The sequence below is a fragment of the Carassius carassius genome, chromosome 13 (genome assembly GCF_963082965.1).
Source record: "Carassius carassius chromosome 13, fCarCar2.1, whole genome shotgun sequence".
NCBI lineage: Eukaryota > Metazoa > Chordata > Actinopteri > Cypriniformes > Cyprinidae > Carassius > Carassius carassius.
In genome coordinates, this window is record NC_081767.1 from 17,257,134 (window position 1) to 17,545,491 (window position 288,358).

Below are 288,358 nucleotides of genomic sequence, written 5' to 3' on the forward strand. Positions count from 1 at the left end.
CCTTTCTTGTGTCAATCTGATTATTTAGCATTACATTTAACATTTATTCATTTAGCAGATGCTTTTATCCAAAGCGACTTACAAATGAGAAAAATAGAAGCAATCAGACCAACGAGAGATCAACAACAGTATATAAGTGCCATGATGAGTCTCAGCGCAGTACACATAGCTATGGTGTTTTTTGTTTTTTATTTTAAAGAATAGAATAGAATAAAATAGATTAGAAAAGGAAAGTGCTAATATTAGTAGGTCAAGTGCTAGCGAAAAAGATGTGTCTTTAGATGTTGAGGAGCAGTTGGTACTTCGACTGGTAAAGGCATTTGTATTTTGGTTTTGGATATACTATTCATTACACATTCTGCAATTTTTTCAATCAGGTTTCCTAAGCAAACCTCCCATTGGTCATAAACCGATAACAACACAATTTTTTCTGACTTTATTGGTGGAGTCAGTGTTGCTGGTGGGGATCTTCAAACAAACCAGTTTTGATAGAGCCACATTGGTACACTTTGTGTTGTAATCAGCCCACCAACATCTTACTTGATGGGAGACCTCCTGGGAAAACTAGGTTGCTGTTGGAAGAGGTGTTAGTGAGGCCGGCAGGGGGTGCTCAGCCTGTGGTCTGTGTGGCTCCTAACGCCCCAGTGTAGTGATGGGGACACTATACTGACAAAAAGCACCGTCTTTCGGATGAGATGTTAAACCAAGGTCCTGACTCTCTGTGGTCAAAAAATCCCAGTATGTCCTTCGAAAAAGAGTAGGGGTGTATCCTGGCCAAATTCGCCTATTGGCCTCTGACCACCATGGCCTCCTAACCATCCCCATATCTGCTGATTGGCTTCATCACCCTGTCTCCTCTCCATCAATAAGATGGTGTGTGGTGGGCACTCTGGCACAATATGGCTGCAATCGCATCATCCAGGTGGATGCTGCACACTGGTGGTGCACGAGGAGATTACCCCCTTCTATGTAAAGCACTCTGAGTGCCCAGAAAAATGCTATATAAATGTAATGAATTATAATTATTATATACTGAACTTGTAGTTGTTTTTAGATGTTTAGCTGTGATAGAAGATTGTTTTTTAAACAGAAATAAAACACTTCTTTGAAGGGCTTAATTATATGTTTTTAACTTACTGATATCCTTCAAATTATGTTTTAACAGCTTTTAGTTTAGCATTTATTGGTTTCAGGCTTAGCACTGAAAGAGTGTTGAGTGTATATGTGCACAGGTGTGTGAAGCATTGTGTTTGGTGCATGTCACAGACATTACGCACCACAGCAGTAGAGCAAGAGTGCGATTATGCTGGAAAAGAAAGAGAGTGAGGCAGATAAAGGGAGGGAGAGAGCGCTTTAAACAGACTCCCCAAGAGCTGTAGCGCAGATGAAGCACCACTGCTGAGCTCACAAAAAAAAGAGAACATAAAACCATCTAAAAAGAAAAGGAGGAAGCTGGAGGAAGTGAGTGTATGTGCATGTGGGAAAGAGTGTAAGAAAAGAGGAAACCTCAGAAGAGAGGAGAAGTGTCAGCAGAGCAGTGGATTTATGCTGTCCAGTCTTGACATCCCTCCCTCCTTTCCTCCTCCTCTCCTCCCCCCTTCAGCAAGCGGGCTTTTTGTGGCTGACCATGCGAGGATCCTCTCAGTGCTGCGGGAATCTCCTCTCCTCCTCTGGATAGTTCAGCAGCTCTCATTCTGTGGCTCGCTGACCCAGATGCAGCTTTGACAGTTATCTTTTCCACAAGGGAACGTCTTGGACAAGGTGCAGCGCAACTTTTGGACTGTGCAGACATCTCCTTTTTCCTTGTGTTTAATAATTGATGCAGTCTCTTTGCTGCTGCTTTGACGGTATCCACAGGACGGGATCAGGGAGGAAGGTCGGGACTGTGACCCCCGCATGAACCCTCAGTGTGTCCTTTCTGTGTTGTAGACTGCATCTTCTACATCCTCCACATCCAGCATGCAGGTCTCAATCGCTTGCACTGACCACAATCTGAAAGGTCGGAATGGGGACCATGGAAAAACGAACGCCACCAGCCCCAATGTGGTGAACGCTGCAAGGGCGAAGTTCCGCACAGTTGCCATCATTGCCCGGAGCTTTGGTTCTTTCTACCCACGCCACCACATCTCCCTTAAAGAGTCCACTGGCAAGCTCACTGGCATGAAGTACCGGTACGTCTCTCTCTCTCCCTCCTTAAGCACTTTACTTCATTTCCATTTCTTCCTTTTACAGATGCCTTCACCTGTGGCTTTTTCTCTAGCTGGAATGGATTGGATCCTCTCAAACCCTTCTGAGATCAGTTTTAAGAATATCTGTAGTAGTTGGGTGAAGCTTTGGCTTGAATTGTGGTGGTCCAGGCATATATTTGTCACAGTTCATCACATAAAGGATGCTACTGTTCATCATAGATCAGAGCATTTAATCAGTTTTATATTTGGATTTGACCCACTCTTGATCTCCTTGCTCTGTTCATCTTTGTTAACAAAGCTCACTTTGTTAGCTCTGAGTTCCTTGGGACAAACAAACCATAATGCTATTTCATATTTAAACTCTAGCAAGCACAGTTCTCAGATTGATGTTTCATTACATGCAGAGAATTTCCAGACCGGTGATTCTTTGGAGTGTTTTCCCTCTCCTTGTTAGCATAATTGCAGGTGTTTTTTCTCTGATTATCTGATCATTTTTCAGTATGTGTTGTTGCTTGATTTGATGCAATATTTTCAGTGATTTCAGGGTATTTTATACCTACTCTGCTGCACGTGTTCTGGATCCTGGTGGGATGTGCTTTGCTTGTGTGTGTGAGTATGTGCTGGTGTCAGTGCTTTCTGAGCCTAATTGAAGTTTCAAAGTTTCTAAATGCAGATGATGTGTGGGCCACATGGGTGTCTTTCACCTGATGTCCTGAATCAGCACATCATACACCGAACCTTGAAGAACCGGTCATACAAGGCTTTAGGTTTACCAAATTATTACATCGTTACCCTGCAATGATGATGGCTTTTAGGTTTCGATGAATTCTATTTTTAAATAATTTACAAATAATAATAAAAATAATAATTATAATAATAATAATAATAAAATGCATTGCTTCATGTTCCTGCAACATAACAAACACTTCAGCTTTGTTGTTTGGTCTGTAGTCAAGAGGTCAGTTTGTGCTATTTAGATCTACTGGTCAGTCTTTACACTACACTTCTAATTTTACATCTAGGGTTAATTGTATAGTTTTGTCACTGAGGCAGCACCCTCAAACTGACATGTTATATTGTTCATAGTAGTGCCTTATAAGATTGCATACATAGGTGCTAATATGCATATTTAAGGGGGTAGATATGGTACATAGTTGTCCCTTTATCGATACTGCTACTGTGACAAGCTGATATAACCCTAACCCTAATCTTCATACTATTTTTTTTCTGACAGTCTATTTAAATTCACAGAGTTCAACAAATGTACATTTTCATACACATACAGTACATATGAAAATGAATGTAAATTTCCAAGTAAACAGGATATACAATTAGAAAAACAAAATATAGTCCATGAGTTGATTTTATCTATTGGGAATTGATTGGAATGTGAGAAGTGACAGGAGGTTGAACGGGATGTGGTTTTATGAAAGAAGATTGGATGGGTGGAGTTGAAAAACTGGACTTCTGGCAAGTTATTATATTTAGATGAAAGAATTATGAATGCACAATAATATCAGTAAGGTGTATTTGGAAAGAAAATAGGATCAGTTCTTATTTGTTTTAGAATATCCACTTACGTTGCATTTATCTTATTATCTGAGATGATAGCCATTGAACAGCTATACAGATATGTATATATATAACATATGTTTTATAAATATATATATATATATATATATATACTATTTTTTCTAAATAAATTAAAAATAAAACATTATAATTACATTATTACATTATATGTAATATAATGAATACATTTGTTATTCAATTTTAAGTTAGTGTTTGGAAGATTAACTTCAAATTAAATATAACATTAAATATTCAACATAAAAATATCACATTTTCTGTAATGTATCTTATATATATGGTACAACTATATTGTGCATCTCTAATAATAATTATAATACTTCTATATATTTTAAATCTTTAAAAATAGTTATAATATGTTAACACCTGCTCTTAAACTAAATTCTAATCAAGGTTCTCATCGTTATTACTTGTTTTCAATAATAATAAAAAAAAATTATCTTTGTTGCTCAGATCCAATGTTTCTCTTGATTTCTACTGCATTCTACACATCTACGCTTCTCTCTCTCTCTACCCTGTCTGTGATGATAGTGATCTCTGTGTTGTTGACAGCCCATCAGGACAGCATTAAAAGTGCAGGAGAGCGTACTGATGCAACATACAGTGTATGAGTGAGCAGCAGATAGAAGAGGATTGGGTTTCTAGAAGTTATACTTATAGCTCTGCATGTCCATCATGACTTCATTGTACAGGCCTGACAGGGAGCTGCTCGGGAGGAAACTTTCTGTTACTGCTCTCATTACACGCACTCATACATGCTCACTCATGGTAAACATCGGAGGCCAGTAGGCTTCATTGTGTCTTTATGTTTAGTGCCACAGTAGAAACCCTGGAGACCCATTAGACTAGGTATTTATTTTCTCTTCACAGTAACTTTCAACCATTCATCACCAATCTCGTATGAGAACTGCTGACTAAAAATACTGCATCTACAGCTGGAACTTGCGTCAAAACCTTACTATGTTACCTCAGTAAAGTTGGAATTCGTATTAAACCAGCTCCAAACCAAGTCCATCTTAGTCAAACAGGATCACATACAGAATCACAGAGGTTTAATAGGTATTGGGGCAACAATAGTACCTTTGAAAAGGGTCCTGTAGCATGAATATAGAACAGGCAAACAGAAAATGATCTATACTGTTTCTGTACTGAGGAAACAAAGATGTAGGAGAGGCAAATAAAAAATAAATAAATAATAAAACAACAAATTTTTCTTCTGGTGTGGTTTTGTTCATTTGTCATGGCTGACCTTTTCAGGGATTTATAGGGAAGGAATGAAGAGCTTCTCTGCGAAGATCTCAAAGCAGGAGATCAGACTGAAAGGTCACAGTGAAGAGATTCACCCAAAAGTTTCATTAAACACCTTTAACATCCCTGGATAAGAATGAAGGTCCCTGTAGCATGTACAGGGTTTAACAAAAAGTTAGTACTTACTGTTAAACTTTTACTAGCATATTAGCATATCAGAATGATTTCTGAAAGACAATGTGACAGTCCATAAATTCCCCACATGGATAAATTACATTTTAAAATGATTTAAAATAGAAAACTAATTGTAAAATAAAATAAAAATATATATTTTTATTAATGTTTTTAACATTAACATCACTTTTTTAAATGGCATACATTAAAAGAGACTTCTTTCAAAAGCATTACAACCCCTTGGAAATGTAAAAAAAAAAAAAAAATGTAAATGTAAATGTAAAAAGGTCCAATTTCTTATACTTTTTTGTTATTAGGGTTGCTATAGTTCTCATTTATCACAAGGGAGGCTGTTGGGTCAAAAGTAAACCCATTAATTTTATTTTAGCCACATAACAAACTAGAGCTCTAGCTACCAAGTTTTTCCAACATAGTTCATTCCAACATATTTTTGATTTTGCTTTATAAGATGTTGCAGTCAATGTTAAAATTGGACTGAATTATATTGCATGTGGCTCATTCTCAACATTTTGATTTCTTTCATATTGTACTTCACAGACTATTTTTTTTAGATCAGATTTCCAATCACACATGCTTGTACACATACAGTCTGGGTTTATTTAACATCTGTTAACTGCAGTTTTCATTGAGTCAACATTGTTTCATACTTCATCAAATCTCTCTCTGCCTCTCTCTGTCTTTGTGTATCAGTATTTTGCTGCAAACTGCTTGTCTCTGGGGTCTTATTAACTGCATGAGAGCTCAGAGTCACCTGACCTCCAGCTGCAGCACTAAGGCGAAGAAAACAAGAAGCGCCAAGACAAGCACCCATACTTGCATCAAGACATCAAGACACAACATTTAGACACATGTGTCTCACTTTGTAATTTTGCTGGTTAGTTGTACATTATTGCATTCTTCAAAGATATAAATGTCTCTTAAAGGGATAATTCACCCCCCCCCCCCCCCACCACACACACACACACCAAAAATTATTCATTTATTCAATCTCATGTCATTCCAAACCTGAATTTATTTTTTCTGTTGGAATTTTGAAGAATGATGCAAACCAATCCGTTTGGGTTACTATTTACTTTTATTGTATTGATCAAAACAGCATTATTTTGAGACATTTTTCAAAATGTCTTCTATCCCTTTAATGTTAGATTTCTGCTAATGTGTTGTAAATGAATATTAAAGTTTCAGCAAGATTTTTTGCTTCTTTACAGTGCTGATTTTATTTATTCATTTCTCAACCTTTTGAAAAACAAAATATAATAATAATTTCCTCTAAAATCCTATATTACCCTTGTGAACTTTCACATCCATTCAGTAAATAAATATATTTTTATTGGTCTATGTATGCATGTGTCTATGTGTTTATTTATTTATAATTGCTTGACTACTCTAGGGTTTGTCTTTTATGGTTATTGTTGTTAATAAAACTTTCACTCACTTCAGTCACTCACTTTAAAAAGTTTCAGCTTCATTAATTTCAGAAAAAATATTGTTCAATAGCCATTTAAACAATCATTAATCTTAGTGGTAAATAACCATGAAATACTATTCCATTTGGTTTAAGAACCTAATTTTATTTTCCAAATTACTGTTCTGTCACAAATTGAGACTATGTATGAAGTATCCCATTTTGATATGGTTTGAGGGTGTTTGAGTCTTATTTCAGGAGTTCAGAATGGTTGTTATAATCAGAGAGGTCAGGGTTGCAGGGATAGTTCACCCACAAATTACCACGTTTTACTCACCCTCAAGCCAATCTACAGTCAGTGTATATAACTCTCTTTTTTTCAAATGCAATCGGAGTTACATTAAAAATTGTCCTGGCTCTTCCAAGCTTTATAATTGCAATTAATGGTATTAAAGATTTTGAAGCCCAAAATAAGAGAATATGGTAGTCTCGCGAGAACCATGTTTTGTTTACAATCTCCTCTTGACTTATTGAAATCATCAGACATTTTTATTTTCAAATCCTAATTTGTGACCAGTGTTTTTTTTTGTTCACTCCTCTGTGCTTCTTTTTTTAATTTTTAGGGCCGAGCACTGCAGTGCGAGGACCCTATTGGAATTGCTCCGTTTATTCTTCTTCTTCTTCTTCTTCTTCTTCTTCTTCTCCTAAATGAATCACATTTTTGAGGGCCTAAACATGCTACAAAACTCACGAAACTTTGCACACGCATCAGGACTGGCGAAAATTTACATCTGATATAGGTTTCAGAAGTGGGTGTGGCAAAATGGCTCGATAGCGCCACCTGTTAAATTTCAACGGAATACCCCTCGAGCTGTGTTTCACGTACATTCATGAAAATCGGTACACACATGTAACACACCATTACCTACAAAAAGTCTCAAAATCCAAAACTCAACAGGAAGTAAGTTATTTTGAATTTCCTGTATGATTTTTGTGCAGTTTTTGCCATTTCCATGCCTCGTACTTTGACTAACTCCTCCTACAGTTTTAATCGGATTATCTTAAAATTTGGTGAGGGTCATCATAAGACCTTTGTGATGTTAAATTGAGGTTTTGAGTTCCCTTTCATAGGTCACTTCAATGCTGCGGTGACGTCACCACTATGGGAACACCTTCGGTGTGACGAATGTCTGAAGCCCTATACCATCCCGCCAATCCTATTGGCCAAATAGTGCGTGGCACTGCCCATGCATGCGTACGCATATATATACCTGGTGCCGCGCGCCATTTCACTCAGATTTCATTCCTTCAGTAACGAAGCGAATCTTCTGTGCCCTATTATCTCGCGTTCAACAGCGATCGTCACGAGTAGTATTCTCCTCTCCGCGGACGCGATGAGTCAACAAAAGGTAAGAGCCGTATGATGGGTTATCACGAGGAGGCACTTATGAGAGGTTCGTTGCAGCCTCTTTACAGGTTCTCTCCTTGATAGCCTACGGCTACAGTAAAAAAAAAAAAAAAAAAATTATATATACATATATATATAAGAAAGTATCTGCGCTCTGGAGTGTATTTCTTAAGTCGCCTCGCGTCTAACCCCCACCGTTTCGCTTCTGCGGTCGCCGAGGGCCTGCACGAGGTGTGGGTTAGGGGCGATATGTGCGGCTTGACTATGAATACAGTGATGCACTGGAGTTCCATGTGCTCGCTCTCCCCCACTCGAGCGCGTTAATCAGCAGTTTTGCTCTTCAAACTATGTTTGTCCGAGCTGCGGCCTCGAACTCTGAGTAGGCTCTGGCCGGCATATGCGGGTCTCTCCCTCCGAGCGGACAGGAGAAACGCGCCTCTTCTTCCTCAGTGAGCTATTTATGTGGCTACTCGCATGGTGGATTACGGCTCCACACGGAGGCTGGCAAAGATGGCCGGTGTATGACGGCTCACACAGCCGCCGCGTTCTCGCTAGCGGCGTGGCCCGATGTTTATCTTGTTGGATTAAATCCTGCCGTGGATATGCTTCAGGATTATACACAACGAAACGCAGCGAGTGTGACGCATGCGTTTTTCCTTCATGTTTGCCAGGGACTGTGCCCGCCTCCAGAGAGCTCTGTTGGACTGCTAATGCACATCTAATCCTCTCGCTGCAGTTTCCACACTCTAACATTTGACTGTCTCGCAGCAAGGGCACCTCGAGCGTCATTGAACTGAGCTATCATTTGAGCGCCCCCTCAGACACTCTGCACAATCCAGCCTTCAGAGTTTGAGGGACGGCGCGGAGGCTGGCAAACATGGCCAGTGTATACGGCTCACACAGCTGCTGCGTTCTCGCTAGCGGCGTGGCCCGATGTTTATCTTGTTGGATTAAATCCTGCAGTGGTTACGCTTCAGGATTATACACAACGAAACGCAGCGAGTTTGACGCATGCGTTTTCCTTAATGTTTGCCAGGGACTGTGCCCTCCACCAGAGAGTGCTGTTGGATTGCTAATGCACATCTAACCCTCTCACTGCAGTCCCCAAACTCTACATTGACTGCCTCGCAGCAAACAGTGCTTCGAGCAGCATTGGATTGAGCTGTAATGCCAAACGTTTCCTCAGACACTCTGCGCAATCCAGCTTTCAGAATTCGAGGGGCGATTCAAGGGTCCTGCACAGACGACCCATTTATGACGGCTCGCACAGCCGCCACTTTTCGCTAGCGGCAGAGCCCGATGTTCAATCTGTTGGCCTAATTCCTGCCGTGGACACGTTTCAGGATTATACACAATGAGACGCAACAGCTCTTATGCATACACTTCCCCTGTGCACGAACGCCACGAGCTTTTCGTGCCCGGACATTTTAACATGTATGACAGCGTTGCAGGAAACGGAAATTTTGAGACCGCTAGTATGGTCTCGGGCCATGTGTGAACGCTTGCCCGACATTTCTCTATGGGTGTTACGCACGATTTGTCACGGATACACCATTCAGTTTCAATAAGGCCCGCCTCCTTTCCGCAGAATTCTTTCCACGGTGGTGAAACCGATGAAAATAGTGGTGCTGCGACAGGAGATGTCAACTCTGCTGAGCAAAGGGGCTATAGAGTAAGTACACCCCTCTCAGATGGAGGCGGGGTTTTTACAGCCGTTATTTTGTGGTAAAAAAAAAAAAAAAAAACACGGCGGATTACGACCCATTCTGGATTTACACATTGAATCTTGCACTCAGGCCGAGAAAATTCAAGATTTTGATGATCATCAGGAGACTCAGGAAGTTCCTCAGATTCGCTTTAGAGGGCAAAGCGTATCAGTACTTCTCAAAGTGCATGGATGGAGCTCTGGCCCCGTTGCGGCTCCAGGGCGTTCATGTTTGAACTATTTTAGGCGATTGGCTGATGTTAGCTCAATCGCAGACTCAAGCACACTCTCATGGGGATCTTGTGCTGAATCATTTAACAGCCTGGGCTTACGCATGAAATTCAAGAGAAGTGTTTTAATCCCCTCTCAACGGATAACCTTCTGGGATTAGAGTTGGACTCTCGCGTGATAACAGCGAAGCTTTCTCTCCCGCGCGCTCAGTCGATTGCATCATGCGTGCGGCGCTTCAGAGCGGGTCGCGCAGTGACAGTGAGTTTGTGCCTCAGACTTAGGTCTTATGGCAACGGCATTCCCTGTTACTCGTCTGGGATTACTTCACATGCGCTCTTTTCAGTGGTGGACGCAAAGATGTAATGTTTCACCCCGTTGTCTTCCGCATCGGACGATTCCGGTGACACGGCGGTGTGTGATGTCGCTAAAACTATGTATGTCAACCGAATTCTCCTGACCGGAGTTTGGCTGGGGATTTGCGCTTCCCGAGAGACTGTCACGACGGATGCGTCTTTGACCAACTGGGGAGCTGTTTGTCAAGGGAGTTGGCACATAAACAGGTTGGGATTACTGGCGTTTTTTTTTCTGGCTCTCCAGTATTTCTCGAATCTGCTGATCGGCCGTCATGTGCTGCTCAGATCAGACAACACAGCGGTTGTGTCATACCTGAATCATCAGAGAGGATTATGCTCAGCCTGTGCAGGCTGGCGAGACATGTTCTTTTGGTTTCAGAACAAAATTCTATCGATCCGAGCTGTTCATGTCCCCGGACGTTGGACTTCGGAGTGAATTTGCTATCCAGGCAGACTGTGGAGCAAGCGGAGTGGGGATTGCACTCCCAAACGGTGAGTCTCTTATGGCAGATTTTCGGGGAAGCGAAGTGGATTTATTTGCATCGAACAGGACTACGCATTGCCCGCTTTGGTTCTCCCTATGCCCTCCAGCTCCCCTGGGCTTGGATGCAGTAGCCCACAACTGGCCCAGGACCAGTTTGTATGCGTTTTTCCCCAATCCGTCTGATTTCGGCGGTATTATGCAGAATACGAGTCGGCAGGCTGGAACAGCTGCTGCTGGTGGCTCCGCGGTGGCACACACATAGCCATGGTTTGTGGATCTGATCAATCTGTTAGAGGGCTCTCCATGGGAGATTCCCCTCAGACAGGATTTATTATCACAAGCACAGTGACTGATTTGGCACCCGAGGCCAGATCTATGGAATCTGTGGGCGTGGCCTTTGAGCGGAGTTAGTTAATATGTCCCGGTCTTTCTGCTGAAACTACCGAGACTATACTGAATTCTAGATCCAGTTTACTGCCCGGTGGCGTCAGTACTGGAGTTCCTTCAGGAACGTTTTCGGATGGAGTGACACCAGCTACCCTAAAGGTTTACGTGGCAGCCATTCAGCTTACCACAAATATATAAATGGTGCCTCAGTGGGCCGTCATCCACTGGTTTCTCGTTCATACAGGGTGCGCGACGGCTGAGGCCTTTCCGCCCCGTGCGAGTTCCTTCATGGTTTTTCCATTGTGTTGCATAGTTTACCAGGGCATCTGTTTGAGCCCTTGGGAATTGTTTTCCGGATAAATCCTGACTTTTATAACACTTCTTATGGCTTTATCCTCTCTTAAGGGAGTTGGGGATTTTCAGGCTTTTTCTGTCTCATCCTCGTGCATGGAGTTTGCACCGGGCTCTGTGAAAGTGTTGTTGCGACCAAGGCCTAATTATGTCCCTAAGGTCGCATCTATCCCTTTCGCTTTCAGCAGGTGGTCCTGGGGGCTTTATCCCCTGCTGTGGCGAAGTCTGGAGATCTAAGTCTTTGCCCTGTGAGAGCTTAAGACTTATTTGGATCGTACTGCCCCATGGTTGAGTCTGACCAGCTGTTTGTCTGTTTAGACAAAGGAATAAAGGCCATGCGGTTACAAACAACGCATGTCCCATTGGCTGGTGGAGGCAATATATTTAGCCTATGAGGCGCGCGGGCTCGCTTCGCCCTTAGGAGTAAAAGGTCAGTCCACGAGAGCAGTGGCTTCTTCTCAAGCCTTTCTCAGTGGATCTTCTACGGATGATATCTGTGCTGCGGCAGGCTGGTCCTCACCGAGCACTTTTATCAAGACTTACAGTCTGGATGTGAGGATGGCTCCTGGCTCCCGGGTTCTCTCCGCTTGAGCAGATGCTTCCTTGGATCCCAGCTATCAGGTATGTCAGGCGTTATGGTATAGCGTTCCCATAGTGGTGACGTCACCGCAGCATTGAAGTGACCTATTAAAGGGAACATCTCGGTTACGTATGTAACCTTGGTTCCCTGAATAGGGAACGAGATGCTGCGGTTCTGGCCGTGCCGTACCTTGATAGCATTCTTCTTCAGTCATGAAATCTGAGTGTAATGGCGCGCTGCACCAGGTATATATATGCATACGCATGCATGGGCGGTGCCACGCGCTATCTGGCCAATAGGATTGGCGGGATGGTATAGGGCTTCAGACATTCGTCACACCGAAGGTGTTCCCATAGTGGTGATGTCACCGCAGCATCTCGTTCCCTATTCAGGGAACCAAGGTTACATACGTAACCGAGATGTTTTCGTCAAGGGGTGTGTCCCTGGCGACCTGACAAAGTTTGATGTTTCGTCGTGAAACAGGAAGTTGCTGTAACTCAGGCAAGCAAAGTCCGATCTTCCCCAAAGTTCACACGTGTGATAGGTGTTCTGTCCTGAACAAACACCCATGACCAAATTCAGTAATAGTCATAGCGCCACCTGCTGGTAACAGGAAGTGACAAGGTTAACACTGCTATGGACTCCTAGGAACATATAAAAAAAAAACATCAACAAGTGTTAAATAGGCTGGCAAAATGCTAGATACATACTAATACATGCTAGCAACACTTAGCTAAATGATAAAGCATTCTACTAATGTAGTGAAAAAGGAAGTTGCTTTAACTCAGGCAAGCAATGTCCGATCTTCCCCAAACTTCACACGTGTGATAGGTGTTCTGTCCTGAACAAACACCCACCAGCACCACCTGCTGGTAACAGGAAGTGACAAGGTTAACACTGTTATGGACTCCTAGGAACAAATTAAAAAGTGTAAACAAGTGTTAAATAGGCTGGCAACATACTAGATGCATACTAATACATGCTAGCAACACTTAGCTAAGTGCTAAAGCATGCTACTAATGTAGTGAAAAAGGAAGTTGCTTTAACTCAGGCAAGCAATGTCCGATCTTCCCCAAACTTCACACGTGTGATAGGTGTTCTGTCCTGAACAAACACCCATGACCAAATTCAGTTAGAGTCATAGCGCCACCTGCTGGTAACAGGAAGTGACAAGGTTAACACTGTTATGGACTCCTAGGAACATATTATTAAGCATCAACAAGTGTTAAATAGGCTGGCAACATACTAGATGCATACTAATACATGCTAGCAACACTTAGCTAAGTGCTAAAGCATGCTACTAATGTAGTGAAAAAGGAAGTTGCTGTAACTCAGGCAAGCAATGTCCAATCTTCCCCAAACTTCACACGTGTGATAGGTGTTCTGTTCTGAACAAACACCCATGACCAAATTCAGTTATAGTCATAGCGCCACCTGCTGGTAACAGGAAGTGACAAGGTTAACACTGTTATGGACTCTTAGGAACAAATAAAAAAGTGTCAAAAAGTGTTAAATAGGCTGGCAACATGATAGAAACATAAAACATTCTAGCAACACTTAGCTAAGTGTTAAAGCATTCTACTAAGGCAGTGAAAAAGGAAGTTGCTGTAACTAAGGCAAGCAATGTCCCATATTCCCCAAACTTCACACGTGTGATTGGTGTTCTGTCCTGAACAAACACCCATGACCAAATTCAGTTATAGTCATAGTGCCACCTGCTGGTAACAGGAAGTGACATGGTTAACACTGTTACAGACTCCTAGGAACATATTAAAAAGTGTAAACAAGTGTTAAATAGGCTGGAAACATACTAGATACATACTAATACATGCTAGCAACACTTAGCTAAGTGCTAAAGCATGCTAATAATGTAGTGAAAAAGGAAGTTGCTGTAACCCAGGCAAGCAATGTCTGATCTTCCCCAAACTTCACACGTGTGATAGGTGTTTTGTTCCAAACAAACACCCATGACCAAATTCAGTTATAGTCATAGCGCCACCTGCTGGTAACAGGAAGTGACAATGTCAACACTGTTATGGACTCCTAGGGACAAATTAAAACCTGTCAAAAAGAGTTAAATAGGCTGGCAAAATTCTAGAAACATAATAAAACATGCTATCAACATTTAGCTAAGTTTCAAAGCATGCAACTAATGCATTGAATAAGGAAGTTGCTGTAACTCAGGCTAGCAACGTCCGATATGCCCCAAACTTCAGACATTTGACAAGAGTCCTGTACTGAACACATCAACATGCCCGTACTCCGTTATAATCATAGTGCCATCTACTGGCAACAGGAAGTGTCATTTGTAACAATGTTATTGTCACAGTGTCTGGGTTGTGTTCCCTGGGTGTCCACTAGATGTCCTCTTTTCCCACGGTGTCTTTCACTTCATTAATCACATTCCTCACGTCCCTGCTTAATTATTGCACCCAGCTATCACTAATTACCTATCATCACACCCTGTCAGTTTCCCATTAGCGTTTGTCCCTCCTTGTGTATATAACCCGGTCTGTCTTAGTATGTGTCACGGAGTCGTTGTTTATTCATGTCCGTCAGTTCGTGCCCTTGCCTTGTCTTCTTGTTTAGTTTATGTTTTGGATGGATGTTTCCTATTGACCCCTGCCTGAACTGTTTATGCTTTTTGGATTACCCCTTAATAAAAGACTTACTCGCAATTGGTTCTATCTCCGTGCCTCATTGGAATCCCGGCCGTGACAGAACGACTCCGTCACAGTAAGAACCAGCGGTATGTCTGCCTATGTCTCAGCCACAGAGCGGGAGAGAGACGGTTTTGAGGGAACTCACCTGGTGGTTTTCCGGGGGACCAGGGGAGGTCGCCGAGGAGAGAGTGGTCGAGAGGAGACTCAGTATCGCTCTCAACCATGGCCTCCCTTCGACCCGGGGCTCGTGTGGAATGGGTCAGAGCCACCATCTCACCATGGCGGACAGAGAGGAGAGAAGAAGCGCACGCCCACCATGGTGGCGCCACTGCCCATGATGGCCGCTAGATCAGCGCCAAGAGGCAGGATTATTTCTCCACGCTGTCAAAGATCTTAGAGATTCCTAAGACTGTTCACGTCACAGCTGCTGAGTCAGCGCCACAACCCAAGATGGCCGCCAGCCCAGCACCACAGCACCAGGTGGTCGCCAGCCCAGCACCACAACACAAGAAGGCTGCTAACCCAGCGCCAATGCCAAAGATGGTTGTTCGTCCAGAGTCCTGGCCAAAGATGGCCGCCAATCCAGCGCCACCACACAAGATGACCACCATCCCAGCACTACAGCACAAAATGGCCGCTAACCCAGCACTACAGCACAAAATGGCCGCTAACCCAGCGCCGATGCCAAGTCGGCCACCGGTCCAGAGCCACGGCCCAAGATGGCCGCCTGTCCAGAGTCATGGCCCAAGATGGCCGCCAATCCAGCACTACAGCACAAAATGGCCGCTAACCCAGCGCCGATGCCAAGTCGGCCACCGGTCCAGAGCCACGGCCCAAGATGGCCGCCTGTCCAGAGTCATGGCCCAAGATGGCCGCCAATCCAGCACCACAGCACAAGATGGCTGCCAGCCCAGTGCCACCGCACAAGATGGCCGCTAACCCAGCGCCGATGCCCAAGTTGGCCACCGGTCCAGAGCCACGGCCCAAGATGGCTGCCAATCCAGTGCCACAGCACAAGATGGCTGCCAGCCCAGCGCCACAGCACAAAACGGCCGCTAACCCAGCGCCAAGGCCCAAGTTGGCCACCGGTCCAGCGCCACAGCACAAGAGGGTCGCCAGCCCAGCACCACAGCACAAGATGGCCGTCTGTCCAGAGTCATGGCCCAAGGTGGCTGCTTGCCCAGCGCCACTGCACGGGATTACAGTCTCAGCTGACCCTCCGGAGTCGAGTCAGGTTCCTGTTGACCGTCCAGAGTTGAGTCAGGTTCCAGTGGACTCTCCAGAGTCGAGTCAGGTTCCTGTTTACCCCCCAGAGCTGAGTCAGGTGCCCATTGACTTTCCAGAGTCGAGTCAGGTTCCGGTTGACCCTCCAAAGTCGAGTCAGGTGCTCATGGACCCTCCAGAGTCAGGGTTAGTCACCGTCGACCTTCCAGAGTCAGGGTTAGTCACCGTCGACCCTCCAGAGTAAGGGCTAGTCACCGATGACCCTCCAGAGTCAGGGCTAGTCACCGATGACCCTCCAGAGTCAGGGCTAGTCACCGATGACCCTCCAGAGTCAGGGCTAGTCACCGATGACCCTCCAGAGTCAGGGCCAGTCACCGATGACCCTCCAGAGTCAGGGCCAGTCACCGATGACCCTCCAGAGTCAGGGCCAGTCACCGATGACCCTCCAGAGTCAGGGCCAGTCACCGATGTCCCTCCAGAGTCAGGGCCAGTCACCGATGTCCTTCCAGAGTCAGGGCCAGTCACCGATGACCCTCCAGAGACAGGGCTAGTCACCGATGACTGTCCAGAGTCAGGACTAGTCACCGTTGACCTTCCAGAGGCAAGTCAAGTCATCGGTGATCGTCTAGGATAGAGTCAAGTCATCGGTGATCGTCTAGGACAGAGTCAAGTCACCGGTGATCTTCAAGGACAGAGTCAAGTCACCGGTGATCTCCAGGGACAGAGTCAAGTCACTGGTGATTTTCAAGGACTGAGTCAAGTCACCATAGATCTTCATGAACAAGTGCCAGTCACCAATGATCTTAGTGAGCAGAGTCAGGCCAGCACCGATCCTCTGGTAGAAACATCAGGATTAGTCACCGTCGACCTTCCAGAGTCAGGGTTAGTCACCGTCGACCCTCCAGAGTAAGGGCTAGTCACCGATGACCCTCCAGAGTCAGGGCTAGTCACCGATGACCCTCCAGAGTCAGGGCTAGTCACCGATGACCCTCCAGAGTCAGGGCTAGTCACCGATGACCCTCCAGAGTCAGGGCCAGTCACCGATGACCCTCCAGAGTCAGGGCCAGTCACCGATGACCCTCCAGAGTCAGGGCCAGTCACCGATGACCCTCCAGAGTCAGGGCCAGTCACCGATGTCCCTCCAGAGTCAGGGCCAGTCACCGATGTCCTTCCAGAGTCAGGGCCAGTCACCGATGACCCTCCAGAGACAGGGCTAGTCACCGATGACTGTCCAGAGTCAGGACTAGTCACCGTTGACCTTCCAGAGGCAAGTCAAGTCATCGGTGATCGTCTAGGATAGAGTCAAGTCATCGGTGATCGTCTAGGACAGAGTCAAGTCACCGGTGATCTTCAAGGACAGAGTCAAGTCACCGGTGATCTCCAGGGACAGAGTCAAGTCACTGGTGATTTTCAAGGACTGAGTCAAGTCACCATAGATCTTCATGAACAAGTGCCAGTCACCAATGATCTTCGTGAGCAGAGTCAGGCCAGCACCGATCCTCTGGTAGAAACATCAGGGGATTACTAGAGTTTCGTTGTCCCGTTGGTCCGGCCGCACGGACGTCTGCTCCGCCCTGGGGGTCTCTCTTCCTGACCACACGGTGGTGGTGGTCTTCTGCTCCGCCCTGGGGAACTCCTGCCTCGACCACAAGGATGTTGTGGTCTTCTGCTCCGCCCTGGAGGTTTTCCGCCTTGACCACAGGGGTGTGGTGGTCTTCCGCTCCGCCCTGGGGAACTCCGGCCTCGACCACAAGGATGTGGTGGTCTTCTGCTCCGCCCTGGGGGGCTTCCGCCCTGACCACACGGTTGTGGTGGTCTTCTGCTCCGCCCTGGGGGGGCTTCCGCCCTGATCACACGTTTGTGGTGGTCTTCTGTTCCGCCCTGGTGGGCACCACGCGATGTCCTTATGGACTAATGTTTTGTGTTTCTTGTTTTCTGTTATGTTTTCTGCCTGTTCCCCTCTGTGAGCCTGGCCCTTCCTCCCTCCCCCTAAACCTCCTCCGGTCCTCCTCCCTCCTGGTCTCTCTGTTTTGTGTCTACACTTCTGGTATCAGTTCCCCATGATTTTTTTCCTGTCCCTCCGTCCCTCCCCCTGAGCCTCCACCTGTCCGCCTCCCTCCTTGTCTCTGTGTTGTGTCTTGTCGTGGAGCGTCTGGGAGCCGCTCCGTAGAGGGGGGGGGGTATTGTCACAGTGTCTGGGTTGTGTTCCCTGGGTGTCCATTAGATGTCCTCTTTTCCCACGGTGTCTTTCACTTCATTAATCACATTCCTCACGTCCCTGCTTAATTATTGCACCCAGCTGTCACTAATTACCTATCATCACACCCTGTCAGTTTCCCATTAGCGCTTGTCTCTCCTTGTGTATATAACCCGGTCTGTCTTAGTATGTGTCACGGAGTCGTTGTTTATTCATGTCCGTAAGTTCGTGCCCTTGCCTTGTCTTCTTGTTTAGTTTATGTTTTGGATGGATGTTTCCTATTGACCCCTGCCTGGACTGTTTATGCTTTTTGGATTACCCCTTAATAAAATACTTACTCGCAATTGGTTCTATCTCCGTGCCTCATTGGATCCCGGCCGTGACAGTTATGTACTCCTAGCATGTGTAAAAATGTTATGGAGTCTTAGCAACATATTAAAAAGTGCCAGCAAGTGATAAATACACTGGCAGCATGCTAAAAACATACTGAAACATGTTAGCAACACTTAGCTAAATGTTAGAATCAGAATCAGAATCAGAATCAGAATGAGCTTTATTGCCAGGTATGTTCACACATACGAGGAATTTGTTTTCGTGACAGAGCTCCGCAGTGCAACATAACAGCGACAGAACAAAAAAACACAATAAGGAATAAAAAATACAAAAAAATACAAATAGGTGGGTAAGGATTGACAATATACAAATTGACAATGTATGGCAGGTATATTAAAAAGAGCATTTATGTATGTACATGTATATTATGTGGAAAAATTGTAACTGTACGCTAAGTATGTGTGTTTGGATAAATAAGTGTATGTCTATATAAATATAAATATAAGTAGTATAGTGTGTTCCATGTATGTACATGTATATTATGTGCAAAAGATTTACGTGTACGCTAAGTATGTGTGTTGGATAAAAAGTGTAGTGTATCATATTAAAGTTAAATTAAATTAAATTAAATTAAAGTTAAAGTATCATATTAAAGTATCATATAAATTAAATTAAAGTTAAAGTATCATATTACTGCAGTGAATTAGGAAGTTACTGTAATTAAGGCATACAGTGTCCAATATGCCCCAGATTGAACACGTTTGATAAGAGTCCTGTCCTGAACACATCAACGTGCCCATATTCGATGATAGTGCCACCTGCTGGCAAAAGGAAGTGGCATTTTTAAAACTGTTATGGACTCCTTTCAAGAAAATAAAGGCATCAACAAGTGTTAAATAGGCTGGCTAAGTGCTAAAGCATGCTACTAATGCAGTGAAAAAGGAAGATGCTGTAACTCAGGCAAGCAATGTGCGATCTGGGCCAAACTTCACACGTTTGACAAGGGTCCTGTCCTAAATAAATCAACATGCCCATATTTGGTTATAGTCATAGCACCACCTGCTGGCAACAAGAAGTGTCATTTTTAACACTTTTATGCACTATTTGCAACACAGTAAAATATGCCATTGTGTTCAAACATTCTAGCAACACTTAGTATGTGCAAAATGATGCTATTAATACTATAAAACAGGAAGTTGTTGTAACTCATGCATACAATTCCCCATCTGACCCAAACATCACATGTTTTATAAGAGTACTGGCCTGAACACAACTAAAGGCCAATATTCAATTATAAGTATAGCGCCGCCTGCTGGCAACAGGAAATGATTTATTTTATACTAACTTAAACATGACTTGTCTGATCTGCCTGAAACTTTGCATGTGTGGTAAGAGTCCTGGCCTGAAGACATTTACATGTCGATATTCAGTTATAATCATAGCGCCATCTGTTGGCAGCAGGAAATGTGGCACAAATATTTACTATTTTATAAGCATATGGCCCAACGTTCACTGTTCCTCCTATGGGCACCAGGTGGTGGTGAACCCGAGTGCGAGGGCCCTTTCATCGCTGCTTGCAGATTTAATTTATAATTATTATTCTTACATAAACGCATCACTTTGGATGCACTTTTTTGGCTATCAAAATTCACCATTCACTGCCATTTTTAAGCTTTCAAGAGCATGCAACATTTATTGATACATTTTAATTGTATTTTTAGTACAATCTGATCATATTTGTCTGAAAGAAGAAAGTCATATACACCTAGGATGGCTTGAGTGTGAGTAAATTATGGGGTAATTTAAATTTTTGGGTGAACTATCCCTTTAATACTTATGTCCTCTCCTATATCTGACTCCTGATATCCTACCTTATACAGCATGTAGGATGGCCAGCTGCCATTGCCTGTTCAGAAATGAGAAAATGAAATGGATTTAAAGCTATGGATGTTGACAGGATACAGCCTTGGGTCCGATGGACATCTCTCACACCTCCTGGAGGTAATAGTGGGCTGTCATGTTCATCTCCTCACAGCACTGCCTGCCTCTCTTCATTATCTACCCATTCGCTGTTGTCCTTAGACAAGCGTTTTTGTGGTTCATTCCTTCTGCTCAATGTGAAATCCCACTCTTGTTTGGAAATTTGGAAATCAATTATTTCCGTTTCCTTTTCACTAATGACTATGGTCTCTATGCAAACCTGCTGCATCACAAAATACACTCTTTAGTCAACAGCGTATGAGACGTGTGAAATATTGGAAAATAAGTCTCATAATTGCACAACTCTTTGGAATACTTGATTATTGGTCAGTCACAGTATCCTGTAGTGTAATGACCATTAAAATGTGTTTGGCCTTTGCTCCCTGTCTTGGTTCATTTTGCTATGATGACCATCTTATCCCTTACATAGAGATTCTAGTGAAGATCGGGCAGTAAAGCCTCAAAACTAGGTGGCAACTGAGAGATATTAAAACATATCATTTTGAGAATAGACAGTTCTGTCATAACTTTAAAACTTTAATGGCTATTCTCAGTGTGTTGTCTGTTAGCACCAATATACTTTTGTTAAATCCCAAGCTGGCAAGATTGCATTTTACTCCTTAAAAACTGCTCTCCTAGGAGAATGAAGAACTGACATTCAGCAGACTTTAAAAATAGCTGCACATTTCATACTCTGTTTTTCTGAGACTTTTTAAAGAGGTTTTACATTAAATGAAAAGCTGGTGTGACAATGAAAGTGTTTTCAAGGCACAGGATGAGGTCTGTTTGCTGATGGCATAACTGCATTTCGTGAAATAAGCATAATTAAAAAAGCATTTCATGAAAAAGCATAAATAAACTCGGGAAACATCTTAACAATCAAAGAAAAGTCTACCATTTAAGGGGAAAAGATGGAAAAATAAAAATCTCAGAATATTTTTTGCTTATTGCTTTTGCTTCGATTGGTGGTTTTCTATACAAAACTCCCATGCTTTCATTATTTCAGAATGAGTTTTAAATCTGTTTATATTTTTGTTCAATGTCAATTAAGCATTTAGTTAGATAAATTAGGTACAATAAGATGTAAATTATAAAGACCCATAATTTAAAGCAAAACCACAGTACAACTAGAGAGAGAGAGAGAGAGAGAGCAAGTGGTAGCATTTCTTAAATACCCCTTGTGTCTTTGAAAAAATGAAGATATTTTCCAATAAGTTATATCTCAATTATGATTGGTTGATTGGAATGTTGTTCCTTGTTGATCCAGGAACCTGTTGTACTTGGTGAAATCACGCTTGCCATATATATTAGTGTTGTCCACTCTATGGGAAGCAATGAAACATCCTTTTGCTCAGATGTCTTGGAAGTTGGAAACAGAACCATAGAAGTTAGCTAAAGAGAATGAAAAAAGTGGTTTGAGTGTGTGTGTGTGTGTGTGTGTGTGTGTGGATGTAGAGATGAAAAGCAGATAAACTCTACTGTGATGCTTTGCTCCAAATTGCATTCACTCATCTACAGTACCAGAGTGTGTTGATGACCTTATTTGTTTCTTAGGGTGTTTACAAATCTTTTGAGCATTTCAAGCAATTTTACACTGATTTAACACAACAAGCATATTAGTCTTGTGGTTTTATTGTCTACTTACCTAAACACTAACAGCAATGAAGTATTTAACTTGTAGTTGATCTAAAAGCTGATTTATTTTACAACAGAATAATGCCTAATTTTTAAGTATGACTTACTATAAGATCATCTTAAGAGTGTGATTTGCAACACGATCATGAGAGCCAGCCAATTTCTAATCATTAAAAACAGAAAGAAAAATATATAATGTTAAAAAAAAAAGAAAAAATATATATATATATTTATTTATTCATGTATGTATGCCTATGTGAAAAAGATTGGCTGTTTTCTTCCTATAGCAAACCTGTATGAATGCTTTTAGTATTGGTCAAATGAATGAGAAGAAAAAATTAGATTATTTAATTTTATCAAAGGTTTTGCATTCCAGTGACACAGTAGGCTAATTGGCAGTTTGAACACTGCAATTGAAAAATTGCATTAACATGAGTAATTACGCATTAAATAGAGCTGAGCCAGTGTGAAAGGCGAACAAAAGCTTTCTCTTTTTAGACTCCTGTCTGTCTGACAGATACCACACATTACTCTCTCCACCATCAGCAGAACTGAGGTCAGAGCGTTAATTATCTCTAAAAACACACGCACAAAACCCAGACTCGAGAGCCAGCATACAGAACATGCTTGCTTCATGTTTAGCCCATTACAGAGCTTCAAACACACCTGACAACCACTCACATGAATGGTAGAAATAATTGAATACGTCCATGCTCACACATCTTTATCAATGTGAGATAGTAAGTAGATTATGGAGAATGGAGATGCTCTTAGATAAACTGACTTAGCCTCAGTGATAGTTAAGAAATCAATAACTAAAGGTGAACTAAGTCTTAGATAACTCTTATCCATGGCACATTAGCGGTGCATTTCACTTTTTTGTCTCTCTTTACCTTTTTCTCTTTCTAACATTAAAAGCATATAGCACATACATAACGTTCCCTCTTTCTCCCGCCTCTTTTATGACACTGCAGAGAGGGCTTTTGAGCTGCCAACATGATATATGTGTAATTTCCCTAAGTACATGTGCATAACATGACAAGCAAAATAATTAATCTGCCATGCAGAGACGGTGAGCTATAATTGAACTTAATTTTCCAAAGTTTGGGGTAGGTGGGGTAAGTGAGGTTCTTTTTATCAGCAAAGGATGCATTGAATCAATCAAAATGGCCAAGAAAGGCATTACTATTGTTTTATAATATTTATATTCAAAAGAAATTTTCTATTTATAACTATTTATAATCCTGAAAAAAAACTATATATATATATATATATATATATATATATACACATGTTGATACATTCAACATTTATAAAAAAACAAAACAAAAAATTGTTTCTTAATCACCATATCAGCATATTTGTGTATTGAGTGATGCGATGCTAGAGAATTCTTCAGAAATAGACTTTAATCATCAATGGGCATATACAGGAACTAAAAGACAACAGCAGACAGAGAACTCAACACAGTGAACACTATTTAAACAACTGACACAATAGAACACACCTGGGAACAAATTAACTAATGACACACAGCTGGGGACCAATACACATGATGAAGACAGACACAGGAAGGACCAAATAAGGAAAACAGGAACATACATGTGACAGACCACCCCCCACCTGTGCACTCCCTGGGCTTAATGGGGGATCTGAAGCCCTCCTTGGGCTTAACAGGGAATCAGGAGCCCACACTGGGCTTAACTGGGGATCTGAAGCCCTCTCTGGGCTTAATTGGGGATCGGGAGCCCCTACTGGGCTGAACTGGGGATCAGGAGCCTTCCGTGGGCTATATTCGGGAACAGGAGCCCTCCTGGGCTGAACTGGGGATCGGGAGCCCTTCGTGGGCTATACTCGGGAATAGGGTATATAGATATATGTTTATATATTCAATTTATAAACATCTGTGATGGTGATTTCTCTTTACATTTTCTGAAAAAAGAGATTGCAGTAAGCTACTGTATCAGAGGTTAATTTCCCCGAATCCTCCCATGACAAACTTTGAAGTTAACTTTCCCTCTAGTAAGTGATGACCCTGTCATGAACGATAAAATCCAGCTGTAACAGACACACACTGCGTTTATATATTTCTCATCTGAGATCTCTCCATTCAACACAAATAAATGCACAAATAAAAAATGCAACCAAACACACTACAGTTACTGATATACAACCTGCCATTTGATATGCTTGAAAAAGCCAACTTAATGATCTACTATTTAATCTTATTATTATTCTTCTGAGCCAAATTTTAAACACTATCTTCTCCTAGAGCTTTCAAGCTAGAACCACCAAACTCGGGTCAGACCTTCAGACTGGTCTGACTCGGGTTGCTATATCTTTTCTAACTGATCCGGCTTATGGTTATCATAAACCAGACTACCAAAACCACCTTAAATCCCATAGACTTTCATTGAGGGGGTACAAGCTTTTACAAAATAAGACTTATAATGTATTTAAGCTGTCTACTACCATAGCAAACCTTAAAAACTCTCTACTGAGAATACAGCTAAAACCAGCCTAAGATGATCAGTTGTTTTGGCTAGTCTCCCAAGCTGGTTTTTAAGTGGTTTTGACCACTCTCACGCTGGTCTTAGCTGGGTTTTAGCTGGATTTTACTGAATCCACTGGTTTTAGCTGGTTTTGGCAGGATTGGCATAGAAACATGCTAGTTACTCACTAATCAGGCTAGAAACATGCCTTTAACATGGTTTTAAAGTGGTTTTGGCCACTGTCATGCTGGCCTTATGTGGTCTTAGCTGGTTTTAGCTGGTTTTCTTTACTGAATAAATTGGTTTTAGCTGGTTTAGTATAGAAAAATGTTAATAACATGCTAGTTACTCACAAATCAGGCTAGAAACATGCCTTTAACATGGTTTTAATGTGGTTTTGGCCACTGTCACCCTGGCCTTAGGTGGCCTTAGCTGGTTTTAGCTGGTTTTCTTTACTGAATCAACTGGTTTTAGCTGGATTAGAATAGAAAAATGTTAACAACATGCTAGTAACTGGCTAATCAGACTAGAAACATACTTCTAACATGGTTTAAAGTGGTTTTGGCCACTGTCACGCTGGCCTTAGCTGGTTTTAGCTGGTTTTCTTTACTGAATCTGGTTCAACTGGTTTTAGCTGGATTAGAATAGAAACATGTTGACAACATGTTAGTAACTTGATAATCAGGTTAGAAACATGCTTTAAACATGGTTTTAAAGTAGTTTTGGCCATTGTCACGCTGGTCTTCAGCTGGTTTCTACCTGAATCAACTGTTTTTACCTGGATTAGCATAGAAACATGCTAGTCACTTGCTAGTTATGCTAGCAACATGCTAGTCACTTTGTTAATCATGCTAAGCATGCTAGAAACATGCTACAGACATGCTAGTCATGCTAGCAACATGCTAGTCATGCTAACAGCATGCTAATCACTTGCTACTAATGCTAGCTACATGCTACAGATATGGTAATCATGTAAGAAACATGCTATCAAAATGCTAATCATGCTAGAAACATGCTAGCAAAATGCTAATCATGACAGGAACATGTTAGTCACTTGCTAATCATGCTACAAACATGCTAGCGACATGCTAGTCACTTGCTAATAATGCTAGAAACATGCTAGCAACATGCTAATCATGCTAGAGACATGCTAGTCACATGCTAATCATGCTAGAAACATGTTAGCAAACATGCTAATCATGCTAGGAACATGCTAGTAACATGCTAGCAACATACTAAAAACATGCTAGCAACTTGCTAATCATGCTAGAGACATGCTAGCCGCATGTTAATCATAATAGAAACATGGTAGCGACATGTTAATCATGCTAGAAACATGTTCGCAAAATGCTAATCATGCTAGCGACATGTTAGTCACTTGCTAATCAAGCTACAAACATACTAGTAACATACTAGTCACTTGCTAATCATGCTAGCAACATGCTAGCAACTTTGCTAATCATGCTAATGACATGGTAGTCACTTGCTTTTAATGTTAGCAATATGTTAATCACTTTCTTTTTTTAAATTCTTAACTTTTCAAACTTTTAAATCTTTTTAAACTTTTCAAACTTTCTAAATTTTCCAAACTTTCTGGCCAGGCTTTTTCAAGCCAACTTAAAGTTTGACCACAAACTTTACTATATAGTTACTGTTTGAAGTTGATGTTTGATACAGTGATAATGTTACCCTTGATGTACCCGACTAATGAATATCGCTGACTATGAATAATATGACCTGTATTTCCCAGTGTCCCAGAACGCCTTAGATCTCAGAGTCAAGTAAGTGGTTTACTCTCCTCCTCATTTATTATAGACTATTTCGAGCACACTATTGGGGCATATTTGGCTTTAATAAACTCCTGGAACATAGTTGTCATCATGCTATGGGGCAGGTGAATAATGAACGATATCACTCTCGGTAGTGAGCTTTTGCTGATATCTGGTCTCAGTGTCTATTTATTACCACTTCATTCATCTCAGCACGCAGAAACAACAAACTGGTAAATAATGCAAGTCCTGGAGCTGGACTTTCATTTCTTTATTTATTTATCTGTTTATTTATTTTTCTGTCGAACACTACAAGACAAACAGGTTTTGTCAAGCCACTGGGCTTCAGGCTCTGTTGCACCCAACAAAAGCATGTTTGACACAAGCAACATGCACACAAGCTGATCCATGTTACAGTTCATGCAGACTAAATGACAAAAGGAGAATATGTTTGAATAATTACAACCAGATCCAAATATGCAATTTCTTTTATCTAGTTTTCTGTACACTATAGTCATAACATTGCTGTGGTACTGTTTACGTTAGAAGTACTAAGAGGATAGTTTATATGGTCTATAAATTTATTTGATTTTAAAAGAATGAACGTGAGTAATGTGAGAAGTAATTACTGTGATTATTATGATAAATGATCTTAACATAAGAAATCAATCTCTCTGCATGTGAGAAATGATAAAAGTCTTTTACTGAAAGGCATCTTATCTCTTAACATTTAGCATCATGCAGTGTTCATCTCAGGGTCCATGCTGATCCCCTGTGCACTGTTCCTGGCGGTCTAGGGTTCATGGCTGACAGAATCAATTAATGTGAGATTCAGAGGGTTCATCGACTTCTCCCTCACTCCTGCTGCTGATTTATTATTGAGCTTCCCCCATCACACCTTCCATCCCAAGCACACAAATAGTAAAGGGCAGAAGTTCTGCTAGTTTTCATTATTTTCCCCTTCCTCCCCTAGATGAATCACTGTGTGTGTGTATGTGTGTGTGTGTGTGTGTGTGTGTGTGTGTGTGTGTTTGGATATTGTGCTTTGGCAGCTGTACAGGTCACACTAGAATGGACTTTTCCACAGATCTAAAAGGCTATCAAATGTTTTTTTTTTTCTTCTGAAGTGAAAAGGAACACAAATGGAAATACTGAAGAATATATGAACTATGTTGTAAGATGAATACGTGCAAAATTTCACATTAATATCCTTAACTCTATGGCTCCTGAAATTATTCTGGAGCCAACGGAAAAATATACATTTGTATTGCATGAATAAGTGTTTAACAAAACCAATAACTATCATTTTTAAAGGTGCACCGCAGGTTTACAGTGTTTATTCACAGTAGGATATACATATATCCTGAGAATCAAATCAACACATTATAATTGTTTCTAATGACTGGAGCAATGGCTTCTGAAAATTCAGCTTTTCTATCATAGGAATACATTACTTTTTTAAATATATTAAATTAGAAAACAGTTCTTTTTAATTTGTAATACTACTTAACAATATTACTGTATTTTTGATTATCTAAATGAAGTATTGGAAATCATAAGAGACTTCTTTTAAAATAAAAAGTAGTGTATAATATATAGGTAATATTTTAAATAATATAGGGTAATAGTGTAACCCAACTCCTGCAGAGGGAGCCCTCACCTGAGTACTGACTGTTCTCCGCTCCCTCTGCTTCTACAATCATTTCCTGATTGGGACTATTTAACACGAGTCAGTGGGTGCTTCTCAATTCATATTTGTGCATCCTAGTTTCCTTTCCTCGCTTCCTTTCCTCGTGTCTTAGCTCCACCCTTTCAGGATGCGAGGGAAGGACGCAAGGAAAAGACGTGAGGATGGAGGACTTGAATCAAGTGAAATGATTTATCCTCGCTCCCTTCAGCGTTACTTCAAAGTGTCATCAGCTGTAATTAAAGGGATCTGCCCTTATGTTGTTAAAGTTTGTTAATTAAGACATTCATAATATATATTAATAAAGCAAGATGCCCTGTTTGAAATATATGACATGCATGGTTTATTTGAAGTGAAAAGGTAAAATATAAATAAAAATTGTTACAACAGATGTGAAGGGGGAGGAGAATTTATACGTGCGTCACGTTAAGTCGATAAAATACTTCCGCATAGGATACACCTGTGTATCCTCGCTCATCTCTCCTCATGAAGCCTCCTCCCTCCTCGATCCTCGTCTCCTCGTGGTGCAATTAGAGAATTGAGATGTCCTTCAAGATGGCTGTGTTCGATCGGTTTCCGGGTCATAGGATGGAGGACCGAGGAGCGAGGAGACGAGTAGGGATATTGAGAAGCACCCAGTGTGTTCCTACTTTGCCAAGTATTGCAAGTTTACCTGCTGTCACAATCATCGGCTGGAGTGCCCATGAACTCCAGTAGAGGGCACTCCACTCGGGACTCTTGCATTTGGTGTCCATTTCCATTCCCAACTCCATTGCCCATAATCCCGTGCTTAGGACTAATCACCACCAGGTGTTCCCCATTATCACTCCCCTATATATACTGTGTTTGGACTCTCAATGATTGCGAAGTCTTGTTTAGCCCCGTCTAGCATTTTAGAGCGGCTTCCTAGTGTTTGTCCTTTCCGTGTCTGATTATCTGATATCTCTTTACACACTTGATGCTGTTGTTGGATTACTGCCTGTTTGACCACTCTTTAATAAACTACTGGATATGGATCCGACCGTCTCTGACTCCATGTTACACCTGCCTTACCAAGCGTTTTCCCATTGATTATTCTGCCTGTTTGTGTATGATTCTGCCTGTTTTCATGTTCTTGCTTCTTGGATTGCTCCATTGGATTTACTGCATGATTGGACTGATGTTTGTATTTGACCTATTTGCCTGCCTACTCGTCTCTGCCTTTTGGATTCCCCTTGTGCATGTTGAAAGATCAGACTGCCATTAGGGTACTGACTCTCTGTCTGGTTTAACGACTCTGTCTGTAAGATCTTTCCTTAATAAACTTCTGCAAATGGATTCTAATACTGCCTCAGCCTCCTAGTTACATAATACTTTGCCGCAACTGAATCCAGCTGAAATTACAAACATGCAAGCAGCGTTCGCTAATCAAAGTGAAGTATTAAAGGGGTACCAAGATCAATTGGGTTAACTTCAAGCGGTCAATGAGCACTTGACGAACTACATCCAGTCTCTCCCATCAACCATGCCTAGAGAGATGAGTTTTGCACTACCCGATAAGTTTGATGGTTCTGCTGATTGATGTAGAGGCTTTTTTCGACAAGTAAAAATTTATTCCAATAACCAAGAAGAGAAGTTCAATTCTGACGATAAGAAATGTGCCATCATGAGGTCACTGTTGTGTGTTGTGTTGTGTGGCGATCGAATGGGCTGCAGCCGTTTGGGACACAGACATGCGATTTAGATGATCAATTGACTACTTCATTCAACAATTGCAAGAAGTGTTTGAATATCCCACAGGGGGGCAAGGATATATCAAACCAGCTTCTGCAAATGTCCAAAGGTAACAGAAAAGCTGCTGACTACGCCATTTTGTTTAGTACGTTTGCTGCTCAGAGTGGATGGAATGATGTTTCTCTCGAAGCTGTGTTCCAGAAAAGCCTCAATGTTGACCTACAGGCAGAATTGGTATGTAAAGGAGAAAGTTTATCATTTACTGACTTTGTCACGCTCATGATCAAGATCGACAAAGCCAAGGTCAAGGCAGTGACAGAATGGCCACAACCATCTACCATTAAAGAACTTCAAAGATTTCTGGGGTTTTGCTAATTTCTACAGGTGATTTATTAGAAACTACAGCATGGTTGCATCACCTCTGACATTGCTTCTCAAGGGCAAGCCATCAAAATTCAAATGGAGTGAGGAGGCCACTCAAGCATACAACACTTCAAAGGTTAGGTTTATCACAGCCCCAATCCTCAAACACCCTGACCCCAATCTGCCATTCATTGTGGAAGTAGATTCCTCTGACTCGGGAATCGGAGCCGTGCTCTCCCAATGCCATAGTCAACCTGGTAAACTGTATCCCTGTGCATTCTTTTCAAGAAAGCTAACAGCAGCTGTACGAAACTATGATGTTGGGAATAAGGAACTCCTGTCTATGAAAGCAGTCATAGAACAATGGAGACACTGGCTCGAGGGAGCAGTCCACCTGTTCCAGGTTAATACTGACCATAAAATCTTTTAATACATTAACCCTCTGAGGTCTAAGAGTATTTTTGGGGCCTGGAGAAGTTTTGTCATGCCCTGACATTTGTGCTTTTATCAGTTGCTTATACACATCTAAATGGCTAAAAACTATCATATCACTATAATCAGCACAAACTGGGCCATAATAATATGTGAGCAGCATTTATGTACATGATTGTGTTTTTGAGAAAAAAAAATGTTATGAGTGGTTAGTGAAAAACTAAAAAATTTGATGAATAAGGCACCTGAATAAGGCAATAAAACACATAAAGAACATTGGTTCCCGGGACTTTGAGAACTGGAGCTTGTAGCCTAGAATTTTTCTTTCTAAATAATGGGAAAATCATCTTGTTTACTCATTCACAAAAAAACAATATATTGATTTCAATTTTCTAAGACACTTTTTGTTTCACATAATGAGCCTTTTAGTCACCTGTGTGACTGAGAGGGAAGAGTTACAAGAAAGAATGTCCCACAACATAATTTAATATTCACTTGCGAGTGCAGATAAACAGTTTATTAGGAACAATCAAAGCTGACTTTCAAAGCTGATTTTTTTGCATCATTACTCACACAATCCTTCAGAAATCCTTTTAACAATCAGGGGCCCATTCTTCGTAAGTTGCTTATTTACATCCAAGATCAAATGACACATCCAAGATGATATCATCGCGTTAATCAGGATCTGGCTAATTAGGTTCCGTGAACGCACCTGTTGTTGACGATTAGTATGGCTGGATTGAGTTATCTGAGATAATTGTGCATTCATGGTTTGGTTTAAAAGGGGTAATGTATCAATACTCGAAATCATGAGCAGCAGTGGAGCAATTGGCTTGCGGCAAGACGGCAACGTAATGACATCATATAATTAAAAAACGACACCCGACGAAAACCTTGACAAATTTCTGGACTTTTATAAGGAAACAGCCAAGCAAACAAAACTACATAAATGTTATAATAGGTAAATTAAATGTGCACTGTTTTTATTTTATTAGAATTTTTTACATGATTCCCAATTATTTAGATTCGCTATTTTATAATAGCTGTGCAGTCTTTACATTTTTATTTCAATGTAGCAATTATCTATTCATTTTACTTTATATTTGGACAGATTTGTTACGTGACAGCATTAATAAAAGTTTCTTAAGGGTCAAGATCATGTTATCTGCATCTCCTGTGCTCCATCAAGCCACTCCTATAATAGCCGTCATCACTCAAATTAATGCATGACTCAATTATCTGTATAGCATGTGTGTAAGACTCTAATACCATTATGAAGTAATAATTTTATGACAAATAAATATTTCAGTGAGTAAAACTGGCTGTGTATATAGTCTGTTATGGACTACACAGCATTTTTATGTTATTTTTAAATACATTTTTAAATGATTATTATTTTAAATTATTGTCCCTGGATCAGAAGGATATGCTTGTAATAAAGTAGCGGTGGTAACGGACATATTTAGAGTATCAGTTCTGGTTGAAAGGATGCGATCTAATCCTGTTTACATGAAATAAGCCTGCTCCCGAGCATGTTTAAGCTTATGGACCTGTTGCTATGACAGCAGCTCCGGGATGAGCTTCGAAGAACCAAATGATCCAAGATCATGCCAAATCGTCAACATTAAAATCCAGCTAACTGAGTTAGCGACGTACGAAGAACGGGCCCCTGATTTTCCACAAAAAAAAAAACATCTATTATTATTATTATTATTAATGTTGAAAAGAGCTGATAATATTTTTCAGTTTATTTGGGATAAATTGAAAGAACATTTACATGTTACATTTGTTGCAGTTACATTTATTTGTTACATTTATATTATTTACATCAAGCTTTTGAATGGTATAGTAGTGTATATTTTTATTGAAACTTCATGTTTCACTTGATTATACATTTAGTCAGGAATTATAGTTCGGAAAATGTCTAACTAGTAAAATGCTTACACGTTATGTGAAAACTAGTACAAGTATTTAAATAAATAACTTACTCATGATACTCATGTTTATGATCCTGCTGAATAAAGCTCTTCATTCTTTTTTCCTGAGGATATCCAAATCTCAAATCCTGAGGTAATCCATATCACATCTTTTTGGGGTGAATTATGTCTTATTCCTCTCATCGCGAAGCATACAGTAAAATACAAATAAAAACTTGAAGAACAGTCTCGCTGCATTGTTTTCTGTTGTATGGGCGTATTCAAGCCGCGCGCTTCAGTGGAACATTATAATCTGAATAGGGCGTTCAGCACGGGGGCGTGGTCGCATTAGAAAATAATGAAGGGAGATGTGAAAAACGGACATCGCGTTGTTTTCATATGGATTACTTTATCAAAGAATATTTGTTTTAGGGAGCACTTGTTTAGTTTAAAAGTAGACATGTCAAGCTTCTATAGATACAGTATATCTCCCATGTCTCTTCGTTGAGTATTCACTGAGTTACAGTTCATTTTAATGACACGTTTGTAAATAAAGATCACCGCAGACAAAGGCTGCAGACAGCACACCTTGTTTGTTATCTTTATTTTATAAATGCACAAAGGTTTTTGGTATTATGTCTGTATACAAAAAAGTAGACCCTTTACTTTACAAATTCAATTGATGTATTGCTCTGTACGATCAAAACTGAAAGTGTAATTTAAGTTATTTTCGGGGGTTATCAGGAGAAAATGCCTCATAACGCGTATATGCGTTAATCGACTCCAAAGGGTTAAAGGTGCAAAATGACTCAACCCACACCAAGCTCACTGGTCCCTCTTCTTCACCTGATTCCAATTCACAGTGACCTATCGTCCAGAGAGTAAAAACAGTAAGGCAGATGCTCTCTCCAGGCAGTATGATCTTCCTGTTGACAATCATACCCAGGAATGCATTCTTCCCCCGTCTGTAATCATTGCCCCAATTACCTGGGATATCATGTAGGAGATACAACGAGAACAGCTCCAAGAACCATCCCCTGCCAACTGCCCACCTAACACACATTATGTTCCACAAAGTCTACGTCACAGGGTAAATCAATGGGTCCACACCTCTGTCTGCTCTGGTTTCACCGCAATCCTAGTTATCATAGATCGATTCTCCAAGTCATCCCATTCGATCCCATTGAAAGGACTCCCCACAGCCATGGAAACCACACAGGCAATATTCCACCATGTCTGCAGGAACTATGGCATACCGGAAGATATTGTCAGTGACAGAGGCAACCAGTTCATGTCACAAGTCTGGAGAGCATTCTGTGTGACAGTGCACATGTCCACCTTCAATGAGCTGTAAGAGTACAATATCTCCAGGCCAACAAGCAACATCAGCCACACCCTCCCTACCAACCAGGACAGTGGGTCTGGCTCTCTACACAGGACCTCAAGTTCGGCTACCAAGCAGGAAGCTCAGCCCAAAGTATGTTGGTTCTTTCAAGATTCTACGAAGAGTAAATGAGGTCACTTACCAGTTAGAGCTTCCTGCTAACTACCGTATCTCTCCATCCTCCCATGTTTCGCTGCTTATACCGGTCCACCGGTTGCTGACCCCAATTGTGAGACTCAAGAACTGCCACCGCCGCTGGATGTTGATGGAGCGCCAGCCTACAAGGTCAATGAATTACTGGACTCGAGAAGGAGAGGGGGTCAGCTCCAATATTTGGTGGACTGGGAGGGCTATGGACCTGACGAGAGTTCATGGGTAGCATTCTGAATCCTTCTCTCATTGAGGACTTTCATCGAGTCAGACCCGATGGACCAGCGCCACGACCAAGGGGACGTCCACGTCGAGTTCCAGGAGGCACTCATAGGGAGGGGGATTCTGTAACACCACGCCAGCAGAAGGAGCCCTTACTTGAGTACTGATTGTTCACCAATCCCTCTGCTTCTACAATCATTTCCTGTTTGGGACTATTTAACACGAGTCAGCATGTTCCTACTTTGCGAAGTATTGCCAGTTTACCTGCCTTACCAAGCATTTTCCCATTGATTATTCTGACTGCCCGTGTATGTATGATTCTGCCTGTTTTCATGTTCTTGCTTCTTGGATTGCCGCATTGGATTTACTGCCTGATTGGACTGATGTTTGTTTTTGACTTATTCGCCTGCCTACTCGTCTCTGCCTTTTGGATTCACCTTGTGCTTGTTGAAAGATCGGACTGCCATTACGGTACTGACTCTCTACCTGGTTTAACGACTCTGTCTGTAAAATCTTTCCCTAATAAACTTCTGCAAATGGATTCTAATACTGCTTCAGCCTCCTTGTTACAAATAGTATAGTATATAATACATAATAATGAATTAATTTATAAATGATATACTACATTTACATTTAATTAATGTATACATTTACACACATATAAATTATATTTATATGCAAAACTATAGAAAATACTTTAATTTGTCATTTGAATGTGACATGTTCATAACAAGGTCTTTTTTCATAAGTAATGCCCCAATAAATAATTTGTTTTCCATATGTAAATTGACTCAATAATGAGCAGCCTAAATGGGCTAAATGTAATACAGTAGAAAATCACACATATGGATCATCAGGAACTGCAGGATTATTAGTCAGTCCAATGTGAAACAGCCTTGGAGTAGATACAGGTGATTGCTTCTGTCATCAAAAGGCTTATTGAGATATACAGGAGCTTATTGCTCTCTCACACGAAACTTGAACAGTTGCATAACAAACCACTTACAGAAGCAATGAGATGGTAACGTTTTAATCAGTATTGGCATGAACTACTGCCATCTCAGCCTTTTTTTTTTACTGCTCTCTATCTCTGTAAAGCAGACTCGACAAAAGACAGAGCTGTGTCAGACCGGCTGACAGCATGCAACACAGTGGTTTCGTTCAGAAACGATTAGATGAGACAATGTTCATGGCAGTGTTCTTTTGATTACAGTTACAGTTCACAGCTATCAGTTATAACAGAAAAACATCCAACTCAAAAAAAAAAAAAATTCTCTGTTTTTGGCCTGAGAGAGCTGACAAATGTTTCTGAATTTGACCTCAGACCTTTCTATACTCTCCATAGCCCTGCTTTTAACTCTTGCTCTCCATCTCCATTCATAGTATCACAGTATTCCTTCATTAAAAAAAAGTCATTGAATCACACGTTGTTGGAACAATAAAATGTGAGTACTGTTATGCCATGTTGTAAGGGCTTTATGATCTATTTTTGTGTTTTAAGAGGGAGTCAGTGATTATCACTAAGAACTTTGGCAGCTTTTTACTAGAAATTACATTGCTTTTTTTTCGGAGATGCCTCCAGTCCATGAACATTTGTCATTCTGTTTGAATAATTACCATACCAGACTAATGATAAATGGTTTCATGCAACATGCAACTTTATGTACTTTATTGGCATTGATGGTTCCATTTATTAACCTTTAATATCTATCAAAATTCTCGATTGCACATAAGGGTCTTTGTAGTGAAAAAAAGGTTGTTTAGATATTTAAAATGTACTTCTCATTAAGACAAAAAATTTGTTTAGACAAAGATTTGTAGATATGTAGATGAGATAATGCTCGTTTCTTGACAAACTGAGTTCCTATACTTTCTTAGAGTGTAATGAAATGACCAGTGTGTGATGTTGAGCAGTCACTCAATCAGACAGCCACACAGGGTGCTGAAGTCTCGCGGGAAGCTAACACTTAGAGGATACTTGAATCCCCACGCTAAAGCCAGTGGAGTTTTTTTTTTTCTGCCCACTCGCATCAACATTGCTTGACAACCTTCTTTCCCTCTCTTACTCAGTCCTGTTCAGTGTGTAATTATGATTGTAAGTACATATTAGTGTGCCTGTGTTGCACTCATGTGAGAGTTTGATGTATGTGTTTGTGAGTGTGAGCTTGAACTTGGGAACTGTCCTCGGACTCAGTCTCACATAGAAGGGGAAGGAATAATCACAGGGTAACTGCATCCTGGCATCATGGGGAGGGAAAAAGCTCAGCTCAACATGTGCAGGTGTAAATGAGACCCAAGAGAAATAACACCTCTCTTACAGATTAATGCATTACAACTTATTTATTCTGTGAGGACATTGTACATAGCAAAAGACAGAGTTCAGCTTTTTAAATTTGAACTCCTTTAAATTAAATTGAATTAAACTTAAGCGCTGCATTTTAAGATCTCCTGTGACTTGTCTTGTGCCGAGGTGCTGCAAAAGATGTGGGACTTGAGCACAGTGGTCAGAGATTTCCATCTAGTGTGTTTACATAGAAAATAGTCTGTTTTCATTCAGTCAGCAGTTGATTGTACAGTTGGCAGAAACATAAATCACCAACGTGATTAGTATTCATAGCTTTTTCATAATTTACTTTTTAAAATTGACATTATATTATGTTTACTGATAAATGAGAGTTCCACTGACATTTTGTTCAGATCAGTCTAAAGTAAAAAAAATGCACATCTGCAAATAGTATGCATTTAATGTCAAAAAGTAAAATTAAACTGAATTGAAATTCAAAAACATTATTATAGTAGCTGTCATTTTTAACTAAAAGTAAAGTTTCTATAGTTTTGAAGCCATCAACACTTTTTTAAGCTCCTGAACTCATCCTTAGAGTTTTAATAGTAGGGACAGGGATGGATGGATAGACAGATTGATAGATAGACAGATTGATAAATTAATTGATTAAATTCCTCTTCCTGTCAAATTCCACAAATTTGAAAGTCATGAATTCAAAGTTAAGTTTTGGAATAAATAGATTAGAGGGCCCATAATTACTGTCAGTGACAGTGACAATGACAGCATAATATACTTAGAGTGAACAAATTATGTTTTATGCGGCAGTAGTCTGTGACAGCCTGCCACTTTTACTCTTGTTTTGTGTTTATTTATTTATTAAAGTTTAAGGTTTAAATGTTCGCCGGTTCCCGCCACCTTCTTCCCAAACTACAAACTGTGTTACACTGACACTTTATCTTCGATTTCATTTTTATTATTTTTGCCTAAATGAAAACTTTAATTTTGGTTTCAAAAATTCATTTTGGTAAATCACTGTATAAAAGGGTTTACATTTCAGATTCTGTCTGTCAACACATACATTCCAGTGTCTCACTTATCATTACTTACACTATGAATACAAATGAGATCACCCTGAAAATATTTACTCATTGAACAGAACATACACATAGCATTTATTGTTTACTTTTTCTAGCTAACATTTTACAAAGCAGTTTACCTCAACAATACTTTAAACTTATTTATTCTTCAGTCGACCTTTAATATATTCGATTACATCAGTCAGACCTCTTGGCTCTTGGAGTCCACAGCGACAGTTTCCATTGAGTACAGCTCAAGCTGTGGACGTACAGTAGGTGATTTGCTCCTGTTTTATGCAGATTGCTCCCTCTTCTTTTGAGTAGAGCACAAGGCAGAGCATTGCTCAATGTGGCAGGCAAGCAGAACTGTTCATTTTCAACAATTTATTTACTTAATTTCTCTCTGCATTGCAAAATCCATTCAGTCAGGATTCCGGGTTAGTCAAAATTTCAGACTCAGTATAACATAATATAACTCCAAACAATAACATCACATATAATGTTTTTCCCTATAAATTGATTCGCTTTTCTTAATGCTGGGTGGATTATCTGCAATGTTTCATCTTATTATACCTCATACACTCACCTAAAGGATTATTAGGAACACCTGTTCAATTTCTCATTAATGCAATTATCTAATCAACCAATCACATGGCAGTTGCTTCAATGCATTTAGGGCTGTGGTCCTGGTCAAGACAATCTCCTGAACTCCAAAATGAATGTCAGAATGGGAAAGAAAGGTGATTTAAGCAATTTTGAGCGTGGCATGGTTGTTGGTGCCAGACGGGCCGGTCTGAGTATTTTACAATCTGCTCAGTTACTGGGATTTTAACGCACAACCATTTCTAGGGTGTACAAAGAATGGCGTGAAAAGGGAAAAACATCCAGTATGCAGCAGTCCCTTGGGCGAAAATGCCTTGTTGATGCTAGAGGTCAGAGGCGGATGGGCCGACTGATTCAAGCTGATAGAAGAGCAACTTTGACTGAAATAACCACGTGTTACAACCGAGGTATGCAGCAAAGCATTTGTGAAGCCACAGCACGCACAACCTTGAGGCGGATGGGCTACAACAGCAGAAGACCCCACCGGGTACCACTCATCTCCACTACAAATAGAAAAAAGAGGCTACAATTTGCACGAGCTCACAAAAATTGGACAGTTGAAGACTGAAAAAAGTTTCCTGGTCTGATGAGTCTCGATTTCTGTTGAGACATTCAGATGGTAGAGTCAGAATTTGGCGTAAACAGAATGAGAACATGGATCCATCATGCCTTGTTACCACTGTGCAGGCTGGTGGTGGTGGTGTAATGATGTGGGGGATGTTTTCTTGGCACACTTTAGGCCGCTTAGTGCCAATTGGGCATCGTTTAAATGCCTCGGCCTACCTGAGCATTGTTTCTGACCATGTCCATCCCTTTATGACCACCATGTACCCATCCTCTGCTATCCAGCAGGATAATGCACCATGTCACAAAGCTCGATCATTTCAAATTGGGTTCTTGAACATGACAATGAGTTCACTATACTAAAATGACCCCCACAGTCACCAGATCTCAACCCAATAGAGCATCTTTGGGATGTGGTGGAACTGGAGCTCCGTGCCCTGGATGTGCATCCCACAAATCTCCATCAACTGCAAGATGCTATTCTATCAATATGGGCCAACATTTCTAAAGAATGGTTTCAGCACCTTGTTGAATCAATGCCACGTACAATTAAGGCAATTCTGAAGGCAAAAGGGGGTCAAACACAGTATTAGGCCCAATCCCAATTCTACCCCTTAGCCCTTCCCCTTTAGTTTTTTTTTTCCTGGATGTATGAGCTGCGTGATTTCATATATGTGTGTGTCTCAGTAAGCAGCTCATTAATACAGAACGATAATTAAAGGCTCTAATGCACACCAGTATATGTGTGTATTGTAAGAGCTAGATGACGAATGATGGCGTGTGACGTCATGGTAGTGGTGTCCCAATCCTTAGGGGAATATTAGGGGAAGGGGTATAAAATAGAATTGGGATTGGGCCTTAGTATGGTGTTCCTAATAATCCTTTAGGTGACTGTATATCTGCATTTTGTTGTCTATTAAACATGCAGCCCAACATCTCAGACTTTTATCCGCATTAGAGTAAGAAGGAAAAGGCCCACCATCAATCAGATTGATCTATGTGTGCTAGCCTAGCATAGAGGCACTGCATCCTTAGGTTCTTCCCTATTAAGCATCTGGCAGTTTATATTTCTTTCTCATCTGCTGCAGACTAAATATATCCAGATATTAGATGTTTTATTTTGCAGTGTTCTTTGTGGTTGGTATAGGCAGTTCTTTGAGTTCTTGTATAATGAAGTTTTGATTGCACCATGACACTTTAAATAATTTTTGTTTACAGACACCTTTAAAGAAATTAATTAAAGTTCTGTTTTCAATAACCCAAGCATCAGAATTCATGATGTAGAATATCATACTATGGCTTATTTTTAACTTAAGGTTTCATTCATTGCTTTATTTTGACAGGAAGCAAAGCCAATGAAGGAATGTTGTATGAATGAGGGCATAGATATTGCATCATAATCATGACATTATGGCTGTTGATGTTTGCTGTTTGGATGGACTTTATTAAATCAAAAGGCAACATTTTTAGTGTGGTATTTTGTTTTTCAAGTGTACAGTAACATATATTAGAAAACTAAAATGACAATTAAAATGTATACATTTCACTCCATCATATAATCAAGTGGCATTTCTTATAAAGAAGCATGTTTGCAAGTGATTGATGCAGACAGTTTTGTAATGATCACAGATGGGGTCTCCCCTGACATATCAGAAAACTGTATATGCCTTTTACTGTATCTTTTTCTTTCAGATTTTTTTTTTCCTCATTCACTTTATTCCTATCGTCTGTCTTTGTCACTTATATAATAACTATATCATGCTGTATTTCACCAGCTTCTATCACATATCACCATTCCTTCTGCTATGAAACATGAAATAATGTTTCATGTGCAGAGGGACTTCTTACCTAATTAGGCCTTTATTGGTCAGAGATGCACGTCTGAAGAGACTGTGATTCTCTAAGTATAGCATGCGGTGACTGTAACCTTCATGAAGAACCTGTTTCAGTTCCTCTGGCACATTCAGTTCATATATAACACCACGGCACATGGATCCGACACACCAGAATGACTTTTAACACTGGAAAGGTATCAAGAGAGGCTGAATTAAATGGATGGATTGGACATCTGAGATTACAGAAAAGATTTGAGTACAGATTTGATGCAAACTATGTGCTGCAGGAACTGAGGTTGGCCCTGAAAACACAATGATAAACATCATAAACCCAATAAGGGCTCTGGTGCACTCAGACTGCTTCTAGATGATGCACCTGGGATCTCAAAATCACCAGAGGTCATGATCAAATTGACCCAATTCACATCTCCACTTTACACCATCATATTATAACACATTACTTTATTATGACAGATAGTAGAGACAATGGGTGAGAGAGCTATTCTCTAGTTATTGCTCCATGAATACTGCATGAGTCTGACTGACTCTATTCTTCTCAGATTATGGGTTATGTTTTTTAAAGTAATCATGACAGTTCAGCTTCCAACTGAATTTTGTCATCTACCTGTACACACACACACACACACACACACACATTTTATATATTAGTCATTTAGCAGACGCTTTTATCCAAAGCAAATTACAAATGAGGACAATGGAAGCAATTAAAATCAACAAGAAAGCAATGATAGGCAAGTGCTATAACAAGTCTCAGTATACAGTCTTGGCCAAAAGTTTTGAGAATTACATAAATCTTAGTTCTCTTATGAGAGTTCTCTCGTACTGCGTCTTAGCTAAGACGCTACGGGAAAAGTCTCTTTTCACGATACACTGAAGCAAAAAATAATCCTTAATTTTGAATTATTGTAAAGCGCATTTGCAGCAGCACACAGCCATAGGCGAGACGGCTCGCTCGCTCATTGGCTGCTCTGCGGCAACTGCACAAGCCTATCGAGCGCAGGCTGATGCAACATCAGACCAATGAGGGCGCTCTCACCCTACATGCCACTTCCCGCCGAAACGGGTGTGGCCTAGCCCTATAAAGGGATCTCGAAAAGGCTGACATACCTGATTTTTCATCTCTTCAAGCGAAGCTCACGCATCGTTGGATCACGAGAGGAAGCAAGCGTCGTCAGATAGCATCTCAGCGGGACGAGCCATTCCTGAAGCCGCTGGCCTATGCCGCCGGCCTACGCCGCCTTCCACTGCCGCTCCTGCTGCGCGTTCCGGCGCCTATATCCTTTTTCGTATCCTCGTGTGTGTTCGCCCTGCTGGATCCAGCTCGTTCCCGGCTGGATGGTAGCTTTCTTCCGGATGAGCGTACTTTTCCTAACTCAAAGCCCGCCCCGTTTCTTTCTGAGCTTCATGAAGAGGTGGCGAAAGCTTGGAACGCTCCATACTCAGCGCGAACTCGTTCGTCTGTTTCACCAGCATTCTCCGCACTGGATGATGCTAAAAACAGAGGCTACCAGTCATTTCCGCCGGTGGAACAGGCGATAGCGACGCACCTTTGCCCGCCCTCTGCTGGACGGCGGACGAAAGCGTTGTGTTGCCATCTAAAGCCTGCCGCATGACGTCATCTGTGCTCGCGTGGATCTTCTTTACACACCATTACACACCATGGCCACGCTGCAGATTTTCCAGGGTGATCTCATCCATAAGCTGGATGAGATGGGACCTGAAGCTATCTGTCTCGCGGATTTGAGGAGTGCTTCGGATCTCTCTCTTTGCGCTACTAAGTCCGCTGCACAGGCCATGGGACGAGTTATGGCTTCCGCTACTGTGGCTGAGAGGCATCTATGGCTGACGCTATCAGACATGGCGGAGTCTGAGCGCACTGCGTTCCTCGACGCCCCGCTGACTCCCGCTGGCCTCTTCGGATCGTCTGTCAACGAGTTCATTGAGAGATTCGTCGAGGACCAGAAAGCGTCGCAAGCTTTCAAGCACTTCCTCCCGAAGCGCTCCGGTTCTGCAGCGAGTCGTGCTAGACCGGCCCCGCGAAGCTCTCAGCCACACCCCCCGCCTCCTGCTGCTTCATCGCAACAGTGTCAGCAACGCAGCTCGAGACCCCGATCTCGCTCTACCAACCGTCACCCCGCGCTGCGGGGACCACGGCAGAGAATTGCGGTGAGGCCGGAAGCCCCGAAGTCATCCTAGCACTTCTAGGAAAGCGCTGGTGTACGAGTTCCGCTGTGGCCGAGCTCTCACCCAAGCGCGCTGCTGTTTCAGTTCCAGGAATTGTGACTGTCTCAGCATTTTCTGCAACACGCAAGCCTGCACAGTTGCCCGCTTGCCTGCACACAAAAGCCGTTATCACAGCTACCCAGATATTTCCCGAAAAGAGTGTAATTTCTGGTGTCCTGGCCACGGCCGATGGTGCTATAAATGTAGTGAGGATGCCCACTGCTCAGTGCCCATCTCCACATATAAGCACAGCCCTTCACACAGGCCCATAAAAGCGACTCAGGTTGATTGTGCGCACTACATAGTAAACGTGCCCACTCCTCAGTGCCCACAAACACTATGTCACACACGGCGTGTGGTTTCTGTAAAAACGGAACCCGTGCACGTGCGTTCTGCCCAGGCAGACAGCGAGTCGAAAGCAGTAAATGTGCACTCTTACAGCCCACAATTACTCACAGACAGCACAAGTCCCACGGGACCCGCTCAGCCCTCCCTCACTCGGTTAAGCACCGTGGCGGGGTCGAGGAGGAGCGATCTGCCCGCTGTGATCAGCGCGCTCCCCGCCTCAAACGTCACAGGCATTACGCCCATGTTACAGCACATCGAAGCGCTGCCGTTGCCCAGCCAACAGAGCGCGCTTCGCATCCAACCCTTAGCCATTCATGCACATGCATGGTCAGCGCTTCCAGGGGTTTCGGATTGGGTGCTAGACATTATAAAGAGAGGCTACTCGCTACAGTTTTTTCGACGCCCTCCGCGCTTTCTAGCGCGCGTCGAAACTACGGTCAAAACAGAAGTAGCACACCTGCTTCGGGCCGAAATATCAAAACTGTTGAGCAAAGGGGCTGTGGAGCCTGTATTTCAAGCTCAAAGCGAAGGAGGGCTGTACAGCAGATACTTTCTAGTGCCCAAGAAAGACGGGGGTTTCAGGCCCATACTGGATCTGAGACAGCTGAACAAGGCATTGGTGAAACACAGTTTCAAAATGCTTACGACCAGGAAACTCCTCGCGCATATTCGCAGAGGAGACTGGTTCATGTCGATAGACATGAAGGACGCGTATTTTCAAATACAGATGGCGTCACGTCACAGGCGATACTTGAGATTCGCCTTCGAGGGCCAGACATACCAGTATACAGTCCTGCCGTTCGGCTTGTCCATGGCTCCTCGTACGTTTACGAGGTGCATGGACGCAGCGCTTGCTCCTCTCAGACTCAGAGGCATGCGAGTGCTGAACTATTTGGACGACTGGCTGGTTCTGGCGCAATCACGATCAGAGCTCGTGGAGCACAGGGCCATTTTACTCGATCACCTCGAGAAACTCCGTCTCAGTGTCAACTGGACGAAGAGTTCACTGAACCCCAGTCAGACGATACTGTTCTTGGGTATAGCTCTGGACTCACGCTCCATGACGGCGTGCCTGTCGCCACAGCGCGCGTTGAGCATTCAGCGCGCAGCGAGCTCTTTCTGCTGCTGCGCGACCTTTTCGCTCAGAGAATTTCAGAAGATGCTAGGTCTCATGGCCTCAGCATCACCAGTTCTTCAGTTGGGCCTGCTCGGCATGCGCCCCTTGCAGTTCTGGCTGAAAGCGCGGTTACCGCGCAGAGCGTGGATATCCGGTCAGTTGCGTCTCAAGGTCAATCAGAGCTGTGTCACAGCCTTGAAACCCTGGACAGCGAACGACTGGTACCAATCAGGTGTAAGCCTGGGGACTTCTTCGAAAGTGAGAGTGGTGTCGACGGACACCACCACTTCGGGATGGGGAGCGCTGCACGAGGGCAGACCGTTCTTTGGCCTGTGGTCAGAACGGGAAAAGCTCCAACATATCAACTGTCTGGAAATGCTGGCAGTGGAAAACGCGCTGACGTGTTTTTGTCCCCGAATCAAGGGCCACCACGTTCTAGTCCATTCGGACAACATGTCTGTGGTGTCCTACATAAATCACCAGGGCGGTCTCAGGTCCCGAAACCTGTACAGGTTGGCGGAAAGCCTCCTGGTTTGGGCTCAGCGCAACTTGTGCTCGCTGAGAGCAGTTTGTGTGCCTGGGCTACAGAATCTGGGTCCAGACAGACTGTCCAGGAGCAACATTCCCACGGGCGAATGGTCTCTACACCCACAAACAGTCCAGCTGCTGTGGGAGAGATTCGGCAGGGCGGAAGTGGACCTCTTCGCGTCCCACGAAAACGCTCACTACCCCGCGTTCTTTTCCAACAACGAGAGCGCGCTGTCGCAAAGGTGGCCGTGCCGCCTGCTCTATGCCTTTCCCCCCGTCTCCATCCTTCCGCAGGTGATAGAACAGGTGAGGGAAACGAAATGCTCAGTACTGCTGGTAGCACCACTTTGGAAGAACCAACCATGGTTTCCAGATTTGATGCAGTTAACAGACACTGCCCCGTGGCCAGTGCCGTTGAGGAGGGACCTTCTCTCGCAGGCCAGGGGCTCGATTTGGCACCCTCAACCGGAGTTGTGGTCCCTCCATGTGTGGGCGCTCAACGGTTACCCGCTGATCTCTCAGTGGGAGTGCTAAACACTATCGCTCAGGCTAGAGCTCCGTCGACTCGACGGCTGTATGCCTCGAAGTGGTCAGTATTCTCCAGCTGGTGCACAGCTCGGGGACGTTCACCCCTTAGTTGTGAGGTGACGGAGGTTCTCTCCTTCCTACAGGAGCTGTTGGATAAGGGCAGAGCCCCCTCCACGCTCAAAGTTTACGTGGCAGCTATCGCAGCGTTTTCTGAGACAACGCTCGGTCAGTCAATAGGAAGGAACGACTTGGTCATCCTCTTCCTTAGAGGAGCTAGGAGGCTGAATCCTCCCAGACCTCCATCAGTCCCTGTATGGGACCTCTCGATGGTTTTGGAGGCCATGAAGGGTTCTCCTTTCGAGCCTATCCAAACGATTAGCCTCAAATGTCTGTCATTCAAGACAGTGTTCTTGTTGGCTTTCGCTTCAGTGAAGCGTGTGGGTGACCTGCACGCGCTCTCGGTGAGCCCGACGTGCTTGGAGTTTGGGCCTAATGACTCAAGGGTCATACTCAAACCTAGGCACGGTTATGTGCCGAAATCCCTCAACACACCGTTTCGGGCTCAGGTTATTTCCCTGTCTGCCCTGTCGGTGTCAGAAGTGGATGGAGACTCGAGTTTTCTTTGCCCCGTTTGGGTTTTAAGAACTTATGTGTCTCGCTCTGCTGTCTTCAGACAGACTGAGCAGCTGTTTGTCTCGTTCAGTGGACGTTCCAAGGGAATGGCTGTTTCGAAACAGAGCTTATCCAGATGGATTGTTGATGCTATAGCGTTAGCTTACGCTTCCAGGGGCCTTCAGTGCCCACTGGGCGTCAGAGCACACTCCACAAGAGGCGTCGCCTCGTCGTGGGCGTGGTCTAATGGGATTTCCTTACAGGATATATTATGGCGGCAGGATGGGCCTCGCCGTCTACATTTATCAGGTTCTATAACCTAGAGGTTCCCGCCCTGCAAGCAAAGCTGTTGTCGGTATAGTTGAATCAGGATCCTGATTGGAACTCTGAGATCGCAAGCGCTATGCGCTGCCGACTGTTATATGGGCAGTATTGCGTAAGACCCACATTACCACATTAGTCAGGCCCTGCCTTGATTATGTGATGTCATATTGCCGCATCTACGGACGTTGCTAGATATGGGACGGAGGGTTCCCCCCTCCTGTTCTAGGACTCTCTGTGAGTCCCTCTGGTGATTGTGCACTGTAAATCCTGGGCGTCGCTTCCAGGTTTATTGGTGTGTGATCTCTGCACGCACGGCGCTTTATATTGGGTTCCCGTAGCGTCTTAGCTAAGATGCAGTACGAGAGAACTCTCGTAAGAGAACGTACTCGGTTACTAATGTAACCTTGGTTCTCTCTAGAAGAGGGAACGAGTACTGCGTTCTCTGCCATGCCTACGATTCACTCTGGTTCGCTTCGGCGATGAAATAAATCAGGTGAGTCAGCCTTTTCGAGCTCCCTTTATAGGGCTTTTTTTCAAAAAGTTTGCTGCTAAACTCTGTGATGTACTGAAATATAATTACAAGCACTTCATACGTTTCAAAGGCTTTTATCGACAATTACATGACATTTATGCAAAGAGTCAGTATTTGCAGTGTTGGCCCTTGTTTTTCAGGACCTCTGCAATTCGACTGGGCAATAAACTTCTGGGCCAAATCCTGACTGATAGCAACCCATTCTTTCATAATCACTTCTTGGAGATTGTCAGAATTAGTGGGTTTTTGTTTGTCCACCCACCTCTTGAGGATTGACCACAAGTTTTCAATGGGATTAAGATCTGGGGAGTTTCCAGGCCATGGACCCAAAACTTCAACATTCTGGTCCCCGAACCACTTAGTTATCACTTTTACCTCATGGCACGGTGCTCCATCGTGCTGGAAAATGCATTGTTCTTCACCAAACTGTTGTTGGATTGTTGGAAGAACAATTATTTATGTAATTCTCAAAACGTTTGGCCACGACTGTACATATAGCAACGTTTTTATATATATATGAAGAGATCAGATGCAAAAGCCTCTAAGTGACATCTGAAATTTTCATCTAAAATTAGGATTTTTATAAGGCTCCTATATTTATGTTCAGTTATTTCACTTTAATAGCCCGGAAAAGGACCCGCACATTGCCATTAAAGTAAAATTACTCAACTAGGAGCTTGATAAAAATCCTAATTTTAGATGAAAATTTCAGATGGCACTTTTGGCAAAGGATTTTGCATCTGAACTCTTCATATATATATATATAATAAATAAAAAGGAAATAGATAGAATAGAAAAAGGAAAAAGCAAGCTAGTGTTAGAGGCCTTTTTTTGCTTTTGTTAATTGTGTAATAAATAAAAAATAAAACAGAATACAAAAAGATTAGAAAAGTTTGTATTGGCGGTTTATGGGGCGTAATGGTTTTTATACTGTACAAACTGTATTTTCTATCTGCCTACACCAACCCTACACCTAAATCTACCCCTCACAGGAAACTTTGTGCATTTTTTGATTTTCAAAAAACACCATTTAAATATGTTTTTAAAACCTTTTGAATCACGGGGACACAGGTAGTGTCCTCATAAACTACCTACATATTGTAATACATGTGTCATACCTATGTCGTTATACAAATTTGTTTAAATAATTTATAAATCACTAATTTGGCACTGTCCAAAAGTGAGACCAGCAGCTGAAGTTACTGTGGAGTTGAGTTTTAATAGGACCCCTAAGTACTGCAGTGATAATGTATTTTTGTAGGCTAAACTGAAATTAAGCATTAACTTGTTTCCCTCAACAAAAACTCGATAGAAGTGCATTATTGCAGAAAATAAGCTATGTGATCAACAAAAGATTATGATACACATTTTATTCATAATCTTCACAAAATTAACACAGCATTTATACATTTTGAAGCCTAAATGGCATATAAACAAACTTTGCCATGTTCTCATGACTTCAACGTCACCACCATTAAGCTTCCATCATCTTTTTCAGTTTTTATATAAAAAAAGCCTTTTTCCTTGAAAGCCTGTTTTAGAATAGTTTGCAGAAGCATGATTATAAACACAATTAGGCTGTGAAAACAGACTAGTTAGTAGATGAGTTTACTTGTTCAGTGTATTTTTTAATGTCCCTGACAACCTTTTTAGTCCCATTTAGCCACTCGTAAGCAACCACATTTTCCAAGAGAAGTAAAATAAAAAAAAAATAAAAAATCACATTACTGATGTATTTTTGTATTTTATATTTATATGATGTATTGTATATATATATATATATATATATATATATATACATATATTATTTTATCTAGTTGACAAGGCAACACTTCCCCATATCATTTAGTTTATCTTGATATTCTAAAATAACTAAAACTTAAAGAAAATGTAATAACTATATAGACATTTTAAAAAACAACAAAACTAATAAAAACAACAGAATTACTAAAATGTATTAAAATGAATATGACAGCAGAATATATTTAAACTATAATATTATCTCAATGATACAAAATGTTTCACAATAAGGTGTCAGTGTAATATGAGTACGATGGGGGATGGGGTGCGGTTATGGGTTGGCACTCTTTTGAATATCTGCTTAGGGCCCCCAAAATGCTAGGACCGGCCCTGACTATACAATACTTTCCGATGCTGTTTTACATCAGAACAATACATCTGCTATACTCCCTTAATTATTCATTGAGAAACATGTGAGTGATTAGTTCAAGTCTGCTGAAAGGAGCTGCTGGTGCAGAAACTTCTCGAATCCCCTCAGAGCCACAGACCACACGGCCTGATGGAGTACCTTTAAAGAGCATGATTATGATAAGTAATTACATCGTTTAAACTCAGTCTAGTGATTTTAGCACCTCTATATCACTCTCAGGGTTAAACTCCCTCACTTTAACTTGAGATAAACTATGTGTGTGTGTTGCTTCAAAAGTTATGTTTGGTCTCTGGATGGTTCTGCTCTGTTTGATGTCAGTGTAGATTGACAGACACATTGTAGATGTACACACAGAATTATACATTACACATTGTCCCCTGCAACACTAGAACTTGTTTCATTGAGTTGTGCCACAGTTGTGGTCATGCTCCTCTGAATTTCTGTAGTGTGCAATGCTCCATTTGTCTTTGGTGCAGCTTACATTGAGCAGCCCCTTTAATGTAATCTTAAATGTCTTTCTCTATCTGACTGGAACCCATCACTTTTATTTTTATTTTTATACAAAATACAAATTCATATTATATATTCATATTATACATACATACCTACACGCATACATACATTATATAAATATATATATATATATATATATATATATATATATATATATATATATATATAGATAGATATAGATAGATAGATATAGATATATAATATTGTTATGTTGTTGCTGTTGTTAGTTTTTTTTTTTTTTTTTTTTTTTTACAATCCTGCAAATTTTGTAAAAAAAAAAACATTTGAACAACTTAGATTATTAAATTTTGTAACAGTTGCTATTCATGATACCTAATCCATTAACTAATATTAATGCACTGAAAAAAAGAAAGAAACCTTTGATGAATGACTTTCTGTACCCGGTTTCAGTACTGTACTCAACAAATATTTGTTCCAGGTGTGTATAGGCTTGTAGTCATGTTATTGTTTCTGCTTCTTCATACCTTGGTCTGGGTCTTGAAAGGGGGTTGTGCTATCTCTTCAGTCACACTCTTCAACTTAATGTTGTTATGAACTGTCACAAGTTGACAGATGGATCCTTGGAAACTAATGGTAACGTTAGACTGTATTTTACAGAACATGCTGTGTAAGTTTTTGAGTACCAGTTGTGCATTGGCCATGTGTAATCTGTCACACCTGCAGGTTTATTATCTGCAGCACGGTGAATCCGTTATTATCCTGCACCTTCATTCTCTGGCCTTGATGCAGAGAAATAAATTCATACTGATAGTAGCAGAGACGTAATACACTCTCACAGCAGAATCCACCAGCTTGCATTTTCTCTCTCTTAAGTTACTCATCCTCATTTTCTCTCTCTCTGTCAGCACTTTTCTGTGTTCCCTGCAAAGTTTGTCACTTATCCCAACGCACTTGATATCAGTAAATCTTATAAAAAACAATGAATTCCCTTTATTCTTGTTCATGGTGCTCACACAGCTGTCATTACAGTTTTTACACTTACAGTGAAGTCACAAAATCTCTGTTGTTTTGAACTGTGTCTGGCAGCGGTTCTCAATTCCAGTCCTCGCACACCTATCTCTGCATATTTTGCATGTCTCTCTTTGTTAACACACCTAATTCAGATAATCAGCTTGTCAGAAGTGAGCTCTGTGCTTGAACTGTGTTACCATTAACATGGTCCCTATACAGTGGTCATTGCTCCCTGATCCCTACTCCCTGAGCAGGGGAAATCTGTCGAAATTTACCTCACTTCGGAACATTCATTCCCAGATCTGCACAGCACAATGTCTTCACACACGGACAAGTGTGACATCATGTTCCTCTGTAAATAAATACAATTTAAATTCATGTCTCGCGCACTTCATACTTTAAATGGAACATATATGTTCGCTTTGAACTGTAATCATGGAGGAATATTCTTTGATGTCCACTTCACAGGGCACTTACGTTCAAATAGAACAAACGTCTGAAGCCATAAGAGAAACATACAAAATGTGCAGAGCAGTGGGGCACGAGGACTGGAATTGAGAACTGCTGGTGTATGGGATTTAGCACACTGAATTATTGACGCTGAGACTATGACCAGAAATATACTTTATCAACACATCGCCAGTGCTTTTTTTTTTTTTTTTTTTAGATGCCTAGCAGTGCCTTTGCTATTCAACTCAAAGTTTGGTTGGCTAGCATGAACCTGTAAACCTCTGCTGGTAGATTGCTGTAACTACTGTACACCATCTGGACCTAAATTACATTTTTAGAATGTGCTGAAGTAAGTCATGGTTATTTCTATAACAGCGTTTTAGTGCCACTTATAAAAATAAATGAAAAAAAAAAAAAGATAAAAATAAAGTCATAATATTTTGAGAATACATCATAGCAATGTGAGAATAAAGTCAAAATATTTAAAGAAATTCTGGTGGCCTGGCAACTGATATGATTATATGTGGGATTATTAGCAGAAATCATACCATGTGTCATGAGCCCACTTCAAACCTTTGAACGTTTTATGCTGTGTTTAATTAAATACTGTACATGTAAAGAATAAAATGCTGGACAACACAGATGTTTTTTGTGGAGTAGGTGGTGGAATTTTCATATTAATTAAAGTTATTAATGCAAAATACTGGCCTTGCTATGACTTTGTTCATTTTGTTTGCACTAAAATGTCATCGTATATTATAATACACTAAAACTAGAATAAAAAAAGTTCTTAAAATAAACTAACTAAAATATAAAAAAACATACATTTTCATTTACTTTAACTTGATGTACTCTAATAATTAAAACTAAAGCTTAAATAAACAATAATAAAAACTATATGGTCATTAAAGGGTTACCCCACCCCAAAATTAAAATTTTGTCATTAATCACTTACCCCCATGTTGCCCCCAACCCGTAAAAGCTTTGTTCATCTTCGTAAAACTTTTTTATATATAGTTTTTCTCAGCATTTTCTCAGAAAACATTTTCTCAGACAACATTAGTTGACCAGAAAAAGACAGCTGAGCATAATGTTGAGTTTGTTATTTACATTGTGTTATAAATTCTGACATACTTTTGTTGACATGTCTGCATTTGTGTACGTTATATGTCCCAGCTAGAATTTACTTTGAGAAATACTGTTTAGCTCCATGAAGCCTGAGCCAGAAGGATACCAATGCCCTATCTAATATAAATGTTTTATTTTCTCTCTGTCCTCTCTCTATTTCTGTCTGTCTAGGAACCTTGGGAAATCTGGATTGAGAGTATCATGCCTTGGTTTGGGTGAGTATTACATTATATCAAAAAATATAAAATTTCCATATGCTGTATGTTTTTAGTGCAGTAAATCAGCAGATAGCAGCAGAGACAGTTTTTGCAGAGTTCAGTTCTGTTTAACAGCTCATTAATCATTACACTGTGCTTACTCTATCTAGCATTCTCCCTCTTTCACAAACACACACACAATCTGGCTCTTGATGTCTGGAAAAGGAGGGCTGGGACTTGAACAGTGGGATAAATAAACGAAATTACAAAAGCTGAACTTCGGTAACTGGAGTGGGCCAGTTAGCTTTGGTACCTCCGAGATGACAAACGGCAGACTCAGCTTTCAGAGTGAGACAGGCCAACGCTACAGGGACTCCATATGTTTGTGTGTGTCTTTTAAAATATGAGCACAACAGTGTACGTGTGTTACTAAATATAAAAATATCCAGAAAGACAAATAGCTTGGAAAGCGATGATCATTTAGGAGACACAGGTTTGAATCTGGCTTTTGTCTGGTCATGATCGCATTCTTCTCTCTCTTTCTCTCTCTCTTTCTCTCTCTCTCTCTCTCTTTCTCTCTCTCTTTCTTTCTCTCTCTCTCTCTCTCTCTCCCACCTGTCTATTAATAAAAAAAAATGACAGAGCCCAAAATAAAATGTCTCAGGTTACGCATGTAACTAGGTTCCTTGAAGGAACAATATGCTGCATTGGAGAACGCTTTGGGAATGCCTCCAGCATGACCATCTCTGAATCACGTGTGTAATCGGTCCAATGGATGTCATAGGCGGGTGACGTAATGAAACCAGGAAGCTTAAGAGCATGTGCAGTGAAACCGGCATCAGCCTCTAGGAGTGAAGCAAGCACCGGCAGAGATGGCAGAAGTGTGGCACTGCGACGCAGGGTCTCGTTCCTTTGAGGAACCATGGTTACATGCGTAAACTGAGACATTCCTCTTCAGGAACTCGAGCTGCGTCGGAGAATGCCCACTCCACCAGACTTTCAAATCTCTGCCTAGTGTGGAACCCTACACAGCTAGGGCAAGAGAGTGGAAGAGCCTGGAGTGGCTTGCATATCTAAGCCAAATAATCTGACAAAGGTTAGGATGATAGTCATTCAGACAAGAGGGTTTATTGTTCTTAGGCACAGGGATGATGACAGATTTTTTGAAGGATGTGGGAAACACCGAGGTAGCAAGAGACTCATTAAAAATAGATGTAAACAAACCAGCGAGCTGATCAGCACAGGACCGCAGAATACGGCCAGAAATCCCATCAAATCTGGCTGCTTTCCTGACATTCACTCGCTTTAGGGCCCTCCGAACCTCGTCCTCAGACACTGTGATCACATGATCATAGCTGCTCTGACTGCCACTTCCTGACGTGCTGAACAGCAGACTCATGCTGCTTAGATTGCTTTCAAAGTGCCCGTAGAAAGTGTTTATCTCGTCAGCTAGTGACGGATCTGCTCTCACCTCTGCAGATGAATTGTTTCCAAAGGCACAGGTGTTCCTTAGTCCCTGCCACACGTGTTGTGTGGAGTCATTGAGCTGGAAATGTGACTCTATGCATTCCCTGTATCGGTGTTTGGCAGCTCTTACTGCGCGTCAGAAAAGCACAGCACAATGTTTTGTACTTGTTCATGTTTCCCAACAGAAGACCGCCGTTGTAAGCAGCAGTACATTTGCTTAATGCTGCATGGATTGTTCTGTCCACCCAAGGTTTCTGATTTGAGAAGGTCCTTATAGTTTTTGTTTCAGTTGCTTGCTCGGCTAGCGTGTAAACAAAGCTTAATGCTACATCTGTGAACTCGCTGACGTCAGATGACGACCGATTTGCTGAAAGTCGGTAGTGAGCAAGCTTTGTAGGCATTCTTAAACTGAGTGTAGCAATGAACCAGTGTATTAGGTCCTCTGGTTGGACAGGATATATGTTGATAAAAATTAGGCATAACCTGCCAGAGGTTGGCTTTGTTAAAGTCCCCAGCGATGATAATAGCAGAGTCAGGATGTTTGTTGATATTGCTGCTTAGCGCATCGTGAAGCTCAGACAAAGCCAAGCCGGTGTCAGCTTGTGGTGGGATGTAAACAACAGTAACGATGATCGATGAAAACTCCCGGGGCAGATAAAATGGGTGGCAAATAATGGATAAATGTTCCAGATAAGGCGAGCAGGAGCGCGACAGAGTGGAGATATTCCTGGGGTCACACCGTTTCTTGTTAATCATGAAACACACTCTTCCATCTTTGGATTTACCAGCCTCGGCTGTCCTGTCCATCCATAAAACAGATACATTTTCAGACAGCGTTACAGCAGCGTCCAGGACCGAGGGCGTGAGCCATGTTTCAGACAAACAAAGGATGTTACAGTCCCTAATGTCCCGTTGGAAACTTATCCTGGCTCTAAGATCATCCATCTTATTCTCCAGATACTTGACATTGGCGAGCAGAATGCTCGGTAGAGGTGAACTGTGAGCTCTTTTCCTCAGTCTTTTGCGAATCCCAGCTCGTTTCCCGCTGTGTTTCTTGATCCGTCGCCTCGGATGGTTTTTCAGGTGACCATTGTTCATCTCGGCATTCCAGAGAAACTCAGATGGCCACGATGGATTGAGGGATAAAGTGTCCTGAAACAGGTTAGTGAAGCGGTGACCAATGTCCAAAAGCATTCCTTTGTCGTAAGTGATAAAGTGCAGAGGTTATGTGTGTAAAAACGAAAGCAAAAGTATGTAAAAAAGTAAATAAAAACACAGTCTAAGTGGAGCGACCTGGACGGCGACCGGACTCGGCAGCGCCATCTTGAATTTATGCACAATGCACAAATTGCAAGGTTGTGCTAAGCTAACATAGTAAGAAAACTGGATCGTCTCATTTAACCCTGAGGTTGTGGGTTCGAGTCTCGGGCCGGCAATACCACAACTTAGGTGCCCTTGAGTAAGGCCCAACTGCTCCCCGTGCGCCGCAGCATAAATGGCTGCCCACTGCTCCGGGTGTGTGTTCATGGTGTGCGTGTTCACTGCTCTGTGTGTGCACTCTGGATGGGTTAAATGCGAATTTAACGAATTCGAATAGGGTATGGATTCTGAGTATGGGTCACCATACTTGGCTGTATGTCACGTCACTTTCACTATCACATTCACTTTACAAAGACATTTTGAGCGCTGAGGATGCAGCGGACCAGGCAGCAGCAGCAAACAAATTAGTGTGAGTGATTTCCTTGTCAAGCCAACTCCCTCTTCAGTGGAATCACAGCTAAATGTGTGAATTTCTGTTGTATGGACTTACGGGCATTTGAAACTGTAGCAGGGAACCGTTTCATTTAGTTAGTGCAAGAGCTAATAAATGTGGGCGCAACCTATGGCCATCTGTCAGTCACAAGTTTACTACCTGACCTTACCACAATCTCCCGAAAATGCAAAAAAGAAATGGTGACTGCTAAGAAAGGGGACATAGTTAAAGAGATCAAGGGGGTCATTAACACATTTCAGCATGACAACTGACATGTGGATAAATTATCACTGTCAGATAAGCTACTTGTCAATCACATCACTATGTCACAACACAATATGACACGAAGAGCATGGTACTCACCACAACAAGCTTCCCAAATGAAGCAAAAACAGAGGACAATATATGAAAAGAGTTGCAGCAGCAATTAGTCGCATTCCTTGGTTTTGATGCTTCAGTAATGATTAATTTTGTCTGGATAACTGATCAGGGGGTTAATATTGTTGCCGCTTTTCGCCCATACTGGCAACTAGACTGTCAAGACCATGTTACAACACTTTCCTCAGACATGCGTTAAACCCAGATGATCTTACAGAAGATGATCAGCCCCAGAAGTAGCAGAGACCCTTCAGCCTGACAAAACTTTAGTTCGATATCTAAAGGAATCTGGTCTGGCCAGCCAGTTCTCAAAAACTGTCAAACAGATGGCAGAAACCAGGTACAGCACCGTATTCCTCACTCTGGAGACAATTTAGTTGGTCTACTCTGAGTTACAGGAGATATTTAAGACCCATGGTGAGAGCCAGCAATTACACAATTGTTTGCCAGATGTGCTGGTCTTCCTGGTGCAATTTCTGCACCCATTCTACGACGCACAGAGGGAGTTGGAGGGAGATAAATACCCAACACTGAACCTCGTCATGCCCTGGCTACACAAACTGAAACGCCATTGTCAACCAGATGTGTTTGACACTTCTTTCCAAGCAATTATCCGTCAATGACACCCTGAGTGGATGACAAAAAAAGTCCACATCCAGCCACTTCACAAACTGGCCATATTCTAATGGCCGAAGTTCAATCAATTAAGGATGTTCCTTGATGCTGACATGGGATGAAATCCATCAGATTGCGAAATGTCCCGCTGCAGAGAGGGAGTGGTAGCAGAAAGGGCAGATCAACTTGACAGTGAGTTTTTCTTTTGCATATTTGTTACCATTATTATTATTATGTCTCTAAATTAATGTATTAATCATAGCCTGATTATTCATGCAGCAGCGGGCATGGCGAGGCATCAAGTTTGAGGAAGAGTGGAAAACATTGTGGAGCAGGAGGATGATACCTATGAAGTATAGATTTACTTGCGCCTCAATCTCAAGTTGAAAGGTGATGGAAGATATGTGCCGCACTGGTGGCAACAACAGGAGAACATGCTGCCGCATCTTTCTCGACTGACTCGCACCGCGTTTAGTGTTCCCGCCAGCAGCAGTAGCAGCAAGTGTGCCTTTTGCACAGCTGGAAGAATTATAGATGAAAAAAGGACTGGATTAAAGCCTTCCACTGTAGATGCTATGCTTTTTCTTCATAATGCTTTCTAAGAGATTGTTTTTCTGGCAGTGGCCATGTATCGTTTTTCATTTGGGATAAACTTTTTTTCATTAAGGTCAGGGCCTGAGCATCTCGGGCCATGGCGAGGCAAGGGCCCAGATTTATGGCCCATGCAGGGCTCTACCGCTGTGTTGTTTGTGCGCACCAACACATGGAGATCTCTCAGGTCTAGGAGGAAGTGTTTGAGAGCTCGAAACACAGCCAGCATCTCCAGGCAGTTGATGTGCCATGTGAGATGGCGATCACATTAAAGAAAGGGGCAGGGTGGCCACACATGACTGCACCCCAACTGGTGAGGGACATACCCATCGCTAGCATTACGTGGTGACAAGGAGCTCCCTGCACCAGGCCCTGAGACAAGAGCCAAGTTTTCCTCCACATGACCAAGGCACGTAGCTTTTACCACGTGACCTTGATCATGCGAAGTGGGAGAACACTTTGGTCTTCAGCCACCACTGTATGGGTCTCATGTACAGCAGGCCAAGAGGTATCACATTGGTCACAGCGTCCATCAGACCCAGCAGTCTCTGAAACTGCTTGACAGTGAGTGACCAGCCTTCTCTCACTCTTGCGACTGCGGTGAAGATTGACTTGATCCGAGCAGATGACAAACATGCCTACATCGTGGTCAAATCCCACACCACACTCAGATAAGTGATCCTCTGTAATAAAGAAAGCACACTTTTCTTGGTCTTTAATCTGAACCCCAGCTAACTCATGTGGGTGAGAATGACATCTTGATGTTGAACCACCGACGGCAAGACCTGCTTGAGTGTGAGCATCATGAACTTCAGTCGCATGACTGAGCAGTTCAACTGACGCAGATCTAAAATGGGACGCAACCCTCCATCCTTCTTTGGAACTATGATGTAGTGGATGTAGAACCCAGACTCTGCCGTGAGGAGGTATCACTTCGATGGCTTCCTTCCTCAAGAGAGTGTCTACTTCTTGTTCCATGATCAGAGACTGCTCAGGGCCCACCATCGTGAGAATAGCTCCATTGAAACGAGGCCGTGGAGAACCAAACTGGATTCTGTAGCCTCTCTTTACAGTGTGCAGGACCCATTGAGAAACATTTGGCAGTAGTTTCCACGCTGACAAATAGTCTACTAAGGGATTCAGTCTCTCGAGACTGACCTCTGGTGTAATTAGAGCAGCTAGCTCTGTGCCCTGTAACAGCTAACCGGCAGGAAAAAGCCGAACTAACTACTCTGGAGACCTCCATGGAGGTGGTCAGCGGTCCTCCTGAGCTCTGTAATATCCTCAGATTTTACATGCTCACTCTAGTTCTTTGAGCAGATTGGTTTGGTACTCCTGTAACACCACCAGGCTGTGTGTTCCTCTCTGCTCACATTATATTACGGGTGCACATGCTTTTAAGCTTCTTGGTCACTTATGTCACCTGCCTATGACATCTCGCCCATCCATTGGACTGATTACTCACCTGATTCAGAGCCGGTCACGCTGGAGGCGTTCCCAAAGCATTCTCAGACGCAGCTAGAGTTCCTGAAGGGAAACTTTCCTGTATGATCTAAGTTTTTTTTTTTCAAACATTAAAAGAAAACATTTTTCATATGATAAAAAATTTCAGTACTGTTTTGTGGCTCCATGTAATGTCTAATGTTAATCATCTGGATCCTGAAGTGAAACCATTTGAGAAGTATTGGTCTAACTGATCTGACTCTACAACAAGTGAAGAATATTTTATGTAACTCAGATTTTTCCAATCAAACACTAGAGAAAGAGAGAAGGATATCTGACTTTTGCAGAGAAAGTACATAATGAGTTAAATATAGAAAGAAGTAAGAGATTGTGTGGGTTTGTTTGGAGAACATAGGAGGAGACTCCCCTCAGTCTTATTCAACGAAAAACTATAGACTTATATAAATCTGTCTATGTGACTTTTCTTTTTTTACACAAACATCAGTATTTTAACGTACAAGCTACTCTTATTAAAATGTATTTAGCTACACTAACCAAAAGTTGATAACAAAAAGACTTGGGTGATATATTTTTATTAAAAATCTAATTTACAATAAATTAACTCAGAAACTTAGATAAAATATATGTTTAGAGTAAAAATATATGGTGGACAGTAACATTTGAATAAATATTTAGAAAGATGCAGGGACTTTTGTCCAGACATTTAAATCATTTATTGGTGAATCATTAATTTGATCAGCAAATTTGTGACCAATCACAGAAAGTAGGGACACAAGTCGGTCCTGGGGAATTTTGAGTTATTCACAGATTCTGAAAGTTTAGCCTCCAAGCTTTCCAAGGATGTGTAACACATGGAAATCTGATAATATTTGGAGAAGTTGTGGCCATTTGAAGGTAGGCACTTAAAAAAGCTCAAAGGGGAGAAAATGGCCTCTAAAGATTGTGCAGTTCTCACCTGTTCTCACCTGCTGGGAGTGACAATAGGGCTTATTTACTCTCTAAATCTAAATCTCATTTAGATAAGTCATACCCCCTGTAAAGCTCCCCCTTAAAGCTGCATGGTTGCATAGCACGACAGATGCAACAGGAAAAATCGGACCACATACTATTAATAATAAAGGATAATGTGCAGTGTAAATGTCAGTAATTTAACTTTTTTGACTTTTATATAACCAACCAAGATGGCGCCACACATGGCTGCTTCAGTGCTTGGCTCTCCAGTGTTTGTACTGTTTTTGTTCGTTTTTCCTGTTTTTTGTTTAACAAACACGATCAGTTTCACCAGGGATGAACTGCTGAACATTCGGCAGAACACACCACATGATATTTCTCCGGATTTCTATTATACAGACGTTTTACTGAACATTGTTATCGGAGGAGCAGCGGCGCTGATCAAGCGCTTCAAGACGCGCAGACGGGGGAAACGTGCGGGAGCGCTCGTTAGACTCAGGAAGCGCGGATTTCGAACGCCGTTGCCTAGCATCCATCTGGCAAATCTACACTCTCTACCCAACAAAACGGACGAACTCCTTCTGCTCTCTCGGACAAATAAGGATTTCTCTCACTCTGCTGCTCTGTGTTTCACGGAAACCTGGCTGAATGACGCCATACCGGACAGCGCACTCCATCTGCCGGGCTTTCAGCTGTTCAGAGCGGACCGCGAAGCAGAATCAACGGGGAAATCGCGCGGCGGCGGGACATGCTTTTACATCAATGAACGGTGGTGTACAGATGTAACTGTGTTAAAGAAGATGTGCTGTCCTGATCTAGAAACGCAGTTTATCAACTGCAAGCCGTTCTATTCGCCGCGGGAGTTTCACTCGCTCATTCTGGTTAGTGTTTACATTCCACCTCAAGCGCATGTGAGCTCAGCTTTACAGAAACTCGCTGATCAGATCACAGACACAGAACAACAACACCCGGACTCTGTTTTAATCATTCTTGGGGACTTTAATAAAGCCAATCTCTCCCGTGAACTGCCAAAATACAGACAGCATGTTACCTGTCCCACCAGAGACAGTAATATACTGGATCACTGTTACACCACAATAAAGGATGCATATCACTCTGTTCCACGAGCAGCTTTGGGATGTTCTGATCACTGTCTGGTTCATCTTATACCGGCCTACAAGCAGAAACTTAAATCTGCTAAACCTGTAGTAAAGACTGTGAAGAGATGGACCAGCGAAACAGAGCAGGATTTACAATCTTGTTTTGACATCACAGACTGGAGCGTTTTTGAAGCTGCTACCACCGATCTGGACGAACTCACAGAGACTGTAACATCCTATATTAGTTTCTGTGATGATATATGCACTCCTACCAGGACTTATTTAACATTCAACAATGATAAGCCATGGTTTACAGTAAAACTCAGACACCTTCGTCAGGCCAAAGAGGATGCCTACAGAAATGGGGACAGGGTCTTGTACAATCAGGCCAGGAACACACTGAACAAAGAGATTAGAGCGGCTAAAAAGACCTACGCTAAAAAGTTGGAAGACCAGTTTACTTCCAACGACTCTACTTCAGTTTGGAGAGGACTGAGAGCCATCACAAACTACAAGACACCATCCCCTTGCACTGAGGCTAATCAACGACTTGCTAACGACCTGAATGAGTTTTATTGTAGATTTGAAACCCCCAACACCCACTCTGACCATCTCCCTACACAACCATTAACACCTCCTGCAATCCCCCTCTCCATACCTCCTGCTCTTCAAATCTGTGAAGATGATGTGTGCCAGGTCTTCAAGAAAAACAAAAGAAGAAAAGCACCAGGCCCAGATGGCATTACACCAGCCTGTCTGAAAATCTGTGCTGACCAGCTGGCCCCCATCTTTTCACAGATCTTCAACAGATCTCTGGAGTTGTGTGAAGTGCCTTCCTGCTTCAAACGCTCCACCATAATCCCCATTCCAAAGAAACCCAAGATAACACTTAACGACTACAGACCTGTGGCTCTAACGTCTGTCGTCATGAAGTCGTTTGAAAAACTGGTTCTGGCTTATCTGAAGGACATCACTGGACCCTTACTGGACCCCCTGCAGTTTGCGTACCGAGCAAACAGGTCCGTGGATGATGCAATCAACATGGCATTGCACTTCATCCTGCAACATCTGGACAAAACAGGGACTTATGTGAGGATCCTGTTTGTGGACTTTAGTTCGGCTTTCAACACCATCATCCCAACAACCCTCCAGACCAAACTGACCCAGCTCTCTGTTCCTAGCTCTATCTGTCAGTGGATCACCAGCTTTCTGACAGATAGGCAACAGTTAGTGAGACTGGGGAAATTCATGTCAAACAGCTGCTCCACCAACACTGGTGCTCCTCAGGGATGTGTTCTCTCCCCTCTGCTCTTCTCCCTGTACACCAACGACTGCACCTCTAAAGACCCCTCTGTCAAGCTCCTGAAGTTTGCAGACGACACTACAGTCATCGGCCTCATCCAGGACGGTGACGAGTCTGCTTACAGACAGGAGGTTGAGCAGCTGGCTGTCTGGTGCAGTCTTAACAACCTGGAGCTGAACACGCTCAAAACAGTGGAGATGACTGTGGACTTTAGGAGAAACCCCCCTGCACTTTCCCCACTCACCATCATGAACAGCACTGTGGCTGCAGTGGAGTCATTCAGATTCCTGGGAACCACCATCTCTCAGGACCTGAAGTGGGACAATCACATTGGCTCCATTGTGAAAAAAGCCCAACAAAGGTTGTACTTCCTTCGCCAGCTGAGGAAGTTTAACCTGCCACAGGAGCTGCTGAAACAGTTCTACTCAGCCGTCATTGAGTCAGTCCTGTGTACTTCAATTACTGTCTGGTTTGGTTCAGCTACAAAATCAGATATCAGACGACTACAGAGAACTGTTCGGACTGCTGAAAGGATTATTGGTGCTCCCCTGCCCACCCTCCAAGAACTGTACACATCCAGAGTGAGGAAAAGGACTCAGAAAATCACTCTGGATCCCTCACATCCAAGTCACCCCATCTTTGGACTTTTGCCATCTGGCCGGCGCCTCAGAGCCGCAAATACAAGAACAGCAAGGCACAAGAATAGTTTCTTCCCCCAGGCAATCTACCTCATGAACAGTTAAATGTTTCCCACTTAAACTTATGCTTATGCAAAAATGTGCAATATCCTTATATTTATTTGTTACCCCTCCATCCTAGAACATTCCTGCATCTCACTCAATCCTATTCCATTATCATTTATAGCACAATTGTTTATACACTTATTTATTTGCCAATTTGTAATTCTCCTGTAAAAAATTTTTTTAATTTTTTAATTTTTTAATTTTTTTTTTTTTTTTTTGTCTGTGTGTTGTTGTCTCTGTTTACTGGAAGCTTATGTCACTAAAACAAATTCCTTGTATGCGCAAGCATACTTGGCAATAAAGCTCTTTCTAAAAATGATTTAGAGGCTCTTTTTATAAAACCTTTTTTGTCAAAACTCTATTTTAACTTGTGCATTGTAGATAACGTTGCAAGACACTCAACAATATTCTTTCGTGGGAAGGAGGTGAGAACCAGCGGACAATCAAATAAGCTTTAATAATAAAATAGTATCGCTCACGGTGACCTGCGGGAACCTGGGGGTAGGACAGATGAGGCCAGAGAAAAGGAGATGGAAGAATGAGGAGTGTCAGAGACAAGAGAGGGGAGAGAGGAGGAAAAAAAAAATAGTTCCGGTTCCCAAACGCACTGCCGCTCGGCCCTCCACCAGCTGGGTGATCTCCTCCGCGGTGCCTGGCGGGGGCACTGGACGGCCCTCGGTGGATGGCAACGGCTCCTCCGATTTTGGTCAGCCGGCAGGAGTCCCCCGTTCCCTGTTCCTCCGGATTCTTTCAAGGATGGCAGCAGGCTCCGGCCCCCTGGCGAACGGCACCTTCTCCTCCGCTCCCTCACGGACTGCAGCCACCCCTTCACATCACGGGCAGCCGGCAGTAAGCTCGTCCTTCCCTGGCAACTTACTCCAGCCCACCGCCTCGAGCGTCCCCAGTGCCCGACTGCTACGCCTGCTCGATGGCACCGCGGGTTCACCCCAGCGGCGAGGGATCTTCAGCAGCACGTCCCTCCTTCCTCCCAGGCTTCGGCACCAATGTAACAATATTCTTTCATGGGAAGAAGGAGGCGAGAACCGGCGGACAATCAAATAAGCTTTAATAATAAAATAAAGACAAAACATATACAAAATCAAAATATAAACTAAAATCCAGGCCTGGTCCTCTCTCGTCCTTCACTGTGATTGCTACTCTTTTGTATCCCTCCGTGGGACGCGAGACCGGTGAGTGGTGAAGGTGTTGCCCATTTCTCAATCACTCCACCGGCTTCGCCCTGTTCCCACGGCTCTTGGCCCCACCCCACTCGTCACACACTCCTTAAAAATCTGGCCATCATTTTATGTTATTATTTTAATGTTTATGTAAACAAAAAGTACATATTGATGCTAATTTTTATTGTTACTTGCTGGTTTTCTACATTAAACTTGGTGAATTGATTGTGTTACGAACCCCTCTTTAAAAAAAATCGGGAGTCACAAAGGCAGAAATGTCAGAAGCACGTTCAGTCAATGGCACCTGCCAATAGCCTTTTAAAAGGTCTAGTTTCGTAATGTACCGAGCAGTGCCAAGATTATCAATACAATCCTCTATACGAGGCAACGGAAATGCATCAGGTACAGTAACAGAATTCACTTTGCGAAAATCAGTACAAAAACGGAATGAACCGTCAGCTTTAGGTACCAAAATGCATGGTAAACTCCAAGGGCTATTACTCTTTTTGGCAAAACCATTCTGGACCAGATAATTCACTTCACATTTCATGATTTCCCTCTTACCTATGGGACAGCGATACGCATGCTGTTTTATTGGAACTGCGTTACCCACTTCAATATCATGCTGAATGACAGAGGTTCCAGACGGAACATCACAAAACAGGTTAGGATAACTTTCTACTAAGTCAATCACATCCTGGTCACTAGACAAATAAGATAAATGAGATGGTAAAACTCTTAAAACCTCAGAATTCCTTAAGTGGCCACCATTTAACATTTCCGTGGACATTTTCAACCCATCATCTACATCCTCAGCATCCATTGTATGGGACAGCAACGACACTCGCTCCACGTTTGACACCGTCGGTTTCTCACATTCAGACACATTACTCCCCTCAGTTTTATCAGTTTGGGCCTTATAGGATTTCAACATATTTACATGACACAAACGTGTCTTCCGTCGTCGTTCCGGGGTAAGAACTATATAATCAGTGTCACTCAGCTTACTCTTAATCAAATAAGGACCTGCAAAACGTGCAGCTAGTGCAGAACCAGGTGAAGGGAGCAACACCAATACTCTTTCTCCAGGCGTAAACTTCCGCACCACCGCCTGCTTGTCGAAACAACGCTTCATTTTCTTTTGAGAGAGAGCAAGAGCTTCTCTTGCGACAGCACAAGCCTTGTGTAGTCGTTCACGAGTACGAGAAACAAAATCGAGCACATTACGTTTCTCAGTTGAACCGGTGACAAAAAATTATTCTTTCAGTACTTTTAAAGGACCCCGTACATTATGCCCAAAGACCAATTCAGACGGACTAAAACCCAGTGACTCTTGTCGCGCTTCACGCAAAGCAAATAAAACCAAAGGGACTCCATCATCCCACTCATTCCCCGCCTCCAGGCAATATTTTCGCAAGCTAGATTTCAGTGTCTGATGCCACCGCTCCAGAGCCCCCTGCGATTCTTGATGATAGGCACTGGAGGTGACATGTGACACAGTCAAAGCTTTCAACACATTTCGGAATATTTTAGACAAAAAATTAGTACCTTGATCCGTTTGAACAATTTTCGGCAATCCGAAAGTTGTAAAAAATTTTGTTAGAGCTTTGGTGACGGATTTGGCAGTTATACTCCGTAATGGTATTGCTTCCCGGAAATCGTGTGACAGCGCACATAATTGTTAAAATATACTGAGAACCAGATTTAGTTCGCGGAAGTGGACCAACACAATCTACAAGGACGCGTTCAAAAGGTTCACCCACAGCCGGAATAGGACGGAGTGGAGCAGTCTGATTGGGCTTTCCTACTACTTGACATGTATGGCAAGTTTAAAATATCGAGACACATCAGTTTTCAACCCAGGCCAGAAGAAATGTTGGAGCACCCGATTATACGTCTTAGTTATACAGAGGTGCCCAGGCCAAGGATGATCATGTGCCAGACTCAAAATATGCTGTCGAAATTTCGAGGGTACCACAATCTGATGGACCACATTCCAATCATCTGAATTTTCATCACTCGATAATCGAGCCTTCCATTCACGCATTAACACAGTGTTGTTCCAATAGAACTGATGATTATGCGACGGTGATATTTCACTGTCCGCACTGAGACGACACTTCTCTAATGTAAGATCACTTTTCTGAGCCTCAATAAGAACATCACACGAAATAGGCAAAAATACGTCAGGATCTGGACAAACAGGCTTTTTGATCGGGTTAACATCCAAATCTTCAGAAAGTTTATTTCTCTCAAACATCTCTGAAAAAATAGACTCACCCAAATTCACTTCATTCTCCTTCGCGAGACTTTTTCCCTGAGCGCGTGTCGTAACTACACTAGAAGCAAAAACATTTGTAAAATGTTGTGCAAGCGCATCAGGTTGTTGATCAATACATGGAGTATTAACAACATGCACAACTGGCATTACTTTGCCTCCAGCGAGATCATTTCCCATAATAAAATCAATACCTCTCACAGGTAGGGAAGAACGAGCCGCTACATTAAAACATCCAGAGACTAAATCAGACGACACCCAGACGCGATAAAGAGGTACAGTTACAAAACCCATTTCTATACCCTGTACAATAGTACTAGTATCACATGCGGACTCCGCGGAAAAAGGCAAAATGTCGGACAGTATAAAAGACTGGGATCCCCCCGTATCCCGCAAGATCCTCACAGCCTTCTGATCCTCCGCACGACCAGTCAACGATACATAACCCTCAAACACAAAAGGTTGAAAATACTCATCAGGAGCTACAGAAGACGTGGGCTGCTGAGACACAACTTTTACTAAAACTGACCCGTGAGGTTGAATTGAACCATCCTGACGCTCTTGCTTTCATTTTAGAATTCGACACTCAGCAATCATATGTCCCATTTTGTGACAATAGCCACATTCCTTCCGAGTTTTCGGGCTCGATGAATTAAGGCTGTTTTTAAAGTCAAAAGAATTAACTTCATTCTCCCTTTGTGAAATGTTTCCCATTAAATCCCTCGGATGCTTTACAAACACAGGTTTATGAATTAATGCATATTCGTCTGCCAGAACAGCCGCTTGTTGCACAGTACTAACCTTCTGTTCATTTAGGTACAAAGCAGTACGCTCAGGAACACAATTCTTGAACTCCTCAATGAGCAAAAGTTCACACAAAGATTGATAGTCCTTGACTTTACACGCTTTTATCCATCAATCAAAAAGTATACCCTTCTCACGGGCAAACTCGACATATGTCTGGGAAGCAGATTTTTTCGTGGTACGAAACCGTTGTCTATAATGTTCAGGCACTAACTCATAGGCACGGAGAATCGCATTTTTCACCGTCTCATATTGAACACTTTCTTCTAAAGAAAGAGAAGCACAAACTTCTTGCGCTTTCCCTGTAAACTTGCATTGTAACATTAATGACCAAACCTCAGTTGGCCACTTCAAAGCTAAAGCTATTCGCTCAAATAACTGAAAATAAGCCTCAACTTCTTTCTCACGAAATGGTGGAACTATCACCATATTCTTTGCCACATTAAACGGAGAAGTCGAATGAGCATTTACAGAATCTGTTAACACAGATATAGAGTCAGCTGTAGACCTAACAGGATCATTTGACACTACCGCAGCTGCTTCAGGCTCGGAACTAAACCTACCTTCAAACGCAGATGATTTTTTAGATCTCTCTAGATCGTCTCGAACAGACTGTAACTCTAACTGCCGCATTTTAACTTTCATCTCCGCATCAATACGGTGCAACTCAAGCTGATGCTGTAATTCATCCTTCCGTGCTTGAGCTTTGTCTTGCGTCTCGAACTGTAATCGAGCCAACCGTAATTTTAAACGCAAATCTCCACGATCTGCGGGGGATGCTTGGTAGAGAGAGAAAAAGGTTCGAATTTAGGCAAAGAAAGAGGTGGTCCTACCTTTGCACCACCACTAGTACCCGGAGTAACTGGATCGCCAACAAGAGAACACCGTGAGGTAAGAGGACCCGGTGGGGCTTGTTCCTCTTTATCCATAACAGCTGCAACACTTTCGGCTGATGTAGGAACATCCTCCACCAAAGGCAACACCCTTTTACTAATTAAACCAGCCACCAAACAAGCTTTTAAGTCTTTCTTAAGCAATGTTCTAGAAACAGGTATTTCAAAATGTTGAGCAATAAGGATCAAATCGTCCTTTCTACACGTTTCTAACACCGCAATATTAGGTTGCTTTATAAACTCATTTACGTCAAACGTCGCCATAATAAATTAATGAGCAGAAAATTAACATAATAAAATAGTAGCTAAAGGCTTTAAACGTCTCCAGACCTACACCTACCTAACCGAGACCTAACTAAGACCTCTCTAATCTTCAGAGGGTACCAATTGAGAGGCAAGCCTCTCCCCCGGAATACCTCCAAAAATAACAAACTAAAATAATAAAGAAAATAATAAATCAGTAAACCGTAGCGAGAACCGGCGCTAAACACGGTCCTCCTGGTTTACTCTACCTACCCGGAGATCGCTCAGCCCCACCCCAACATAATCCTCTGCTCACTCAAATCAATTAAACAAATCCCGGACGAGCCCGCAATTTATGTTACGAACCCCTCTTTAGAATTAGTAGAGAAAAAGGGTTGCATGACATAAAGAAGGATACGTGAGACCTAAATGAAATGCTAAAACATTTATTCAAATAAACAAAACTAAGAAAACACGTATCATAACGAAATAAACCACAAAATACTTCTACAAAAATTACCAAACTATGATAGACAGAAATGAACAACGAGACACTTCAAAATAGAAAAACAACCACAAATTCCAATTAAGAAAAACAAAAAGAAAAGCAAGCTGTTTGCAGGTGAGTCTCCTCTCTCCTCCCTCACCCCGTCATGCTCCGCTTCAGTGTCCTTTATAGCGTCGTTCACCAACACATACAATGAGTCGCAGGTGTGCAACGACGCGCAGGTGCACAGGGTGGACCTGGCAATCAAACTCAGACGCAGAAAAAGAAAGAAAAGTCAGGACGTTGTACATAGGAAACCCACAAGGCACAAGCCGTAACAATTGCATTGTGTAGCATTAGGACTTGAACAGGATTCTGTGGACTAAACATGAGATAACGTGTACGCAAAACGACAAACTTTGATGTTTATGGAAACTCACCCCATAAGAAACAGAAAAGTATTCTTACAGATCTCGTTGCCTCCAATGAAATAAGTCGTTCAGCCAGACTTTCTCTTTGTCGGGGTCTTCTTTGTGGATGTAACCATCCCCGAAGTTTGCACTGTGCGTCTGTTTGCCTCTAAATGTCCAATAATTCGCATGTCCTGCCACTCTTTTTCCGCAGCTAAAGAATCCAGCCGTATGTTGTACATAATGTCTGGTGAAAGCTTCTAGCTACAGGACTGTGTCCCATGCAGAGAGTTCTCTTTTCTCCTCGTGCAGCATTTGCAGTCAAAGTTACGGATTTTCCCCATTTCTCTGTCTTTATCCCCATCAATTGTTACTATCGAGCATAATAAGTAGCCACGCTTCCCTTGAAGGGCGGGGCAATAAGAAAAGAAACAAAAGCCGGCTTATCCAGTATGGAAATACACACAGACAATGACACGCCCCTACTGCGTGCTATAATCTCTGAAAAACAAGCCGATTTCAACCTCAAAATGTACGCTTTTAAATATATCAATACTGCTATCTCAAACTTGTAGAGGCTTCTTCGTGATTTCAACTAACAGTTTCTGAAAAAAAAACGCTTCTTTCTCATTTTGCTCGAAAGTTGTGCAGCCGACTTGTGTCACTGGTTTCCATGACGGGTCACATTTATATAAACTGCCTCACATATCATGGTAATTTGATTATTTAACTTCTTAAAATGTTCTATCTTTACAGAGCTTTTTTACAGGGCACTTCAATTTCAAGCAAGTAGATGTGGAGCTATATGAGAACTGTCACAAGTCAAACAAGTCAATGTTAGAGGAAAATATTCTTTGTATAAGGATGATAGTTGGAGTTGGCAGATGAAGTAGTCTAGAATAATTTTTGTATGAGCAAAATTGAGAGCATCCTCCCAGGATGCCATCTTATGCACAGGTCAGCATGTTGCCAACTGGCTGTATAACATAATGCCACAAGTGCACAAAGCGGGTGGTGCTACACCAATGTTTAGGCAGGAAGCTCTCTCAGAGATGGCTGCCCGCAGTGGATCCTGCCAAACTGCATTAGGCAAAGCAGGAGAACACCTCAACACACCGACAGCTAGTGAAGTTATATATGACACTGAAGCTTTAAAGCGTGTATGAAGTAAGCAGCACAATTTCTCACAAAGCTCTGTGCCAGAGCGCATATTGTTTTCATAGAATCACGTGATCCTTGAAGCCTCACATTCTGTCCAATCAGGTGCGTGTGTCGGAATGTTCGAATCCCCAGATTTAACTTTACAAGTAAGTTTTCATTCAGACTTATTCACTTACATTTTTATATACCCAGTCATACAAGTAATATGAAGACAAAATTATTTAGAAAAATTTTTATATTTGGCATATGCAATTCATATATGTGTATATTATTCTTCTATTACTTCATAATGATATATTATGTTATATATGATATATTATAATACATACACACACACACACACACACACATATATATATATATATATATATATATATATATACACACACACAACCTATCGACTCCAGAGGGTAAAAGCAATAGTTCACCCAAAGAACGATGAACAAAAAATAATTCTGCTATCATTTACTCACCCTCAATTGTTACATGTAAGAGTTTTTCTTCTTTTGAGCATAAAAGAAGATATTTTGAAAAACTTGAACCAAACAGTAGACAGTAGCTAACTCACCCCCCGCCCCCCATAATATGGAAAAGAGTACTATGAAAGTCAATGGGAACCATCAGCTGTTATTCTTAATTTTGCGTTCATGTTTGAAACAACTTGAAGGTGAGTTAATTAATCAGATTTTTCATTTTTGGCAGACCTATCCCTTTAAGAACCAAGTTACATCATTCTATGGGAAATACACCCCAGGTCAGCAGGGTGAGCACATTATTGATCATGTTTAGATATGCGAGATGTAGAAGTAGGCCTTTTTGAGCACAAAACAGGCTTGGGGATATAGGCAATTCTCTAAAGTAGTGCAAACAAAACTAATGAGATGGTCAGAAATGAGAACAAAGAAGTTGACCAGTTCTCCACATTCTAGCATTTCTCTTTCACTTTTCCCAGCTTATTTTTTCTTTGTTGCAATCAGCTCATTGATTATATCTGAGTTGTAAGTGGTCTGAAAGTGGTAAAGTAGTAAGAAGTAGAGAAGTAAATTCAAGGTCTTTCTATAAGGGATAAGATCCCTATGTGTATGTGTGTGCCTTTGTGTTGACACAAAAATCTTTCCTACATTGGCCTATGGAAGCCCATTTCTGCCACTAAATAAAAATAAAAACAATTTAATTGTGACTTTATCTCACAATTCTGAAGATTGACAAAGTTAGAATTGCTTGATTAAAAAAAACTAACAACTTGATATGTGTGTTATAAAGTCAGAATTGTAAGATATGAACTTACAATTCTGAAAAAAAGTCAGAAAAAAAAAAAGTCAAATTTTGAGATAAAAAGTTGCAATTACCTTGTTTTATTTTTATTTAGTGGCGGAAATGGCACTTCCATTTTGGCCTTAGATCATTTCCCACACCCTGAGGAGAAAGTCTACTCGCTTCAAAACATCACTCATGAAAAGGTTTCCGAGGCTAAGAAACATTTATTGCTGTAAAGACCTCAGAATTTCATCACCATAAAAGATTTGTCATTCTGATGCGTTTGTAATCAAGTCCCTCAGGCTAAGGTTAAGCAGACAGACTTGTAGTGCAGTACAGCAATCTCTCTCTCCTTTTTCTTTTTAGAGAGGGAAGGGTTAGATCCCCTTAGGTTACTAAGGGATGTAGCAAATACAGCCTGACATAATAAGCAAAGTAAGAAGTTGCATAGGGACCCGTGTCAGGGTTCAGACAATAATGCTTGGTAATAATAGCTTTGAAAGAGTTATAGTCACTTGTGTTAATATTTGAAAATGAATATTATAAAATATTATAACACTATAAAACAGACTGCAGACTGCAGAGAAGTGGAAAAAGAGAAAAGTGAACAAGATAAGATTAAGTGATGGATTTTTAAAAATATATTGTTGAAATAGCAGTTGCTGCATCGTGCTGCGAATGCTTTAACCCTTATGTGCTCCTCATTTGAGAGTCAAAGTCATGGTCTTCATTGTCAAAAGTGACCGGATACCTGAAATGTAACTTTTTTTTCTTCTGTATATTAAGGCATTCACAAAGACTACTTTTTGTCAAGGTTTATTTAGTGTAGGTTTTTTTTTTTTTGCATTATTATTACTACATTCAAACCTGAACACAGAAAGCACTTTGTTACACAAAACATTAAAATTCTATAAAAACAAAAATGAACAGGAATTCTTTATCAGAGCTTAATCCTTCTGGGTCTGATCTGATTTTAACCTCTTATTTCAGTCTTCTGACTCATTTTGGCTATATGGTTATAGCCATACCAATTCATTTGAGTATGTATAATTCTATGTATAGTAAATGTGTGTATCTGTGAGTGTGTTTAAGTGTGTGTGAGTGGATGTATCCATTTTACACTCTTGATGTTTTAAAGTTTAACCCACTTCCTAGCTGTCCATTTTTTTTTACTGCATTGTAGTTATTTTACATAGTTGCAGTGTTACAAGTAACACCAGTTCATAGGTGTGTATGTGTGTGTACAAGTGTGTGAGTTGGTGTGTTGATTTTGCACTCTAGATGTTTTAGAGTTTCACCCCTTCATTGCTGTGTAATTGTTTTATGCATTTCTGCGGATTTATAGATTGTACAGATAAAAATGTTCTGTTTTTTTCCCCATTCATTTCCTATGGTCAGTCATTTTTAACTGAAAAGTGTGACAATTTTTTTTTTATGACCACTTAGCATTTTCAAATCATGCCCTCAATTGGTTTTTGTGTTCACATACCAGGTGCCATTAAAATCACCATTTCGTACCATTCTGGTGAAGCTACAATTTTTTAAAATTCAAAATGTTAAATTCTCCAGTCAGAAGTGAATGAAGACTGCACAAGGAGACGTGTTGTGCCAACAACAGTGAAAATGAATGGTATTATTTTCATGGCCACTTCAAAATACTTGAATAATTCTAGATATCTTATTATTCTAATGGTTTAGATTTGTAGAACACATTATTTTATTTTCCATCCACCAGTTAATTTTTACAGCACTGTGTTTGGTGAGACTTCCTCATTGATCTGATCAAAAGCAGCAGATGCGCTAAAAAAAAAAAAAACTAAAAAAAAAAAACAAACCAAGGTCCCTCTCTGGAGGTGGTGCTTTAGGAACGGCATTACCATGGTTACCCCATACATAAAGCTTGACACAGAGGTCAAAGGAAGTCAAATGGCACTGTTCCACTGCACGGTATGTCATGGCACTGTTCACTCTTGAGGTTTTTTCCATTGTGAGCATTACCTGGTACCAGTGTTGTAGTCGAGTCACCAACTGTCGAGTCCGAGTCCAAGTCCGAGTCACCAAAGAAGAGTCCAAGTCGAGTCCAAGTCGAGTCACCATTACCAGAGTTCGAGTCCGAGTCGAGTCTCGAGTCCCGTATTGGAAACAATTTTAAGTTTTTTGAGGAAACAATAGCAACCAACTGAGTTGGCAGGCATTGAAGTCCATTATATGAAGAAAACATCCTGAAATGTTTTCCTTAAAAAACATAATTTAAGAAAAAACTACATGGATATCCTGGATGGCATTGGGAGGAGTAAATGATTAGGAAATTTTCATTTTTGTGTGAAATAATCCTTTAACACTGTATTACAGAAATACACTCAGCGAAAAAAAGAAACGTGCATTTTACAGGACACTGTATTTTAAAGATACTTAAAACATAAAAATTAATACGATATGCCAAGAGAGGGAAAGAGAGAGAGAGAGAGAGAGAGTGTGTGTGTGTGTGTGTGTGTGTGTGTGTGTGTGTGTGTGTGTGTGTGAAAGAGCGCGTTTGTGTGTGAGTGACCGAGTGATTTAGCGTGAGTGCGTTTGTATGTGTTCAAGTGAATGTGTGTGTGACGGCACGCGACTGGTCAGAAAGCAATGTGTAACGATAAGGGCCATTTAAATATCGCGTCTTTTGCGCGTTAAGTTTGTTATTTCCAATGAAGGCGCGCAGTATGCGCACTCATAATGGAAGCATCCAGGCGTGTCAGCACCGCATCGAGTTAAAAACATCTCAACTTTTCAGAATGCCACAAACGCACACCGCGGGTCATGTGACAAGAACTAACCAATCAGCTTCATCCTTTCCCGCAAGTGCCCGAGCGCTTTGGAAAAAAAGTAAAGTGAAAGTAAAGTGAGTGATGTCAGTGAGTGTGTTGTCAAGCAAAGAGAGCGAGCGGTAGCAGTGTGAGGGAAAAGAATAGATCCCGGCCGGTCTTGGGCATGAAACATTTTTTATAACATTTTTTGTCAAAAACAACGTGATGAATGCTCAAGTCCGATTTTATATATCCTATATATCCTATATATCGAGTCCGAGTCCAAGTACGAGTCATCAGTCCGTGAGTCCAAGTCGAGTCACGAGTCCAGAATTCTCGAGTCGGACTCGAGTCCGAAGACTAGTGACGAGTACTCCATCACTGCCTCAAGTGAGACATACCATTACCAAGTCTGGTATAGTTCAGTGACAGTAGACCAGATGATGAGGGAGTGTGGAGAGTGAGCAGATAAAGGGGAGCTTGACGACCGGCAGCAGGTGCAGATGATTACAACTCCAGGTGATGGTGAATGTGATTGAGAACAGGTGTGAGCCAGGGAGGATTCTTGTACATGGAGACCAGAGCTGGTGAATGGTGACAGAGACTCCCTGACAATATAATGCAATTAACATCAAGGAAGCAAAACATACACAATGTGCTCACAATTTTGCATTGGTCCAGAATGAGAGATACGCCTATAGCCTAGTGCATTTCACACAGGCTGCTAGTTTAACTTTCACTTTAAATAAAGTTTTATAGGCTTGAGGTTAAAATAAACATTGTTTATAGTGAATGCCACTATATTTTTTTGTTTGTTTTATATTTACAATTTAAGTAATCTAAACAATGCATGTGCTAAGCATGCTTTGCTTAACAGCTTGCTCAGATCAGCTATTCAAGGTGAATACTGAATGTTTAATAATATATTATTACATACATGTACTTCACAGAGATCCTTAATATCTAATATCTCTATTCTACTCTCTATTGTTCTGTTGTCTGTGTTTATTTGTCTGAACACCACAATGTTCACAACCTGTGTGGTATCAGTTTTTTTTTTAGGAAAGATCCCAATACTGCCTGGGATATTTTTATCAACACATTTTGGCTACATGAGCACAGTATTGGCACATCCCCATTTAAAAATTCAGACTTTTTTTATTTATTTTTTTACAGTGTGTGCTATAAATGGTGTTGTGGAAATTGATCATACACCAGCAGTAATGAACAGCATTATCCCTGAGCAGCTAGAGAATTCCCCTTCAAACTGGTTCATATTGTATCGTATGAGCCAAGACAAGGATGAGCGAGAATCTAAATGCAAGCTCAAAAGTTTATTAAGCAACAAACAAAGATAAACTCAGACTATGTCCACACAAAGCAAGCACTTTCCCTGACCAATATTTTTTTTTTCCTCGTCTCAAGAAATATCTGCATCTACACAAAACCGACACAAAATGATGTAGTATACATGCCATACCACTACATAGCACTGTAATTCTACCACAGAGATACACTAAAAACGGAGAATAAGACTTGGACTGTGCGCATAAACCTTGCGCGCAGTATACATACGAACATCATTCATCAATTATTCAGTGTTTGTTCATGTTTTTGTTTCTGTTCCATGGCATTGTGGTGTCTGACTAGGGGCGAGACGTGGGCTGATGATGTCATAGTTTCCGAAAATACATGGATTCACTGTCCAAACGAAAACGCAAAGGTGGTATTTTCAGTTTTATCCACTCTGGGACCCAGTTTCAAAAAAATATTGGTTTCACTCTCCCAAAACACCAGATCTGTGTAGACGAAATGCCTATACCAGGGTTCCTCAAATCTTGCCCTGGAGGGCCAGTCTGCTACAGAGTTTAGCTCCAACCCTGATCTACTCACCTACCTGTGATTTTCTAATGATACTGAAGACATTGATTAACATGCTCAAGTGTGTTTGATTAGGGTTAGAGCTAAACTCTTCAGGAAAGTGGATCCCAGGCATATACGATACAAAATGTATGCGTATACAGCAAAACACACCTGAGTGGATGGGGCATTCAGGCCCAATGACCTACAGACAACAATAGCTCAAGCACAGACATTGTATTCACAGACCTAAACAAGTTAATGACACACAGGTGGAAGTGATCCCACAACAACGAGTCCAAGCAAAGGTTTATGGGAAATGTAGTTTGTGACAGTTTGACAGCCTCAGCTTACCTCACACAGAGAATGAGCTGAGGGACAGACAGGAACCAGCAGAATTGGGGCTAAGGAGCGGAGGTGGAAGAGGCAGAATGGGCAGGAATTCGGGACAGGCAGAATTTTCATAAATAGCCTCCTTGGCCATAACAGGACAGGCAGAGAAATCATAAACGGTCTCCTTGACCATGGCAGGGTAGATATGGAGTTCATAAGTTCACTTCCTTCAAAGGAGTTTAAGTGGACACACTGGAAGGTTCTGCAGGATCAGGCTCTGGAGTGGGCTCAGAAGTGGATCAATTGACTGGAGCAGGCTCTGGAGGACTAGCAGAGCAGTGTGGAGCCCAAACACACATGATGGCTTCCACCATTACTGGGAGCACTGAGGATAGGAGAACAGTCTCTTTGATAGCCAGTGCTGAGGACCTTGTAATGCCAGCTTTTCTGGCCAAACGTAGTCTCCGTTACCTGGGCACAGCCTTCAAGTGCAATGCTCACGGTGGCCAGGAACACTGGTGTGGTGTCCATGATGGCTAAAGAATGTGATAGTGTCCACGAAGACTGGAAACTCTAGTGTGGTGCCCATGAAGGCTGGAGACTCTGGTGTAGTGGCCATGTTGTCTGGAGACTCTGAACTGACGGCCATCTTGTAAAAGGACTCAGAGCTGGCAGCCATGATGGGATGAGACTAGGATGGAGTGTTGCTACATAATCTGTGCTGCTGGATTCATATCTTGGTCAATTGTTCTGCCCTAGGGTGCAATCCACATAGGGGAATCATGAACATAATCTACTCCAGGGGTGCCCAACCCTGCTCCTGGCGATCGAATGTCCTGCAAAGTTTGGCTTCAACCCTAATCAAACACACCTGCCTTTAATTTTTAAGTGAGCCTAAAGACCTTAATTAGTTGCTTCAGGTGTGTTTGATGAGGACTAGAGCTAAACTTTGCAGGGAAGTCGATCGCCAGGAGCAGAGATGGGCACCCCGATCTACTCCGAGAAGGCAAGAGAGAGCATCAACCTGGAACACGCATACATAAACAGCAACGACCTTAAAGCACAGGTCAAGCTCAACCACAGACCTTAACAAGCTGATGACACACAGGTGGAAGTAATCACAACAATGAGTCCAGGCAAAGGTTTATGGGAAGTTTAATTTGTAATGGAATGGCAAAGGAGTAGTAAGCAGTGCACTCGGTTGGAGCTCATGGTCACTCCAGCTGGTGACACATATAGACACATTTTACCTATGGATTTATATACAGTATATGTCTACATAAGCTGCATATGGATCTGCCTAACAGCATAGAATTTAAATGTAATGTAGCATTCTGGAGCTCACTCATGCTCAAGACTGATTCATGGCAGGATTACGATCAATGTGTTTGGCGTCAGACTGAGTTCCTGTGTTAATTAGATGAGAAAAATCATACACAGGCGTGACATATGAAATGCAATCGATCAATTCAAAATTCACCAAATGTTTCATTCAGCCAAATGCATAGCCCCTTTCACACTGAGATTCTGGAAAATGCATAGGTAATGTGTCCCCGCCATTGTTCCAGTGCCACTAGATTTTGCCCCTTTCACACTGTCAGTGATTACTAGGAACATGTACGTACATGCGTTCACACACAACCCGTAAAGGTCCTGTAAAGACACGTTACATCAGTATGTTACTTGTAACGTAGAAGTCAAAAACGCTACGTACGTTAACTTTTACTTAAACTGGCGAACGATCTCAGCATCAGCACAGAAAGTGAACTGACGTATTTTGATTAGTTACAGTTTGCACATATTTTTGATTCATTCAGATAAATCCATATAAGATTAGATATTTAGTCAGCAATTTAAAGACATAGCTAAGTTAGCATGTTTGTTAGCATACACAAATTAACAAATGTATATTGCATTGTGAAATTCTCCACATTAAAAAGAAATTTCACCAGGAATCCATGTGATTAGGAGTTTCATGTGAAGGAAAAAAACTGATTTTGCTTGGTCACTCAAACTTACCGTGTTGATCAACAGAAAGCTTCCATGTATGAAAGTGACATTTTATGGGAGTTGTGCTTCATACAGATTTACACAGACACTTCACTAACATGGCAAAACCTTTAGTTAATGTAGTGTAGGAAACTATAAACCAACTATGCCACATCCTTATTTAGGGACTGCTCTTATGCACCACCTACCACCTGTAAGAGACAGAAGACCCACAGCATACAAAGAGTAACCTTTAAATCACCATTTCAGTGTCAACCTTCTAGGTAATACAAACCACACAGCAGTGCCACACCACCCAAATAACCTACACCAGGGGAGGTTAAGTGCCAGTGCAGACCCGGCCCTGTACAAAGCCACTTCACACAACAAGAGGAGAGCAATATCATACAAAAATGATAAACATTTAGCACATCAAACATCAAGCTCAGAAGAAGAAAATAAAAGCACAAAATAAAAATGTAAATACTACCCGAATTCCGGAAAAGTTGGGACGTTTTTTAAATTTTAATAAAATGAAAACTAAAGGAATTTCAAATCACTTGAGCCAATATTTTATTCACAATAGAACATAGATAACGTAGCAAATGTTTAAACTGATAAATTTTACACTTTTATCCACTTAATTAGCTCATTTAAAATTTAATGCGGGGGCAACAAATGACTAAAAAAGCAAGCAGTTTTGAAAAGATTCAGCTGGGAGAACATCTAGTGATTAATTAATTTAATTGATATCAGGTCTGTAACATGATTAGCTATAAAAGCTTTGTCTTAGAGAAGCAGAGTCTCTCAGAAGTAAAGATGGGCAGAGGCTCTCCAATCTGTGAAAGACTGCGTAAAAAAATTGTGGAAAACTTTAAAAACAATGTTCCTCAACGTCAAATTGCAAAGGCTTTGCAAATCTCATCATCTACAGTGCATAACATCATCAAAAGATTCAGAGAAACTGGAGAAATCTCTGTGCGTAAGGGACAAGGCCGGAGACCTTTATTGGATGCCCGTGGTCTTCGGGCTCTCAGACGACACTGCATCATTCATCGGCATGATTGTGTCAATGACATTACTAAATGGGCCCAGGAATACTTTCAGAAACCACTGTCGGTAAACACAATCCGCCGTGCCATCAGCAGATGCCAACTAAAGCTCTATCATGCAAAGGAAGCCATATGTGAACATGGTCCAGAAGCGCCGTCGTGTCCTGTGGGCCAAGGCTCATTTAAAATGGACTATTTCAAAGTGGAATAGTGTTTTATGGTCAGACGAGTCCAAATTTGACATTCTTGTTGGAAATCACGGACGCCGTGTCCTCCGGGCTAAAGAGGAGGGAGACCTTCCAGCATGTTATCAGTGTTCAGTTCAAAAGCCAGCATCTCTGATGGTATGGGGGTGCATAAGTGCATACGGTATGGGCAGCTTGCATGTTTTGGAATGCTCTGTGAATGCTGAAAGGTATTTAAAGGTTTTAGAGCAACATATGCTTCCCTCCAAACAACGTCTATTTCAGGGAAGGCCTTGTTTATTTCAGCAGGACAATGGAAAACCACATACTGCAGCTATAACAACAGCATGGCTTCGTCGTAGAAGAGTCCGGGTGCTAACCTGGCCTGCCTGCAGTCCAGATCTTTCACCTATAGAGAACATTTGGCACATCATTAAACGAAAAATACGTCAAAGACGACCACGAACTCTTCAGCAGCTGGAAATCTATATAAGGCAAGAATGGGACCAAATTCCAACAGCAAAACTCCAGCAACTCATAGCCTCAATGCCCAGACGTCTTCAAACTGTCTTGAAAAGAAAAGGAGATGCTACACCATGGTAAACATGCCCCGTCCCAACTATTTTGAGACCTGTAGCAGAAATCAAAATTGAAATGAGCTCATTTTGTGCATAAAATTGTAAACTTTCTCAGTTTAAACATTTGCTGTGTTATCTATGTTCTATTGTGAATAAAATATTGGCTCATGTGATTTGAAAGTCTTTTAGTTTTCATTTTATTAAAATTTAAAAAACGTCCCAACTTTCAATGCAACCATTCAACAAACAATTCACACAGCTCATAACACCACATACCTATACAAAAGGATAAAAACTGCACGTCAGACATAAAAGCTGCACATCGAGAACCAGGATTGAGTGGCTGAACATTGAGCACAACTTCAGGAACATGCCAATCCTACCATGTTGCTGCAACAACTATTTGATACTTTCCGGGTCACATTACTGACCATTCGCACCTGAAATTCATTACTGGCCATCTCCTCCCACATTAATATGAATAAAATCAATACTTGGTATTTAATTCTGGACTGTTTTCACTGGTAAATTCTCACCTCATTTTTAAAGGGACTGTTTGAATGAATTCTCAGGAAAACTTTATCTGAAACCCCATCAAAATGATTCAACCTGCACAAAGACAAAATATCAGACAGAAAAGGATAATATCAGACTATTAACATTTTAAAACTGAGACATCCGGTATGCTGGAACAAAATAGTTATGTACTTGAAGAGGATGAGTGAGAGTGAGGAAGATGATGTTTAGCATTAACAATGATTTTCTGCACAGTCATTCTGACATTATGCTGCCCAAAGTGGTGGTGTCAGATGGATGATACATAACTAGTTGGTTCAGTTATAAATGCTGAGTTTGGTATCAAGGACCAGGACAGGGTTGTGAAATCAAACTGGTCAGGCAGTTCATTCAGGATCTATTTGAATAAAATTAGGTATTTTATTCAAATGTTATTGCTCTCTGAAAAGCAAGTGCAAAATATGTTTATGTGTCTTCCTGTCAGCCTCTGCTCGTGAAACGTTGAGTTTTTCTGTTTGAATGAGTTAATTTGCTCCCTTATTTTCACAGTTCCGCTCTTGCCATCAGCTCAGTGCCTGAATGTCACTGACCCACTGACCTTCTCTTCTTGTCCTCTTATCTGCATATTGTGACCTTTCTACTCTCAACTGAAGTTAAACACAGTATAGACATGAAAGCTACATATTTATATATAATTTATAATATAACATCATCTAAAGCTATTTTATATTTTAGATTATAGTACACAGGTCATTTGGATTATTATGATAAATCATGATCCAAATTAGGATCATTTTATGGTGCTTCTGCGTCCATTTTTTCATACCATCTCCTTTTGTGTTTGACATGAAGAACGTAAATCACATTGGTTTTGAAATAGAAATTCCACAACCAGTTTCGACTGGAGTACAAATTCCATACATAACTGCTTGGCTTTTCTAAAACCACCTATTGGGACATCTAGAAATAGGAAGATGGTTGCTGATGTCAGCAGCATTTTGTAGAAGAGTGCGATTAAATATAGGACAGCTTTACTTGTTCCCACTTCAGCAATGCGTGGGCAGGAATAAAGTTATGATAATTATCTGCACTAAAATAGATCTTAATCTCTCATTAAAACTCATAGTGAAACAGCCTCAGAGGCGCAGAACATTTCCCAATATCCTGGTGCTTCATAAGCAATGTGCCGTAAATTTGGGGTCTTCTCCACTGTCAAACCACAGCGACATTACTTCTCTGAGTCAGAAAGCAGCTGCTATTTATAAGCTCTGTTGGCTGAGCTTGTAACTTCTGTTTTGCTGGCCTGGATTTACAGCTCTTTGTAGTATTTTCTCTGAATCTGCAACTGTTAGAAATAAAGCTTCTCCTCTATAGGTTCCCACAGCTGGAGCAAATAACCAGTTAAAAACAGCAGATCCATAATTCAGTTGGAGTGACACCTTAATTAGCCTGATCATGCTTTTGGAGGGATTGTGCCATTTTCAAATGTCACACATTTTAATACATTTGGGCTTAAGTAAATATTTAGAAGTTAATGAGGATAAAAATACATATAAATGATCCATTCTAATGAAAGGTAAATATTTAATGTAAAAGAGGATACAGTTTAGTAGAAGGTAGATTTTGCATTTAATATTGCAAAATATTAGTTAATATGCATGTGACCTTTAGTACTTTAGTATATAGTTATATTATTCTATACTAGAATTTTAGTATATAATAGCAAACTCACAGGTGTGATCACTTTGAAAACTTTGAAAAGGATCTGAGTTGTTAACAAAATGTATATGTTTTTTACAATCTCTTCGTATTGCTAACAGTGTCTTTTGTTATTCATTGACAGCGGTCAAAATATCAACAATTTTATTTTTTACTTGAATATTTCATTTTTATTTTTTTACATTTATATTTAATATTTGAAATTTAATTTAAGATGGTGCTTGATGGAGTAGGCAAATATGTATTGTGATTTTAAGCAATTATGTAATTAGTCACAATTTTTGATGATTGAGAAATCTCAATAAATTAAAATGTCGTGGAAAAGTTCATTTCAGTAATTCAACGCAAATTGTGAAACTCATGTATTAAATAAATTCAGTGCACACAGACTGAAGTAGTTTAAGTCTTTGGTTTTTTTTTAATTGTAATGATTTTGGCTCACATTAAATAAAAACCCACCCATCTCAACAAATTAGAATATGGTGACATGCCAAACAGCTAATCAACTCAAAACACCTGCAAAGGTTTACTGAGCCTTCAAAATGTTCTCTCAGTTTGGCTCACTAGGCTACACAATCATGGGGAAGACTGCTGATCTGACAGTTTTCCAGAAAACAATCATTGACACCCTTCACAAGGAGGGTAAGCCTTGCAAAAGAAGCTGGCTGTTCACAGAGTGCTGTATCCAAGCATGTTAACAGAGAGTTGAGTGGAAAGAAGAATTGTGGAAGAAAAAGATGCACAACCAACCTAGAGAATCGCAACATTATGAGGATTGTCAAGAAAAATTGATTCAAGAATTTGAGTGAACTTCACAAGGAATGGACTGAGGCTGGGGTCAGGGCATCAAGAGCCACCACACACAGACGTGCAAAGTAATTTGGCTACCGTTGTCGTATTCCTCTTGTTAAGCCACCCCTGAACCACATACAACATCAGAGGCCTCTTACCTGGGCTAAGGAGAACTCGACTGTTGCCCAGCGGTCCAAATACCTCTTTTCAGATGAGAGCAAGTTTTGTATTTAATTTAGAAACCAAGGTCCTAGTGGAGAAGCTCATAGGGTGGAGAAGCTCATAGACCAAGTTGCTTGAAGTCCAGTGTTAAGTTTCCACAGTCTGTGATGATTTGGGGTGCAATGTCATCTGATGGTGTTGGTCCATTGTGTTTTTTTGAAAACCAAAGTCACTGCACCCTTTTACCAAGAAATTTTGGAGCATTTAATTCTTCCTTCTGCTGACCAGCTTTTTGAAGATTCTAATTTCATTTTCCAGCAGGATTTGGCACCTGCCCACACTGCCAAAAGAAAAATAAGTTGGTTAAATGACCATGGTGTTGGTGTACTTGACTGGCCAGCAAACTCACCAGCCCTGGACCCCATAGAAAATCTATGCGGTATTGTCAGGAGGAAAATGAGAAACAAGAGACCGAAAATTGCAGATGAGCTGAAAGCCACTGTCAAAGAAACCTGGGCTTCCATATCACTTCAGCAGTGCCACAAACTGATCAACTCCATGCAACTCCGAAGGAGCCCCCCCACCCTTTTTATGAAGTATTCTAATTTGTTGAGATGGTGAATTGGTGGGTTTTTGTTAAATGTGAGCCAAAATCATCACAACTAAAAGAACCAAAGACTTAAACTACTTCATTCTATGTGTAGGCCGAGTTTCACAATTTGAGATGAATTACTGAAATAAATTAACTTTTCCAGGACATTTAAATTTATTGAGATGCACCTGTATATTTACACAATAAATTCCCCAAATTAATATACAGTGTACATAAAGTGAATATAGTAACTTCATTAAAATGTTATATTAATTAAAAATAACAGTTTGACAATAATGAAAAATGTTGAATAATAAAATATATATATATTGTTGTAATAGCATCTCTTCAGCTTACGTTTGAGATTATCATATATAAACTGTGGAATTGCTATAGTGTTATGTGGCAAGCAATAATTTATATTAATGTCACTGGAAAATAATTTTTTCAAAGCTTCTTTTTAGGGGTGCACGATAAATATCGTCCGTAAATATTGTAAATATGGTAAATTCCATCAGGTGTGTGATTTCAAATAGAGCAGCTGTTACTACACGTAGCCATTGTTAACTGACAAGCTGCACAAATCCACGTTCATTATCAGTGTTGATTTGCGCAGCTTGTCAGTTAACAACGGCTCCGTGTAGTAACAGCTGCTCTATGTGAAATCACACACCTGATGGATTTTACTGCTGATTAGATAACCGGCTTTACTGACGAGATGCGCATTAATTATTGGACGATATTTATCGCGCACCCCTACTTCTTTTAATTAAATATGGCACAACTGGCTGTTATTTGCAGCGTTATTTTTTCACATATCGGAGCCCGTCCTTTGTACATGTTCAGCCGCACCACAAGTGAAAATCTTGAAGGTCGAGAAAGACTTTAATGATTCTGACAATACAGAAAATACAAATGAGCAGGTTTTCTCTGGTTCTCTGCTTTTTGCTCTCCAGTTAATAATCAAACAGTCATTAAATGAGACTGTTTTGAGAGTGTTTTGCAAGAAATATCACAACTCCTACTTAAAAATGCTTAATATTCTTTTTCTTTTTTTTCATTTACAGGCACATGGGTGACATTTGGAGGACAGATTTCAGATGAAGTAAGTGATAATTGTTATGCTTTTTTCACTATACCTGAAGTAATGAATCTATGAAACTGTTAAAATCAAAGCACAGTGAAAACAACTGCAAGAGTGAAAAGAAAAGCCTGCAGATGGCAACTAGTGTGTATGTGAAAAGAGAGAGAGGACACATGAAGCAAGAGACCCTGACATTTTATTCTAGAAGTTGTGTAAAACATACCAGCACACACAGATGTTGTGGAAGGGGAAAAAAGGATAAGTGAGGATGATAATTTGCTTATGAGGGCATGTAAGATTATACAAAACAGCCTGCTGTCCTTCTGCATCAATGGAAGGGTTAAAATGTCCTCAGTCTCTGCAGTCAAACAGCCCCTTTATTTCTTTGCTGGTTGTCGAGAGATTGAGCATGAAATGTTAGAATCATCACCCCCTCCTAAACATGCGCACACACACAGTTTTAACCTTCCCTTGACAGCGGAATGACTCAGTGTCCTGTCAGCTGAGTCGATCTGACTGGACTCCTAGCATAGAGTGACAAGGCAGTTTGTTTCTCTGACATCGTAAGAGATTTGCTTTCTCTGAGACATTGGTGTGTTAGAGGGCAACGTCTGAATCAGGACTTTGTTAACACTTTGTGTGAGTAACACTTTCGGAGTGTAAGAGTGTGTGGAAGTAGTAGAAGGATAATTAAAGAAAGTGTTAAGATGCTTCTGTTAAATGAACCATCATGACTGTGAAAACTGCTCTTCTCTTCGTTACTCTTGTACAGATGATCACACAGGGCTGTGATTTGAACATCAGCCTATATATTTGGGCTTTATTTGATTACTTCACTGAAAAAAGGAATACCACCAACAATCCAAAACAATATATTTTTGAGGCAGGATAAATATGACTTCCAAAGTCTAGAAACCATTGACAAAAATATGCTATGCATTTAGGTGGTAAGGAGCAAGGAGATTGAGGCAGAAGAATTTGTGTATAAAGGAACAGTCCAGGGTCAAAAATGGTAATTTAACAGAGTAATACAAGTCCAGTCAAGTCACCTTTATTCATATAGCACTTTTAACAATACAGATTGTGAAAAAAGCAACTGAAGAACATTAAATAGGAAAATAGTGTGTCAATAATGCAAAAAGGCAGTGCATCATTGAATTCAATGATGTCATCATCCAGATCAGTTCAGTTTAAACCGTATCTGTGCAATCAAGTCGGCGAAATTGCTGGAAATTAAGTGTCCCCAACTAAGCAAGCTAGAGGCAACAGCGGCAAGGAACCAAAACTCCATCGGTGACAGAATTGAAGAAAACCTTGGGAGAAACCAAACTCAGTCAGGAGGCCAGTTCTCCTCTGGCCGGACGAAACCAGCAATTAAATTCCAGGCTGCAGCAAAATCAGATTGTGCACAAAAATCATTTGTTTCCTGTGGTCTTGTCCCGGTGACCATCTAGGAGACAAGGTCTTGACTGTGGATCTGTCTCTGGGGCTCATCTAGTTGTCCTGACCTCCACTGACATTCAGGGCTGTAGACGTCCTCTCTAGGTCCTAATCCTCCATCTGGGCTGGATACATACTGGATCTGGGTGACTGCGGTGACCATCTGATCTGGATACAGACTGGATCTTATGGCTGCGGTGACCTCGGAATGAGAGAAACAGACTAATATTAGCGTAGATGCCATTCTTCTAACAGTGTAGCAAGTACATTTGTGTGTTATGGGAACTGTTCCCGGTTTTTCCTAATTAATGCAACCTAACAATCCTTTAAAGGATTTGAATATTAGAAATGTGTTAGTGTGTTATTTGTAAGCCAGGTTAACCCTCTGGGGTCTAAGGGTTTTTTGGGGGCCTGGAGAAATTTTGACATGCCCTGATATTTGTGCTTTTTTCAGTTCCTTATAAACATACATTGATTAAGCCTGAAAACACTGAATTCAGTACAAACTGGGCTACAATAATATGTAAATAGCATGTATGTACAAGATTCCATACCATGTCATGAACAATCTGATATTCAGATTCACAAATATGTGTAAATAAGTGTGTTTTGTAATTTAAAAACTCTTTCTAAATGATCTTGATCTGTAATGTGACATGAGCGCCACCATGTTTGTTCCCGCTGCAGTTCAGAGAGTTATGTCAGTTGGATTTACAGTACCTAAATTCATCAATTTATCCCGAAATACAAGTAATAAGTGGCTGGTGAACAGGGTGAAGGATAGAATGAACTTTATAGTTACTTACACTATGGGGGCTTCTCAATTCTTATTTGTGCATCCTTGTTTCCTTTCCTCGATTACTTTCCTCATGTCTTAGCTCCACCTCTTCAGGATGTGAGGGAAGGACACAAGGAAAAGACGCAAGGACGGAGGAATGGAAGCAAGTGAAATGATATATCCTTGCTCCCTTTAGCGTCACTTCAAAGCGTCGTCAAGTAATGATGACTCTGCACCGCTGGATTTAGCTTGCATATCGGGATTCTTGCACATTAGGGATAATTATTATTTCTATTGTAACTGTTTCAACCTCCACGAAATACCACATTTGTTCTTATTTTTTATATTACCAGTTATTATTAACGATTAATTATTCACATTTAAATATATATATATATATATATATATATATATATATATATATATATATATATATATATATATATATATATATATTAAAAAAAATTTTTTTTTTTTTTTATGAATATATATAATATATTTTTATGTATATGAAAACGATAGTAGGTATATCCTGTTCCCTATAATTACACCACATTCTTCAGCAAATTGCACAACATGAACAGCGTCGCTCAAGAAGATGGAAAACACGATTGCGTCATTGTGTCCTACTCTTGGCTGAGGTATTGTTAAAAATACTATGTGCAGATATGTTGTGAGGTTAATATTTGAATTCAGATTCACAGCCTTCTTTGTTGTGTATCATTTCTTAATTTAAACTGATCAGTGCTATGTGCTTATACATAAAATAAACATATTTACATGCTATCTTTAACTACAGGTTAAAAGAACAGCTACTCCGATTTATGCTGAAATAAATGCCACCGTACCACTGCTAAAATTATTTTGATGGTAGGCAGAACCTCAAGGTGGATTTTCGACTGAACAAGGACTCCATGGAAGCTTTGATAAAGATGCTGCCACAAGATGAAGCACATGGTTGGGGACCCCACATAACCATACTGATAACTGTGTACTGGCTAGCACATGGTCTGTCATACAGTGTGTTGTCCTGGGCCTTTCAGGTGCCAGTATCCTCTGTTTGCAGGCTGGTTCACACAGGAACCATAAAGATTGCAGCCCTGCCAACAGCCCCATCTTCTCCAAGTGTGTGGGTGCTATAGATGGATTCCATGTCCGCATCAAGACCCCAGCTGGACCCACTGGCCAGGACTACATCAACAGAAAACTTTTCCCATCCATTCAGATGCAGGCAGTATGCGATGGGAAGGGCCGGTTCCTTAATGTTTTTGTGGGATATCCTGGTTCTGTCCACGACACTAAAGTCCTGAGAAACAGCAAGATATATAAAGAGGCATTGTATCCTCCACAAGGATACTTCATTTTGGGGGATGGAGGCTACCCCTGCATCAACCATCTTGTGGCCATCATTACTCCGTACCGGGAGCCAGTGCAAGGGAGAGTGCAGGCCCGCTTCAATCGCTACCATGCCAAGGCTCGCTCCATAATTGAGCAGGTCTTTGGTATGATGAAAACACGTTGGAGGTCCCTGCTTTTCAAGTCTCTTGAGGTGGACCACACCTTTGCCCCAACAGTTATCATGGCGTGTTCAGTTCTGCATAACATTTGCCTGACAACAGGAGACATAATTGAGGCCCTGAAGTTGTGGATGAGGTTGGTTTACCTCCACCCTGTCCAGTGAGAGGGGTCTGTGGTGGGAATGACTGGCGCGATAAACTGGCAGAAAAACTGTCAGCTCCTCAGGTGGATCCAGTGGAGTTAAATGAGCATGATTATTTGTAGAAAGACAAAGATGTTGTTGCACACAATGTTTAAGTTCAGATTATATATATAAAAAAAAAGTTCCCCATGTCTTTAGCCTCATGAATTTAATTATTTGCGATGTCCACATTAACAATAGATAAAATAGTTTAATGTAAATAAACATGTTTTCCAATTAAGCCAATATTTTTGTTTTGTACTCTTTTGGCAACTGTGTTTACCATAAAACATCTATTTAGGCATATAATGCCACAAAAAATTCTCAAAGCAAAATCGACAAACAGAGATAGTGTTCAACTTTTTTTTAATCAACTGTTCAAGGAGGTCAAGGAACCTATTTGAGGTAGATTCCATTAATTTGTGGGTGGCCTGAAGAAGTTCCTTCCTCATTTTCAGCCTTCCTCCCTAGAAAATCTAGCACTCTGTTGGATCTTTTCTTTTTAGGTGGCGAGGGACCTGAAGAAGTACAGGGCCTTTCCTCCTGGAAGTTGTCTCTGCCATATGGTGCATAGGATGTTGTGTCCTCCTCCTCCCTTTCCTCCACAGATGCGGATGGTGACAAGCCAGGATCTTTGGACACAGCAGAACAGCTAATGACTTCTGCATCGCATGAGTCTATCAGGATCGGAGGATCAATAGATGGCCTCCCCCCAATAGCCTCATGCATGGCAGAAAACCACGGCCCACTATCTGTTCCAGTTCCCGTAGGAGGACAGCAGAGCTCCTAAAATAAAATGAATCCATTCTCTATTAAACTAGCAAGAAGAAAATTCACACCAAATGAAATACATGCATTCATTTTGTACATGCCTTGTATTTTCTTTTTAGATTGTCCCATTTTTTGGAAATCTGACTTGGTGTAAACTTTTCCATCTAAACCAATCCCCTGAAGAACTTTACTACACAATAAAAAATCAACAAATTATTTAATCAAACACAGACAAAGATAGTGTTACAATATTATTATAAATATTATCTAAAACATTTATCAAACAAAGTGAAGACAAAGCATATTTTTCTACACATACTGGAAAATAACTCACATTCAGGCTTTTTTGGCACTGTTCCTCTTCCCAGTGAAGTCAGAATCAAGCTCCATACGGAATTTAATTAAGTTTTCGGTCTCCTCATCAGTCCCTGTAAGAAAGAATTTTACACTACAGTGAAGCAGTTCGAAATGTTAGTGTGTTGCATATCAATCCCTGCAGGCTTAAACTACAAATACGCAACACATTAAAAAGAATTAACTACAGGCCTAAATTAAAATCATTATCTATTCCCCATTTATAAATAAAAGAGGCATTAATTAAACAAAAACAACAAGCCAGTAAAATCAAGAAACGTAAAAAACATAATTAAAACTGGGCTTAATACTCACATTTATGTGTGTTTGAATTTTCTGCCATGGTTAGCACTTGGAGCAGATGTGAAGGGGGAGGATAATTTATACGTGCGTCACGTTAAGTCGATAAAAGACTTCCGCATAGGATACACCTGTGTATCTGTCACAAGGTGACGATCTTTAGGGGCGGAACCAAAATTCGGGAAGTTTGGTTCCGCCCGGAAGCGTTTCCGCCCGGACCGGAAAAACAGAACACCGGAACTTCCGGTAGCGCCGTAAGAAGGAAAATCAGGGAATTCGATGCACCTGTGCCTAGTTAGGGACAGCGGTTGGTAATTGGAGGATACGCTGGACAAGGCAGTACTTAAGGCCAAGTTATTTCCCAGTCTGGAAAGCTCTTTTTGGTGTGTGTGAAGCACTGGGTTGTGCCCGTCTTGGTACGCTGCTGGTAGCTGTCTAACTCTCTCTCTCCCTCAGGCTGGAATTGTATGATTGTGAAGACATCGCGAACCTTAAAGGTTGAGAAGTGAACAGATTATACGGCGAACTGAGACGACGTGAAAAAGGGGATTGGAAGTGGCATTGATGTGAGTACTAAGAGCCAGTCGAAAGTGCCCTGTATATTGACCTGGCGTTGTGTAGATCTCTCCAGGAGGAGGAGGGCGGCCCTACCCCTAATATAGTGTGGTGGGAGAGCCGAAGGAATACTTATTGAAGTAGTCACAACGACGACATCACTAGCTAGGCCGCATATTCCATCGCCAGATCCGAACCAAGCGAAGTGAAGGAAGACGGGTGTCCTTTCCGTACACTGAGTGTGGTGGGTGAGTCTTCGTGCTGCGAAAACCTATAATTTTGACGTGGTGCTGTATATTGCTGTGGGCTGCTGTGTATTGCCGTGTGTCCTGTCAGATAAACCCCCGCCTTCACGCACTTCGGCGTGGGAGGACAAGGAGATTGCTGGTCCTAGCCTAGTTCAGTACAGTATATGTTGTGAGCGTGCTTCAGATCTCCGGAGATAGCACGGTACGCTGTGTCCAGCCCAGAGGTGAAAGCCATCCAAAGCAGAGTAACTGTGTTTTGTGTCCAAGTTGATACCTGTGGAGAGGAAAGGAAAGAGAGTGAGTAACACAAGGAGAAACAGAGGAAACCTGTACTTACAGTGCGCTGTGTTCAGCCCAGAGGTGAGAGCCATTCAAAGCAAACTAACGGTGCTATTGTGCCCAAGTTGATATCTGTGGAGAGAAAAGGAGAGAGAGAGTGAATAACACGAGGAGGAATAGAGCGAACCCTGTACTTACAGTACGCTGTGTCCAGCCCAGAGGTGAGAGCCATTCAAAGCAAACTAACTGTGCTATTGTGCCCAAGTTGATACCTGTGGAGAGAAAAGGAGAGAGAGAGTGAATAACACGAGGAGGAATAGAGCGAACCCTGTACTTACAGTACGCTGTGTCCAGCCCAGAGGTGAGAGCCATTCAAAGCAAACTAACTGTGCTATTGTGCCCAAGTTGATACCTGTGGAGAGAAAAGGAGAGAGAGTGGGTAACACGAGGAGAGACTGAGGAAACCTGTACTTACGCCGCTGCCTGTGGAGAAAGAGAAAGCGAGTGAGCACCCAAGGAACGAACTGTGTGAACCAGTACTTACTGTGAGCTGTAATCAGCGAAGAGGTGAGAGCAGAACCAAGCTGAACTAACTGTGCCTGTGTGTCCCAGCCGTTGCCTGTGGAGAAAGAGAAAGCGAGTGAGCACCCAAGGAACGAACTGTGTGAACCAGTACTTACTGTGAGCTGTAATCAGCGAAGAGGTGAGAGCAAAACCAAGCTGAATTAACTGTGCCTGTGTGTCCCAGCCGTTGCCTGTGGAGAAAGAGAAAGAGCCCGTTGCCTGTGGAGGAAGAGAAAGAGAGTGAGCACCTCGAGAACGAACTGTGTGAACCAGTACTTACCGTGAGCTGTATTCAGCGAAGAGGAGGAAGAAGGAGGGCGCTACGGATACCTAAGACTCAGGCCGGGGCCCGAGTCCTACGCCCCGGATCCCCGTGGCCCCCTTGCTCCCTGACCTCTTCCCGGCCATAGCCCATCTGGAGGGCCGAGTCAGAGTTTAGTTTTAATTGCCCTTTCCCTATTCCCCAAGCTATTTTTAAATATTTAAATAAAGATTGTTTTATCACTTACTTGTTCTCGTGTTGTTTGGCCATTGGGTCGGGTTTGGGGACCTCCTCGAGGTGGAAGTTGAGAAGGGGTGTGGCTTAGTTAAAGCATAGCCAGCCCCTGGGTGTGACAGATTTGGCGTAGCCGGCAGGATTTCCACCTCGAGTTGAGTAACCAAGGTCGTCCAATGACCGACAACGCGGGGCTTTCAGCCCAACCCCGTGCCATGCCCGTTTTTATGGGGAGCCCCTGGATTCAAAAATATGGGGGGACAGAATCCGAGGTACGATTGTCTGAATGGAAGGCTCAACTAGAGTACTTGGCCGACCTACAGGGCCTTAGTGCAGCCCAGCGGCTTCAATTTGTGTTAAACTCCCTGGATGGAGAAGCGCGGCGAGAGGTGCATGCCGCCCCCGAAGCCGTTAGAGCCAACGCCCAAACCGTGTTCCAGTTCCTCACTGAACAGTATGGTGACCACACCCCCGTAGCTGTCCTTCGCTCCCAGTTCTTCAATTGTAAGCAGGGCCCCCGCCAACCGATTAGAGCTTTCGCCCTGAGGTTGCGAGAGCAATTCGCCCGACTACAGACCCGTCGGGACCACGGGTTGGGAGATGGGGAGACTCTATTGCGGGACCAGTTTCTTCTGGGGTTGAAGGAGGGTCCGGTGAGACAGAGCCTACGTATCCAGTTTCGAAGGGACCCGGGTCTTACGTTCGAAGATCTGAAGAAAGAGGCACTGGCCCTGGAAGGTGATGAGACTGAGGTGAGTGGTTCCCCAGTGTGTGCGGTTGTCAGTGAAGTAGCACCAGCACAACCCGGAGGCCCTGACTGGAAGCAAGCACTGAAGGCTGAACTTTTGAAAGATGTCCGCGATCAGATGTCTGAACTGTCTAAAGCCCTCGTAGGAGAATTGCGCCAAGGACGGGCGCGGGAGGAACCACGGCCGGCGCCCCGAGACCGAGTGTACTCAGAGGGAGGCCGAGAGCCGTTCAGGCGCCCGAACCACTTTAACCGGCCCCGTTTCGAATGGGACGAGCAAGGGCGACCCATCTGTAACCGCTGTGGCAAACCAGGTCACTATAGCCGTCAGTGTGGGCCCCGCAGGGCGTCAGAAGGGGGTTTTTAGGTCGGCCGGCCACTGTGGGTCGTGTGGCCGGGACCCCTCGAGAAGACCCTGGAAGAGGATATGGCTCTAGGAGCCAGATGATTGGGCGTAGCCCCGTGGCGAAGGTGAGAGTGTGCGGCAAGGAGATTCAATGCCTGGTAGACACAGGCTCCCAAGTGACGTTGTTTGCTGAGAGTTTATCCGAAGAAGTGTTTGGGAAACAAGGGGCACCAGGGGCGGAGGCCCCCTGGCTTACTCTGAAGGGCGCAAACGGCCTCGACATCCCATATATTGGCTACCGATTGACGGACCTAGAGGTTCACGGAGTGATGGTCCCCCAGAAAGGTGTGATTATCGTGCAAGACCATTGTCTGGGTGCACATCGAGCCCTGTTGGGCATGAATGTCCTCGCTGATTGCTGGGAAGAGCTATTTCGGGCTAGGCCCGTATCGAAGATACCACCTGCAGAGAGGCCCAAGTGGGAGTGTGTGGTAGCTGACTGTCGAAGGGTGCAAATGAGCCAAGTCCGCAGGGAACAGGAAGAGGTAGGAAGAGTGATGTGTCGTTTTGCTTTGTCTGTCCCCGCAAAAAGTGAGGCTGTTGTGTGGGCGCGAGTACCGCCCCGAAGAGCGGGCCCAGAAGAGTGGGTGCTGGTGGAGCCCCATGTGGATTGTCCACAAGTGGAAGTGGCACGAGGATTATCGACGGTCCGGCGGGGGAGAGTCCCCGTGAGGATACGGAATGTACATCCATACGCGGTGCAACTACATCGGCACCAACGATTAGCCCGTCTGACAACGGTTACATCCCACCAAGTAAGGGAAGAGAGGGATATTAGTTTTCGTCAGGTGTGCCCCACTGTCATCGAGGTGGCCCTGACACAAGTAGACACCCCATGGGGTGGTATGGAGAGGAGTGTGCCGAGCCACCTGGCGGGTGAGTCGTTACAAGGGGAGGATTTAGAGCAAGCACAGACACAGAAGTTACAGGCCCTCCTTCGGAGATGGCAGCATGTGTTCGCCACCCACGACGAAGACTACGGATGCACCCAGGGGGTACAACATCATATACCTACCGGGGATGCAGGGCCCAGCCGGGAGAGGTATCGCCCAATTCCGCCCACTTTGTATACCGAGGTACGTACACTCCTGCAAGGCATGCTGAAGCAAGGAGTTGTTAGGGAAAGCAGCAGCCCGTGGGCGGCCCCCATAGTGCTGGTGCAAAAGAAGACGGGGGCTTGGAGATTCTGCGTGGACTACCGTAAGCTGAACCTCGTGACTAAGAAAGACGCTTTCCCTTTGCCACGGGTCGAAGATTCGCTTGCCAGCCTCACGCAGTCGGCATGGTACTCTACCCTAGATTTGGCCAGTGGCTACTGGCAGGTGCAGGTGGCCGAAGCAGACCGGGAGAAGACTGCCTTTACAACCCCGTTTGGACTATTTGAATGGGACCGGATGCCTTTCGGGCTCTGTAATGCTCCGGCCACCTTCCAGCGGCTGATGCAGCGGTGCTTGGGAGGTCAGTTAATGGAGTCAGTATTAGTTTACCTGGATGATGTGATTGTCTACTCCCCAGATTTTGATTCACACCTGAGGCACCTCGAGGAAGTCTTTCGGGCCATGGAGAAGTACGGATTGAAACTACAGCCCAATAAGTGTCACTTACTACGGAGAGAAGTCAACTTTCTGGGCCACGTGGTCAGTGCGGCTGGAGTGTCCGTAGATCCTGGAAAGGTATCGGCCGTGAAGGACTGGAAGGCCCCGAGGACAGTGAGGCAAGTGCGATCCTTTTTAGGATTTGTGGGATACTATAGGCGTTTCATAAAGGACTTTTCAAAAATTGCTAAACCCCTTAATCAGTTGCTGGTTGGCACAGGTCGTAACCGGGGCCGGGGGTCGCCCAACGTAGACTGGGATGCAAATTGTGAGTCGGCGTTCCAGACATTGAAGCAGGAGCTGCTACAGGCCCCTATCTTGGCATACGCAGATTTCACAAAACCATTCCTTTTGTATACAGATGCCAGCAATCTCGGGCTGGGAGCGGTGTTGGCTCAACGGCAGGACGGAGTTGAGAGGGTCATCGCGTACGCCAGCCGGAGCCTCCACCCAGCCGAGAGGAACGATGCGAACTATAGTTCTTTCAAATTGGAGCTGCTGGCGTTGAAGTGGGCCCTAAGTGAGAAATTTAAAGACTACCTCTGGGGTGCCAAGGTGACGATCATTACAGACAATAACCCATTAGTACACTTACAGACGGCGAAGCTGGGAGCCGTGGAGCAGCGGTGGGTGGCCCAACTGGCCAACTTTGACTATCAACTACAGTACCGACCAGGGCGTGAACACACGAACGCGGACGTCCTCTCAAGGCTGCCCGAAGCGGAAAGCCCCGGAGGGGCCAGCCCGGAGGAGGGCTATATGGTAGGAGCAGTAGAGGCACCAGGCAGCAGACAGGAGGCCGTGCCTGAGAACTGGGGATGGGATCCCCGTCGGTGGAGGGAGAGACAGGCCAGGGATCAAGATGTGCGGCTGGTAAGAGAATGGCTGGAACAGGGCCGACGGCTGACGCCAGCGGAGAGGTTAGCCCAGACGGATACTGGGAGGAGGCTGCTGGGGCAATGGGACAGGCTGGAGCTGAGAGATGGCGTTTTGTGCAGAAGGGTCAGTGACCCGAAGTTGGGCGAAGAAGTACGCCAGATCGTGGTACCCGCAGATGAGGTAACGGCTTTAGTTTCGGCGTACCACAACCAGTTGGGGCATCAGGGACAGGAGAGGACCGTGTCCCTGCTTAGGAGATTCTTCTTTTGGCCCGGGCTAGAGGCATCGGTGCACGCCCTAATTCAAGCTTGCCCGAGATGCATATTGTTTAAGTCCAGACGGGAGGTCCGAGCGCCAATGGTACCCATCCATGCGAAGGCCCCCCTTCATATCATGGCTATGGACTTCTTGACACTGGGCCGACCACGAGATCGCTACCAGAACATCTTGGTAATAACGGATTTGTTCACAAAGTACGCTTGGGCTATCCCCACCCTCGACCAGACTGCAACCACCACCGCTACAGTTTTATGGCGGGCCGTCTTCCAGACGTTCGGATGCCCGGAGTTTCTGCACTCCGATCAAGGAGCCAACTTTGAGTCCAGGGTAATTAGAGAACTATGCCAGTTGTACGGTTGCACGAAAACTCACACCACTTCGTATCATCCTCAGGGGAACGGCGGCTGTGAGAGATTCAATCAGACCCTATTGGGGCTGCTGGGGACCTTGGACCAACAACGGCAGGACGATTGGGTGAGTGCCTTGCCAAACCTCCTACAGGCCTATAACAACAGTATACATAGTACTACGGGTTACGCTCCCACTTACCTGATGTTTGGCAGACACATACGAATGCCTACTGACCTGGTCCTAGGAGTGATAGCCGACCAAGAGGAAGCAAGTGTAACGGAGTGGGTGGGGCGCCATCACCAGCGCTTGCATTTCGCCTACGAGCAGGTGTCGAAAAGGATACAGACGGCAGGAGAGAAAAGTAAGCGGTTGTATGATCGGACTGCTAGAGAAGCCCCTCTACTGCCAGGAGAGAGGGTGTTGGTGAGAGATAATCGGCGGCAGGGGAAGGGGAAACTGAGTGACCGTTGGGAGGCCACCCCTTATGTAGTCTGCCGGCAGCAGAGGCCGGGGCAGCCGGTCTATACCATCCGGCCAGAAGGGAAGTCAGGCCCCGACCGTGTGGTGCACCGGAACATGATTCGCCCATGCCCTAACTACCCTGAAGCCGTGGAAGAAGTCCCCACGGAACCTGTACCAGCGGCCCCCTGGATTGAAGGTTGGGCTGTGGTACCAGGGAGACCCGTGGTGGCACCACCCCCGATCGCCCCGAGAGAACCAGAAGCAGCCCCTGAACAAGCTGAGCCCGATTCACCAGTGAGACGATCCCAGCGAGAGAACCGAGGCCGACCCCCTGCCCGCTATGGGGAGTGGACAGCCCGAGGACGTTCTAGGGACTAGAACGGATTGGCGGGGGAGGATGTCACAAGGTGACGATCTTTAGGGGCGGAACCAAAATTCGGGAAGTTTGGTTCCGCCCGGAAGCGTTTCCGCCCGGACCGGAAAAACAGAACACCGGAACTTCCGGTAGCGCCGTAAGAAGGAAAATCAGGGAATTCGATGCACCTGTGCCTAGTTAGGGACAGCGGTTGGTAATTGGAGGATACGCTGGACAAGGCAGTACTTAAGGCCAAGTTATTTCCCAGTCTGGAAAGCTCTTTTTGGTGTGTGTGAAGCACTGGGTTGTGCCCGTCTTGGTACGCTGCTGGTAGCTGTCTAACTCTCTCTCTCCCTCAGGCTGGAATTGTATGATTGTGAAGACATCGCGAACCTTAAAGGTTGAGAAGTGAACAGATTATACGGCGAACTGAGACGACGTGAAAAAGGGGATTGGAAGTGGCATTGATGTGAGTACTAAGAGCCAGTCGAAAGTGCCCTGTATATTGACCTGGCGTTGTGTAGATCTCTCCAGGAGGAGGAGGGCGGCCCTACCCCTAATATAGTGTGGTGGGAGAGCCGAAGGAATACTTATTGAAGTAGTCACAACGACGACATCACTAGCTAGGCCGCATATTCCATCGCCAGATCCGAACCAAGCGAAGTGAAGGAAGACGGGTGTCCTTTCCGTACACTGAGTGTGGTGGGTGAGTCTTCGTGCTGCGAAAACCTATAATTTTGACGTGGTGCTGTATATTGCTGTGGGCTGCTGTGTATTGCCGTGTGTCCTGTCAGATAAACCCCCGCCTTCACGCACTTCGGCGTGGGAGGACAAGGAGATTGCTGGTCCTAGCCTAGTTCAGTACAGTATATGTTGTGAGCGTGCTTCAGATCTCCGGAGATAGCACGGTACGCTGTGTCCAGCCCAGAGGTGAAAGCCATCCAAAGCAGAGTAACTGTGTTTTGTGTCCAAGTTGATACCTGTGGAGAGGAAAGGAAAGAGAGTGAGTAACACAAGGAGAAACAGAGGAAACCTGTACTTACAGTGCGCTGTGTTCAGCCCAGAGGTGAGAGCCATTCAAAGCAAACTAACGGTGCTATTGTGCCCAAGTTGATATCTGTGGAGAGAAAAGGAGAGAGAGAGTGAATAACACGAGGAGGAATAGAGCGAACCCTGTACTTACAGTACGCTGTGTCCAGCCCAGAGGTGAGAGCCATTCAAAGCAAACTAACTGTGCTATTGTGCCCAAGTTGATACCTGTGGAGAGAAAAGGAGAGAGAGAGTGAATAACACGAGGAGGAATAGAGCGAACCCTGTACTTACAGTACGCTGTGTCCAGCCCAGAGGTGAGAGCCATTCAAAGCAAACTAACTGTGCTATTGTGCCCAAGTTGATACCTGTGGAGAGAAAAGGAGAGAGAGTGGGTAACACGAGGAGAGACTGAGGAAACCTGTACTTACGCCGCTGCCTGTGGAGAAAGAGAAAGCGAGTGAGCACCCAAGGAACGAACTGTGTGAACCAGTACTTACTGTGAGCTGTAATCAGCGAAGAGGTGAGAGCAGAACCAAGCTGAACTAACTGTGCCTGTGTGTCCCAGCCGTTGCCTGTGGAGAAAGAGAAAGCGAGTGAGCACCCAAGGAACGAACTGTGTGAACCAGTACTTACTGTGAGCTGTAATCAGCGAAGAGGTGAGAGCAAAACCAAGCTGAATTAACTGTGCCTGTGTGTCCCAGCCGTTGCCTGTGGAGAAAGAGAAAGAGCCCGTTGCCTGTGGAGGAAGAGAAAGAGAGTGAGCACCTCGAGAACGAACTGTGTGAACCAGTACTTACCGTGAGCTGTATTCAGCGAAAAGGAGGAAGAAGGAGGGCGCTACGGATACCTAAGACTCAGGCCGGGGCCCGAGTCCTACGCCCCGGATCCCCGTGGCCCCCTTGCTCCCTGACCTCTTCCCGGCCATAGCCCATCTGGAGGGCCGAGTCAGAGTTTAGTTTTAATTGCCCTTTCCCTATTCCCCAAGCTATTTTTAAATATTTAAATAAAGATTGTTTTATCACTTACTTGTTCTCGTGTTGTTTGGCCATTGGGTCGGGTTTGGGGACCTCCTCGAGGTGGAAGTTGAGAAGGGGTGTGGCTTAGTTAAAGCATAGCCAGCCCCTGGGTGTGACATATCCTCGCTCATCGCTCCTCATGAAGCCTCCTCCCTCCTCGATCCTCACCTCCTCGTGGTGCATTTAACGAGACTGTACCACTTAGAGATGCCACAAAATGCATATCCTTGTTCGTCGACCCCAGAGGGATAAAAAGGTGGGTCTTAAATTTAGATTTAAACAGACAGAGTATGTCTGCTTCCCAAAACAATTTTAGGTAGGTTGTTCCAGAGATTGGGCATTAAATAGGAAAAAGATCTGCCCCCTTAGTTGATTTGGATATTCTAGATATTATCAAATTGCCAGAGTTTTGAAAACGCAACAGACGTGGAGGACTATAGTGCAATAAGAGCTCATTCAAATACTGAGGTGCTAAACCATTCAGGGCTTTATAAGTAATAAGCAAGATTTTAAAATCTGTAGGGATAGGGAGCCAGTGCAGTGTTGACATAATCGGGCTAATATGGTCATACTTCCTGGTTCTAGTAAGAACTCTAGCTGCTCCATTTTGGAATAGCTGGAGTTTGTTTATTAAAGGGTTAGTTCACCCGAGAATTAAAATTTGTCCATCTTCTACCCTCGAAGCATCCTAGGTGTATGTGACTTTAATCCAATCGGAGTTATATTAAAAATTGTCCTTGCTCTTGCCAGTGGTTTACACTTTTGGCAGTGCGAAGGTATTCCTGGTTGTGATAGTCGGTTAGTACAAAAAAGGGAAGTTTTGCCCCCTTGAGCCAATTCAGCCACTCCTTGAATGCAGCTTTCATAGGTCTGCTCTGCTTAGTTCTGCTTGCGAGAATAATAGTCACATGGAAAGAGTTTAGTAGGATTACCATGAAGTTGTGACAAGACAGTCCCTATGCATGTACTGGAAGCATCTATATCCGCTATGAACTCACGTTCTGGATCTGGATGATGCAAGAAGGGTGCAGAAGTGAATTGTAGTTTCAAGTGCTGGAATGCACTTTTGGGTGCCAGTGACAAGGATAGACAGAATCCATCCCCTCTTAATTATTGGACATCAACGGAGCTGCAATAGAGCTAAAGTATCTGATGAAACGTCTATAAAAATTAAGAAACCCTAGAAAACGTTGCAGCTCTTTCACCATAGTTGGTTGAGGCCAGTTCAAAACTACTTGCACTTTGTGATCATTTTTGGCCACGCCCTCCGGGCTGATATCATATCCAAGGAATGTCTGGTGGAATTCACATTTTTCAGCTTTTGCATACAATTTGTGGGTAATCAAATGCTGAGGGACAGCTCGAACATGATGAATGTGTGTCTTGAGGGAATCTGAGTAAATTAAAATATCATCAATACTATGACCAATCTGTTGAGCATATTGCGGAAGACGTAATTGATGAAGGCTTGAAACACGTAGGGACTATTGACCAGCCCGAATGGCATAACCTGGTACTTGTAGTGCCCAGACACAGTGGAGTAGACCATTTTTCTTATATCCCCTTCTCAAATACGGATCAGATTAAAGGCACTGCATAGGTCCAGTTTTGTGAAATATATGGCTGTGTGAAGCTGTTTAATTGCTGCTGGTACTAATGGTAATGGATATTGAAACTGTGATCTCATTCAGACCTATGTAATCGATGCATGGAAGGAGACCCTTTGTCCTTCTTATTGACAAAGAAGAACTCAGTGGAAGCAAGAGATGTGGAAGGATGAATGGAATCCTTGGGTAAATACTCAATGTAGAATATCATGGCCTCTGATTTGGGTTGAGATAGTGGTAAGATTCTGCCTTTAGGAGGGGTTTTACCATGAAGCAGCTTGATGACACTGTAGTTGGGTCAATGAGGAGGTAAATGGGAGGCTTTTGTCCTGTTGAATGCCTCTGCAAGATCAGGATACTCCAAAGGCAGTTTGGGCACAGAGAGGGTCTCTATTTTGACGGTGCTTGCCTGAAGGGTTTGTGGTTCGACAGCATGTAAAAAAGGTATCTGGCAATTCTTTGACCATTGTGTGATCAGGCCGTTAGTCTGGGAAATGTGTAGCCAGGGAAGTCCAAGAATTACTGGGTTGTCATTTAAAAAATAAAAATATATCTTATTAAACATAGTAAATTCATTCATTCATTAGACAGGAACAGTTCATTAGTTTAGTCATAACTAAAGACAAAGCTAATTTTGAGAGCAAATTCAGATGATGTGTGCTGCATGAATTAAATGGTAATCAAAGCAATATTGTTTGACCAAAACTTATGTTAAGAGGACAATCAATCAATCAATCAATCAGTCAATCAATCGATCAATCAATCAATCAATCAATCAATCAATCAATCAATCAATCAATCAATCAGTCAATACATTTTTGTCTAAACCAAACCTGAAATGTTGTAGTTTAGAATAAAAATCCAACTCTTAAAGATGCAATACAAAGTATCCTGTGAATGTGGTTACTTTTTGTTACTTGTTCAAACATTACAGACAATATTTAATCCACTGGACAATTTGATAATTTGAGGGTCACACCTGTTACTTACAGTTCTCAATCCCAAACACTTACTGTGTAAATGTAGCCTTTGACTTGTTGCCACCTATATCACCAGATTTATCACAGTATGTTCTTGATCATTACACTTTCCTCATCTTTAATATTTCGTTAATGTATTTGGCATTTTTTCCATTGCTCAACCTTTCTTCTCTCTCTTTTTTCTGAGGGTCACCTTCTTGACTGAGTAGCTCTTTATTGATGAGCTGGGAGATTTGCTGAACTTGACAGGGGAAAAAAATAAAATAAAATAAAGTTAAATTACAGTAAGTTTGAAGCTCCTTCAGTGGCGTTCCATAAGAAAACTTTAGTAGGAACATAATTTAATCACAAAACAAGGAATATCACAAGCAGACAGACATTTCCTCTCTTAAATGTTACATTAATGTGCACTGACAATTAAATTGAATTTCTAATATATACAGTCGTGGCCAAAAGTTTTGAGAATTACATAAATATTGGAAATTGGAAAAGTTGCTGCTTAAGTTTTTATAATAGCAATTTGCATATACTCCAGAATGTTATGAAGAGTGATCAGAATAATTGCATAGTCCTTCTTTGCCATGAAAATGAACTTAATCCCACACAACTAACTTAATTTCCACTCCATTTCATTGCTGTCAGTAAAGGACCTGCTGAGATCATTTCAGTAATCGTCTTGTTAACTCAGGTGAGAATGTTGACGAGCACAAGGCTGGAGATCATTATGTCAGGCTGATTGGGTTAGAACGGCAGACTTGACATGTTAAAAGGAGGGTGATGCTTGAAATCATTGTTCTTCCATTGTTAACCATGGTGACCTGCAAAGAAACGCGTGCAGCAATCATTGCGTTGCATAAAAATGGCTTCACAGACAAGGAAATTGTGGCTACTAAGATTGCACCTAAATCAACAATTTATAGGATCATCAAGAACTTCAAGGAAAGAGGTTCAATTCTTGTAAAGAAGGCTTCAGGGCGTCCAAGAAAGTCCAGCAAGCGCCAAGATCGTCTCCTAAAGAGGATTCAGCTTCGGGATCGGAGTGGCACCAGTGCAGAGCTTGCTCATGGCAGCAGGCAGGTGTGAGCGCATCTGCACGCACAGTGTGGCGAAGACATTTGGAAGATGGCCTGGTGTCAAGAAGGGCAGCAAAGAAGCCACTTCTCTCCAAAAAAAACATCAGGGACAGATTGATCTTCTGCAGAAAGTATAGTGAATGGACTGCTGAGGACTGGGGCAAAGTTATATTCTCCGATGAAGCCCCTTTCCGATTGTTTGGGGCATCTGGAAAAAAGCTTTTTCGGAGAAGAAAAGGTGACGTCTACTGTAGTGTTGATAAATGTTATATCATATCTGATAAATGCTATAGCCCTTTAAAGGTGATGTTACATGGGAAGGTGGGTGTGGTTGGGGTGCACCGGAGTGCGGGATTGTAGGAGTGTAGAAAGAGGGAGAAGGAAATCAAGTCTGCATTGTGTCAGTTATTGACAAATCTACATGGTGTCAGAAGAGGTCAAACATGGCACAAGGTCTCCGCCGTATTGATCCGCTCGTTTTCGACGAGCACATTGCTGACAACTGGAGCAAATTCGAAAAAGAATGGCGCATATATTGCAATGCTGGTCTATCAGACAAATCGGAAAAGGCGCAGGCATACACTCTACTGAATTTAGCGGGCCCCGACGCGGTGGAGAAATCCGAGGCTTTCACGTTTGCAGAGGGAGAGGACAGAGAAAATCCCGAAGTATTACTGAAAAAGTTTGCAGAACTCTGCTTGCCTACAAAGAACATTATAATGGACAGACACATCTTCAACACGACTAATCAAAAACCTGGTGAGTCCATTCAGTCGTATGTTTCCACCTTTAGAACTTTAAATGACGAGCTAATCCGTGACCGCATAGTTTGCGGAATTGAAAGTGACGGCGTGCGGAAACAGCTGCTCCGCGAAAAAAACCGGACGTTGGACTCTGCAGTTAATATATGCCTGTTATATGAGCAATCTGAAAAGAGCACAAAAGAACTGAAACACGAGACTGAAGTATGTGCAATACAAGAGCGCTGCATCAATTGCAACAGATATCACGTCCCTGATAAACTCAAGTGCTCTGCTTTCAATAAACAGTGCAACAACTGTGGAAAATGGAACCATTTTGCAAAATGCTGTAGATCAACCCCATCATACAAAATGGCACCACAGTCACAAACTCGTGATTACCATCCTAAACGAACTACTGCACAATTCAGAAACTATAAACCTAATCGGGTGAATGAATTAGGCACGAATCTGGATGCCCCTGAGGACACCTTCTATTGTGAGACAGTGGATGATGTTTCGCAGAAAGGTGAAATATTCACAACAGTGCAACTGACACACGGCCTTGGCCTATTGAAACTGAAGGTGGACACAGGTGCCAAGTGCAACGTTATATCCGCCCACCAGTTACATCTCATCGCACCCTCAGCTCACATAAACACTACTGAAAAAGTCAATCTCATTGCATGTGGTGGGCAAACCATCAATACTGAGGGCACAACGATACTAGGTTGTGAACAAGACCAACTAAAATTCCATGTGGTAAATCGCAATGTCAGACCACTACTAGGATTGCAAGACAGTATAGCCATGGGTCTGATACAGTTAGGACCACATGTACATGCTGTACAAAACCAAGAACCAGAGGTACAAGAGTTCAGTGATCTGTTTGACACCACAGTGCTTGGCAAACTGCCTGTTGTTTATCACATGCGATTAGACATGTCAATAGCGCCCTCTGTCTGCGCACCTAAGAAAGTGCCCATAGCAATGAAGGGGAAAGTCATGGCAGAGCTTGAGAGAATGAGTACATTGGGTGTAATCACCCCTGAAACCGAAGCCACTGAATGGGTGTCTGCCATGGTCGCTGCCAAAAAGAAAGATGGCTCTGTAAGAATCTGCATAGATCCAGTACATCTCAACAAGGCACTCCTAAGGCCCCACCATCCACTGAAAACCATTGAGCAGGTCATCGCTGACATGCCGGGTGCCAAGGTTTTCAGTATTCTTGACGCAAAATGTGGATTTTGGCAAATCCCCTTGGACGAGGAATCCTCGAAGCTGACCACATTCATGACGCCTTTTGGCAGGTACAGATTCCTGCGCATGCCTTATGGAATTTCCACTGGCAGGGAAGTGTTCCAGCGATCCATGGAGCAGCTCTTTGATGCACAACCATGTCAAATTGTGGTAGATGACATACTAGTCTGGGGCTGCACACTACAGGAACATGATGAGCGACTGAAACAGGTACTCCACAAAATCCGCGGCTGTAACATGAAATTAAACCCTGACAAGTGCAAATTTCGTGTCACCTCAGTTTCTTACATAGGCCATCTCTTGACTGCTCATGGCGTCAAACCCGACCCCGACAAGACCACAGCTATTCGCCAAATGCCAAAACCTGAGGACAAACAGGCCTTACAACGATTTTTGGTATGACCAACTACTTATCGAAATTCATTCCACAATATAGTGATGTTACAGGCCCTTTACGTGAACTGTTGAAGCAGGATGTGGAATGGTCGTGGCATGATCTGCAGGATGCCGCTTTCCAAAAGCTGAAGGACGCTGTGTCCAGTCCCCTAGTTCTGCAATACTTTGATGTCACCAAACCTGTCATCCTTTCAGCTGACGCATCCCAACATGGACTGGGTGCTGTGTGTCTTCAGCAGGGCGCTCCTGTTGCATTTGCTTCACGCGCCCTAACGCCAACTGAATCTCGGTATGCCCAAATCGAGAAAGAAATGTTGGCATTAGTATTTGCAACTAAGAAGTTCCACGACTTCATCTATGGTCGACCTGTCACCGTGGAAACAGATCACCAGCCCCTCATCACAATCTTAAAAAAGCCGTTACACACCGCCTCAGCACGTCTTCAAAGTATGATGCTCAAGCTCCAACGTTACAGTCTCAACGTGATTTATAAACGGGGCAAGGAACTATTCGTCCTTCACATGCTCATCTCCCCTCCACTGACCCTCCCCTTTCGGATGACCTGCTAGAGGTTATGACACTTCAAGTTCTCTCATCACAGCGGACAGAGGAACTCAGAACTGTTGTAAAATCTGATCCCACATGCCAAAGACTTGTTAACATGATAATGCATGGATGGCCGAACTCCTTCAAAGAGCTCTCACATGACCTCCGCCCATTCTTTTCCATGAGAGAGGAATTTGTTGTTGATGACGGACTGATTTTTCAAGGGCAGAGACTCCTGATACCACCATCGCTACAAAGTTACTACGTGACTCAGCTACATCAAGGCCATCCAGGTCTGGCGGCCACAAAACGCAAGGCAAAAGAAACAATGTACTGGCCTACGATGCATGATGATATCGAGAGAGCAATCTCTCGTTGTGCTCGTTGTAACGCACTTAGACCCCATCAATCACATGAACCGATGCAACCACACAATGTTCCTGATCTTCCTTGGATGTTCACTGCGGCTGACATATTTGAATGGCATGGAAAAATGCATTTGGTTCTAGTGGACTCATTCTCTGGTTGGTTCGAGCTTGACCACCTACCTGACATGAGAAGTGTCACTGTAATTGCAAAACTTAAGAGACACTTTGCTGTCCACGGCATTCCTCAGACGCTCATGACAGACAATGCACGGCAGTTTGTATGTAGTGAATTTTCTGGTTTTGCACGTGCATGGGACTTTGAGCACATTCGGAGTAGCCCATGTTACCCACAATCCAACGGGCTTGCAGAACGTGCAGTGCGATCCGCCAAGCATCTGTTAGAGAAATGCCATAGAGAGCACAGTGACATTCAGGCTGCTTTACTCCACCTGCGTAACCTTTCACGCGCTGACCTGCCATCACCTGCCCAACTGCTCCTCTCTAGACGGACGAGAACTTTTCTTCCTGAGCTGAAAGACAGACTGATGCCCTCTGTATGCAGCAACGTCCAGGCAGCTCTTATCAGGAGGAGAAAGGAAAGCAAAGCATACTATGACCGCAATGCCCATACCCTTCCACCCCTACAACAGGGTCAGACAGTAAGGATGCAGACGGCTCGCGGTTTCGACAAACTGGCAGTTGTACAGGGCCGTGCTGCTCAACCTAACAGCTATGTGGTGACCTCTCAGGGCAGACAATATGTAAGAAATCGACGTCTGCTCCTCGGTGTTCAAGAGCCTGCGCCCACTGATTGTTCAGAAGATGATTACAGGCCACTTCCACCAGTGTCACCCCTTACAAACCTCTTGTCATCTACAGTATCACCATCTCAGAGCGAAGCACCTGCCACTGGTGTTGTCGCTGAAACTGCCCAACCTGTAGTGACTCGTTCAGGGAGAGTTAGCCATCCTAACCCACATTATCAGGACTATGTAATTGGCTAAATATGCCCATCACAGTTATTACAGTGTTACATGTTATACTGTTTATTCATATGTTCAGTTGGTGAGTGTTAGCTTAAGGGAAGGGATGTAGTGTTGATAAATGTTATATCATAGCTGACAAATGCTATAGCCCTTTAAGGGTGATGTTACATGGGAAGGTGGGTGTGGTTGGGGTGTGGTTGGGGTGCACTGGAGTGCGGGATTGTAGGAGTGTAGAAAGAGGGAGAAGGAAATAAAAACGAAGAACACGTTCGGTTAAATCAAGTCTGCATTGTGTCAGTTATTGACAAATCTACAGCTACCATCAGTCCTGTGTCATGCCAACAGTAAAGCATCCTGACACCATTCATGTGTGGGGTTGCTTCTCATCCAAGGGAGTGGGCTCACTCACAATTCTGCCCAAAAACACAGCCGTGAATAAAGAATGGTACCAAAACACCCTCCAACAGCAACTTCTTCCAACAATCCAACAACAGTTTGGTGAAGAACAATGCATTTTCCAGCACGATGGATCACCTTGCCATAAGGCAAAAGTGATAACTAAGTGGCTCGGGGACCAGAATGTTGAAATTTTGGGTCCATGGCCTGGAAACTCCCCAGATCTTAATTCCCTTGAGAACTTGTGGTCAATCCTCAAGAGGCGGGTGGACAAACAAAAACCCACTAATTCTGACAAACTCCAAGAAGTGATTATGAAAGAATGGGTTGCTATCAGTCAGGATTTGGCCCAGAAGTTTATTGAGAGCATGGCTAATCGAATTGCAGAGGTCCTGAAAAAGAAGGGCCAACACTGCAAATACTGACTCTTTGCATAAATGTCATGTAATTGTTGATAAAAGCCTTTGAAACGTATGAAGTGCTTGTAATTATATTTCAGTACATCACAGAAACAACTGAAACAAAGATCAAAACTTTTGGCCACGACTGTATATATATATATATATATATATATATATATATATATATAATTTATTCATTTAATTTTTCTAACATTTTCCACTAGCACCACCCCTGCCTCCCTGATTCATAAGATTTAAGAAATTTGGAGTAAAAAAATGGTGACATGAAAAGCATTATACATTTACTGTGATGGTTGCGACATATAAAGGTTGACCCTTCTATCTCTATTTTTATATGTGTGTGTGTGTGTTGCAGGTGGCGGAGCAGCTGATGACTATAGCATATGAGAGCGGGGTTAACCTTTTTGACACCGCAGAGGTGTATGCTGCTGGAAAGTGAGTATGACTCAGCATCAGCAAGATTACCCAAAATTTACTTTACTCCATAAGTCATTATTAACATCTCTGTCTTTTACAGAGCTGAAGTCATAATGGGAAACATCATCAAAAAGAAGGGCTGGAGGTATGGTTGATTTGTGTGTCAAGCACACCTGTGTAACTGTAATACAAGATAAAGAAGGTAAAAAAACATCAACAACAAAAAGATTGGAACTAGAGCTTTTATTCCCTTTGTAGTTGTTGTATACCTGCTGGTTCTGGCATCGGTTATGTGTTATTATTCACACACACTTTTGATGGGGACATTGATCACTAGGATCCTGCTCAGTTTGTATCACTTAATCAATGCCAGCAGACGGATGCATCCTGGTGAGGGCTGTTGCCAAAGCAACAAATGACAACCCACTGTGATCACCTGTGAATTTCTGGAATGACTCTGTGCTTTTGCTGACTATGAAAACTATGAAAAAAATCTCTTGAAGTGAGATTGATTATTTACTGTGAGATTCACAGCAGTTTCCACATTAGCGGTGTAGTGGGGGAAAGAGTTAGAATTGAAAAGTTGAAATCAGAATACTTGTTAACCTGCTTTTTTATGTATTGGAAACTATGTGCCATTTTATTCCAGTCATCACCTTTCAAGTCACCTTTATTTATATGGCACTTTTAACAATACAGATTGTGACAAAGCAACTGAACAGCATTAAACAGGAAAATTGTATGTCAATAATGCAGTTCATCATTGAATCCAGTGATGTTGTCATGCAGCTCAGTTCAGTTTAAATAGTATCTGTGTCAACGATATTGCTGGAAATTAAGTGTCCCCAACTAAGCAAGCTAGAGGCGACAGTGGCAAGGAACCAAAACTCCAGTGGTGACAGCATGGAGAAAGAACCTTGGGAGTAACCAGGCTGATTTGTGGGGCCAGTTCTCTGGCCAGACGAAACAAGCAGTTCAATACAAGGTTCCTGTGGTCTTGTCCCGGTGGCCGTCTAGGAAACAAAGTCTTTACAGGGGATCTGTTTCTGGGACTCATCTAGTTGTCCTGGTCTCCGCTGACATTCAAGGCTGTAGAGGTCCTCTCTAAGTGCTGATCCAGCATCTGGGCTGGAAACGTACTGGATCCGGGTGACTGCAGTGACCCTCTGATCTGGATACAGACTGGATCTGGTAGCTACGAATAAGAGAGAAACTGACTTATATTAGTGTAGATGCCATTCTTCTAATGATGTAGCAAGTAAATTGTGTGTTATGGGTAGTGTTCCAGGTTCCGGTTTTCCTGCAGCTTAAAAATTCTTTATTGGATTTGAATATTAGAAATGTGTTAGTATGTTATGTGTAAACCAGGTTAAAGAGATGGGTCTTTAATCTAGATTTAAACTGACAGAGTGTCTCTGCCTCCCGAACAATGCTATGTAGGTTATTCCAAAGTTTGGCCGTGAAATAGGAAAAGGATCTACTGCCCGCAGTTGATTTTGACATTCTAGATATTATCAAATTGCCAGAGTTTTGAGAACACAGCGGATGTGGAGGACTATAATACAATAAGAGCTCACTCAAATACTGATGTGCTAACCCTTTCAGGGCTTTATAAGTAATAAGCAAGATTTTATAATCTATACAATGTTTGATAAGGAACCAGTGCAAATGTTGACAGAACCGGGCTAATATGGTCATACTTCCTGGTTCTAGTAAGAACTCTAGCTGCTGCATTTTGGACTAGATGGAGTTTGTTTTAATAAACGTGCATAACAACCACCCAATAAAGCATTTCAGTCGTAACTATGATTTGAGGGAGCATTCATTTACATCATGCAAATACATGAAGGCAGCAATAAGTCCAAAGGCAACCAGTTCATCTGTTCATTCAAATTTGCATTTACATTTATTCATTTAGCTGACGCTTTTATCCAAATCGACTTACAATTGCTATATATGTCAGAGGTCGCACCCCATGGGAGCAACTAGGGGCTAAGTGTCTTGCTCAGGGACACATTGGTGTCTCACAGTGGATTCGAATCCGGGTCTCTCACACCAAAGGCATGTGTCTTATCTACTGCGCCAACACCACCCCAAATCAAATCATCTGGAAAATAAAAAAAAGTGTATTAATTATTGACTGTTACAGTGCGGTAAGGGAGCACCATAGAAAAACATGGTCTGGGTCCAAATGCAGTACTTCTTAATTTAATAAATAGAAAGGCAGACAAAAGAAACAAAACAGGTTACAAACCATATGACTGGATAGGGATACAAATACAGCACAAGAGCATTGGTGGGCTCTGCCACTTCAGGAGCACCAGAGGCGAGCATTGGCACTTTGAGAAAACCATAGGCGAGTTCCACCACCTTGGAGAAAGTTCAAGCAAACAACGCTGCTTCGGGAAGCCCTGAAATGAGCCCCACCACCTCAGAGGGAACATCAGCGGGCTCTACTGCTTTGGGAAGGCCAGAAGTGAACCCTGCTGCATCAGAGGGAACATCAGCGAGCTCCGCCACCACGGGAGCGTTGTGAGCAGGAGGATTGTAAGTGGGCACCACCACCTCTGGGGCATTGTGAGCTCACACAGACCTCAGCGGGGGTTTCTGCATGCTGCTTTTCAGCCCGGAATGCTCCGGGAAGGGCGTGAGGTACTGGGTTCGGCAGACTAGGCTACAGGAGAACTGTGAGCAGGCTCCTCAGCTAATTTGACCCTGAAGCCTGAACCACTCAAATGCAGAGCCAGGTTAATGTAGTCCTCCATAGACTCCTCAGGGACCAAGAAAGGACTTGAAGGGCTCGGCCAGACCTCCCCAGAAGATGACCATGAGGCAGGTTTTCTCCATCACCAACCGATGAGCCATTCCAAAGAAGTCCCTGGCGTACTCCTCAATGCTCTGGTCTACTTGACGGATGTTGAAGAGTTTCCCCTGCTGGACCCATGTTTGCTGACTGAATTCTGTCACATTGTGGTAAGGGAGCACCATAGAAAAACAGGGTCTGGGTCTAAAAGCAGGAGAAACTTCTTATTAAACAGAAAGGCAAAAAAAATAAACAAAACTGATTACAAACCGAATGACAGGATACAAATATGGCAAAAGAGCTTGCAACAACCAAACCTTCAAACAAATACATATATACAATTATAGTTCAGTCAGGCAGAGTGGTGGGAGTGTGGTGTATTAATAGTCCATGACAATGAGGAACAGCTGAGAGTGTAATAAGTGTGTGGAATTTGGGCAATGGAGTCCGGAAGATGGGAGATGGCATCCTCTGGTGGTGTGAGAGAGAAACGCATGGACTGCACTCATGACAGACAGTTCTATCATGTAAAAGTTAGAAAAATAAATACTTCTTATGTAATTTCCAGTTATTTCGCCTAGTCTGAAATATCAAGTCAAGTGCACTGAAATATGGGAAACACTGTAAATTTCAATTTGTTAACTAGAAAAATTATTGCATACCAATTGCCTCAGAAAGAAATCTAGCTCAGATTACTTAGTAAATGTAAGTTTTCATTAATTGGCTCATGAGTAAACTAATTGTGCAACTAAATTAGATCTTTTAAGGCAATAATTTTGCAAGATTAAGTAACATTAACATTAACAAATTTACCATTAGTCAGTGTTTGGAATAACGGCGTTTAAAAGAACGGCGTTAGGTAACAACGTTATATTTTCAGTAACAGGGTAATCTAACTAATTACTTTTCCCGTCGTTACAACGCCGTTAACATTACTGGACGTTAAATGCGGTGCGTTACTATGCATTGATTTAATAAACTATTTAATCCGAACGCACCCCTGGCTCACACAGCTAGTGAGGAGGTGGGTTAATTGATAATGAGATAAGCGATTATGATTGGCTAAGGCAGAGTCATGTGTTTCATGGTAGCCAAACAGAGCCAGGGTTTTTACACACATGCCGGCACACGTGCAAGCGGCGCCAAACACACACACACACGCAACAGCTAAACAGAGATTCGCAGCAGCAGCAGAGATGGTGAGTGAGGAGCAATCCGATGAAAAGTTGGCATTTAATGCCAATGTGGAGATATAAGCACTACTTAAAATTCATTGTGGTCAAAGGCAAGAACGTGCATGTAATGTGTAGCCTACATGTAATGTGTTACACACGCATCTACAAAGCTAGTGGCCAAAAACACTTTTCTTACAAAGATAATACTTGAAGTGCAGGATAAAACTCTTGCTGTCTGTTGACGTTCAATAAATATCGAAAGTTATTTACGAACACTTGTCTGTTCTACTCATTTAAATTTTTTTTTTACAGTAACGCAAATAGTTACTTTCCCTGGTAACGAGTTACTTTTATTATAGAGTAATTCAGTTACTAACTCAGTTACTTTTTGGAACAAGTAGTGAGTAACTATAACTAATTACTTTTTTAAAGTAACGTTCCCAACAGTGCCATTAGTACACATTACTTACTTCAATATCAAAATGACACATAATAATTTCAAATAAATTAAACAAAATATATCATGTTTTAATGTATCAAATATTAAGCAGAACATCCCTAGGTTATATGTACACATGGTTCCCCCGAAGGGAACGAGACGCTACATCGGAAAAGCTGTGGGAATCCCGGGAGGCAGAGAGAGAGAGCGGCTGGGTGCGTTCAGATCACGGATACACCAACCGTGGACCACTCACGTTACTGGAGAATGAACAGAGCAGAGGCGAGGTGATACGGCAGTAAATCAGGTGACTTTTCAGACAGGACACTACACGACACGACGCGACTACACAGAGGTAAGGAGAAAGGTTATGGCTAAACAACATCAGGCAATAATCTGACAAACAGCAGAGGAAAGGAAAGCCTTGAAATAGAGAGTCTAATCAGAGAAGGTAGGGAACAGGTGCGGAGAGAGCGCGGAGATGATAGAGAACAGCTGAAGAGCGTGAAATGAAAGACTAATGAGAGCGAAAGCAAGAGAGAGAGAATACCAGGATCGTGACAGTACCCTCCCCTCAAGGAGCGCCTCCTGGCGCGATGGAGGATGACTGGCTGGAGCGGTAGAAGTCATCAATCAGCGAGCAGTCCAGGACGTCCCGGGATGGAATCCAACTTCTCTCCTCAGGACCGTATCCCTCACAATCGACCAAGAACTGGTGACCACGGCCCCGTGGTCTGACATCGAGGAGCTTGCGAAGCTTATAGGCAGGGGCACCCTCGATGTGTATAGGAGCGGTGTTAGAACGGGGGGGGGGGGGGGGGCGGACAACAGGCTTAATACACGATACATGAAAGACAGGGTGAATGCGCCGGAGGTTGGAAGGTATTTTGAGTCTGACTGAAACAGGGCTAAGAACCTTAAGGACGCGGAACGGACCGATGAATTTGGGAGCTAGCTTACACGACGAAGCCTGAAGGGAAGATTAAGGGTGGATAGCCAAACGCTCTGGCCAACGGAATAGCGGGGGCTCTTAACTCGACGCTTATTAGCGGCTCGCCGAGTACAAGAACGAGTCTAGGACAGGACGGATCTGACCCTTCTCCAAGTGCGTTTAGCGCGTCGAATAAAGGCTGTGACAGACGGAACCCTAGAGTCAGCCTCTTGCGAGGAGAAGAGCGGAGGTTGATAACCGAGACAACACTCAAAAGGGGATAAACCTGTAGCAGAGGACGGGGCGGAATTGTGAGCGTACTCTGCCCAGGGAAGCTGCTCTGACCAGGTGGTGGGATTACGGAAGGCAAGACTACGGAGGAGACGTCCGATTATCTGGTTGGCTCGTTCGGCCTGACCGTTAGTTTGTGGGTGAAAACCAGAAGAGAGGCTAACAGACGCACCAATAAGATGGCAGAACTCCCTCCAGAAGAGAGAGGTGAATTGGGGACCCCTATCGGAGACAATGTCGGTGGGGAAACCATGGATCTTAAAAATCTGGTCGACAACTATTTGGGCAGTCTCTTTAGCAGACAGAAGTTTGGGTAAAGGGATAAAGCGGGCGGCTTTAGAAAAGCGGTCAACGACATTAAGTATCACGGAGCTCCCCTGAGAGGGAGGAAGCCCCGTGATAAAATCCATGGCGATGTGTGACCAAGGACGCGACGGTATCGGAAGCGGGCAAAGGAGCCCCGCTGGGGGTGAATTACCAGCCTTAGTCTGGGCGCAGACAGAACAAGAAGCGATGAAACGGCGTATATCGCGCTCACGAGAGGGCCACCAGAACCTCTGACGGATATCGGCAATGTTGCCCCTAATGCCGGGATGTGTAAACAACTTGGAGGCGTGACCCCATTGGAGGACGGCGAGACGGGCAGAAGGGGGAACGAATAAAAGGCCCTTAGGACAAAGACGGGGAGTGACGGAGTGGGACAGAGAGCGTTTGACTAATCGTTCAATTCCCCAGACGGCTGCACCCACCACCCTGTTCTGAGGGAGGATCCTCTCCTCCATGGGGAGGACCTCTGGCGAAGAGAACAGTCGCGAAAGTGCATCTGGCTTAAGGTTCTTTGAACCGGGCGGTAGGAGATTGAAAAGTCGAAACAAGTGAAAAAAAGAGCCCAACGAGCCTGTCGAGCGTTGAGTCGTCGAGTGGAACGGATGTATTCTAAATTTCTATGATCTGTCCAGACAATGAACGGGACAGGAGCGCCCTCGAGCCAGTGACGCCACTCTCCTAAGGCTAGACGGATTGTCAATAGATCGCGATTGCCGACATCATAGTTGCGCTCAGCAGGGGTTAGCCGATGTGAGAAATAAGCGCAGGGGTGAATCTTCTCATCAGAGGATGAGCGCTGTGAGAGGACGGCTCCCACGCCCACCTCCGACGCGTCCACCTCCACAATTAACTGTCTGGATACGTCGGGAGTCTTTAGGATAGGCGAAGATGTAAAAGGGGACTTAAGGTGATCGAAAGCGGCCTGAGCCTCCTCTGTCCAGCGAAAACGGACTCTGACAGACGTGAGGGCAGTGAGCGGGGCGGCGATCATACTATAGTTACGGATAAACCGACGGTAAAAAAATGCAAAGCCCAAAAAGCGCTGAAGCGCAATGCGAGAATCAGGAACCGGCCACTCGGTGACCGCCTTGACCTTGGAGAGATCCATACCGATGCCCTCCGCCGAAATAATAGACCCCAGAAATGAGATGGATGGGGCGTGGAAAGTGGACTTCTCGGCTTTGACAAATAATCGATTCTCGAGAAGCCGTTGGAGAACCCGACGAACGTGCTGAGTATGGATTTGGAGTGACAGGGAGAAAATTAAAATATCGTCGAGATAGATGAAGACAAAAATGTTTAGCATATCTCTGAGAACATCGTTAATTAACGCTTGGAACACAGCAGGAGTGTTGACTAGCCCGAAGGGAAGAACACGATATTCAAAGTGCCCTAAGGGTGTGTTAAACGCCGTCTTCCATTCGTCCCCCTCCTTTATGCGGATAAGATGGTAAGCATTACGGAGATCTAATTTAGAAAAAATCTTGGCCCACTGCAGGATTTCGAAGGCGGAAGACATGAGCGGCAAGGGATAACGGTTCTTGACCGTGATGTCATTCAGCCCTCGATAATCTATACAGGGGCATAAGGAACCGTCCTTCTTCTTTACAAAGAAAAAACCCGCACCGGCCGGAGAGGAGGAGGGGACGATGGTGCCTGCGTCAAGTGACTCGGATAGATACTTCTCTAAGGCCTCGCGCTCGGGAGCAGAAAGAGAATAAAGTCTCCCACGAGGGGGAGTGGTACCCAGCAGAATGTCGATACTGCAGTCATAGGGTCGATGGGGAGGAAGAGAAGTGGCCCTGGAATGACTGAAAACCGCTCGCAGATCATGGTACTCCTCCGGGACCCCAGACAAATCACCTGGATCCTCCTGAAAAACAGAAACAGAGGAGACAGGGGGAACAGCAGACATTAAACACTTAGCATGACAATACAAACTCCAGGAAAGGATTGAGCCTCTAGACCAGTTTATCTGTGGATTATGTTCAACTAACCAAGGATGGCCTAAAACTAATGGGCTATATGGAGAGTGAAAAACAAAAAATGAAATAGTCTCTTGATGATTTCCAGAGCACTCTACAGAGGATACTACCATCAAGGGCGTGGACTGGTGTGGAGTCCCTGCGTGCTTTGAAGGGAATCCCCTGTTCCCGAGCCCAGGTCTCATCCACAAAATTCCCCTCGGCCCCTGAGTCAATCAAGGCTGTGCAAAATGCGGAAGAACCCGGCCATCGGAGGAGAGCAGAGAAGGCGGTGTGTGTGCGTGACGGAAGGTCTAGGGTTGATGCGCTCACCAGTAACCCTCTCTTTACTGGTGAGCCCTGGCTTTTACCGGACAGGTGGCGACCAGGTGAGAAGCAGAACCACAGTACATGCAGAGGTGGGCCATGATGCGGCGTTGGCGTTCAGCCGTGGAGATTCGAAGTCCTCCCAACTGCATGGGCTCGGAGTCAACGCTGGGGGGCGATGAAGAGGCGAAGGCATGAGATCTCTCCTGACAATGGCTGCGGTGACGCACGTCAAGGCGCTTCTCCACTTGGATGGCCAAGTCGATCAGGGGGTCCAGACGGGTGGGGACCTCACGGGCTAGGATCTCATCCTTGATATCAGCACGTAGCCCCTCGAGGAAGCGGGCTACCAAGGTGGATTCGTTCTAGTCGCAGGAAGCGGCTAATGTGCGAAACTCGACCGAGAATTCAGCTGCTGATCCTCTTCCCTGACGCAGCGAAGACAGTAGCCGGGAAGCCTCTGGCCCATGCGCGGACCGGTCGAAGACCCGCAGCATCTCCTCCTTAAAGAGGGAATAACGAGTGAGACAGTTGGCGTCAGAGTTCCAAACCGCGGTTCCCCACTCTCGTGCCCGGCCGGACAACAGGGAGATAACGAAGGCGATGCGGGAGCGCTCACTGGCGTAAGTAGATGACTGCAACGAGAAGCAAACCTCGCACTGGGTCAAAAATGAACGACATTCCCTGGGCTCACCGGCATAGCATGGTGGATTGTTGACTCTGGGCTCGGGCACGTCCTGTCCTCTGGATGGAGATGACTCGAAACGGAGGTGAAGGAGCTGTTGCGACATCTCAGTCATACGGACCGCAAGAGAATCCATCGCGTTGCGAGTGACGACCAGACCCTCCTCATTACGGCCCAGCATGGCTCCCTGGTGTTCGAGCACTGACTGAAAGGGGCTCTCCTTCGCTGGGTCCATAATCTGGTCAGATTATTCTGTCATGGATATAGAGAGAGGACCCAAGAGCAAAAGGCAATCTAACAGTCTTTAATGAAGCTTCACAGTATTCAAAGGAAACACAGGCTGCTGTTGAGGCAGAATGATCCAACACAAAGTCTCTGGGTATAACTCCAACGGGAGCGCTCACTGGCGTAACTGGATGACTGCAACGAGAAGCAAACCTCGCATTGGGTCAAAAATGAATGGCATTCCCTGGGCTCACCGGCATAGCATAGTGGATTGTTGACTCTGGGCTCAGGCACGTCCTGTCCTCTGGAAGGAGATGACTCGAAGCGGAGGTGAAGGAGCTGTTGCGGCATCTCAGTCATACGGGCCGCAAGAGAATCCATCACGTTGCGAGTGGCGACCAGCTCCTCCTCATGACAGCCCAGCATGGCTCCCTGGTGTTCGAGCGCTGACTGAAAGGGGCTCTCCATAATCTGGTCAGATTATTCTGTCATGGATATAGAGAGAGGACCCAAGAGCAAAAGGCGATCTAACAGTCTTTAATGAAGCTTCACAGTATTCAAAGGAAACACAGGCTGCCGTTGAGGCGGAATGATCCAACACAAAGTCTCTGGGTATAACTCCAACTGATAATAGTCTCAGCCCCACAGGAACAGAAGGTCCTTTACAGAGAAGTAACAGAAAACTACGGACTGGACCGGAGATCCCGGGAGGCAAAGAGAGAGAGCGTCTGGGTGCGTTCAGAGCATGGATACACCAACCGTGGACCACTCACGTTACTGGAGGATGAACAGAGCAGAGGCGAGGTGATACGGCAGTAAATCAGGTGACTCTTCAGACAGGACACTACACGACACGACGGGACTACACAGAGGTAAGGAGAAAGGTTATGGGTAAACAACATCAGGCAATAATCTGACAAAGAGCAGAGGAAAGGAAAGCCTTGAAATAGAGAGTCTAATCAGAGAAGGTAGGGAACAGGTGCGGAGAGAGCGCGGAGATGAGATGATAGAGAACAGCTGAAGGTGAGAGAGATAATGAGCTAGAATGCGAGAGCGTGAAATGAAAGACTAATGAGAGTGAAAGCAAGAGAGAGAGAATACCAGGATCATGACAGTGCCCATAAAAAGGGACTCTTCTCTAAGTTCATTAGAAAACTTCTCTTTGAATGAACACACTTATCCTTGAGGTTATTGTGAATATTATTGCTGTTTTTTGTATATTGTCTGTTACAATTGAATGTTTTATGCAAATCTTATGTAATCTTACCATGTTTAGTATCTATGAATTTGTCTTCTGATGATCTAAACAAGGGTGTATATTATATGTTGGTACATAAGCAATACATGAATATTCTAAGAATCTTGAAGATTCTTCTCTTGAACCCCCATTCAAGTTACATTTTGCAAACTGACATGATTTCACTCAAAAAGGTTGTAAAACTCTTCATTAGTTCTAACCTCCCACTTGGAATTTCAGCCTTTCTCATTGGACAAGCCCATCCAGAGAGGTGTGAACCTTCTCAGGCCTTAAAGGCCTCACATCAAAGACCTGCCTTCAGTCTGCGGTTCTTTTAGATCCTAAAGGGATGAGGAGGATGAGCCACAACTCTCTTGGACCCCAAAGTTTGCGCCATGCCAAGTGCCCTGACTTTCCATTCACCAAAGATCTTATGATCTCAGCTGATGTCTTTCTTAGCTATTTTCACTTTCCACTGGGAAGAAACTCCCAATCACCATAGAGTCAGGACATCTTTGGAATTCATCAGTCTTCAAAAACGGAAGAACGTGATCATGACTCCTACACCACCGAACCTCCAAACCATCAACACTTTGCATCCAGTCGCTCGTTCCAGGCCAAGGCAATGCAAGTATCATATATTTAACTAAACGAAACAGAGATTTAGTATAAGCTATAGACCCCGTTATAAATGGCGCTGATGGTTTTACTCAGGTGGTTAACTGACTCTTTACATAGGTCCATTCTCTGGTTTTCCTGATGATATCATCCACCAAATCTCATTTGCCCTTTCCCCTGTATGATTGAGTTTATGTTTGTTTGTTTGTTTGGTAGACTAGTTTGCATTAGTGTTTAGTTAATCAAACTCTTGTGCACAAATTACACGAGTTTCTGATTCTGCCTTACAAATCAATGTCCTTTTACGATTTTTGTTACCTGCTCTAATGCATTAGTACTGTATGAAAGTATGTTCTGTGGCCACGAAAATATCCTTTCTTAAGAGTTTATATGAAATTATGCTAAAGGTTCGCTGGACGAACAGATTAGTGATGGCAATTTAATTATGCTACAGTTACTACTGGCAGCTCATATAAATAATTACAATTAATCATAATTAATTGTAATTATTTATATATATTTCCCTTTTGAGCTTAAATTAACTACAGAAAGGATAGAATCTCAAATCAAGTTAAGATTTGCTTCTGTAATACGAATTTCTGAAAAATACTAATTTAATATCATATCTTAAATTAAGACCTAAGATAAGAAATGTTCTGTAATACGCCCCCTGGAAGCTATAAAAGCACATCCAGTGAAAACAGGGTCAGCTTCTGACAGGTTAAACACAAGAACCACAAGGATGCAGGATGCAGCCTTTGCCCCTGCCTCGGCAGGATGTCTGCTTCCAGACTGAGTTGCCCAGGGATGTAAACTGCCTCGAGTGAGACGAGATTTCCCTGAGCCCACATGAACTGCTGTGCCAACTTACATAGTGGGCCCGAACGCAGACCCCTAATGGCGGTCGATGTAGGAGACCACCAATGTGTTGTCTATGCAGGTCTGAAAGTAAGTGTTTTAATGTCCGAAACATGACCAGCATATCCAGGCAATTCATTCATCAAATGAGATGGTGACCTTCCCACAGACCTTGGCATTGGCGGCTCCAGGATTTTTTGTTGGGGGTGCTAAGGGGGGGCTTAACAATTCAGAGGGGTTGCATATTTAACATTTGTAAAAAAAAAAAAAAAATGCGGTATACACTTCTCATATGCAACTGTTATTAGTCTTTACTTATTTATTGTTATTTATTTTTTTATTATTTTTTTGCAATAGATATAGTGGCAATTTATACAACTATTTCCACACATGGCATAGCAAATTGGCACACAGGGCATGCACTGCGGTGGGGCCCCACGTGTTGGGGGGCCCGGTGATAACCTCCCTGTGCTGAGTTGCATCGTATCATGTTATGATGGTAGCCAGAGATACTGGCAAACATTTGGCAATATTAAGAGGATTTAGCATTTCCAATTAATGTAGGCCTGTTACATTTTTATTATTATCGGCATATTATTATTAGGTTACTTTTATTAATTACATGAAATTATTGCACCGCAATTTCATAGTGCATTACCACATGACGGGCTGTGAGGACATTTAAAATTTAGACTATTAGCTTACTCCTCATTGGAAATGTTTTTTAAAAGAGTTTAAAAGAGTTTTTTTTTTTTAGGTCTATTCATTTATACAATTGAATTGTAAGCCTATAATTAAAATGATTAACACTGCAGTCATCAGTTAAAATTAAGAGCAGCTTTATGTCATGCACTGATTTTCAAAAACATTAAATACGTTTCTTCTCATGTTTTTCTCTATACGGGCCACAAGAGTAATAATAAGTGAATAATTACAGTTAAATACCATTATCAGCATATGTTGAAGTAGTTTTGTTTAGTTGTCTCTGAGAATATGCGCCGTTAGTTACTGTGCAGGGGCTAAGCAAGTTTCTGATGGGGCTATATCCCCATCAAGCCCCCGATCTAGCCCCACCACTGGACCTTGGGCATAGCACCCACTCATGACCAGTCCCCAGCCCGTGAGGGAAGCATCTGTCATAAGTAGTACATGACAACATGACAGCAACAGCTCCCAGCACGGGACCTTGAGACAGGAACCAAGGCTTCTTCCACATGAATAAGGCACAAAGGCATTGCCACATGAACTTGATCAAGCGAAACAGGTTGCCCCTCAGGCAAAAACCTTTGGCCCTTAGCCATCATTGCAAGGATCTCATGTACAGCAGGCCAAAAGGAATGACACTGGACATAGCTGATCCATTGTGAGACATTTGGCAGATCATGTGTATCCCAACCAGTAATGAAACGTGGGCAGGAACTGAAATGCTGCTTGCCACTCATCATATCTATGAACAGAATTTGTGCACCGGCAAAACACACACACTTTGTTTTTCATGGATACAACACAGAGCACTTGCTGAAGACCAGAAGCTGATGCTGTTTCGCCCTGATGCACTTCTGTTGGACTGATGTCACACGTGCTTTAGTACACAATCATGTAGAGGCGTTCCCATAGTGTTTCCAGTGCAGTTCGAGTTTCTGAAGGGGAACAACTATTTTCAGTATTAATAAATAATAGGCAATATATTTCTTGAGCACGCAAATTTTAGCATGATTTAGAAGGATTGTACGATTCTGAAGACAGAAATAATGGCTGCTGAAAATTCAGCTGTTTGCCATAACAGGAATACACTTAACTATAAAATAAATATGAAATTCTATTTTAATAAAACATATTCAGATAGAAAAGTTTTAATTTTAATTTGATATTTCGCAATATTAATCTTTTTATTGTTTTTTCTGATCAAATAAATGAAGCCTTGGTGGTCATAAGAAACATCTTTCAAAAACATAAAAAAAAATGTATTGACCCCAAACTTTTCAGTGATAGTGTACATGGAGCAGGTATATTTAATCTGAATAGAGATGTGCCATTTCTATATTGTATGAAATATGAACAAGTATGGTAGAATGCCATTCCAAAGATTGCCATGAACTCTCTCTCTTTCTCTTTCTCTTTCTCTTTCTCTTCGATACATATATCATCAGACTGAGTTATAGAGTTCAGATCTGCTCTGTCCCCAAACTAGATATGTAGATCTGTACTACAGATCATTCTGTTATGCTGAAAAATTTGCTCATCCCACTGAAGTGAACACACATGAATATCACATTATCCTCGATCAAAGTTTAAGAACTCTGTATGGATCTCTTCTGTAAATGTTTGATGGATATACATTAAAGGTGAAATGACCCCTGAGATCCAGAGTTTTAATTAACAGAGCAGAGATGGTATGCTGTGGGACTAGTTTGCCCTTTCTTTTTTTTCATCAGTTTACTTTCATACTCAATCTTTTATATCTTCCCAATTTATTCTTTCCCTCTCTCTTCAGTATTCTAATTTGTGTCCCATTCCCCATTTCACTCATGAACCCAATACTCCATGCCAATTTTTCTTTCATTCTCTTTCAACTTTTTCATCTTTTACATTAAACCATTCCCTCAATGGAGATAACGGTGTGAAGTGCATGTGTTTCTACACCAGCTGCTCGTTTTCTATACAGTCACATTTGTGTGTGAAACACAAAGCCATTGAATTCACTTATAATATGACATCTGGCCTAAGATATCTGTTGAATTTCACAGCCCAGCTTTATTGTTCAAAATTTAATTAATTTATAAGGGCAAAATTTAGAGGGCAGCTCTCAGTTTTTGTGAGTAGTGAATGTAGGACACAGCAAGATTTCACACCAGTGGAAAGCTCATTTACACCCATTTACAATTCAGATGAGAGTGACTCTAAGAGACCTGCAGATTACTGCCAAAACAACTACAGGCAAAGGTTACACATGTAACATCGCCAGGGGAGGCGTTAGGGGTGGGCTAAGGGGGCTGGAGCCCCGAATGTTTTCAGTAAAGTTCCGAATGTTTTTATTACCACCATGCCATCGATGAGTTTTCATGCCCAATAAAGTAATTTATATTATAATTTAATTAAATAAATAAATAAATAAATATCTCTCGACTCTTACGTCTACAGTGTCTGTCAATTTATGCGTTGTCATTCACACCCGACAAAAACTGCCCACTGAGTCTTGTGCTTCTGACTGACATGTAAAATGGCCAACCATCAATAAGTGTCTGTACGATCCAACCAATGAAAAGAGATCTTTTGGAGCCAGGCAGTTTGTTGGCGTGTAGTATTTTACTAGATCAATTTATTTGAAAATTAAAATGAATATTTCAAAATTCTTCAAAGAAAATGTAAAACACCCCCAGCCAACACTTGAACGCCAAGATACAACAGCTTCAGGTATCTGTAACTTTTAATCATAGTATTATATTTCTTTTTAGGTTTTAAATTGTGTATGATTTAACGTTACATTTTGAACATCTAACAGTTAACGGTTGCGCAGCACAGTCTTTAGGAAACACACACACAGAGAGGTTATAATCTTTGGTTAGCACGGTCTGTGGCCGACTTTTCGTGTCAGGGCAACAATTCAATAAATAAGATAATAAAAAAAGACATATTTCGCAAAGGAAATGGTTCCAAACAAAGCACGTTGTTGTGCTCTGCAGCAACACACAGCGGTGTTTACTGAATAAATTTTACCCAATTTGGAACACAGCAGAGAGCTTTTAATTCAGAATTGGCTAGATGCATTTCAGTGGCTTGAGTATTCCGTATCCAGCATTCTGCTTTTCTTGTCGTCTCTTTGGCAAGCATCATATCCGAAACCGCAAAGACACATTAACAAGTGCAGATTTCTCCAACTGGAAAAGGGCTTTAGAATCATTCAGAGAGCATGAACAAAGTAGCCTTCATAAGGCTTCCATGACATGCTGGAAGAACTACAAAACAACTGAAACACATGGATATATTACAGAACAGCTTCATAGAGCCAGTGTAGGATAAATAACTGAGAGACGTGAATACCTCCATCGGGTTGTTGGTGTGACGTCATTTCTGGGGAAGCAGGGGATTGCATTCCATGGACATGATGAACAGAGCCAGAGTCAAAATCAGGGAAACTTCCTTGAGTGCATGAAACTTCTCGCACAGTTTGACCTATTTCTACAGCAGTACAATGCTCCATCCCATGCTACCTACCTGTCTCACTCATCGCAAAATGAAATGTTTGCATGTATTTCAGAAGAGGTCACAGAAAGCATCATAAAAGAAATGAGGAATTCAAAGATGTATGCTCTGATGTCAGATGAGGCAAGGGACAGGCACTCTGAACAACTGTGTGCGTTACGTTACGTCCGAGGGCAGAATCAAGGAAAAATTTACTTGGTTTCAGCAAACTGGTTGGTTTTGATGCACAATCCATCACTGATGCAAAAGAGCAAACATTGAAATCACATAAAATTAACCATCTTCTGTGTGTTGCAAATATGCAAAGTAGAGAAGTGGGCACACTTTAAGAGGAGAATAGTGTAAAATGGTATAGGGAGAAAAAATAGTGGGGAGAGAGTGGAGGGAGGAAAAATGAGAAATGAGTGGACAAGATGTATGGAGAAGAGAAAGGGAGGACATTAAAAACAAATGGAACAAATGAGAGGAATGAAGACATTAGATTAAATGAGGATAGAAGAAGAGAAAGGAGTGGAGAGAGGCAAGGAGAGCCCAAAAGGAGAGCTGTTATGATGAGAAGAAGAAAAGCAATTGAGAAAAGAGGAAAGCAGGCAACAGAAAAGTTATAGGACAAAACTTTATGAGGCAGCCACAGCAGAGGAATGATGCACAGACATCAGTAGAGGGTAAGGTTTATCTGCTAGACTGAACAACTTGAATCTGTTTACTGTAATGCATAAACACAGAGATAAAGTCCTTTGTATATCTTTGTAGAGTAAGAGTATGTCAGTGCACTGCTTAATGTTTGCTTCTTATCCCTGTTCTACCAGGACGAGTGTAGCCAGTCAGACTTGATTGGAAAAGAAAAGAAAACAGAGACAGAGACAAAAAAAAGTGAGATAGAGACACAACATTAGCATATGTGTCAGGATACAAGGATACAGGATACAAAAAATTAGTTGTATTTGTTTTGTTTGTTTTTGTATATTTTAAACAAGGTAAATCTTTCTGATTTATTAAAATAAAAAGTCACATACATGGATTTTTCTGGGCTAAGCCCCTGATCATCGCTGAGCAATAGCATCACTATCTCTGCAGTTCGGCCTCAACAGCCTGCTTCCTGTTTGATGAAGTCATGAAACCAATGATCAAGGGACTAACTGGTCAAAATAGATAGAAGCCATTCAATATCTGTCTGATCAAAAAATCTACTAAAATGCAATTTATTGTTGTAATTGCAAAGCTGAATTTGCAGCCATTAGCCACTCTTCAGTGTCACATAATCCTCCAGACATCATTCTAATATGCTGATTTGGGGATCAAAAAACATTTAATAATTTTCTCATTATTATAAATGTTGAAAACAGTCATGCTGCCTCAGTTTGGAGAAAAATATTTTCAGAATTATGGGGGATATAATCCTTTTGAAATAGTTGAAATAGAAGTTGTTTGTAACATGTCTTTCCGGTCACATCCTTGCTGGATGGAAGTATTAATTTTGTTAAAAAAATAAACACAAAATAAAATATTTCTAACTGACCCCAAAAAATGTCTCATTGTAGTTTGATTACAAAAAAAAAAAAAAAGGGGGGGAAAGTACTGTGGTTTGATTATAACTTAACATGTAAATATGCATACTGTGGATTTTACTGATTAACCAACTTTTTGCTTGATTAGAAAATTATATGGAATATGTAAGTGCAAATCCTAACTCACTTTTCCCTTTTTCTCTATCTCTTCTCAAGGCGATCCAGTCTGGTTATTACCACAAAGCTTTACTGGGGTGGAAAGTGAGTTAACTGTCATTTTTCTCATTGTGAATGTCACGTCCAGTCATGACAACTTTTATTTCATAACTCTCACACTGTTGCTCATTCTAAAGGGCAGCACACTTAATGCAGACATCCATGGATTCCCACATTTCATAAATGTAATTACAAACCTTGGTTCAAGTCAAGTGCTGACCCAGCATTTTCTGTATGAATAAGTATTCTGGAAGTAAGTGTGCAGAAGTGCAGCTGCAGAGCTTGATAAGACTAAAGAAAAGTACTGTCCCATTTCCCAACAAATCCTCTCTCATGAATAATAATCAGACTTTAAATATGCCAGGGTTTTATTTGACGTGAAATATGAACATGCTAAAGGGCTAGTTTGAAAGAAGAAAAAGATGAGCAAGAAACTCTGGCAGAAGGAGGACATGTCTCATATGCTAGACTAAACTTAGTTCTGTCTGAAATTCTGCTTTCTGATGCACATCTGTCTCTGTGTTTGCTCTTTTTTTTCTGCCTCAGAGCCGAGACCGAACGAGGGCTTTCTAGGAAACACATTATTGAAGGTAAAGCTACAGTACAATCATTCGCTTTCTAAATACTCTCACTCTGTGATCATAGCTTGTGTGCGTGTTAAAGACAATGTAGACGCAAGTGACTCGTGTGACGGCATCAGTAACTGAACAGACAATGCACAGAATCAAGAATCAGAATAATGTGCTTCTGACTCTCAAAATAATAAATAAATAAAATAGCATAGTTTTCCCCGACTTAATTTCTTCTGACACCAACAGGCACCTTAAATTGTGATATTACATTTCAGCATGCTTTGCTTACATCAAAATATTGGTTCTACTTCTACCTGATGTAGATGTAGAGGAAACATTTAAAAGGATGATGCAAATTAAGTAAATAATAAGACCCTTTATTTTTTTTTGTTATTTGAAAAAGCTAGTTATTTTCTGAATACAGTGGATGCTATACAGTAGTTACATTTGGTGTGAAAGTACGGAAATAACTCACATCTCTGGCCTAGATATTCAGGGTTACAGAGAGGATGAAATATTGGTTGTGTGTGCTGTTTCGCACTGGCCCTTATTTTTCTTCCATGCCAGCAAGTTTGGGGCCAGACACCTATTTTACAAACATAGAGCTCTGGATACACACTACTCTCGCCCACCTGCAGCTCCCTGCATTTGGAGCCTGTCTGTGAACACGCCGGCCGTATTATATTTACACCACTGCATTTGGTTCAATCATTGGTCTAGTCAGGCTGCAAAGCACACATACATATATACACACAGATAAGGGTGGACTGAGACTTTGGGCCACATTTTTGGCACAGGTTATAGGTTCGTACTTTTACCTTGAAAAATATATTTAACATGTTTTAATGATACTGATTAATATTTGAACATGTTTTCAAGGTGTGAGGAAAATATTATTTCTACATGACGTCCACAACGTTTGATATTTCTAGTCGTCATTTATAAATGTATATTTTTGTAGTAAATAGTATAAATTCTTTATATTGGATAGTGTTATTTGTCAATGATACAAATATAAATATAAATCTATGTATATCTAATATATATATATATATATATAAGGAATTAATACTTTCATTCTGTAAGGATTCAAAATGTAACTTTGAACTTTATATTAATCAAACAATCCTGAAAAAAAAAAAATGTATTGTGGTTTCCACAAAGCGATTAAGGCAGCACAACTGTTTTCAACATTGATAACAATAAATAAAGCATCTTAAGCACCAATTCAATATAATAATGATTTCTGAAAGACAATAAAACTGGAGTAACAGCTGCTTAAAAGAGAAAAATATATATATTTTCAATTATAATAATATTTCACTATATGTTTACTCTTTTCCAGTATTTTGAAACCATTAAAAACCCAACAGACCCCAGATTTTGAACGATAATGTAGATTCATTTTTCTTGAATTGATCTAAGCAGTCACACATACACATTTAGAGAAAGAGGACATAAAACAATAGTTTAGCAGTGCTGAAACAAACAGAATAAATCAACACTGGGGTGTCATGGTAAAGATAGGATGTTGTCAAATATGTTGACATTGTTGTGCTACGTTGCACTATACAATTAATCAGAAATCTCTAATTGCATATCTCTTTGGCCCACTGAGTCTCAAACTGCTGACAACCAACCATCATTTACTGACTATCAAGTCTCAGCTGACCTCAAGATGCTGACCCTGTCAGAGTGAACCTCTAAAGGTGGACAGAGAAGGGAATCCAGTACCAAACCCTCTTCATTACAATTGACGATCAATCCAGCACTCTGCTAAATTAAAGACAGACAGAAAGAATGAATGAGCCCTGGGGCCCTGTACAGGACGAACTTGATTACTGCAGAGTCCACCAGACTCACGCAGCTAGGGGTCCCTCGTCTGCGAAGCTTGATTTAGTGGGTGAAAGTTTGTTCTGATGCTATGAGCTTGAAATTCTTCATGTTATGAAGAGTCCTCAACAAACTGTTGTCTCTCAGAGCATACAACATTTCAATTAGCACTAAAATGTTCCTAATGTATAACTATATAATTATGCTACATTGGTATATAAACAGATAACAGATTAATTTTTTTAAAGGGAAGAAAAACAAATACCCTGACTGACTCGCTATATACATCTCATCTTTCAGGTCTTAAGGGCTCCCTGCAGAGGATGCAGCTGGAATATGTAGATGTGGTCTTCGCCAACCGGCCTGATAGTAACACACCGATGGAGGGTAAGTTTGGTCATTAAAATGAGCATAACCAGATCAAGATTAGGTAAAAAAAAAAAAAGGTCTTACCAAATTTTTGAAAGTAGTCTCTTATGCTCACCAATGCTGCACTAATTTGATACAAAAAAAAAAAAAAAAAAAACACATATATACATGGCATTTCTCCATTTACATTATCCTTGTAAAATACTTCTTTACTGCTCAAGAATTTCTTATTTTAACAGCATTTATTTGAAATATAAATATTTTATTACTAAAGGTGCCACAGAATGCAAAAATCACTTTAATAAGAAAAAAAAATGGAAAAGTCCTATACGTTTGTGCTAACATTTTACGCTGGACTGACTCACAAACAAGGGTCAGTTCAGCGCTGGAGTTGTGCAAAGATTGCTTCTGAAAGAGGGATCGATACCAACGATTCATGCACAACGGTTCAGACTCCAGACAAAGTAAACATCACACCTCATATTTTGTTTTCCAAAAGAGCTTCTTGGCTCCCTGCAAGGCTGATGTTGCTAAAGCTACCATTGTCTCTGCCTGTTTTCACTAACGCTGCCTTCACGTGCTACCTGAATGATCGTAAATAGAGATGTGGTCATTAAAAATTGCATTTAAAAAGCAATGTGAGGTCAGTTACACGTTCACCACCATTTAAACCATAACACGGTATACGGTATATAACACATATCAGCATGGCCGCAGTGTTTCAGCACAGCGAAGCTTTGTTTACAGCAGTAACCAAGGAAGCGCTGTATCTGGTCTGTATCTAGTGTCCAAGAAGGCGCCTCCTGCTGTCAGAGAGTGAATATGCAGCTCATTCAGAGCTTCTGCTGTTTGTTTCGTTCAGGCATGTAGTATAATTTCACAAAGCTTGTCAGAACATTCAGTTTTTGTTTCAAATTGGGTTATTATTATTAAATCAAATTATGTGTATGATTATTATTATGTAATTACATGATATGACATGATATAAATGATATGTATCTGAATTATATTATTAAAATTAAATAACTGTCATTTACTACACAGAAGCACTCATGACGCTCGCGGTGATTTCAGCGTCTGCCGTCTCACTAAATGAAGACGGAAACACATGAACAACATTTCCAAAACTGCTCTGAGAGTCATTTCATGAACATTTCATATCACTTCATATCAGGGAAAGTTGTTGCCTAGTGGTTAGAGAGTTTGACTCCTAACCCTAGGGTTGTGGGTTCGAGTCTCGGGCCGGCAATACCACAACTTGGGTCCCCTTGAGCAAGGCACCGAACCCCCAACTGCTCCCCGGGCGCCGCAGCATAAATGGCCGACCACTGCTCCGTGTGTGTGTTCACTGCTGTGTGTGTGTGTGTGTGGTGCACTTTGGATGGGTTGAATGCAGAGCACGAATTCTGAGTATGGGTCACCATACTTGGCTGTATGTCACGTCACTTACAACAGAAGTGTAAAGGTATTTGTGTCAACCCGTCAAAAAAGTCTGGTACTATTTTTCAGTAGAGTGTAGGCTACATAGCCGGCTACTACTTCTACTACTACAAAAATGAAACAAACAGCATTTTTTAAGGATTAATCACACAACTTTTCTTCCATGTTTTAATTTTAATAGTAAGTCCCCATAGTTTGCCAAAAAATAAAGTTTTCTTAATTTTCAGTAATTAAAAGATAAATGATAAATGAACTTAATGTTTTATGCCTTCACTGTGATAACCATAAAAATGTAAATACACAACACAGAATTTTTGAGGAAAAAAATCATAATTCATATGGCTACTTTAAGAATTTAAAAAAATAATAAGAATAAGAGTAATAATAAAAAATAAAAAATATATATATGTATAGTGAGAAAAAATAAAACAATTTCATAGGGCCCTAAACTTGAAATTTTTGTTAAACTTTTAATAAATTGATGTGAAAAATGTATTTCATGATATTTTCATGATATTGATTAATTAGAATTGCTTTTTCATTGATAAAATTGAATTTAACTATTAAAAAGGAGTTGAGAAAAATGGAAAATGAAAAAATAGCAATACAGAACAATTAAAACAGAATAAAATAAAAAATAAAATGGAATTTAGGAAAAAAATCAAATGGATTTCATAGGGCCCAAACTCTCCCTTAACCTTGCTGCGCCCCCCAGTTTGGGAACCACTGCTTTATTCTTTTAAATGGATACATTAATCATGTTTATTATATATACTTTTTTTATTAAAGTGGAAATCAGTTTACTAAATAATAAACTTGACTGACTGCTTCATTTCCACTTTAAAGGGATATATGTGTTGTTTATTTTTATTTATACTATTTATAATTTTTGTGTTTACATGATGTTTATTAGTGCATAAAATTAATTAAAATACATTTTTAATTTCATACAAGTTGACAAGTACAAGTAGATTTCAAAATGGACTTACATTTTTTGCATTTTGTGTTTTTCAGTTGAATAAAATAAAATTTTTTCCCTATATAATTCATCATTGAGGATTTCTTTGAAAAATGTCTACAAATTTTGTCTCGTCTCATTCTCTTGAACCCAGTCTCGTGTCTCATCTCATCGGATAAGTGTCTCGTCACAACCCTAGTTGGGAAGCAATTATCCAGAAATACTTTGATGACAGACTATGCTTGGGCATTTAATAATGAACATAACAAAATGTCAGATGCTATGCAATGAGATCAGTCCGCTGGTTAAATTAAGTTATACAGTACCATTGGACAAAGTCACATTAATTTTTTGATGCACATGGAGGAATTTATTCTGTAAATGCATTTCAATCTCCTATTATTCACATTACCTCTTTTTCACAATTTACATCTATATAAAGTCAAAAACCACCTAAAATTTTATGGAAATTAAGAGATTTTTTCTACATGCATGCACCTGTGCAATAATCATGCTGTCAAGTCAAGTCACCTTTATTTATATAGCGCTTTAAACAAAAAAGATTTTGTCAAAGCAACTGAACAACATTAATTAGGAAAACAGTGTGTCAATAATGCAGGACTCCTTGGTTCCCACTAGGGGTGTAAGAACATATTGATACATATGAGCATCGCGATATTTTGTTTGGCGATACTGTATAAATTCTCGAAAACGTAATATTGATATTTAAAAAAATATATATATAATCATACAAGATTCATGGCAGCTGTTTCGTTTCGAGTTTATTTCCCGACCGCGAGTTGGCAGTCTTCATCTCTGTACAAATCCTGAGTGACAGGAAATACTAGTATTAGAGCACGCCACTATGTTATCGTTAATGTAGTTCGCTGCGAGTAATGGAGGGTGAAAGATTTGTCCCTGTTCATGTTTCAGTGTACATAGCTGAAGTTTGCTGTCATTTAGGCTTTTGTGGTATCGTCCACCGCGGGACTGTGGCGCTGTTTCCGCCTCAGTTCCGCCGCAGGCGAGAAGGGTTTAACTGCAGCCTGGAGATCCAAGTGGATTATAACTGCAGACCGGAGATCTCCAAAATGGGGCGTGAAATCCAAAATTGGGCAGAACCTCCAAAATGGGGCGGGGTCTCCTTTCGTAAAGACTTTCACCATTGGCTTTGGTCGCGGCAAGCGGCAGAACTGAGGCTGCAGTTTCTCTCATTTTAGTGGCGTTTTGTGCAGTTGGTGCGGTGCTCACGTCGTGGTTTTCGAAGGGGGTAAAGTTAGTTTGACATTCATTACTTTTTTTTTTGGCCAATTAAACTCTTTAAGGTTGTTATGTTTCGAGCCCAAACTAACTCAGATAGTCAGAAATATATGCCCTTTACGTTGCACAAGGCTTTATTTCTAGGGGGATTTTATTATTATTTTTTTTTACAATGAACCATTAATTAAATTAAACAATTTAACTATGTGACATTATAATAAAAAAAAACAATACTAAAATGTTCAGAAAAAACATTCCTGTTATTGCACAAAGTTCCGTTTTTTGAATGACCGTTTTATGTGTTTTATAGTAATTTTACAGTAATTTTACAACTTTTAATGTTGGTTTGATACCTATTAATCTATTTCGGTATTAACATACAGTATATAAAGACAATCATAAAATTGCCAGAAACCATTTTAATAATATCTTAGTCAAGATCAAGAGTGATACTCAAAGATGGAATGATCTTAAAGTCTCACCCCAAGGTAAGATCTCCACAGTCAAAAGAAGTTGTAACCTCGGCTTAATTTTATTTTTTCTATGTTGCCTTTTTGCCTCAAGGTTATTTAAGGAGATCAATACCATGCTTTCCCAGTTTATATTGAATGGTAAATGACCCAGAATAAAACTTGTCACATTGCAGCATCCTATACTTTCAGGAGGATTGGCTGTGCCAAATTTTTAATCCAACTTAAGTCTCTTCATACTTCGGCCGATCTTCACATTCACCTGCAAAAATAAGATGCAGTATGTGGCGAGTGGGGCGGGGCCGAGGGACGTGGGAACAAGGAGGGAGGCCGGCAATGATTGGGAAATCAGTGACACCTGCGACCCACTGCCGGTCTCGAGTCCCACGTAGGAGATGAGAGAGGGGAGAGAGGAGAGAGGACCAGGCCTGGACTTTTCCCATCCTTCACTGTCGTCGCTCCAGTTTTATATCCTTCCATCTCCTACGTGGGACTCGAGACCGGCAGTGGATCGCAGGTGTCACTGATTTCCCAATCATTGCCGGCCTCCCTCCTTGTTCCCACGTCCCTCGGCCCCGCCCCACTCGCCACACAGTGTCTCAACAATTACATTGACTCTGCATTGCTAGAAGCATTCTAGTGGAGTAGATTGTATGTTTTTACATTTTAGATTTATTTTTATTTGTTATGTGTTGAATTTAAGTTTTTAAAAAGATATTGCACAGTCTGACGTTATATCACAGCCGATGCATCATCCGAATAAATCTTGCATGCTCAAAATGTAGTGTGACCATGACATTAACCATAGAGTAATTCAAGCCATTTTATGCTTTTATAACTTTTAAAGATTCTAGGCTTTTTAAATACCTTGTTTAATTTGTCTAATACAGATATCACTGTAATAGGTGTCCTGTGACCACCCTAAACTCTAAGCAGCAAAAAAAGTCTCTCTTTAGCCAATCAGAATTAATGAGATACAACGGCAACACATTGCCATTGTCATGAGACTTGCCCACAGTATACTTCAGTTTTGACAGCCGAACTCACAGCCTTTCAATTAGTATACTCTATTTGATAGTCTGAATGAACACAGGAGCTTGACATTTGCGCTATACAAAAGTTTAATCATTGTTCTGTGTCTCTGTCTGAGTATGCTGTTGTTCCGTCTAATTTATATTAATCTATAGGCCTGGGCACTGTAAATGCAAAAAAAAAAAAACCTGGTGCAAGCTAAGTGTATGTTGTATGCAATTTGTAAAAAATATCGGACTTCATGCATACAGAGCTTATACTATGCTGTTGATACAAATTTGCATTGCCATTCACAACTCCTCCCCTGTGAATTTGTCATACTACTCTTTTCAAATAGCTAATGTCTTTCACTAACCATATAGTACTGCATTGCAGGTTTGCTTATGTGTCTGTGTAGGACCGAGTTTGGAGTTAGCAAAGTTGGCATAATGGCTGATATAGCTTGTAAACCTATATATATACCTATATGATATAGCTAGCACCTTGTAAAGCCAAACAGATTTTCGAAAAAAAATTTTATAATCGCTCTCTTTTCGTGGGCTTAATCAATATTCTCTTGTTAGAGGTGGATCAGTATGGCCCTCTGGTAATATATGTACCGTTTAGAGCTATTCTGTTTTGTAAGATTCAGGGCTTAGTTATATTTCAAAGCTCTGCGCTGGAAGCCAAGGTCACCCTGACTCAGCCATTTGTTCCAGACCTCTCTACTATAACAAGCTTTTCTGCTTTCATTCCATCACTTCTCACTCACACTCGTGAAATCTAACACAGTGCCTGCCAACCAGCTAGCCTTGATTGATTTTTAAGTGCTACTTCCCTATATGTTTTTACATTTTCCTCAAACAAAAGATGTAAAAACGATTATTTGTTACAAACTTTCTACGACTGGTCAGTGATATATATGGCTGTTATCTGATTGCCTTGAGTAGACACTGATGCCAGAAATGTTTCACAATACATGAGTGCACGCAGTGATCAAGCCATTCACAAATGTACTGGGAGCGATCCACAAATACATGCAGTGATCTACAAATGCACAGGGCCTGATTCACAAATGAATGCAAGGCAAATTTGTGTTTCTGACATTAAAAGCTATTTGTGAAAGTGTTTTTTATTTGCAAATCTCGTTTTATTAATTTGTGAATTTAATTGTTTGTAATATCAAAAATGTGTGAAACTGAAAATATGTTATATTTTCATTATTCAACTACAATTTTGCTAAACTACAAAAATGTACACGCAATTCGCTGCAGATTTCATCTTAAATGAACACTGGAGTTTTATTCCATTTACACAAATTATTATTACAGGAGATTATCTATTATCAAAAACATATTTTAGAAGAGCTCAAAGACTTAAAGAAGCAAGCCAAAATTGCATGGTTGCTGTAACAAATCTCACGTTTGCTTTTGTCAACATTATCTGTTAGGTTAGTGAAGGTGGTATATTGTTTTCAAATGTGATAATGCATTAAACTTTTCCTCTCACTCATCACACATTGATTCATTCTTCTTCTTTATTTAAACAAAATTTTTTCAAGCAACTGCACATCACAGAAATGCTATTTTATGTGATGTGCTATTTTGAAAGTGCCACGAAAATTGCAAGTCTAGACTCCTTAATCATTTCTGGTTCTTATCTTTGTACATGGAACAGATGTGGATGCTTCTCTCTCGCTGTCTGTCTCATAAGCATGGGCAGGCAGATAACTATGCAGTGCTTTTCTGCTGCATTGAGGCAAAAAGTGCCCAGAGTTTAGCGCTTCTCACTGTGTGCAGTGCATATTAAAGTTCCTCAGTAGCTCTGCAGTCCTCTGACTCTCTTGGCCCTGCTTTCTCGCTTTTTGTTTCTTACCCAATTACAATTCCATCAGCGTGAAGGGTAAAAGCTGAAGGGAATATAAAGTTACACCGTACTTTATCATATTTTTTTTCCTCATGAGTGCACTTATTGAATTAAGTGAAACCACACAAAAGTACGTCAAGTTGAACATAAAGAATGAAACTATATTGTACAATACCTGATTAAGTCAGCACCTGAAGTCTGAGATAGCAAACACAGGTATACACTGTAAGGAAAAATAAATAATAAAACATAGAAGGTACTGCAAATGATCTGCCAGTTAAGGTACTGGACATTTTCTGATATTACAGACATTTCCTTTAGCACTAAAACACAATGCAGTGCAATTCAAAATATGGGAAAACACCAATACTGAGAATACCTTCATATAAACACAGTAATACACAGTAACTTTCTTCAGAGCGTAGCATCAGAACGTAACAGGGGGGAATGGAGTTTAGTCTCTCTCAAAGTTCAACATGTGTGAATCACTGAATATCCATATAAACATTTTTGAGAGTGGAGAAAGAGGTCATTACAGACAGCTTTAGAAAATTACTCAATTTAGCTAGTTTTCCACCAAATTTTACATTTGTCTTTGATGACCAGCAGAACTATTGTAGTTTATCATTATATTTTATCAATATCTTATTTATTATTATTATTATTATTATTATTATTATTATTATTATAATCATTATTATATATTATATTAATTTTTAAATTTATTTTCTGGCTTTTCAGCATATATAGCAAGAAAATGACAGATTATTATTATTTTTATTTATTTTTTGCATAAGAATATTATGCACTTTAAAAGTGTACTTCTGTGTGCTACAAAACAGTCATAAAAGTGGTCTTTATTTTTATCTGCAAATGTTTATTCTTTTTTTTTATATATATTTAAGGATTTGAAGTACACTACAGGTGCACGTTCAATAAAATTATGTTTGCTTATTTTTTACAAGTGCAATAACGAATTTGTGAATCTTCTCTGCAGAGATCGTCAGAGCCATGACCTACGTGATAAACCAAGGCATGTCCATGTACTGGGGGACCTCACGATGGACAGCTATGGAAATAATGGTAAGTAACATTTTTCTAATCGGCATTTGTCAAGAGAAACTTTTCACATCACCCTACAGGGCACGGCATTTCAATAGAATTAAAGTGTATCACTTACATTAAATGAGAGTATTACTGATGATTGGCTTTCTGTAGGACTGAATTCTGGAGCAAACAGTGTTTGCAAAGATAACAAAGTACCCTCTTGTATCTCAGCTCCTCTATAGTGTATATTGGCCATGCCACATATTTTTAGTCCTCTGACTGAAGTCAGTGTTTCGCAGTACTGTATGTTGCTGTAATTGCAGTGTAGCACAAAGCAAGTTGGCCCAAACTGATATGTTGTAATTAAGCACTGACATTATTATTTCACGGGCGATAATTGGAGGCTTGATCAAGGTTTTAACAGAGAGGGGACACACTGATGAGCTGTAATTTATGTGACTGTGATAATACCATGTTCTGGTGTCACATCAGATCTGTCCCACAGAAACTTACCCCCTCAAATAGGACATGTGTTCACAGCCTGAAATGAGCTCTTTATATGCATATGCAAACAATGAGTCAATTGGGTTATCAGCAGTCATGTGATAAGACTGTATATAGGGGTAAGCAGGACTAGCTGTCACTTTTATTATAGTCAGTATTTCTCAGGGTGTACATACCTAAAGACCTGACTACAGAAAAGCTATTGAACAATTCCAACATTATTACATAGGAAAAAAGGCTATTATTATATTATATTATATTATATTATATTATATTATATTATATTATATTATATTATATTATATTATATTATATTATATTATATTATATTGTTAAAAAAATGTTTTGTGTTTTTTTAATAATTCATACATTTATTTAGCAAGGATGCATTAAATTGCTCAAAAGTGGCAGGTAAGGACATTAATAATATTACAAAAGATTTCTGTTTCACGTAAATGCTGTACAAATTTATTCATTCATCTAAGAATAATGAAAAAAAAAATTATCACACTCTCCACAAAAATATTAAGCATCACAGTTGTTTTCAAGGAGGAAATCCAGCTTTGGCATCACAGTTATAGTTGCTATAACAGTTCCCTATATCTGTCCCCTACTATTAGGGGTCTAACATGGTAGCCCAGTCATCTCTAAGTTTAAGAGAAAATGCCATTGGAAATTGGCTAGTGGATTTTGCCACTCCCCGTGCACAACAGTATATAAGGCGACAGTGCACGTCCACTCATTAGATTTTTGCTGTGTGGCTGCTGAGTGATTCTGCTGGGCTGTCTTATGGCTGTCCCAGAATTTCATTAGGTGTGCCGTCGGGAGATCAGATGTCAATTGCAGCATCGGAGGATGGGCTATTGACCTCTGAGGATTAAGTTTAGACGGGGCTGCCCACCTCGGGTGTTGTCACCACTGCCAAATCCGACCCAGAGTTGACAGCCATGCTTGCCCAGGCAGCTGTGAACATCAGGCGGGAGGTGAATAAACCGCACAGACCTAAATGCTTACGGCCGGACGATTGGTTTTTCAGTACAGAACGTGGCTCACAACCGCGTTCTACTCTGGTTCCTTTCTTCCCGGAGGTGCATGAGGAAGTGACCCTTTTATGGCCAGAAGCCACTTGTCTCCTTCCTCCATCCTCACTATCCTCGATGGCAGGTCAACTATCGGGTTAGATCTCTGCCACAATTCTGCGTGCGAAAGATCATATTTTGAGTGCACAAAAGTGCATTTTGCATGGACATGATGTGAGTTTTGTGGAGAAAATGTTTGTCTCGCTAAGAAAAAAGTCTTTTGAGCGTACTAAAATCAATTTTGCATTTAAAATATGTTTTTGGATGTGTGCAGATGTTCTCTTTTGCGCATGCAATGTTTCCCTAGCTTGCTCCCTTGATGCTAAATGGCGACGGCTCACTTGCTCAACACAACCAAGGCAGCTAAATTTTGATTGGCTGCCTTGACAACCAATCACAACATTCCTTGAATTACCACGACAGCAGAAGAGGAGAAATACAGTGCATGCATAATTATTATGCAAGTTGTTATTCTGATTATGTTTTTTCCAAGCACATTTTACCGATTCCAAATGACATCAATCTTAATAACTACCATTAATCTTGTCTTTAATAATTTATAACTTATATAATATATAATATATAATTATTCATGAAGGCTGGAAGTGAAAAATGGCTTGTATTCAGGTGTGGATGTTTTTAAGCAGATTTACATTTACAGATAAAATGAGCCAAAAAAGGAGATTTAACTCAGACTGAAAGTCAAAAATTATTAAATGTCCATGAGACATTGCAAAACTAGTAATGGCAAAGTTAAGGCATAACCGTTGGACAGCAAAATGCTCAGTTGGTCAATCAGAAGCCAATCAGAATTTAGCAGCTTTGTCTCTGATTGGCTCGAACAATGGTAATGGAAGAACGTCTGCACACATCCAAACTTATTTTAAATGCAAAATTGATTTTTGTGCACTCAATATACTTTCTTCTTTGCGAGACAAAACTCAGTTTGCACACATGAAAAACGCACTTTTAAGTGTTCAAAATATGGTCTTTCGCACACAGAATTGTTGAAGATATCTAATCCCATAGCCAGCTGGAGGGTGCAGTGACATTCCTCAGGTGGAGAGAGAGGTTGCAGTGCACCTGTGCCCTCAAAACGCAGCTATTTGAAGGAATTGTCTGCATCTCTAGTCCTTAGCCTGGTCGAGTTGAGACATTTACAAAGTGCGCTTTCTTGATGCTCCCATCTTCTACACTGTTGAGCTATTACTCTTTTCACTCCTCAAAAAAATAAATAAATAAATAAATAAATGCAGCTTTGGTGAGCAGGGTGAGAGACTTCTTTAAAATCATCTTACTGACCAACATTTTTGAACAGTACTGTTTATGAGAACACATTTGAACCTTTCTGTCTTGCCTGAATGTGATTCTGTTGTACACTTTCTATCTATCAGTGATAATAAAAAATGTTAATTTTTCGAATGAAGGATAGAAATGTATTTGAAACCGACATAAGTAGAGAAATTAAGAAAGAGTGTGTACATCATATGTTGAAATTCTAGATATAACAAATATACTGTAAACACTGTAGCCCAGTGATCCTCAGATCTGGACCTCGAGATCCACTTTCATGGAGAGTTGAGCTCTAACCATAATCAAACACACCTGAGTATGCTAATCAATGCCAATTAATATATTTGGGATCATTAGAAAATCACAGGCAGGTGACTTTTATCAGGGTTGGAGCTAAACTCTGCAGAGCATTGGACCTGGGAAACCCTACTGTAGCCTCTATATTTTTTTTGATATGAAAGTGTATTGTAATTTCTATTATCTCTTTCTAGGAAGCATATTCTGTAGCGAGGCAGTTTAACCTGATTCCTCCAGTGTGTGAGCAGGCTGAGTATCATCTCTTCCAGAGGGAGAAGGTTGAAGTGCAGCTCCCTGAGCTCTACCATAAGATAGGCAGGTGTCAATCAGTCAGCATTTACTCACTCAATCTCAGAGAATATGATACTGTCAAATTGAGAGAATTCATCCATGAGTACATGCAGCAGCTTTTCATCTTGATATAAATATTACCTTGATTCTGTGGGGGGCTGTAGGTGTGGGCGCCATGACATGGTCTCCTTTGGCATGTGGGATCATCACTGGAAAGTATGAAAATGGTATCCCAGAATCCTCCAGGGCAGCTATGAAGGTACCCAGAGTTATAGGCAAATTGAATTAGAAATTGTTACAATTTTCTAGAAACATACTGCTGCATATACATGATGACAAATCAAATATTTATAGTCTTTCCTTCTTCCTACCTGACTCAACTCATCTACTTCTCTTGTCTTTTTGTCATGAAGTCATACCAGTGGCTGAAAGACAAGATAGTTAGCGAGGATGGACGAAAGCAGCAGGCAAAGCTGAAAGAACTCAGTCATATTGCTGAGAAGCTGAGCTGCACTTTGCCTCAACTCGCCGTAGGTAAGAATTCTCCCATCAACACCAGTGGAGCTGCCAAATCAGTGTAGACTTTTGAGCAGAGCAGAGATCATGCATGGTTTGGTTCTTGTTCTTAAACTATTGCTGAAGAGGTGTTGTAAAGAATTTGCTGCACTGATACAACCAAGAATGTATACAAATCTATTTTTAAAAAAGCATTCCTTGTGAGCATTTTTGGTGGCAATGGGTAAAACATGTTTATTCCATGCTTTTCATGAGTTCTCAAAAACAGTCACTGGTAAAATCTCCTAGAATTATTTTGGGGTCTGTAATTAATTGTTTTACTGTTTCCACATACATTTTAAGCATAACAAGAAATACTTTTTAGAATAACAAGAAATATTTTTTGAGCACCAGATCAGGATATTATAATTATTTCAGAAGGATCATGTGACACTGAAAATTGTAATGGCTGCTTTTTCATCATCAAAAAAAATTACATTTTAAAATATATTTTAACGCAAATAAATGTAAAATTGTAATAACATTTCATAAAATTATTGTATTTTTTTATCAATCATATAACATTGATGAGCATAACAGACTAAAACATTAAAAAATCTTACCAACTCAAACTTTTGAAGAAATATGATTTTTGACCACATAATGGAGTAATTACAGGAGCTTCTGCTCATGCTGGCCAACCAAACGCAACTTACAGTACTTTTAGTTTTTAGATTGTGCCACCTAATGTCCAAAAATCGTAATCTGCTGAGAAGACCGTTTTAAAGACTTCTTCTGTCACGTTTTCTCTCCAGCCTGGTGTCTGCGGAACGAGGGAGTGAGCTCGGTACTATTAGGAACTTCAAATGCAGAGCAGCTAACTGAAAACCTAGGAGCCATACAGGTGAGGAAATGAATCTGTTGACTTTCTATGCATCTATTCATTTCCAGAAGTTCCCTGACTAATTTTTTTGCACATTCAGGTTCTTCCAAAGATGACATCCCACGTGGTCTCAGACATTGATCATATACTTGGGAATAGGCCATACAGTAAGAAGGACTATCGGTCCTAGAGGCTCTGGACACAGGCTCATGGTGAAGAGAGATCCATGTGTAGCAGTGTCCGTGCCCTAGTAGTTCCTGCTCCAAATCTGTTTTCATCATCGGTATGACCTCTCTCTGAATCCTTGGAGTGCTCTCCTCCATAACATGTACCTGCATCCCCTCTGTTTCTGCAAGTGTGCCTTTGCACCCAAGGATCCCCTCGATTGGTGTCTAGGTGTCCCCTTGTAATGGCACCTTGCAGGAGATCTTCACTCACAAATGTGATCTATGAACCTTATGAACACCCATGCTTGGCCTCTGCTCTGAAAACCATCAGCCACTGGGATGTCTGGCTGTATTAGCACACAGAGTGGAGGAACAGCGCATGTGGCCCTCTTGTGTTCAAACGCAGCAACTGCAATCCTGTTTCACAGACTGTAGAATAGGAGACTCAGTGAAACAATGTGCATTTACAAAGATTCAAGCTGTTTTGCCTGTGCAAGAATGCCTGTATTGATATTTTATGAGGGATATTTTAAAGAAATTATGCGTGTAAACTTTGCTTTATAATGTGAGCCACAGGTACATGTGGTAGAAAAAAAAATAAATGCACACATCTAACCTATAAGAAACTACTTGAATGAGGGTAGCATAAATCTATAAATACATGCTTGATGATCATGCAACTGTATTATAAACAGACTTTAATCCACACTGTAGTATAAATATACACTATTACAGTTGATATGACATGCATATAGTATATTATGCCACCTGCATTTGTGGTAATGTTTGATTATAAATTCTTTTTTTTTTTTTTTTTCTTAGTAACAGTATAAAAGATATTCAGAGGATAACAACTTAAAGCGACACCCTTGTGGAAAAGAAGTGTGCTTAATTATATTGAATACACACCTTTAGTGTACTTCAAATTTGGAAAGTATATTTTTTAAAAACTGTTCTTCTGGATGACATATTATCAATGAAGGACACGTGACTGTAATCAAATAAATGACACTTTCATGACCATGTTTCTTAATACACTTAATAGGACTTTTAAGATGAAAAGATTTACCTCAAAGTACGCTTTAAATAATTTAGTTTTAATAATATGTTGTTGTGCTTTGTACAATTATTTTGATGTGTTGAGTATCATATTATAGCACATGTAAAGAACTTGATTATAATTTTAACTGTAGTGTGTTATTTATAGTATGTAGTTTGTTATTCCTTTTAAAGTTACTATATTTTAAATGTACTGTACTGAATTGCAGCTTTGTCATTACAAATGTGTAATTACATAAACATTTAAATACATTATATATAGGTTTCAATAGAAATGACAAGAAAGTACATTTTAGTTTACCATTAATTCTTGTCAGTACATTTGGCAGTACAGCAGATTTCAAAGACGAAATAAAAATTATGAGATTACAAATAAACATGTACTAAAGTCATGTTTAAGTGGATCAAACAACTCTCTAAAGTTTGGCTGACTGCATTTAATATAAATTTAAACAATAAAACATTTTCATGTAATTGTAATTAACATGCAATTAGGTGTCCAAAAATATTAAATTCAGTTTACACTTAAAGGGATACCCCCCTCCCCAAAATGAAAATTTTGTCATTAATCACTTACCCCCATGTCATTCCAAACCCGTAAAAGCTTTGTTTGTCTTCGGAACACAGGTTAATATATTTTGGATGAAAAACAGGAGACTTGTGACTGCCCCATAGACTGCTTAGTAAAATACACTGTCAAGGTCCAGAGAAATATGAAAAGCATCGCATCCACAGTTTTTTTGTGATGCGGTCACATTTTCCTGACCAATAAAAATTGATCATGACTAAAAAAATTTACAATTTTATTCAGTCAAACTGACTGGATATATTGGTAGTGCAATACTATTATTTGAAATCTGAAGTGCAGCACGTAAGTTAAAATGCAATCAGACTTAGGGTGACAGCAGCCTAATATAGGGTGAATAAAGAGCACTTCAAGAAGGTGACCCTATTTATAGGGGCATTCCAAATGGAATTGAATCCATTCACTAAGGTCCCTTCCACAAGTCCATACATTTTATGGATTATGGTCATGTGACGCAGGGTGGTGAGTCTTCATGATTCATTTCAAAGGTAGCTGTGGAGTCTGAGTTCATGTATAATTCAATAACAATTAAATAGTTTTATCGTAAACTTTTGTTGTACACAAATGTAATACTTTTTTTGGCAAGAATTTCATTTTATGTTTTTTAATTAGTTTAAGAGGAAAGACATGTGTTTAATAGTCGATACCATTAGGTAAATGTGATTACCTGAAGGATCCAAAGAAGAGGTGGCAAGTTTAATAAAGTATATTAAATTAACATACTCAAAGAAAACATATTTTGAAAACTCTAAAATGTGTATTTACTTGCAATAATTATATTAACAGCAATAATAATAAATTCTAGTTGTAAGAACAGCTGATGGGGTGATGGATGATGTGCTGCATTATCATGGGGTAATTCCACGTGAAGATGAAGAGCTTATGAGGAAATTAAATTTTTCATTATCCTTTTTCCAAGTGCATGGCAAACGGCTTAGGACTACATAGGGATGCTCACTTCCGATTAAAGTTCAAGCCCAAGATTGCTGCAAGGATGAAATATTTTTTTAGGACGCAAACTGAAAATAAGTTAACATTTTAGCACTTCCACTGCGCGAATAGAATGGGTTTTTGGTTAAATGCCTTAAAGGGGACATTGGATGCAAAATTAACTTTTACATAGTGTTTGAACTTTAATGTGTCTTGGAAGTGTATACACAACCAGCCTATAATGATAAAAATCCACCCAGTTTTTTTTTAATCCCCACAAACCATAAGCACTTTCTCAGAACAAGAATCTGGGCAAAGTGACATCACACTGCACAGACCCCTCCAATGACTGTTGACGGACACTGCCATTTTAGCATAGCTGTCAACAGTCCAAGTGTAGACAAAAATGACTCTAAGCAATTGAGCTGTTTTTTTTGTTGAATGTATTAATGAACAGGAATTTACCCCCGGCATATGAGCCGCTGAAGATGCAGTGGATAACCTTTGTTTTTCAAGTGAATGCACCCCCTTATCTACCTAAAAAAGGGTGTCTTACACGACCACTGAGGAATTTTAACCAAAAAATGTTGCAGGCAGTACATGAAGACCAACTTGTGGAAATTAGCCTTCAATTGTACCCTATGTGGTCAACACAAGCTATGTTTAAGTTTTATTCAAGGAAATAAAATACATCAGTAATAGAACCTTGTGATAAAAAAAAAAAAAGAAAAGCTTTTATTCATCTTGAAAAAGGTGGTTTCTGACGAGTGGCTAAATGAGACTACAGAGGATGTCGAGGATTAAACAAATCAGGTGAACTTATTAGATTGCTTTTACAACCTCATTGTGTTTCTTATAATGCTCTTGTAAACTATCCTAACCCAAACTTTCAGGGTAAATCTTTTTTAAAGACTGAAAAGTTGTCAAGCTTAATAGTGGTGACAGTAAAGTCATGTGACGGTGATGTGGTTTGTTTATCGCCTATAGCTTTTTACTTCTGGCGATTGTATTTAGGTTTAAAAATTCATAAAAGCTGTGTTCATCTTTGAAGATTACCATGATGAAAAAAACACAGAAGATTCATACATTTCTGTTGGTGACAAATCTAATTTTCTGCAATAATCCAAAAGCCAATAGAAAAAACATACTGAGGGAACCAGGATGATGCTAACAAAAATATGTCATTTATGGAGTCCTCTGTACATACTGTCACTAATGATAATGAAGCAAGAAAAGAAAATATATACACTGCTTTAAACTTTCATTCATAGTTTATTGAAATTGTATCTATGTTGTATAGCAGGGGTCTTCCACTCCAGGCCTCGAGATCCACTATCCTAAAGAGTTTGGCTACAATCCGGATTAAACACCCCTACCTGCAATTTTCTTAGGAATCTTGAAGACCTTGATTAGCTTGTTCAGGTGTTTGATTAGAGTTGAAGCTAAACTCTGCAGGAAAGTGGATCTTGAGGTCTAGAGCTGAGACTCAGACTCTTCTATTGTATTCACTTGTCTTCCTGGTATCATTGTATTATGTATTATGATCTAACATTCGATCACATCATCCTCCCCTATTCCCTGTAGAAAAACATGACAAAACACATGAGTCAACAGTCTTTTATTGGTACAAAAAAACAAGAGAAGACTACAAAAAAAGGCCTCAACCGATCATGAATTTCATGAAACTTTAACAAATTAAATGATAAACGTCCTCCCAAAAGATCACAACTTCCTTGAACACATTGCCACATGACTCTCTTCCACCAAGCTCCATAATCCTCTCATTTGTTTGTTCCTCAATCTTCTCCTCCTAATGCAATGAGTCTTTTATTTAGACCCTGTGGACAGCAGAGCGATCAGACCTGAAGAGGCACTAATCGACAGAATGTAGTTCCTGTGACAGACACATAAAGTCAAAGTTAAACATAAATAGGCTTCAACAGACACAAAGAGTAAATATTGCCATAAACATACACTGTTGGATTGAAGTTCTTCAGCAAGAAGAAAGAGGCAACGATGACAATCAAGAGGAACAGAGTGTTGTTGTAAAAGATGGAAAACGTGGTGGCCTCGTAATCGGCAACCTCATTCTTCTTCCACAGGATCCTGCATCAAAGACTCACTGTCAGCCACAAAGTACATGTTCTGTGCCATATTTAAGACAGCAGATCAACAGGATACATATGACGTGGTGAATTCAATCCTCGTCTTAAATAATCACCAGTGTTTACATTTTTATCTAAAATCAAAACTATTAAAAATCGTTTCCGGTAACTGAAATAAATCTGAAATAGAAATGCTGCCTTGAGTACTTCAACTGAAATAAACTCAAGTACTAGAACTACTAAAACTGAAAAAAATAAATAAAATAATAATAATTTAAAGGTCCTATGACATGAAAATTTCACTTTCTGAGGTTTTTTAACATTAATATGACTTCCCGTAGCATGTATGTGGTCCCCAAGTTTCTAAAAAATTTTAATCGGTGTAAATCGAGATTTTACTATCTTTCTCTGCCTTTGAGAAAACGGAAGCTCAAACGGGCTGATCTGGAATCTCCTCTTTGTGACGTTGTAAAGAGAAATGTTACCTCCCCTTTCTCTGCTTTGCCTGCCCAAATATTTACATATAATTCAGTCGCAATGTCAGGACAGGCGTTACAAACAGACTTTTATGATATGGATTCGACAGCACCAGCACAAACAGTGAGTAACAGTGTTCATTAAAGCCTGATCTGTGATCAGTGATTTCTGATGTGTAGTTAATCATTCAAGTTCACACAGACTTTCTTTCTAAATCGTTTAATATTGTTTATGCATCAGTGAATCAAGCCAGTGACTAAACGATCAACTTCACGTTGTTTCTCTTAGTAGCATGAAACAAATCTATTATTTAAATTGTGATTTAACTACAGAGAGCGATCAAAGAACGCTCCCTTTTTTCCGGAGCTGTCACACATCGCGAGTATGTCTGCACACTTGCCTAAACTGCCGTTACAATGAATGACGCTGTTATGCTGCACAACGGAGCTCTTACTGTATTCATGTGTTTGCTGTTAGTTGTGGTGAAAGCATTTTGTGAAAGAAAACGTGTTGCAATAATGACGAGATCACTGCATTCACGCGATAAACAGACTCTGTCTACTCAATACTCATCACTGCAGCCTTTCATGTGATGGGAAAAGATCGAAAAAATAATTATATAATCAACAAATCCACGATTTGTTAATCTCGACAGCTGTAGTATATATATATATATATATATATATATATATATATATATATTTATTTATTTGAGAGGGGTCCACATGTAATACGCATTTCAAATGCAAAGATGTCAGCCAATCACAACAGTTGTCGTTTACTCGGAGTCTCACAGCAGACACGCCCCTTCAAACAGAGCATTCAAGCCAGAGGGCTAATATCAGGATATAAAAAATGCTTTTTATTTCTAAATTTTAAATGTAAAAATCATACTAACAATATAAGTACACCTAAGGAAACATTAAAAAGCATTTAAAGAAAAGGAAATAATCCATGTCATGGGACCTTTAAGAAATACACCTAAAGAAAGCTATATAGAAAAAGAATAAACTAAGAAAACAAAACAAAAATTAAAATAAAAGCTATTTAAAATAATGAACACTATATAAATATTAAGATTTTACCGATAAAAGCTGACAAACCCATTCAAATATATTATAATTACAACTAGCATACCTCTCGTCCTTCTCTTTGCGGGACATTTTGCGGTTGTCAGCCTCAGAGAGCTTGCGGGTCACTTCCTTGGACACGGCGTCTTCCCGTTTCTGAGCGACCCTGAAAGTAGAGTTCCACAACATCAATTCAGTCTTCCATTAAAGTTGCCTGAAGCCACAATGGTCTTGGAAAGACAGAGAAAAGAATGCATTGAAACAATGTGCGAGGTTTAGGGATTCTCACTTGTGCTTGAGGACAAATTTGACGTTCTTGTAAGCAAAGGCCACCAGGTAGGTGCTGACTAGAGTCATGACTGCATACAGCACTGCAGACTGGACCAAATCCATGTGCCAGATCCTCCAAAACAGCCCTGATACAAAATAAAAAATTTAAGTATATGCAAAAACAAGGTGAGAGCAAAATAATTTGTAATGAAACAATAACAGTGGTCATCAGAGAGACCAGAAGAGAAGAGAAGAGAAGAGAAGAGAAGAGAAGAGAAGAGAAGAGAAGAGAAGAGAAGAGAAGAGAAGAGAAGAGAAGAGAAGAGAAGAGAAGAGAAGAGAAGAGAAGAGAAGAGAAGAGAAGAGAAGAGAAGAGAAGAGAAGAGAAGAGAAGAGAAGTTCCTACTAATGAGACCTCATCTGTTCCTACTATGAGGAACTTACAGATGGGGATTGCGGACACGATTAGCGCATTGCCGTAGAATAGCGCCGTGGATTTGGCCGACAGGTTCCTGCTGAAGTCCTGCAGGAGGAGATCCTCCTCTGACTGCTGTTTGTTGCCGGCTTTGGGTGCCATGTCTTCCCTCTGCGCTCCTCTCCGATTCTTGGCTTGAGTGAAAAGAGAGACACGTAACGTTACGTGATCCCAATGGATGCAGCGCTTACGCCGCGTCAGCACAGCCAGTGACGTAGAATTAATGCGCGCAGAGGCAGCGCTCAAGGAGTCTCACGGAGCTGCTGCCTTCTAGTGTCTGGGAGGAGCAACCGTATTCACAAGAAAGGTTATCCAAAAAATTGTATTTCTTATTTACTCTTAGTAAATTATCAGATCTGTATTTTTTTTTCTTTTGCATCTTGCCATAATAAAACAGCTCAAACGCCAAAACGATATATATATAGATTTTACAGTTTTTTTTTTACTATTACTTACACACAAAAATGAATTTTTTTGTGACCTTACATTCGAGGAGCAAAGCTGCAGCCCAGATGTGCACAACTATAAGCACATTCTCAGCCTCTCACTTTTTGCAAAACACTAAACAAACTTCTTTGCTATTTAAAGACACAAAATACTACATATATGAACCTATTCTGAACCACTTAGACAATGCTGGACCCAATCTTAAACACTTTTAACATTTTTATTTTTGATACAGTGTTTTTTTATTATTGTTATTTTTTTAAGGTTTTGAATAACATGGGGGTAAGTGATTAATGACAAAATTTTCATTTTGGGGTGCAGTATCCCCTTAACTAGCAGTTATCTAAATGGTGTTTATCATTCAGCTTACATGGTTTGGTTCACACTTCACACGTATTTCTACACTACATGTGCACGATAAATGAAATGAATGAGTGTTTTTTTATTATCTGCTGCACTGAGGGGAAAGACTGTGTGTTGTGTATTTTTGAGAGATGTATTTGATGTGTTTTCAATTGTATCAAGATAGCACACGTACTTCTGCAAGACGTCTGTTAAAGATCTATTGATCTGTATAGCATCTGCTGTCTACAAAAGTCTGACAGACATCTTTCAGATGTCAGTTTTGCATACATTCCAAATCATAAACATCTTATAAACATCTAATAGATATCTATTTGACATCTAAAAGGAAACGTCCTATAGATGTATTGCAGATGAGCAAACACTCTAAAAAATACGTCTTGCAGATGTAAATGCACACGTCAAATAGAAATCTCTGAAATGTATGTGTGCTATCAGGTATATGTCATACATTAACCATGCACATGCTCTCAGGGTTCTTCTCCCAAACCTCATTATGAGCTTGCACTCCTAGATCCTCTGGAGAAATTGATGTCTATTTACTTTATTTGAAATTAACTTGAAACCATCATGTGATTACACAGCTAATTCAGGCTGTTTGTAAAAGAGAAAAGTTTATATAGGATTTTAGACAGACAAATTGTCCAAATATCTATTTAAGATATAATTAGATAGGAATATGAATATTTGTTTATATATATATAGAGAGAGAGAGACAGAGAGAGAGAGAAACCCTAAACCAACTACAAATGTTAAGTTCTACATACAGTTTTGCTCTATAATATTTTTATTATTTTTGTTTAAAAAAAAAAAAGTTACCGCACTAACATTTATTTTAAAAGTTATTTTAAAAATGAATTCAAAATAAGGCTTGCATACACTAATTGTAACTGAAATGCATATTATGCATTAAAATTCTAATTTGAAATTCTGGCATGCACTAGCATCATACATATTTTATTTAGTATGACAATAGCACCATACATTTGTATTTAAATTTTGTCCAAAAGTCTTGGTCTTATCTAACAACCAAATCTTTCCCATATTACAAATGGGTCACTAATGACCTCTTTTGTACCAGCTGTAATAGCTCATATCACAAGTCCGTATCAATAGATCACATCTGTAATAATAGCTCATATAAGATAATCTTGAAAGCTATTATATAAGCTTATCATATAAGATAATTTCATTATGTGTCCGTATATATATTATGTGTCCGTATATATATTATATATATATAGTACTGTGCAAAAATCTTAGCCCACCTTTATTTTCACCAAAAAAAAAAAAAATAAAACAATAAATGTTTTTAAGTCAGTTATTTCTATGTTTTGCTGTAGTATGTCAGTAGTGAATATCAGTTTACATTTCCAAACATTATTTTTACACAGATCTGATCTCATCATCATCCAGTCTGTGTGGAATAACATGAAGAAACAGATAAAAAAAACTGAGACTGACTCAGTCGAGAAGAACTGTGGCAATGTCTCCGAAATGCTTCAAGAAACCTGCAAAGCTACAGTACTGTGCAACGTTTTAGGCATTTGTGCAAAAATGCTGTAAATTGAGGATACGGTCAAAAATAATGTCATAAATAGATTTTATTAATTAACTTCTATTAATTTAATTCAATTCAATCAGCATTGGTGTGACCACACTATGCGTTAAAAAAAGCTTTTGTCTTAGTTGCACTTGCGCACTATTTTTCAGGTAGCTTGCAGGTAGGTTTCTTGAAGTGTTTTGGAGACATTGCCACAGTTCTTCTGATTGAGTCTGTCTCAGTTTGTTCTGTTTCTTCATGTTAATCCAAACAGACTGATGAGATCAGATCTCTGTGTGGAGCACTGGCTGTTGTCAGAGTCCTTGTGCAAACAATTCTCACTTGATTATTACAGTTAATGGCAAAAATAATGTTTGGAAATGTAAACTGATATTTACTACTGACACAATACAACAAAAAATAGAAATAACTGACTTAAAACCATTTATTGTTGGTGAAAATACTAGTGGCATAAGGCTTTTGCACAGTACTGTGTGTGTGTGTATATATATATATATATATATATATATGTATGTGGCGGGGCGGTGTAATTTTTGAAACACAAGAGCAAGTTTTTATTCCCTAATAAATAAAGTCCGACTACGCCACCCTAGGGATTAGCCCCAGGGAAAATACTCAAACAATGAGCACAGCACACAGGTTCGGTTCCCTCATAGAATTAGGCAAGAGACGGGAGTAATACAAAAATACAAATGTTTATTAATAGAAAAATACTTTAAAATGTTGGACACTGAAACCCACTTTAAACTAAACAATGAGAAAAACCATGCAAAAACAAACTAAATACCGGCAGGCCTGAGGCTCCCAACGGCAGGAAGCAACATAGAGTTTGATTTTACAGAGCAAACTTCCACACTGCACACCCAGTGTCACTTAATCACACACTCAGTGTACACTGCACACGATAAAGGACCACCACCAGGAGGAGGAAGAGCAATCCACCCGTGGGACCCCAGCGCCTGCGAAATAAAGAGAAGAAACTATAACAAGGTTCATAAAAGATGACCAGATGGACATCAATAAAGCAAATCCTCACAACAATAAATGTAAATGACAAAAATAAAGAAAAAACCATTCAAGCGCAGGAAAGTCAATTAGTTGGTCACCTAAATAATACAATACAATTTTAGCTCAGTAGAGGTTCACACACCCACACACAAATAGAATTGTACTTATAGATGGTTGATCACATGAACCAAGCAGTTAAATGGCTTGATTAAATATTACACGCAGTTTAAATGGCTTTACAAAAAGAAAGATGAAATAATGAAAATAAAAATCAAATTAACCAAACAAACTATACTTCCAACAAATTAGAAGTTAACAGAAAGTAAACAAAAAGAGGTTTCAAATCAAACAAAGACACAAAGGGCAGCTAGCTCCCCTACAAGTGGAAGGAACCAACTAGCCCCCCACACAAACCAGGGTAAAATATACTGCAACGATAAGAACCAAATAACGAGCAGTCTCCGTCTCGATGATCGCGTCAGCGCCGCCGTATTAACCGCAGCACTTTAATAGTGTGGAGACAGTAGCAACAATCACGGCATAGAACGAGAAGGAGAATCCTTTAACAAACGGAGATGTTAACAATCGTAATACTATCCCCACTCGCAGTCATAATAACGTATAAACACTTACCATCAGGAGATCACGCTAGATAGCACGCTTAATAGACACGGATTGGTCAGTCATGCCCACCGATTACACCATGGAATACAGGGAATCACGCCTATTTGATATCCGAAAGAATGTTAAACCCACACAGCCGTTTCAGCGCCATATCACGAGCCCTTAACAATAACATTACCTGTGAGGTGAACAGTCATCAGACCCACTAAGCAGCACGGAGGGCACCGCACCAAAGCTGCAGTAATTTATAACAAATGATTTAAAAAAAGTTATACATCGGAAAACTCCAGAAAGGATCACCCGTTAAAACACAGCTCGCTTACCTACAACCACCGTCGACGCTAGCAAAACAAACGGGGAAATCGGACATGACGCATCCCAGGTAACAGCCAATCAGACTTAAATGCACGGTACTACTTGCTGATAAGATGACACTGCTGTCAATCACCTGATTCGGTTACATATATATATATATATATATATATATATATATATATATATATATATACAGTACAGACCAAAAGTTTGGACACACCTTCTCATTCAAAGAGTTTTCTTTACTTTCATGACTATGAAAATTGTAGATTCACACTGAAGGCATCAAAACTATGAATTAACACATGTGGAATTATATTATGGAATTAAATACATTACAAAAAAGTGTGAACCAACTGAAAATATGTCATATTCTAGGTTCTTCAAAAAAGCCACCTTTTGCTTTGATTACTGCTTTGCACTCTCTTCGAGTTCCCCGAGAGATGCTTAGCACTTGTTGGCCCTTTTGCCTTCAGTCTGCGGTCCAGCTCACCCCTAAACCATCTCGATTGGGTTCAGGTCCGGTGACTGTGGAGGCCAGGTCATCTGGCGCAGCACCCCATCACTCTCCTTCTTGGTCAAATAGCCCTTGATGCCTTCAGTGTGACTCTACAATTTTCATAGTCATGAAAATAAAAATCTTTGAATGAGAATTGAAAATCTTTGAATGAGAAGGTGTATAAATATATATATATATATATATATATATATATATATATATATATATATATATATACAACTTGATGGATCCCATTAAGATCTCTTTTTCTGGGTGGTCTGGAAACATCCATGAGCAATTTGGAGGGGGTGTCAATGAATATAAACATTTTAATATCCGTATGTGGAAACAGGTTTCAACAAAAAAGAAAATGGCAGATGTAGTTGTGGAAAAGTTTTGAGCTGGCAGCAGTTTCCATTCGTTTTTCTAATTCATTGTTGGTGTGCATAAGCGAGATTAGTGAATAGGTGTTGTATCAACAAGTATCGAGTTGAGTCAACAAGGAAAGCGTGGGTGTGTTTCTTTATATGCATGAATCCCACTATACGAGTGTTATGTCAGTTACGTGCTTGCACAAGGGCAGAGAGGAAGCCTGGGAGCCAGATAATGTGGGACGTCGAAGGAGGGGGGTTAAGTACCATGGGGAACCCATTCTACACGAAATGTACCAAAAGCATGAGATGTGAGATGTAAAGGGAATGTATACACACACATAACCTATTATTAAATCAGTGCACATTACCTAAGCAATATGATAATGGCATACCTTTTCCTTGTCTAAAAATGTCTTCTTTGTGTGGTTTAGGGTCACTGTTGTTAATTAAATATATAAAAAAAAATTTTTTGCTATTTGAAATAAAATAATAAGTAATATTTCAAATGAGCAAAAACCAATTCAAATGTCAAAAGCACTTTAGAAGATAAAAAAAAACGGGGAAAAAAATATTTAAAATATATATTTTTTTAATATTTTTTATATTATTTAAGAATTATATTATTTAATAGAATTGTAATATTTTAATATTTATAAAAACATTAATATTATATAACAAATAATTAAAAAACATGGGGTTGTTTTCACTAGTGAGAATCAAACATTTATAAGACAAATTGGCAAAATAATGGGTATATTCCAGATATTTAAATAGGGCTTTGGCAGTTGTTAGAATAAGATAGTTACAGCTTTTTCATTATCTTCTTAAGTTTGGCTCTAGCACATTTGAGAATCTTTTAGCCTACAATAAGAAGTGAAATTACACTCCCAGGCTCACATCTGTCCAGATGGCTAGATAGGCAAGCCATAAGCAGCTCTATATTGTACAATTTCTCTACGTCCCAGTAGCTGCAGCATCTCTATCGTGTTAGCTCTTTCTTGGAATACTGCCACAGACACTGGCGGTTCTACACGGAGGCCTAGGGAGGCCCGTGCCTCTGTAGACATGTCCCTGGCCACCAAATGACTTTATTTTGTGTATTTGTATTTTATGTTTGTTGCTGTTTTTAAAAGACTCGCTTGTGCCTGTTAGATCACACACATGTTTTAAAAGCCGTAAACTTTTAAAATCACTTTGTGAGCTCAGTTTTGAAGTGTTGTGACAATCGTGTTCAGTGAGAGAGTAGATCCAATTGCAGATGTTTATTGTAAAAGGGTAATCCAAAATCGTGGTTGAAAACAATCCAAGGTCAAAACCAAACAAGCAGTCCAAAACAAACAAAGGAAAGGGACAGGAAAGGGAACACGGAAAACGGGATCTCGGAGGACGAGAAGACAAAGGAGAATCTCGGAGGACGAGAAGGCTGTTATCACAAAGGGTAAGGACTCCATACAGACAACATGGAAAGACAGGTATTTATAGGGAGGCTAATGACAATTAAGTGAATGCACCTGGTGCAATTAGCAGGAGTGCAATTACTGTGATGACAGGACAAGACTAGTGGAATACTAGTGCCTATGGTGAAGTGCCTAAGGGGAAGTGAGCCCACTAGTGGACACCCAGGGAAACAGAGACTAGACAGCGTGACATTACCCCCTCCTCCACGGAGCAGCTGCCAGATGCTCCACCCGAACCCAAGGGAAGACCAAAAACACAAAGAGACCAGGAGGGAGGTGGAGCGGCGGAGGACCAGGGGGAGGAACGGAGGGCCAGTTAAAATGGGGAAAACAAAGACAAGAGGACCAGGTAAAAATGGGGAAACAGAGACAAGATGACCAGGTAAAATGGGGAAACAAAGACAAGACGACCAGGTAAACCCAGGGAAACAGAGACAAGAGAAGTACAACACAAAACAAGGAGTCCAGGAGGGAGGTGGACCGGCGGAGGATCAAGGGGAGGGATGGAGGTCTAGGTCCAAGAGGGAAACAGAAAGAAAGACACAGACAAGAAACCCAGGAGGGAGGTGGACCGGCGGAGGATCAGGGGGAGGAACGGAGGGCCAGGTCCAAAGGTGGAAAACAGGCAGAGGAGAAAAACAAACACAAAAACACAAGTCCAGGAAGGACATAGCATGGCGCCCACCAGGGCGGAGCAGAAGACCACCACATCCGTGCGGTCAGAACAGCAGCCCCCCAGAGCGGAGCAGAAGACCACCACAACCGTGGTGATTATTTTATTTTGTGATTCCAGAAGATCGGTGCTGACTTGACTCTGCTCATGAAGATTATTGGTGACTTGCATTTGTTCATGAAGATCATTGGTGACTTGTATTTGTTCATAAAGATCTAAGGTGACTTGCCTTAGTTCATGAAGATCACTGGTGACTTTAATTCTCCCATGAAGAACCCCGGTGACTTGACTCTGTCCTTGAAGATCACCAGTGCCTTGACTCTGTCCTTGAAGATCACCAGTGACTTGACTCTGTCCTTGAAGATCACCAGTGACTTGACTCTGTCCTTGAAGATCACCAGTGACCTGACTTGACTCTGGCAGGTCAACGGTAACTAGTTCTGACTCTGTAAGGTCAACGGTGACTAACCCTGACTCTGGAGGGTCAATGGTAACTAGTCCTGACTCAGGAAGGTCGACGGTGACTAGCCCTGATTCTGGAAGGTTGATGGAGACTAACCCTGACTCTGGAAGGTCGACAGTGACTAACCCTGACTCTGGAAGGTCGACGGTGACTAACCCTGACTCTGGAAGGTCGACGGTGACTAACCCTGACTCTAGAGGGTCCACGAGCACCTGACTCGACTCTGGAGGGTCCACGAGCACCTGACTCGACTCTGGAGGGTCAACCGGAACCTGACTCAACTCTGGAAAGTCAACTGGCCCCTAATTCAACTCTGGAAGGTCAACAGGAACTAGCCCTGACTCTGGAAGGTCAACGATGACTGACCCTGACTCTGGAAGGTCGACGGTGACTAACCCTGACTCTGGAAGGTCAACGGTGACTAACCCTGACTCTGGAGGGTCCATGAGCACCTGACTCGACTCGGGAGGGTCCACGAGCACCTGACTCGACTCGGGAGGGTCCACGAGCACCTGACTCGACTCGGGAGGTTCAACTTGAACCTGACTCGACTCTGGAGGGTCAACTGGAACCTGACTCGACTCAGGAAGGTCAACTGGAACCAGACTCGACTCTGGAGGATTAACGAGAATATGACTCGAATCTGGAGGGTCCACGAGCACCTGACTCAACTCTGGAGGGTCAACCGGAACCTGACTTAACTCTGGAGGGTCAACAGAAACCTGACTCAACTCTGGAGGGTCAACGGGAACATGACTCGACTCTGGAGGGTCAACCGGAAACATGACTCAACTCTGGAGGGTCAACGGAAACCTGACTCAACTCTGGAGGGTCAACCGGAACCTGACTCAACTCAGGAAGGTCAACTGGAACCTGACTCAGCTCTGGAGGGTCAACGGGAACCTGACTCAACTCTGGAGGGTCAACGGGAACCTGACTCAACTCAGGAAGGTCAACTGGAACCTGACTCAGCTCTGGAGGGTCAACGGGAACCTGACTCAACTCTGGAGGGTCAATGGGAACCTGACTCAACTCAGGAAAGCCCACTGTAGCTGCCATCCTCTGCAGTGGCTTCGGCTGGCGGCCACCTTGTGCAGTGGCGCTGGGTTGGTGGCCATCTTGTACTGTGGCGCTGGCTCAGCAGACGTGACGTGAACACTCCTGGGAATCTCTAGGATTTTGGATAGCATGGAGAAATAATCCAAAAATGTTTCAGCGGCCATCTTGGGCATTGGCGCTGGGCTGGCGGCCATCTTGCATCGTGGCGCTGGGCTGGTGACCATCTTGCCTCGTGGCGCTGGGCTGACGGCCATCTTGTGCAGTGTCGCTGGACCTGCGGCCATCATGGGCAGTGGTGCTGGGCCGGCGGCCATTCTGCACAGTGGCTCTGGGCTGGCGGCCATCTTGTGATGTGGCGCTGGGCTGGCGTCCATCTTGCCTCGTGGCGCTGGGCTGGTGGCCATCTTGTGCTGTGATACTGGGCTGGCTTCCATCTTGCCTCGTGGTGCTGGGTTGGCGGCCATCCTGTGCAATGGCGCTGGGTCGGCGGCCATTCTGCGCAGCGGCGCTGGGCTGGCGGCCATCTTGTGCAGCGGCGCTGGCTCGGCAGACTTGTGCCTCCTCTCCCCTCTCCGTCCACAATGGTGAGACGGCGGCTCCCATTCGAACCCAGGGTCGACGGGGGGCCATAGTGGAGAGTGATGCCGGACCTCCTCTCGACCACTCACACCTGAGCGACCTCCCCTGGTCCCACGAAACACGACCAGGCGGGTACCCTCAAAACCATTTCCTCTATCCCGCTCAGTGGCTGGGGAGGAAGTATCCAAAAACATACTGCTGGATCTTAAGGATGGAGTCCTTCTGTGACGAATGTGTTCAGTGAGACACAGGAGAGAGTAGATCCAATTGCAGATGTTTATTGTAAAAGGGTAATCCAAAAATGTGGTCGAAAACAATCCAAGGTCAAAACCAAACTAGCAGTCCAAAACAAACAAAGGAAAGGGACAGGAAAGGGAACTCGGAAAACGAGGGATCTCGGAGGACGAGAAGACAAAGGAGAATCTCGGAGGATGAGAAGGCTGATAACACGAAGGGTAAGGACTCCATACAGACAACATGGAAAGACAGGTATTTATAGGGAGGCTAATGACAATTAAGTGAATGCACCTGGTGCAATTAGCAGGAGTGCAATTACTGTGATGACAGGACAAGACTAGTAGAATACTAGTGCCTATGGTGAAGTGCCTAAGGGGAAGTGAGCCCACTAGTGGACACCCATGGAAACAGAGACTAGACAGCGTGACAAGCGTTTCATATTATAATGGTTTTGCGCACTGAAAGATTATTAAAAGCTTATTATATTTTTAGCCTGCACAATACATTTAAAATAAGCATAATTTAATTGTATATTATTTCTGTGTAGTGTAGTGTAAGCATTATAAATATGTACACTTTTGAATTCTTGACATTCATATATAAATATTAAATTGTGAAATGTATGATTGCCTGATTGAATTTTATAAGAGTACTAATAGTAATTTGTTTTTATTAACATGTTTAGATTGTGTAAAATTACTGTGTAGATTTTTTCAAGAATTACTTTTTTGTATTTATTTGCATTACATTTAAATAAAATATGTTGCCATTTTTAATGTGACCCTCTGGTTAAACACTGGCCCCTCCTTGGCCCCCCTAGTAAAATTTGTCTAGAGCCGCCACTGGCCACAGACATTCATTTTCATCCACAAACAGGTTGCCTGCATGCTAATATAAGTTCTTCAAAGACCCAATTAAAAACACTCATGTAATAGACATGAGCAATGCATTGCAGAATTCAATCAAAAATATCCTAAATAACGATTTATAATAAGCTAATAGATATGTTCTGGTTGTGAAAAAATAAAAATATGACACCAAATTATGATTACACATGAGCCCAAATCACCAATAGATGGCAGGATTGTTTTCTCCATTTGGTTTCCTGGAACATGTCGATCTCCTTTGCAAATCTCGATCATCCTTTGTGTGATGTAATCCTTCAGGATTTAAGAGGTGCTGTCATCAGATATACTGTATTATCAAATTACACCACTCCTGACCTCACAGTTGCCCTCATTAATTCTGTATTTAAAGCCATGTGATGGAGACGAAACGTTTCATAAGAGGACACATCAGGCAGTTACTATTCTAATCTGATCCTGTGGTCACGTCATGTATCCTGTTAAATTCTAACATGGTTCAAAGTGTGTCTACCATCTTGCTTAAAAATAAAATAAAATAAAATAAAAATAAAAACAGGTTAGAGAAATTCCAAGTACTAAGAAAAAAAAAAAACATTTTCCTGAATTGAAATCAGCCTTGCGGTCAGTGTACACCATTATGAAGAGGAAGCAACCAGAAAACTTTGCTTTGGCAACAACCCATTTTTGCTCGTATCACCAGCATGTTGTCCATCTGGGGTTCATTCAGTTTCCTTTTTACCCGGCATTCCATGAATCCATTTCCCTTCCAGGAAATATGAGATTCTTTGCTTCACCACCCCCAAAGCCCCCAAAAATATATTTCTCAACCTAAGCCATCTCTTTCACATCTTCTGCTATCTGGTTTTGTCTTCTGTGTCCATTATTTATTTGTTGTTAGCTGGTTTTCAGTCTTGTCTTCATACCCATTTCCATTGCTTCTGTCAGAGAGTGCTTTTTAGAGTCTGTTGTGGATCTGAAAAGCAGCTCATGTCTCAGCATCCCACGGGGGTCCAAGGGGATATTCGGATCCTCAGATATCTAAAACAGGAAACATATTAGTCCCTGAACCAGCTCTGGATCTGTCGATTCTATTTCATGGAAGCCCTGACAGGTAAATGCAACCTTATCTCTAAGGATGACATTGTTTGGAAGAAAATTATATTTCAGTCATTTTTTTTAGTTTAGTTTAGTTTAGTTTTTAATAGAACAGGGATAAAGTTGGCCTTGGAGGTTCCCCTTAAACCACACCATCAGGCTGACAAGCAGACCCCGTATATGTGTTTGTTGACCAAGCAACACATGACGGGAAAGGGGATCTACGTACCGCAACCCCTGTCACAGGAGGACCAGTCATGAACAGAAAATAGAACATATATTTACTTGGGGGACAGAAAGGAAACGTAAGATCCTAACCGCCTCACAGCCTTACCGAGAAAGGAAAGTAGCAGACTCATGATCATATCAATGCTTGTAGTCATTGAGTGTCTGTAAACTTTCCTATGACCAGTTAATGAATATGTATGTGGAGAAATGAAAGTCAATGTGTTATGGATTTCCCTAAACAAACTACCATCACCATGTTGGCGCCACCCAGATAGTCCGTGGTCATTAAATTATCTGAGACCTAACTTTGAATGTCTATATTTTTCCTCTCTGAAGGTTTCTTTGGAAATTTTGTAGCAACTCTGGTTTTGAGATAACAAAAGGTTTGTCGTCAAGTTCATGGGTTAATGTGTCATCAGGTGTTGGCTCAGCTCACATGTCAAGAAAATGCCCTTTTAGTATTCTTTTCTGATGCACTGGTTCATTCCAGTGGGGTCAATGTGAACTGTTCAAATGGAGTTAGTTACATTAAAAATGATGGTTATTTGAATAATTACAAGTATTGAGAGAATGTACAGTTCGGGTTCTTATTCCTAGCTGATTTAAAAAGCACCCGAAGCCAGTTTTTAGGGTCAGGTAAGCTTCTCTTACACTTCTCTCTGCTGTCTTTTTAGAGACATCTGTGGCATTTGTAAGATGACAACCTGCTGGGCGGGTTTTTGTAGGTTCATTAAAATTCCTGTTCTCTCCTCTGCTACTAAGAGCTACATGTTGGCTCATGTCCATCTCCTTTCTTTAGTGCTGGAAAAATGTGCCCTTTTGCACTGATCTGAGACTTTTGCTCTTTCGCTTACTAAAATATAGATAAGAACATTAGTAGCAGAAACCGTTCTTAGATCAGGGCGTAACAGAAACCTTCAGCCAGATGAAAAACAAAAAAGAGGTAAAAGCCCTGAAGGGAGGTGAATTTCATTCAAGGGAGAAATAGATATATGACTTTGGCTCTGAAGATGTTTCAGGTGACCTTTAGCCTACATTTTCCTGCATCCCCGGTGGCCTCAACAAGATCCTGCCAGATCAAACCCAGGGCTTTGATCAGCACATTGTGAGTGCACACTGGGTGACCTGGTCATGTGCAGATGAGAGAAGAGGGCAGAGAGAGGGAGGGAGAGCAGCAACTCAAGAGCAGGGCATTGTTCCCTTCTTCCTGTCCTGTCCGGGCTAAATCACTACAGAAGCTTTTTGTTTTGTTTTGGTCGGCTCTGCCACCGCCACCTGCCTCTCAATCTCCACCTCTTTTCATAAACCCTCCACTGAAACCCCAGCAACTCATGGGCCTCTGTAGAGTAACCTCAAGCAGTAATTCATTTGTTATAGACACACATACTCCTAACAAGGACAAGATTGTGAGGTCAAAATCCCAGACATCCTTCAAGCAGACATAGGGTGTTTATGAAGTTTATGGAATCAGAATGCTTTGTGAGAAGCCCAGTAACACATATCCAAAATGGCAGACAGAGCAAGACAATTGTTGATTTGAAGTGAACTTAAAATTGGATACCTTCCAAATAATTAAAAATACAATATTTACCCAATATTTTATACTTCTTAGGGGTTATAAACATATTTGCATTGCACTGTGCTGCTTTTCCATTGGCTTTTTCGGTGTAAACATATGCTAGATGGACGTCTTTTGACTTTTGAAGCATGTTGCACATGACAAGGTTAGCATGAATTAAAAACACATCACACAGGGCATAACACCAAGGTCTAGAGACACGTTTTTAAATGTTAAACTTCTTATAACTTGAGCGCTGCATTTTTAGAACATTTTGTCATGCACAAGACACTGCAAACAGTGCTTTGTGCATTGGTCAACAACCACGGTGATGCACTGCAGTGGAATGCACAAAATTATTTCTGTGGGCACTAGGCACCAAACTTTTTGAAACCTAGTTCAAAATGCACAGGTCACACTATTTTTGTATTTACAGTGCTTGACAAATAAAGTCACAGATCACCTACTTCAGAAAGTTCAGGCGCACAAAGTAGATTTCACTCCGCAAATAATAAGTGCCAGTTTCATTTTAATGTGTAGTAATTATGTATAATTATAACGTCGATCATTAAACATGGAAGATGTCCCAGTCTATGTGGTGCAATTATGTTATCATAAAACTTTGAATATGGATTGTTCTTGTCATTATAAATATTCGTTGCAGTGTGTAATAAATGTGGAGTTGTCAGCTTTTTTAATCAGCCTTTTTTTCCAGCTGTTTTATGTCAGGTTAGCAGCTTTTAAAACCCAAAAGAGAAAATGATGATTATTAAGAGTGTAAAGAACAGAGCTGCCCCGGTGTGTGTCCTACTGCAGTGCTCTCATGGGCAGAGCCATGGGAATGCACAGACATCACACCACTTTACTGCAGATTCCGTTGTGAGGGAGGGCTCGTACCGACATGTCTATACCCAAGATACAGAACGTGTTTTGGGCGAGGTACAATGTGAACTTGGCCACTGAGGTGTAGCTACACAATTAAACGTGCGTCTTTTTACTCCTTTCAATGGCAAATATAATTTTGTAATTTTGCAGTGAAGACAGTGTCTTTTTAAATGAAATGACAACATCTTCTGTCTGTCTGATGACATCCTCTGTGTGACGGGTCTACACTTGTACTATGGTCTGGTGTGAATTTACTGACTGTCATAAATTGTGTGGTGAGGCTGTTTTAGAATTAATTTGCAGTTTTCATGAGTGAAGGAGTAAAGTTGCTGTGAAAAAAGGTTATGTCATTAGTCCATTGAATAACCTTTCACCTCATTTCAGTCACACATCACACTATGATCTATGGCAGGGTTTTCCAACTGGCAGGTCAGAACCAAATGCAATATTTAGTTTCACTTTATTTTAAGGTGCCCTTATTACACTGTTATAACACAAATAAGTAATCAGTTATATTAATAAGCATACTTACTAGGGTTTGTTATTTGTAATTATGCATAATTCACTGTTATTTTCTAAAGTATATAGGCATACTTACTGAATAGGCCTATTTGTCTAGTGTTTGGTGAGTATCTGGCTGCTATTTATGCATTTACATTTTTTTTTTTAACAGGAACCAGCTTAGGCCGTATAATTACAATACCTCATGATTTCTTGGTATAAGCAATTTAGCGGGGTGAGTCAAAACCAGGTCAAAACCGGTCAAAACACATGCACGCATCGGATAACTTCCTGATTTTTTTTTCTACCTCCGCTCCAGCAGACGCCAAAGCCCCGCCCATTCGCGCTCCACACTGCTCTGTGATTGGACAAGCGAGTCTTATCGCGCTTGTGTTCCGCAACAGCCGCGAGCCGCTCAGAAGCTCCTGGAGACGGACGTAGACGCTGACGCTTCGCCCTGTGGATGAACGCTTTGTCTGTTCTGTATGAGAGAGGAGTGCGAATTCCTCGGGACGGACTACTGGCTTCAACAGTAGCATAAAAGGAGTCGGGAAATTTTACAGGTACATCTGGAAAGGATCCGGAATATAGCGTTTAACTGAGCCTAATCCACTGGGAAAAATCGGAGCGCTGTTTCTGCATTGCGTACGGGAAAAGGCTTTAATCGGACTCTAATAAATCGTTTGACTGAACCCGATCTTTGTGCAGTGGTAGATTTGGCTATAATGTAGTTTTCTCGTATGTTTGTGGAAGAACGGGGGCCAGGCGCCGCAGTGGGCAGCGATCGCTTTAACGCGGGCGGTACGTGCGAACTCGAACGAGCAGCTATTGGCAACTGGCACGTACGCTCCCAACTCCTGTATCTAGATCAAGCCATCAAAATACTCCCAAAGAGATCGTTTGGCCTGCGTTTGACTGATTTTTATCGCGTGGAGCAGCGTAATTAAACGATTCTATTCGCTCGCAAAGGATAAATCAAGACGGATATTGTTTTTTTATTATATTTGTTTATGACCTTAGATGCGTTAAATCATCATTGCGCTTGTGGTTGGTGTTTATACCCAGTAAAAGAACATTAGAAAATGAAAGCTTTTGGTTGCTGTTCTAAATTCCTGAAATTGTATTAAACCCAAGTTGTAACCTGCATTGGTAAGTTAATTTCATAAATAAATAATATATATATATATATATATATATATATATATATATATATATATATATATATATATATATATATATATATATACACATAATGTTTTTTTTTTTTTACAGTTTGCTGGGGGGAGGGGACTTGGAATAAACTTTCTGTTTTTATCACTATGCAACCTCCTCTCTATTGTCGAGAAAGGAAAGGTTTAATCTTACGCCTAACGTTAGTTAAAAGTATAGATTAATTACCTTATATGCCCGTCAAGGAGTAAACTGATAGCGTGTTTTCAAGCCTATTGATAAATGACTAATGGCGATTTAATGCCCTTTAATGTGTTGTTTTAAGCACTTGTACATTCTGAGAAATTTGTACAAAAGGTGTACATTATAAGCAAGTCACGCTGTGTAGTGTGTACACAGTATACATTACGAGTTGACGAAATTCGAATTGTAGCATTGTAGACAGTAAGCGAGTTATTCAATGACATTTAAGAGAGTTTTGAAACTCTAGCACTGGCAGCTAACCGTTAACTAACACAAAGACATGTTAAACAAAACACGACACATTTAATAAACGTTTAAATCTATGTAAAGTGATAATGGCAGTGGTGTTTTGATAATGTGATGTCAGATATGGGAAGCTGCTTGAGTGGGTACTGTTGCTATAGTAACCTCTTCAGATGAACGCGACTCTTTTTTTTTTTGCGCAAACTTTTTAGCCACACTGTCCTGACAAATGTGTAATATAACCTAAGGGATTATTTTTAAAAATTTGTGCAAACAAACAACAAACTGAATACTTTAGACCCCAAGCTCACTCTATGCGTATAGACATGAAATTAATAATGTTGCTCTGTTGTTGTTTTTTTAAAATAGGTATCCTGGATACATTTTTGCACCATGCAGGAGGCAGTTGACACCGCAGTGCCCGCTTTAGGTCTGCCAATGGGGACCGGAGAGTTCACCGAGCAGCAGATGGGACTCGTCAACAAGATCCCGTTAGTGAAGCCCTACTTAAAAAAGAAACACGCTCAGAGAAAACTGGACACAAAATGCTTACGTGCTTTAGATGACCCTATTTTGAGCACGTTATTAAACTCTGACGCTCTCGTGTCAGGGGACGGACTGTTTGTTCTGCGGAACCCAGCTCGACCGCAGAGGAATATATGCACGGCCGCCGTGGAGAAGCAGGCGAGGATTAGTCAGGTGTGCCTGAAGGAGGAGGAGAGCACAGACGCCGATGTGGCCGTGGGCGAGCTCGCGGGGGAACAGAAGGTGTCGGATATTCAACAGGTTTCAATAGACTCTAATGAGCGACGCTTCCAGCCCCAGGAGCGCGACGAGGCGGCACCCTCCTCCGATGTTTCAGGGCTGAAGTTAAATGACATCTACACCACTGAGACTTTGCAGGGTGCAAATTGCTGTGCCATCAAAGAGGGCGAGATCTTTGAGGATAAAAGCGAGGAGGCCTCTTTGGATCTAGTGTTTGAACTCCTGACCCAGCTCCAGTATCACACGCATCAAGGCGATGCTGTATCGATCTGTGTGGATTTCCTCCAGGGCGTTTGCATCTATGGCAGTGACTGTGCCCAGCATCACACCGTTTTACCTTACCACTGGCAAATCCGCAGAGCAGATACGCAGATCTGGCAGAGCATATCGGATGACTCTCAAGAACAACTGGAAAGGCTTTATTGCAGCCCTGACAATGAACATGTCAGACTTAAATTTCTGTAAGTGCCTCTGGTTTTGCCCTGTGGGTTAATGCCACTTTTCATTGAAACCTCTTGAGCAGTTTCAATCATTTATGCTTTACCTGATAAGGATATGGAAGTACAGCTAAGCTGAGCTTGCAGTTCAATGAGAAAACAGAAAAAAAATGGTGCAAGGGAGGGACTGGTATGATGCCCTACTAAAAAAAAAACAGCCTAAACCTGTCTGGTTGACTGGTCTTATCTGGTTTAGCTAACCAGCCAGCTGGTCTCCCAGACTGACCTGCTAAAAAGTGACCCAAAACCATTCCACAACCAGAGAGACCAGCAAACCAGCTTAGGCTGTTGTTTTTCAGGCGTATGGAAGGAACCACCTAGTTGAAGTGAAAGAGTGCAGCATGTGACAGGAAGTTGCCTTGTATGTAGGAGCATTTGTGTTGTGGATGAGGTATATGTGACTAAGAGATTGCTTCTTTCCCATAAGCCTTCCGTTGGCTGAAATGACGTGTGGAAGCATACTGACAGCTGTGAGCCGTGAACTTGCTCGACCCGCCTCTGCTAAGTTCGGTCGAACGCACACACATTACACGTGCACGCTCCCACTCACTGCGGCTTGTGCTCAGGCGGTCACACGCACTCGACGCACAAACAGAGAAGGGCTAACACGCAGACTTGCTCACAAACATGCACATAAATTAGCTTTAGAGGCAATTGTGCACATGCTCACCCACACACACTTGCTGTCATGCACGCACACATTTATGCTCTGTAAAGGCCTTTTTTAATTTTATGTTGATTATTTGCACACACAAACACAAACATCCTTAGACCTACCAATCATACACTCCATTGCCACAATTTATATCCCTGAGCTGCAATCATGGTGGCTTTGACCCAGCAGGATTTTATTTTGCCTAAACAAAAGGGCCCTTTTGTTTGTGAGAGTCTTGTTTAGGTTCCAAGCCTGGTCTGTATGCAAAAGTGGTTTGTAAAAGGAAGTGCACTTGGTCATGACAAAGCAAAAGAGACAGTGATTTTTACTGCTCGCTATGACACAGCTCCCGCCTGCTTTCTACTTGAAGATAGCATTGTTGATTTGTCATGGAAATTCTCCCACGGGACAGCCGGCTATTTAGGCGGTCTTTGTCTACAGAATTTAATAGACAGAATGGCCACATAACTGTCTCTGTTGGCCAGTTTAGCCCATTTGCTCTTAGAACTGTGGCTCACAACGACCTGTTTCATGTTAATAGCTAAAGCCGACCATTAAAGTCCTGCTGACTTTGGTAATTCAGGGGTAAAGTGAGACCCACAGAGCCTGTAAACCACACCCTTATCTGCTGACCACCCCATATTTTTTGTTTGTGTGGAGTATTTTTTTTTCTCTCTAGAATAATTCATTGTGTAATAGTATAAAGACCATTTTAGAGCAGAAATGAGAAGGTCTGTGTTATAGACGCTATGTGTAGTTGCCCCTGAACATATTTGGATCCTTAAGCTACACGTAAAAATGTTTTGACATGTCATTGATTTAGATTAAAAAATAATAATGATCAAACTCAGGTTCTTTAGTTGAAAGAAAAATGGCTTGGACTTTTCAGAGTGAAATGTATCATAAAATTACAAAGGTTTTAAATGATAACCGTTTAAAGTTATGATACAGTATTTAGACACTTTCTGGTTGTCAAATCGCTTCTCAGATCTTGGTTTGACATTTTGTTTTGGTCACCAAATGTCCAAATGCTTCGGGGCCACTGTGTTTTTGAAAGTCAAGACACAATATCAGACATATTGGCATTTTGAAGACAGATGGTAGAAAGTGTCTCAATACCCCGGGGCCACTGTACTTTCGAAAACAGGCTCACTGGTCAGGCTCTTACTGTATACATTGGTTTGCAGTAATTTCCAGGAGCAGAAGCTTTCTTCATTCTTGTTTATATCCTAAGAAATGGATGAGCAGGGGGCCCAATAGTTTTTCATTTTTGTGTCATTGTGCCGCAGTGTGAGAGAACCGTGACCCTTGATCCTGAAGGTTTGGTCTCCATGGGAGCAGCTGAGGGAGAGATGATTGTATTTGTCACACAATCTCACTGCACCAAGGGCATGGTGACCTGAAACCAAGGTGTTTGCATGTGTGTTTGCGTGTGTGAGAAAGGAGATAACGCCTTAGACAGGCCATGAAATTATTCACACGGGTGAGGTCTTTTGAGTTTTCACCATCAGCTTGACTCATAAATTTAGTTCTTCCTGCATTCTTTCTCTCTTACACTTGTAAAAATGTACCATGGTAATAATGTCCTTACCTTTGGATATGTTGCATGTAAATGAATATGCACTAACAACTTGCAAAAACGAAGCATGGTAAGTTTTTGGTTTTCTACATTTCTGCTAAGATACAATCATAGTACTCTTGGAATACCCTGTAATTACCATGATACATGGTATTTTGTTACCATCTAACACATAAAAGTATTATGGCACATCGGACTGTATCAAGGTATACGTGGAAGTACTTGATATAATTATTTTAGTACCATGTAATATTTGATAGTATTACCATATGATACTATCTCTATACCATAGTGTTGTCAGTATTTTAGTATATAGTGTTTATGTTAAAGAACAATTATATTACCATGTGATACAACATAGTAGAGTATTTTTACCAGGCATGTTTCTCTGTTTCATTCTACCCGCTCTCATGGCATAGACGTACCTGGGTGGACGTTTTAGCGAGACGTGAAATACGTACCAATAAGTACGTATCACTGCAGTTTCAAAAAGAAATGAACACTAGAGGCAGTAACTCCGACACCTTTTATTCCTTTTCACACAAATTTATAGAGTTTAAATTAATAAAGCGTAATTTTCGCAGTATTACTTGCAGAATATCATGTTGTGACTTCAAAACAATATTAATATGCTGGGAGATTTGAAAACTGATGCTTTTGAACATTAAAATCGCACATATCCAGCTTCATATCTATGGGTTTTCAGAGGCGGTAGGTTTGTTCGGTTGCTCACTGAGTTTGACAAAGCAGTTCAAATCTGCATATAAGTCAGTTGGAACAACGTCAACAAATGTGTTTTATATCAGTTTTGCATTTGTAAACACTATTAGGTAGGTTTAGGGTTGGGTTTGGTTTAGGGCATAACTTTTAGCGATAGTCCTTGGATATTTAAATTCTGAACTGCCGCAATACGTACCAGAAGCAACGTAATAAAAAACAGCAATACGTGACTAGATTAACGTACTCCAATGTGCCAGGGTTCATGTATTAAACCTGTGTTTTAGCGCCATTCAGTGGACATTTCTCTTTGAAACTGTTGCGAAACATGCAGTGAGGTGGTATTGCGGTAACGGTCTTGCAGAAACATACACAGAGGTATGTCTTTTCATGAGACTGGGTTGGTTTCATTCACTCATCAAAGTTATTTGTCTTTTGTTAGTGAGATCATAACATGCTTTTTTCTCACACTCTTTTAAATGTGCTTTTTAACATCAACAAAAGCTGCCAAAATTTGCAGCTAAAGTATGTTTATGTGTTTCTCTTTTGCTGAGAGGGACAAATACAAAGAGAAAGAGCCAAATAGTGGCTGGATTGTCTGAACAAACAGTTCTAGTCCCGCATGGTGTTCAGTAGCACACGTCCCGTCAGTCTGTGGCCTCCACAACTGCCTGAGACTTTTTGGAGACTTTTTTCTTAAAGCGAGCAAGAGGGAAACGAGAGCTTTTTTCTTGCCCTCAGCTCTGTTGAACCCGTCCTTTCTGTATGGGAACAAAAAAACGAGAAGTCAAGAGTGTTGATTGATGTTGATTTATTCCCTTGAACCTCTTGAAGAGGAAGGATGGAAAGCCCTTCGCAGTTTATAATCAGCTGCCAGTCAGAGACTTTATCACAGCAGAGTTTCAGTGAAGATGTCAAGTTATTACTAAATGATAGCTCTTGTTTTTGGTTCAGTGTTATGGAAGCTTGCATGTCTTCACTTAAACCACTTTTGCCATAAATGTCTATTTGCACCTGATTATTTTACTTCAATGACAGGTACATCCTTCCGTACTGCAATAAAACTAGCATAGACAGCTACATTGATTATTTTTGGGAGAGATATGTATTGGTGGGATTGTGCTGCTCAACTTCAAGTGTTTGGCAGGTTTATGAAGGGAATCATCATCTGTTGAATAGATTTTCTTACTCATAAGCCAATGTAAGCTATGCATTTTCCAAAAATCACCTGGTTTAACCATTGCTGGTATTCATTTAAAGGTATAGGCTAGTTCACCCAAAAATGAAAATTCTGTTATTGATCAAATAAACCAGAGGTTTGTTCTTTCATCATTTACTCTCTCTCATGTTGTTCCAAACCATTCTTTATTCTGTGGAACATTAAAAAGACATTCTAAAAATGTCTGTGTTTTTGTGTCCTTAAAATGGAAGTCAATCAATGTTGTTTTGGACCGCACTGACTTTCATTGTATGGACAGAAACGTTCATCAAAATATCTTCGTTTGTTTTCCACAGAATAAAGAAAGTCATAAAGGTTAGGAATGACATGGGGGTGAGTAAATGATTGCAGGATTGTCTTTTCTTTTTTGAACTCTGTAATAGCATCACAGTCAGAGGCTTTTATCTGAGTGTGTAAATGTATAACTTCATAGCATGTAACTTTAAAAGGTGTTTGCAAGTTACTGATATGACCTCTGCAGCTTCCCTATTTGTCACTGTGTGTTTGTTTTCTAAAAGTATCTGTTTGCTGAGTGTCTCATTGCTGAATTTACCACCTGCATAGGTGACTGCCTTATCTCAGGGTTGGTAGTGTGTGATCAGATGCATACATTAGTGTGTATGTTTGTTTAATTCTTCTCGGACTGTGAGGCTCATGCTTGGTGTGAATAATGCTGGCATGCAGGCAGCTCAAGCTGAGCATGAAAAAGTGAGTTGTTTTGTGTGTATGGGATTAAGTGTAAGAAGAAGAATGAGAGGCAGTCTCTCTCTTTTCTCTCTTATTTGGTCTGCTTGTTTCCCAGTCGACCATCTGACTCTGCAAACCACAGCTAGCTCAGAGGTGCCTTTTCACTGGCGTGTATGCCGGGGGGCACGGGGTTGCCGGGTTAAAGTCTAATCATCAGAGCATGTCTTTTAGAAGTGGTTGTGTATGTGGAAAATGCCAGTCCCGAAGCAGACCTTGGGTTTGGGCATGCTCAGTGGTGTACATGGTTTTTAAAGGCTGCTAATCCTTCACACTCCATGCGTTATCTTTGTCTCGCTCACACTTTCATCCACCTCCCTCCCCTTGCTCTGACCCTTTTACTACTGCTTCTCTTCAGTTCCCTGGTCGTGTGCATTTAAGGCTGAAGGAGTCAGCAGAACCATGATTTAGCTTTCAGAAAAGCAGAACTGTATAGTGTTTTAGTCTGCCAGCTGGGCTCGAGTTCCCCTGATTTGCAGAAGTGTTGGATAGCAAGAGAATGGCCTAAACTGGGCAAGTTTATGTGAGGTTAAATATCTGAATTCACTTTGGGACACACTGCTGCTAAATGCGCTTGTCGCTCCTGTTCTGAGTACTTAATATTATTCTGTACACCAAAGAGTTTGTTTATTTACAGAAGTAAGAACCATACAGTCGAAAAGCTCTGAACATTTTTTTATGGTGACTGCAGATTTTAATAAAGTCTGTGTGAAATTAAAATGCACCCTATCTAATGTTATTGTCTTTTTTTTATTGATTTTAATCAAAATGTCATAAATAGATCTTCCGGTGAAACAACAGGCTTCATTTTAGCAAAATAAGCTGGTCTTTTCCAATAATTTAGTCTGCTTAAATCCCAACCATTTCTCACAATTACCCAAAAGTTCACATTCAGATCTGTCTCCAACTTATCAACAACCAATGGATAGAACAAAGTCTCAATCCTACATATTTTTCTTTTTCGATAATCCATTTCACTCAGATGTATGCCACAATACTAAAGAAAGGGCCTGTTTTTACTTCTTTTTCATTGCGACTTTAATCGTATTCTGTACATACACAGTTTGTTTATTTACAGTTGCATTTACACAAGTTGCAAACTGTATTGTACAGTAAAATATGCTCTCAGAAAATTCAGATGTTGCTACAGATTTTTTAAATTAAACTGAACATCTAGTTGTTAATGTAGTGACATCACTCTCTTTTAAGGGTGATCTGATCAAAGCCACTAGAAGGCAAGCATGCAACCTTTAGCCAAAAAAGCATAAAGGCTAATGCTAACGCTTCGGGTTTGCCAGTATGTGTGAAAGGAGACCAGAGGCCTTTTTATTTTTATTTTTAATGGATGTCAATGGAGGAGAGGCTTCACTACGCTGAATAAACAGCTTTTTAGAGGAAACAGCTTATCATTTAATGACTTGACAGCCTATCAGCTAATCCTCAAAATGTTTCACATTAAGCAATATTTCTGGATTGAATTATTTTTAGAGTTTACACCGAGAAAAAAAAAAACAACACTGACTTTTTGTGACAGGTGTGATTTAGTTTACGGCACTTCTCATTCATTCCTATGGTTTCCGTAAACGGTTCACTGACTTCAAGGCTGTAATGTGATTGGTTAAGGCACACGCGATCCAAGTTAACCTTTACGCTTTCTCCAATAGTAAGTAATACAGACCCTCTCATCTCCCAATAGTAAGACAATATCTGAACTGACTCATTCACAGAAGATTACATTTTAAGCAACTCAATTTAAAAACTACAAACCGTTGGCATCCATGTTTCATGTTTATAGCTGCAAGACACCAAAATGTTGCTTTGCTTATCGCTGCTTTAGATCAGAACAGGAGTGACTATATGCATACAGAAGAATAGTTTAGGGTATTTCAAACTTAATGCCGTTGTGTACATGGGATTTAAAATTGTGAAACTAAGGCCTGTAACATTCTCTTAGTAAGTACATGAACACAAACAGTTTTATTATCTGATTCATGTGGTATTGCATTCCAAAGTAGGTCAGAAAGCACTTTATATAAACACATGCAGAGTTTTCTCTGTAAGGTCTACCACTGCCGATAAACTTTTTTTTTTTATCACTAAACAGGCGTTTTAAAAATACCTTCAATATAACAATTGAATTTTCAGGTGTTCGAGGTCATTTAGTGTTTCTAAAAGCCTCCTCATCCTCAATCGTTTTAAATCTCACAGAGTCGAGTCAAATTAGGGTGTGTTTGTGTGTGTGCATCGGCTGATCTCAGCTCCTGACACTGGTGAATCATCAGGTGGTTACAGGTCATGGTCACCGTGATGATGAACGCTGCCTCATGATTGGGTCAGGGGGACATCAAAGTGACACAACACTTCAGCAGGGCTTGCAGGAAGAGCAGGTTTTTCACCTGTGACTCCACCTCACAGGTAGAGAGAGAGAGGTGAGGTGGAACTGGCTTATCAACCGCTCCCCTCTCCCTCTCCTTCTCTCTGTTTCTCTCAACACCCTTCATTGCCTTTAATTATAGTCTCTCCATCCTGCCTGTCCATTCACATCTATATTGCACTTATCAATCTTTCTGTCCACTCTCACAGAGCTCTCTGCTTTCAGAATTGCGTGTTTGTGCAGATGTGGACTAAAATCCTGTGGCTTCATAAGTAGGTTGTTCTGATGAGCGCAGAGAGAATCCGTCTTTGCACTTAATTTAATGGCCGGAAGGTTATTTATAGCACTGTAGAGAGGGAAAGAGGCTGAAAGGATGAAACAGTCTCTGGGTTCTCTGTATGGGGTGACCGCACTTTGTCTGCGACGCAGGGTAAGGGGGCACTAGGACTTCTATTGTTATCTCCGTGTTATTACGCAGTCCGTCGGATAATGGTCGCCATGGTTACCCGGTGCACAGGTGGCCGACTTGAGCTTGGCGTGCCAGGCTTGAAAAAGAAACAAGCACTTGTTCGAAAATGAAAAGAGTGTGTGGGTGAGCTACAGTGAAACCTCTGTCAGAAAAGCCGGCACAAATGTGTGTGTGTGTGCTGCAAGTGAAACACTGCATGCTAGGTGTCGCATACCTCAATGCACATCCAAAAGAAAAAGGTAACACGAGCTGAGCGCTATACGAATCTGCATGTGCCCGTGCTAAATTGCAACATGTTGTGAAATCCCACCGCCAGCTTCCCAGGCTGCTACAGATAATTGCGTCAGAGAAATGACTTCATAAATGACATTGCACACGAATGTAGCAGCAAGAGAGCTCTGGTTGTTCTGAGACACTGTGTAATCCTTTCGGACTCTCTTATTTCATGTCATCTTAGCTCTTTACCTCCCAGTGCAGTCACTTCTGTAACCACCCATTCCTCCTTAATCCCAGAATGCCCTGTTCTTTCCTCATTGTACCTCATTGTACAAGCAGAGTGTTTTGGACAAAGAGCGAGCGATGCAGAGAGAAAGAACAGAAAGCAACAGACAGCAAACTCTGCTTCGTTCATTCTGTTGTTATAAAGAGCCTCTTCATTTACCCAAACCAGTTTTCTCTCATCTGTTTTGTTGTTGTGTTTAAACTCTGGGAAGTGATAGCTTTCGTTCTTGTTAATGGCTTTTGTTTGCTCCTGATTTAGATTCTGAAAGTGTGGTGTCCACACCGGTCTTCTCGGTCACCAGCCCTGAGGAGAGATGCTGGCTTTGCTCTATGGCTGTATTGTGCGCAAATAACTTTGCGTGAGTCAGCAGCTCCCCGGAGCGAAACTAGCAACATGATTCCTGCAGAAGGATATTTGGGTTGTGAAACTCATGAGTGGCTCATTCTGTTTAGAAACTCCAGCTCAGCCCAAGTTTTGCATCTGTGGATTACTGAACATTTGTTGTGCAAGAGACAGCATTTTTATTTCTGGGATGTTGTCAGGGCGGACATTTTGTACATAGAATTCAGGAAATCTGATGATGTTGTTGTCGTCTTTTACACTGAAGTGAAGGATTTGGATCATTGATTCAGATATTTTGCACGTATTGTAGGAGAGAAAATCACAAAATGAGATCTTTAAATGTCTCATTTGTTACTCCTACTCAGCAGTGAGGGCAAACAGAGACTGTTGCTTGCCTCGTCTGCGTTTATTAGACCCCAGTAATCTTACAAAAGAGCTCAGAATTTTAGAATACAGAAATGTCATTATGAACTCACAAACTCATCAAATTCATAGCCAGTTTGTTATTGTTACCTAAAACAAATACTTAAAAAATAGTTTTTAGTAACTGAAAAAAGAAAAGTACTGAAATAAGTTTAAGTACAATTACAAAAACTGAAATACAAATATATTAAAGCAGCATAAAAATGTAGAAAAAAATTACATTAGCACAGGACAAATTAAAACTTTTTACATTATCAATATTAATCAATACAATTATAGAATATAAATAACAATCTTGGCTCAGGTTGGTCTGTTGGCTTGTTTATAAAGGGATTTTGGGAATCAGCTGGATAACCAGCTAAACAATAAACACCAACATGACTAGAGTTAGAGACGCCCTACACCAGTTTAAACCAGCTAGAACACTGGTTGGCTTAAGCAGGGCTTTTAAAGCAAGGATACAATTCACATTACAGCTTTATGTTCTTCCCACATGTCATATAAATGGTTTTATTTGTGTCAAAGTCCTTTTATGAGACACAACTGAGAACTCCAGTGAGGTGTACCTCTGAGTTATAACACTTTTGGGCTTATACTTTCACATTCCCTGTCTAGATGTTCAGGTTTTGTGTGTTTCGGCTACCGGTATATAAGACAAAGCTGTTTGGTTTGATTTTCTCGAGCTGTCAGTTTTATTCAACCGATATTAATGCATCCTCCCCCCAGAAGTGAGATTACTGAAACAATCTACATGTTGTCCCCTTGCAGCTGGGGGTGTGAGTAATCCTGGATTTGGTGTCCTTTTTAGTGTTCTGAAGGACATTAGCACCTGTAAATGTTCAAGTTTGCCTGCTAGACTGGTATTATATGGTGCCTTGGCTCTGATGACCTGAGGGAAGTGCTGAAACTGCTGTGTTCTGCTCTCCAGCATGGGAAGCCATGCTCTCTGTTGGTTTTTGTTGGCTGAGCCAGAAGACCGCCTGCTAGGGCAGATTGTGTGTTTGTGCCCGGAACTGTCTGTTAAAGACAGGCTGTCCCGAACATGCTGCTTTGGAGCTATTCTGGCTGTGTATGATTGAAGCCCATGGTGTTCCAGTTGAGAGGACACAATGTGTGTCTTTTCGTTGTGAAAAAGAGAGTAAGGACCATTCTGGTAGATGCTGAAGGTTTCGCGATTATTTTGGGCGCCTGCAATTCTGTCATCTCTCAAGTTGATCCAAACCTGTATGGCTTTCAACCTTCAGTGATTTTTTTTTTTTGATTTTTTTGAATTGTTACGGTTAGTGGTTATTGAATATTTATATTTTATTCTATTTCAGCTTTATTTCAATTAATTGTTAATAGTTTTAGTTAACTATAACACTGTTGTGAAGTGGCTCAATTGATTCTGACTCAAAATTCATGTGATTCATTTGTAAATCAGAGATTGCTAATTCCATTCTTCCAAATGCTATTTTTGTGCTCTGTGGTGGAACTAATGCCATACAGGTTTGGAACAACATGAGGTTAAGTAATTTGTGACAGAATCTTAATTTTAACTTGTTTACACATTGGACTTTTTTTTTTTTTTTTTTTCGAGAGGACTGCTGGGAAACCCTCTTACTTATTCCTTCTGTTTGAGAGAGACTCATGGAACCACATTTTGTGTGTGTGAATGGCTGGTTTATGCATACGTGTGTTTTGGGCTGACTCAATTCAGTAGGTCAGCTAACACAGCAATGATAAGCATCTTCCTCCCTCTCTCTTTCACTCTCCCTTCTCTCTTACACACATGCGTGCATGCAAGGTTTTGGCCTGTTTTATTTTCATGCATTTTTTAGATCAGATTTGGTGTCTGTTGGAATGATTTCAAAGATAAAAAGACATTGTGTGAGCGTGAATAAGGGAAGACGAAACCTTACCTTGTTGGTTAAGCTACAACCCAAAATATCACCAGATTATAACTGTACTCTTTCTGGTTACCATTAAAATCTTTAAAAAGGACAGATCATCCCAACACTTCATGGTGCTTTCTGCTTTATTTATTCTTTCAATTCATTGCTACATAGATTGTTTTTGCTCACTGTGCTCATGTTTAGTCTACTATAGCCATATTTTAAAGGGTTGTTAATGCTCACAAGTGGCCTCTTGCTGTTTAATTGTATTTTGTGTGTATGTATTTGTGAGCTTGTTGAGATCTTCTCTCTGCTAAGCCCCTTCTGCTGTCCTCTTGACATCCAGTGTTTAGTCTACCTCGTGACTGTCCGCCACATTTGCTTATGAGTGTTTCTTTCAGGCCTCAGTCCACCCATCCTGTCAGAGCGCCATGTCCTTCTGCTGTGCTTCTGAGATTAGCTCTCAGAACTCTCTGGTGTGTTGATTTTGAGTGTATCGGGCAGTTTTCGTCTAGTGCACTCTGCAATTGTCTGGGTCTTTGACCTTTACAGGTACGCTTGAATGAGAGGGTTTCATATTTGACCCCTTAGGAACACAAATGGGCATTAATAATGGATGATTTGTGTGTGACTAGCTTTGAACAGAAGCACTTTGAGTATATGTGTTTGTAAAGGTTTTGTATGATTTATTCTCACATAGCCAGACCTTCAGACTGAAGGGCTGGAATTCATGGCAGCTTTCATTGGCCAAGGCCGTTTGACTGACATGTCAAACAACCAATCATAGTTTTTTTCGTTCATAGTCACGTTTCGAGGAGTGGAGTGTCGCCACAATAATAGACCTGCGTGTAAAACTCTCAGACATATTTTAAAGATTATATGCCATGAACTTTAAATATTTCACATACTTTTGAAAATCCAGCGTTTAGTTGATCCTAGTAAGTGCTCCTCATCACAGTTGTAAACACGGCAGTGTTCTTCTTCCGTGAAGGGGTTTGGCGCCACGGTATCTTTGTTTCCAGGCAGAACGTTAAAGAACGCAACACATATTTTGGAAATTATGTAGAATTCAACCAATCCGATGGCGACTTCGACACTCCTGAAGTTTTTCCACGTTTGTGTCCCATATGCATCAGACGTTTAGCCAACGTTCCGTGGGCGTGACGTCTGAGGCTGAGACTTTATATGATTTGACCATTGAAAAGGGCCTTGTATAGGCATCTCATTCTTTCACCGGTTGAATTTTGGGTCTGCATGTTGTTTGAGCATTATCTGAACAACTTTTGCCCAGACATTTCACCTTTAACCCCACATCCTCTTTGTGTTGGAGAGTAAGTGTGATCGATGAGGCCATTATTAGCAAGCCACCCCCAGGAGGGTGACCTAAAAAGCCAAGGTCTGAATGCAGTGGGAAGTCAGGGGGGTCACCGTTCCATTCCCCTCTGTCTGGAGGACAATCTCACCACTCATTGGGTTTTTCAGGATTTGAGGACCACAAAGACCAAGGGAGAGTTTTCTCATATGCCCAAGGAATTTTGTGGAATTTAAATTAGGTGTTTTTCTTGAAAGGCCTAGGTAGCTTATTGATGTCATGGCTCAAGAACAGATTATAAACTGTCGGGATTTGAATTTTATTCTGTGTAAGCGCCTGTCATGTGCATGCGTTTGAGATTTTGTGTTTAATTTCTGTTTACTTTTGTTTCACACACAGCGGTCGAGTGTTTACATTGGACTTCAGTGCCATGCGAGTTTGTGACCTGGAGTTTGACCTCGTCAGGCGTCTGTCCACGCCTTCCAGCTCCACAGCCACACCTACACCCACAAACACAAGCCCCACCCCTAACTGCCTGACTGTTTGGAAATACTACTGCAGAGATAACTTTGGCTGGAGGGAATATTCAGAGGTGAGAATCACACCATTCTGATCCATTCTCCCCCTTCTTTTATAATTCATTTTGACAATTGTAATTTTACATTAGATTTCTATTTCAAATAAATTGTTTTTTTTTACTCTCTCTTTTGTCAAAGAATCCTGAGCAGCACAACTATTTTTAACATTGATGATAAGAAGAAATGCTTACTGAGCACCAAATCAGCCTATTACAATGAGTTCTGAATAACTGCAGTAATGGCTGCTGAAGATTCTGTTATAACAGGAATAAAATACATCATAAAACCTATTACATTTATCAGTAATATGTTTTTATTGTAATTTTGTTCAAATAAATGCCATCTTGGTAAGCATGAGAGACATCTTTCAAAACATTAAAAGATCATGCAGACTTCAAACTTTTTGTGATTTAAGAATGGAAATAAAACCTAAACTCGTTCTTGAAAGATTTTGTGAGATTCACCTTTAAGGTCTTTTTAAATAGTGCTAAGATTGCGCACAGAAATAGCAGGTTTTCAGTTCCCAGAGTTAGTGTGTGTGTGTGTAGTGTGTACATGTGATTGCGTTGTGTATTGGGTCTCAAGTCAAACTGGCTCACACACACCAGAGAAGACGCCCTGTTCTACTCACAAGCGCCTGAAATCAGAACGTTGCATAAGCTTTCCTTTTAAAACAAATCTCTTATGATGGATACATTCTGACCAGTGCTCCGGATGAATTGAGTTGGAGTCGGGGCACATTTAAATGTTCTGTTGTTCTCTCTTTCTCCGTCGAATACATTACATATATCTTTCTCCATTTCACAGCCCGTGGTTCGGTTGATTGAGGAGGCTAGTGGCCAAGGTCTGAAGGAGGTGCGTTTCATCACACTGCAGAATCAGTACATCCTCAACATCCATGAGGGCTTCCAGCAAAATGCAGTTTTCGGTTTCTGCCGGCAGATCAAAAGACGACCGCTGTTCAGGTCCTCCATCATGCTTACCCCTTACCTCCAGTGAGTATCTTCGTTTACCTTCAGCACTCACAAAGTATCCTAAAACTCTTGTTAGACACCACTGATTTCACGCTGACCCATGTCCCATAACAACCAATTTTATACCAAAAAAAGAGGTTAGTTCCTCAAAAGAGTAAAGAGTTTCACACACAGATTATTTTCTCTGGATGCACTCCAAAACACCAAGATAACTTGCAAGCAGTTCACTGCTCACCAAGAACATACCAGACTTTTTAATTGCTTGAAGTACTGCTTGTGCCTCCTGAAACCCTTTCCTTAAGCTAGAACTTGGACTGCAGCTCAAGATGGTCTGTCATAATTTTCATAAGGAAAGAAATCTCTGTTATATCTATCATCTGTTGTCAATTGAAATATGATGTGTGCTTATTTACAGGGACAAAAAAAAAAATTAATGCAACAGATAAAGAAGAAAGGATGAGTGTTAAATGGGTTCTAGATCTGTTATGGTCTGTGTAAGAGAGTCTAACGTGATGAAAATGAAAGCCAGATATGAAAGCCAGATTTCTGGCTAGCTCAGTATTGTTCTTGTGACATTTTCCTGCCCTGTCTTTCATCTCTTACATATTCTAAGTCACTCAGGCCTGTGAAGGGCCTGCGACATGTGGATATGTTTCTGTATGTTCCCTTATATCTACATGTAAATTAAGCGAACAGCAGTTTTGAATCTTTTCCGCCCTGTTTTTTATTTTTATTTATTTATATTTTTTTCACAATAGAGTCAATGTGTCTAGCTGTAGTATTTGCCCCCAGCATTAAAGGATCAGAATCAGGACTGGGCTATATAATATTTTAGCCTTTTGACAGTATTATATATCACAATATGTATGAACATTTTTGAATGTTGAACTTCAAGTCGTTTGATCCATTTAAAATGATGAAATAGGCAGATTGAACTGAGTTCGGAAAATAAAGTCACCTACAGCTCTGCTACTAATGTTTAAATTAGACACACTGTTCAGCTTATCGCTTTCATACAAGTCGCAAGACAAGCAGGGATTGTTAACTTTATTCCCATCAGTCTGCTACTGTTGTCAGATAGAGGCCACTGCAATGCTAGTCCACCCATCTACAGGGTCCTGTAGCGTCAGGAACACATTGTCCTGAGCACAGGGGTGGAACTCATTAGTGCGATTGACAATTTGGCCGATCCGCTGCCTGCACCAGCTGAGTTAACGCTCAGCAAGCAGAATGAGTCACCCTTTTATTCACACAGAGACACTCTTAACAAACAGACCCTTAACAGCTGCTTTCCAGAAAGTGTTTGCTTATCTCTTCAAAATGATTGCCCCAGTTTCTTTTCATTTGCTTTTCCTCAATCACTTTAAAAATATATATGGCAAAGGAAAATGCCACAGTTCCAGCACTGGCAATCAAGTCGAGAGAGGAAAGTAGCACAAGAAAAAAGTTCAAAGATGACTCATAAGGTAGTCACACTGACTTGAGGGATAGCGTTTACCTTCTAGAAATCTAGTGCAATATTTATTCACAGGACTGAACCCTGACCTCGATTTAACCACAACCTCCAGACCTCCAGTGTCAAAATTGCAGAAGAAATTAGTCAAATTTCATGTTTCTCAATACCAATTTCAGTACCACAGCAAAAAATCATTTCTACGTATTTCATCATTTAATCTCACATTCCCTCTCTTCTTTAGGACTCTTGGTGGCCTTTCCTCTACATTTCTCTCCTTTCTGGAAAGCTCTGGAAACCAGCCTCTCTCTCCTATGTCAAGCGGCCCCTCCAAAGTGTACCCCGAGACTTGGTTACCCATGAATACCAGTCAGGACTTCCTGCAGGTGCCCGTCTCCCGGGATGACCGGAGCTACCGTACTGTCTATAGCCTCTTCCACAAGACCGTATCTGAAACCAAGTTCCGCATCCTGAAGATCCTCCGTGTCCAAAACCCCTTCCTCTGGGAGAAGTACAAAAGGTGGGGTAGGAGATTCTCAAACAATGTCTCGATCCTTTGTGCTGCTCAGAGTTGTTTAGACTATTTATCTGGGGCCAAAGCGGTCTTTAGTAAACACTGACATTACGGACTGGTTGAAGGTTATCAGGACAGATCTGTGTTTCATATACGTCTATAAAGTGAGTATTTAGCCACACCCCTCAACAAGACTCTGAGGCTTTAATGTTTGCTTTCATGCTGCTAGGTGTCAAACGTGTTAACGGTTCTCACTAAGATTTGTTGGTCGGAAACAGATGTGTTTTTGCGGTAGGCCCCCGTGAGGTGAACTTCTTAGCGTGTGAAATGAAGAACTTGATAGAGGAAGTGAGTAAGAGAGGAAAGGGTGCTAGTAGCCTTGGTCTATTTTAATAAGACTGTTCGTGCCCCTCGTCTGTGGACGATTGGTTACAGAAAAAGGATGAGTCAGGAAGAAGATTTATTGCTGTTGACTCATGAGGTGTGTTTGTGCACGCGTGTTTTTTCACTGCTATCTTAAGCAAGCAAACAATTAACTAATAATTGCATATTTCCATGTGTCTAGTAATGCCATTGCTGGAGTAATTGCTGTTTCTGAACATATAGGTAGGCCTATATTACATTTTGGTAGTCTAGCATAGGCATTTTCAAACTTTTTTATGCCAAAGAGCCTTAAATACAATTAACACCCTTTCTTAAAATATGAAGGCAGCTAAATATTTTAATGTATAAAGACCCACCCATTTATACTTTGTGAGAAAATGTTACGCGACATCTACTGACAACGTGTTGTTTCTAAAAACTAAGTACCGTATTTTCCGGACTATAAGTCACACTTTTTTCATAGTTTAGCTGGTCCTGCGACTTATCAGGTGCGACTTATTTATCAAAATTAATTTGACATGAACCAAGAGAAATGAGCTAAGATAAATGAACCAAGGGAAAACATTACCGTCTCCAGCCGCCAGAGGGCACTCTAATGCTGCTCAGTGCTCTTGTAGTCTACCACTGAAAACATAGAGCGCCCTCTCGCGGCTGTAGACAATGTTTTCTCTTGGTTCTAAATAAATGCGACTTATAGTCCAGTGCGACTTATATATGTTTTTTTCCTCATCATGACGTATTTTTGGACTGATGCGACTTATACTCAGGTGCGACTTATAGTCCGAAAAATACGGTAATATATATAAAATGTGTGAATAGATTAGTGTTGTCAAAATCACTGGTCCCAAGTCAAAAAAAAAAAAAAGAAAAAAAACACACCTTTCGGTTTTCATATTTTCAATCAGTTGAATAAAATAGTTAAATAGTTACAATAGTTTTTGCTTTCGTACTGACATTTGTACAGACAACCGTGAAATTTTACTAGTATTTGTAGCAATAAATACAATAGAATAAAATTACATATTTGCATAATTTAAGACTTTTGACAGGTTTTAGAAATTATAATAAAACCAGTAATATTGTCAAATAAAAAAATGGTTAAACTCTAAAAAAAGAAAAAATCTAGCCAAAAGAACCATCCACCCAGACAAGAATAGAATGATCAATATGTAAAACATTCATGTATAGCTTGCTTGTTTTGCTGGGCTTATTTAGGTGGATGGAATCTGAAATCTCATGTATCCCTGAGAGGCCAACTGAATAAAGAGGTGTGGATATCTTATTTACATGCTACTACGTGTCTCAAACAAAACTCTTGAATTTTATTCAAAGATTCAGTGCAGTGAACCTCACAACGTTTGCCAAATCCAGCAATTAGTTCATCCTCACAAGCACTTATTGTAGTAGCCTGGGAAAGAGAGCTGAAAGAATAAAGGTTGGTGTGTACATATGCTTGTGCAGGTGAAGACCTTTTGTACAATACTTCTGAGTGTTTCCAGGGTGTTGGCCAACGAGCGAGAGAGAGAATGTCACTGGGTAAGCATGAAAGAGTATTTGTTTGCTTCAGTAAAAGAAAGAACACAACAGACTGATGGCAGAGTAGCTTGGTGTAAAAGAGTTTAAAGGAGATGAAAGAAGAAGCTGAAACAACACAAGTGATTACTTTACTGGCGCATTATGGAGTCACTTCTCCCTGGCAATGTGCGCGTGAGTGTGTCAGTCAATGATTGTGACAACTGGGGCTTGTCAATGGCCTTAGGGTCACTTGAGGTCATTTAGGGCCAGTCAGTATCACACTGAGTACTCTACTGATCAGAGAGTTTCTTTCAGCCAGGCTGACCTTGCGTCCCCTATGCCCACAACAATAGAGGCACAGACTCGAGGCTAATTGAGCCCCGTTGCTGACTGGGTTCACTCAGGTCCCTGGCGCTCATCTGTTTACTCTCCCTTTCTGTACCCTCTCACTTCTCTGTTTCTATTTGACAAGATGACAGGCTGAGTGCTCCAGAGTTAGGCTTGCTGTTTTCGTGCAAGGGCAGCTGGCGTGCTCTGACACAACAAAGTTGTGTGTTTTATTTTAGTGCTAGAAGTTTGCATACAGTAAATGTTGGCATCAGGGTTCAAAATTCACTTTTTTTGCCACACCTGTCAGTGGTGGCTGAATTGAGAAGATTTACCAGATGTGAGGTTGTAAAGGCAAATAATTAACAGTACGATGTGGTTTGGTCCCACATGTGGGATTTTGTTATTTCTGTGCCCATTGGAGTACGGTCACACATATGGGTTTTAGAATATTCAGTGACGGATGTGCTCAGCACTTCACATATAATCACATCTACGCAGTGTTTTCAACCACATAATGCTTATTTTAAGTTTCAGACATCTAAATGTACATAAATACTAATAAAACCATACATTTACAGTTTGTAAAATACAGACTTAAGTCTATGGATGCAGCAATAAGAATCCATTCTAATATAATTTGCTGACGTGTTTTATTCATATCTGATAAAAATAGTGTCAGTAACAGTTCACTCTATTCTCCTTTCAGTTCACTGGCCTCTTGCTTGTATTCGGGAGAGACTGATGAATTTATGCACTGTAAATCCTACTGACAGGACTCTCTGAACTGCAGTGTAAACAAACATGACAGCATCCATCTCATGTTATAGATCAAGATCTTTATAAAGGTTTTTAAATGACAAAATAGACTCACACGTATTCGAGAATCGGAATATCAGGCTGTTGATGACATAGTAAGCAAGTTTGTAAATATTTTGATTATATTTTAATTTCAATTGTTCAATTGTACATCTTTTGCTTAAAATCATTGTTCTGACAATACGATGAAAGCCATGCATTATGTTACTGACCAACTAGTTTGAATCCTGGTTGCCTTGCACAGTTTTAGTCTGTTCTCTCTTTACGTTTGCCTGATGCTAACTCCCGTTTTCTGGTTTTGGCTTTTAACAATGTTAATAATGTTCTTCTCTTTACAGGAAGAAGGAGTACATGTCACGGCACATGTCAGAGATGGACCGCATGCTGAACGAACGCCACCTGTTCCATGGCACGTCCCAGGATGTAGTGGAGGGTATCTGTAAGCACAACTTCGACCCACGTGTGTGCGGCAAGCACGCCACCATGTTCGGCCAAGGCAGTTACTTTGCACGCAAGGCTGTCTATTCTCACAACTTCTCCAAGCGCTCGTCCCGCGGGGTGCACTACATGTTTCTGGCCAAAGTATTGACGGGCAAGTTCACAGTGGGCAACCCTTCCATGCGCCGCCCACCCCCCCTGAATCCAAGAGACACCTCCAGTGACTTATTTGACTCCTGTGTGGACAACTGGATGGACCCACAGATCTTTGTCATCTTCAGTGATGATCAGAGTTATCCTTACTTCATCATTCAGTATGAAGAGGTGGGCAATACTGTGGCTATTTGAAGATCACTGCATAGCTAGATTCCTGCACAAGAGACCTGTGGGCACATTCAGCCATTTTGAAAAGAGACAGGAGTAGATGTGCCCCAGAAATCCGAATAAAACTCATGGACCATATGGGATATTTTCGGATATGGTTCCCACCCTGAATCATGTGTGAGGGTTACTGTGTGACCTTTTTGTCCACTTCTTCTCCATGTCCCTGTGAATACAAATGGGGATTGTGTGTATGTGTGTATGTCATCCCTCCTCGGTTCTGGACAGTTTAGTGTGTGAATCATGTGTGGATGAGTGTCTCTGCTGTGGCTTCCATTGATAACCATGGATTGGAACCCACTTTAGTAAGAGGCACGTCAATGGCTTGCCACTTGGACTCGAGGCTGCTGTTGCAGCTTCACATTCTTATTTTTTTCCACAAAAAAAAACTCAACTGCTCCCATTGCTGCCATTCGCGTCCCATACTTGCTATTTGTTCAAAGTTGTACATATGATCTCCTTGTTTATATTGAACTGTGTGCCTTTTGTCCATAAATAAATTGTTTATTTATGTTAGTCAATGTTGCAAGTAAATAAAAACAATTTAAGGAGAATGTGACTGATGTTAAGTTGGTGTTTGTTTATATAGACTGACTTGCATTCTGTTCAGGTAAAGCATTGTAAATTGATGTTCAATTTTTACAGTTCACTTCATACAGTTTCATATTTGACCAAATTTGCTGCTGACCTTTTTAATCATACCCTGTGGTTTTCTTACAATTCAGACAACATTGTTACATGGTGCCAACATAAAAATTAAAAAACAATGACAGGAACAGAGGCTGATCCTTTGAATATCTAGATAAATTGAGTTGATGATAAAACATTGAAGGCATCTTATGACATTCAGAAAGTGAAAGGGATTTAAGTCAGACACTGCTAAAATGCTAACATTTCATGGCAGGGATTTGATTGTTACAGAATGCTACATTCGTATCAACCAACCCTGTAGTTAGATGTGATTAATCTTTAAGCATGTTTCTACAAACGAAAATCTCTCTCTTGGTCTCTTAACCCACACCATTCTCTCTCTTGCCCTTCCTCTCCAGAGGACTCTGGGTTCCTAAGCTCCATGCTTAATGAATCCCAGAGTACCAGAAAGAGAAAGGAGGGAGTAAGGGAACACCCTCACCAACCTGGAGCTGGCCAGTTTTGGAAACAACAGGTCCCCTAAAGTCTCTGCTGATATGCCTGATAAAATACTACCCAACCCCTATGCCAATCCTCAATCTTTCCTTTTGTTTCTCCGTCTGAACTAAACACATCCTTGACCTTGTGTCTGATAAGTAATTTTCAGTATCAAAGAATGATCTGAGTCACAGTGTGGGATAGGCTCTGACAGATGTCCAGAACTTTAACCAGATATAAAGTGTTGTTAAATGGCTTTTCAAACAACACTGGAACCCATAGAAAAGCCAGGTGCTGTTTGTCTGCCAGACTGCTTTTGTGGAATTATTACTGGCATAGAGACGCTATTGCTCTTCCTCTTTGGGACTGGAACAACCGAGAAGGCAGGCAAAGGCAAAGGACAGGCAGAAGACAAGAATGGTCTTCCCTTGAGGGAAGTCACTGATTGCAACCTACTGGGATGTGACCCTGAAAGAAGAAACTTAAGAAATTGGAAAACTCTTACCCTTCCTTCCTACCCACTACCAGTTCTCTTTCTGCATACTTCCCCCTGACCTTTCTTCCCTAATGCCTGTGCCATCTTGTGTTTCTAATGTCCATAGAGCCGCAATCATGGACCCCATTGCCACAACTTTGAATTACTTGCCAGACATCCACTGGATGAGATGAAGCAGACACAATCCCTCCAGTAATTCCAGATTGCTAAATGATTGATAAATCTCACACTGGAGACATGATTTGTTCAAGGTGTGTCTGGCAGAGACAGGCAAAGAATGTGTGTTATTACAGATATTTGACTTCTTATGTTGATTTCAAATATTAGATTTCTTGTTTGCTTCTTAGAGGAGGGAAAGGCTTGGGGAGAGCCAAAAAGAGCTCATAGAAAGCTCCATGATGCTTGAATCCCCACACTTCCTGCTCAACCCAGTTCCATATTTCTCCAATGGCACCCAGCTGCAACCAATGAACATTCCTGATCAGTTTTTTCATAATTTCAAATTTCTGCCATAAGCCCTTCAGAGCAACAGTGGCTGACCAAATATGTGAAGGAGATTGTGCCCTGAACTTAATGTGACCTTAAAAGCAGCCCTGCTCCGCATGACCTCTGCTTTCTGCCCTGAAGAAGAGGGCTTCAACAGAGTTTTCCATGCATGGTCAAGCTCAGGATTTTCATCTTGGATTTTCTTCTTTGCATGCTTCCAATTTATCTTGCCATGCCATTTTCTTTTATGTAGTGCCATTTTCCTCTGTTTTATCTCTTCTCTTCTTGTGGGGAAAGAATATTTTGGATTTCTGTAAGGGCTTGGCAGTTTGACAGAGCAATCAAGCCATTCCTTCACTTTTCTCTGGGCTGTCTACCTGTCATTGTCTGTTTTTTAAATTAGATTTTAGAGTAGGTCAGGCAATGGATAGGGGGAGCAGGGAGGCTAGAGCCAAGGCTATCCAGAAATGGACTCATTTGCAGTGTAGAAACTTGATAGGATGATGAATTGGACTGAAGAATATATAGCGGCTCTAGAGGCCAACAGGTTATCAAGTTCCTCTAAGTCCAGAGCTCTGCTTCAGTTTCCCTGCTTTATGCCGATAGCTGACTCACTCAAGCTTCCATCTGAGCAGTTGATCTTGGGTTTTGTGGAAGACATGTGAATGAATTGCGTACTCAGTAGGCTAGCTGTCCTAACCCATGATTACCAGGCCAGTGCATACATGATGGTTATTTCATACTGTTTTGACATCTCTCGATAGACTGCATAGTTCTGTTTTCTCAGAAAAGGAAAGGCAAGGACAGAGGGAAAATTAAGACCAGGAAGGAGGTGGATGAGTGAGGCTCATTGCTAGTCTATACAGGTGTAGCAAATGTGAGGAGGCAGGAAAGATTTCAGTCCGTGCTTAATGCCTGATGGATCTGAACACAACTGTACTAAGACATGCATGCGTCTAGAGACTGAAAATGCTAAATGTTTTTATGATCACACAAGCAATTATAATTTCATTCTGAGGGTCTTTTACTGTGCCTCTGATGTCTTTTCATGTCATTTGCTCCCTTCCACTTGAAGCACTAAGCAGGTGAAATGAAAAGACAAGGAAACAAATAATAAAACTTCTACCATCATGGAAGGCAGTGCTACATCATCATGAACACTTGGTTTATAGTTGGGCAGGGTTGTTGATTGTGACAAGCCCCCTGGTACCATTTCCTGACTGGAGCAATGGGAGGTTCTGGAATATGCTGGATGCCCAGAGGAAGGGTAAAAAAGACGGGGGGAGGTGTGAAGCTAGGGGCAGCGTACGTGCCGCACAGCTTGAGACTTGTGCTGGAGGTGGAGAAAAAAGGAACAGGATGCTGAGCCCTGTAGGAATGCATACGCCCTGGCAGTATGTGCATAATACTTATCCCTCTTACCCACAGTTCACCCACACTGGAAAAAGAGAGTGATAAACTGAGAGAAAGAAAAAGATGGACACAGAGAGGGCAGGGCCAGTGAGGAACTGCATTAGGGTGAAAGAACCTGGTGTGTCTATCATAAAGGAAATGATCTATGACGATAAAATTGCAGGGTAGAGTTGACTGTTGCATCAGTTTCTGGTTATCACAAGAATCAGGGCTGATCAACATGCCACCAATGTTATTCACAGGACTCTGACGTGTGCACTTGAAAATAAATTGTTTACGCTGTGCAGGATGTTCCTGATTAACATAAAGTGTGAAGTAAAAGGACACATGAAAAGGCATGTTTACTGACACTAAATACACACAAAATAAATAGTTTGGGCATGCACATCTGGGTTCATACAAACTCATTAGAGCCATTGCAGATTTTTTTTTCCCCCCTCACACATATACATACATAAAGTCATATATATGAACACAGGTCCTTATTCTTTATATATGACTCTTAACACACATTTTAAAGTAATAGAAAACTCATCAAAACTATGCAGCAACATAGAAGGAAGTACATAAAATGCAACAAAAGATGTTTAATCAAAACCATTTTATTATATTTGTCTAAAATATATATTGTAAGGAAGTGTCTAAGTAACATGTAAACTTCATAGGATGGCAACTTTAATCAAGACATTTGAATTCACAATTAAAAAATAAATAAAATAAAATACTTTTTGTGAAGTAGCCACCCTTTGCAGACTTATCAGGCAACTATACAGTATGAGGAAGCCACCTGGAATGCTTTTTGAATCATCTTGAAGGAGTTCCCATGTATGCTGGACACGTTGTCAACATTTCCTTCACTATTTGTTCTAACTCATCCATTTGTAAAAATTTGCAAAACTTATATTTGATTACAGAACTAATTTGAATCATTTAAACATCAGAGCAAATAGTCATAAGACATTTAAATTCTGTCAACAGTATTCAAACTTTTTACTGTATGTCCACTTTGAACCAGATGTTCCACACTGTTTTCTCTTAAATGTATGTTCCTATGAAAGCCTGCATGCTAAGCTAACATTCAACAGTGTTGTACAGAATGCATACAAACAAATCAAGTGGTAGCCTGCGTAACTGGTAACAGTTTTCATTGAAGGTACATCATACTCTATATAAACACATAAGCCAGAGGGAAATTGATAGTTTGGACCTTAGCAAATAAACGTCCTTTGTTGCTTTTGAGTGTGTTCAGTAACATTATAAAAAGAAGCATATTGCTAATCCAATCAAGCATTTTTTAAAACAGAGGCCAAACCAGGCGCAGATACTCAAGGATAGTCTCCAAGTTACAACCTTAAATCCTATAATCATATTTCCAAAATATTGGTGAGGTGTTAACTGAGAGATGTGGTTGATATAGAAAATTAAAAGAGAAAGAAAACATGCATTTGTGTCAATTCATCTGTGTAAAGCACCACACGTCACCTGCTCGGCACGTGCGAGACGACACGCTGGCGTATCTGAGTGTGGGGGCCCGACAGTGAGATCGGGAAGGAGGTAACAGGTGACAAAGAACAAACACTCAACTGATCCAACATCAGAGTGCTGCTCATTCCACACACACTGAACAAGCCCAGGCAGGCCATCACAGCAACAGTGAGGCCACATAGTCTCACACTACCTGCGTCACCGGAATTCCATGTATGTGTGTGCGTGTGTATACGCGAGAATGCTTTTAAGGGAGAGGACTGAACAGTTCTTCATGTTGAATTAAAGCAATAGAAGCCTCTCATGATCTGCTTTGGAGAAAAAAAGCTGAGAACTTAAAATTCCCCTCACATTTATGTCTCTCTGCTGAGCTGCCATTTTACTGCTGTTTGCTGGAATCTCAAGCAGTGTTTCCAGCAATGCTTTAATTACGGATACTGGGTTGTGTCTTAAACAATGGGTTTATTTCAGAACCATGTGACACTGCTACTATTTATGAAGTTCATGAAATAAAATAGATGTGTTGCATGCAAAAAATAAATAAATAAATAAATTATAAATAATTCATAGTGTTTAATATTTTGGCTGATATAGTTAAGAGGATGTTGACCAGACATGATTTATTCAGTGTTTTATGTTTGGAGGCTTTGGGCTCGAAACCAATTCCTAATTAGAAACTGGAGTTCAAATTCTACCATGCCCAACAATAATCAACATAAACAACTTAACCACTTCATATGTCACATGCAGTGTCACATGGAAGTTTGTTTTTCCCTCTCGGAGTAAAAAATAAAAAGGTAATGTGAGGTAAAGTTTAAAATAAGAAATTAACTCATATTGACACAAATAAAGTCATCATTTTTACTCTAAGGTTTCCATAAAGCTGACTTGAATGTATGTGTACTATACTTGAGGCTGTGCATTGCAGTGACGCTGAACCTTGATTAATGTTAAATTACATGCAAAGAACCTTGTGAATTATTAATATATACAAATTATGTGTGATGCCAACTCCTTAACGTTCACAAAGATAAACCTGTTCCACAGAAACAATCATTAAAGGTCACCTGTTAAACATGGTGTTCACAAAGCTTCAAATGTCCTGATATGATCAGTCAGTTATATTTAATACTGAGGGGCAAACTGAAACCTGCCTTATCATTATGCATCACACATTTATGTCACACTTAACTTGGAAGATTCTAATCAAGCAGACACACACTACTTCCTTACTGTCAGCTTCAATCAATCAATCCACTTAATCCCCTTCTTTCCCCCATTAAACTGCTTGATTAGATTCTTTCCAGAACAATCTTTCCCACCAGTCTCTCACAGAGCTTAGTAGTAAACATCCACACAATAGCCATTCCGAAGAGAGCGCTATTGTTGCTGAAAGTGTTTGCCTTCTCACAGAGCAATCTCTTTCTTTCAGGGCTAGAAGACTTTTTTCCCCCTTTCCCGACTACCTCATGGGTGGTCTGGTGGAGATAACCCAACAGAGAGGTGCTGATACAGATCAGATTTGGTAGAACTGGCTGGAGAATGGCCCACTAAAACAGTTGCAGTTGAGGGTGAGGAAGATAGTGGTAAAACTGAGGAACGCTTCTTGATGGGAAAAGAGTGCAGGGTTATATTGTGGAATGATAATTTACTGTATTTGATTATGTAAAGAGATTTCAGGTAATGGAATAATTAGAGTAATGACTGGATAGGGTTAGTTATTGTTGGATAATCGAAAAATTAACTATGACTACTTTGATTGCTTCAGACATATGAACAAGATACTACAAGTACTGTCGTTTTACTGAAGCTGTTGTGGTGTTTATTCACATTGTTTCTAGATTATTGTGTAGAGTGATCAAGCTTCATTGGCCAAAAAAATTACTTTTCACAAAAATAAATAAATAAACCCTGACCCAAAATAACCAGCTAACATTGATTGATTAATCATATCTGCAGCACATGTGAAAGTGTGAATGAGTACTAAACATACTCAAGAGATATATAATATTTTGTTAGACAATGGGCTACCTAAAAACCTCAGAAAACATAGCAAATAAATATATGAAACAATAGGGAAAAAAACGTACAATTATTTCCGTCTTCCACCTTTTTTTATGTATGGAAAATATGATTTCTCCAGTTCTCTCCCACAAATGCACACACGCTCACTTGGGCACACATGCGGGCAGAAACTTGTCAACACCATCCTGTGAATTTAGTCAGTAAAATAGTTTCACAGCTGAAAAGTTTTCTCACTAGGGAGGTTCCTGAAGTTTAACTTAAAGATTTGGTATCAGAGATGCTGCAGTGTTCCTTGCTGATATTCAGATGTGCTTAATCTCTCTCTCTCTCTCTCTCTCTCTCTCTCTCTCTCTCTCTCTCTCTCTCTTTCTCTAATAACTACATTAGACTGACATAAAAACTGCATTAGCCTGCAAATCAATGACTCAAGCCTCTATTATTAGGTCTAAAAGGATGTTTTGGAATTTGCAATGGAAGGTTTGGTATGAGGTGCGTAAAAAATAGTTTAACACATTTCAGGATGGAAACATGTCAAATGTTTTGAAACAAATAATCTGAACAATATCTTGATGTGTGGTTGTGACTCCTGGACATTAAAATTATTAGAGAAATAACTAAGTACTAATAACTAAGTGGTATGCTGCACCTATTAATGGAATGGTCTTTCTTAGTTCTCAAACAATTAAGAGCCACATTAGATTTGTATTGACTGAACGCAAGTGCTTATTGCAATAATAAAAATATTTTTATTTGCTTGGGTGGAAATATTAGGCCTATTATATTAATTGGGGGGGGGGGGGGGGGGGGGGGCAGGACCATCTACTCCTGAGGAGTCAGCTATGGAATTGTGTCAGCACCAGTGCAGAGCTTGCTCAGGAATGGCAGCAGGTTGGTGTGAGAGCATCTCTACACACAGTGAGGCCAAGACTTTTGGACAATGGCCTGGTGGCAAGAAGGGAAGCAAAGAAGCCACTTCTCGCCAAGAAAAAACTTAAAGGACATACTGAAATTTTGCAGGAAGTACAAGGACTGGATAGCAGAAAATTGCTGCAAATTAATTTTCTCCAATGAAGCTCTCTTCCGACTGTTTGGGAAATCTGGAAAATCGATTGTCTGGAGAAGAAAAGGGGAATGCTACCATGAGTCTTGTGACATGCCAACAGTGACGCATCCTGAGACCATCCATGTGTGGGGTGGCTTTTCAACCAAGGGAGTGTGCTCTTTTATAATTCTGCCCAAAAACACTGCCATGAATAAAGAATGGTATCAAAATGTTCTGCAAGAGCAACTTCTTCCAATGATCCATGAGCAGTTTGGTGATTATCTGTGCATTTTCCAGCATGATGGAGCACAATCTAAAAAATCAAGAGTGATAAAGAAGTGACTCGAAGATCATTATGGATCTGTGGCCAGGCAACTCCTCGGATCTCAATCCCATAGAGAGCACGTTGTCAGTCCTCAAAAGGCAAGTGGACAAGCAGAATAAAGCAAGAATGGGTCGCCATCAGTCAGGATTTGGCCCAGAAGCTAATATCCAGCATGCCAGAGCAAATTGCCGAGGTTATGCAGAACAATGGTCAACACTGTAAATATTCATCTTTTTCCCAATAAAAGCCTTTAAAAATTATGGTATGCTTAACATTGTTTTTCAGTATACCATAGAAACATGTAGAAAATAATCTACAAATACTGAAGCAGCAAACTTTGCAAAACACAAAATTTATGTCACAAAAAAACTTTTGGCCCTGACATTGTCTCCCGGGTCAGTTATTGGTGTCAGTGACGTGCTTTCAATTATACACTGATTCTTAATTTAATTTAAAAACAAGAACTTCTGCACTTTATTCAATACATATATAATTATTATTATTTCGTTGTTTTTAAATCCAAACTCTTTTTTAGATAGATAGATAGATAGATAGATAGATAGATAGATGCGTTAGATTGAATTCTTCTATCTATTCTTAGATAGATATTCTTCTCAGACAAAACCAAAATAATTATATTTAAATAAATAATATGCATGATTTAAATGCAACAATTAACATGATGCATGATGCTCACATTTTACACCAGTTGTTTTTCTTTTTGTGGTGAAAAACTGACAGGATTTCTGGGAGTTGTGACACAGTAGTTTATGCCACTCCCTCTGTGCCTGATGCGTGACTGTGCTCAGTAAGTCACAGCGGTTTCCTTGAAATTATACGTCGGGGGATTGTCAAGACATCCGCCACTAAATGTGTAACACAACGCACTGCCGTGAGAGGAGCCGAGTCGCCTCTGAGTTTCTCAAGCAAATCAATTCACAAGGGCTCTTTTAAACCTCCCTTACTTCATACTCAAACACACAGACACGCACGAGTTCAACTGTCTGCCTCAAAAATGTGCTTAAGCCTATTTTTAGCCAGTAACAGTCTTTTTTAAATGAAATTAAATGAATGTACTTTTTTATGTATTACAGGCTACATCACGCTCACCCCACTTCTCAATTCCCTTTAAATGTAAGTTGACTCACAAGTGGCGGCCCAGCCAACATTAGGTGCCTAATACTTTATAGCACTCTCTCACGGAACTGGGGCGTTAAGTGAACAGCAGTCACTTAACACTGCCATGCAAAAAGCCTGATTTGGAAAGCGACATATTGGCCATCAGCTTTAATTGATTTGCGAGATTGGGTTAATACATGTTTGCGTGCAGACATCACGAAAAGACCATTTGGTGTTTAGGTTCCCTGGGAGGCACAAATCCCCCAGGACTGAGCACAAGGCTGAAAGGTTCTATGTGGAAACAAATAACAAACCTCAGCGAGCCTATTTATTGCTCAAAGGAACACATGTCCTACTAAATAACAGAATGAGTAAACAACAAAATAAAATGTTAGCCTATTTGACAAAATAATGAGCACAGATATACAATTAGACACATATCGCACACATTTTGACAGTCATTAATTAATTCTTAACTATATGGACAGCTGGTACATACCTGTTTTTGTTGATTTTATTTAGTTATGTGTGTGTGTGTGTGTGTGTGTGTATGTGTGTATATATATATATATATATATATATATATATATATATATATATATATATATATATATATATGTGTGTGTGTGTGTGTGTGTGTGTGTACAATTTACAAATTTGAAAAAAATAATAATAATAATTGAGGGCATATTCAGTATTTCAAGAGAATGTCAGTTAGTTTATTTATAGGAATATTCCATTAACTGTGAAGTATCTTGAACTCTCTTTCAGAATAAAATATATGGAAATTATATGGAATTTTTCTGTAATACCATTAGGCCTATATAAAAAGCATCACTGTTTATAGGAGCTGTTAACAAATCAGTCTGTACTGGTTGAATAATTAATCTATGATTCAAAAATATATGTGTCTTTTTGTATATCTGTGTGCGTTTCTGGGTTATATTATTTGTCTCACATTTTATTATGATGTTTACTCGATTTGTTATAGGTCAGCTACTATGGCATAATTTCTTTTGTGGAATATACAAGCATGCCGTTTATTTGTTTCCACATACAACAAACATTCAACAACAGTAAATTATTATTGTGTGTGATAGATGTAATGGGCTGTATATGTTGTCCTGTTGTCTTTTAAATTTGGACATTGAGTCTGTAATAAAGTTTGATTGATTGATTGATTGATTGAACAGAATTCATACATAAGCAGTAGTGACAAGTTCTCAGAAATAGCCTTAACCATAATAATAATAATAATAATAATAATAATAATAAGTAAAATAAAAAGAATAATAAGGATACCTTCAATAGCTCCACAAAATATATGTATTTTACAAATTACTAAAACAGTTTGAGTGCATGGCGACGGTAGTATTGTATAAATACAACCCGAATTCCGGAAAAGTTGGGACGTTTTTTAAATTTTAATAAAATGAAAACTAAAAGACTTTCAAATCACATGAGCCAATATTTTATTCACAATAGAACATAGATAACATAGCAAATGTTTAAACTGAGAAAGTTTACAATTTTATGCACAAAATGAGCTCATTTCAATTTTGATTTCTGCTACAGGTCTCAAAATAGTTGGGACGGGGCATGTTTACCATGGTGTAGCATCTCCTTTTCTTTTCAAAACAGTTTGAAGACGTCTGGGCATTGAGGCTATGAGTTGCTGGAGTTTTGCTGTTGGAATTTGGTCCCATTCTTGCCTTATATAGATTTCCAGCTGCTGAAGAGTTCGTGGTCGTCTTTGACGTATTTTTCGTTTAATGATGCGCCAAATGTTCTCTATAGGTGAAAGATCTGGACTGCAGGCAGGCCAGGTTAGCACCCGGACTCTTCTATGACGAAGCCATGCTGTTGTTATAGCTGCAGTATGTGGTTTTGCATTGTCCTGCTGAAATAAACAAGGCCTTCCCTGAAATAGACGTTGTTTGGAGGGAAGCATATGTTGCTCTAAAACCTTTATATACCTTTCATCATTCACAGAGCCTTCCAAAACATGCAAGCTGCCCATACCGTATGCACTTATGCACCCCCATACCATCAGAGATGCTGGCTTTTGAACTGAACGCTGATAACATGCTGGAAGGTCTCCCTCCTCTTTAGCCCGGAGGACACGGCGTCCGTGATTTCCAACAAGAATGTCAAATTTGGACTCGTCTGACCATAAAACACTATTCCACTTTGAAATAGTCCATTTTAAATGAGCCTTGGCCCACAGGACACGACGGCGCTTCTGGACCATGTTCACATATGGCTTCCTTTTTGCATGATAAAGCTTTAGTTGGCATCTGCTGATGGCACGGCGGATTGTGTTTACCGACAGTGGTTTCTGAAAGTATTCCTGGGCCCATTTAGTAATGTCATTGACACAATCATGCCGATGAGTGATGCAGTGTCGTCTGAGAGCCTGAAGACCACAGGCATCCAATAAAGGTCTCCGGCCTTGTCCCTTACGCACAGAGATTTCTCCAGTTTCTCTGAATCTTTTGATGATGTTTTGCACTGTAGATGATGAGATTTGCCAAGCCTTTGCAATTTGACGTTGAGGAACATTGTTTTTAAAGTTTTCCACAATTTTTTTACGCAGTCTTTCACAGATTGGAGAGCCTCTGCCCATCTTTACTTCTGAGAGCCTCTGCTACTCTAAGACAAAGCTTTTATAGCTAATCATGTTACAGACCTGATATCAATTAACTTAATTAATCACTAGATGTTCTCCAAGCTGAATCTTTTCAAAACTGCTTGCTTTTTTAGCCATTTGTTGCCCCGTGCCAACTTTTTTGAGACCTGTAGCAGGCATTAAATTTTAAATGAGCTAATTAAGTGGATAAAAGTGTCAAATTTCTCAGTTTAAACATTTGCTACGTTATCTATGTTCTATTGTGAATAAAATATTGGCTCATGTGATTTGAAATTCCTTTAGTTTTCATTTTATTAAAATTTAAAAAACGTCCCAACTTTTCCGGAATTCGGGTTGTACAATATATTGTATATATTGTATATATACAATACTAGGCTCCACCAGTTCCTTCTGTACTCTCAAAGAAAGATCAAATTTACATCACGACATGCACAAGGGATTGCACGCACACTCTTCAGTCATATCCTAATACACGCAAACACACTCATTCAGTCACTTGTCCTTTCGGCAAGGTTCTATTTACATTACACACTTCCCCATACACATAGCGTGCTTGGATGAACTCTATAAACGCAAGCTTCCCATTCCCCCTGGGCAGACTGCCATTAAACAGTGGTTGCTCTCTACTGATTTAACACGACATCCAATCAACCGATTAATAAGCAGTGTCCCTATACTATTAAAAATCCTAAATTTAATATATTATCATTAACGACATTATTTATGACATTCTTATTCAATCTTGAAAGGATAAAAATCCAAAGATACCCATTACGAGCTAAATGGGCTCGAGTAAATCCTGACTGCCCGGACGTTGCGTGTCTTCCCGGGTTTAGTGTCAGTTTATGGGCTGGGTAAATGAATCACGTTCACATGCTCTGAGAATACTCAACCAGTTCAAACAGTTCAAAGAGCATGCTATTCTTGACTCTGTTTGCTTAGGATCTCGCGTTGTTGCCATGGTGCCTGCACAACGCAGGTTCTTGTGTTAAAGCTAGCTTGTTTAGTTATGCATTTTTGCTATTCTGCTAATAGGGAAAGTATTTAAAGGGGTCATATGATGTGATTTTAATTTTTTCCTTTCTCTTTGGAGTGTTAGAAGCTCTTGACACTACTTTGTTTGGCCTTCCAAAAGTGGACACGACTAGAAATCATGTTTAAATCACGTTTATAATGGGTTCTCTTACGAGAGCTCTCTCGTACTGCGTCTTAGCTAAGACGCTATGGGAAAAGTCTCTTTTCACGAAATACTGAAGCAGAAAATTATCCTTAATTTTGTATTTTTGTAAAGCGCATTTGCAGCAGTACACAGCCATAGGCGAGACGGCTCGTTCGCTCATTGGCTTGTTCTGCGGCAACTGCACAGCCTATCGAGCGCAGGCTGATGCAACATCAGACCAAGGACTTCGCACCCTTCTTGCCACTTCCCGCCGAAACGGGTGTGGCCCAACCTATAAAAGGAGCTCGAAAAGGCTGACTCACCTGATTTTTCATCTCTTCAGCGAAGCTCACGCATCGCTGGATCACGGAGGAAGCAAGCGCCGTTTGAGAAGCATATCAGCGGGACGAGCCATTCTGAAGCTGCTGGCCTCGCCGCCTTCCACTGCCGTTCCTGCTGCGCTATCCGGCGCCTATATCCTTTGTATACTTATATCATTATATCCTGTGTGTATTCGCCCTGCGACGCACACTCACAAAAAGAGCTGCGTCTTTTTAAAGATGCCCTCGTGCGGCTCGTGCAGAGCCCCGCTCAGCGAAGGAGATCGTCACGTCATCTGCGTCTCCTGCCTGGGTGAGGACCATGCAGCGCTCGCGCTCACTGACGGCGGCTGCCCTCATTGCGAGCTAATGCCTATGGTGACTCTGAGGACTCGCCGGGCGTTCCTTCTCGAAGCCTGCATCATCCGCTGCGCCGCAGCACTGTAAGAAGCGCCGCTCGCAGCGTCTACCAGAACCGCCTCCAGCTCTGCCAAGCTCGCCGGTTCCCTCCGCTTTGCCGGCCTCCCCTGCATCGCTTCCCGATGGTCAGCGTCCGCTGTCTGTCGACGCGTCATCTGAGGAAGTGGATCTCAGGCCCGCGTCGGAGGAAGAGGACACGTGCTCCCTGCTTGCTTCGGGCAGTGAGGGTTGGGCGAGCTCCGTGAATCTCGTGCCCTCTGCTCAGAGGCCCAGCAGACGGGCGGATATCGATAAGGAGCTGATGCGAGTGCTCGCGCTGGCCGCGGCGAGCCTCGGCCTCGAGTGGTCTGCACCAGCGCCCCCTTCTCGTTCCCGGCTGGATGGTAGCTTCCTCCGCGCTTTTTAGCGCGTGTCGAAACTACGGTCAAAGCAGAAGTAGCACACATACTTCGGGCCGAAATATCAAAACTGTTGAGCAAAGGGGCTGTAGAGCCTGTGTCTTGAGCTCAAAGCGAGGGGGGGCTGTACAGCAGATACTTTCTGGTGCCCAAGAGAGACGGGGGTCTCAGGCCCATACTGGATCTAAGACAGCTGAACAAGGCATTGATGAAACGCAGTTTCAAAATGCTTACGACCAGGAAGCTCCTCATGCAGGTTCGCAGAGGGGACTGGTTCATGTCAATAGATCTGAAGGACGCGTATTTTCAAATACAGATAGCGTCAAATCACAGGTGATATTTGAGATTCGCCTTCGAGGGCCAGGCATACCAGTTTACAGTCCTGCCGTTCGGCTTGTCCGTGGCTCCTCGTACGTTTACGAGGTGCATGGATGCAGCACTCGCTCCTCTCAGACTCTCCTCTCAGAGTGCTGAATTATTTGGATGACTGGCTGGTTCTGGCTCGATCACCTCGAGAAGCTCGGTCTCAGTGTCAATTGGGCGAAGAGTTCGCTGAACCCCAGTCAGACGATTCTGTTTTTGGGAATAGTTCTGAACTCGTGTTCCATGACGGCGCGGCTGTCACCACAGCACGCGTTGGGCATTCAGCGTGCAGCGAGTTCTTTCCGCTGCGGCGCGACCTTTTCGCTCAAGCACTGTCAGAAGATGTTGGGCCTCATGGCCTCAGCATCTCCGGCTCTGCAGCTGGGCCTGCTCCGCATGCGCCCCCTGCAGCTCTGGCTGAAGGCGCGGGTGCCGCGCAGAGCGTGGGTGTCTGGCCGGCTGCGTCTCAAGGTCAATCAGAGCTGTGTCACAGCCCTGACACCCTGGACAGCAAACGGCTGGTACCGATCAGGTGTAAGCCTGGGGACTTCCCCGAAAGTGAAGATGGTGTCGACGGACGCCTCCACTTTGGGATGGGGAGCGCTGCTCGAGGGCAGACTGTCCTTTGGCCTGTGGTCAGAATGGGAAAAGCTCCATCATATCAACTGTCTGGAAATGCTGGCAGTGGAGAATGCGCTGATGCGCTTTTGTCCCCAAATCAAGGACCACCACGTCTTGGTCCGTTCGGACAACATGTCTGTGGTGTCCTACATAAATCGCCAGGGTGGTCTCGGGGCCCGAAACCTGTACAGGCTGGCGGAACGCCTCCTGGTTTGGGCTCAGCGCAACGTGCGTTCGCTGAGGGCAGTGCATGTGCCTGGGCTACTGAATCTGGGTCCAGACAGGCTGTCCAGAGGCAATGTTCCTACGGGCGAATGGTCTCTACACCCGCAAACAGTCCGGCTGTTGTGGGGGAGATTTGGCAGGGCAGAGGTGGACCTCTTCGCGTCCCACAAAAATGCTCACTGCCCCGCGTTCTTTTCCAAGAACGATCACGGAAATGGCCGTGCTGCCCGCTTTATGCTTTCCCTCCCGTCTCCCTCCTTCCGCAGGTGATAGAACGGGTGAGAGAAACGAGATGTTCAATACTGCTTGTAGCACCTCTTTGGAAGAACCAACCATGGTTCCCAGATTTGATGCAGTTAGCAGATGTCGCCCCGTGGCCAGTACCGTTGAGGAGGGACCTCCTCTCGCAGGCCAGGGGTTCGATTTGGCACCCTCAACCGGAGTTGTGGTCCCTCCATGTGTGGGCGCTCAACGGTTACCCGCTGATCTCGCAGTGGGAGTGCTAAATACCATCACTCAGGCTAGAGCTCCATCGACACGATGTCTGTTTGCCTCGAAGTGGTCGGTGTTCTCCAGCTGGTGCACAGCTCGAGGATGTTCACCCCTTGGTTGTGAGGTGATGGAGGTTCTCTCCTTCCTACAGGAGCTGTTGGATGAGGGCAGAGCCCCATCCACGCTCAAAGTTTATGTGGCGGCCATCGCAGCGTTTTCTGAAACAGCGCTCGGTCAGTCAATAGGTAGGAATGATTTAGTCATCCGCTTCCTTAGAGGAGCTAGGAGGCTGAATCCTCCCAGACCTCCGTCAGTCCCTATGTAGGACCTCGCGGTGGTTTTGGAGGCCATGAAGGATCCCCCTTTTGAGCCTATCCAATCAATTAGCCTTCAGCATCTGTCGTTCAAGACAGTATTCTTGTTGGCTCTCGCTTCAGTGAAGCGTGTGGGTGATCTGCACGCGCTCTCGGTGAGCCAGTCGTGCTTGGAGTTTGGGCCTTATGACTCAAAGGTCATACTCAAACCTAGGCACGGTTATGTGCCGAAATAACTCAGGTTATTGCCCTGTCTGCCCTGCCGGTGTCAGGAGAGGATATAGACTTGAGTCTTCTTTGCCCTGTCAGGGATTTAAGAGCTTATGTGTCTCGCTCTGCTGTCTTTCGGCAGACGGAGCAGCTGTTTGTCTCGTTCGATGGACGTTCCAAGGGAATGGCTGTTTCGAGACAGACTCTATCCAGATGGATAGTTGACGCCATAGCGTTAGCTTACGCTTCCAGGGGCCTTCAGTGCCCGCTGGGCGTCAGAGCACACTCCACAAGGGGCGTCGCCTCGTCGTGGGCGTGGTCTACTGGGATCTCCTTGCAGGATATATGTATGGTGGCAGGATGGTCGAATCAGGGCCCTGAGGGGAACTCTGAGTTTGTGAGCGTTATGCGCTGCCGACTGTTATATGGGCAGTATTGCGTAAGACCCTCATTGCCACATTGGTCAGGCCTTGCCTTGGCTGTGTGATGTCATATTGCCGCATCTACGGATGTTGCTAGATATGGGACGGAAGGCTTCCCCCCTTCCTGTCCTGGACTCTCTGTGAGTCCCTCAGGTGACTGTGCACTGTAAATCCTGGGCGTTGCTTCAGGTTTATTGGTGTGTGATCCCTGCGAGCACGGCGTTTTACATTGGGTTCCCGTAGCTTCTTAGCTAAGACGCAGTACAAGAGAGCTCTCGTAAGAGAACGTACTCGGTTACTAAGCGTAACCTCGGTTCTCTCTAGAAGAGCGAACGAGTACTGCGTTCTCTGCCGTGCGTACGATTCACTCTGGTTTGCTTCGGCGATGAAATAAATCAGGTGAGTCAGCCTTTTCGAGCTCCTTTTATAGGTTGGGCCACACCCGTTTCAGCGGGAAGTGGCATCATGTTGCATCAGTCTGCGCTCGATAGGCTGTGCAGTTGCCGCAGAACAAGCCAATGAGTGAACGAGCCGTCTCGCCTATGGCCGTGTACTGCTGCAAATGCGCTTTACAAAAATACAAAATTAAGGATAATTTTTTGCTTCAGTATTTCGTGAAAAGAGACTTTTCCCGTAGCGTCTTAGCTAAGACGCAGTACAACTCCAAAACAGGCCTGCTTGTTAAACCAGTTTACCTTTTGTATTTTCACTTACATAAAGGTTGCCATGGTGACAATATAGGAAACCATTAAATTGTACCAGATCAATGGCACCTGACAAATTATAATTTTTTTTAAGTGATTCAGAGAATGCCCCTTTTATTTAAAACATGATACCATATATATAAGACTGTCTACAAGGAAAATCAGCTATTTAAATACATAAGAATATTTTTACTCTCTGATTCAACAAAGGAACTGAAACTCGAGTCAATGAGTTAGCAAACGACACTCACCAAACCCCCCCCCCCTTTTTTTGTGGATTAAGTCACATGTGCACATTTTGCCCGAAGATGCCCTTACTTTTTGAAATGTCTTTACATAGGGAGTATCCCATTTAAATTAACTTAGTATTTAGTATTGTGTTCCATGTCAGGTTCATGGCGTGCCACTCACAGGGTAAACACAAGGTCAACAACGCCTATTATTATTATGCTTGGGCTATGAACAATTCATTTAGCTATTTTTATATGCCTTGTAAAAAGTGTTTTTCACACAATTTTTTTTTTGTCTCAGTCAAAAATAATAAAGTGCATTTGACATTTACTACCCGAATTCCGGAAAAGTTGGGACGTTTTTTAAATTTTAATAAAATGAAAACTAAAGGAATTTCTAATCACATGAGCCAATATTTTATTCACAATAGAACATAGATAACGTAGCAAATGTTTAAACTGAGAAATTTTACACTTTTATCCACTTAATTAGCTCATTTAAAATTTAATGCCTGCTACAGGTCTCAAAAAAGTTGGCACGGGGGCAACAAATGGCTAAAAAGATTTTTGAAAAGATTCAGCTGGGAGAACATCTAGTGATTAATTAAGTTAATTGATATCAGGTCTGTAACATGATTAGCTATAAAAGCTTTGTCTTAGAGTAGCAAAGGCTCTCAGAAGTAAAGATGGGCAGAGGCTCTCCAATCTGTGAAAGACTGCGTAAAAAAATTGTGGAAAACTTTAAAAACAATGTTCCTCAACGTCAAATTGCAAAGGCTTTGCAAATCTCATCATCTACAGTGCATAACATCATCAAAAGATTCAGAGAAACTGGAGAAATCTCTGTGCGTAAGGGACAAGGCCGGAGACCTTTATTGGATGCCCGTGGTCTTCAGGCTCTCAGACGACACTGCATCACTCATCGGCATGATTGTGTCAATGACATTACTAAATGGGCCCAGGAATACTTTCAGAAACCACTGTCGGTAAACACAATCCGCCGTGCCATCAGCAGATGCCAACTAAAGCTCTATCATGCAAAAAGGAAGCCATATGTGAACATGGTCCAGAAGCGCCGTCGTGTCCTGTGGGCCAAGGCTCATTTAATATGGACTATTTCAAAGTGGAATAGTGTTTTATGGTCAGACGAGTCCAAATTTGACATTCTTGTTGGAAATCACGGACGCCGTGTCCTCCGGGCTAAAGAGGAGGGAGACCTTCCAGCATGTTATCAGCGTTCAGTTCAAAAGCCAGCATCTCTGATGGTATGGGGGTGCATAAGTGCATACGGTATGGGCAGCTTGCATATTTTGGAAGGCTCTGTGAATGCTGAAAGGTATATAAAGGTTTTAGAGCAACATATGCTTCCCTCCAAACAACGTCTATTTCAGGGAAGGCCTTGTTTATTTCAGCAGGACAATGCAAAACCACATACTGCAGCTATAACAACAGCATGGCTTCATTGTAGAAGAGTCCGGGTGCTAACCTGGCCTGCCTGCAGTCCAGATCTTTCACCTATAGAGAACATTTGGCGCATCATTAAACGAAAAATACGTCAAAGACGACCACAAACTCTTCAGCAGCTGGAAATCTATATAAGGCAAGAATGGGACCAAATTCCAACAGCAAAACTCCAGCAACTCATAGCCTCAATGCCCAGACGTCTTCAAACTGTTTTGAAAAGAAAAGGAGATGCTACACCATGGTAAACATGCCCCGTCCCAACTATTTTGAGACCTGTAGCAGAAATCAAAATTGAAATGAGCTCATTTTGTGCATAAAATTGTAAACTTTCTCAGTTTAAACATTTGCTATGTTATCTATGTTCTATTGTGAATAAAATATTGGCTCATGTGATTTGAAAGTCTTTTAGTTTTCATTTTATTAAAATTTAAAAAACGTCCCAACTTTTCCGGAATTCGGGTTGTACAGTCATGGCCAAAAGTTTTGAGAATTACATAAATATTAGTTTTCAAAAAGTTTGCTGCTAAACTGCTTTTAGATCTTTGTTTCAGTTGTTTCTGTGATGTACTGAAAAATAATTACAAGCACTTCATATGTTTCAAAGGCTTTTATCGACAATTACATGACATTTTTGCAAAGAGTCAGTATTTGCAGTGTTGGCCCTTCTTTTTCAGGACCTCTGCAATTCGACTGGGCATGCTCTCAATCAACTTCTGGGCCAAATCCTGACTGATAGCAACCCATTCTTTCATAATCACTTCTTGGAGTTTGTCAGAATTAGTGGGTTTTTGTTTGTCCACCCGCCTCTTGAGGATTGACCACAAGTTCTCAATGGGATAAAGATCTGGGGAGTTTCCAGGCCATGGACCCAAAATTTCAACATTCTGGTCCCCGAGCCACTTAGTTATCACTTTTGCCTTATGGCACGGTGCTCCATCGTGCTGGAAAATGCATTGTTCTTCACCAAACTGTTGTTGGATTGTTGGAAGAAGTTGCTGTTGGAGGGTGTTTTGGTACCATTCTTTATTCATAGCTGTGTTTTTGGGCAGAATTGTGAGTGAGCCCACTCCCTTGGATGAGAAGCATCCCCACACATGAATGGTGTCAGGATGCTTTACTGTTGGCATAACACAGGACTGGGTAGCGCTCACCTTTTCTTCTCCGGACAAGCCTTTTTCCAGATGCCCCAAACAATCGGAAAGGGGCTTCATCTGAGTATATGACTTTGCCCCAGTCCTCAGCAGTCCATTCACTATACTTTCTGCATAAGATCAATCTGTCCCTGATGTTTTTGGAGAGAAGTGGCTTCTTTGCTTCCCTTCTTGACACCAGGCCATCTTCCAGAAGTCTTCGCCTCACTGTGCATGCAGATGCGCTCACACCTGCCCGCTGCCATTCCTGAGCAAGCTCTGCACTGGTGGCACTCCGATCTCGCAGCTGAATCCTCTTTAGGAGACGATCCTGGTGCTTGCTGGACTTTCTTGGATGCCCCGAAGCCTTCTTTACAAGAATTGAACCTCTTTCCTTGAAGTTCTTGATGATCCTATAAATTGTTGATTTAGGTGCAATCTTAGTACCCACAATATCCTTGCCTGTGAAGCCATTTTTATGCAACGCAATGATGGCTGCACGCGTTTCTTTGCAGGTCACCATGGTTAACAATGGAAGAACAATGATTTCAAGCATCACCCTCCTTTTAACATGTCAAGTCTGCCATTCTAACCCAATCAGCCTGACATAATGATCTCCAGCCTTGTGCTCGTCAACATTCTCACCTGAGTTAACCAGACGGTTACTGAAATGATCTCAGCAGGTCCTTTAATGACAGCAATGAAATGCAGTGGAAAGGTTTTTTGGGGATTAAGTTAATTTTCATGGCAAAGAAGGACTATGCAATTCATCTGATCACTCTTCATAACATTCTGGAGTATATGCAAATTGCTATTATAAAAACTTAAGCAGCAACTTTTCGGATTTCCAATATTTATGTAATTCTCAAAACTTTTGGCCATGACTGTAATAAACAAATATGCACTATATTTTCAGTTTTTTCCTCCCTGGCTTTAACCCATATTCACCATTTTCAGCCTTTCCTCTATTTATTTTTTATGTTAGCGTGGCAAGTGGCCCCAGTGTGACAAGAGAAATGATGGAGATCCCACTGAGTCTCACTATGGTGCCTCTCTCTAGCTCTGCTGCTCTCTAAATAATGAATGGGACAAAAAAAATGTTCTACCTTGGTTGACGTGGGGTGATAATGGTGGCATGTGTTGCGTGTTTAATGGCAAGATAGTATTTTCAGCTTCTCCCGCTGCTCCATGCACAAACAACACCTTCTCTTATCTCTGACCTTTGCATCTTAGGCTTAAAAACAAACACTCACTGAGTGCAAAATACAAGTATAATTTGGCTATGGTGTGAAAATAACGTGAATAGCTGTTAACTAGTGAACTGTGGTATTAAGCATATGGTATCAATGGCAAGAATGATCTACCACATTTACCTTAGTGGAAAATTTGCCATCAGGAGTTTATTGAGGATGTCTAAAGATTTTTGTTTTCCATCCAGACCTCCATATGGTGACATACGTGAACTATTACTCATGTTAAGGCACCAAAACTCAAGTATAAATGTTTTTATTAGAGGAAACATTTCACATAGAGACTGGCTCAGACTTTTCGCAAGTCTCTGATTAAAGTCGTTTAAAACCCTTTATGGTAATTGTTTTTCCAGTTTTAGGAGGGCATTCATTTTATGTATTTCTGAATTATATTCCCTAGAAATTTGGTTGTTCATTAAGTCATAAGTAGTACTGTATCTATACACTACCATTCAAAAGTTTGGAGTCAGTCAAGAAATTGGTACTTTTATTCAGCAAAGACACATTAAATCAAAAGTGAGAGTGAAGACATTTATAATTATACAAAAGCTGGTTAACAGTTCAACTATGTGATAAAACAAATTAAATAATAATAATAAACTGATTTCAGACATTTCAATGGTACTCACATTATCATTCTTTCTTTCTTTCTTTATTTAAAAGTTAAAAGTTGAATCTGGTCTCGTTGAGATATATAGCTGAGTATCATCAGCATAACAGTGGAAGCTAATTCAGTATTTTCTAATAATATTACCAAGGGGCAACATGTATATTGAAAATAGAAGGGGACCTAGGACGGATCCTTGTGGCACTCCATATTTTACTGGTGATAAATTAGATGACTTCCCATTTAAATAAACAAAATGCTAGCGATCGGACAGGTAGGATCTAAACCATCTTAGAGCCTGCCCTTGAATACCTGTATAGTTTATTTAATGTGTGTTTTACCTGTATTTAGTATTTTGCACTGCATTAAATGGAAGTATCTATAAAATTAATAGATAATATCCTACTAGAAAATAGTGTAGTGTATCTATAAGAAAGTGTGATTTAAAAAAAAATCTAAACAATATATATATTTATACAATATATATATAAATAAATAAAAATATAGGGCCCTCTGAACTGCACACACCTAACCGCACAAATCCACATCCCAGTCCGGCCACTCTCAGCACTCTCAGAACAGTCCTCAAATGCTCCATATGATGCTCCCAATCATTGCTACAGATGATGAAGTAATCTAAATAGACAGCGGCATATGCAGCATATGCTGAATAGTGGCCGGCACCCCTAACAAGCCGAACGGAAGTGTTCAATGCAACTCAATTCATTTCATGTTTATTTGTATAGCGCTTTTTACAATACAAATTGTTACAAAGCAACTTTACAGAAAATTATGTTTCTACAATATTTAGTAGTAGCTTATAAGTGGTGACTGTCAGTTTGTGCAAGTATGACAGGATTTTTAGAAAAATTAATACAAGACGTAGTCAGCCAGACGATGAACATTATTAATATTATTAATAATTAATAATTATTATATGATGCAGTCACACTTGTAGCATTATTTGTTAGTTCTGTTTGTTGATTCAGGGTTAGCATCATCTGAGGTCCTCTGAGGGTCACCATCATCTCTTCTTAGGTGTTCTGGATCCAGACTGGAGCTTGTGTAAATCCTAGTTACCACGGGATGTAAATCCCATGGCAAAACATAGAAACAAATAGAGACATCATTAGCATAGCTCCTGATCCAACAAAGTAAAATTAATTAGTTTAACCCAAGCTAAAGAATAAGAATGCGCATTTGATCAGATGCAACTACACTCATAATTTAAGAGATACATTATTCGAATGCTTGGCGAAAGAGATGCGTTTTTAATCTAGATTTAAACAGAGAGAGTGTATCTGAACCACGAACATTATCAGGAAGGCTATTCCAGAGTTTGGGAGCCAAATGTGAAAAAGCTCTACCTCCTTTAGTGGAGTTTGCTATCCTAGGAACTACCAAAAGTCCAGCGTTTTATGACCTTAGGGAGCGTGATGGATTTTAACGTGGTAGAAGGCTAGTTAGGTACGCAGGAGCTAAACCATTTAGGGCCTTATAGGTAAGTAATGATAATTTGTAACTGATACGGAACTTAATAGGTAGCCAGTGCAGAGACTGTAAAATTGGGGTAATATGATCATATTTTCTTGACCTGGTAAGGACTCTAGCTGCTGCATTTAGGACTACTTGTAGCTTGTTTTTTGAAGAAGCAGGACAACCACCTAGAAGTGCATTACAATAGTCCAGTCTAGAGGTCATGAATGCATGAACTAGCTTTTCTGCATCAGAAACAGATAACATGTTTCGTAGCTTGGCAATGTTTCTAAGATGGAAGAATGCAGTTTTTGTAGTAACAGTACATCCATCTAGTTGCAAATTGTAATCTACAAGATTCTGTGTAGTGTTTTTTGGTCCAATAATTAATATCTCTGTCTTATCCGAATTTAATTGGAGAAAATTATTGGTCATCTAATCTTTTACATTTTTAACACACTCTGTTAGCTTAGATAAGTTAGAAGTTGAATCTGGTCTCGTTGAGATATATAGCCGAGTATCATCAGCATAACAGTGGAAGCTAATTCAGTATTTTCTAATAATATTACCAAGGGGCAACATGTATATTGGAAATAGAAGGGGACCTAGGACGGATCCTTGTGGCACTCCATATTTTACTGGTGATAAATTAGATGACTTCCCATTTAAATAAACAAAATGCTAGCGATCGGACAGGTAGGATCTAAACCATCTTAGAGCCTGCCCTTGAATACCTGTATAGTTTTGTAATCGATCTATGAGTATGTCATGATCTATGGTGTTGAACGCAGCACTAAGATCAAGTAAAACTAGAAATGAGATGCAGCCTTGATCTGATGCAAGAAGCAAGTCATTTGTAATTTTAACAAGTGCAGTTTCTGTGCTATGGTGGGGCCTGAAACCTGACTGAAATTCTTCATACAGATCATTTATGTGCAGGAAGGTGCTCAATTGAGCAGACACAACTTTTTCTTAAAGTTTAGACATAAATGGAAGATTTGAAATAGGCCTATAATTTGCCAGTTCACTAGGATCTAGTTTTGGTTTCTTAATAAGAGGCTTAATAACTGCCAGCTTGAATGGTTTTGGGAAGTGACCTAAAGATAACAATGAGTTAATGATATTGAGAAGCGGTTCTTCGGCTACACGTAACAACTCTTTCAGTAATTTAGTGGGTACAGGATCTAATAAACATGTTGTTGGTTTAGATACAGTGATAAGTTTATTTAGCTCTTCCTGTCCTATATTTGTAAAGCACTGCAGTTTATCTTTGGGTGTGATGGATGAAACTGAAGTGTTAGACGCTGTAGAATCTACATTCGCTATTGTATTTCTAATGTTATCTATTTTATCAGTGAAGAAATTCATAAAGTCATTACTATTAAACGTTGGTGGAATATTTGAATCAGGTGGCGTCTGTCATTTGTTAATTTAGCCACTGTGCTAAATAAAAACCTTGGATTGTTTTGGTTATTTTCTATGAGTTTGTGTATATGCTCTGCCCTAGCAGTTTTTAGAGCCTGTCTATAGCTGGACATACTGTTTTTCCATGCAATTTTCTAAAAACTTCCAAGTTAGTTTTTCTCCATTTGCGTTCAAGAATACCAGTTACTTTCTTGAGAGAGTGAGTATTACTGTTATAAGAGTACAGAGCAGAGTACAGAGTAACAAATCGGTGTAATCCAAACAGTGTTGTGAAGGCTGTCTTTTCTTTAGATACAGGGATTTGGGATAAGGGGATCTGCCAATATCCCTCTGTTATATCCAGTATCGAATAAAACCGAGCTGTGCCCATTCGTTCAATCAATTTATCAATCCGTGGCATTTGATATGTGCCACATTTTGACACAGCATTTACTTTGTGGTAATCCACACGTTTTAGGAATTAAAACAATCGGGCTCATCCAGTCACTGTTGGATTCTTCTATTAACCCCATTTCGAGCAATACTCTGCCTGTAACTTGGCAACATCAGTGAGCTGGGAGGGCGAGAGATGATCTCCTCCTGTGGCCAAAGCAAGAGATTGAGATTTAGTGCTCACCTCTGGCCTGAGATCATCTTCTCCACTCACTCCAGCATCACTGAATCTCTGCCGTGTGAATTCGAAGCAGAGATTAATAAAAAGTACTTTCTCTCCCAGTGCAAATTTTCATAAGAGGGCTCCCCTGTTGTAGAGCTGGCTTTGTTTGTCCTGAGCCTGTAACAAATTCTCCATAGATAGCGACCCCAAAGTGTGGAGTTTTGTTCTCAGGTCCATTACATATTGAATTTAATTTTTACTTTGAGAAGGTCCATCCTCCCAAGTTTCTTTTAGGATGTGACCTCTCACACAGCGAACAAGAGGGGTTCCAACCATTTATCCAAATTTTTGGTGTCCTCATGAACGAACTGATGAATCATGGTTTTCAAAGTGCAATTAAATCGTTCCACCAGACCGTCCATTTGTGGGTGATATGCGCTGGTTAGAATCGACTTAATGCCCAACAGTTCATACAGGTCGCCTAATGTCCATGACATTAACGCCTTGGACAGTGAGGATCTCTTTCCTAGATTATTTGAAAGAGTGCATCCACAACACTCTTGGCTGAGATGCTGCAGAATGCCACTGCCTCAGGATATCATGTTGCATAGTCAACCAGCACTAATGAAAAACAATCCCCTCTTGCGGATCACTTTAATGGCCCGATAAGGCCCATCCCAGTTCTTTCGAATGGGACCTGCATTAATGGTAAAGGGCGCATTGACACTTTTGGGGAGGCCGGTGGATTTACCAGCTGACATTCACGAAAAGATGCGCACAACCTGCGCATGTTCTTGTGAATGCCCAGCCAAAAGAAATGTGCCAAGAGATGATTTAGAGTTGTTGTTTGACCTAAATGTCCTGCCATGGGATTACAATGAGCTGCATGGAAAACATTTCCCGATGACTTTTTGGCACTAACAGCTGTGTTGTATCTTCCTTTGTCTGAGCATCTTCGGTCACTAGATACAACCAGTCTTTTTTAATTGCAAAATATGGATAGAAAAGCGGACGAGCAGGTTGGAGAGGTTGACTGTCGATATAACTGACCTGTTCAAAAGCATGTTTCAATGACTCATCTGCTCCAGAGGAATATCATTGTGTCCTGAGAGGATTAGCCTCTCGATTTCACTCTGTTACACTGGTACATATCTCAGTGGTCCCAGTTCAGCCTCTTTCACATGCACGTACACCCCCATTCCCTGCTTTTTCTTTTCCCAAGAGACATCCGCACATAAGTATCCCAATAACTCCTTAAAAGCAGGCCAAGGCCAAGTAGTTCCCAGAATTGGCATATGTCGGAGGTGTGGGTTAACTGCGAACTCCACACTATGATTTTGTCCCCTAAATTGAATAACAGTGGATACTCACAGGTATTTGATACCAGCCAGCCTGACTGGGTGCATCCTGTGGGGCATCCGGTACCTGGATCGTTGCGCCCACCTCCATCTTTGGACACCTGTCAATTAAATACTCCGGGTCCCCGTAATGCCAGCAACCTGACCCAGACCTTCCCGCTGCCCTAGTGGCAGGTAGTGGGTCAAATGATTCACGTGGAGAGAGCAGGGAAACAGATGCGGCATCGGTCCCAGCCATGGTCCCCTGGGCGGAGCTCTCAGGCAAGTAAACTCCATTCTGGCCCCACCCCACCCTCTTGGTGGGACTCGCAGAGGACCTGGAGAATGGGGCCTGGGAAAAGGGACAGGTTCGAGGGGCAGGGAGAGAGCGAGACAGCTGGAAGAGATTCTCCGACCCCAGGCATGCAACTTTCTGATCCTTTGCCTATTGAATGGCTGAATCCAGCAACGTCGATTGGTGGCGCTGGACCCACTCTGCCATTTTCTTTGGCAGCCGAGGCAAGAACTTCTCCAGTACCACTCGGTTGATGATGTGCTCGACGTTGCTTCCCTTAGCCAGTAGACACTTGCGGCATGATTCCCCGGAGCCATCGGGCCATCACAAAGGGGTGTCTCGCCCAGGTCTAGTGAACAGAATCGCTGGCAATGTTACTCCGGGCTTCAGCCGACCCGCTGGATGATGGCCCTTTTGAGGTCATCAAAGACCAGGAGGATCTGTACGGGCAGTTGCTGAGCAGACACCTGTACTTCCCCCGAGGACAATGGTATCAGGTGCATCAGCCATTGCTCTCATGGCCCCCCACCGGCTTCCGCTGTTTTCTTGAAAAGATCCTGGAAGGCTTCGGGTCATCCAGAACCCCCATCTTGTTCAGCGGCAGGTGGGGAGCCGGGGTCTGCTGAGTGGCTGATTCTGCCCGAACCTCCCGGTCCATTCAGCTCCGGAACATCTCGTGGTCCTCCTGTTGTGTCTGGATGATGGCCTGGAAGCATCACTCCTGATCAGTCTGCATGTCCAGTTGTGCTTGATGTGCTTGACCGCGAGGTATGAGATGACATCCGTAAATGGCGTACTTGTCAGAGTTTGCATGATGGCGGCACATCTCCTGCTTCCTTCCCAGGTTTCGGCACCAGTGTAACCAAGTCAATGATTGGGAAGAAGGAAGAGCATGTGGTCGTCTTGACTGCTGCTGGTGATTTTTATTCACATTCAATAAATAAACATAAACGTTGCACAACCAGTGCTCAATATAGCACAATTGCATATGAAAGATCACAGGGCTCTCCAGAGCAGGCACAGTCTCCACACCAGTAAGCAGTTGGTCTCTCTCATATCTGACATATCTCAGAGATGCCTGTGATTGGTTACAAAACTCCATGCTGCAAAACACGTAAATAGAAACTTTTGTTTTTTTAATTTGAAACCAAAGCATGCACACAATAACAAACAGAACTTGTGAATGCGGGTGACTTCAAGCGGGTACAGAATTGAGTTGATACTACTGTCTGGAACTGTAAAAAGCCCCCCACCCACCAATACAATTTAAAAACTCAGCAGATCTACACGAATCACACAAATGACCCATTTTGAATTCAAAACGGCGAATTTCACCAAAAGGTGAAAAGTTTGTATCCCTAGTTTCGAAACTTGCCAAGCGCTGACGCTGGTGATGTGCACGTCTTTCCTGGTACAACCTATTCTATTGCAAATTATATATATACCTGCTAAACAGTACATATTATGCTACTGCTTAGTGCAACCCTAGCTAACCTGTTTCCCAGTAACCCTATTAGTAATGGGACTATTACCAGTAATTCATCTTGCAAATACTTAAACAAAAATAAGCTGGAATAAACAATAATAATATCGGTTTGTTATATAATTATCCTTAAAGGGATACTCCACCCCAAAATTAACATTTTGACATTCATCACCCCCATATCATTCCAAATACATAAAAGCTTTGTTTGACTTCGAAACACAATTTAAGATATTTTGGATGAAAACCGGGAGAATTGTTTCTGTCCCATAAACTGCATAGTAAAAGACACTGTCAAGAAAAGTATGAAAAGCATCGTCAGAATAGTCCATCTGCCATCAGTGGCTCAACCGTAACATTATGAAGTGACGAGAATAATTTTTGTGTGAGAAAAAATAAAAAATAACGACTTTATTCAAAAATTAATCTTCTCTGTCTCTCCCCAGATCACCATAGTGGCATTTTTGAGTAAATTAGCTGGATGCAGGCTGCTTATGCTATTCTGTGTCAGCTGTGCCAAAAGGATGTTTTCTTTGTGTATTTATGCATTGATTTGAAAGAAAACAGCGCATTCATGTGGTGCAGTTGACACAGAAGAGTGTAAGCAGCCTGCGTCCATATTCTCCAAAATGGTGCTATGGTGATGTGGGAAGAGACAGAGAAGACGAATTGTTGAATAAGGTAATTAAAAACTCAAAATGTGGGGCCCCAGGCAATTGTCTGCCTTGCATGCCCATTGCTACTCCTCTTGGTAAAACACACACTCTATCTCTCCTGCTCTCTCTCCTTCACAGACACACATACATAATTTACATTACAGAAACATACGTGCACTAACATTGTTATCGCTACTCTGGCGTTTTTAAATTTAATAGCTACATGATATTTCTCGCAAGTAAGGAAACAACGGTGCTTTTCATGAAGAAAATTAACTTAACGTTTAACTGTTATTAGAGATGCTGCTGCTGAACAATTTCGAGTTAATATACACACTCTCTCTCTCTGTCTGTCTAATAATTTCATTAATATCTGTATTAGTCTGCTATCAATGGCTCAAGCCTCCGTTACTAGGTCTAAAATTACATTTTGGAATTAGTATTGGAGACGTTGGATGAGTTTCAGAATTCAGAACAGCGTTTTAAGCCCCTTGCCTTTTAATACAAAATCTGATTAATGTCTTGAGGTGTTGCAATCGTAGTATAAGCCGAATAATTGACTCTAGGCCACTGGATTATTAGAAAAATAATGCACACCCAACGTGGTGATGGTGATGAACCTTGATTTTGCTTGACAATCATCATAAGTTCTCTCTACTGGTTGATTTTGCTTGACAATCATCATAAGTTCTCTCTACTGGTTGTGCATTTTTTTTCTTCCACACTTTTTCCTTCCACTCAACCTTCTGTTAACATGCTTGGATACAGCACTCTGTGAACAGCCAGCTTCTTCGGCAGTTAATGTTTGTGGCTTATCCTCCTTGTGAAGGGTTTCAATAATTGTCTTCTGGACAACTATCAGCAGTCTTCCCCATGATTGTGTAGCCAAGTGAACAAAACTGATTGACCATTTTGAAGGCTCAGGAAACCTTTGCAGGTGTTTTGAGTTGATTAGCTGATTGGAATGTCACCATATTGTAATTTGTTATAGTTTTTCTCGATTGGTTTGGCTAATTTCTTGAAACCGAGATGACATTCTCAAAATAACATGGACAAATCTCCAAACCACCTTGCAATTGTTCACAACAGAATGTCATTTTTCATTGGTTTTATCAAATTGCAAATGCTTTAGTACATGTCTCAAGTGACTCTGTGCTTTTTTTCAAATGATTATGTACAAGTAGCTACAGTTAGCACAATGAGCCCACATTTAGCACATTTTCCAAATAAATAGATCTTGCTGATCTAAAGTGATTAGTTGATTTTTCAGTGAAATGGTTACTCTCTCCAAAACATATCAGCATGGTTTCATTGTGTAAGTCATCATATGCACAATTGTCTGTTCAACTGTCAAAATTAGTCAAAGATATAATACCATGAAAGAATTTCTTGGAACATTTGATAAATTTATGACAGTACTTGACAATCAATCAGGTGAAATTAGAACTAACGAAGGAGCAGTTTCCCACATCTCAGATGACCAATCAAACAGTTTGTTTAGTTACCTGACAGGTGTTGTCTATGATTATGACTGCTGCCAAAAGTATATAGACAGAGCTTGGCCCGGGGCCAGTTTCATTTGCAGTGTGAACATGGAAGCACCTCGCCAAGTACAACAGCAACTTCCTGCTCGAGGAAGAGGAGGAAGAAGAGGAAGAGGAGGAGTGAGAATGCGTGGAGGAATAGGGGGAAGAGGCCGAGGAGCACGGAGGCACCATGATGTCCCAGATGAAATCCGGGCCACCCTTATTGACCACGTTATAAACCATCGCCTCACAATGGCAGAGGCAGGTCGCTGAGTGCAGCCTAATGTGCCTCGGTCTACAGTCTCCTCCATCATCCAAACCTTTCGCAGGGAAAACAGGTACAGAACTATTCTATTGAACTATTCAGTGTTGGTGTGTGTGTAGGCCTAGAGTACTGTAATATCTTCATGTGATGTTATATGATACTATAAAAATGACAAAGAAAAAAAAATGGAGAAAATACTGTGAATAGTATTCCAGTCACTGTGCAGTGCATCACACTTTTAGTACCATAAAACAGCAGTACAATTACATTGGTAACATTTTGTAACAAATTTACAGTGTTGACCTTTGACTTGTATGTCTAGGATTGGACGACAGCCTCAAGTGGGTGGCAGAAGAAAACTTCTAAATGAACAACAAGAACGAGAAATATGCAACATGGTCATTGCAAATAATGCCATCACACTGAGACAGATTCGTAATGCAATCCTTCTAGACAATGTAATGTTCCAAAATATAAACTCTATCAGCATCTCCACAATAGACCGGGTATTGAAGAAACATCAGATGACCATGAAACAGATTTACAGGGTACCATTTGAGAGACACTCTGACAGAGTGAAAGAGCTGCAGTACCAGTATGTGCATGTAAGTCAACTACTGGTTGTCTATCATTGTAACACTATTACAGTAAGACATGGTTACCACTTTTTTTTGTTTTGCTTTATCCTTTTTACCTTCAGAATCCAGCTTTGTGTGACTAGAGCATTTTGCCTAGAAATTGTCTTCAGTTTTTCACTCCCTCTTTTTACAGTACTTTAGATCCTCCCTGCAGTATCTGTCTCTACTTGACTGATTAGATTTATTTTTATTCTATTGTAGAGAATAATGGCATTAGAAGGCAACGAAACCTCTCACATCCTAGTGTTCGTTGATGAAGCTGGCTTCAACCTGGCCAAAGGTCGAAGGCGTGGCCGTAACATTATTGGCCACCGAGCCACTGTGGATGTCCCAGGCCAGCGAGGAGCAAATATAACAATGTGTGCCGCTATATCAGAAAGAGGTGTGGCCACACACATTCCCAGTTTAGGGCCCTACAATACACAAAAGCTCCTCAATTTTTTGGACCACCTTTATACTGATCTGATCCCGGAAAATGAGAGAGGTGAAGAAGGACCTCAGCTACCACATTATGTCATTGTGTGGGATAATGTGAACTTCCACCGTGGCCCACGCATCAGAACCTGGTTCACCACCCATCCCCGGATGCTAATGGAGTTTCTTCCACCTTACTCTCCTTTCCTAAATCCAATTGAGGAGTTTTTTTCAGCTTGGAGGTGGAGGGTGTATGAGCATCAGGCTCAAGACCAGAGGGCCCTGCTGCATGCAATGGATGCTGCATGTGAGGACATCACAGGGGATCAATGTAGGGGATGGTTGAGACATTCACGCCGTTTCTTCCCTCGCTGCATCGCAAGAGAAAATATCCGTTGCGATGTGGATGAGAATTTATGGCCTAACAGAGAGCAGCGCGTCGATGGCCAGGAGGATGAGGATGGTGGCCAGGAAAGAGAGGGTGACAATGGCAACCACTGAAAATATTACTGTACTATAGTTCTGAAACTTTATTTACAGTATGGTAGGCTAGAGTTTTTTTTGTTTTTTGTTTGTGTTTATAACTGTTCACATTTACAGAATCCTGTATATGTTTTCTTTTCACAGTATGTTCTCTAATGTTAACATTTCTTTGTACGAATAAAAATGTTTACAGTTTCCTTGAGTATGAGTGGTTTATTGGAGGCTGATTTTACTGTAAAATCTTTTAGTTTTATTCATATTGGTATTCTGTTGCTAGACCTGTGCCTCAGTGACAAAACGTCTAAGCATTTTGACTTGCAGTGCTTAAACAATGCCAAAGGTATAATGCATTCTGGGGGCATTGACTATTTATATGAGAAGAATATTTAGTTTTGACATGGATAAACTGTTTTGGGAGAGATATGAGCTTTTGCAGGGGATCCATGGTGTTGTGCTAAACCATCCAGGTTATTTTGACAAAAGCACTAAATAAATGCACATGTGCCAAGGCAATTGAGAAGGATCTGTGCTATTTTGACTGTACTGACCTTTTATATGGGAAAGGAATCTGCCTTTGAAGCATGGAAGAAGAGTTTGGGGAAAGATATCTGATTTTGCTAGTGAGCTATAATGTTGAGCAGAACTGTAAGACTGTTTGGCCAAATGACCTTATGGTTTTGAGAATGTCATCTCGGTTTCAAGAAATGAGCCAAACCAATCGAGAAAAACTGTAAGATGAATAAGTGAATTGGTGGGTTTTTGTTAAATGTGAGCCAAAATCATCACATTTAAAAAAACAAAAGATTCTAATTTATTGAGATGCACCTGTATATTATAATAATAATAATAATTATTATTATTATTATTATATATTTTTTGTAATTGAAATAGTTTCATAGCTAAAATTCAAAGCTTAAATGAAAGAAGCATTAGCAAGAAAAAATAAGTGTACTTATTATTTTTCTTCCACAAGCACAATAGGAAACAACGCTCCATCCCATCACTTTTTCCCATCGCTTGTTTGTCTCTGTGTGCGTTGGGCTGTAGATCAACATGCAGTCAAAGGTGATTCTTCTCAGCCACTGCCCTTCTTCTCCCTCCACATGAAGAAGTATGCGTGAAGGAGGAAGAGGAAGGAGGCAATTCTCATCCAAGCATTAAATTCACCTATGATTGCTGAAGGCCATCATCTTCCCCCTCCCTGTCCCAAGTCCAAGCCCCCCCCCCCCCCAGGCCCCCCAATTCCTCTGTCAACGGCCATCTTGCTGTCATGTAATCTGTGGGTCCAGATGAGAATCTCAGCATTAGCCCATGGTACAGTGAGCACCACAGGGGGTCTTTATATCCTTTAATATCCACAAAGCTGCAGTCATGAACCGTCCTCTTATGCTCTAATCACACATTTTGAACCATTATTTAGAGAAATTAAAGTAAAATCAAGAAGAAATTCCTTAGCTGCCTACTCTTTTACATGATAAGCAGTGTCTGTGACTATTTCATGGCTAATAGGAGATGAGGGAAGATCAAAAACAAAGAAAATTACTTTGGAGCTAGTTTTTCTGGATTCTGGAGCCTTGAAGGGATTGTTCTTTTGTCTTTTATATTCAGTGGAAAAAAATTCAACATAGACGTTTGGAACAACATGAAGTTCAAACAGATTTTTTTTTTTTTTTTTTAATGTAATTTCCCTTAAATACTGCAAGCATACTGCTGTATTGTTGCTAAACGTACACAAGGAGTTCAGGTGTAGTCACATAGTTTATCAGTTGTCAAGCATCTTTGTGTCCAAAATTATTTATTATTATAAGTTGTTTTGTATAATGGTCAGAGGGGGTGTGTTAATTCGTGGAGGTATTGTGGGTATGTTGCATGCCTGTAACACTGATCCATTTCTGACACAGGATTTGATGGAGGTAGATGAGAAGAGGGGAGAGGTGATTCGAAAAAGAACAATTTGGGGTCTTGAAGACCATAGCATGTAAACTGATATTTCCTACCCGGTGTGCATGAGAAGATAACCCCTAAAGCTTGATGAAGGCAGAAAGGATCCATTTAAATTAATTATGCCTCTTTCCTTGATAAGACCTTTGCTGTTATTTTCAGCCCCCTGCTATGAGTCCTATGTTTAATTCATCCTGTCCTATAGGGAAATGTGGCATGCCATCATATCAATTAAAAAGACATAAAATAGCCAAATTTTGGCTTTGAAATGACCTTAAATGGGAAGTGTGTTATTTCTTGTACAACTAGCAGCATTAAAAGTAACTGCAGTCTATTTGTTTTCGCCATTAAATCTACAGTGGCATGACTTGAGACTACCGGTCTGTCAGACAATGGACAATAAGGACTTGTCTAAAGTCATTATTTTTGCAATTTTACTAATCGCACAGACAATTACACCTTTCAATTGATTTGTAGAAATGTGTGGCAGGCAAAAACTGTCAGTCAAATACTTCTACTGAATCTGAAAGTGTGATTTTTCTTTTATTTATTGAAAGTTATACAAAGTGAACTTTTATATTTTCCCCCTGAGAAGGTATGTAGAAACAGGACCTTTCCTGTCTTGAAGTATCCATCCAGTACAGTACAAGGTATGTGTGTAAGCATGTGTGTGAGGAGGGCAGTGTATGCGTAAGTGTGTTTTAGCACTAAGCGAATGTGTCAGTGCCTGGGGCAAAGGCCTCCCCAAGCCATCACTGTCACAGGAACACGTTCCTACTGGTGGCAGACATTCTCCCCTAAGTCCAGTATGTGCATGTGTGTTTAAGTCTATGCATGCATGCCTTTCTCTGAATGCAAGTGAATGCATGAGGGAGAGAAATCAGGAGGATCAAGGATTTTAGATTTTGTGCAAATATCTACATTTCTCAAGGAGGCAGAGGCTTGTGCGAGTGTGTGTGTGTTTAGACCGTTAGGTAAGCAGGACAGGCTTTAACTGAGACAGGGTCAAACTCATAGGACCCAGTGTTGCATTTGTGTGTATGTGAAAAATCCAGCCATGATCCAAGACACCGTTTGATTGATTAAAAAAAAGAGAGATTTAAAAAAGAATTTAATTACTTATTTATGAGTCTATGAGCTGATTATCACAATAGCCAACTTGAAAATAAACGACACAGAGGGAAGGAGTGAAGATGACTAATGAGAGATAGGACGATACAAATGCAAATGAATCATTTGGCTTCCCCACTCAGCAAGAACATCTCTATCACTTCTCTTTTCACAAGCGCTTTAATAAGAACAAGTTGCAGACCGTATATCTTTACAGTAAGATGACTGGATTGCACAGCTGCATGCCCAGCCATCATGAACACATGATCTCTTACAGTAAATGTAACAGAAACTGAGGCCGCCTCAAAAAAATGAAACTGCTGTGCCCGACCTCTTCTGTTAATTGTTGCTTGTAGTCACAAACATAAATGAAAGGGAAACACGTTTCCAGCATTGTGCTGTTCAGATCAAGGTTTAGTGGGCTTTAGTGTGTCATTAAGCGATGACAGGTCTCTTTCACTTCAGGGTGGAGTGACAAGGCTTGGTTGTTTGTCATTCTGAGAAGGTGATTATGAAGCTGCCACTGGATGCAGTGAAGTGCGACGGTGTATAGAAATGACTTGTGTGATAGCTCAAATAATATGCAATCAATTACTAATTTTCGCTCTCTGGACTCCTGTCAGTTTTGGGTGTGTGTGCAGTGGTGTTGCAGTGTTGGAAGATGGATGAAAGGCAAATAGCTGGTAGATGAGTAGATGGCTGAATGAAGATGGATAAATAATAGACAGGTAGATGGGTAGAGAGATTTGTGTATATTTGTTATAGTTAATATCTGTCTATATTTGTGTTTAATCGTATTTGTGTTCTGATAGATGGGTAGATGGATAAATAGAGAGGTAGATAGGTAGACAGATTTGTAAATATTTGGGAAGTATTTTCTGTGTTTACATGTGTTCAAATGGATCATTCTGAGAAGGCCTGTCATTACTGTTACAGCATTCATCTGGTCCATAAGCCATCTAGAGCTGAATCCCCAAAGTATTATGTTTATATTGTTTGTTGGTAGCTTTATGACATCAAGATCCTGGCTTGTTGAGGAGACATGTGTTTTGAGCTTATGGTTTTCCCTCATAACTTTCCCGAATTATAGCAGTTTTTGGACTGACAATCACCACTCACATTTTTGCTCAGAAAGTGTAAAAATCTCCTGTCTGTGGTCCCACTGCAGTAAACCATCAAAGAGACTTAGAGCAAATAGACAGACTTCTTACATCAAATCCGATCTTCCCCTTAAAAGTGTAGTTAGATTCTATAACTTGTCAGTGCTGCAGAAGAGATATGATTTTATACCACTTATTTTTCTCTTGCTTCCCTTAGTGCTCTTTCTGTCACCCGCTGCAAAGTGGTTAAGCACTGACAGGCCAAAATAATATGAATTCACTGATGTAGAAAGTCTTACACCCACTGCATAACACACATTCAGTCTTTCAGTTCATACAGCATCCACCCACCTCTCACCTAGAGCATATATGGTGTTACAGTTTGGATTCACACGTCACCCTCCCCTAACTAGTCAGGTCCTGACTAAAAAAGATAATTTTAATATACTAGTCATCTGGTGTAGATGACTTTAGCAGGTTGTGTTGTCCGTGTAAGCTCACGAGAAAAACAGCACACCAGTCATACTTCTAGATCGGCCTCACCATTTCATTCATACCCAGCACATTCCAGACCTGAGACGTCAGAGAAGGCGGCAAATACTTGTATGTTTGGGCTGTGTGTTTGTCCTAAAAACCTTTCATAAGGTGTTTTAACACAGCAATGTGTGAAAACAACCAGCCTATAATGGTAAAATCCACCCACTTATATTATATATATATATATATATATATATATATATAAAATTTGTGATGATCTCTATCCTATTAGCATATGCACAGCCTGAGGGAAAAGCAGCAGTCCGCCATTACTATTTTCTTGCTGTAGCTGCTCAAGATACAATGTCAGCCCCTAAGAGGCATTACAAGCATCATGTGTTGGGATGCACCAACAAACATATGAGTCTCCATAGACTGCTGAGGACACAGTGGTTAAAATTATATTTACAAAGGAATTGTGCTGGAAAAAAACAGAAAAGTCCTGTATGTTTGTGATAATCATTTTATGTCAGACTGCCTCACAAACGAAGCTCAATTCAGCACTGGAGTTGTGCAAAGATTGCTTCTGAAAGAGGGATCAATAGCAATGCTTTGTGTGCAGACATCATGACTAGACAAATTAGAGAGATTGAACTGTTTTGCTGGTGCTGGTATGCCGGAGCATGAGATCTTGAATCTCTGCCCTCTTCTGAAAAGGGAGGCGGGAGCACCAGCTCATTTGCAATTTAACCGTTTGAGCGGAACAGAAATTCATTAGATTTTATATAGCGCTTTTCTTTTTTTTTATAAGCACTCAAAGTGCTCTACATTGTGTGGGAGTATCTCCTCGTCCACCACCATGTGTGCAGCATCCACCTGGATGATGCGATGGCAGCCATAGTGTGCTAGAATGTCCACCACACACCAGCTTATTGGTGGAAAGGAGACAATTGTTCACCCCTGGAGCCATGTGAGACACTTTTTTTATGGATGGGAGCTTTTTATTTCACTTCTTTTGGACCGATGTACTGCAACCCCCGCTGAGTGCCATTAAACAGCTTGAAAGATCAAAGACAATTTTTAATATACTTCCGACTGGATTTATCTGAAAGAAGAAAGTCATATACACCTAGGATGACTTGAGGGTGAGTAATTTAAGGACTGATTTTCATTTTTGGTTGAACTAACACTTTAAGCTAAATGATTCTTAGAGTCATTTTGATTGTGAAGAAGGATGTGGGAACTGGCTCTTTTTATCCCTCTGGAGTGGCACAGGTGTCTGTAATGGTTTTGAACAGAGTAATCGATGCACAGGACTCGAGGAAGGAGAGGAAGCAGCCAGATGCAGCAGTGAAATGTAGCAAAATTACTGACCTGTTCAGGGCTTCAAGTGTACGTTAGTTTCATCTGTAAATAGCCTACGCTACTGTAGTTACTGTCTTTTTTAACCTAGGTGAGTAGCTATTAAACTGCTAGCACTTGTTAGGAGCACCCAATTCAGTGTTTCCCACAGACTTAGACTTTATTTGTGGCAGCATATATGCAAATACATTATCTGCCAGCAGGAGCCACTTTTCGAGTGGGAGAGATAGCAGTTTCCCCGGTAATGGCTGTACACAAAGCAGCGCTCCGCTCACAAATGTTGCTTTATCAGAAATTGCATTCAAAATGAAATATAAATGATATCCAAGATTTCGTGTTTTCGTGTTTCGGTTTTGAAACATGCAATATTTATTCAACAAATTCAAAGCTTTTTGGAAAATCTATTTGTGGCGGACAGTTTTGATATTGTGGCGGGTTGCCACAAATAAATTAATGTATGGGAAACACTGCCAAACACTGGACATCATTATTGATTGTAAAGTTACACTGAACAAAATTATAAATGCAACACTTTTGTTTTTGTCCCCATTTTTCATGAGCTTAACTCAAAGATCTAAGACTTTTTTAATGTACACAAAAGGCCTATTTCTGTCAAATATTGTTCACATATCTGTCTAAAACTGTGTTAGTGAGCACTTCTCCTTTACCGAGATAATCCATCCACCTCACAGGTGTAGCATATCCAGATGCTAATTAGACAGCATGATTATTGCACAGGTGTGCATTAGGCTGGCCACAATAAAAGGCCACTCTTAAATGTGCAGTTTTATCACACAGCACAATGTTACAGATGTTGTTTTGAGGGAGCGTGCAATTGGCATGATGACTGCAGGAATGTCCATCAGAGATGTTGCCTATGAATTGAATGTTCATTTCTCTACCATAAGCCGTCTCCAAAGTCGTTTTAGAGAATTTGGCAGTACATCCAACCGGCCTCAAAACAACAGACCAAGTGTAACCACACCAGCCCAGGACCTCCACATCTATCATCTTTTAACCTCCAAGATTGTCTGAAAACAGCCACCCACACAGCTGCTGCAACAATTGGTTTGCATAACCAAAGAATTTCTGCAAAAACTTTCAGAAACTGTCTCAGAGAAGCTCATCTGCATGCTCGTCGTCCTCATCGGGGTCTCGACCTGACTGCAGTTCGTCATCGTTACTGACTTGAGTGGGCAAATGCTCACATTTGATGGCGCCTGGCACTTAGTAGAGGTGTTCTCTTCACGGATGAATCCCGGTTTTCTCTGAACAGGGCAGATGGCAGACAATGTGTATGACATCATGTGGGTGAGCGGTTTGCTGATGTCAATGTTGTGAATCGAGTGGCAGTGGGGTTATGGTATGGGCAGGCCTATGTTATGGACAACGAAAACAGGTGCGTTTTATTGATGATACCGTGATGAGATCCTGATGCCCATTGTTGTGCCATTCATCCACGTCCATCACCTCATCTTGCAGCATGATACTACACAGCCCCATGTTGTAAGGATCATTACAATAAAGGATAATTCCTGGAAGCTGAAAATATCCCAGTTCTTGCATGGCCAGCATACTCACTGGACATGTAACCCATTGAGCATGTTTGGGATGCTCTGGATCGGCGTATACACCAGCATGTTGGAGTTCCTGCCAATATCCAGCAATTTCGCACAGCCATTGAAGAGGAGTGGACCAACATTCTACAGGCCACAATCAACAACCTGATCAACTCTATGTGAAGGAGATGTTTTGCACTGCGTGAGGCAAATGGTGGTAAAACCAGAAACTGATTCGTTTTCAGACCCCCTGGACCCCCCAATATAGTAAAACCGCACATTTTAGAGTGGCTTTTTATTGTGGCCAGCCTAAGGCACACATGTGCAATTATCATGCTGTCTAATCAGCATCTTGATATGCCACACCTTTGAGGTAGATGGATCTTTGAGTTCAGCTCATGAAAATGGGGACAAAACAAAAGTGTTGCATTTATAATTTTGTTCAGTGTACATTAATAAATTATATGTAGGGAAACTATATTAAATAAATTAAATCGCATCCCAGTCCGGCCCTGAGAGTGGCTGACATAATAATGTTGAGGTGACCCCTGCGTCATTAGCCAATGAATTGTCATGATTCCATATGGGCTTCAGACAATCATCACACCCAAGGGGCATTCCCATTGCATCACAGCTACATATCATTGAGTGAACAAATGAAAGAGAATAAAATTTAAAATGACAATTTGTTTTTAAAACAGTTACAGCTATTATTTATTTACTTATTTATCATATAATCAAGTGAGTTTAGTCATTTTTGTACATTTTCACCTTTGACCCATTCAGACAGATTAGCACGTGTTTTAAGATGAGCCAATCACAGCCATGGCTCTGCCTCCTTTAATTTGACTTGCCATCTATATTTCTCCTTGGTTTAGGAACCTAATGAAAATATAATGAGCTCAATGGAGGCAAAAGAGACTCTGTCTGGATGCTTTACATTCTATTTGATCTCATATTTAATAAAAGCTGTTTAGTTTTACTGTTGCATTTTCTAATATGTTTTGGTGGCTATTTTTTTTTTTTCTGAGAAAACACCACAAGCATTTGTGCACTTGTTACTGACAGACTATTTATATTTTGAGATTGCCTCCATTTTTGTACACCCAAAGCTATGATCATCAAGCTAAATAATGTTTATTTTAACCGCTCAAATCAGAAATTGGTGTGAAAAAATTGGGTCACACCTTTTATTTAATTTTTTTGGAAAACTGCTCTAGACTTAGTTGAGACTTTCATTTTGACAACTTTTGCGACCTGCTAGTGAACCCGTCAGAGGTGACGCAAAGCAAAACTCAAAGCTAGAGAAAGGAAGAGGCAGATGTGAGATGGCAGTAAATGGGTCGTGGGAGAGAGGACATGTGGTAGATGTAGATAGTTTAGTGGGTTAACATCCGTGAGAGAGGTGTGAGAATGGCGTAGACAAGGTTCCTTTGAAAAAAAAAAGCATCAGTTGCTATATGAATAAACCAGAATTCTGATATATATTTTAGAATTACAGCTGTACAGGAACCTTTCAGCCAAACCCAATTAAGTTAAAGTTGACATCAAACATATGCATGCATTTTTAAGTTAGGTTTGTATGTGTGCGTGTGTGGCTTTCGCAATGATATAGATTTATCGGGCTGACAGCACTGTACTGGGTTTGGTGGTTGTTTCTCTTCCTCATAGTATATCTCTCAGCTGTAGAGATCTTGATATCTCGATATGTCTTGCACGCATGTTTACTCTTTATCTGTGGTGAGTCTGTGAGCGTGGCTATACCTCTGTCAATGTCAGGGTTAATGTGTTTGCATCTCTGTGTGATTGCATATGTGTCACAGTTGCCAAAACATTTACACGTACAGCATGCAAGCACAAAGACACACTTTTTGTGTGTCTTTGGCTGAGGAAGTGGAAGAGGGCAGTATATAAGGGCACTATTTTTTCCCACATGCTTTTCTGCCCTGCAAAAACACAAAAAGTCACATACTTACACGTTCTTAATAAGATCTGAAATATAAAGACAATTTTTATGTTTCACAAACAGAGGCGGATCTATGGGGCAAACCCCTGTTATTTATAAATTAGATAATATTTTTTAAGTATATTTTATGTTAATAGACTACACCTTGAAGGCAAAGGAGACCTGCACCAAACTCCTCTCAAACAGGAATCACAGATTAAGAACCCCCCCCCTCACAATCACAGTGGTTTACCCATCACCAGCACAGCAGCAACCCCTGCAAAATTTCACCAGTCAGTGCAGCAGGGCAGCCTGGGCAGGATGCACAGTGCATCTGTCTGCAGTACGCAGTGTCTCAGAGAAGAGAGGTGGATAAGCAGTTAGCAGTGAGTTTAGAGTTAAGTTTGACACCAAGTTGAAAAAGTCCATAAGCAGACAGTTAACCCTGCAACAACCACATTGTTACGTTATTTACATCCGCAATACTTTGTTGTCTCATAAAAATTTTCTATGATCGTCAGGTCAGATAAGGGTCTAACGTTAGTCTAGCTCACTGATTACACAGAGAAAGGGTCCACAATTCACAAATTTAGACCCACACCATCCAAAAAGCCAGCTACATTTCTGATTTGACTCCCACTCAGTGTAATGTAGTGTAGAGAACAAAACACATTCAATGAAAACCGTAGCATTTTAAATTATGAATAATGTCCATGGCCCCCCTCCTGCAACCTCATGCCACCCCAGGAAAAAATCTCTAGATCCGCCACTGTACACAAACACACATGAATCGAACACTTATTCATCTGTGATTTTCTCTTTGTCATATCAAGGTGTGAGCATGCTTTATTCAGCGTTACATTATTTGTATGCTAATGTCTGCTGGCAAGGACTTTCTCCGATATGGAAAAGCCATTTGTTTTTTGTTAAATTATGTCTGACAACTTTAATTAGTTTTGAGATATGAATGTAGAAAGGGCCGAGCTGTATTTAGTTTTGTTGTCACTTTAACTAATAGAGATCGACAGGCCAGCTGTGGTACATGCTCTTCAAAAATCATCCTAAAATATTCACATACAGTTGGTATCGAAAATAATCACCCTCCTTTAAAATAATCACATTTAGTTGCTTTGCAGCCTGTAATGAAGATGGACATGTCTTTTTTTATTTTTATTTTATCCAGCTGAATTTACTGAATATCCCAGTGAAAGATATAAAATAAAATAAAAACCCACACAAACAGAATAACTGAGTAGAAAAAAGGATCACCCCTTAATGACTTGTAAATTCAATTAGGTCTAGCTAATCAACTTCTCAATGGCACACAAAGTGCCATTTGACTTTAAACTGTGACCAGCATGAAATAGCTTTCCTGGAGCATTTCAGTTCTTGGTAGTGCAATTGAAACAAACAATCAACTATGGGTGGCAACTTAAGGCACTGTCAAAAGATCTCTGGGATAAAGTCAGGGGATTGATTAAAAAATTCAAAGGATTTATAAATGCCTAGAGGCACAGTGAAGTCTATTATTAAGAAGTTGAAGGTATTTGGTTCAACACTGACCCTCCCTGGATTATGACATTGCTCCAAACAGGATGAAAGACCCAAGAGGCAACAGGCCAGAGAGGCTACCAATGTACCAAGAGGCTTACAGCAACTATGAAGAAGTTGCAGAAATTTATTACAAAAAGTGGTCATTGTGTGCATGTGACAACAATATCACAAATCTTCCACAAATGTAGCTTGTATAGGAGGGTTGCAAGAAAAAAAAGGTCACATGCAATCACAACTGAATTTGTCAATGGGAAAAAGGTTTACCTTCTAACATGACAATGACCCAAAGCACACAGCAAAACTGATCACACAGTGGTTGAAGGAGAAAAAGGTGCTTCTATGGCCTAGCCAAAGCCAAGACATAAACTCCATTGAAAATCTCTTGAAGTCAAGTCAAGTCTGCTTTATTGTCAATTCTTCCACATGTACAGTACATACACACAGAGAATCAAAATTGCGTTACTCTCAGACCCCTGGTGCATACAGATAACATTAACAGTAGAGCAAGTGAGACGGGTATGACTTGAAGACTGCAGTCCACAAACAGTTACTATTAAATTTAACTGAACTTGAACAGTTCTGCAAAGATGAATGGGCAAATATTGCAAAGTCTATATGTTCTATGTGTTAGTAGATACATATCCCAAGAGACTAAAGGCTGTAATTAAAGCCAAAGGTGGTTCAACAAAATACTGACAGAAGTTGGTGATCCTTTATCCAGCTCAGTGATTTTTTCTGACATGTAATTTTTTTTTCACTTTCTCTCAGTTGGATGTTATAAGTTGCACTGAGTAAATACAACTAGATAAAACCAAAACCATGTCTGTATTAATTTCAGGCTGCATAGCAACACAATTTGATTATTTAGATGATTTTTTTCTATACCCACTACATATGCAATTTTTATTTTTTTTCTTTCTTTCTTTCTTTCTTTCTTTCTTTCTTTCTTTCTTTCTTTCTTTCTTTCTTTCTTTCTTTCTTTTTTTCCAGTTGGTACAATTATTAAAATAATCTAGACTTATTTGATCAGTAATTCAGCATTTTCCATTAATTTAACTCATCAAATAAATTAAACCAGTTTTAACTTCTTGTTTTTTAAAGTTATACAAGATTCAACTTGGTTTTTAAATATTTAATTTAATTAAAGTTTAAATGACTTGTACAGCCAATTTTATTATACTTAAATATTTTAGGCAGAAACTATACTTATTTTTTAAGATTAAGTAAGTGGATATTTTTTTTACAGTGTATATTTAGGGATTCACTTAGATTATTATTATTATTATTATTATTATTATTATTATTATTATTATTATTATTATTATTAATATTTTACCTCATATGTTTTGATTGTGGTTGCTAAACCAGTGAGCAGTGGAGAGGTTACTGTTTTCTCTACTGTCTGTGTGAGTTCAGACAGAGGTCACATAATGGTTTCTTTCATTATTGATAAGTGGTTCTCCCAGTTGTGTGAATGTGTGAATTTAAATGACCCCCTGGGTCTCCCTGTAGGGCTTAAGATCGCATCATTATGGTATCGTTAAAGGGTTAGTTCACCCAAAAATGAAAATAAGACTGTGTTTTACTTACCCTTGAAGCATGTGTATGACTTTCTTCTTTCAGAGTTATGTTAAAAATGGTCCTGACTATTCCAAGCTCTACCGTTGCAGTCAGCAGGTGTTGCAGTTGAACAGTCCACAAGTCATAAAATAAAGCTCGCACATTCACAATAAAACATGCTGCTGACGGCTCCGGGTGATGAACATAGGCCCCCTGTAGCGAATCCATTTTTATAAGAAAAATATCCAGAATTCAAACGTAATAAACACTTTTCTCTCACTTCCGCTGACTGTCATACACTGAAGCAGTTCCGAAAGGATGAGGCAGCAACATATGCGCAGCGTCCACACCTCTGGGATATGCTAATCTCGCGAGTTTAATTATAGGATCAAAGGAAGCAAAATTTTCTTTCTTTAGCAAAGGAAAAGCAGTCTCCTCTTGGTTTATATTGAAATCCTCCTACATTTTTCTTTACAAATCCTCGATTTGTACTCAAATTTTTGACCTGCGTTTTGTTCTCTCTCCGCATTCGGCACTAATCACGCAATGCCGTGCATCTTACATCATCTGCCGGAACTGCTTCAGTGACAGTCAGTGGTAGTAAGAGGATAGTGTTTAATACATTTGAAATATGGATATTTTTCCTTATGAAACTCATGGATTCGCTACAGGGATCTGTCTGAGGCACGTTTTATTTGGAATGTTATTTTGAGTTGTGGACTGTTGTAATGTAAAATAAATGAACAAAAACTATTTTTGCAGTTTGGGTTCATAAACATTAGATCACAAAGCAGTTATTGTAAATGAAATGGTCACAGATAATAGTTTTAATGTACTCTGCTTGACTGAAACCTGACTAAAACAAAATTATTACATTGGTCTAAATGAGTCTACTCCACCAAACTACTCTTATAAGCATGAGCCCCATCAGATTGGTCATGGGGGAAGTGTTGCAACAATATATTGTTATGGCCAGAGTGTTTTGCATTTGTCCACTAGGTGGTATTCTAGTTTTCTTCTTTCAAATGGCGCTTTTCCATTACCAGTACCAGCTCAACTCGACTCCACTTGCCTTCGCTCCGTTTTCCATTGCAGATAGTACCTCCACAATAGTACCTGGTCGTCATAGCGATGCCACAGGAAACTGCCGTGATGTAATCTTCTGCGCAACACACACCCTCTACCCACACACACTGGACAATGGAGGAAATCGGGTGTATGAATGAAACACCTCCTTGTTTGACCACGGCGTATTCTTCCGAGTTGCCAAAATAGTAATGGGTATATTACGCAATATCAGGCCAAAAAAATTGCTGGGGTTATTAAGTATACTTTGTCTGACACGTGCAATGATGATGCAGTGAATAGTGATGATTATCTCTGACCAATCAGCAGAATGTGTTTTTTCACGTCACATTTTAGTATCGCCTAAGCTTGTACAGAACCTCGCCAGAGGTGATACGATAAAAAGCACCTGGAAGCAGGTACAGGTACAACTTTTACACAGTGGAAAGCAATCAAAGGCAAGTCGAGGCGAGGCGAGCTGGTATTGTGTAGTGGAAAAGCGCAAAAAGTGTGAATCGTTACCTGTGATTGGCGTTTGGGCTTAAAAGACAGAGATTCAGAGAGCAAAAGGTGTTCTGGGCTGTGGACTTGTGTTTCCCTCTCCAGTCCTGGTTTGTTTTCTTAATAGTGTTTAATTATTTTGATGTCCTTTTGAGAAAAACTAACTTGGAAGTTTTTAAAATTGTGTGGAAAAAATATATCCAGGTATAGACAGGCTCTATAAACTGCATATCCACAAACTCATTTAAAATAACTAAAACAATCCAAGGTATTTATTTAGCACAGCGGCTAGATAAACAATTAACCTGAGGCCACCCAATTTAAATATTCACTCACAGTTTAATAGTAATGACTGTTAATTTATTCACTGATAAAATAGATAATATCAGAAATACAATAACAAATGTAGATTCTACAGTGTCTAATACTTCAGTTTCATCCATCGCAGCCAAAGGTAAACTGCAGTGCTTTACAACTATAGGACATGAAGAGCTAAATAGACTTATCACTGCATCTAAACCAACAACATGTTTATTAGATCCTGTACCTACTAAATTACTGAAAGAGTTGTTACCTGTAGCAGAAGAACCGCGTCTCAATATTATTAACTCGTCGTTATCTTTAGGTCACTTCCCAAAACCATTTAAGCTGGCAGTTATTAAGCCTCTTATTAAGAAACCACAACTAGATCCTAGTAAACTGGCAAATTATAGGCCAATTTCACATCTTCCATTTATGTCAATTCTTTTTGAAAAATGTGTGTCTGCTCAATTGTGTTCCTTCCTGCAAAAAACAAAATGTTTATATATATCTTTATGAAGAATTTCAGTCAGGTTTCAGGCCCCATCATAGTACAGAAACTGCACTTTACAAATAAAATTACAAATGTCTTGCTTATTGCGTCAGATCAAGGCTGCATATCATTGCTAGTTTTACTTGATCTTAGTGCTGCGTTCGACACCATAGATCATGCGTACCTACTGTAACTAGTCTTCTAGCACGCTACAATCCATCATGCTCCCTAAGGTCACAAAACTCTGGACTTTTGGTAGTTCCTAGGATAAAAAAGTCCACTAAAGGAGGTATGTATAACTTTTTCACATTTGGCTCCCAAACTCTGGAATAGCCTTCCTGATAATGTTTGGGGTTCAGACACACTCTCTCTGTTTAAATCTAGATTAAAAACACATCTCTTTCGCCAAGCATTCAAATAATGCATCTCATAATTTTGGACTGCAGTTATATCTGATCAAATGCACATTACGATTCCTTAGCTTGGCTTAAATTAATTAATTTTACTTGGTTGGAACAGCAGCTTTGCTAATTATGTCTCTATTTGTTCATCTGTTTTGCCACAGAATTTACACAAGCTACAGTCTGGATCCAGAACACCTGAGAAGAGATGATGCCAACCCCTCAGAGGATCTCTGATAATGCTAACCCTGAAAAAACATACAGAACGACCAAATTTTGTTATAAGTGTGATTGTATCATATAATAATTGTTGGTAATAGTGTTCATTGTCTATTTGATTACGTCTTTAATACATGTCTATCGTATGCACATAAACTGACAGTCATCACTGATAAGCTACAAAATTTTGTAGAAACTTAATTTTCTGTACATTTTGCTTTGCAATGATTTGTATCATTGAAAGCGCTATACAGATACACTTGAATTTAATTGAATTGAACTGTTCAACTGCAACACCTGCAGACTGCAACGATAGAGCTTGGAATAGCCAGGACCATTGTTAATATAACTCCGACTGGAAGAAGAAAGTCATAAAGACCTAGGATGCCTCGGGGTGAGTAAAACACAGCCTATTTTTAATTTTTGGGTGAGCTAACCCTTTAATGTTGCTTTAAACTGGGTTAAACCCCAATCATGAGTCCCCAACACACCCACAGGGCATCAGTATCCATGTCAGATTTCTGTGATTGACAGGGTCAAAAAGCCAAATGATGCATGATGAGATTGGATTTATGCATGAAGACTGAAGAAATCTGGGTTTACAGAATGGATTCATAGTTCAAGTCTGGCTGGGGCCCTACTGGAGATTCTGCAGATTTAATAAGGAAGCATGTAGAATGTAAATCAGACTCTTTGGGCTGTTTGTGATGATGTTTGCAATTGTCAGAAAGAGGCTCTGAATTAGTCAATGGAATAATTAGAGATTCAAATCAGGCCTGTGTAATGCCACTTCAACATAGATGTGGAATATTCCTACATTATTGAAGTGCAATACAGATATGTATGTCACGGAGTGACTTTGTAAGGGCGGAACTAAAAGAACGGAGATTGGTTCCGCCCGGACCATAATCCTCAAACACCGGTTACTTCCGGGAACTCCGGGGAAGGAAATTAGGGTTTCATTGATCGCAGGTGGCTAGATGAACGGGGCGATCGCGGATTGGGCAGTGTGGAGAGAGGGAGGAGTATAAAGAGGGCCTCAGAAACTGCAGAGAGGAGTTGTTGTATTCCAGCCGATACGGCGAGTGAGTTGGAGGGTTTGCAAGTTGCAAGGGCAGCGGAAAGAAGGCGGAGGAATATTGTTGGCTGGGCGAAGACGGAGACAAGGGTTTGGCAGAAACAGAAACCGGGCTGAGTATATTGGGATGTCTATCTAACTGTGAAATGCTCTATGGACATGTGTAACGAATTCTGAGTAGTGGAGAACAGGAAGACTCACCGGAAATATCGCTGAAGGAGGCCCTTTGTGGACAGGTCACGTGGCAGCAGGAGAAGTATCCAGGAGCTGGAAAGAAGAGGGAAAAGAGACCTCGTGTTAGTAATGGTGTGCGTACTCCAAACCATCATACAGCAGCATAATTATCCGGAGTGAACTATCTGTGAGCCTTTTTGTGAGTTTTTGGCATAGTAAGTGAGCGGCCCCACTGTGCAGGAGGATTGTGGGTGAGCCGGGACCAGGAGTGAGAGAAGACGTTGGGGTGTCGTGGCGGCGACGTTCAAATCTGAATATTCTTTGCATCAGTGTTCTCATGATTTCCAGGACGAGTCTTTGGTCAGACGGGGGGGTTGACCCTAAATTCACCAAGAGTGTGTGGAGTGCAGTGGGTGAGCCTTTGTCCTTTGCTGTGAGTGTATACACTTGAAAATTGCAGTGATGTATTTGTCGTCAAAAACCACCTTTCAGGCCCAACGAAATCCTATGGAGGAAGTGAGTACTGAGGCGGGCGAAGAAAACCACATCTCTAATTAGATGCCGTCGATGACATCCTGACCCTTCTACCCCACGTAACGGAGGTGGGAAACAAATTCAAGTAAGAACAGTGTGGATATAGTGGGAAGTATTAATGGTGAGGAGTTGGCTGCTGGAGCAGGAAATCAGCTGTGCGTGTATTATTACCTGCTGTGGAGTTCTTCAAAGGTTCGCCCCTGTCTAGAAGACTCACCCTGTTGGTTGGCAGAAAGGAGAGGGAAGCGTTCGACCTACCCAGTGTAGCACTCCCTGGGTGTAACAACTTACCTGTGTGTGACATCAGCGGAGGCCGTGTTCGGCCCAACGCAGCAGCAGCTTTCGACCTGCATCCCTATCAGCAGTTGGTAAACCTCAGAAAAGGAATGCCTGACGTCTATTTCCCCAAAAGGTGTGAGTAACATCCCTTTCTGCTTCCCTGTATATTCACCGTAAGCTATTGCCCAAAGCTAAAGCCAGCATATTGTGTTGTACACTCGCCTGTATGCCCCAGTGAAGCCCTAGTTACATTTGATGTACTTACCTTATGCCTAAAGCTAAAGCCAGCATATTGTGTTGTACACTCGCCTGAATGCCCAGAGTGAAGTCCCGGTTACCTTTGATGTACTTCCCTTATGCCCAAAGCTAAAGCCAGCATATTGTGTTGTACACTCGCCTGAATGCCCAGAGTGAAGTCCCGGTTACCTTTGATGTACTTCCCTTATGCCCAAAGCTAAAGCCAGCATATTGTGTTGTACACTCGCCTGAATGCCCAGAGTGAAGTCCCGGTTACCTTTGATGTACTTCCCTTATGCCCAAAGCTAAAGCCAGCATATTGTGTTGTACACTCGCCTGAATGCCCAGAGTGAAGTCCCGGTTACCTTTGATGTACTTCCCTTATGCCCAAAGCTAAAGCCAGCATATTGTGTTGTGCGTTCGCCTGTATGCCCAAGTGAAGCCTCAGTTGTCTTTCCTACAGACTTACCTGTGCCCCGAGCGAAGAGCCAGTGGCCCCTCTGTCTACCGTCCATGTCCGGTCATACTGACTTGTATGTTCTTGTGCAGATCTAGCAGGTCCCTTTGAAGTGTCTACCTGCACGTCGACCCATTACTCAGGATACAGAAACTGCGAACACCTCCCGTACACTTACCAGTACGGTCTCAGTCGGGTCCCGACAGCCATTGTGCAGCTCCACCAGCATCTGGACGACTGGGAGTCCAACCCGCTGGGCCGCCTCGGAGTTCACCACGGGAAGCAGCAGGTATACACCATGCATTCAAACTCTAAATACTTACCACTTGTATCTGATACGTCCTGGAAAAGGAGAGGGCCCTGGCAGCTGTCCTGCAAGCTAGACCAAAGGGGCACTCGTGAATAAGCCGATTGTCGTCACATAGCCAGAAGGAAAGAGGAGTGAAGGACTTACCGAGATCTCCCGTGACTGAGTCTAAGAGATTTGAGATTGATACTCCCCCAATTGGGGAGTTGGATTTTAGCTTCCCTCCCCCTCCCTTCCCTATACCTTTTTTTAGTAATTTAAGCTGTTTTAATATTTACTTACCGTCTCTCGTGTGTCTGGTCATTGGGGTGTTCTTGGGACCTCCTCGAGGTGGAAACTAGGGAGGGGCGTGACTCACGACACCTGTGGTCCGCTCTGACCTGTGACATGTACACACCTTAATCACACTACTACCATCGTATAGGACTTTTTTTTACCACATTTTGAGACTGGATACACAGGCCAGTGGTCAACCGTTTGACAGCAAACAAAAGAGAATGGCTTCAAGCAAGAAGGCACATTTTTCATTGTAGGTGAGGTTGATGCAGACACCATCACCACTCAATTACAATCATTCCACTCCAAACCCCATAGCACCAGCGGTCATCGCCACTGACTCATCACCTATCTCGGAACTTCACCCAAGTTCTTCACCATCACTCTTCACACCAGTTCCTGAATCTAATCCAGTTCATGATTTTACTCTTGAATCCACTCAAGTGTCGTCTCCAGCCCATGAGTCTTTTTGTGACATGCCTTGGTAATGTACACACAAACTATGCCAATAAACTACATTAAACTAAATAGAATATCAGACTTAAAACCCACAAATCATGTAACTGTGCTATAAAAATGTATTGCTTTTAATTTGTATTTGTATAAAGAACAAATCAACCTATAAAGTATACAGTCTATAAGAGAAACGTAACAGATAGACACATGTAACTTAATCATAAGAATTTATTGCAGATGTGTCAAAGAGCAGTACCACAGTAGTCCAAATGACGATACATTTCAGTTGCAGTCCTCTCTGGTAGAATATAATAGTAGTGTGAAAGTGAAAGTCGTGACATTTGCCAAGTATCGTAATTCTCGCAATTGGTGCTCTGCATTTAACCCATCCAAGTGAACACACCGTGAACACACACCTGGAGCAGTGGGCAGCTTTATATCCAGTGCCCGGAGGGGCAACTGGGGGTTCAGTATTGAGGGTGGAAGAGAGCACTGTTCATTCTCTCCCTCCCACCTACAACTCCTGCCAGCACCAAGACTGGAACCTGCAACCTTTTGGTTACAAGTCCAAGTTTCTAACCATTAGGCCACAGTTGCCCCCAAAGCAGACGAACCTTCACCCGAATAGGGTGATGCTCTACCGACTGAGATATCTGGGCTGTGTGTGAGGATTAAGGCATAATTTATGTTAAACATTGAAAATACTATCCCGATCCACTCCTTCAAGGCATGCGTTTCTTATTCAAAACACGCATCACCGTAAACACAGCATGTTGTAATCTATGAGAAACCGACGAGAACCAATGAGCGTTTGATATCGCTGACGTAAAACTTGTTGTAAAACTTCTTAACGCCAATTTTTTTTAATTGTTACTATAGCTACAGAGGAAGGCAATACATATCGACACACTCACAAACATATTTTTACACATTCATATCTTATTAATAGCTCTGTTTATTGTGCTGTTTTGTATGTGTATGTTTTGTATATGTGTAGGGGTGTATTCAGCATGCCATCATGCATCATATATGTTTTCATACTTGGACTTGACAGTTTAATTGGTCCACAGTAAAGTTGGTGACAGACAAATCATCTCACACATGTGGAAATTTGAATGCCTGTGTGTTTGTCTGTATGTTTTTCATTTAAACCTGGAGACCAAGAAGGTTTTGAGAAATTTAAAACAGGTATGATATTAAATAATGAATAAATATCAGATGTTCTCCTTTCATTAAAGCTTAATATGTTTTTTGTGTAATTTCAAATAATGCTTGAGATCATATTCACACACTTGTGGAGTTCATGCAGCTCTATTGCTGCAGTCATTAAAGCATTTTACACATCCATGTTGATTTTTCAAATGCCATGCTGATAATATATTGTTTTAAAATGAGAAACAAATGCAAAATAGAAGCATTTTGGTCTCTGGTCTCAGACCTTTGAATCCCACTGTATATTTACACACAAGCCTAATGCTATAAAGCTACTGACAGAAACCAATCAGCAGACTCTGCATCACGATCCACACAACGTTCAATCTCCCCAGAATTCTAATCACCCACACCTGTTCACAATCAGTAACCTCATCAACCAGCTCCATAAAACACTCACACTCACTGCAGTCTAGCGTCAAGCTTCCAACAGGAACTGACCGTATTTCCTCTGTCTCTGTCTATTAGAGAAAACCTGTTGAATACTCTGTTCACTGAAAATACTCACCTGTGTATCACTAACCTCTGACTCTGTCTGTAATCCTCAGAAGAGCTGCTGTTGATCACCGACGTCCTAGCTTCCAGCACTCATCCAAGGCTCATTGATACCTCGGTTTCTCCCGCTGAACCCTCACCTTATCCTGTAAGAAGTAAGGCCAGTGTTATCATTCTGGGATTGGATTCACGGAATACATGATTTCAAGAATGTGCATTACCCTGTTGTGGATCCCGCATCTTATGTTCACTTAAATCCTCTCGTCTGGAAAAGACAATTCACATTCACTGATCTGAAGAGGAATACTCACCCGTGGTGGATTCTGATACCCTTTGTTGAACTATTCTGAAAGATAATTTGAGTCCCTAACCCGTTGAGTGAAAAATTACCCGCTGTGGATCCCGAAATACTATGTTTTGTTGCTCCGGGTTTTTTCCCCGAATCCCTTACACCTGCTATCCTAAAATTCAATAAAGTTGTGTTATTTAACATCACCTCGATCTCTGAGTCCATCGTATCCTGATAGAAGGCTTGACCTACTAAACTCCAAATCGATGGTATGGATATAACACAGCTAACACCCGCCGCTATTCCCATACAATCTGCAAGCAATGCTACCGCTTCAGCAACATCAGCTCCCGGTACTTCCGCAAACACTGCTCCCACGCTGGTGTGCTTGGCTAACTCCGCCTCCCGACTAGCGCCATTCTCCGGTTGGGCGGAGGACTGCAATGGATTCCTGTTGCAGTGTTCACTTGCTCTTGAAATACAAGCTCAGACGTACTCCACTGATCGATCAAAGATCTCGTTCATAATTCAACATCTATCTGGATCAGCATTAAGATGGGCAGAGTCACTGTGGATGCAACAAACAGAAGTTACTACATCATTGCAGAGTTTTGTCAATCATTTCAAGGAGGTGTTTGGACAACCCATCAGTGATTCCTCCATTAGTGACAAATTGTTGCAGCTCCGCCAGGATAACAAATCTGTTTCAGAATATTCCATCGAATTCCGGACACTAGCCTCTGCAAGTGGTTGGAATGAAAGGGCCCTCATCTCTGTGTTTCGTCGAGGATTAAATCCTGCTCTCCGCCTACAACTCGCCATTTATGATGATAATCTATGGCTAGAAAAATTCATACAACAAACCCTGCGCATTCATCAAAGATCACAGAGTTGTTATCACGATTCCTGATTACCCAATACACATTTCAATCGACCTCCATCTGACTCCACTTCTGAGAGTTCACCCGAAAAGATGCAGGTCAATGCTCATAGAATCTCCCTGGCTGAACGTACCCGAAGAAGAGAACTGAAGTTATGTCTGTACTGCGGGACAGCAGGTCACTTTCTCAAAGCATGTCCTACTCGTCCGAATGGTGAGTTCAGTGCAAACTTTAATTCCAGTTTCAACTCCTCTCACTATTCCAGTAATTCTGAAATTCCACAATCTCCAAGTCTCCGCAGCTGCTATCATTGATTCCCGGTCAGCGGGGAACTTCGTATCAGGGAAGCTCTGTAAGAGACTCAAACTCCAGAGGATCAACACTCCAAAACCATACTCCATCCACGCTGTAACTGGCGAATTTATCAACCAGGGGTACGTTACCACTCAGACACCACCTATCACTTTGTACACTGATAACACTCACCAAGAAAGTTTCGAACCATTGATCCTGGAAAACAGTCAGATTGAGGTTATCTTAGGACGGCCATGGTTAATCCGTCATCAACCTGATATCAACTGGCAGACTGGCAAAATCAATAGATGGGGCTGTCAGTGTCTCCTTTCAGAAGAACCTCACTCCGTTCAGGCCAACTCCCAATCACCAAAAATCATTAGTTTGAGTTCCACTTCTATTGAAAGTCCCACAGAAAATGTATCTGTCACTTTTCCCCACTGTTACTCCTCGTTCTCCGACGTTTTCAATCCAGTTGCGGCCTCCAAGTTACCCCCACATCGACCCTGGGATTGCGCAATTAATCTGATTCCCGGAGAATCTGTCCCAAAGGGTCGCATCTATTCCCTGTCAATTCCTGAGCAAGAAGCCATGCGAGCATACATTGAAAAAGCCTTACAACAAGGTTATATCCGTCCTTCCACTTCCCCCGCAGCGGCTAGCTTCTTCTTCGTATCCAAGAAGGATGGAGGTCTAAGACCCTGTATTGATTACAGAGCTTTAAATAAGATCACCACAAAGTTCAGTTATCCATTACCACTCATTCCCTCAGCCCTGGAGCAACTCAGAGAAGCCAAAATTTTCACCAAGCTGGATCTCCGAAGTGCCTATAATCAAGTTAGGATTCGAGAAGGGGATGAGTGGAAGACGGCATTCATCACTCCTGCAGGACACTATGAATACCTCGCCATGCCTTATGGCCTTGTAAACGCTCCTTCGGTCTTCCAGAGCTTCATGGACGAGGTATTCCGAGACTTCCTGGGGCACTTTATGTTGGTGTATATTGATGATATCTTAGTTTTCTCCAAAAATCCAGTAGAACATCAACATCATGTCTCCTCAATACTCCAAAGACTCCGTGAATTCAATCTGTTTTTAAAGGCTGAAAAGTGCACTTTCCATCAATCTCAGGTTGAATTCTTGGGCTACCAAATTAGTGAAAGAGGTGTGGAAATGGATAATAGGAAGACTGATGCCATCATGTCCTGGCCCACTCCAACTTCGATCAAAGAGCTCCAGAAATTTCTCGGCTTCGCTAATTTCTACCGAAGATTCATTCACGGTTACAGCATGTTAACAGCTCCTTTAACCTCTTTGCTTAAAGGTAAACCCAAGACCCTTCTATGGACCCCAGAGGCTGACCGTACCTTTCACTCACTCAAGACTGCATTCACCACTGCTCCCCTGCTTAAGCACCCAGACCCTGAAAAGGCGTTTATCGTTGAAGTCGATGCCTCTACCTCAGGTGTAGGAGCTGTCTTATCTCAATACTCTGAGAGCTCCTCCAAGCCCTTACCTTGTGCCTTCTTTTCAAAGAAGTTGTCCACTGCTGAAAGCAACTATGACATAGGTAATCGCGAACTCTTGGCAGTGAAACTTGCCTTGGAAGAGTGGAGGCACTGGTTGGAAGGAGCTAAGCACCCGTTCATAGTCTTCACTGACCATAAGAACCTCCAGTACCTAAAAGAAGCAAAACGACTTAATCCACGGCAAGCCAGATGGGCATTATTCTTCACTCGTTTCCATTTTAGAATTTCTTATCGTCCGGGCTCCAAGAATATCAGAGCAGATGCTCTTTCTCGTATCCATGCCCCTGAAGTTCCGATCGCAGAACCAGAGACCATTCTACCAGAACAGATATTCGTCAACCCCATCCAATGGGACATCAATGAACAGTTACTTGAGCTATCTCAACAGCATCCTGGACCTCCAGAATGCCCTCCAGGAAAGATTTATGTGCCTCAAGAATTCCGCAATTCCTTAATTTCTTCGGCCCATTCATCAGTTGGCACAGGGCATCCAGGGGTACACAAGACATGCTCCACGCTCCAACTCCGGTATTGGTGGCCAAACATGCAACAAGATATCACAACTTTTATCCAGGGATGTATTCCATGTGCCATGTCCAAGGTCCCAAGAAACCTTCCAGCCGGTAAACTGGTCCCACTCCCTGTTCCAAATCGACCCTGGTCCCATATCGGGGTTGACTTTGTCACCGATCTCCCAAACTCAGCCGGGAATACCTGTATCCTCGTTGCCATCGACCGGTTCTCAAAGGCTTGCAAATTAATCCCACTCAAGAATCTTCCTACGGCCTTTGTCACGGCACAGTTATTAATGGAACACGTCTTCCGAAACTTTGGAATACCAGAAGACATTGTGTCCGATAGAGGTCCCCAATTTATCTCTCTGGTTTGGAGAGCATTCTTCAACCTAATGAATGTGACTGTAAGCCTCTCATCTGGTTATCATCCACAAACTAATGGACAAACTGAAAGGAAGATCCAGGATGTAAGCCGGTTTTTGCATACATTCTGCCACTCCAATCAACACATCTGGAGTCACTACTTGATTTGGGCAGAGAACGCACAAAACTCTCTCAGACAGTCATCCACTCAACTCACACCTTTCCAATGTGTACTGGGCTATCAACCTCCTTTGTTCCCATGGTCTGGGGAACCATCTGAAGTACCTGCAGTCAATGAATTTATGGTTTAGGGAGGTTTAGGGAGAGTGAAAATGTTTGGAATCAAGCCCATCAGCACCTACAACAAGCAGTTAATCGTCAACAACATTTTGCAGATGCTCATCGACGCCAAACTCCCGTTTACCAACCTGGACAATTGGTATGGCTTTCTACCAAAGATATGCGACTCCGACAACCCTGCCGTAAACTTAGCCCAAAATACATCGGACCGTTCCCCATTGTCAAGCAGATCAATCCGGTCACATATCAGCTTCAACTCCCCGCTCAGTATCGGATCCACCCTACCTTCCATGTTTCCCTTCTCAAACCTCATTACCCACCTGTACCTGGCTCCCCAGCAGAATTGGCTCCCGGAGACGATCCTCCTATTCCACCTATAGAACCGGATCCCATCTATACGGTTAAAGAAGTGATGGACTCTCGACGTCAAAATGGTCAATTGGAGTATTTGATCGACTGGGAGGGATATGGACCGGAAGAGAGATGTTGGATACCTCGAAAGGATATCCTCGATCCTACTTTGCTTCTCGAATTCCATGCTCAGCATCCTGACAAACCGACACCTCGACCCAGAGGCAGACCTCCAAGACATCGAGGTCTGAGGTCCGCTGGCGCGGACTCTAGAGGGGGGGGGGGGGGGTAATGTCAGAAACCAATCAGCAGACTCTGCATCACGATCCACACAACGTTCAATCTCCCCAGAATTCTAATCACCCACACCTGTTCACAATCAGTAACCTCATCAACCAGCTCCATAAAACACTCACACTCACTGCAGTCTAGCGTCAAGCCTCCAACAGGAACTGACCGTATTTCCTCTGTCTCTGTCTATTAGAGAAAACCTGTTGAATACTCTGTTCACTGAAAATACTCACCTGTGTATCACTAACCTCTGACTCTGTCTGTAATCCTCAGAAGAGCTGCTGTTGATCACCGACGTCCTAGCTTCCAGCACTCATCCAAGGCTCATTGATACCTCGGTTTCTCCCGCTGAACCCTCACCTTATCCTGTAAGAAGTAAGGCCAGTGTTATCATTCTGGGATTGGATTCACGGAATACATGATTTCAAGAATGTGCATTACCCTGTTGTGGATCCCGCATCTTATGTTCACTTAAATCCTCTCGTCTGGAAAAGACAATTCACATTCACTGATCTGAAGAGGAATACTCACCCGTGGTGGATTCTGATACCCTTTGTTGAACTATTCTGAAAGATAATTTGAGTCCCTAACCCGTTGAGTGAAAAATTACCCGCTGTGGATCCCGAAATACTATGTTTTGTTGCTCCGGGTTTTTTCCCCGAATCCCTTACACCTGCTATCCTAAAATTCAATAAAGTTGTGTTATTTAACATCACCTCGATCTCTGAGTCCATCGTATCCTGACAGCTACACAAAAACACATTTGGGTTGAAATATTTGAAACTGAAACAAAGAAACATTTTGGAGTGATGATTATATTACCATTATTTAGATACATTATTGGCCTGTTGTTACTGCTAGCAACCAAGCAAACAGTGAACAGTTGGCTATTATCCTTCTCTGCTGTGGGTCTGAGTCAGCACAACTTATGCAAATACGATTTCACTTGTCTCACATGGAATATTTATAGAGGATATATTTCCAAATCAAAGGAACCAGACTAAAAGACTAGAGCATTTTCTTTCTTTCTTTCTTTCTTTCTTTCTTTCTTTCTTTCTTTCTTCCATCCTTTTGCTGGTACATTCTGTTTTTCATTCTTTTTCACCATTTTTTCTTTTGTTCCTACTTTCTCTCTGCATTCATATGTACTTGTGGAAAGTGATGGAGATAAAACATTAGCAATATTTTCCATCCTTTCTTCCATCATCACCTCAAATCCCAGGCCCTGCTCACATTTTTAGGTATGTCATGCTCATGTCTATACGATCGAGATAAATATTTAGTGTATGTCTCATTCACCCACATCCAAATAAAATGCATCTTATATATTTTTTGTTTGTTTGTTGTATAAAGAAGTCTGGGAAAACATGAGTAGGCCACACATTTAGTTTCAGGCACATATTGAAGATTCTCCTCAACGGTTGTGGTGACAACGGCAGTGGCAACAGAGGAGTTAACTGTAAAAAAATAATAAAATAATAAAAGCAGAACTAAAGGGTTTGCAGAAAAGAAGAGTGTTAAAATTATATATTTCAGCCAGACTTTTTGTGATCTCATTCAAGATCCGAATGCATAAACCTCTGTGAGCCAGGAGAAAGGCTAACGATGTTTCCTTTTTTTTTTTTTTTTTTTTTTTTTTTTTTTTTACTGAAATAACATCAAAGGATCTCATCCCTGAGTGAAAGAAAGTGTGAATGTCTGTGGTTTAGTGTCTCACCTCAGATTTTGTTTGTACTGTATCTCATCTTGTTTGTGTTTTATAATGTTTAGTTTCCATGATGCCATAGCAATGATTACAATCAAGGAAATACTTTAGAATAGGAAGGACATGCTTTTTCTATGTTTTACACATACACGCGCAGTCTTTTTCAACACGCTTGCCTTTTAAAATTTGCGTGCTATTTTATTCTTGTTTTTACATCACCGCTTCATTAGCTCATCAAGTCAGAGTAATAAAATTAGCCAGACCGTACATGTCAGTTCAGTTAACTAGGATAGGTTTTGTTTGTCTTTGCAATGATTAAAGCAACCCTTTTTGTATTTCCAGAGGTTTAAGAAGTGATCCAGAATATTCCACATAGCTGCTTTCCAGTAGCCTGGTTCTTTCAGTAAGATGGTGATTTAGAATGAGCTCTTTGAGCTTCTCGACTGATCGGGAATGTGGCCATGAGTCACGTCTCTGTTCTGTGTTCATTACTCTAATGCTCCGCAGCTTCACACTGTTGATCAAAACCTCACGTTCAATCGCAGAGCTGTTCATCAGAGGGGTGAGAAGCCCAATGGGTCTTCGGCATGCTAAAAGAAGTGGAGCTGGCACGTTTTTTTCAGCCTCTTACACGCACACACAGTCCTATAGATGAGAGAACAGCAGAGTCGTCTTTAGTCTGGGATTTGCAGCCCATTATCACGACTCTTATCTTTTGGTACACAAACACACACATGCGTGAGCACACACACACACACACACACACACACACTCCGTAGGCAGCTGAATGTCTGGACCCAGTCTGAGGCTCTGATTTGAGCAACAAGTGAGGTAATGAGCCAGACATCACTTGCTGTGGAACTGTGTCTCTTTAAGCCTTGCTTTGAGACAATAGGGCCTACATCTGCTGCGTTTACCGATGATGCATCAGTCTGTACCGCGACAGACAGCATAGTATGTGCCAAAGCTGAATGCATGAATTTATATTCTGATTTAATTATCTGTAAGCTGCTCATTTCTGCTGTAATGAGCATCCGAAGCCTTCTAAATACCCATAACCCTCGTAATTTTCCTTTGTGGATGTGGGAAGCACAATGGAAATAACAGAGACATCTGAAGTTGGATATAATGTTTTATGCTTCTCTCTCAATGCACTTAAATAATTGATGATGATTCTGGAACAGGTCTCTCATGTCCTTACAAGATTGTAGCATGTGTAATTTCACAGAGAGTACTGGGTACAGTGCATTCTGAAGCCATCTGTGGCTTAGCCATATTTCAGCATTGCTGGATTGTCTGAAAACAGACGTGAGAACAATACATTATCACTCTTGCATCGCTGTGTTCAGCTGTGGCTCTTATATCTTTGATGGGATAATAATGAATTAAAACAGCCTCATCTTTTGTTTCATTTGTGGAGTTTTTGAAAAAGTGTGCCTTACTTTTTTCACAGAATGAGCAGAGCAGGACTTGGTTGCAGGGAAGATGAGCTGCTGTGACGAAGCTGCTGCCCCTTGTGCCCAGGACCAGAGAGGCAAGCGCCTCTCCTCAAGAGACTGGTCTCTTCCCCCTGTGCATGCACACTGGTGTCCTCGTGGGTCCAGGAAGGGAGCACAGAGGGACTCCCAGGCTGCCAGAGACAAGAGCTGCCAGACCTGTTGTCTGGAATGGAACCACCCCCATGACGTGGTTGACAGGCCAGGTAACCAGGTTGATTTTCCCCTCAAGCGCTGCATACCAGGGAAAATGAGCTGCTTTGACAAAGCTGTTGCCCCTCGCGCCTCAGACCAGAGAGGGGAGCACGTGTAGCCACCAGGCTCTGTCCCCTACCTGCACCCTACTGATTTTACGCTCATGAATGAATCTTTTAGGTGAAAGAATCATTCTCGTTTACGTAATCTATTGACTCATAATTCTCATTCACTGAAATCCCTCCTTCCAGGGCAGCACAACACTATTAGCAGCATATGCGCAGCTCAGTGAACCAGGTAGCTCTGTGGACTGTTTCATCCTGTCAAAGAATGACTAAACCTTGAGCCAATAGCCTTTGAGTATGAGATGTGATGGAGCATGTGATTTGTTGAATGTACTGAATGAATATGCGCTTCACGGAATGGGTTTCTTTTGAGCCTGTATGAGAAGAGAGAGATCTCATTTGTAAACGAGATGAATGAACTGGTACATACAGTATCATTTGTGAACTAAATGACTTAACTGACTTACATGTAAATGACTTGCATGTAGTTCATGAACAAATTGACCGAACTGGCACATGTCGTTCGTGAGCGAGTTGAACAAACTGTTACATGTCATTTGTAAATGAAATGACTGAACTGGTACATGTCGTTCATGAACGAGTTGAATGAACTGGTACATGTCGTTTGTGAATGAAATTACTGTACTGCTACATATCTTGTTTGTGAAAAATATAAATGTGAGTGTACTGGGTAGGTCAGCCATTTATCATGTGAGTCAATCTCGTTCAGTTGCGTTTGATTTGATCAAAAACAGCCCATCCGTGCAGCATGGCTGAAACAGAAGAGCCTATGCTGCTCATGTACAGTGGATATTCTCCAAAATTGTGATGCGGAGAGACACAAAGGAGATGAATTGTTGAATAAAGTTGTTATTTTTGTTTTGTTCGCATACAAAAAATATTCTCAATGCTTCATAACATTACGATTGAACCACTGATGGCAGATGGACTATTCTGACAATGTTTTTCATATTTTTCTGGACCTTGACAATGTAATTTGTTCGGCAGTCAATGGGACAGTCACAAGTCTCCCGGTTTTCGTCAGACGTATCTTAATTTGTGTTCCGAAGACGAACAAAGCTTTTACAGGTTTGAAATGACATGTTGTTAAGTGATTAATGACAAATTGTTCATGTTGGGATGAAGTATCCCTTTAAGGCCTGAGTTTATTCATACCCAGTCTTTCACCAGCACAAACAGAAATTATAGCACTCACACACTCTCTCCCACGCTCTCGTTCTTTCGCACACAATCACGAGCCTGAATTAGTCACTTAAATGGGCAAACACAGGCAATTATGCTCCCAGTGATATCACACTTATACATCAGCTATTGGTTTGATCAGGTTCGATAAACCCCTTTGTACCAGGGATTTACTCAGCCTTGGTGCGTACTCTCCTGTTGCTATAGCAACCTTGTCTGTGTGAGATCCACAAAAGCCCATAATACTCTGCAGACCATTTATCCGCCCTACAGAAGTCTGTCTTTCATTTAGTCTCACACACTCCACACACACAGACAGTAATGCAGCCCTCCTGCTCTGTGTATGGGCCGCTCTCCTGCCATTGAACTTTTATTGAGAGGAAAAGAAAGACTTTTTATGTTTGGAAAATCAACATGTGAAATGTTTCCACACAAACAATATTGTTCAGCCATTGCTGATTTCTGTGTCTATCTGACTCTGTCTCTTTTCCAGCACGAAGGCCCTTGGCCCTAACCCTAACCCTAACCCTAATTGTTGTATCATCCTGAATAAATTTATTTTAGATATTAATTTTCAGCATAATGGATTTTCTATTCTTTATTTTCCCCATGTTATTCACTTTAGTTTTGTGGGAACAAAACCTTTCGTTTCTAGGGTCCTCATGCTGATATCTGTGTTTTGAGATGTAAACAGTTAATAATCAGATTCTGTGAAGCAGTCATGAATGATAGAAAGGAGGGAGGTCTTGGCTCCCTTGACTGGCAGGTGATAATACAGTCATGAGCTTTCTGACAGACTTTTCCATCTTCTCCAACCATCTGTATGAGTGGCACACACAAAGGCCGTGATGGCATCATACAGCGTTCATTCTGTGACATAGTACTTCCAGGGAAGGTGTATGCCGGGGGATTGTATTAAAGTAAAGGAATGTGTAGCAAACATTTATTTGTGATTAGTGTGCATTAGGTGACGTTAAAAGCCTGGAGTGAGCTGAAAATCCATTTCTAATTTGCTTTCTTTTTCATCTTCCCTAGCGTTTGTTTTCTTTCTTTTTGTCCCATTTAATTGAATATTTAAGCTGATGGTTGACAGTGTACATGTTTTGGAATCTCTCTGTCATAATAGTCAGAACAAAGGTACAATGTAAAAAAACTAAAAAATAAACTAAATTAAAATAAAATGTAAACAATTATTTTTGTTCTCTCTCATGAAAATACATCGTCTGGGCCTGGCATCACACACAAGCACATAAAGACACGCAATGTCACACCCTCATGACCATAAGGTCTTACCAGGTGATTCATTCAGTTTTCAGTGATAATGATTATATCCTATTTCACCACCTGTACAACAAGGAGATAATTTCCCTGGGTTTTCTCTTATTTGTCATCACCTATTATACAGGAACATGTGGTGTTGTAGTCTACAGTGGGTGTTATTATTACATCTGACTTTCTCGGGATGCCTTTCACATTTCTCAAGAAATAAAGTACTCTCAGTGCGGTCTAACCTTGCACCCCATCAAAATTTATCCCTTGAAAAACAAAATGTTCGATTCTGTGTTCCTGTGCTGGTAAGGATAGTAATGTTTTATGTTGATTAAAATGTGTCTCTCACTCTCTGTATTTCTTGGCTCTGCGGAGTGCAGCTTTAATACTAGCGATATGTCACAGTCTTGTCAAAAATTGGAACACAATACTCAAAACTCAAACCCATTTGTGAAATTTGAGACATTTTATCAGCAATTGTGAAATTTGAGACATTTTATCGGCAAGTGATTACTGAAAAATAAATAAATAAATAAATAAATATATCCATTTGATATGTACAGTCTGTATTCTCAAATACAGGTTTATAATTTCACAAATGGTTCATCTTTTCTTTTTTGTTTCTTTTTTTTTTTTTAGCAGTAAGAAAGTTTTAAACTGTCAAACCCTCCTTTAACTCATTTGACCTCGGTTAAGAAAAAGCATTTGTGTTAAACTACATTTGATGGCCCCTCTTTCTTATTCTGCAGAGCAATTGCCAGGCTTTTTTCTGTTCTAAACTCAAATAAAAAATGTTTTACTGTTTAGTGTGAGCACTTCCCGATTTCCAGGTACCTAGCAACCTTAAAATCTTCCTTCTGAGATATTATCTAACATTTTTCAAATACTGTATATGTCATGCAGAGTGTGATCCTTTGCGTTGAACAGAGTGTTGGAGCCTTGCTACTAGTCATGTTAAAAGACATTATGTAATTATGTAAAATGCAACATTATGTAATTTTATCCAGCACCTTATCTACTACAGACATGAATAATACTTCATTTATGTGATTTATCAAGAAGAGGTTTGCTATTACTTTAATCAGACAAGGAAAAAAAAAATCTTCGATTGCAAAATAATTAATTTCTGTGAATTACACACACACAAGATTTTGTCAAAATTCTCTCTTTTTTTCTTCTTCATCCATATAATTAAAGTCAATGCACTTCTTGTGTGGACAAAAACAGTTGAAACATTTTATTAAATATCTTCTTATGTTTCACAGAGAAAAGAAAGTCAATCAGGTTTGGTATGACATGAGTAAGTGATGACAGTTTTCATTTTGGGGTGAACTTTCCATTTAAGATTTTCACCTAATACGGGTGAAACTTTCATTGACAAAATGAATCAAACCATGTATCAGATTAAATCATTTCACATGAGCCTGTAAACAGTCACCTAGAACAACCTAGCAACTGTTTAAACAGTTTAAAGTGGCAGGATCCACTTAACTATGCAAAAGCTTGCATACTCTTCTGGTAGAAATGAGTACATAGTTTAAGTGTGTAGTACAGGGGTAGGTTACGTAGCTACTAAACTAAGCTATACTCTACAGGTCAGCAGAACACCAGGACCAACGTTGCCTATCCCTGGACACAGTATCAGTGTGTAGCTATTACTGCCTCACAAACTCATGTGATAGGAAATGACAAGCAAAAGTGAGACACTCAATCATCAGTTAGCTCATGAGTGTGAGAGTTCCATAAAAAAGATAGGGTGTTAGACCCCAATCAGCAGTTATTTTTATAAGTTCTCTTTAAAAGTTATGATTACAAACTTTCTCTCTTCACACATATTTTGAGTGTGATTCATTGGCTAATTGGGAAACCCCCAAAAAGCTCATTTTTCTTTTAAAGATACTGTGATAATAATGTTATTGTGGAGTCGTACACCCTAGCATTGTGGAGCTGCCTTTAGCATTGAAAATCATTATTCATATTTTCATCAAAATAGAAATAGAAACATGTTGTTGTGAAGAAATCTTTCCCTGAAGGTTGGTATAATGAGCACTGAAGTATGCTCCCTTTATTCTATACTTCACAAAGATAAGTAGATTCCACATCTTTGAACTACCTCAGTCATCAGAGCAATGAAAAAATGAAATAGTGTGATTCTAAGATGTCTTCCCTCCTTAACTCCCAAGCCGTAATGTTAGTGTCTCTTTAAAGGCCCCTTTTCAAGTCTTCTGTGTGTGCATATTTATTTTCTTGGATTGAAGTGTGCATGCTTCACATATGGGGCATGTGCGTGTGTAGTGCGAGTTCACTGTAGCGTGAGGTTTAGCAGTCTGTTCGCTTAAAAGGTTTATACCCTGATTATAGACTACGCCCCAGCGGTTCACAAAAAGAGACTGGGAAGGACAGTGAATGAGACAGGAAGCATAAAGTTTTTGATCCATGAACACCCCTAGGCGACATGAAGAGCACCTGACTGCTGATAATCTTAATGATGATTATGCTGATGATATGGGAGGTGATTTATAAAGACAGTTGTGATGGAAGTCATAGATTTGAAACCAGACAGGCTAAGAATGCTGAGAAGCGGGCGAAAGCAGGTTAGCAGCTGGCCAGACGCACACATTAAAAAGACACCATGTGCTGTCCAGACACACTCCAAAAACACTTCAAACACCAAGAGCGAAATGAGAAAGAAAGAAAGAAAGAAAGAAAGAAAGAAAGAAAGAAAGAAAGAAAGAAAGAAAGAAAGAAAGAAAGAAAGAAAGAAAGAAAGAAAGAAAGAAAGAAAGGGCAGGAGTGGGGAAAAAGACAAAAAGCATGAAGGGTTCAGTCTGAATGGCGTCAGTCATTGCACTGCTGTCCAGTTGAACTGATACAGCCAGATGTACTTCCTGGAAAGAAGCACAGCTGTTGGTACAGTAGTACTGGTCTGTCCGGTTTATTGGTGAGGGTCTCATCTCTTTTGCTACCATCTTGTGTCCTTTCCACTTGTTTCTTCTCCTCTTCTATCATGACCATGTTTAGTCTCATCTCTTCTCATTTCATCTTAGCTCATCTCATGTCATCATCTTGTCTTGTGTCTTCACCTCCCATCTACTCTTCTTGTTTACTTCCTACTTTTCTCACCTCATCTATCCCATTCTCTTCTTCTCTTTCCTCTCATCTAATCTCATTTCATTTTGTTTAACTTCCTTGCATCTTGTCTTTTCTTCTCCTGTTTAATCTTTTCTAGTCTCGTTTCCGCTCCCCTCTTTTCCTCTCCTTCTCTCTCATCATTTAAACTCTTCTAGTCTCCTATTTCATCACCTTTTCATTTCCTGTTCAGAATCAGAATCAGAAAGAGCTTTATTGCCAAGTATGCTTGCACATACAAGAAATTTGTTTTAGTGACACAAGCTTCCAGTGCACAGAGATAACAACAAACAGACAAAAAATGTATAAACAGTTGTGCTATAGGTGATAATGGAATAGAATTGAGTAAGATGCAGGGATGTACTAGGGTGGAGGGGTAACAAATAAATATAAGGATATTGCACATTTTTATTGTGCAAGTGGGGAACATTTAACTGTTCATGAGATAGATTGCCTGAGGAGGAAACTGTTCTTGTGCCTGACTGTCCTGGTATTTGCGGCTCTGAAACGCCGGCCAGATTGCAAAATTCAAAGATGGGGTAACTTGGATTTGAGGGATTTAGAGTGATTTTCTGAGCCCTTTTCCTCACTCTGGATGTAAACAGTTCTTGAAGGGTGGGCAGGGGAGCTCCAATAATCCTTTCAGCTGTCCGAACCGTTCTCTGTAGTCTTCTGATGTCCAATTTTGTAGCTGAACCAAACCAGACAGTTATTGAAGTACACAGGACAGACTCAATGAAGGCTGAATAGAACTGTTTCAGCAGCTCCTGTGGCAGGTTAACACTTTGGAGTCGATTAACACGTATACATGTTATGAGGCATTTTCTCCTGATAACCCCGAATAGAACTTAAATTACACTTTTGATCGTACTGATTACAGCAATACATCAATCAAATCTGTAAAGGGTCTACTTTTTGTATACAGACATAATAACAACAAAACTTTGTGCATTTATAAAATAAAGATAACAAACAAGGTGTGTTGTCTGCAGCCATTAAAATGAACTGTAACTCAGTGAATACTCAACGAAGAGACATGAGAGATATATCTATGGAAAGCTTGACATGTCTACTTTTAAACTAAACAAGCGCTGCTTGAAAACAAATATTCTGAGATAAAGTAATCCATATGAAAACAACGTGATGTCCGTTTTTCACGTCTCCCTTCAATATATATAATGCGACCACCCGCTGATCTAACGCCCCCGCGCTGAACGCGCTTTTGAGATTATAATGTTTCACTGAAGTGCGCGGGTTGAATACGCCAATAGATGCCAAAAGATGTGATGTGTGTGAAAAATACGCCAATAGATGCCAAAAGATGTGATGTGTGTGAAAAATACGCCAATAGATGCCAAAAGATGTGATGTGTATTACATCCTCAGGATTTGAGATTTCCTCAGAAAAAAGAATGAAGCGCTTTATTCAGCCGAGATCATAACCATGAGTAAGTCTCTTTTTATTTATTTATTTACATGTATTAGGTTTCACATAACGTGTAAACATTTTAGTAGTTAGACTTTTTCCAAACTATAATTCCTGACTAAATGTATAATCAAGTGAAACACTGAAGTTTCAATAACAATATACAGTACTATACCATTCAAAAGCTTGATGTAAATAATATAAGTGTAACAAATAAATGTAACAAATGTAACAAACAATGCTGTTCTTCCAGTTTATCACAAAAAACATGAAAAAATATTCTCAGCTCTTTTCAACATAATAATGATAATAATAACTATATATATATATATATATATATATATATATATATATATATATATATAGTATATATTATTATTTTTTTTATTTTATTTATTTTTTTTTTTTGTAGAAAATCAGATTGTTAAAATGATTTCTGAAGGATTGTGTGACTGGAGTAATGATGCAAAAAATTCAGCTTTGAAAGTCAGCTTTGATTGTTCCTAATAAACTGTTTAACTGCACTTGCAAGTGAATATTCAATTACTTTGTGGGAAAATTAAATATATTCTAAATAAACTACAAACATAAAAATATATACATTTATTTTGTACTCATATTCTTTTTTGTAACTCTTCCCTCTAAGTCACAAAGTGACTGAATGGCTCATTATATAGCTCATTATGCAGGCGTTTGTCTTCTCAGGTGTACATCACAATAATATTCATGATAGTTGACGCCTACTCGCATATGACTTTTACAAACAAAAAGTGTCTTAGAAAATTTCAGTCAATATATTGTTTTCTGTGAGTGAGTAAACAAGATGATTTTCACATAATTTAGAAATAAAAATTTTAGGCTACAAGCTCCAGTTCTCAAAAGTCCCGGGAACCAATGTTCCTTATGTGTTTTATGGCCTTATTCAAGTGATTTAACATTTTTAGTTTTTCACTAACCACGCATAACATTTTTTTTTTCTCAAAAACACAATCATGTACAATACACACATGCTGCTCACAGATTATCATAGCCCAGTTTGTGCTGATTACAGTGAGATTAGAATTTAGCCATTTAGATGTTTATAAGCAACTGAAAAAGCACAAATGTCAGGGCATGACAAAACTTCTCCATGCCCCAAAAATACCCTTAGACCTCAGAGGCAGTGTTGGGGGTAACGAGTTACAAAGTAACGGAATACAGTAACTATATTACTTTTTTGGATAACGAAGTACAGTAACGCATTACACTAATAATATTGGAAACTACACTGCTTTACTAGACTATAGGAATGCACTTTCCTACGTTACACATGCCGTGTTTGCCTGTGTGTAAAGTTCTGGGCCGGGTTTCCCGATAACGATTGATCTTAGCGCTTAACCCTCAAAGACCGAGACAGCAGCCTGCGGCTAAAAATAACTGTTATTTTTTAATGTTTAATAACTTTTGAACCGCTAATCTAATCTGAATGCTTTAAAAAGTGATGTAAAGCAGAGATTTTCCACGTTTCAGAGGTATCCTATTTAATCTCAATATGGATATTCAGAAGCCCCGTAGTGTACGTAATTAAGTCATCGCATTTTGACAACATTGATTTGTCAGAAGAAACCAATGCTTTCGTTCCTCTGAGCCAAACAGAAATGATTGTAGACGCTTAGTCCCACCCCCGTGCTCAGATTGGTTCAAACTGTCCCATATTAACCAATAAGTGGTCTTTTGAACTACTACTTAACATAGCCTATTGCTTTGGAAAATGAACGAAAACAAAGTGAAAGTAAAGTCTGTCATGAGTGCATGAATACAAAAACACACAATAACACATTTGCATGAGAAAACTCTCCGAAAAAGCACAGAAAACATTAGACAGAGTACTTTGACATAAAACAAATCAAAAACAAGGATGAAACAATAGTACATATCTGAAAAAGCACTGGGATTTATGTCTTGGGTCGTGAGGCGATGTCCCGGTAAAATCGATTCTGACACAGATTATAGCCAACGGATCGATCATTTATATTATGCATGTTATTTATACTAAGTAAATCATATAATTATACAGTTCATAAAGATAGTTGCACTATTTTTTTTCTGTTGCACTCTGAATATTTCTCACTCATTTTAGTTTGTGAATCATTTGCACTGTTTTTGCACTGTATTGTTGAAGACAATGTGTGCAATTGTTTTTACTATATGCTGCATAGTTTGTGTTTATTGTTCATACTCAGATTGAAAATATATTTCTCAGATGAAGAAAAAAGAAATGCAATTTATCTTTAAAAGAAAATCTAAATGAATGTTTTATGCATTCATTTGATAACCAGAAAAATGTAAATACACAACATAGTTTCTGAGGGGAAAAAAAACATTTCATAAGGCTATTTTAAGAAAAATGTAATAAATGAAGTTGTTTTTATGCATTTAAATAATTACACATGCTAAAAATATGAAACATGTGGTGAAGAAATAAAAAAAAAAAATCATAGGTCCCTAAACATGTAATTTTTGTTAAACTGTTAATAAATTGCTGTGAAAATGTATAAGTGTTATGAATTAAATTAATTAAATGTAACCATTAAAAAGGAGTTGAGAAAAAAATAAAACGGATTTTATAGGGCCCTAAAAAAATTAAAGTAATAAGTAGTAGTGATGTGTCGTTCGTGAACGAATTGTTCTTTTTGAACGAATCTTTTAGGTGAACGAATCATTCTCGTTCACGCAATCCACTGACTCATATTTCTCGTTCAGTGAAGTTCCTCCCTCCACAGCAGCGCGGCGCTATTAGCAGCGCATGCGCAGCTCAGTGAACCGAGTAGCTCCGTGAACTGTTTCATCCTGTCAAAGAGTTACTCAACCTCAAGCCAATAGCCTTCGAGTATGAGATGTGACGGAGCATGTGATTTGTTGAATGTAGTGAACAAATTCGCCCTTCACTGAGCGAGTTTCATATGAGTCTGAACTAGATCTAGAGATCTTATCGTTCATGAACGAAATGACTGAACTGGTACACATGTCGTTCGTGTATGAGTTGAATGATTAAGTACATCTCGTTCGTGAATTAAATGACTGAACTGATACACACGTCGTTCGTGAATGAGCTGAATGAACGGATACATGTCGTCCGTGAATGAAATGAACTGGTACATAGCTTATCTTGTTCGTGAACGAAATGAATGAGAGTAAACCGGGTCAGTCTGCCATTTAGCATGTCAATCTCGCAAAATGCAAAGCGCAGTTACAGGTACTGTGCACATACGCTTGTTTTGATATTTAGCAACTCTACGTTTAATCCCCGATTTATGAATGTGAATATATAATATACAAACTGTCTTACCAAAAAATTAAAATGCTAATTAGGCAAGAAAACCTTGTGCTTTGTTCATCTGAACAACTTAATTAGACTTTATATATTGAATGCGATTATACACACATTTTAATACGTTCGTTGACTAAAGACATAACACATAATACACTCTTTTTTTACCACCTGCTGGCATATTTTGTGTAATACGAAGAAATGATCACTGAACGAAACAGTGAACGATTCTGAACGAATCATTTTGGTGAACGAACTGAAAATGAACGAATCTCTTGAAAGAATCATAATTTCCACCACTAATAAGTAGTAAAGTTACTTTTCAAATGCAGTAACTAGTAAAGTAATCCCATTACAATTTACAGAAGTAACTAGTAACTAGTAACTAATTACATTTTTTGAGTAACTACCCCAACACTGCTCAGAGGGTTAAACTTCCTCAGCTGGCAAAGGAAGTACAACCTTTGTTGGGCCTTTAACAACTGAGTCAATATAATTGTCCCACTTCAGGTCCTGAGAGATGGTGGTTCCCTGGAATCTGAATGACTCCACTGCAGCCACAGTGCTATCTATGATGGTGAGTGGGGGGAGTGCAGAATGGTGTTTTGAGCATGTTCAGCTTAAGGGTTGTTAAGACTGCACCAGACAGCAAGCTGCTCAACCTCTTGTCTGTAACCTGACTCGTCACCGTCCTAGAGGTGCAGTCATTGGTGTACAGGGAGAAGAGCAGTGGTGGCACCAGTGTTGGTGGAACAGCTGTTGGACATGAATTTCCCCAGTCTCACTAGCTTTTGCCTATCCTTCAGAAATCTGGTGATCCACTGACAGATAGAACTAGGAACAGAGAGCTGGGTCAGTTTGGTCTGGAGGGCTGATGGAATGATGCCGCTGAAAGCCGAACTAAAGACCACAAACAGGATCCTCACATAAGTCACATAAGTTTTTTTTTTTTCAGATGCTGCAGGATGAAGTGCAATCCCATGTTGATTGCATCATCCACAGACCTGTTTGCTCGGTAAGCAAACTGCAGGGGGTCCAGTGATTTCCTTCAGATAAGCCAGAACCAGTTTTTCAAACGACTTCATGACGACAGATGTTAGAGCCACAGGTCTGTAGTCATTAAGTCCTATTATCTTGGGTTTCTTTGGAACAGGGATGATGGTGGAGCGTTTGAACTCCACAACTCCAGAGATCTGTTGAAGATCTGTGAAAAGATGGGGGCCAGCTGGTCAGCTCAGGTTTTCAGACAGGCTGGTGTAATGCCATCTGGGCCAGGTGCGTTTCTTCTTTTGTTGTTCCTGAAGACCTGGCACACATCATCCTCAACGATTTGAAGCATGCGGGGGGGTGGGGGGTGGTTGTATCAGGAGATGGTCAGAATGGGTGTTGTGGGTTTCAAATCTACAGTAAAACTCATTCAGGTTGTTAGCAAGTCGTTGATTGCCTCAGTGCAGGGGGGTGGTATCTTGTAGTTTGTGATGCCTCTCAGCCCTATCCACACTGAAATTGAGTCATTGGAAGTAAACTGGTCTTCCAACTTTTTAGCGTAGGTCCTTTTAGCCACTCTAATCTCTTTGCTCAGTGTGTTCATGGCCGGATTGTACAAGACTCTGTCCCCATTTCTGTAGGCATCCTCTTTGGCCTGATGAAGATGTCTTTTGTGTAAACCATGGCTTATCATTTTTGAATGTTAAATAAGTCCTGGTAGGAATGCATATATCCTCACAAAAATTAATATAGGATGTCACAGTCTCTGTGAGTTTGTCCAGAACGGTGGTAGCAGCTTCAAAAACACTCCAATCAGTGAGGTCAAAACAAGCTTGTAAATCCTGCTCTGTTTGGCTGGTCTTTACTACATGTTTGGCAGATTTAAGTTTCTGCTTGTAGGTCGGTATAATATGAACCATGCAGTGATCAGAGAATCCCAAAGCTGCTCGTAGAACAGAGTGATATGCATTCTGTATTGTGGCATAACAGTGATCCAATATTTTACTGTCTTTGGTGGGACATGTAACATGCTGTCTGTATTTTGGCAGTTCATGGGAGAGATTGGCTTTATTAAATTCCCCAAGAATGATTAAAACAGGGTCCGGGTGTCGTTGTTCTGTCTCTGTGATCTGATCAGCCAGTTTCTGTGAAGCCAGGTTTACGTGCGCTTGTGGAGGAATGTAAACACTCACCAGAATTAACGAGTGAAACTCCTGCGGTGAATAGAACGGCTTGCAATTAACAAAGAGCACTTTTAAATCTGAACAGCACATCTTCTTTAACACAGTTACATCTGTACATCCCCGTTCATTGATACAAAAGCATGTCCCACCGCTGCGTGATTTCCCAGTTGATTCTGCTCTAAATGGCTGAAAGTCCGGCAGATGGAGCGCGCTGTATGGAATGGCGTCATTCAGCAGAGTGTGAGAAATCCTTATTTGTCAGAGAGAGCAGAAGGAGTTTGTCCGTTTTTTTGGGTAGAGAGTGGAGATTTGCCAGATGAATGCTAGGCAACAGTGTTCGAAATCTGCGCTTCCTGAGTCTGACAAGCACCCCGGCTTGCTTCCCCCGTCTGCATGTCCTGAAGCATTTGATCAGCGCTGCCGCTCCGCAGACAATAACGTTCAATAAAATGTCAGAATAATTGAAATCCGGTAAAACATTTTGTGGTGTGTTCTGCCACATGTTCAGCAGTTCATCCCTGGTGAAACTAATCATGTTTGTTAAACATAAAAACAGGAAAAATGAACAAAAACAGTACAAACACTGGAGAGCCAATCACTGAAGCAGCCGTGTGCGGCGCCATCGAAAGCTAAAGCGTTTCTCCAAGTTCTTTTCTCATCTCAGCATGTCCCTTCTCCGTCTTTTCCTAGCATCTTGTTTTCTTTCCTCTTGTTTCACCTTTTCTTTTCTTGTTTATTTCTTTCTTCTCTTATCTGTCCTCTCATCTAACCTCATATGAATTTGTTATATATATAATTAGTATTTAATTTAATCTTTTTTTGTCTAATCTCCTCCCCCTTTCTCCCTTCTGCTCCTGTTTCCTCTCCTCTCCTTTTAACTCCTCTTCTAGTCTCCCATCCCATCCTCTTCTCTTCTCATTTCCTCTTTACTTCTTATCCTTTCTCATACCATTTTTTCTATATCTTGTCGCCTTGTCTCTTTTCTCCTCTTTTCTTGTTTCATATCCAATTTTCTTGTTTCCTATTGGTTTCTCATTCCATCTTATTCCATTCCTTCCTGTCTTGTCTTTCTAATTTTGCCTTTATTCTGTAATTCTCTTTTCATCTTTTAGTCTCCTATCCTCTGACAATAGCCATTTTTGTACCCAGTGTTGTTCCCTTGTTACGAAAAAATAATTCCCATGGTTCTCTCCCACATTGGCTCTCACTCTTCTTTTACTGTCTGTTTGTCTCCATGTCTCACCCTAACACTGCCATGTTTACCCGTTACCATGACTCACATAGAGAATTCTGGCAGCTCTTATCTGCCGCTGTCTCATGGTGATGATGTAATGCTGGTGGGAATAAAAGGGGCGTGATGTACTGTAGGGCAGCAGGACAGCCGAACTGACAGAACTTCAAATGTACAAACCTCATTAAATCACCCGGCTAACTACTGACAGTGCTGACACTTAGCCAGAAACTATGAGAGGCCAAACCCAAAGAGACACTGAAAATTGATGGAGTTCTTAATGGAGCATGTTCATCTAATCCTGTCCATCATAACACTAGCTTACATGGTGTATAAACAGCTGCTTACCAAATGTGTTTACCTTAAACCTACTCGAGGATTATATGAAAATGTGAACTCATAACAAATGAGACAGCTTAAAATGAACAGGAGTACAAATATCCCACCTACGCATAAAGTGTAAAGTTTATTTGTCTAGGCTTATGCGTGTGTTCTTGATAATTTAGAGATTTGTGTTCAGGTACTCTACATTCTAATGGACCAAAGCCAAGATATCCAAAAAGTCAGTGATTTAGTGTTGAATAAACAGTGATTTTTTTTTTAATCAGTATCAATTGTTCTTATTCCACTATTAAAGATATATTTTATTATATCACCTGTTTCTCCCCGATAACAATGAAATTGAATACTGAATGAATTTCAATACAAACTCAAACATCTCATTTCATCTTTTCTGGTCTCTTCACTTCTCTTCTCAACTTCTTTTCTTTTCATTTCAGTTATATTCTTTTCATCTCTTTTTGTCTCGTCTCGTCTCTTCTCTTCTCTTCTCTTCTGAGAACTGAGCTGAATCATTTAATGTCTTCTCAACCTCTCTTCTCTTTGTCTTGCCTCGTGTAGTCTCTTCTCATCAAAATAAACTAACATATTATGTAATCTCTTCACTTTTTTGTGTCATCTCATCGTGTCACTAGTTAAAATAAACTCAAACAATTCATGTAATCTCTTTTTCTATTCATCTTTTCCCTTTCCTTCTCTTCTTGTCTCACCTCTACTTCTCTAACAATTGCAATTTTCCCGAGAAAGTGTTGTTTCCTTGGAATAGAGCAGTGTAAAGAAAATGTAGTATTCTTCAGCAGCAGAGGCTTCTCAGGGAGGCTTTAGCCCTGCTTGCAGTCATCTCGTGGGGAGATGATGACTGTTAAGAACCAGTTAACTTCCTGGAGACCTGGGAAAAAAACCAAAGTACTGATACAGCAGAGTTGCATCAGTGCTGATTCAGGTAATTACACACACAAACATTTTCTTCTTTTATTTGGATCCACAAGACGAGCAACAAAGATGGAATCCAAATACATTGGGAACTCAGTTTGCAAGATGAAAGATACCTAAATGCCGATGATGACAATCATAATATATCTTGTCATGCTCTAAAATTAAAATAGGAACACCCTCCCTCAGCCTCGGTGGGTGCATGTCGGTGACTATAAGATGTAGGGCACACTGTACCTTCTGAGCTGAGATAATTGCAGTATAATGATTATAAAGGAAGACATTTACTATAAGTGCTAGAAGAGAGGAGAGTGTCAGTGAATTGTGGCACACACTGACTTTTTTTGTAAAGACATTATATCTTCATTCATAAAAGGAAGTGTTTTAAAAAATAAATTAGATTTTTTTTTTTATTCAGCACTTTTAGGAAAAAAAAATATATAAATATAATTAAGCAGCACAACTATTCTCTCTCTCTCGCTCTCTCTCTCGCTCTCTCTCTCTCTCTCTCTCTCTCTCTCTATATATATATATTGTGCTGGACTTTAAACTTCAGTTTCAACAAGGACTTTTATTTTGATACTTATTTTTGGGGTTTCCTTATGTGGCAGAGCCAATGAAATTCTTCCTGCCTGCATGTGGTTGGTTAGTCCACTTGTTGAGTTTCCTCCTATCAGTGGGCTGTAGCAGCATATATAAACGGGCTGGCTATGGTGTTAATGTGTCACCGCCCCTTCACGGGTCATCATTTGGTCGCCATCCAGAGTGGCGTACGAGTTTCCTGCAGCTGGCAGTTTATTGAGGTTGTTCCTCCTCTGTCAAAGTTTGGAGTGAGAAGTACGGCCAGTATGAATGTTTACACTTCAATATGGATATCTCGGTAGAGAATCATCAGAACAGGTCCGAAGACTTAAATCAGTTAATATTAGGCACTCTTTTAAAAGGTCTACAAATGGCTTGGGAGGGGCTAGAGGAAATGTATGGTTCATCAGAGGCAATTGAAAGAGCTCTCTTCACTAAATTGGAAAGCTTCCCTAAGATATCAGGTAAAGATCTGTATAGGCTGCGTGATCTTGGAGACCTGCTTGCAGAGCTGGAGCCAGCCAAGCTGGATGGCTATCTTCCTGGGTTGTCTTATCTTGACACCGCTCATGGAGTGAGCCAGATTGTAGGAAAACTCCCTTATAATATCAAAAAAAAAAATGGATATCATATGGATTGAAGTACAAGAGAGAACATTTTGTGGCCTTCCCACCATTTTCTGTGTTTGCTGACTTTATTCGTTCAGAAGCTAAAACAAAAACGGATCCCATCTTTGCCATTTTTCCTTCAGCGCCACAACAAGAAAATCGAGATAGATCAGATAAATTCAGGCAAGCTTCTATAGCTGTTCATAAAACCCAAGTCAACATGTCTAAAAACAAGAAATGCTACGGACAGGATACGGACTGTTGATCCTCAACGATATTGTCTCATCCATGACAAGCCACATCCATTAAAAAGATGCAGAGGCTTTAGAGCAAAAAGTCTTGAAGATCGCAAACAATTTCTTAAGGAACATTCAGTATGCTTCAGGTGCTGCTCTTCTGTAGAACATATGGCAAAAAACTGCAAAGCTGAAATCCACTGCACTGAATGTGATGGTGATCGTCATGTGTCCGCTTTACATCCTGGTCCAGCACCCTGGAGGAAAACCGTCTCTCCTGTCTTAGAAGATGGCGGGGAGGAAAGTGAATTAACCTATCAAGAGGTAACATCAAAGTGTACTGAAGTGTGTGGAGCTGGAAAGAGTGCTAGAGCATGTTCCAAGATTTGTTTGGTTAATATCTATCCTGTGGGTAACAAATCAGAATCCAGAAGAATGTATGCAATTCTGGATGAACAGAGCAACCGCTCATTGGCAAGAACATAATTTTTTGAAGAGTTTCAAATTGAAGGATCTTCTTTTCCATATTCACTCAAGACATGTGCTGGATTAACAGAGACAACAGGAAGGAGAGCAAGTGGCTACATTGTGGAATCATTGGATAAGAGTGTAAGCCTTCATCTCCCTACACTGCTAGAGTGCAATCAGATTCCTAACATTCGTTCTGAAATTCCTACCCCAGATGCAGCGCATCGTTCAGTCACCTCAGGGATATTGCTGATGAAATACCAGCCCTAGATCCAGATGCTAACATCCTCCTCCTCCTTAATAGGGACCTCATTAGGGTCCACAAGGTCCGTCAACAGATTAATGGTCCACACAACGCTCCATTTGCTCAAAAGTTAGATCTGGGATGGGTAGTTATTGGAGACATCGAGGTGCTCATCGACCTGTTCATGTAGATGTTTTTAAGACCTCCATACTTGAAAGTGGCCGCCCCAGCTTCTTCTGGCCCTGTGAAAGTCAGTTCCATATAAAAGAGCAGTATGGCACCGAGCCTCAGTTTCAAGATCATCTTACATCAAAAGGTGTAGGTGCTTTAGCAACATGTGCAAGCGAGAAGCTAGGCCAATCAATCTTTGTTCGTACATCTAGAGATCACAAGCTTGCACTGTCAGTGGACGATGACAGGTTTCTACGCTTAATGGACAAAGAGTTCTATCAGAATGAATCCAATGGCTGGGTGGCTCCTTTGCCATTTCAAATTCCCAGAAGAAGGCTTCCAAATAACAGAGAGTATGCTTACAACCATCTATCCTCACTTCGTCATACTTTGGACAAACATCCTCAGATGAAAGCCTATTTTCTTGAGTTTATGGACAACATGTTCTCTAACGGACATGCAGAAATTGCTCCCCCACACAGGAAAGACCAAGAGTGCTGGTATCTGAATTTGTTTGGTGTATATCATCCGAAGAAGCCAAACAAGATCCGTGTGGTCTTCGACTCCAGTGCACCTTATAATGGAGTCTCATTGAATGATATCCTACTTAAGGGGCCAGATCTCAACAATACCCTCCTGGGAGTGTTGCTAAGATTTCGTAAGGAGCCTGTGGCGATTACCGCTGACATTCAGCATATGTTCCACTGTTTTTTAGTCAGAAAGGATCACAGAAATTTCCTGCGCTTTCTCTGGTATCAAGACAATGACCCTGGTAAAGAAATAGTGGAATACAGAATGTGTGTACATGTGTTTGGCAATCATCCCTCTCCTGCTGTTGCCATATATGGTTTGCATAGAGCGGCCAAAGAGGAAGAAAAGAACTTCAACAGTGAAGTTAAAGAGTTCGTTGAACATGATTTTTATGTTGATGATGCTCTGAAATCCTTCCCCAATCAAACCACAGCAATTAGTGCTCTGAAGCAAACTCAAGACATGCTTGCAGTAGCAAACCTCAGGCTACATAAAATAATCTCTAATCGACCTGCAGCGATTGAGGCATTTCACCCTGAAGATCGGGCTGTGGATAACAAAGATGTTGACCTCTTCTTTGAAGATACTCCAGTCCAGCGTAGCCTAGGAGTGTCATGGAACTTGGCATCAGATATATTTACTTTCCAAGTTATTGACGATAAGAAGCCATTCACACGGCGAGGTGTACTGTCAACCGTAAACAGCTTATATGATCCATGTGGTTTCATTGCTCCTGTTACCATCAAAGGTAGGTTGTTGCTTCGGGAACTCTCAATGCAGACTGAAGACTGGGATTCTCCATTACCAGATGACATAAAGCCAGAATGGATCAGATGGAGGAACTCCTTACAAAATTTGAACTTACTCATCTTTTCCTACTTCTGAGGTTCAGACAAGGCAATTGTGTATATTTGCAAATGCATCTGTGAAAGCTGTTGCAGCTGTAGCTTATCTGCTATCCACATCTTGAAATGACCAAGCAGATACTGGCTTTGTGTTTGGAAAGACAAAGTTGGCACCACGGCCAGATCTGACTGTTCCGAGATTGGAACTCTGTGCAGCAGTTCTAGCAGTTGAGATCGCAGATATGGTTGTAGAAGAAATAGGCTTGCAGTTCAATAGTATCCAGTTCTACACAGATAGTAAGGTTGTTCTTGGATATATTAGTAATCGAACAAAACACTTTTATGTTTATGTGAACAACAGAATCCAACGAATTTTTCAGTCATCTACTCCTAGCCAATGCTCCTTTTCTGGATGACAAAGGTCTTCTGCGTGTTGGAGGCCGTATTGTTCAGGCAGGTCTTGAGAAGGAAGAATGCATTCCTGTGATCATTCCTGGGAAACATCACTTAGCAACTTTGCTTGTTCGACACTACCATCAAGTCAAGCATCAAGGAAGGCATTTTACTGAGGGAGCAATACGAGCAGCAGGGTATTGGCTGATGAGTGCCAAAAGATGCATTGGAAGTCTACTTAACAAGTGTGTGACATGTAGAAAGCTTCGTTGTCCTACAGAGCTCCAACAGATGGCAGATTTGCCAGCAGAAAGACTTCAAGTGGCTCCACCTTTCACATATGTAGGAGTCGATGTATTTGGACCATGGCAGGTTTTTTCTCGCCGCACCAGAGGAGGCTGCTCCAATTCCAAAGATGGGCAGTCATTTTCTCTTGTATGTGCACAAGAGCAGTGCACATTGAAGTTGTAGAGACTTTGAGCTCAAGCGGATTCATTAATGCTCTGAGATGTTTTTTTGCAATAAGGGGACCTGCTAAGCAGATACGCTTTGATGGGTAACAAACTTTATTGGAGCAGTGCAGGAGCTCAAGATGAAGAAAGAAACTTCAGACTCTGATCTTCAGAAGTATCTACAACAACATGCTTGTACATGGATATTCAATCGTCCCCATGCTTTACATATGGGAGGTGCTTGGGGAAAGGATGGTGGGTATAGCCCGACGTATTCTTGACTGTATGTTGCTTGAAAGAAAGTCCCTGCATCTCACACACAACGTTCTTGTAACCCTTATGGTTGAAGTTTCTGTCATCATTAATGCACGCCCTCTCGTGCCAGTATCTTCAGATCCTGAAGTTCCTTTAATACTCACTCCTGCTATTCTGTTGACCCAGAAAACCTGTTCGATCTCTCCGTCTCTTGGCAAATTTACAGTTAAAGATCTTTTCAAGGCTGAGTGGAAAAAGAGTTCAAAATCTTGCAGAAACATTTTGGACAAGATGGCGTCGTGAGTATCTTACCACTCTACAGAGTAGGTAGAAGTGGCAAGACAAGAAGCCTTGTCTCAAGGAAGGAGACATTGTGTTGATGAAGGATAGCCAAGCAGAGAGAAATCAGTGGCCTATGGCTGTCATTGCAAAAACACTACCTAGTCAAGATAGTCTTGTGAGGAAAGTGGAGCTGAATTTATCAGAGAAGGCATGCAGAAAAACTTTGTTCGCCCTATACCAGAAGTGGTTCTACTTTACTTCCCCTAAGATATTGGAGTACAAAACTAAAGTGAGGTCTTTACATACCCCAGGCGGGGAGTGTGCTGGACTTTAAACTTCGGTTTCAACTTTTATTTTGATACTTATTTTTGGGTTTTGCTTAGTTTTCCAATGATTTCCTGTTTTAAAGAGGAAGTAGGCCATATTCCTTCAGTGGTTTAGTTGTGCAAGGTACTCCATGTGGTTGCAGACATCCATCTTCATCTTGTTTATCAAAGCCCTTTAAAATGCAATATCTGTAAGTGACTGTTTGATTTTGTTAAGTGAGCATTGAGTTCTTTATTCTTGTGCTATGCAATGTAGCATTTAATTCAGCATGTTTGTTACCTTTTTCTACTCAAGTTTGCAAAGTATTAATCTATGCTGTTGATTCAATTGTATTGTTGTTGGTTCTTTGCCTTGTGTGTTTGAGTGCTCATTTATTTAATGATTTATCTATTTTTGTGAAACTCATGTTTGTGTTTTTTTCTCTTTGTAGTTTCACACTTTTCATGATTAAACTTCATAAATTGCACCTTCATGGAGTTTATCGTGGAAGTGTTTAGCGGCTGGATAACTGGATCCATTAAAACAGTGAGGCCAGTGACATATATACAGTACAGACCAAAAGTTTGGACACACCTTCTCATTCAAAGAGTTTTCTTTATTTTCATGACTATGAAAATTGTAGATTCACACTGAAGGCATCAAAACTATAAATTAACACATGTGAAATTATATATGGAATTATATACATAACAAAAAAGTGTGAAACAACTGAAAATATGTCATATTCTAGGTTCTTCAAAGTAGCCACCTTTTGCTTTGATTACTGCTTTGCACACTCTTGGCATTCTCTTGATGAGCTTCAAGAGGTAGTCACCTAAAATGGTCTTCCAACAGTCTTGAAGGAGTTCCCCGAGAGATGCTTCACACTTGTTGGCCCTTTTGCCTTCAGTCTGCGGTCCAGCTCACCCCTAAACCATCTCGATTGGGTTCAGGTCCGGTGACTGGAGGCCAGGTCATCTGGCGCAGCACCCCATCACTCTCCTTCTTGGTCAAATAGCCCTTGATGCCTTCAGTGTGACTTTTGGTCTGTACTGTAAATTTTACAATTGCTAACATCCATTTTCAAAACTCTAAACACAATTAGCACATCATCTGTTTTTATAATTGTAGTCCATTACTATGTTTCTAAAATACTTACATTTTCTTTTTGTACAAGCTTACCCAAAATTATGGTTATTTTACAAATGTCAGATATAAAAACCTGATGTTCCTAAACTTTTATATAATATAAAGCTTCTACTAAAGCTCAGAAGTATATAAAAATATCTCTATATAAAATATGGTAACAACTGATAAGCATTTTTGAAGTAACAGATCATTAAAATATTTAGAAATAGCTGATTCCAGTCTCAGTTGGAGGAATAGGTGATGCTCTTTCCATCAACATAGAGTAAAAAGACCTCATTGAATTGGTTTTGTGGATGCAAAACAACACAAAGAATCAGAGAGAGGGGAAAAAATCAATGGGAGAGAGAGAGAGGAATAGTTGTAGGAGGGGGAGGATTAGTTTGATCAGAAAAAGGGAGAAGAAGAGGTAAAGGAGAGGAATGGGTGCTGGACTATGCATTTTTATGCTTGTTTGTTTTCCTCTTACACATGTGGAACTTATTTCTGCCATGGAATATAAAGAGTAAAGGGTAATTGTTACTTTTGTTTCTCTCACAGTTCTAACCTTTTTTTTGTGCAATTGTGAATTATTCTCACAAATCTAATAAAGTCTAAATTGCAAGATGTAAAGTCGCAATTACAAGAATAGAAGTCTTCAGAAGAATTTGAGATAAAAACGTCACAATTACCATTTTTCCTTTTTCGTTCTGTGACAGAAACAAAGCTTTCATAGTAACCAAATGCCATGTACTGTATGTTGGAATTTTTGTTGAACACTGGCATCAGCTACCATGGGGGCACCAACCACATACAACCCCAACCTACTCGAAAGCAAGGTTCCAATTGCATTTTTGCTTAGGGGACTCTATTTGTTTCTACATTTAATTCTATAAAGTAATAACTCATTCAGTTTTAGACCGCATGTTTCCAAGAATGAACACATTCAACAATTAAAAAAGATAAAAAAAAAAAATTATATTGTCTATGTAACCGGCAGAATAATCACTGTATGGGTGGAGTTTGTCCCTCTGCAGCTACGGTAGCCCTCTGATGTCACGGTGCCCAGCTGGCTGAGTGATTAACAATTCATTAGCAGCGATGCTGGGTGCTATATAAAAGTCTTCACTGTCAGGCTAAGAGAGATTTCCTGGTCTACAGTCTTGTTGTTGTTTGGATGTGTGGCTCCTCTGTGTAACCAATGTATATGTACAAGTCTATATGATGTAGCAGGCTAAGCATTTAGTATTGTTTGTTTAATACTGGGTCATTGAAAAATAGGGTGTCGGACCGATTGCCAGACGCTTCCGGGTAGTCGTGCGGTGTATTACCGAAGGTATTTTTGTGCATCTTCTCTATTATGCGGGTGTCATTGTGGGACATGCTTTGCATTTTAAAGTTTAGAGCACGGTTGGTGAACTTCACGTTTATCCCGGACAGGTAAACTATCTTGACAGCGAATTAATATGGCCCTGTTACATTGCTAATCATAGTGTCCCTGGTAGCAGCCAATACCAGTCTTAATCCCTCTCTGTAGGCCAAGTCCTTATGGTTGCAACTACTGTGGCTCTACCATGACTGTGTGGCTCTTTTAATTATACTATTTACTAATAAAGTCTGTTATTTTTATTTTTTTACTGAAAGCACGTCTCTGTTTAGTTCATCTTTGGTGTATTTCTATGAACCTGCTTGCCTTAGGTTAGGTATTTAGCAGTTAATATGCAAAGTATATCTTGGTATGAGAGGTTCCAGGTGGTGTAGTAAAGAACCTTTAAGCCTAGATCTGGTTAAAGTTCTCTCACATCTATATGCAGGTACAACTGAAACATGACAATGCAGGTTTTATAAAGCCATCAACTGTTAGTATTTTGACAGTTACTGTGCCATGATTGACTTTTCTGTTGGATAGACTTAGAATATGTAGAAAAAGGTATTCAGAATTTTGAAATGTAGAGTTTGTATTTATCCAACTTTTTTCTTTCTTTTTTTTTTATCAGCATATTAGAATGATATATGAAGGATCATGTGACACTGAGGACTAGAGTAATGGCTGCTGGAGCGTTTCAATTATAATAATAGTTTAAAGTATTATTGTTTTACTGTAGTGTTGCAGCCCACCCCTACAACCTGACTAAGCTAAAGCAATAAAGACCATCTATTAAAAATCTCAAGGTGTGATCAAGGCTAGAAGAGGCTCAGGGCACTGCTTACTTGGGGAAAAAAAAACCCTGACGGGCGGCAGCCCAACCACAGAGTACTGGAAAAAAGGGATATACTGAACATGCAGTCAATGGTTTGCCAACAAGTGAAACGCATAAGGACAACATTAGTCCAGCCTCAACCCTGATGTAAGCAGTGTCTATTAACGCTCTCCTGCCTCAGTGCCCAACTCCTAAAGAAAAGAGGTACACGAGTGACCACGCTAGTCTTTTGATCCTGTCAATTATCCTCAGATTGAGATGGACTAGCCCCCCCCCCCCCCCCCAGAGGTTTAGAGGAAGACTTGGGAGAGCAGGGAATGAACATCCTGAAAGGCAGCAGACTGGTCCTTTGAACGTCTTGACCACTGCTTCTGCGGAGGTGCCAAAAAACCCAAAAGTGGAGCATCAAGAAGAAAGGCTTTTGCCTCTTTCCCAATATCCATGAGATTTAACCACAAATGCAAGCCTCTGAAGCCACCATTGCTTCGTGATGTGAAGATCCAAGACAAACCCTCAGAGTAAGTCAGGTTGGAAAGCTTGTAACACAGCCACTGTGTGCAAGGCTCCACCAGCTTGACCTGCTATCACACATTTGTCTGGATGGCAAAGCAGGATTTTTAGCAGAATGGCACAGGAACTGTCTTTAATAGCGAACTTAAAAGGCTTTCTATAGGAATATCAATCCATTGCTTAACTCCATATTATTTACGAAACCCACACATTTGACTATCATGTTTCTAATCACTTATCACTTATGCCTTTTTAATAACTTGAATAGTTTAAGGATTCATATTCATGTTTAGTATGTATGCATTTCAATCTGCTTGCTTGCTTGATATGTTTCTGACCATCAGTTATTTGTCAAATGTATCATATTCTTGTTGTAGAAATCATGTCCAAAATTATACCCTGCAAGAGCGGGAAAATTCGGACCACGTGCTTGATAAGATAACATATGATTTATGATACCCAGAGCAAAGACGATGTCCAATTGGTCAAGACAACATTTGAGGTGTGGCCAAAAGGCCAGTTTAAATACTCAGGTAACCATCAAATTCTGCTTTCAGCGTGTGCTTTTTAGTCGTGCTTTTAGTCATCACTGTAAGCGTTCTTTGAGCGCTGTTTAGGTGTACTTCGGCTTGCACGCATGCTGCTATGTAGCCACAATGAGAAGAAACCCCACTTAGTCTCTTCAAACTTTACTTCTGTTCTTTTACTTTAGTTTCTTTTCTTTTCCATTTGAGAGTTTCGTGTTCTGAGTTTTGAAACGACGTGTCTCCAAGTCTGACTTCGAGTACCCGTTCAAATTCAACCAGCACACACAACTCGCGTCTTCAGCCAATGACCAACAACTGGCTTCCCAAGACATCACTTCAACGACTACTGAACTTCCAGCCAACCAGCAACCTCGGGAAATCCCCTTTCAAAGACAACAAACGGAACCCCCTTTACACAGGAGATGTAATTAACTACCTCCAGACTCACATTTGTACTGGTGTATCTAATATAATTTTAACCTCATTGAGGAACTCAGTGCGAGGGTTAATTAAGTGATTGATGGCTGTTCATGTCTATACAATTTCATGTATTGCTGTAAACTTGGGATTTCACGTTTTCATTCTCTTAAACTCATTCTTTCCTAACTTTCCATCTTCCTGTAACTTGTGTGAATATGTGAGTGCGTGTGCTTATGTGTTAGATTAGTTTATGTCTTAAAGCCTTATTCATATTGAAAAGATAAGTATCTTGTGTTTTCTGCTTACAAGTTAATGTCTTAAACTGCCGATCTTGTTACTGTGCTAATTGTTTTCACTATACTTTTGGATATTAATATCCATTGCAGATTTGATGTTAAACTGCTCGTTCAATGAACCGCAGGGCATCTCAGTGATCAGCCGTGAAACAGTGATTTTGTTCAAATTCCCTTTAAAATCTTAAATTATTCCCTTTGAGCTAAATTGACCTTTTTCCCTTACACAGTCAACACGTCAGAACATGCAAAGATCACAATGACATCACAGGATCCTCATATTGTGATCCTCACAGTGTGAGAAGTATGTGAGCTCACTGTGAACTCAAACAATCCTCATACTGCGATTCTCATAAGCCCCTTTCACACTGCACATCGGACCCGGAAAATTGCCGGGTCGCCTTCTGTGTGAACGCAAACACATCCCGGGATTGATTCCGGGATTGATCCCGGGTTGGGGACCTAGTTACATTACCGGGTTCAGTCCCCGGAACAAGTGTTGTTTGAACAAAAGCCAGATCTAATGCCTTAAATGGTGTGTCGTAGTGATGACGCGTGTTATTGTGCGACTTTTTTACCAGGTGTTTTGAAGGCAGATCAATGTTCGCGACAAAACAAATATGTACAAACTGTAACAAAGCAGAGATCATTTCCTCACTTTCCACGCTGATGCCTGAGATCGTTCGTTAGCTTAAGTGAAAGCTAATGTGCCTAGCGTTTTCAACTCGTACATTACATGTCACACCCTGATGTCACGTGTCTTTATGGGACCTTTACAGGTTGTGTGTGAATGCACGCACATATTACAGGTAATCACTTGCAGTGTGAAAGAAGCAAAATCTAGCGACCGGGGAACAATGGCTGGGACACATTACCTGTGTATTTTCCGAAATCGCAGTGTAAAAGGGGTTATAGTACTAGGAATACGTATGCTCATTGTGAACTCAAAAATCATACTGTGATCTATATATATATATATATATATATATATGATAGGATAGTTTAGATCTGACAAGAAGAGAAGTAGAAAGAAAGCCGAGATTCAAACTCAAGATGACTGCATCGCCTGGATTCAAACTCAAGATGACCACAGCGCTCTATGTTGGCATGCTGACCACATGGCTATCGTGATGGCAAGAATTTAAAGGTTTTATTAACATAGTATTTATCAATGGATCCACGAATGGGTCAGCAAACTTCAGCTGGGTCTTGCGTCATCAGCTCGGAATTAAAACTTGGTTAAGTACAGCTACTTTCTATGAATTAATAGGCTTAAAAAAACAATTCGTTCAGGGAACTACATCACTGTAGTGATTTACATTTTTGCCAGAGCCTTTTGACCGTGGAATTGCGGTTCTGTTCTGGAGCAATGGTTAGTGGTTTCTTTATTTGCTATTTACATATGCTGATATGACATTATAATGCCAATATGAACTATGGCCTGTCCCCATGTTAGCAGATTAGCCAGGTACACGTGTGAACCAGTCATCTTGCCAGCTCAGCCAGGAACACACTACAACTGTAAGACTGATAATGAATGTAATTTGATACTTACAACTCACACCCAAACGCATCAGAGCCAGTTAGCCTATGTTTAGTCGGTATTTACACTCCGCATTTAAAATCATATGTTTGTTCAGTTCAGTCTTACAATGTTTCAGATAGTTCTTAAGTGTGTCCCTGGCTTTAGGTTGCATATCAGTATTTATAATTTGTTATACTTCCCAAATCAGATCATTACTAGACTACATTACTAACTTGGGATCATATTTCAGTAACTATACAAGCATGTTTTGTGGAGGCATGAATGCATGATTTGTTTCATATTTTGATTATAACGTATTGTTCTCTGTGTTTCAGGAAATGTCAAGTCAATTACAAACACCAAACTGAAAATATATCAAAATAAACAAGAAACCAAATTGTAGAAATACTTTGAAGAAAAAAAGGTGAAATTCTATGTGATATCACTGACCAATATTAGAGAACTTTTAGATCACAGTTAAAAAAAAAGTTTAACAATGATATGACAGTGGTCTCACATGGTGACACACAGGTCACATGGTCACCTCACATTGACCACAGTATGAGCACACAGTGAGTGTGCTGTTACCTCACATTGACCACAGTGTGAGTGTGCAGTGACCTACTGGGGAGGCTAGGTTTTGACCGGCCAAAAAGCGTTCATCTAATCCACCACAGCCGGGCATCTGCCTTTCTCGTGAACAGACTAAATCAAGCCTCTTAGTGGCACTCGCCCTTACTCTCAGCATTTCCCCAAATGTGGAACTGTAGTTTTTGGTTGGGAGGATTCAGTGCTCATTCTATCATCACCATCACCAACCACATCTACGCCCTGACTCTCACTAGATGAGCCCAATATAGTGCTATCTGCGGGATCCAATAACCAAAAAGAAAGAATGTGTGGATCCCGCAGAACGCTCAAACTCGAAGCGGTAGTTTTCAAAAGTTCATACGCTTTTAAAACTTTTTTGCAAGCTGAACCTGTGAATTCTGCAATCTGAGTCTTCACTGTGCCTCAGCTGCAGCGAGACCTAAACCGAGAGATGCAGATGCTTGTCCCTCATCCCATTCTCATTGGAAATTCTCTCAACAAGCACATTCAGAGCCCTCAAGCACTGAACGCATAAGCTCCACACCAAGACACATAACATTTGTAGATCAGGTGTGTCCCTGAGACCAGCAAAATTTCATCACAATTGTATGTGACCACACCTGAAGAGAGAATTGAGTGTTGCAGTGTGGGCAAGTATCAATGTTTTTCAGTTTTTTACAGATTAGCTCTGTTGTGACTTGCATTTTTGTGCATATGTGTTAAGAGTTTTTGCATGTTTAGATGTGTTTGTTCGGTTCATCAATTGACATGCAAATGATACTAACACATGCATACTTGTTGTGTATCGTTCAACATAGTTTTGGTTAGAAGATGACTTGTGTGACGTAAGGTGAGTTAACCTCTCACTCACCCCATGGGGTGTGTGCCTCCTCCCCACAAACATTTGGAACCGCCTTCTTTCTGCCTGTTGCACATTCCATGAAGCCAAATTCCAGCAAGTGTGTGTGTGTCATTGAGAGGTGAATGAGTACAAAAGGCTAGAATCCTTTGAACCAATGGACAGGTATTTTGTTTACAGTAGCCTAAGGAGAGTTTAGGCTTTGCTTTTCCTGTCTCAATCTATACCTGTCTTTCAGCATACACGTGTAACGCATGCATATTTTTATATATACACTCTCTGCTTAGGTCAATTTGACAGAAAGCACTCTGACATATGCTAGAGCCCTGCACAAGCCTCAAATCTAGGCCCTAACATGGCCCTAGCCCGAGATGCTCAGGCCCTAGCCCTGTCCAACAGCTTATAAGAATTCTTGGCCCGAGTTCAAATGGAGCACGTGTCTTCTCTCTCTCTCTCTCTTTCTCTCCAACTACACAGCTGCTGTTGCATCCATTACAATTGTTGGGTTTAGCTATTAAAAGGTGTCATATGATGTTGCTAAAAATAAAATTATTTTGTGTATTTAGTGTAATGAAATGTGTTTATGCGGTTTAAGGTTCAAAAACACAATATTTTCCACATACTGTACATTATTGTTTCTATATTCCCTGGCTAACTGAAATGCGTTGTTTTTTAACAAAGCTCATTGGTCTGAGAAGCGAGGTGTGCTCTGATTGGCCAGCTATCCATTGATTTGTGATTGGCCAAATTCCTCAAGTATGTGATGGAAATGTTACGCCCCTTGCCATAATGTGATGCGAGTCCCAACACGACAAGACAAAAGCAATAAAACGCATTAAAAATGAGCCATTTGTTGCATCCAGTGGGGACATAATTACTGATTATAATGACTTATACTGTGTCTGTACATGTTGTGTTGGATGTAAACATAAAACACGTTGTGTCTGTGTAAACATAAAACCATGTCTGCATTTTTGATCAGAGAAATGACAAACAACAAGTATACTCTACACCAACAGTTATGACTTCCAGTCCTCGCTTCCCCCAGCTCTGCATATTTTGCATGTCTCTCTTTGTTAACACACCTAATTCAAATAATCTGGGACCGGTTCCCCGATAATGCTCACTCTTAGCTCGCTAAGAAGACCTCGAAAGATATATCTTACCAAAGTTGTTTATGTTCCTAAGTGTGTTCCCCGAAGTGTCCCTTAGGAAGCTTCTTAGCACGCTGCCTCTTACGTCTGACGTTACAAGAGCGCTGTCCCAAGTGAGGGTGCTGAACTAGTTGGCATCAATTGCTCAAGAATTGATTTTCCTCTTCACGCGAAGATGCAATACCGTGTTAAGACAACAAGTTCTATTCAAATGAAACATTCCTCAAATTATTCCAGTAACATTTATTTTAACATAGTTTAAGTTATCAGTAAAATATAGACTATAAATTAAATTATCAAATGGTCAGTAATATGTTAAGACGATATGTTGTGATAGTTAGACAAACCTGGTATCCCTCGCTAATGACCCACCCTCCTTATCCCATTGTGTCACTTGTGCCGCTTCTTGACATGGGTTTTTAACGGCTTATAAAAATTATATAATACACTTTTATATTAATGGTAAGGTACTTTACAATCAGAATTGATTGGCAAGCAGCTGCAGTTACTTCTGTTTAATGCGGTATTGATTGCCATTGGTTAATGTTTTCAATACAAAGCAACCTATCTACAATGAACAGAGAGAGATAGTTAGATACAGAATATGCTGGGGAAGCAACGTAAAAAAGGGCTCCAAGCTTCTCATCAGAGGAACTTGAAGTTTTGCTGGACCTTGCCACCAGGTCGGAGATCACACCCCTATGGTCCACTATAACCTAAGTAACCTAAGATAAGTAGCCTACGCCTGATCAATCACTGATGAATTGGCGATAGGGATGAGTGTGCCATCCACCAGGATGTAATCCCCGGCATGGCGCATAAGGGCGTTGGTGACAGTGTGGACGCACCTCCACACCGAGGTCTTGATTAGGCCGTAGCCCTCTCCCACGACCTCGATGAAGCTCTCTGTAGCAAAAAAAAAAAAAAAAAAACACATAGCACTGTAAGCAGCTGGACTTCAGGGCTTAAAGCAAAATTCCACCGCGTTAGCCAGGCAAGCGCAGGTCTGAGAAGGTCCAGCAGCTCCATAATGAGCTGTCTTGGGAGGCGAATTTGTTTAATATAGCCACGTCAGGCAAAATGTCAAAAGGGCTTAAGTTTTGCCGAATAAAAAAAATTGACATGGACTAAACGGCTCCGTGTCCGGCTCAGTCTTTGATTCAATACAAGGACACGTTGGATCGCTGCCATAGTTGGTCGCTTACTGGACACCACCATGCTTACCCATTTATAGATCTTAGCCATTTAGAGCCAAATTGTTTGCCAAATTATCAAAAGTGATTGCCAATTCGCTTTAATTACATTACGAAAAAGCCTAGTCTAATTACCACCATATTAGTTCTGATACCACATAAAGTCAACTTCATAAATAGGCCTGTATCCATTGCGAACATAATTTATTATGAGTCTTAAAATATCCATAACATAAAATCATTGTTGAGCCACAATATTGTCAACATACCATAGTTTGACTTGTACAAACTATGGTTACGCCCATAGCAGCTGCGCTGCGCTGATTTCTAAAGACTGCTTCACAGTGGCGGAGACTAGCGTCTTGAGCTCAAACAACGCTAAGAGAGAGCTTACGAATGGTCCAGACCAACCCTACGAAAGTGTGACTTACAGAAGATATACTTAGCATACGAACGTGTCAGGAATCATGCCATAAGGTTAAGAGAGAGGTTAAGGAATAGGTTAAGAACTACTTAGGGATAAGAACATTTTGGGGAACCGGGCCCAGATCATTAGAAGTGACCACCATGCATGAACTGTGTTCCCATAGACGTGGTCCCTACACAGTGTTCATTGCTCCCTACTCCCTGAGCAGGGGATATCTGTTGAAGTTTACCTCACTTAGGAACATTTATTCATGGATTTGCGCTGTACAACGTCTTCACACATGGACAAGTGTGACATCATCAGTGTTTGGAATAACGCCGTTTAAAAGAACGGCATTAGGTAACAACGTTATTTTTTCAGTAACGGGATAATCTAACTAATTACTTTTCAGGTCGTTATAACGCCGTTAACATTACTGGACGTAAAATGCGGTGCGTTACTATGCATTGATTTATCCGAACTAAGGAACTAAGGCTAAGGCAGAGTCATGTGTTTCATGGTAGCAAATCAGAGCCAGTGTTTTTATGCCAGCGGCGCCAAACACACACACATGCACGAACGCAACAGCTAGAGAGAGATTCGCATTCGCAGCAGCAGCAGATATGGCGAGTCAGGAGCAATCTGATGAAAAGTTGGCATTTTCAAGGTGGAGATATAAACACTACTTCAAATTCATTGCGGTCAAAGGCAAGAACGTGCATGTAATGTGTACATGTAATGTGATACACACGCATCTACAAAGCTAGTGGCCAAAAACACTTTTCTTACAAAGATAATACTTGAAGTGCAGAATAAAACTCTTGCTGTCGGTTGACGTGCAATACATATCGAAAGTTATGTACAAACACCTGTCTGTTCTACTCATTTTAACTGACTTGTGAAAACTGCCCAAAAAAAAAAAAAAATTCTTTGACATATAGCAACTTTTTTTTTTTTACAGTAACGCAAATAGTTACTTTCCCTGGTAACAAATTAATTTTATTATAGAGTAATTCAGTTACTAACTCAATTACTTTTTGGAACAAGTAGTGAGTAACTATAACTAATTACTTTTTTAAAGTAATGTTCCCAACAGTGGACATCATATACCTCTGTAAATAAATACAATTTAAATTCTGGTCTTGCACACTTCAGTGCACTTTGAATGGAATATACACCCCTCCTGATGGAAGTCTCACATGGAGTGGCGTAGAGGAGAGAAATCAGGTCCGAAAACCATACTCGGCCCAGCCAGAAAGGGGCTAAACAGATCCACCTAAGCCTGGCCAAAATCTCTCCATATCTGTTTCACCACCTCAGTGTGAAACCTCCACTCTCTGGGCCTCAATTCCTGCCTTAACAGGATGTGTGCTCCCACACTGAGATGCCCAGGAATGTGAACTGCTCTCAGTGAGAGGAGTTTGCCCGGGGACTGCACAAGGATCTGGTACGCTAGTATGTACAAATTGCTTGAGCGCAGACCCCATTGGTGATTGATATAACAGACCACCGCTATGTTGTCGGTGCGCACCAAAACATGGCGACCTCTTAGGTCTGGGAGAAAGTGTTTTAGTGCTCGAAGCATGGCCAGCATCACCAGGCAGTATATATGCCATGTCAGATGGCGACCACTCCACAGCCTGTGGACAGGGTGGACTCTCATGACTGCACCCAAACTGGTGATAGACGCTTCTGTCGCTAGTGTTATGCAGCGACAAGGAGCTCCTAGCACCAGGCCCTGAGACAAGAACCAAGGTTTCTTCCACATGTCCAAGGTGGAAATAAATTGTATTTATTTACAGAGGTATATGATGTCCACTGTTGGGAACATTACTTTAAAAAAGTAATTAGTTATAGTTACTCACTACTTGTTCCAAAAAGTAATCGAGTTAGTAACTGAATTACTCTATAATAAAATTAATTTGTTACCAGGGAAAGTAACTATTTGCGTTACTGTAAAAAAAAAAAAAGTTGCTATATGTCAAAGAATTTTTTTTTTTTTTTTTGGGCAGTTTTCACAAGTCAGTTAAAATGAGTAGAACAGACAGGTGTTTGTACATAACTTTCGATATGTATTGCACGTCAACCGAAAGTGCAAACTTCCTGTTTGTTGTTGGCGGCTGTACTGCGTTTGAGCTCCGTCACTATATTCTTTTCATTGACTATTTTTAACTCAAAAATCAATTTTATACATCATCGTTTCTGTTTATATAACGTGTGAATACATCCTCTATTGTATTCTACAACAAAAACAATCAGAGCGCCTCGCTATCACTAGTTTTATTTTGATCTCCCGGGTCCGCTATTAGCTTTTAGCCCGTTAGCATCAGCGGCGTGGTTGCAGCTAACTGCGCTTACATTTCTAATACTCTATTCACACACATTACCACTGCTGTACTCACTGTTACTTGCTTTAATGGCGGATGAATGTCTCCACTCTGTGCAGCTCGAGCTCGAGGCCGTGGGAAAGCAGATTCGCGACCTGGAGGTGATGCAGGCCCAGCTGAGAGAGCGGAGAGCCGCGCTGGAATCATCCCGGGCTGACGCTCACAAGTCCGGGGTAAGTATACAGCGATCTGCTAACAGTCCCACCACGTCTACTCCGTGTGTTTCTCTGCACAGGCCCGGTGCACCCAGGACGCGATCTTCCCAGATGTCCTTCACTGCGACGCCGGGACACCACGGACCCTGGGTGCATCCACAGCGGAGGACGCGAGCCGGGTCCCGGGCGACGACTTCTCCCCCTCCTGCCTTCGACATCTCCATCCGGAACCGCTTTGCTCCCCTCCGCGAGACAGGACGCGACGCTGTGATCATCGGAGACTCCATCGTCCGACACGTAAGTGCTACGTTAGCCGAAGGTAAAGTGCACACTCATTGTTTGCCTGGTGCTCGTGTTCTCGATGTTTCTGCGCAGATACCCGCGATCCTGAAGGTCGACGAGAGCCCCAGAGCGGTCGTGCTTCACGCCGGGGTTAACGACACCACGCTGCGGCAGACGGAGACGCTGAAGAGGGACTTCAGCAGCCTGATCGAGACGGTTCGCAGCATGACGCCCGCGGCGACGATCGTCGTGTCTGGACCACTGCCCACGTATCGACGAGGACACGAAAGGTTCAGTAGACTTTTTGCTTTAAATGAATGGTTGTTGTCATGGTGTAAAGAACAGAAACTGCTATTTGTTAATAACTGGAATCTTTTCTGGGAGCGTCCTAGGCTGTTTCGCGCTAATGGATTACACCCCAGCAGAATCGGAGCGGAGCTGCTCTCTGACAACATCTCCAGGACACTTCGCTCCATGTGACTAGTAAGACAATTCTCTAATAACTCTTATGATGACTTTTGTTCCACCCGCTTAAATGATAAAAGTACTTGTGCTGTAAAAACTATTAAGACTGTGTCTGTTCCCCGAATAGTGAGGTCAAAATATAATGTAGGATCTAGAAAAAAATCTTATCGTAATTAAACCAGAAAAATGTAAAGTAAATGAACAAAAACAATTTTTAAAGTTTGGGCTCATAAATATTAGATCACTCACACCCAAAGCAGTTATTGTAAATGAAATGATCACAGAAAATAATTTTGATGTACTCTGCTTGACTGAAACCTGGCTAAAACCAAATGATTATTTTGGTCTAAATGAGTCTATTCCACCAAACTACTGTTATAAGCATGAGCCCCGTCAGACTGGTCGTGGCGGAGGTGTTGCAACAATATATAGTGATATTCTCAATGTTACCCAGAAAACAGGATACAGGTTTAACTCTTTTGAAATACTTCTGCTAAATGTTACACTGTCAGACATGCAAAAGAAATCTAATGTATCTCTTGCTCTGGCTACTGTGTATAGACCACCAGGGCCGTATACAGAATTCCTAAAAGAATTTGCAGATTTCCTCTCAGACCTTCTAGTTACAGTTGATAAGGCGCTAATCATGGGAGATTTTAATATTCACGTTGATAATGCAAATGATACATTAGGACTTGCGTTTACTGACCTAATAAACTCCTTTGGAGTCAAGCAAAATGTCACCGGGCCCACTCATCGTTTTAATCATACACTAGATCTAATTATATCGCATGGAATCGATCTTACTGCTATAGATATTGTACCCCAAAGTGATGATATTACAGACCATTTCCTTGTATCGTGCATGCTGCATATCACTGATATTAACTATATGTCTCAGCGTTACCGTCTGGGCAGAACTATTGTTCCAGCCACCAAAGACAGATTCGCAAATAACCTGCCTGATCTATCTCAACTGCTATTTGTACCCAAAAATACACATGAATTAGACGAAATTACTGACAACATGGGCACTATTTTCTCTAATACATTAGAAGCTGTTGCCCCCATCAAATTGAAACAGGTTAGAGAAAAACGTACTGTGCCATGGTATAACAGTAATACTCACTCTCTCAAGAAAGTAACTCGTAGTCTTGAACGCAAATGGAGAAAAACTAACTTGGAAGTTTTTAAAATTGCATGGAAAAACAGTATGTCCAGGTATAGACAGGCTCTAAAAACTGCTAGGGCAGAGCATATCCACAAACTCATTGAAAATAACCAAAACAATCCAAGGTTTTTATTTAGCACAGTGGCTAAATTAACAAATTACCAGACGCCACTTGATTCAAATATTCCACCAACGTTAAATAGTAATGACTTTATGAATTTCTTCACTGATAAAATAGATAACATTAGAAATACAATAGCGAATGTAGATTCTACAGCGTCTAACACTTCAGTTTCATCCATCGCACCCAAAGATAAACTGCAGTGCTTTACAAATATAGGACAGGAAGAGCTAAATAAACTTATCACTGTATCTAAACCAACAACATGTTTATTAGATCCTGTACCCACTAAATTACTAAAAGAGCTGTTACCTGTAGCCGAAGAACCGCTTCTCAATATCATTAACTCGTCGTTATCTTTAGGTCACGTCCCAAAACCATTCAAGCTGGCGGTTATCAAGCCTCTTATTAAGAAACCAAAACTAGATCCTAGTGTACTGGCAAATTATAGGCCTATTTCAAATCTTCCATTTATGTCTAAAATTTTAGAAAAAGTTGTGTCTGCTCAATTGAGCACCTTCCTGCATAAAAATGATCTGTATGAAGAATTTCAGTCAGGTTTTAGGCCCCACCATAGCACAGAAACTGCACTTGTTAAAATTACAAATGACCTGCTTCTTGCGTCAGATCAAGGCTGCATCTCATTTCTAGTCTTACTTGATCTTAGTGCTGCGTTCGACACCATAGATCATGACATACTCATAGATTGATTACAAAACTATACAGGTATTCAAGGGCAGGCTCTAAGATGGTTTAGATCCTACCTGTCCGATCGCTACCATTTTGTTTACTTAAATGGGGTGTCATCTCATTTATCATCAGTAAAATATGGAGTGCCACAAGGATCCGTCCTAGGTCCCCTTCTATTTTCAATATACATGTTGCCCCTTGGTAATATTATTAGAAAATACGGAATTAGCTTCCACTGTTATGCTGATGATACTCAGCTATATATCTCAACGAGACCAGATGAAACTTCCCAATTATCTAAGCTAACAGAGTGTGTTAAAAATGTAAAAGATTGGATGACAAATAATTTTCTCCAATTAAATTCGGATAAGACAGAGATATTAATTATTGGACCAAAAAACACCACACAGAATCTTGTAGATTACAATCTGCAACTAGACGGATGTACTGTTACTTCCTCTACAGTCAGAAATCTGGGTGTTATATTGGACAGCAATTTGTCTTTTGAAAATCATATTTCCAATGTTACAAAAACCGCATTCTTCCATCTTAGAAACATTGCCAAGCTACGAAACATGTTATCTGTTTCTGATGCAGAAAAGCTAGTTCATGCTTTCATGACCTCTAGATTGGACTATTGTAATGCACTTCTAGGTGGTTGTCCTGCTTCGTCAATAAACAAGCTACAGGTAGTCCAAAATGCAGCAGCTAGAGTCCTTACCAGGTCAAGAAAATATGATCATATTACCCCAATTTTACAGTCTCTGCACTGGCTACCTATTAAGTTCCGTATCAGTTACAAATTATCATTACTTACCTATAAGGCCCTAAATGGTTTAGCTCCTGCGTACCTAACTAGCCTTCTACCACGCTACAACCCATCACGCACCCTAAGGTCACAAAACGCTGGACTTTTGGTAGTTCCTAGGATAGCAAAGTCCACTAAAGGAGGTAGAGCTTTTTCACATTTGGCTCCCAAACTCTGGAATAGCCTTCCTGATAATGTTCGGGGTTCAGACACACTCTCTCTGTTTAAATCTAGATTAAAAACGCATCTCTTTCGCCAAGCATTCGAATAATGTATCTCTTAAATTGTGAGTGTAGTTGGATCTGCATTTTTATTCTTTAGCTTGGGTTAAACTAATTTTACTTTGTTGGATCAGCAGCTATGCTAATGATGTCTCTATTTTGTTTCTATGTTTTGCCACGGGATTTACATCCCGTGGTAACTAGGATTTACACAAGCTCCAGTCTGGATCCAGAACACCTGAGAAGAGATGATGCTGACCCTCAGAGGACCCCAGATGATCCTAACCTTGAATCAACAAACAGAATTAACAATTATTGCTACATGTGTGACTGCATCATATAATTACTATTAATTAATAATATTGATAGTTCATCATCTAGCTGACTACGTCTTGTATTATTATTATTATTTTTATTTTTCTAAAATCCTGTCAAACGTGCACAAACTACTAGCTACTACTAAATATTGTAGAAACATAATTTTCTGTAAAGTTGCTTTGTAACGATTTGTATTGTAAAAAGCGCTATACAAAAAAAAAAAAAAAAAGGTATGTAGGCATTACCGTGTGACCTTGATCATGTGGAGCGGATTTCCCATTGGGGAAAACCCCATGGACTTGAGCTACCAATGTAGGGGTCTCATGTACAGTAGGCCAAAGGATATCACATTGGATGCAGCTGCCATTAACCACAGTAGTTTCTGAAACTGTGTGACAGTGAGTGACTGGCCTTAACAAAGAGTCCTTGTTTTCCGTCACCTGGCTTTCTCGTGTTCCCTTGTGTTTTTCTTGTTTTGGATCTGTAACGAATGCACACAGGAAACGAGATATCCAATTGTAGTATTTTAATGGGGTAATCCAAAATCAAAATCCAAAAAACAGGCAAGAGGTCATAACCACAAAATCAGTCCAAAACAAGAAAAACACAAGGGAACACGAGAAAGCCGGGTGACGGAAAACAAGGACACCCTGAAACAGATAGAAACAGACTGGTTTATATAGACAGGTAAAAAGGATGAAAGTGGAGACAGCTGAGTGCAATTAACAGGTGTGCAATTAACAGTGATGAAGGGACAAGGCTTTGTGGGAAATGTAGTGCCTGCAGTGGGGTGACTATGGGGAAGTGAAACCACTAGTGGACACCCAGGGAAACACAGACCAGACACTGTGACAGTTATGGGCCTATTTCAAATCTTCAATTTATGTCTACAATTTTAGAAGAAGTTGTGTCTGCTCAATTGAGCTCCTTCCTGCAAAAAAATTATCTGTATGAAGAATTTCAGTCAGGTTTCAGGCCCCACCATAGCACAGAAAATGCACTGTTAAAATTACAAATGACTTGCTTCTTGCGTCAGATCAAGGCTGCATCTCATTGCTAGTTTTACTTGATCTTAGTGCTGCGTTCAACACCATAGATCATGACATACTCGTAGATTGATTACAAAACTATAAAAGGTATTCAAGGGTAGGCTCTAAGATGGTTTAGATCCTACCTGTCCGATCACTACCATTTTTTTATTTAAATGGGGAGTCATCTCATTATCACCAGTAAAATATGGAGTGCCACAAGGATCTGTCTTAGGTCCCCTTCTATTTTCAATATACATGTTGCCCCTTGGTAATATTATTATAAAATTTGGGATTAGTTTCCACTGTTATGCT

The 288,358-nt window shown here is 41.1% G+C and overlaps 3 protein-coding genes across 4 annotated transcripts; 2 read left to right on the forward strand and 1 right to left on the reverse strand.

The window, feature by feature from the left end:
- Positions 1 to 1,487: 1,487 nt before the first annotated feature.
- Positions 1,488 to 143,010, forward strand: LOC132156004 (voltage-gated potassium channel subunit beta-1). Its single transcript, XM_059564808.1, has 14 exons — positions 1,488 to 2,171; positions 52,286 to 52,329; positions 85,019 to 85,056; positions 108,772 to 108,851; positions 108,934 to 108,978; positions 126,641 to 126,685; positions 127,187 to 127,230; positions 129,346 to 129,432; positions 137,417 to 137,502; positions 140,834 to 140,954; positions 141,095 to 141,189; positions 141,344 to 141,464; positions 142,241 to 142,329; positions 142,409 to 143,010. Exons 1-14 carry the CDS (start codon positions 1,960 to 1,962, stop codon positions 142,496 to 142,498), a joined length of 1,197 nt encoding a protein of 398 aa, XP_059420791.1. The 5' UTR covers positions 1,488 to 1,959; the 3' UTR covers positions 142,499 to 143,010.
- A 3,773-nt stretch (positions 143,011 to 146,783) lies between these two features.
- On the reverse strand, positions 146,784 to 149,638 carry ssr3 (signal sequence receptor, gamma). Its single transcript, XM_059564370.1, has 5 exons — positions 149,417 to 149,638; positions 148,992 to 149,118; positions 148,770 to 148,868; positions 147,025 to 147,156; positions 146,784 to 146,944 (listed from the first exon to the last, which is right to left on the reverse strand). The coding sequence occupies exons 1-5, from the start codon at positions 149,547 to 149,549 to the stop codon at positions 146,878 to 146,880; spliced, it is 558 nt and encodes a 185-aa protein (XP_059420353.1). The 5' UTR covers positions 149,550 to 149,638; the 3' UTR covers positions 146,784 to 146,877.
- Positions 149,639 to 164,651: 15,013 nt separating this feature from the next.
- On the forward strand, positions 164,652 to 187,312 carry tiparp (TCDD-inducible poly(ADP-ribose) polymerase). Of its 2 annotated transcripts, none has more exons than XM_059564804.1 (6): positions 164,652 to 164,805; positions 166,268 to 167,124; positions 179,770 to 179,962; positions 180,756 to 180,943; positions 182,620 to 182,895; positions 186,273 to 187,312. In XM_059564804.1, exons 2-6 carry the CDS (start codon positions 166,292 to 166,294, stop codon positions 186,718 to 186,720), a joined length of 1,938 nt encoding a protein of 645 aa, XP_059420787.1. In that variant the 5' UTR covers positions 164,652 to 164,805; positions 166,268 to 166,291; the 3' UTR covers positions 186,721 to 187,312. The 2 variants fall into 2 exon arrangements, with proteins under 2 accessions (XP_059420787.1, XP_059420788.1); XM_059564805.1 differs by lacking the exon at positions 164,652 to 164,805 and adding an exon at positions 164,828 to 164,952.
- The last annotated feature ends 101,046 nt before the right edge of the window (positions 187,313 to 288,358 follow it).

Bases quoted from the DNA above. Each gene is read 5' to 3' on its own strand.
- ssr3 (XM_059564370.1), bottom strand. From the start codon at position 149,549: ATGGCACCCAAAGCCGGCAACAAACAGCAGTCAGAGGAGGATCTCCTC. The intron at 149,119-149,416 runs GTAAGTTCCTCA...ATTTTGTATCAG, and splicing joins CGTGTCCGCAATCCCCATCT to GGCTGTTTTGGAGGATCTGG. The intron at 147,157-148,769 runs GTATGCTAGTTG...TCTTTGATGCAG, and splicing joins CGCAAAGAGAAGGACGAGAG to GATCCTGTGGAAGAAGAATG.
- LOC132156004 (XM_059564808.1), top strand. From the start codon at position 1,960: ATGCAGGTCTCAATCGCTTGCACTGACCACAATCTGAAAGGTCGGAAT. The intron at 108,852-108,933 runs GTGAGTATGACT...TGTCTTTTACAG, and splicing joins GAGGTGTATGCTGCTGGAAA to AGCTGAAGTCATAATGGGAA. The intron at 141,190-141,343 runs GTACCCAGAGTT...TTTGTCATGAAG, and splicing joins CCTCCAGGGCAGCTATGAAG to TCATACCAGTGGCTGAAAGA.
- tiparp (XM_059564804.1), top strand. From the start codon at position 166,292: ATGCAGGAGGCAGTTGACACCGCAGTGCCCGCTTTAGGTCTGCCAATG. The intron at 167,125-179,769 runs GTAAGTGCCTCT...TTTCACACACAG, and splicing joins CATGTCAGACTTAAATTTCT to CGGTCGAGTGTTTACATTGG. The intron at 179,963-180,755 runs GTGAGAATCACA...TCCATTTCACAG, and splicing joins GCTGGAGGGAATATTCAGAG to CCCGTGGTTCGGTTGATTGA.